The 268,544-nt window shown below is 41.4% G+C and overlaps 6 protein-coding genes across 63 annotated transcripts; 3 read left to right on the top strand and 3 right to left on the bottom strand.

Annotated features, from left to right (window-relative positions):
- The first annotated feature begins 10,046 nt into the window (after positions 1-10,046).
- PRR13 (proline rich 13) lies at positions 10,047-23,569 on the top strand. Its single transcript, XM_087886812.1, has 4 exons — positions 10,047-10,156; positions 17,182-17,221; positions 18,394-18,788; positions 22,010-23,569. Exons 2-4 carry the CDS (start codon positions 17,203-17,205, stop codon positions 22,055-22,057), a joined length of 462 nt encoding a protein of 153 aa, XP_087742938.1. The 5' UTR covers positions 10,047-10,156; positions 17,182-17,202; the 3' UTR covers positions 22,058-23,569.
- A 13,413-nt stretch (positions 23,570-36,982) lies between these two features.
- Positions 36,983-62,389, top strand: PCBP2 (poly(rC) binding protein 2). 50 transcript variants are annotated; one of them, XM_087886804.1, is made up of 16 exons: positions 36,983-37,026; positions 38,502-38,646; positions 39,916-40,057; positions 40,451-40,474; positions 40,569-40,601; positions 40,909-41,025; positions 43,586-43,717; positions 44,844-44,972; positions 45,728-45,802; positions 47,435-47,521; positions 48,330-48,371; positions 49,521-49,593; positions 49,957-49,995; positions 51,163-51,215; positions 53,203-53,372; positions 61,985-62,389. In XM_087886804.1, the coding sequence occupies exons 3-16, from the start codon at positions 39,989-39,991 to the stop codon at positions 62,019-62,021; spliced, it is 1,080 nt and encodes a 359-aa protein (XP_087742930.1). In that variant the 5' UTR covers positions 36,983-37,026; positions 38,502-38,646; positions 39,916-39,988; the 3' UTR covers positions 62,022-62,389. The 50 variants fall into 50 exon arrangements, with proteins under 50 accessions (XP_087742930.1, XP_087742928.1, XP_087742910.1 ...); XM_087886802.1 differs by having other exon boundaries at positions 51,160-51,215; XM_087886784.1 differs by lacking the exon at positions 61,985-62,389 and adding an exon at positions 57,006-59,207 and having other exon boundaries at positions 39,936-40,057; positions 51,160-51,215.
- Positions 62,390-72,691: 10,302 nt separating this feature from the next.
- On the bottom strand, positions 72,692-210,467 carry MAP3K12 (mitogen-activated protein kinase kinase kinase 12). 2 transcript variants are annotated; one of them, XM_060688930.2, is made up of 14 exons: positions 130,546-130,840; positions 106,843-107,347; positions 103,744-103,927; positions 95,136-95,327; positions 93,888-94,046; positions 93,337-93,495; positions 87,486-87,594; positions 86,439-86,548; positions 84,670-84,786; positions 80,907-81,044; positions 77,831-78,386; positions 76,594-76,664; positions 73,974-74,247; positions 72,692-72,939 (listed from the first exon to the last, which is right to left on the bottom strand). In XM_060688930.2, exons 2-14 carry the CDS (start codon positions 107,309-107,311, stop codon positions 72,841-72,843), a joined length of 2,637 nt encoding a protein of 878 aa, XP_060544913.1. In that variant the 5' UTR covers positions 107,312-107,347; positions 130,546-130,840; the 3' UTR covers positions 72,692-72,840. The 2 variants fall into 2 exon arrangements, with proteins under 2 accessions (XP_060544913.1, XP_034268032.1); XM_034412141.3 differs by lacking the exon at positions 130,546-130,840 and adding an exon at positions 210,066-210,467 and having other exon boundaries at positions 72,715-72,939.
- Positions 210,468-222,111: 11,644 nt separating this feature from the next.
- On the bottom strand, positions 222,112-244,434 carry LOC117662661 (pleckstrin homology domain-containing family A member 3-like). Of its 2 annotated transcripts, none has more exons than XM_034412137.3 (8): positions 244,150-244,434; positions 241,902-242,018; positions 239,551-239,706; positions 235,564-235,700; positions 234,491-234,661; positions 231,119-231,162; positions 225,880-226,098; positions 222,112-224,538 (listed from the first exon to the last, which is right to left on the bottom strand). In XM_034412137.3, the coding sequence occupies exons 1-7, from the start codon at positions 244,187-244,189 to the stop codon at positions 225,912-225,914; spliced, it is 852 nt and encodes a 283-aa protein (XP_034268028.1). In that variant the 5' UTR covers positions 244,190-244,434; the 3' UTR covers positions 222,112-224,538; positions 225,880-225,911. The 2 variants fall into 2 exon arrangements, with proteins under 2 accessions (XP_034268028.1, XP_034268029.1); XM_034412138.3 differs by having other exon boundaries at positions 234,491-234,658; positions 244,150-244,413.
- TARBP2 (TARBP2 subunit of RISC loading complex) lies at positions 244,297-262,133 on the top strand. 7 transcript variants are annotated; one of them, XM_034412136.3, is made up of 9 exons: positions 244,297-244,660; positions 250,056-250,225; positions 251,872-251,977; positions 253,610-253,690; positions 254,765-254,837; positions 256,425-256,542; positions 257,415-257,542; positions 259,428-259,614; positions 261,630-262,133. In XM_034412136.3, the coding sequence occupies exons 2-9, from the start codon at positions 250,066-250,068 to the stop codon at positions 261,785-261,787; spliced, it is 1,011 nt and encodes a 336-aa protein (XP_034268027.1). In that variant the 5' UTR covers positions 244,297-244,660; positions 250,056-250,065; the 3' UTR covers positions 261,788-262,133. The 7 variants fall into 7 exon arrangements, with proteins under 7 accessions (XP_034268027.1, XP_034268023.2, XP_034268024.2 ...); XM_034412132.3 differs by lacking the exon at positions 244,297-244,660 and adding an exon at positions 248,181-248,501; XM_034412133.3 differs by lacking the exon at positions 244,297-244,660 and adding an exon at positions 248,244-248,501 and having other exon boundaries at positions 254,768-254,837.
- Positions 262,134-263,237: 1,104 nt separating this feature from the next.
- On the bottom strand, positions 263,238-267,816 carry NPFF (neuropeptide FF-amide peptide precursor). Its single transcript, XM_034412140.3, has 3 exons — positions 267,147-267,816; positions 264,683-264,813; positions 263,238-263,570 (listed from the first exon to the last, which is right to left on the bottom strand). The coding sequence occupies exons 1-3, from the start codon at positions 267,450-267,452 to the stop codon at positions 263,444-263,446; spliced, it is 564 nt and encodes a 187-aa protein (XP_034268031.2). The 5' UTR covers positions 267,453-267,816; the 3' UTR covers positions 263,238-263,443.
- Between the last annotated feature and the right edge of the window lie 728 nt (positions 267,817-268,544).

Here is a 268,544-nt window from a genome sequence, read left to right as displayed (position 1 = left end):
GATGCTCACATTTATGACGGTTGCAGGTAGCGTTCTGGGTTCATGGAATCCCCTTTTGCCAAGCAAAGTCAGTGAGGAGGCCAGATTCACTTAACAACAGTGTTACTAACTTAATAACTGCAGTAATTCACTAAACAACAGTGGCAAGAACGGTCGTAAAATGGGACATAACTCACAACAACTGTCTCGCTTAGCAACAGAAATGATGGGCTCAAGTGTGGACTACCTGTAGTGTATCTAGCCTACAATATAGAGCATCCATCTAGCTGTAAATCCAGCATGGCATTTTGTTGTAAACCTTGTAGTAACCAACTGGTGCAGGATAGTCAAGGGTGGGGCTGGGAGACAGATGCCACCTTTGGGAGTTTGAGGCACTAACATGAGGCTGTCTTAAAGCGGCCCTTTGAGATAAGGCAGCAGGCAACATGCTGTGTGTGGGGTGTGTGTGTGTGTGTGAATTGTCGGGATGATGGCAGAGGCATAGCCACAAAGTGATTATGTCATTCGTACAAGCCTGTTCCATCTAGCAGTCACAATTACAATAAACATGCCAGAGGAAAATTTATTTCCCCAGAGACGGCACTACAACATTGTGAAATTCAATTGCTTTGGCGATAAGATCTTATGCAGTGCATCTGTTTTCTTTCTTTACCTTGCCCTAATAAGGTAAAGGAACCAGCGTGGATCATAATAGGAGAGTTGAATAAGGATGGACAGGGTTCAAATCTCCCTGTATCCACAACAACTATACTTGGATGACTTCCTCCTAATCTCCTTCCCTTCAAACGGAATCGCCACACATTCAACTTCCAGGAAGGAGACCGAGAAGGTCTGAGAAAGTAAAAGATTCCCTGTGAGCCATTTCAAGACCACAGGATGAAAGCAAAAAAATAAAGAGCACAAGATTCAGCTGCTCAGCTTTTGTTCTCCTTTTGCCCTTCAGCTGTCGAACAGAATTGCATTCTTGCCATCTCATCAGAAGAGAAAAGGCCGATTTGTTACTATATCATGCACCAAGCTGCTTGGCCAGATGCCAACAGCCACCAGAAATGCAAGGCCTCTGTCCTTGACGCAGATGCTTACATATACAGGCTCCACTCTTCGTACTGGAGCCCCAGATTTTCTTTATATAGCCGGCGAGAGGAGTGAATCACTGTTAGAAGCAAACCTGTTATTCTGACACAAGCGGTATTTTGAATATTTTTAGGGAACTATACGAACATGCGCTGCCGATTATGGGGATTTGTGATTTACCAAAAGCATTTCCTGTGCACATATTCACCAAATGTGGAATCTTTACGTCTGATTTTTGTACAAGCATTGTAAAAAAAACATTTTAAAAGCTGAAAATGTAACACCACACAAATGGAAATGTTTTTTGAAAAAGATAAAAATAGAATTTAAAAAATGGAGTAAAAATTAGAATCGTTAAAATATAGAACCATCCGGGGAGGAAATAATGACTGGAAAAGCTGACATTAAAAAAAAAATATTAGGATATCTAAAGCACTTTAGATCCAATTTTGGTATAGTGGTTAAGTCCCACCTTAGCATAAAACCAGCTGGATGACCTTGGTCCGGTCAGTCTTTCTCAGCCCTAAGAAGCAGGCAAGGGCAAACCACATCTAAACAACCTTGCCAAGAAAACATCAGAGATTAGTTAAGATGGTTGCCAGGAGTTAACACTGACTCAAAGCAAGGCACACGTACACACACACAGATAAGCAGCCTAGACTTGCCTCCGTGGCTGAGACAGCATACAGGTTCATTAATTACATATTCTTTTCCATACAAATCACATTAAGCCAAATCCAGAACAGACCATTTTAGGACCGATCCAAGTGAACTCAGTCTGTTCTCCAGGGTAAGTAGAACTCAGAAAGAACAGACCGAATCTGCCATCTACAGTAATTTCCACATTGCGTAATGGTAGAAGTGAGCCCAAATACAGCATATTTTTACAATAGCTCTAAATGAGATGATGTTAACTAAAAAAAAAAGACATTTGTTATTAAAAGTCCCCTTCCTCCCCCGGAAATATATTTATTGCTCCTTTCTCTATCCTTCCTTCCCCCTCCCTATATTCAGTCCAATAATATGGGGCAAGGAAATGGGATACTCTCCTTGGATCACATTGCTGCCAGGGGAAACAGGCGTGGATGTCATGTTGGTAGCAGGCTCCATTCCTTAACGCTGGCCAAGGTTTCAGAATGCTGAGGGGCTAAAAATAGATTTTTGCTCCAGGATTTGTAGGAGGCAAACACTCTTTAATCTGTGCCTGCATGATGGACTGCACAGTGCAAATATAACTCTTTACCTCACTGGATTTTCAAGGGTTCTCTGGACCCTTGAATTAAACCAGGAAAAAAAACCACCAAAATCTTGAACTACATTTAAGGCACACATCTGAACTACTTAGCTCAGTTTTAAAAATGTGAGGCATATGGAGATGATCAGAAAACGCATCATGCAGGATGCGGAAGGGAAAAAGATGTGGAGACTTTGGAAAAAGTGCAAAGGAACAACTAAGACGATTAAAGGTCTGGAGACAAAAACGTATGAAGAACGGTTGCAGGAATTGGATATGGCTAGTCTGGAGAAAAGAAGGACTAGGGGTGGCATGACAGCAATATTCCAGTATTTGAGGGATTGCCACAAGGAAGAGGTCAATTTATTTTCCAAAGCACCAGAAGGCAAGACAAGAAACAATGGATGGAAACTAATCAAGGAGAGAAGCAACCTGGAATTAAGGAGAAACTCCCTAACAGTGAGGACAATTAACCAGTGGAACAACTTGCCTTCAGAAGTTGTAAGTGCTTCATCACTGGAGATTTTTAAGAAGAGACTGGACAGCCACTTGTCTGAAATGGTATAGCTCAAGCAGGGGGCTGAACTAGAACTGGGGTGTCAAACTCATGTCGTCACAGCGGTGTCACGTGACATATCAGGACTTTTTACCCCCTTCGCTAAACCAGGTGTGGGCATGATCATCGCATGACGCATCCAACCCGTGGGCTGGGAATTTGACAGCCCTGGACTAGAAGATCTCCAAGCTCTATTCTGATTGAATCAAAATTGTTCTTCCAAAGCCACATTCATGAAAAAAGGGGTAGTATTTGATCACCCAGTCAAGCCCCTCCTTTTGAAACCAGTAACTATCTCAGCAGATGTGCCCTTCTTGGTCCCCAATGGGTTCAACTGGCCCAGGTGTCATCTGCTCAGGTTCTGTACTTCATTTTTATTTATTTATCTAGGTGCCTTCCAGCTTGTGTTGATCCCTGGCGATTTCCTGGTCAAGTCCTTGCAGTTTTCTTGGCAAGATTTCAGAAGTGGCTTTCCCTTGTTTGTTTCCTAGGGTTGAGAGACAGAGAGAGGGAGGGAAGGAGAGAGAGAAACAGGCCCAATGTCACCCAACTGGCTTTGTGCCTAAGGCAAGACATGCACTCACAGTTTCCTGGTTTCCAGAGCCTTAATCATGATACCAAACTGTCTCTATTTATTTTACCAGATTGGATCAGTGGTGAAATGTAGAATTTGTTACTACCGGTTCTGTGGGCATGGCTTGGGGGGAGGTGTAATATGACTGAATGGGCGTGGCCAACTTTTTTTTTTTTTTAACTTTTAAAACCATTTTTTCTATCACCTCTTCGGCTGAAGAGGTTGTAAAAAAATGCTTTTAAAGCCTCTGACGATCCCAGCTGACTTGCCTGATCGGCAGAGGCTTTCTTTTTTTTTTAAAGCCTCTGATGATCCCAGCTGAGCTGCGCGATCACCAGAGGCTTTTTTTTTTTACTTTAAAAAGCATTTTTTCGGCCAAAGAGGTTGTAGAAAAAATGCTTTTTAAAATAAAAAAAAAGCCTCTGATGATTGTGTGGCTCATCTGGGCAATGGGGGGGGGGGGGCAGGGATCTTTGCTACTGGTTCTCCGAACCACCCGCCTCCATCGCTACCGGATCGGGCGATCCGGTCCGAACCGGGAGCATTTCACCCCTGGATTGAATAATATGCCCAAATCCCAAAGGTCTCCCACAAACCACATCTAACAAAAAGAGGGGAAAAAAACATTGTAACTAAATCTAAATCAGTATTAAAAATAAAAATTAAATATGAAAGAAAAACAAAGAACCCAATACAGTCACCTACTTACTGACCACTAAATGCGCATGAGAATAAAACAGCATTAACTTCTCTCACACCCCACAAAGTTCAGAAGTAAAGGGAACTTTCAGCAGGCCTTCTCCTGATTTGACTGGATGGGCACATGTTGCCTGCTGTATGGTATCTCACTCTACATCAGGGGTATCAAACTCACGTCACATCGTCATCACGTGACATATCGGACTTTCTCCCCCTTCACTAAACCAGGGGTGGGTGTGGCCAGCACATGATGTATCCGGCCCGCGGGCCGTGAGTTTAACACCCCTGCTCTACATTATTTAATTCAGCTTCTCATAGGATAGAGAATTTATCAAACGTTAAACTGTGATTTGTTTAATTGTAGTTTCTGAAATAAACCACAACTGGCTCCAATCATGCAACACAATAAACCATAAAGTATGATTTTTAAATCTCAGTGGTTGGGGCTAATCAGATGCACTAAGCCACAAACAAGCAAGGAAACTGTATCATGGCTTAGCACTGATACTAAAATCAGTCTATATGTTATATTGTAATTATGCCTTCAGAGTTTATAGACTAACGTGTTTGGGTTAGAACAGCCTTTCTTAACCTTTTTATCCTAGAGCAGCGGTTTTTAAACTTGATAACTTTTGAGAGGCATGGACTTCAACTCCCAGAATTCCCTAGCTAGCAGGCTAAGGAATTCTGGGAGTTGAAGTACACATATCTAGGCTGAGAGAAATAATGCCAAGAGAAACTGCTGGAATAATTGTAAGGTCTCAGAAAGTCTTGCATAAAAATCATAAAATATGCAATTTCACAAGACAATTCACTTCTAACCTATATACTCTTGTGTTTTATAATCTTTACAACAGCAATAAAGCAGCAGATGAACATATGAGTCACAGCACATAAAATTTTTACCAAGGTGAGCTTTTTGCATTGCGCAGTCCATGAAGTTCAAGAAGCAATGTTTATTTTTTTCCCATCATGATAGCTCGCAGAACTCCTAGAGACCCTTGCAAATCCCATTTGAGAAAACTGGGGTTAGAGGGTCACAACTGATTTTGGTTTGTTTTCTCTGTTATTTATTGACTTAGAGTATTTCTAGGTCTATAAATTTCATCCCTCCTTCTGGAAACAGCTTTATCCATTACACAGAGACCTAATTCACACAACACATTAAACTATAATGTGCTTTGCTTGTGTCCAAGTTAATATGTGGTTATAAACCATGTTTTAAGGCTTAGTGTGCTAGGTGAATCCAGTCAGCTGGGATTGCTGCAATAGGCTCTGGTTAAAGAAAGCATGGCTTAATTTAGTGTGTGAACAGAGGCAACCCCTTCCTTCTTCAAAATCAAGCAGAGATCCCCTCTTATGCTCATAGCAGAGGTGGGGAACTTTGGCCCCTTTACGACTTGTGGACTTCAATTCCCAGTATCCCTGAGCCAGCAAAAAAGTCAAGATGGCTGGCTCAGGAATTCTGGAAGTTGAAGGCCACAAGTCATAAAAGGCCACAGTTCCCTATTCCTGGCTTATAGAAAGAAGAACTGGCTTCAGATAGGAAACGATCTTTAGAAGAGAAAAAAAACATCTACTGGCCCCCAGTTTGAATTTCATTCACATCTACTCAGAAATAAGTCAGACAGGTGTGAGATATCTATATCTAGGATTTGAGGAGATGAGAATGGTTTATAATGTATCCTTGCTTGCTCATCTTTTGACAGTCTGATTGTACACTCTGCAGGGTATAGAAATCTATTTATTTCCTTAGGCTTAGGAACAGCTAAAGAAAAGCTTGTACGGGACTTAACCACTTATGATTTCCCTTCTGCAGAAGCTCAGCCTTACATGTCTTATTTCACTGCTAGCGCTACTTCTCCTGCCCATTATTCATTGCTACATCTAACTTCAGGCTTCATTGTCTTGTAAAACCTAAGATCTCTCTGCTCTCTTCTTTTCCATTTTCTACAAATCAAATAAAAAGTAGGCAAGATTTATATGCTGCTTTCAGAATTATGAAAAGGTGCTTGTCCATTTAACCTATATCCGTGATGGCGAACCTATGGCACACGTGCCACAGGTGGCATGTGGAGCCATATTGGTGGGCATGCGAGAGTTGCCCTAGTTCAGCTCCAGCACACATGCCACCGCGTACTGGCCACCTGATTTTCAGGCCTTCTGGGCCCACTGGAAGTCAGCAAACGGGCTGTTTCTGGCCTCCGGAGGGCCTCCGGGGTGGTGGGGGGGAGAAGGCTGTTTTTGCCCTCCCCAGGCTCCTAGAAAGCCTCTGGAGCAAAAGGGCAAAAAACAGGCCTACCGGGTCCACCGTGCCAACACATGCCAAAAGTGGGGGGAGCACAGGAGAGATCACGCGTGCATGCATGGGGGGCAGGGCGCATAGAATTAGGGGTGTGGGCATGCACACGAGCGACCACCCCGCACCCTCCCCCCACTTTTGGCACGCGATGGCAAAAAGCTTAGCCATCACTGACCTATATTATACATTGGACATAATGCTTACAATGGGAATAAAAATGACTTTCAAGGATTTGGATTTTCAAGGAAAATCCTCTTGGATTTTCAAGGAAGCATCCTGTAACATTTTCTAACAGAAAGCTACACTCAGTTGGTACACATTATTCTCAGTCAATCACCACAGAGCCTTAGTTCCAACAAGTCCATCAATAACTTTTAACACCCACTCCCCTTCATATTTTTATCTGTCATTGCCTGATCTCGGAGTTGCCATTTTAATTTTCCATAACAGTATTTCAGGATGCAATGGAAAATGAAGCTGGTAACTTCCAAATTTAACAACCACTAGTAGAGGGGGCCTTTAGGAAATTCTTTGGCATGCACATGTGTCCATGTATACATGCGCACACTCAATGTGCAGACTATATGTTGCTGTTGGTTGTGGAGAAAAATAGATCTTCTATTCATTATATATATATGTATGTATGTATGTATATATGTATGTATATATGTGTGTGTATATATATATATATATATATATATATATATATATATATATATATATAATGTGTGTATATAATACACACACACACAAACATATACATGATGTATAAAATATACTATAAAGGCATCATAAAATAAACCAAACAGACTAATGTAAAACATCTCACCACTACTCTTTCATAGCCCATTGGAATCAAATGGTTTTCATAGTCTGATCAGAAGAAAGCCATATTAAGACCACCAGGTCTTCCTCCTGAAGTAGTATGTATAATGTTGTGGTTTATTTATTTGATTTATATTCAGTCAAAATATACATTTTGTCAACTACCGTACTTAGTTTCTATCAACAGCTGGGTAGAAAGTTTTACCTGGTTGTTCTACACCAGTGTTTTTCAAACTTTGCTCTCAGGACTGCTTTCCACGTTTAAAAATTAAGAATTCCAAAAGAGCTTTTGTCTGTATAGGTTACATTTATCTATATTTACCATATTAACAATGAACATTGATGCATGTGTAAGAACACTGAATCCCATAAAAATAGCAATATTAAATCCCTTAGATAATAACACAAATAAAAATATTCATGAAAAGTCCTATAAACAAAAAAATATAAGTGATATTGTTCTACATTTTTGCGAATTTCTTCAATATCTGGCAAGTTGTTTTGGTTTTGTGGACTCCCCAGGGTGTTTTGGAGGATCCTCGGATCACACTTTAAGAAACTCTGGCCTATAGAAAAGCATCCAATCAGTTTAACATCAATACCAGGGAAGATCCTGGAAAAGATAATAAAAAAACAGATCTGCGAACAACTAGAAGCAAATAAAAGTTATAACTAGTAGCCAGCACGGGTTTGTTAAAAACAGATCACGCCAAACCAATCTTATTTCATTCTTTAATAAAGTCACTAAATTAGTAGACCAGCGAAATGCTGTGGACATAGTATACTTAGATTTCAGTAAGACATTTGACAAAGTAGGCAATCTACTTCTTGATAAACTAGAAAAATGTGGAATAGACAACACCATCACCAGATTGATTTGTAGCTGGCTGACAAACCGTACTCAACGAGTAGTCCTTAATGGTACTACATCCACATGGAAAGAAGCAGTGGGGTACCACATGGTTCCATCTTAGGCCCAGTACTCTTTAATATCTTCATAAAGGGAATAGATGAGGGAATAGAAGGGGATGAGGGAATAGAAGGGGAACTCATCAAATTTGCAGATGATACTAAACTGGCAGGAATAGCCAACAACCCAGAAGACAAACTCAGGATCCAAAAAGATCTTGACAAACTTGAACAATTGTCCTTATCCAACAAAATGAATTTTAATGTGGAGAAAAACAAAGCTTTACATTTAGGCAGGAAAAATCAAAGGTATAAGTACAGATTGGTCGAGACCTGGCTCAAAAACAGTAATTGTGAGAGGAACCTTGGAGTTCCTAGTGGATGATCACTTGAATATGAGCCAGCAATGGGTTGCCCACCGGGCTCTGGACAGCCAACCTCCGCACCTTCCGCGCCGACCTAAAGACATGGCTCTTTCAGCAACTTCCCTGATCTGCCGTGGATTTTAACTTGGGGATTTGGGGATTTTAAACTGGTTTTTAATATTATTTAATCTTTATCTATTGTCAGGTTGTTTTATTGTTGTGAGCCACCCCGAGTCCTATGGGAGAAGGGTGGCATATAAATCTGACAAATAAATAAATAAAATGTGCAGCCACCGCCAAAAAAGCTAATACAATCCTAGGTTGTATAAACAGACGCATAGAATCAAGATCATGTGAAGTATTAATGCCGCTTTACAAAACCCTAGTAAGACAACACCTGGAATACTGCAACCAATTTTGATCACCATTCTACAAAAAAGATGTTGAGACTTTGGAAAAAGTTCATAGAAGAAAGAGCAACTAAGATGACCAAAGGCCTGGAGACTAAACCATTTGAAGAACGGCTGCAGGTTTTGGGTCTGGCTAGTTTACAGAAAAGAATTAGGGGTAACATGATAGCAGTGTTCCAGTATTTGAAGGGCTGCAGTGGTGGGTTTCACTTATCTTTGCTACCGATTCGCTCGCTCGTGCTCACTTCGCTCGCACATGCACCACTTCTGCGCATATGCAGAGCATATTTGATGACGTCCGGGAGGGTGGGCAGAGTCTCCCACTACCACTGCTACTAGTTTGCCTGATCCAGGACGAACCGGTAGCAACCCACCACTGAGGGGCTGCCACAAAGAAGAGGGGGTCAAATTATTCTCCAAAGCACCAGAGGGTAGGACAGGAAATAATGGTTGGAAACTGATCAGAGAGAAGCAATCGGGAATTAAGGAGAAACTTCCCAACAGTGAGGACAACTAACCAGTGGAACAGCTTGCCTTCAGAAATTGTGGATGTTCCATCACTGGAGGTTTTTAAGAAGAGACTGGACAATCATTTGTCTGAGATTTCATAGGTTCTCATGCTTGAGCAGGGGGCTGGACTAGAAGACCTCCAAGATCCCTTCCAGCTCTATTCTATTCTATCCTGGAAGGAGACAGTAATAAGCCATTTTAGTTAAGAAAACGACCATGCGTCAGTGATTTTAATGTTTAGAAAAGCAATGGATGCAAGTGAGGCCACAGTGGCTCTCGTTTCCCTCCTACCGGCCATCCCTCGGTTGGCTTTTGCAGTTTCAAACCTCTGCACTTTATAAAATGCCCTTTTCCCATTCACTTGCAAGTTCTATCTCAAAATTTGAACGGAAAGAGGTGCATATCCACTGAAAAACTTTAAACCGGACCACAGCTGTTTATAGCAGCAGAACCACCAACAATTCTTCCCCTTATTACGCTGCTCCTTTCTACAACTCCTGCTCTAAAAGCTAGATGAAGGCGGGGTGATGGAGACGCGACTTTTGACGGACATCACTTCGGACCAATGGAAAGTTTGGAAAGAAGCGCGGTGAGCCAATGGGACCGAGCAATTTGGAAATGGTGTCAGGTGCAAAGGGATCCAGGAAGTGATAGTTGGAGCAGTTAAGAGAGTGCTGCTGCAGGGAGAGGCGCTAAAGGTAGTTAACTCTTCTTTGGATGGGATTGTTTGTTTGGGATCGTCTTCTTTTCTGAAGGAAAATGGGTGTTGTTTCCGCTGTGGGTGTGGACATAAGAGACGACACATTTAGCCATGGCTAGTTTAAATCATCTTTTATTTAAGCTACTTGCTGGGTTCTCAAGAAGTAGAATCAATAAACTAATTGCATGCATGGATTCACTTTGCACCTCTTGAGAACCCAGGAAGTAGCTTAAATAAAAAATATTTGAGACTGAAGTGAGTTGGTGGTTGACCGCTTGGTTTTACCACCAGGTATATAACTGGGCACGGGTCTTGCACATTTAAATGGAAATGCAATTTTCGGGACATCCTTGCTGAGGCTAAATCCACCTCGGTTAATCTGCTGATCGAGTTGGATTTACCCTATTTTTACCTCTAAATTACAGTAATGGGATTGCCACGCCCAGAAAATGAAGTGTTGGCAGCCCAGCACCTTTTTAGAAAGTAAAATTGGAGTCTTAGAGCTGTGTTTTTCAAACTTGGCAATTATAAGATGTGTGGACTTCAATTTCCAGAATTCCCCAGCAAAAGCATGCTGGGGGAGGAATTCTTGGAATTCAGGTCCACACATCTTGAAGTTGCCAAGGTTGAATAACACAGATTTAAAGCTATGGTCCATCTTTAAAACTAAGGAATACAGTTAGGTTATTAGTAATCATAAACACACTAATATTTTAGAGCACTTAACTAATAATCCTGGTGATGAATTTTAGTAATCCATACAGATGTGTGAGACTTGGAGTTACTATCTAATACAATAGTTTCATCCTAAAAGTGAGATTTTTAACTGATGAATCCTACCGGAAGTTCACTTACTATACCTTAGAAGGGGGGGGGGGGAGAGAGAAACTATAGCCCTTTTATGACTTGTGGACTTCAGCTCCCAGTATTCTTGAGCCAGTCATGCTGGCTCAGGAATTCTGGGGATTGAAGTCCATAGGTCCTAAAAGGGACGTAGTTCCCCATCCCTTCCTTCTAGTATCATAGATTCTTAAAGAGGCCTGTACTAAAATCCCAGGTGTTAGAAGAAGACTCACTGAGTTTATGTAGCTAAAATGATGTGAAAGAGGAATAATTTTGGAGAAACCTAAAAGCGAAAAAGTTACAAAAATTATTGGGAAATCCACTCCCACCTTGCTGAGCATGTTCAGCAAATGCAGGATGCTGGCTGCTGAAAATTGAGAGGAGGGTGGCATGGAACAGCCTGGGAGTGGGTGGGCACAGCTGGCTGAGCTTTAGCAGGCATACTATATACACTGTCACGTGTTGTTTCTAGTGTTGTTTCTAGTTCCACTCGCTGTTGTTTAATGTCAACAATGTAAGTACATCCTGTGTAAAAGAGTATAGGGAGTCTGTGTTGGGCAAATAAGAGCAAGATATGAGAGAGTGGAAAAAGTAAAGGAGAGGAGATGTTAAAATTACACAATGAAAGAACGTGGGTCTGCAGAATCATAGATTGGAAGAGGCCATGAAGTGCTACAATCTCAAGTAAAGCACCCCTACCAAAGCTATATATAATTTCTACTTGAAGCCTTCCAATGAAGGATGTCTCCTCAATCATCTGGGTATTTAGACCCACTGTCAAACTGTTCGTATTGGTAGATTTTATTTTTCCCATGACAGTCAAACAAAATCTACCTTCCTATAGCTTAATGCAATTGTTTATGAACCTGTATTCTGGACCAATGGAGAATAAATCTTTCCTTCTTCTGTGAAATCTTTTCGGGTATTTGGTGCTATAATATTCCTTTTTCCTTCATAGACTTTACTTTCCAATCTTCTAATTATCTTTGTTTCCCTTGTCTGAAATTGTCTTCTTGTCTGTGTCTTTTTAAAGTGTAGAACTAGTAGTGTACAGATACACTAGAAGTAGAAGTAAACAAGAAAAGGAAAATAATTGGAAGGATATCACTAATTGGCCACCTCACAAGTTCACTCATCCCTTGAGGTCCTCAGATCCCATCCTTAAAACAGCATCATCTGATGGAATCCCAGCAATCTGTCTTCTCTGTCGTGGACCTTATCCCCAACCCTCTCATCCTTTGAGCCTTGAAGATCTGGGCCTTTCCCCAGGGGCTGGGTTAGGAAATACTTGTAGATGCTGCTAGGTTTTTTTTATTAGTTTGCTATCCCCAAGTTTTTGCTTTCTTACGGCTTTTGCTATACTGAATTTGACAAAGCAGACTATAGCCTACTTCTTGGTAAGAAAATACAGACAGCGTCACCACCAGATGGATTCGCAATTGGCTGACCAACTGCACTCAACATGTAGTCCTCAAAGGAACTGCATCTACATGGAGGGAAGTATGGAGAGGGGTACCTCAAGAGCACTGGGCCCAGTGCTCTTCAACATCTTCATAAATGATCTAAATGAGGGGATGGAAGGAGAACTCATTAAATTTGTACACGATACCAAGCTGGGGGCAGGAAATAGTCAGCACTATGGAAGATAGGCTCAACATCGAGAAGGATCTTTTCAGACTTGATATTGGTCCCTCTCCAACAAGATACAGTTCAATGGTGAGAAAAGTAAGGTCCTGCACTTAGACAGGGAAAGGCAAATGCATAGGTATAGGTATATATTATAGATAATACCTGGCTCAACAATAGTGATTGTGAGACGGGTCTATGAGTCCTAGTGGACTATTACATTATGAACCAGCAGTGTGCTGCAGCTGTCAAAAAAATAAAATAAAGCCAGTGCAGTCCTAGGCTGCAACAACAGATAAGGAGTGATAGAATTGCTTTACACCATGCTGAGACCACACTTGGAATATTGCAACCAGTTCTTGTCATCACGATGCAAAAAAAATGTTGAGAACCTGGAAAGTGTGTAGAGAAAAGCAACAAAGATGATAAAGGACCTGGAGGCTAAATCATATGACAAATGGTTGAGGGAGCTAGGTATGTCTAGCCTATTGAAGAGAAGGATTGAGGGGAATGTACGTAATAGCTGTCTTCTAATACTTGGGCTTTCAAAAAGAGGGGATTGACTTACTCTCTAGGGCTGTGATGGTGAACCTGTGGCACGTGTGCCAGAGGTGGCATGCAGAGTCCTCTCTGATGCCCCAGTTCAGCTCTGCTGCAAATGCGTGCATACCTCCCACCAGCCAGCTGGTCTTCGGGTCTCTGCCGCGCGTACGCAGGGGGTGGGGCACATGCGAGGGGGCTGAGGGTGCGGGCGGGTGCATGTGGGGGGCACACATATGTGCAGGGGGCGTGCGCAGGGGTCAGGGCGCATGCATGGGGGCCATGCATGCATTGCATTTTGGGAGTTCGTGCATGCACACGCGCATTCGCACACGAGCATGTGCACTTTGGGCACTCGGTCCGGAAAAGGTTAGCCATCACTGCTCTAGGGTCTCAAAGGGCAGGACAAGAAGTAATGGGTGGAAGCTTGATAAAGAGAGATCCAACCTAGAAGTAAAGATAAATTTTCTGACAATGAGAGCAATTAATCGGTGGAATAGCTTGCCTCCTGGGGTTATGGGTGCTCCATCACTATAGGTTTTCAAAAATAGATTGGACAACCATTTGACTGGGATGATATAAGACTCCTGCCTTGAGCAGGGAGTTGGACCAGAAGACTTCTGAACTACCTTTCAGCCCCTATGAATCTATGATTCTATGTTTGTTATGAATATTGATTATTTATTTGTATGCCATCAAGAGCTGTGATGAGAAAGGTGGCTTTTAAATGTGATTAATAAATAAACATTTCAGATACAAATCATACTTAAAAACAGTGTCTTGGACAAAGCCTTCAATTCAGAACACAGATGAGCTAGTTTGTGTGCTAGGCATTTCCCTTGTTAACATCCTGCCTTAAACAAGCCTTATCTTTTAATTCTCTCAACATAACTTGTTGCATCATGAAGGGATAATGTTAGTTTTAATAATGGCGGAAGAGCGATTGAGATGATGTAGATAAAGCCTTTTCTTTTTCAGCACTATAGACTTGCTGCTTCCTTAGCTGCAAAGAATTAATTACGTGACCTGCAACATTTGGGGGGTTGTGGGGTTGTGCACATAGTCCTTTAGAGCCCAAATGCCTACAATAGCAGCAGTGCAAATGTTCATAGAGAAAAAATGTATACATTAACAACGACCATTTCAGGGCGCGTAGTGTATTTCAATGCAGAAATTGCCGGTGAGGGAATCGTCCTGCCTGCGAGGATGAGGATTTGTTAGAATGGCATTTGCAGTCAGTTCCTCCCTATAGCAAGACTTTAAGGAGTTTGCATAAGAAGCAAATTGTAATGGAGGATCTAAATATATTTGGCAGGAAAATTGTTAACCTTTCTGGATTCAGTAAGTGAAAAAGAGTGGGGCTTTTTATCCTGCCTCAGTCTAATGCAGAGTAATTTATGTAGCTTTCTTGGCCAGGTTTCAGTCATGTATTCTTTTAGCCTAATTGCAATAACAAAAATTGATTTGCTTTGATGGAGATGTATTGGTCGATGCGTGTTCCCATCATTTGGTCTTGGAACATTAAAACCTTAAAACCGGAGGATGCTAATTCTAACTTGTCCTTTTAAACCTTGTTTTGAGTATACATGAGCGCGATTAGAAATGAAAAGCTGTAATATTTATTCTGGAATTTAAGGACATTGTTGAAAGAAGGTAGCATGTTGTATTTAAACCATTTCAGGGATACCTTAAGGACTTCAGGGCCAAAAGGAATTCTAAACATTGAAATAATGTATTTCTTGCCCTGAATGTTCAGTCCAATATTAAATGTTTTAATCTCATTTAGATAACACGCCAATGCTAGGATTTCTAAAATGGTTTAAAAAAAGGAAAGGAAAGAGAAAGGAAACAAAAGTATGTAGATATGCTAATGGGGAATATAAGAAATAATGTTTCATGGCCCCTTGAGATGAAAAAGGGTGTGGGTGAGAAAAAAAAACAAAAGGTAATGGTTCTTGCTGAGGGAAAGATATGATATAATGTGTTTAGGAAGAAAAAAAAGGCAACAAATATACTCAAAGAATAAGGAATGGATTAGAAAAAGACAGAGGAAAATGTAGAGTGTTTGTGTAAAAATAAAAGAATTGTTTTCAAAGTGGATGAAAATGGCTAAGGAAGGAACCTTTAGCAGAGACAATGGAACTAAAAACAAAAGTGCTGAACTTATTTTATTTAAGTGATTATTTTATATCAGGCCTTTCATTCACCAAATCAATGTGTCATCTTCTTCCTCTTTTTTCCTCACAATAATAATTATGTGGGGAAAGTTCGGCAGAGAGAGAGAGAGACCCAATTTAAATATAATGAAGGGGAAGTATGATGGTGTCTTTTAGAAATAAGTTTGGGAATGATAGTGAGATGTCAATAGTGGAGTTGAAATGTACATTGTAAATGTTTGGGTTTGAGGAAAAGTTATTTTAAACAAATCTTGGTGCTGTGAATTTGTTGAACAAGACTGCAGGTGTAGATGGTATAGATAAAACAATGTTTAGATATGAAATTATGTGTGTGGAATGGCTTGGGCACATAGTTTAAAATGTCACTGAAGAATGCCATCATTGTTCTCCTGTACTAAACCGTAGGAAAGAAGAGTGAATTCAGAAAGCAGAGTTTAATCAATGTACTTGGCAAGGTGTTTGACAGAAACGGTTCAAGAGGAACAATGAACAAAATGTGGGAAGTGTTCCGCAACTTTATGCCAGAAAGTTTGCAAACTGTCCGATAAAGTTTATTACATGTTTTTGTTTTGATTCAGAAAAAGCATATAATAAAATGAGTAGTCTTGATTTGAATTATGGAACATACAAAACAGTTGAAAATGGAATATGGATTTAAAAATAACTGGATCTGACTGAAAATGGAGTGAATAATTGCAAGTTATACATAATTAGCAAACCCTAGAGCAAGTGGTGAATTTGTATATCTTGGTGGAAACTTGCCAAAGATGGGAAAATGACAAGCAACATCAATGGGGGAGGCTAGATCTGCTTAACAACCACATGGTTCATTTAACAACTGCAGCGAATCGCTTAACAAACATGGCTTAAAAAGATCATAAATCAGGCATGACTCAACTTACTTAGCAACAGAAATTTCGGTCCCAATTGTGGTTGTAAGTCGAGGACTGCCTGTCTATGAAGGAAGTGTGAAAACAGAGAAAGTTGTGGCTGAAGGAGACCCCGAAAAGAGCAAAAGGTAATGTGGTGCATGAACTTAGTGGAAGCAAATATGGTTTCAATGATAGAAAAGTAGAAAAGGCTATATAATAAATGGTGTTTGTAAAACTATGTTTAGATTGCTCTTTTTTGTTATCACCTGTCTTTAATTTCTTTTGTTCACTACAACTTGATACTTTTCTGCATTTTGCATAGCCTGATTTATCTGAAAAGGGAATAAAACATGGGTAGTTTCTCAAAATTCAAAATGTTTCTTTTTTTATAATTCTTCAAACCTATTGAGAGTTTGGTATGAAACATGAATATTAGAAAACTTCATCTCATTTATTTAAAAAAACTGCTTTCTTGTATTTGGGTGTATTTTCTATCCTGCTGTGAAGGATATTGTTTAAATCGGTATGACTAAGAACTACAAATACTAAAAAATATATTTGAAAAGATATGTCAAGAATCCTGAAATTCACACTGTGCTGTTTTCCCAAATTACTCCTTGCTGAATTTATACATCATGTTTTTATACTGGGGGGTGGGTGGGTGCGGGTGGGAGGAGGTTCTTAATGAGATGTGTGAAATCAACCACGATTGTTTATAACTCATGATTTATGGTTTGGCTTTATAAATGAAACAGGCCACTATAATTTGTTCTAAACGATGAAAACAAACGATGTATATCTAAAATACATAGATATACACCTGCCATGTGCAACCTGACCCTGGAGAAAGATTGAATGGAAAAGAGCTTCATTGCATCTTTCACTATGGCTGGTTTGTGCAGTATTGATGGCCTTCTAATTTTACATTGTTGGTCTTACTTGTGTCTTCTCTCCTCAATTGGCAGATTGTTCTCTTGTGAAGGACCATGTGGGATCCCAATGCAGGTAAAAAGGGAAGGCGATTTAATGGGAATTGCTAAGATACTTCTCTAAAAGCACAAATTGAGTACAGTGTGTCATTGCCTATTAAATCTCTCTGGGCAAGTAGTTGGCCTTGTGACTGGAGGCTTTAATGGAGATCAGCATTTGGCAGCTACCCATAAAGGTTTGGAATGCAGGATCCTTGCTGAATTAATACATTTGTTGCCATGGTCTCTCTGTCTCCCCCCCTCCCCTCCCCTGTAATGCCTTAAATGCCATTTTGTTGATGTCTCCTAACATTGTCAATATAACAGCATTAGCACACTGGTGGCAAAAGTCTTGCAAATTTCCTGTGGAAAGGAAATCTGTCCAGAAGCAACTCTACAGGCATTTATGGCCGGTTGCAATTAACTTCAGCCAGCCCACTTCCTGCAGCCGAATTAGACTGTCTCCAGTAATCTGTGGAAGAACTTCCTGTGTGTTTTCCTTACCGCTGCCTGCCAGATACACTTCACAGTTGGCTCATTTGGATTTTTCCTTTTAAGAGACATGTTTAAGGTTGAAACGCACAAACACGGAGGAATCCTTTTTCGTGGTCTCCCATACATGCACCCTGAATTTGCCTTAAGAGATGGAACTTAAGATAACCTGATTTTCTAATGGGGTGCTTGCTTTCAGATTCGGTTATCTTTGGATAAATTCTATTTACCAAAAAAAAAAAAAAAAAAAAAACAACACCCAAGCCAAAGCATCTTTATGATGTTGCTCAAAGAGCAAAAGCATTTGCAATTGCCATTGGGTGAGAATCTGCTGGATTGAGAGGTTTTACGATTATCACTGAGCACACTATTAAATTGTGGGGAAATAGGAGCTGGTGCTATTTGCATCCATCATGAGTCGAGGATGATAACTAACTAGCCTTTTCCAGTCTGATCTTAATCCAAGTATATTGGGTTTTCTCACAACGGTCAGACGGTGTCATGGAATACACCAGTTTAGCAGCATTCTGGGTGTAGCAGGTTAGGAAGGAATTGAGTTTTGTATAGAATATGCGCTTGTCTAAAGCTACAAAATATAACCAGGAAATTCTGTGAGCAAATTAGCCCTTCATTGATAGGCATTCTACAAAGATGGCTACAGCTGGATTTGTTTCACCAAGTAGCAGATCTATTGTTTCTTCTTACCTTCCATTTTAGGGCAGCCAGGTGTCTTCCCTGGAGCAGCACATCCCCCCAACCCTTCTTATCCAGGTGGCTTCAATCCTGCATACCCACCTCCTGTGAACCCTGCATTCCCTCCAGTACCTATGCCTGCTGGCCCCTGCCCTGTTCCCCCAGTAGGGATCCCAGGGCAACCTGCCTATCCCCCAGGCCATCCCATTCAGCCCCCATATCCTGGTCATCAGCCTATCCTGCCTGGTGGTCCTTTGCCCCCACCTGTTCCTGGGATGCCGGGAGGAATAGGAGTCAATCCATTGCTGCCTGGGGCTGCTGCTGCGGGCGTCTACGTGACGGACAAGAAAGCTGCTAAAAAGATGAAAAAGAAGATGAAGAAGGCACACAAGATGCATAAACAACACAAACACCACAAGGTGCATGGAAAGATCAGTAGAGAGTGGGATGGCAAACCTAGGCTGTACAGGTAGTCCTCGGTTTATGACCACAATTGAGCCCAAATTTTCTGTTGCTAAAAGCGAGCTTTGCCCCCATTTTATGACCTTTCTTGCCACAGTTGTTAAGTGAATCACTGCAGTTAGTAACACAGTTGTTAAGTGAATCTGGCTTCCCCATCGACTTCGCTTCTCGGAAGGTCGCAAAAGGTGATCATATGACCCCAGCACACTGCAACCGTCGTAAATATGAGTCAGCTGCCAAGCATCTGATTACGTGACCGTGGGGATGCTGCAAAGGTCGTAAGTGTGAAAAACGACCATGTCACTTTTTTCCAGTGCCGTTGTAACTTCAAACGGTCACTAAAAGAACTGTTGTAAGCCAAGGACTATCCGTTATTAGGAATCAGGGTGAATAAAAATCAATGGTTTTTTTAAAAAAATCAAAAAAATCAGATTTTTTTGATTTAAATCGGATTTTTTTGATTTTTATCGAATTTATTTTAATAAAAAACTTGGGGTAAAAATCTATTGTAAGATAGTTTTCTATTTAAGATACATAAATAATTTAGTTTATTCAGCATGAAATGGAACTTGGTTATGTAGCATGAGGCTGTATATTCTGCAACACTGGGACTATCGGTGAGTCAGCAGTGGGTCAAAGGAGTAGCAGAGATGACAGTTGCTCTTTAAAAATTATGATTTAAATCGAGTTGATTTAAATCAAGCCTTTTTACTAGTGATTTAAATCATGATTTAAATTGTGATTTAAATCAACTCGATTTAAATCAAATCCACCCTGTTAGGAATTATGATTTATTTCCAACTGCTGCCAAAGTAGGTTTTGTCGCAAATCTGTACCTTTTGTTTTCTGAAAATCTCAAAGGCTGTTTGATTTGGATCCATATTTGGAATCTAGGGTTAATTCCTTGGTGGTGGAGGAAGAAGAGGAGGAGGAGGAACAGAGGAACTTGTTGTTTTGGGGATGGGGAGAGGGGAAGCATTGCTCAATGAGGTTTGATTCCCAATTTACACTGGCTATGCATGAAGGAACGTTTCAGAAGCAGTCAATGTACCAATTAGCACAGAAGTGACAATCTGAAACAGAGGCTGCTTTTGTTGTTCTGGCTGCGTTCCAAATAACTGATCAACACCATTGATGTTGGCTGAAGAGAGCTCCATGTGCAGTTATCAGCATTTGGATTGGGAGGGGCGGGCTATTCACGTCTTACTGATTGGGGTCTCTTGTTCCATGTCTAATAACCAGAGACCTGCATAGGGCAATGTTGAAAAGCCCACATTTATTTTATCGACATCGACCGGCCATTCCCCCCACACATCCCCAAGCACATTTTTACAATCAAAGGACTACAGTTTTGCTTTTGGGGGAAAAAAAAATAATAAAATTAACTTAATATGATTATGTTCACTCATCAGATCCATACAGCCACACGGAATGCAAATACATCTTCTAAAGTTCTCTTTTAAAACTCTACTTTCTGGGTTGGTGTGCACTATAAAACTAGAAAAGGAATAACACAATTATGTTATTTATTAATAATTAGCAGAGAAGACACTAGAAAGGTCCTAGTTAAAAACAAAGAACGATCTAATCAGACCTAGGTAGGAACTCAGGTTTGAGCCTATGCTCTGGAGATAAGAACAATCATCAGTATTGTTTCTGTTCATATGGTATACATAAATTGTTATCTGACAGCCCTGTTTAAAGTCACCCAGATTTTTTTAAAGAGAGTGATGGGCTTGGACATTATTTGTTGGGCCTCTGAGAAATGTTCAAAATATCCGGAGGATCAAATTGCTTAGATTTGCTTGGAGTTTGCCACCACCAGCTGGACATCTCGTAGTGAGATTATTGAAACCTTGTCTAATTAAAGTTACCCGGGAGGAGTTTGAGTTTCTTAATCCTAATCTCTCTCTTCCTCCCTCCCTCAATTCTTAATTGTTATTGGGACCACAGGGGTCTTTCTCAATCATGGTCTGCTTCTTTGAAACAGCATTCCACCCATGTCCCAAATTAGACTGGGTTGATTCAAGAACATCAACGAGCTGTGGACCAGATTTTTCTAAAGCCTCCAGATTTAGAACAGATGAGAGAGTGTTGCTCAACTAGATCTATCAACCATCCACCAGCAGTACCACCATCTTGCCAGGATTAAACTTCCATTAATTTACCTTAGGGTCCGATTTAGAACAGCCACTCCATTTTGTACCTAGATTAGATGCAAAGAAGAGAAAAAGCTAGATATTTTGTTCATGTTCATATTGATAGTATTTCAGGTTGCATCCCTGTATTACGTCCCTTAGTTATTTCTGCAGATGGAGAATGACTTGGCTACTGCTGGCCTATAGATCTCTTCCATAGTAGAGTTGGAAAAAAATGAAGGTGAAGGATATGAAATATATGTAGGACTGGCAGAAGAAATTTGTTGGGATTAAAAAACTCCGCAGGGAATAGACACAATCCAGAGTATGTGAAATAGGCTTCACCATCACCAAACTCTTCCATAACAATTACCTTGCTTCTTATACCACTGCGAATCTGTGCTTTATTCTTTTGCCATTCTGTCAAGCTGTCCAGAAAACATATTGTTGGATGGCCATATAAATGAATTCAGTTCCACAAGTACGACTGAGACCCTGCAAAATAGCTTTCTGCTCTATTTAGCATTAATGTGACTTGCAGAAGTGGCAAGGAATTAATGGGAGTTTGAAATTTATTTTAGATTTTTAAAATGTATTATTTGTATAAATAACTCAAGCTGTCAAACGTGCCTTATACTCCTCCGTCCTCTTTTCCCCCACAAGAAGAACCTGTGAGTTGGGCTGAGGAGAGTGACTAACCCAAAGTCACCAGATTTTATGCCTACGGCAGGACTAGAATTCAAGTCTCCTGTTTTCTAGCCTGATGCCTTAAACACTAAATGAAACCTTAAGATTTTTTGTCTCTTGCAATCTTTGCTTGTAAAAAAACTGCCCTACTTCTGATGTACAAAGAGTGAGATGTTGTTGTTCAAATACTCAGCCTCCCACCCCAGATATCTAGAATGTGGTAGTAGTGGTGGTAATCAGAAAGGCGAAGTGATCTGTAAAACAGCAAACCTGCATACATTAAAATAATTTTAGCTGTTCTATGTCATAATTATCCACACTTGACCATTGAAAACTTTCCTTTTTTCCCCCAGCACTCCTCCTCCTCTTCCTCCTCTTCCAGCAGCAGTGACTCTGACTGACGTGTCTCCCTACTTTCCAGCTGCATCGTTTTCCACCATGGCTGATCCTTGCACTGCTCTTCCTGCATTCATAGAAAATTCACTAGATTGGTTACTAGATAAAAATGACATCTGCTTGCTTTTTGTCTGCCCTCCAAGATGGCCAGGCATCAAGCTTATTCATAGGACTGGTGCCGCTGATTAACCAGCCTGCTGTGATCGACTATTTGGGAGGCTAGACCACTATTGGGCTCCAAAGCAGTATATCTGCACCTGTTGGCAATTGTGATTATACATTTCTGCAGACAATCAAATCATCTCCTGGCGCTCCAGATGTTTTATTGGGAACCAATCAAATGATTATTTTCAGGTTGGTTGGGAGGTCCAAATCCACCCAAGTGCTTTTAAAAATTATCCTTCACCAAAGTAGTTCTTGAATGTTCATGTAGTCATGCCTGGAAAAGGGAAAAAAAGGAGAGATTTGCTCGATATTTTAACTGCATTTGGAAAGTTGCTTATTTAATATAAACTAGAATAATCCACTTTCACAAAATGTGCTGAATCAGGGATAATGGCATAACTGTATGCATGCAGAAATTCATTGTGAGATTTCCTTCTCTCTGCCACTCAGAAATATACATACGTTCATGTATTTATGGCATATTTTAGTAAACTTAATTTCTCCAGAATACAAACATTTTGGTGGCTCATGGTTTGCTTCACTGAAACACTTTGTTCATGGCTACAATCTTAGTTTGCTTGAAGTTTGTATTTAATTTGTGATAGCAGTATCTTAGTAAATTGCTCCAGGGTATTGAAAGATCATGCTACATACATATTGCATAATATGTTACAAACTTCTGCATTTGGAAGAAGCATTTTCTCATTCTTCAGTTCAACATTGCTGATGCCCCATTTAAACTGGCTGCTTATATAATACATAGATGTGTTTCTAAAATGAAAGGAGAAGATTGCAGTTAGCCAGTTTTTAAAGAGAAACAACCACATCATTACACAGCATGGCACAATTTGAGATCTGCATTGGACTTCCAATAACCTTGATTGGGGATTCAAAAGCCCCTCCAGAAGTACCCACCAAAGTATAGCATTTAATGGGACAAAAAAATACATAAAATATATTGGAAGTAACTTTAGTAATTGTGTTTAATCATCAGGTTTAAGTAAAGGGATTAGTGTGTAAATCAAAGCACTTTTTATTGTGTACATTTTGTGTCTTGTAATGCATGTCAGAAAGACTGAACAAAAATTTCACAACTATCATTCCTGAAAATTGTGTACCCCTAAGTTGCACAATGCCTACGATGTTGAACTTAAAAGTATCATGTCTTGTTCGAAATGTTGTGTTCTATTTTACAGAGTCTTTTCCTGGCCAATGATAATAATTACAAGTCTGATTTTTGCTTGTCCTAACCTTGCTTCTCCCTTGATAAAAGATTTTGGCTTTAATGCTCAACCTGAATTGTAGTGTGTTACTTTATATGTACAAAATTAAACTCCAGAAAAGAATCAAAATCAAATTAGTGTTTGTAAAATGTATCTTAACAAATGCTCTTCTGTTCTTGGCTTGAAGTTCATGTCAATGTCTTTTTGGCATTATCTTCCAGAATGCAATTAAACCAAGAATTGTCTGAAGGGACCTTGGAGGTCTTCTAGTCCAACCCTCTGCTCAAGCAGGAGACCCTATACCATTTCAGATAGGCGGCTGTCCACTATCCAGTCTTTTCTTAAAAACCTTCTGTGATGAATAACTTACAACTTCTGAAAGCAAGCTATTCTACTGGTTAATTGTTCTCACTGTTAGGAAGTTTCTCCTTAATTCCAGGTTGCTTCTCTCCTTGATTAATTTCCATCCATTGTTTCTTATCCTGCCTTCTGGTGAATTCTGCTAGCTCAGAATCCAATTAAAGCTGGGCCAAGCAGTATTTTTATGGCTGGGATAGAACAAGCTCACTTATAGGTAGTTCGCGGCTTGTGACCACAATTGAGACTGGATCTTCTATCACTAATGTAATGTGAGTTGTGTCTGATTTAAGATCTTTTTTTGCCATGGTCTTAAATGAATCCAGCTTCGCCCTTTGACTTTGCAAATGGCAAACTTCACAAATATGTGACTTCAGGATGCTGCAACCCATTGTATATACATGCTGCTCGGCAAGTGTGTGGGTTTTGATCATGTGACCATGGAGACACCGCAAAAGTGTAAGGGTTGGTTACAAGTCACTTTTTTCAGCGCTATTGTAACTTTGAAAAAAATGGTCATAAGTTGAGGACTACATATATTTATTTTTCATCTGTTATTGGCTGTAGGAGAGAAGCAGTAATGGTATTGGAACGATTACAGCTATAATTTTCAGTCCCTTTTGGACTATGTGTGGCTTTTAAAAAATAAAATATATCGAACCTACCGAAGGGCTTAACGCCCCATTTCACTGCTTTTATTTTTTCACACACAACTTCCAAATCACACCATTTTGGTTTGGAGCTTGTGCTTCTGAAATTTTACATCAGTTTTGGAAAGGCTCTGGGTCTCAAAAAGGGATTGGGCCCTGTATGGCTCAAGGACTGAAAACTGCCTAATCTTTAACAAAAGGAACTCAATACATTAAAAAAAAGAATTAAAGAGGGAGAAGTTACGTTTTTAAAAATTCCAGAATCTGTCTTCTTTTTGGTAGAAGGCAATTATTTATCTATTTGTCAAGCATGTTGCATCTTGTTTTGCAAAAAGACAAAAAGTATAAAGGACTCCTTTGATGGAGGCCTGGAAATAAAGTTGCTGATTATTTCTTTTTTTTTTTTTTATTGCAAAAGTTTTACAATTACATTTTCACCCCTTTCCCCCCTCCTCAACCCACCCCCAACTTCCCAACCTCCCTAACCCTCCCTAACCCACCCCTCCCCCCGGACTTCCACACAATATACTCATATCAGGTAAAAAAAAAAACCTTCGTATAAAACTTATGTAAAACTTGAACCCCTCCCTCCCCCTTATAATTTTTTATCTTCATTACATTGAAATATTTCTATCTTGATATATCATTTTCAAATGAAAGCTATTTGATACTTCCTAGTTTGATATTTGTTCTGAACATAATCTATCCACTTTTTCCATTCCCATTCATAAGTCTCTTGTGAACAATCTTTTAAGGATGCTGAAATCTTCGCCATCTCTGCAAAACTGGCCATCTTCAAAGTCCATTCCTCGATAGTGGGCAAAGCTTCATTTTTCCAGTATTTACCTATCAATAATCTCGCTGCTGTTATCATGTACAATATCAACTTTGTTTCCCCCAATGTAAAACCCTTAACTATACCCAATAAAAACAGTTGTGGAGAAAATTGAATTTTTTTCTTCAGAACATTCTGCATGACCCACCAAATTTTTATCCAAAAAGCCTTAACTTTCCTACAAGTCCACCAAACATGATAATATGTAGCATCTAAGCAATCATATCTCCAACATTTTGGTTGAACATTAGGGTACATACACGACAACTTTTTGGGGTCTAAATGCCATCTATAAAACATTTTATAGAAATTTTCCCTCAAATTCTGCGACTGTGTAAATTTAACCTTCTGAACCCAAATTTTTTCCCATGTTTCCAACATCACTGGTTCTTCAAAATTTTGTGCCCACTTAATCATACAATCTTTAACTAATTCAGTTTCTGAATCCCTTTCTAACAAAACATTATAAAGCGTTTTAATATGCATTGGACCTTTCTCTTTTATGTGTCTAACCAATTCTTCCTCATGCAACATAATACCAGTTTTTTGGTCCTCTTTCCATCTCAATTGTAGTTGATTATATTGTAACCAAGTTAAGTTAATCCCTTCATCCAACAGTGTCTGTAATGTCTTCAACTGCCATCTGTCCGCATCTGTAAAAAGAACCTCTTTGTATAAAAACCCCCCGAGTGACATATTTGTATTCCACATAATATGACCAAGATCCAGCCATAGCGGTATTTTATAATCCCATTTGAATCGGTGCTTCTTCCAAACTCTCATCAAAGAGTCTCTAAGTATATGGCTTTTAAATACTTTATCCACTTTGTTGTCATAAAATAAGTAAGCATGCCATCCAAATTCAAGATCAAAACTTTCTATATTCAGTATTCCAGTCTTTTTCCTTCCAAACCAATCACTTGCTAAGGTCAAAGCTGCTGCTTCATAATATAACTGTAGGTTTGGAAGTTTAAGACCTCCCCTTTCTGGAACATCTTGCATAATTTTCAATTTCACTCTCGGTTTTTTCTCATTCCAGACAAACTTATTCACTCTTACTGATTATTTCTAATTAAATAATTAAATAATTTTATTGGAATGGTTCCTTTTTTTCCAAAGTCATCTGACCTTCGTAAACAAGCCACACAACTATTTCATATTAAGTAAAGTAAAATTGTTCTTAGACTGAAATTGTTCCTAAGCAAAGAATTTTTAATCCTCCCAAAATGTCTATAAAGGAAAAAGGGGAGCTAAGATGACAAAATAATACTGGTATACCGGTACAAGCCAAATTCCTAGGTCTTTAGGGGGGAAATGTCTTATTGTGAATGCAGCCTTCTTGTTTAGGCCAAAGAGATTTTAAATCAATACTCCACCGGCAGGAAAAAAAAATACTTTTGAAATACAATTATTTTAGTCCCTGTTTTCATTCTACAAACAATTTTTCTTTTTAAAGAGGCAATGTGGAGGTGGCAGGAAGAGAAAAATCTAGAAGCTGGGACGTGTGCACCATGCAAATATGCACAAAATATTTAAGGCAACCATAAAAGCTATCTGAAATACCAATATTATGTTAATAGTATTGAAAATACAGTTTAACTGTGGGGGTGGGGGTAGGGCTAAAAATGCCCCAAAAGATAGACCCTATTTTTTTGGGGGGGGGGGTTGTTACATTTCTAGCAAAAAATTTCTGGGATAATTTTGGGAATAGCTTTTTTCTAGTGCCTTGTTATTTGTTAGCAACATGAATTTCCATCTGTAGTAAAGCTGCTTGGTTGATGTTTAAGCAGATTCCTAAACACTCAACACTTGTGGTAACGGCAATTAGCCTAGCTCTTATCTTCAATCATAGGGTTGGAATGCCCCCATGTGCTACCGCTACCTTTGAGATCACAACTTCTCTATTTTGCTGGTAGTGATCTGTCTTCGGGTCATTCCCAGTAAGATAATTCAGAAGAAAGCAACTGTCCTCTTGACCCATCAGAATCAATCACAGCTTGCCTAGTGTAAAGGAGTGAGCTGGTTGATGGAGCAGTCAGTTCTATCATACCCTCCACTTGTGCTAGAGCAGGGGTGTTACACTCACATCGTCACATGTCGTATTGTGACTCCCCCCCCCTTTGCGGAAATGGGGGTGGGGATGGCCAGCGCATGACGCATCCGGCTCGCAGGCCACAAGTTTGATACCCCTGTGCTAGAGGAAGAATCATGCCTCTCTCATGAGACAAGCTTGTGGCACTGCTTCCCCAAGAAACACCAGGCCTCCAGTGGCCATCACCCAGTCCCTTTCTTGACCGGCAGACCTTTGTGTGCTCTTCCCTCTGATTATCCTTTTAGCAGCTGTTCTAATTTTTCTAATCGTGGCTTTGAGAAGTGACTTTTTAAAATGTCTGGTAGAAGATATCCTGAGGGATAATACAAGGAGAAAAAGTGGATGGGAAGAAACTGTAAAGACTATACTTTAAAAAAAATTGGCTGTATTTAATATGTCTCCTAGCAAAAATATCACAGCAGTGTTTTCACTAGCGGTAATGCAAATACAGCATCACTTAATTGGAGCAATTAATTTGTAGAAGTAATAAGCAAGTGGGGGGGAAATGTCCATTTTAAAGTGCAAAGGGGGAGCTGAATGAACAGCAGAAGGCCTCTCTCTCTATCCATAGAGCGATGGTGAAGATAGAGTTCACTAATTCTTATTTTGCATCTTTTTTCTCAAAAGGAAAATTGAGCTAGTTCTTGTTTTGCACTTGGGGAATGAGGAAACTGCAGATTAGAACTGGCAAGGAGAGGCTAACAGTGAACTTAACTAATTTAAATTATTTCTCTGTTTGCAAGAACATTGTAATTTTTGAGAACTGCTGTAGAACTGGTGAATCTTGGAAGACTGGGGAACAAATATCCTCTATTTGCCATAAAATTCACATGCTTAGCTTACAGAATAGACAGCTAAAGAGAGATATGACAGTATTCATAAATACCAGGTAGGTTATTGCACCAAAGGAATTAACTTACTGTCTTGTCCTAGAGATGGGCCCAGACAAATGGATTAAAATGAAGTTTTAATGGAAGTAATTAAGTTCAGGGTAAACACCTGGAAGAAAACCTGACTATACAAGCTGTCAGTCAGCAGAATGCATGAAGTGATGCATTCTTCCTTCACTAGAGATTTTCAAACAAGCTGATTGGTCAACACCTGTCAGAGACATGCCAGTGGGTTCTGCAATGAGCACTCTATGGTTCTGTGACAACCGTCTGTAATCTACAGAGGGAAAGAAGAAGGCAGGACTTTAGCTTCACACCTGTCCAATCTTGGAGCTAGCAAAAAATGGCTCAAAAAGCTGCACTGACATCTTCTGAAGCGGGACTTAAAAGCGAAGTTGAAATGATTGTGAAGAATCTGAACAACTTCATGCAGGGGTCTCAAACTGGCGGCCCGCGGGCCGGATGCATCACGTGCAAGCCACGCCCACCCAGGCTCTGCAAAGGCAAAAATGTCATGACTTGTGACATCATGTGACGCAATCAAGTTTGACACCTGTGAACTAAAGCATCCCTAATTTGAGCTCATAATTAAAGTCACCAATACAGATTCTAATAAGGGACCGTCTCAGATTCAGGTTTAAGGGAGCAGGACAAATCCAGCAAAGAACTTAAAAATAAGGCCCTTAAACAACATTGAATGATTTTCATTGGATTTTAACTTTATGTAAGAGCATAGCTGGGAACCATATAACATCCAGGAGATTATTTGTGGTTTAAAGATCTTAATGACGGCTAGCCTAGAATGTCCTCTTCATGAATAGTAGAAACCTAGCATAGCCTTTCACTCTTGCCAGCCTTTTCAGTGACTGACCTATTTTTTTCCCTTCATGATCCAAAGGAACGGGAAGTTGTTCCAAGATATTTAAAGGATCTGACTTGTCTATTAAGTTTCCATGTTTTTGCCAAGAGTGTTTGAAGCTCTGGACCCACTCTGAAGAAACTGTGACCTTGGTTTTGGATTAGCTTCGCCTCATCACAGTAGGTTGCTATGTTCCTCCAAGGCCAAATGAGTGGTCAAAGGGCTAGCTGCACCATTGGCATAAAGAAACATGGCTCTATGTCCACTACCCAGCCTGGCAGGGTGAAATATACTTTGTTCAAACTGTAACTGTAACATTCAAATAATTGCTAAAGGGAAGCCAAATGCAATCTGACTCCTGGAGATTTGGAAGAAAGATGGCAGTACCTACAAAATATACAGTAACAGGCAAGGAGACATTTTCATGCAGCTTCATATAATTAGTAGTACAGCAGCAGTCTCCACTCTATGGCATTTGAACATCTGTATTTGTTACTTTCCCAGTTTGAGGCAGCATGTTTGCATCTTTTATGTGGACCTTTTTGCGAGGTTACTACATTGGCAAAACAATGTTTCTGAAACAGACTTGCCCAAATGTGTATTGGTTTTGATGGGCTATGCTGAACTCAAAAAGTAAGGCTCACTATTTAAAAACAAGGTACAGAAAGCAACAAGGAAGCAGGAGGATAGAAAAAATAAACTAACTCTATTAAGCTTGAAACAGTATATTTTCACTGAGGTTCATCACTCGGGGTCTAATTTAATTCTGCTGCAGATTTTTTTTTTTTTTTTAAAAAAACATAACATCAGAATATGATATTCTATCTCCTTCCTTCCAAACTGGAGCTTCTGGTGCCTGCCTGCAAAAGAGATGATCCAGTCAAAATAAGGCACTTCTTACTACTTGCCATCAGAAGCATATTTGTATTACAAATTGTATAGCCTGTCTTCCTGAAGCCTACAATTACAATGATTTCTAAATTGGTTTATTGTTCAACTCATTGCCAATTCCACAAGCCATAGCTATCTAAGATTGGTTTTATGAATCTACTGTTAATAATGGTTTGTCCTGAGGTAATACTGCTGCAATTTAGATGAATTGTTAGAATGACAATCACAGCAAATGTTGTTTGGTTTTCTAGTTTAATAAATTTAAAAACGGAGCCTTGGCATTGGCCACTAACCCTAAGTGATATCCACATACGGACATGAAATAGGAATGATTGCTTCCGTAGCCAACGTTAGGTCTTTCTGGTAACCAAGGAACAGAATATTACTTCACCAGATCATATGATTCCAGGGTAGTATAAATACAAACCACTTAAGATTTTCACCTTGCAAATAACTAGTCCAATGAGGAGTGTCAAGCTGTATGTGGGGCTTTCATCTCAAAGTCCAAATGCCACAGGGCTTCAAATTTATTCCATGGTTTCAAACTGCTTGATGTCCCCCTCTGTATCTTACCGTGCCAACCTGTGAAGCCTTTTTGCACATTAGATTCATGATAGTTTTATATAGCTGTCCCCTCCAACTCCTGCTTTTCTTTATCTCTTTGTTTATGTTTGACAAGTGGCAGAAAGGATTGGCAGAATGTAAAGAGCACAATCAGATATAATATAGAACTGTGAAGCAAAGACTAGGAAAGCAGAGAGTTGTGTAGCCTTAGCTCACTGCCAGTTCAAAATTGTCAACATGTTAATTACAATGTACTGGGGTGAATCATACGCTGCTGTTTGCTTCGGGCTGACATTTTGCTTTTATAATCCAATAGTTGGATAACTATAATTACAGAAATGACTCCACTGATCCTCAATCTGATCCATTACTCATTTATACAAGCTCTCTCTCTCTGTGTGTGTGTGTGTCCATCCATCCCTTCCCTGCTTGTTTTATTTACAGATAAAACAGGGTTTTTTCCCCCCTAGTGCCTTGTTTAGTTTTTCTCACCAAAGCAACTCAATAAATACAAATGTCACTGATAGCTCATTTATATAGCCAGATTATGAATTATGGAAGCATTTATATTTCAAATACATTTTGAATCCAAAGATTCAGTAGTGAGCAACACTGGAAGAAGAGAGATGATGAAATAGTTTAGCAATAAATTCCCTGCTTAATTAAGTTTGTAAAAAGCTGCTTGCCTGTTTTACTAAGTTATTTAGGAGACCAAGTAAGTAGAATTAGCTTTTTTTAATGGAAAAAATATAGCGGGTTCAACTAAACAGTATTAGTCCCCCTGAGAAAATAACCTGCGGCAGGCTGGATTGACAGCCTCATAGTGTTAAAACTAAAAGTCACCTTATGGCTTATTTACATGACAGGTGCTATCCTTATTTATCCTGTTTGGCCACCTGGAGGCTGTGGCAAGGATATCGCAACATAGGTTGAAGATGGAATTTTTATCCTTTTGTATTTGTTTTCTGGGAGGGTGGGCGGGATTGATTTCATAAATAGACTATAAAACCTGTTAAAAACAACCTATTTTTAGTGGATGTTTTGTCTTTTAAAGCAGAAAACTGTTCCACCATAATAATTTGGAGTTTGCCCCTAAATTGTAGTGATGGGTTAAGTGTTGATGAACTACATTTGGCTTGTCAACTGCTCTTGTCCTACCTCACTTTGTTACTAGCCAGTCTTCTACTTTGTGTGTTTGTGTGTATAACAAACTGTATCTGTTTTCAGAGATATGTGTGAGTAGCAGGATTATTAAAAACCCATTTTTTTGTAAGCCTTTGTCAATTTTCTTGCAGAATCTAATTTAAAGGTTTATCTGAATGAAAAGGTCTCTGGTGTTTCTGAATGAAACTGTATGGCTCCATAGCCTTGTAACTTCAGCAGGTGTTTGAGAATCCTGATGCATTTGCAGTCCTAGGTAATTAGTAAACAAGAAGAAAAAAAGGCACTGGCCAATAAAAAAAAAGATACAGGGCTCACCAAAAGACTGAGAAGCCTTGTTTCAAATCTAGAGTAACTCCAAAGATCAAAAGCACCTAGGCTTTTGGCCTTCATGTTGTGGATTGTTTTGCAGTCCGACAGGTATGCCTACCTTCCCAACGACATTTGCTATTATCCACAAAACTCTGTCAAGAGTTTCCTTTTGCCTCCCTCTGGATAAAGGGGAAAAACCTGTTAAGGATAGAAATATTACAATGAAACTGGAGTTATTTTATGGATGCTCAACTGGAAAATAAATATGGGAAGCTAATATTATATATACCGGTAGTAGCTTGTGGCAAGATTACTGTATATACAAAGATGGAAGAATAACAAAATACCCCCCAGTTAGAAGTCTGGATTATAAAAGTAATGGAGCTCATGTGGAAATGGCAATGCTGATCACTTGGGTGGGTGGGAATACATTTTTTAAAAGACAGACCTTATAATGGATTTTGGTTGAAAGAAGTCTGAATTGATTATGTAAGGATTTGAGGATGAAAAAGGTTTAAAGGGAAAGGGGAAGGATTAAGATGGCAATTATTCGAGGCAAAGAAGGATGGAAGTCATACTTCTATGCTTTTTGCTTTTTTCACTTTTTCCTGTTTTCTGTCATCTTTGTTTTAATTTTTTATCCTTTTTTTGGCCTAAAAATTCCAGTAATTTTTTTTTAAAAAAAGGCTAGAAATACTTTACAGTAGTAGCAGCTTGCACGAGCCTCCTGTTTTTATATACATCTTTTCAGTGCTGACAAATCTCCTTTCCCCATGATTTATTCATGTTATGTTGAAACTTGGGAACTGTGGCTGAATTGGTACCTGTTCGGCAGTGTATTCAAGCTTTGACAGATCTGGGGGTGGTATGTGTGAGGGAGGAAGGATTGGGGGAAGAGGCTGCCACTATTAGTAAGGCTTTTTCTGCCCTTGATTTTACAAACACATTACAAAGCAGAGAAGCAAAATGGTGGGATGCTCCAGTTGCTACAACCATGCAGGTTTGATTCAAGCAGTGTGCAGAGCCACAAAGTGGTTTGTTTAGTTTTGACTTTGCTGGTTGCAAGAACCAATCCCATTGTCAGAAGCCAGATATTGCTAAAGTTACCCTATAGATTGCAGTAACTTTAATGCTTGTTTCCACTCCATTAAGAACTGTAGTTAGACAGAGCTAAGAATCTTTGACAAATTTAACATTCTTGTCAAACTATCCCAAGCCAAGATAGCTACAGTACAATACAGTCTCTAATTGGTATGTTTTCATCTTTCTGACATGTCCTACTTTCTGCCCCAAGAACCAGGCTGCAGGAAACTACCAAATACAGATTCTAATCAAATCTTTTAACATACAAGATGCATGTAGTTGTAGCTGCATATTTCGTCCTATGGCCTACCTCCCATTTCTGGCCTAGGAACATCCCTCTACTGTAATCCTGCAACAGTTCTTATTCAGAGGCATGATAAGCATCCACATGTCTTAGCAAGTTGTGCTTTGATTAAATCATGGTTTGGTGAAAAAGTGATAGTGGCCAAGTTTGCAGTTCATACTAAATCAAGGTTTTATATATTTTAATTTTGCAGCACAATATGGAAATTTGTATGTGGAAGATTTATATCTGATCTCTAATACCATATGTGAGATGGGTGGCTAAATAAGTGGAATGAATGAATGAATGAATGAATGAATGAATGAATGAATAAAATTCCAATGTTTTCAGGACTAGGCAAAATATCAAATCATAGCTAAATGTTCAGAAATCATGGGTTTTCTATTGGAGACAAAAATTTGGCCAACAATGTGAATTCTTACACTATTTATGGATCTGAAAAGGAGTTCGAGTGTGATTTATGGTAACTTCAATACTACACAAATCCATTGAGTATACTCATACATACTATGATCACAAATGAAAATATTGCTAAAACAGTGTAAGAGACTTCTAGCATTGTTTCTTTCCATACATACTGTTATATATTTTCAGTTGTTCCGAAGAGGCTTTCCTCACAATACATCAATGATCTTCTGAGTTTAACGAGAAACAATAACTCTTTGGTAATCACGTGTTGTAAAATGAAATCCTAACAAAAATTAATATTAGGTTTTTTAGTTTTCGGGAAAGATGTGGCTATCTAGATAAGCATTTGAAATCTAATATAACACTATGAGTTAATTTCAGTAAATCTGAATCTTAGTTGAGTGTGCTTTTTCACTGTGTTTGATACAATTTTATTATGCTGTTTATATTTTATTATTTTATTAACAATCCTTTTGTAGAGTGTTTATGTAAAAAAAAGGTCCAGATCTGTTATGTGAATCCAGCCAGCTTAGTTTACAAAATGTCAGCTTGTGTTTCGTGTCAAGCTCCAGCCTGAAATATTAATAAAATGATTAAATTCTGTGTAAAACATTCTCTCGTTACTATATCTACCTGTCTATCTAATTTACTTCATTGTACAAGTAATTCTAGCTGCCTTACAAGTAAAAATCCTTCAAAAAATCTACACTTTATTATAAAAATATAGAAAGTTAGAAAGACAGAGCCACCACCCTAGATTTGCCATAAATCTGTTGGAGGAATTAAAAAATCAAGACCAAAGCATGTGATTTCTTGGCAGTATTTTAGCATTTAACCATTGTTAATTCTACAGCCCATATGAGTGTCTCTTTTCTGAAAATTAGCCAAAATCTGGATTCACATTTTATGCTAAACCATCATGTGGATTGTTTTTTTCTTAGCAAACCAATTGCAGCTTATTTTGCAGACCATGGTTAACCAAACACTGATTTAGCTTATGATGATCCCAATCCATACATGGTGATTATGGGTAGAGACTTACTTACAAATACCTTGAAACAGGACTTCCTTTCTCTCTATTTTATAGGTGATTGCTTTTAGACCCCTTCAATTTACACAGGTTTGACCTCTTTTGAAACAGAGATGCTGAAAAAAAGGAGGATCAATGCAATGTCCTTGAATAGCTGAATGTTCCTGTGAGAATAAATTAGCAAGCTTGAACATCACAGATACTGCAGCAACAATATGTGAAAGTTAACACCTGTTAAAATAAGGGAAGCTGTTCACACCCAACCTCCTCATCATTTTATGCCATTTCCACTTCTCTCCATGGTTTTTAGACACCCAATGCTTGCTTCACAGGTTCCACGCGTGAAGGCATTTATTTTGAAAACTAAACAAATACACCAGCATAGGTAAATATGCCTAAAACATTACTTTGTTAACTTTGCCCATTTTATAATATTCAGCATAATAAAAGCTCATTCTATGTTATTCCCAAATAAACTAAAATTAAGTACACTCTGCCACCAAAAAAAAGGCAAATTGAAGATTAACAGGCTAGAAGTGCTATAGCCTTGCAGACATTTACAGAACCACAATTCATAGCAGTCTTGGTGTTAAGTTTAGCAGCATCAAATGGCAGATTACCACTCTTGGACTAACAGTCTATGGTACATATGTTCAGAATACAGTACTATAGAACAGTGTATGTAATCATTATGTAGCTGGCTCATTTACTTTGAAACAAATAAATGCTTGATCCATCCTCTCTGTAGTATAAGAAATGTGCGTGTATAAACCCCTTCACAGGTTTTATCTGACTTGTTCCCACTTTCAAAAAAAATATCTGGAATTTTAAAGCACTGTTTCTGTCTTTAATTTGGAGACTGTTAAATTGATGGAAACTTAATTATTTTGCTGTTATATTTCAAACTGACTTTTAATTATTAATCATGCCCTTCAACGAGCCACATTAAAAAAGTTATCAGTGTAACTTATGTTAAGGGGAGCACGTACATGTTTTGAACAAATTTTTGATTTTGCACAGGGCACTGTCCCATTTTTTGCATCTTCTGCTCCTAAAAAGCAATCCTAGATATATTCATCAAATCTAGTGTGCTTGTAATAGAGCTTCTTCCTAGGTAAAGTATGCCATGTCTTTCTCAGTCTTCGAGCAAAACAATTTTCCTGTAAATGGATCTAGGCGAGTACAGATGTTGCCATAAAATACGATTTAGCAGGAACTCGGCTTTAATTCTCCGTCCCTACAACGCCTCTGAGACTTTTGAGTTACTCTTCCTGTCGAGGATTATTGGTAAAAACAGGAGCGAGAGTAAAAAGACCCACTAAGGAACTTTTCTGGGGTGTGGCGCGCTCCGTCTCCGATTCCAGCGCCTGTAAGAGGGGCATATTTCGATGTTTGTCCTGGGTTGCTGATTGTTCCGTCAAAGTTAACAAGAACAACCGAAAGCGAACTGAATTCTTCCGCTCCCCCTTGTAAGACTTAACAGGGCGGCAATTTTGGAAACCGCAGTATTACTATAGATACGCTATTGATAAATAGATGGCTGCCCGCTTTTTTCTCCTTATCCCTTTCCTCCTGCAGCGATCCTCCATAGTTCGTCAGTCGAACCATGCTGCTTTTGGAAGACTACGCAGCAGTTCGCCTGAAGGGGGTATCACGCACCCCAAGCCATTGAAGACGCTCTATCCGGTATCCCAGGCCCGCCTATCATTGTCTCCGCTCTATGATCCAAATTACAACGGCAATTGGCAGAGCCGCGCTGGCCCACCCCTCTCTCTCGTTCTAGCGCGCAAGAGGTCCGCACGGGGGAGGGATCTTATTATTTCCGGGTCAAGGCGGGGTTGAAATCGCCCCGCTCTCCTGCTCCCCCTCCCAGACCCGCCGAGGCCGCCGCCGCAAGAGCAGCTGCCGCAGCCCCTTCCCGCTGCCCTTGCCCTCCTCCCGCCGCCGCCATCCCACCCGCCCACCCCGGCTCTCTCCTCCTCCTCCCCTCCCCCTGTCCCGCTCCCTCCGCCCGCCCCGGAGACCCACGCACCACCCGCCCTCCCTCCTCCCGCTCCCCCGTCCCATCCCCTCCCCCCCCGCCCGAGCGAGTCAGTAAGCGAGAGAGCGAGCGGACGTGCGAGGCCTGGCCTGGCCAGCTATCCCGCCAGGTAAGCTTTCCTACTAACCCTGGATTACTATTTACCCCCACCACCCCCACCCCTTCCCAATCCTCGGCCTCGAGTAGTTTCACTTTTCCGCCAGTCCTCTTTCCCCAACCCGGCCAGGTCACTAAGGAAGCTGGGGGATGCGCGCGCGGCCTACTGGGGCCTAATCCGGCCCGAGTGCGTGCGTGTGTGTGTGTGTGTGTGTGTGTGTGTGAGAGGCGCGGGGGGAGGGGAGGGGCGGCCGCGTTCGTCTTGCCACCTGCGTATCTGAGCGGGGCCCGCGCGATCAGCGCTCTGCGTGTTTGCGGGGGGGGGGGGCGCGCTAACTGGGGAGGCCGCACAGGGCCGGTGGGGGGGGGGCGCGCGCGCTGTTGCTGCGTCACATTGGGCGGGATCTAGGCCCGGGCCGCGCGAGGGACGGTCGGAGGGAGGGGGGAGAGGGAGGGAGGAGAGAGGGGGGAAGGGAGGGGCGGGGTTTATGCGTTGGAGGGGGGTGGGGTGGGAGGGCGAGGCTGACGCTATAACGCGCTTCGGCTGTGTGGAGTCGGGAGAATGGAGGCGGCCCCGCTGGCGGGCGGGCGGATCTCTTGGAGCTGGCGGGGAAGGGAGCCGCCGCCGCCGCCGAGTTGCGTCTTGTGTAATTTCAAAGCACCTCCCGCCAGCGATACAGCGCCCTCTTCAACGTTTAACTGCGATTCTCTTTTTAAGCCTCCTCAGGTCGTTTGGGGAGGAAAAGTCGACACAGTATAAGAACTTTGCCTCAAGGATTTTTTGTTTCGTTTCGTTTCAAAACCCGAGTAGGGTTTAGATTAAAAATAAGTGAGGTTGTTGCTTCCTTTTCCTCCCCGACACTGGACACATTTAGGAGTATTTAGCATACTTTTTTTTTTTTTAAATAGAGATTGGTAAATACCTAATGTGGAATAGGCTGAAATATATGTATAATTGGGCTGTATACTCAAATTTTGCCACTTGTATCTGTTCCCCCCACCCCCTCGGCGAAACATTTGAGAGGGAAGCCAGATCTTTTAGAAAAAAAATCCTCTGGATAGAAAGTTTTAACAATGATTGGAAAATAATAAAAAATAGTTGGGAGATTAAATTCTTATGGGTGAGGTTTTTTTTAAAATACAATTGTAAACAAGCAAAACAGACTTCCTTTTTATGGGCATCAGATTTATTAATCCAATGTGTTAAATTGTTGCTGTAGATAAAAATCCTTGTGAATGACACAAATAAGGATTTGGGAGAGTGTTGCATAACACACTTTTAAAAATATAGAGACTTGCCTGAAATGTGGCAGATAAAGTGAAATCATGGTCTTTTATTCTATTCATGGTATATTTTTATCTATGCTGTAAGCAAAAAAAAAAAATAATAATCCAATTTTTAGTTCTTGGCAATAAAAAGCAATTTCTGATGTCTGTCCTATATTCTTAATACTGATTTTTTATTTTTATTTTTTTGGTGCCTTCAAGTCAATGTGGACTCCTGGCGACTGCTTGCACTAGTCCCTGCAGTTTTCTTGGCAAGGTTTTTCAGAAGTGATTTGCTTTTGCCTGCTTTTCTAGGGCTGAGAGTGAATGACTGGCCCAAAGTCACCCAGCTGTATTTTGTGCTAAGGTGTGTGACTAGAACTCACTGTCTCCCAGTTTCTCACCTGATGCCTTAATAATACACCAAATACACCAAACTGACTCTTTAATACTGATACATATCTTAATGAACAAGTAATTTTTGTCATTCATTAATTAAAAAACTGCATGTGTTGTAGCTTCCTGTAGCGTTGAGTGAGTAGCATAAGAAAAGCATATTGCACATGCTCAGAAGTTATTAGATTCAGGATTGAGGTTCTTGGTGCTTAAAATTGGATATGATATAAAAGGTGACTTAAGTGTTGCATACTGATACAGTTGGTCAACCAGGCTGTACACTGTCAGATTTAAATAGTTTTATTTCAATATTCTTAATGCAGAAATTGCCAGAAGAACTAGGAATTAATGGAGAAACTGGTTTGTTGTGGATCTGAAAATGACAATTGATCTCTATCCTAGCAAAATTGGGAAGGGGGGGCCTGGGGTTGAATAGAAAATCAAATTGTTCAAGGGGGATCTATTTACTTCATGACTTGAGTATTTCAAACATCAAACTATAATCCATATTTCTGGTAAACATGAACATTTTAATTTTCCAAGTATCTGAATATTTTATGAATAAACATAGGAGATGGAAATTTATTTTAGAGTATCAACTCTTAAGAGAAAGCACCTGGGAATCTGTTGGTGTAGGGATTACTTTGGTCCATTCTCTCCTGTCAAACTGATGTTACTGCGAGTACACAATGCTAAAACATATAGCAGGGGTGTCAAACTCGCGTCGTCACGGTGTCACATGACATATCAGGACTTTTTCACTAAATTGGGCGGGGTAGGGCCAGCATGTGACGCATCTGGCCCGCGGGCTGCGAATTTGACAGCCCTAACATAAAGAGTATCCACAACCAAGCTAATGTGAACAGGAAAGGCAATGCAATCCAGGCATTAATCTCAAAGGATTCCAATGAGCCACAGACATTGCATACTCAACCAAGCTAATGTCCAGATGGGATTAAAATGAATATAAATAAATTTGCATCTTTTTCTTTCCTTTTAAAATAATTTTAATATTTCTCTTCCATTGCAAACAGTAAAGGACTGTAATTTATTATTATTTTTCTTTGCTCAGAGTTATAGCAAAGTTACAGTTTAAAAGGGGAGAAAACCCTACATCCCTTGGTGTACTTTTTGTTAAGTTATATTTAAAAAATTGATGTTTTCAAATAATACGTTAAAGACAGAGTGGAAATGGTTCCAATGAACTGGTGGGTGATGAGATGGTATTTTTCTATTACAGTGCGGTTTTTTTTCTCCCAGCGACCAAAGATTTGACCACTGACTAAGCCTGACCTAACTGAACACAACTCAAGATGGACACCGGCGTAATTGAAGGAGGTTTAAATGTCACACTTACTATTCGCCTACTTATGCATGGGAAGGTAATTGCAGCTTTCCATGTTCTTTGTCTTGGCATAAAACTAGGTCACAGTAAATGCCTTGGAAAATCCAGTTGTCTGATCAGATTAAAACATCTGCTTGCTCTTGGCATGCCTTATATTGTTCTCTTAACCCCCAAGAAGGGAAACTAGAATTTAACTTGATTAAGTATATCTTCAAAATGCTGATTTAAATCCTCTTCCAGTACAATTATTTCAATCAGATCTTTGAGATTATCAAATTGAACTTAAGTCCCTCTTGTTAATTGTAAAAATAAATATGTATTTTTTTGTTTGAAAAATGTAAGACTTATAAGCATAATGTTTGGGAACTTATGGATATGGACATTTGTTAAATTATTGAAAAATACTAACTTTTCATGTTTGCTATTTCAGGAGGTTGGAAGCATCATTGGGAAGGTATGTGACACAATTTAATTAGTATTTTCTTACACACATTTGTGTAACAATAATAGTTTTGACAAGCTTTTTTCTTTTTTCCCCATCTGCATAGAAAGGAGAGTCTGTAAAGAAGATGCGTGAAGAGGTATGTTTCAAAGGATAAAAGGAAAACAAAATGGACTTGATAAATAGGGCAATATGGGCCTTCTTAACTAAACATTAGTAATTATGTTCTTGTATTACACATGTTTTGTTTTAACTGGATGATATTTCCAGATATATTTGGAGTAGAGAACTTTATGGGAAAAAAGGTGAAGCGGATCAGAGGTGAAACACAAGGAGGCTACAGTCCAAACATTAGCATGCTGTCTTAAAAAGAAATCCCAGAAATCTTAGTGCAGTCCTAAGAAGTGGTGCATTATTGTCTAGCAATTCAATTTTTTTCTTTTTAGAGTGGTGCACGGATTAACATCTCAGAAGGGAACTGCCCAGAACGGATTATCACTCTTGCTGGACCCACTAATGCCATCTTCAAAGCTTTTGCTATGATTATTGATAAACTGGAAGAGGTGTGTGAATTTAATTAGATGATCCTTGATGGGTTGAGGATATGACCATGAAAGGCATTTGGGGTAATGAGCATGAATTGAAACTGTTTTGAGAAGGTTTAAAGTTGGAGATAATTTTTTTTTCTTAGAACCCACATTTTAATGAAGTAAATAGTAGATTTTGTTTCTTATTCAAAAATAATGAACTAGGATACTAAGATGAGCAGATTCCCATTATAAGATGGTGGTATTATTGGGGGGGGGGGGGAGCCTCAGTCTGATCACACCTTTCTGACTAACAAATTTTATTAGCAGATATACACTTTTGTGAGCTGCAGCTCGTTTCATAAGGTGTAGAGTTTACTTTGACAAAACTTGTTATCTGGAGAAAATGTTATTGGACTTTCCTGATCCTACGATAGACTAATGGGTCTCATCCTACAATATACTCAAAGGGGGAAAAAATTAATTAGTTTCCCCACACAATCCCATGAGTTCTTAAAAAATCTCCGGGCAGCTTTGATACAATATAGAGATATGTTTCAAAGAATGGCTACAATTGTTTTTCAAAGTGTTGTTTCTACTTGCAGAAATCAGAAATGTAACAAATCTGTATTATAGCTTTTCAATTTATTACATTTTTATCCTGCCACGTACATCTATACATACTATACATTATATATAAATGACAAGAGGCAGCAATCATAGCTAATATTCTGGCAGTATGTTTTTCCTCACAACAACCCTGTGAAGTGAGTTGTGCTAAGTGAGCAACAGACAGTCACCTAGCTATCTTCTATGCTTATGGGAAGCCTAGAAATCAGCACCATAAGGTAGCACCTTAACTCCTACTTGTCTGAAATGGTATAGGGTTTCCTGCCTGAGCAGGGGGTTGGACTAGAAGACCCCCAAGGTCCTTCCAACTCTGTTATTCTGCTCAACTCTACTCTACCCTACTCTACTCCACCAAACCGGCTCTGTGAAATTATAGTCACTTGAGAGAATTTTCTCAATTCTGTCATATAAACAGCTTTGGTCTCAATAAATAGACAAAAATAGCAATAGTTCTTTTTAACCTTTGAAAATTTCAGTTGATGCTTCTTCCTGAGCTGCTTCAGGAGTATAGAGCAGGCTTGCACATCATATGGCCAGTAGCCTTATATGTCTGCTGGTATTTTTTTTTTTTAAGTCAATAAATTTGCTGCTGAAGGAGATGTGCTGCTTAGCACTTGTAGGCCTCTCCAGTACTGCTGCTGCTTTGCTGTAGCCAATTAGTGTGCCACGTACTTCTTTGTATCCTATAATAGTTTTTACTTGGTCAGTGTGTCCCTTTCCCATCTACAAATTGTGCATGCTTGGTACAGAGTGGATTTGCCTCAGAATAACAATAGTAATAAATCAGGTGTCTCTCAGTTTCTTCTGATGTTAAGAGAAATGGAGCAAGCATTTGCCTTTGTTTCCTCTTAAATCTGTACAATATCGTCTTTTTACAGGCTGGAAATTAAAGAACAGTCTGCTATAGTCCTGCAGTGCCTTTTTCCACTGAAATAGCAGATGTGAACATTTTGTCAGATAGCTTTTTTTTTCCCCCCATTTTCACGTTGGATATAATTTCAAAAGCAAGCCTGGAAGAAAGTCAGTTCTAAAACACAACATTTTTTTTTTTTGTATCAGAATAAATACTCTAGCAAAACAGTTTTGAGTTGCTCCTAAAATTAGCAGCTTTGTGAAGTCATTTTCTTAACTTCAGTTGGCTGACTTCAATGACCCTGCTGCTTCAATATCATGCCCTTGGTCTACCAAATAATAAAGCATAGGAATATAGTTTAAAATTTCAAACTAAAAAAGAGTAACCTTCGGTGGAAAGCAAATATTAAAGGGATATTCATTTGAATGTTTGAAATTTGGTACGCTAAAACAGGCTTCTTAACTTGAAAGTCAGCATCTAAATATACAATTTCAATAACCTTTTATAACCTGAAACAGCCTTTTCTGCTTGCTCTATTACCTCTTCAAAGCTTCAGCCCTTGTCTTTGAGTAGTAAAATATATATATTTTACTGTTCTTGGCATGGAAATTTTAGCTTCCTTAGCAGAAAACTGCAACTATTGAGTTTAGGTTTTTAAGATAATGCAGGTATCTATATCGTGACTGAAGTTTCACAGATAAAAATACTAGCACTGTAAGCAGGGTTTTGTGTCTGATAGCTGAGACGGATAGGAAGACTTTAGCCTGTTTTAGAACTGACATATTTTCAAATTGAGTGTTTTCCCTGTTACAGTATGTTAAATAAAAATAATTTGTTTGTAATATGCTGAATAAGAACTTAATTCTATACATGTTGGAAGATATTTTGTATTCTTACATTATTATAAGGGAAAATATGGGAGAAATTTCTTAAGATGGCCCACGAGTATGTATTTACCTCATTAGAATTTTCCTTGTTAGGAACATTGCTAGTAATCTACTGAGGACATGATGCAGGAGAGTTTAGCTTTTTGAAACGGGAGTTGCAAAGGGCTTCAACACAGTCTCCAGTTGAAACCTTGCTTATTTGAAGTTTGTTAACCTCTTTTTTTAGGACATCAGCAGCTCAATGACTAATAGTACAGCTTCTAGCAGGCCTCCTGTTACTTTGAGACTCGTGGTACCTGCCAGCCAATGTGGTTCTCTTATTGGGAAAGGAGGATGCAAAATCAAAGAGATAAGAGAGGTGGGTACTCAATTCTGCTAGGATTGTGAGATAGTTTACTGTGGAAAGAAATACACTCATTATTTCATCTTTTGCCAAATGCAGTAAACATGAATGTTTTCCATTGACTCTGCACCATTCTGCTTAATACTGTACAGTACAGCCATTTATATTTAGTGCTCATGAAACTGACAATAGAGGATGGCTGAAACCAAGCTCAATACGTACTTTTTGGAAAGCTACTCTTCTCATTCTCCACTTTTTTATCTCTAGTAATAAGTTGGTGTCAAATAAAATACCTTAACAGAAGAGTTATTATGCTGACATTCACTGCACCCCACTACTTTACTCATGACATCTTGGATGACCAACATCATTTGGATAACCCCTTCCATTAAAGAAATTAAGTACATGGCTGTGTGGATTGAAGCATATAGAACTACCGAATCATTTGATGTAATTACATTGGCAATTACATTTTATCAGGTGTTGCCCTGGTTAAAAATGTAAAAGACTTGATCCTAAGAGCTGTAGATACTGCCCTTTGAAAAGCAGGAAAATTGTTTTGCTTTAGAATTGGGCAATTTACCTCTAACTGTAGTAAGTTAGTTTTTTCCTACCATTCTAGAAAAGTTATGAATGTGCATGGTTTTCTATTTTTGAGCATCTTTTTGAAGTTGAATTTAAGCCTAGAAATAACCTTGCCCACAACAGTTGATGTTGATCTTTGTTAAATTATTTTGACTACAGTATTTGTGTAGTATATCACATTGCAATCATCCTTGCTTAACATCAGGTTAAAATCTACAGCTGCCAAATGTCAGTTCAACACTATTGTATGTCAAAAATATTAGTGCAAAAAAAAAGTGGGAATTAATAACTTACTTTAATTACTCTTTTAGAGTCATCCTGGAATAATATTTACAAGGTTATTCTATAACCAAAAGTGAAAACAATTTAAAAAAGAGTACTCTGAGTATTATACTGGAATTATTCTGCAATTATCTTTTTCTGTAACAATAGCTTCCAATAAATTTGTATCTTTCCTAATAATACTAATTACTTTTTTTGGGGGGTGGGGGTGGGAAGGTATAAACCATATAAATCATGAAGCAAAATACCTGATTTTTTTATTTTTAATCTTAAGAGCACAGGGGCGCAGGTCCAAGTGGCAGGAGACATGTTACCCAACTCTACCGAAAGAGCAATCACCATTGCTGGGATTCCACAGTCCATCATCGAGTGTGTCAAACAGATCTGTGTGGTCATGCTGGAGGTAATCTTTATTTTTATAAAGGCTTAACACTTACACATAGAAAGTAGATGACAGAAGAAGAGCAAAGAGGACAGGGTCATTGCCTAGTGGCCAGTTGATTTTTTTATTTTGAGCAGCTAATAAAAGATTCCCATGCTGTCAGCTGAATTATGAAGGAGAACGCATATACCCCTTTTCTAGTAGCAGTGTGGTTCGTGTAAATGGTGCTTGAAATGTCATTTAAAGGATTTTTCAAAGGGTCACAATTGTTAAAAGACCATTTTGATTGGTTTATTGTCTTGATTAGCCAGAAAGTTGAACTGTCTCTTCAATTATTTGCACATATTTCCAGGGGAAGATGAAAAAAAAAATCAGTTCTATGTTTCTCAGTAAAATATTTTCTTATCGTCACAGTTCTATGACATTTGTCTTCATTTTGTAGAAATACCTTATTTGCTTCTAGATTTCCTAGTTGTCCTGTTTTAAGCTATAGCATTTCTGTTTTTATACTTGTATCTGTTGAAGGAGGTGACTCTTGCCTGAGAACTCATGCCACAAGGAAACTGCCTTTGGGCAGCAAGAGTATTTTTTTTTTCTTTTGCAGAAGACTGATGTGACTACTATTCAGAGACAAATTAAAGAATTGTGGAAGCCATAGATAGATCAGTTAATTATGTAGTTCAGCCTGTTATTTAAGTATTCTGGCAGATACTCAATGTCTCTTAAGAAGTCCCTATTGATTAACCATGTTTTCCCTTTGACTCTTTGTGATCTAGTCTCCCCCAAAGGGTGTCACCATCCCCTATCGACCCAAGCCATCCAGTTCTCCTGTCATCTTTGCAGGCGGTCAGGTAAGCCCATTCCTCTTGTTGGGCATGGGTGAGGGCAAAACAGCAGTAGCCTACCAAGCTTCAACACTGCCAGCACACATCAAACTACTCTGCATGCTTATCACCTGTGCTGCCCATCTGGCCAGCACAGTGCTATCTCTGCTGCTTTGGTTTTGTTCTCTGGAGGCTGCTCTCAAATGTTCACAAAACTCTGGTCTCTTTGGGAAATTAATGTAGTCAGCACTGTGGTTTGCAGGATTTTGTTGGCATTTATAATCCACTCCAAGCATAAGAATGTTTGCAATCTCTTTTTATCTGGCCCCTCAATTTTGAGTCAGCATTCAAATTAGTGATTATTAAATAGACTATTAATTCTGCAGAACCATAGTTCAAAAAGCAGCAAGGGCTGAATTGAGACGGGTGAACATTGGGAGAGTTGGGTTCTAGAGGGCTGAGAAAGCAAGAAGTTGCTGGTTGATGCCACCGTACCTTTGAGCACAAATTCGGGAGTATCTGGGAATTACTTCTTTTTTAACCTTTTTCATCCTTTTAAAAGGAAATGAGTGCCACTTTCTTTTTAATTATATATGAAGAAGTACCTGTGGCTAGTTTAAAAATAAATGATTTGGGGTACAATTATTTTATTCTGCTTCAAGCACACAGGAATATGAGGCACAAATATGTTAATTTTCTGATAAATTGTTATGGCCAGTGCATGACTTCAGTCTCTCAGCTGGCTGGAATCCTATAACTAGTTAAGCATTTTCAATGACATTCACTTGGTGGACTGCGAGTGCTCAGATATTTTAGCTGGACTTGAAGATCCTCACAATCATTTTAGATAGATTTGGTTTGAGGTTGAAGCATGCACTTCGGAAAAGCGGGTCTTTCAGAACTATGTGTCCAAGGCAGGCTCTTGAGTATGTGGAGTTGGAACATATAGTCATTCAACTGCTTTTGAGCACAGTGCCTCAAGGCCCACCTTTAAGCTTATTTTTTTTGAAAAGGGCTGCATTAATTTTCAGGTGCTTCAGAGATGGATTGGGTCAAGTGGACTAAGCCAGCCTGAGATTGTCAAGATAAGCAGTGATGGCACTGGGAAATAGATTTCAGTCAGCAGCAGAAATGTAGAGGCAGCAGCTGGACAGGCCTGGCTGCAATGTACCCAGTGCTTTATACATTCATACGCTACTTACATTGGGATAACTTGCTGGGGGAAAGGTGCTGTCGTGATCTTGTTCTTGCCTCAATCCCTTCCTCTTCCTTGCCCCATTCATATTACCTACCTTCCAGAAGCTCTTGATAGCTTGCTAAGCAATTAATTGACAGTGCAAAGGCACTTGGGAGGTTACCTAAGATATTTGAAGTAGGTCACTTGCATCCTAGAAATTGATCTTGTGGCAGAGTAGTCCCATTAATGCCATTAGAATAAGACACTTTGTATTCATGCAGTCCCCCTGTCCCTGAAGCTGAAGGTAGTTGGGGTTTGCACTCAGGGAAATCTCACATTGTCTTTGCTACTGAGTAAGAGTAAGCCAGCATTTGCCTAGTACAGATTAACCCTTGATCAGAATAAGTTTTATGTGACTTTGGTGTTAGCGAAAGGTTTCGGATTGACAGCCCTGGAGACTGAAGTCCTCTATTTATCCACAGGACAGGTACAGCAGCGGCAGTGCAAGCTACCCCCACACCGCCCCATCAATGTGCCTCAACTCTGACCTGGAGGGACCACCTCAAGAGGTGAGAGGGGAGTTCAGTCTCCATGGCCCATTCAATCCTTGGCCTCTTTGAGACTGCCAACAAGGGTGGCAAGATTGGTGGTGGCGGCTTGTGCTGTGAACTCCTGTTCATTGGGAACTGGATTAAGGCCACCAAACACTACCTGGCAGGCCAGTAGGCAGACCTGCAGGTGGCAACTGCTTGGCCAGTTCCAACCAGGGCCTTATTTCTCCCCATGCCCTACCAGTGAGAGATAAGTTCTTCCAAAGCTTCACTTAGTGTTAAGCAAGTCCCCTACAGTGACTGCCTTGCTGGATTTCTTCAGTAGGGTTATTCCTAGAATCATCGTGTTTGGCTGGCTGCTGCTTTCTCCTTATTCTTCCAGATGTATTTCTGCCATCCAGTGCCTGACTGTAGTAGTCCACTATAAAATTTTAAAGAGGATGGGATGGGGACGAACCCCCAGCTGGTTCTTCTTAGCTGTTAAAACAGTTGGAGGTATAGGAAGTAATTAATCTTCCCTTTGAGTCAAGAATGCAGAATGTGTAGGGCAGGAGGGCTTGTAGCACAATCCAGTCCTCTGCTAAACAACAAATCTTCACCAACAACCAGCTGTTAATACTAATCATTTTTGTGGTGGGGAACACTTTCCCTTCAAACACTATATACACCTAGCTAATACAAGGAGCCCCTTTAAGAGACCTGCTTTCAGGCTCCCCACCAACAATTCTCCCCTCAGCTTTCTGGCTTCCTGGCTAGTTGAACTCTTATCTGTCACTGGGTGGCTGTCCAATGGTTTTTAATAGGACTGTTTTCCTCCTTTTTGTAGGCCTATACCATTCAAGGACAGTATGCCATTCCACAGCCAGATGTAAGTTTTGTTTACACTTCTTGTCTTGAAATCACCCACTTCTCCCTTCAAAATTTCTCCATGCTTTCTCAACAAGCCACTTTAGAAGTCTGTTTTAATTTGAAACTACAAGCCAACCTAAAACGAGCCTCAAATTTCGTTCAGCAGTTCTTTATGTAATCAACCTTAAATCTCTCCTCCTTTTTCTGTGTCCTGTGACACACACTTGCCCAGCAAAACTTGGCATTCTATCCAAGTTCCAGTCCCTGTCCCACAATTTGATATCAGATCCCCCAAACAAACAAAACAAAACTCCATGGTATACTGTCATTGTGGTTCTTGGTAAATGGCTTAGGGCATTGGGTGTAGTGCACTTCCCGTGGTGGAGGGGAAGCTAGCCTCAGAGACTTGAGCTTTCATCTCTAAAACATGATGGCCAGCACATCATGTAGTCACTACAGGTGTCGTTATAAGGTGACGGGCTTTTGCTTGGGATGCCTTTTCTTGGCACATTTTCTGCTAATAATAAAACCATTAGCTGTCTTCACTTGATGTGAAAGGAATTTTTTCCCCTCACTGTCCTTCTTTACTAATACCTTCTGGTGTGTGAGATAGTTGTAGTACTTCTCATGGAAGGGCACATAGGAATTGATCTCTGCTCATATAGCATGCTTAGAGCAAGAAAGGGTGGGGCTGGGATGAGTGAGTCTTAAGACCAAGAGTTATAGAAATTTGCACTGTTTTGAAGATCGGGGAGAGCATCTGACTCCATTCTGGTCACTCATGATATACCTCTCCCCTCCAAATGCTTGACAGAGTCCTGCATGGTGTGGTCCCAAGCACCACTGCAAATCAGTCTCTGTGTTATTTTGCCTGTTTGTGCTTTGTCTCCTGGTGTTTGTCACAATTCACTGCAGATGCCTTCTGTTGAGCCAGAGGTTTTTGAGATGGGTGTTGGCTTCACACCCCATTTGGTGCTTTTCTACTGTCTGTACCCATCTCTGCTCAGGGAAGCGCTTGCTCCTCAATCCAGTTTTCCTCCTGAACTCCCCTATCCCAAGGGGGCAGCACCTCATGCTCAGCTTGCAGGGACTGTTTTTCTTTAAACTGTGCTGAACAAGTAAGTCTGCAAAATTCCTAACATCCACCTTTCTCTCTCTCTCTTTCTAGCTGACCAAGCTGCATCAGTTGGCAATGCAACAGTCACACTTTCCAATGTCTCATGGCAACACTGGATTCAGTGGTATGAAAATGTTGTTCTTTATTATATAAGCTAGCAGTCCAAGAATCTCCACTTGGCCTTTTAAGACGATTGCCTTAAGCTCATTTTTTCACTTAAAAAACAAAGGATCCACAGGTACCAATCTTGAAAAACAGGTGACTTGTTACTATCCTCAAGAACAAAAACATTGTGTTGATTTTAAAGAGAATGTTGATGCTGCTTCCTCCTTTGGTCCTTTCAATAACAATGCCAGTTGCATCTTGCCTTCCAATTACTATGGTAGAAATAGTTGTACCAAGTTGTATAAAAGTTTGCCTTGTTGCTGAAAGTCTGATAGGACTTCGGCTAGGACCACCACACTTACTGTCCCTTGTATTTTGACAGGCGTTGAATCCAGCTCTCCAGATGTGAAAGGCTATTGGGGTAATGACTGAAAAAAAAACTAGTTACTCTGTTGTGTATGTTCATAACGGTAGGGGAGTCTTTCCCAGTTACCAAATTCTGCTAACTGCATTATAGTGCAGGGGGGAAAGCCTACAGCACATGATATAGGTGCAAAATCATATTTGATACTTTTTTTTCCTTCTGTAAAATATGGTGTGCTGGAACCTATATTGGAGAGCAGATAATAGAATGAATTAGTCTATTCTCTTTTCATGAGCTATTTGCTAGTGAAGATAGCAGGGCAGGTACAAATGTCCACACAATAGCTATATTGGGTTGATAAAACATAAAAATGGCATTACACACAAGCCTCTTGAACAGTACAGATGGTACTGCTATTTATTTATTTGCTCAGGCTTCTGTGCAGTTCCAATCTAAAGCAACTGAGATACGGCCTCTGTCCATTATATAAAGTAAAAACCACAATAACAAGATAAAATGAATAACAACAGAGCACAAAAAAAATACAGCACCAAGATAATCAATAGCAGCCACTCAGAAGGTGCCACCATGGATCATTCGCCAGTCCCTTTGAAAAAGGCAGAACTTAATGGCCTTCCAGAATCCTAGCAGCATTCTGATATCTGGAGTATGGTGTTCCAGAGAAGGGATTCCGTGATGGGAAAGGCCTACACCCATGGGCCCTGGGGACAATAGTCCCAGGTCAGCGGTCAGGTCCCAAAGAAGCCCTCTTCCTGTTCTTATCAGATGGGTAGATATCAGAGGAAGTAAGAAGTCTCTTGAGAGTGTTGTACCATGAGGCAGCAATTACTTTATGTACAACTGAAATGTATACTGATGAATATGAGTGTTTGCTTTGGGTCTGTGTTTATTACAACTTGTTGGAAAGTATTATATAAAGGATAATTGGTTTTTTCATTGTTTGTTCATAAGAGACGGTATTACTACTTTGATTTGCTCTAGCCAAATACAAACATTCATTCTTGTCTCTTATAATCAGAGAGTTTACCAAAAAGAGGGGGGGGGGGGGCTTAAGTTTAACATTTTGTTCATCTTCTGCTTGAACACTTCAAGATTGTAATTTTTTCAGCAGCAAATGATAGCCTGATTGCTCTGGCATTTCAGTTTTGTACTGTGCTGATTGTCTCAACTTAACTTGTTTTGATCTCTTCTCTATATTAGCAGGTTTGGATGCATCAGCTCAGACTACTTCTCATGAACTCACCATTCCAAATGATGTAAGTATTTTTCAAACATGACACTTGGGATAAAGCACTCTATTCTGGATTGTCTTGAGATACTGTTTCAGGAATTCCATTTCAAGGAAATTATGGTTGTGCTCTAATCTAGCTGTTCTATCTTAAGTTTAGGGAATAGTTAAGAGATGGGAAGAAGGCATTTAAATTACATGTCCTTGACTTACAGCCACAATTGGACCAGAATATCCATTGCTGAGTCATGCTCAATTTTACAACTTTTTTTTGCCACGGTTGTTAAATGAATCATTGCAATGGTTAAGTGAATGGCTTCCCTCATTGACTTTGCTTGTTGGAAGCTGGCTGGAAAAGTTGCAAATGGCAATCCTATGACTCCAGGATTCTGCAACCATTGTAAATACCTGCTGGTTGCCAAGCAACTTAATTTTGATTATGTAATTGTGTTGATGCTATGATAGTCGTAAATATGAGCACTGGTCAGAACTCAATTTTTCAGTACCATTGTGATTTCAGTCTCTAAAGAATTGAATTGAATTCTTTATTGGCCAAGCGTGATTGGACACACAAGGAATTTGTCTTTGGTGCATATGATCTCAGTGTACATAAAAGGGGAAAAAAGAAAAAAATACATTCATCAAGAATCATAAGATACAACAGTGATAGTCATAGGTTACTAATAAGCAATCAAATCATACTAGGAAACAAACAGAACAATATAAATCGTAAAAATACAAGCAACATGGTTATAGTCATCAGTGGGAGGAGATAGGTAATAGGAAGGATGAGAAGAATAATAGTAATACAGTCTTAGTAAATAGTTGGACAGTGTTGTGGGAATTAGTTGTTTAGCAGAGTGATGGCATTTGGGAAAAAACTCCTTGTGTCTAGTTGTTCTAGTGTGTAGTGCCCTAAAGCGTCATTTTGAGGGTAGAAACAATTTATGTCCAGGATGTGAGGAGTCTCTAGATATTTTCTCAGCCCTCTTTTTGACTCATAGGAATGGTAGAGGCTACCTGTACATGAACAATGACACCAAAGCATCTAGGAGTCTAAAGTACGTCTTAGTAACTTTTCAGTTACGATTCTGTAACTGAAAAGGAAAGGAACAATTACATTTTCTCTTTGTAGTCTTTTAAAACAAACATTGCAATTTAGAATAAAGAAAATTCTTTACAAATTAAAACGTGGATTAATGATTAGTTTGAAGGGTATTATGCTGGCCTTCTGAGAAGAAGCCTTTAGCATACAAAAATATTGAGAACTATTACACATTTCAAAATTAATGCAGCTGCCAACCTTTCAAAAGAATATTGATTATGAGCACCAAATGCCACGCTGTTACCTTGCAGACCTAGTTTGACTATTAACATTCTGGAGTGCCATTAGGTTGATTTAAACAGCAAATGTTGAAATTGAGTATGTGTTGCTTCGAATCCAAAAGACTTGCTTTAAGCTCCAATACATTTATGTTTTGCCTTGTTCCTCTTGTAGTGACTTTTTTTTTATAAAGGAGATGCTTTACCCATGAATAATATTGATACACAGCCCAATATAGTAGAAGGTGGACTTTTCCCCCAATTGCCTTAATTTTACTTTACATTATAGAGCATATAATGGTACAAAACAAATATAAAATTGATAGCATTTGCTCTTGTTCTACCAAGAGTGAAATGACAATTATAGGTTTTAAACTGCTTTTCTAAGGAAAGTTACGATTCTTTGGTAATATAGGAATACTGTGCAAAAGATAACAAAGTTGTTTGTCTAACTAGGTTAACACTACAGGACAATTTTGTTCATTTGAATTCACGTACGCTTAATATGCCAATTGGAAAACAATTTAAGAAAATGTTTTTTAACAATAGTGAAGCTTCCTGATAGAAAACAGCATTTGCATAGTTTCTAGACATCAGCCTCATCCAAGTCTGAAAAGAAACCAACAGTACAAAAACATATTTTTGACATTTCATATTGCAATTTGATTAAGACTTTGTTTACTTTTTCGTAGCTGATTGGCTGTATCATTGGGCGTCAAGGCGCCAAGATCAATGAGATTCGCCAGATGTCTGGGGCGCAGATCAAAATTGCCAATCCAGTGGAAGGATCTACTGACAGGCAGGTTACTATAACTGGATCTGCAGCCAGCATCAGCCTGGCTCAATATCTAATTAATGTCAGGTAAGTTTTTACTATACTGCTTATTAATGCATGCCTCAGATGGTAAAAGAAATGTAGTATACTTTTAAAAAACCTTTTAAAAAGACTAAAAGTTTCCAATTCCTCCCCCCCCCCTTCCCCCACTCTTGTGCAGAAATAGTGCAAAACTGGTGTTTGATGCACAGGAGCTACCTCATCTTCGCAGATGTATGGGTTGAGATTGGGAAGGTATTGGAGCTCTTGTAGGTAGAGGAGAGAAATTGAGACTTGGAATTGCTAAGTACTACATTTTTTTAAAAAAGTGCTTAGTTGGATTCCTAAATGATAACAGTATGCAGTTTATCAAGGAAAAGGTAGGGGTAGTTCTGCCCCAGGAATATGACTTTGGTCACTGCCACTGCTCCTGCAGTTCTTTTTCTCCATATTTGCTTTTGCTTGCAGTGAGCTTCAGTAATGGGCTGCAGTGGGGCTCTGCAGCAAGCAGTGGCAGCTTCTGGGGTTCTGTCCTTACAATCCCCAACTGGCAAGTAGCCTTTACCACATGATCTCGCGACGCAAAATCCAAATTATCGGCTTAACGGAAAGTAATGTCTTCAATAATTAAAAGTCCAGACCCAAAAAGCTGGTATTCTATGTCCTGACATTCTTACTTGCCATCTATGCTATGACTAAAGTATACATTGTAAGAAAATAAGCTCTAATGTTAAGAATCTATAGTTTAGTTTCAGGGCTGCTAGAGAATAAGAAACAAGTATATTCCAGATGTGAAGTTGCTGACATTTTTAAAACTACGCAAAAGTCTCAAGTGTCTTTGAACAGAAGTGGCCATTTTGGGATGCCCAGGAAACTCTTGTTTCAATTCAGTAGCTAAATGTTAACATAGGCTCCACCATTGGAGTGAATATTTTTTTTCACTCATTGCTATGAAAACCTTCTAAAATTCTTCTCATTAAAGGCTCTTGTGCTCTCCCCAATTAAATTGAAGCCAGAACTGTAATGTAATGTAATGTGGTGGCGGTGGTGATGGTGATGGTAGTAACTGCAAAAATATGTTTTGTAAGTGGCTTAATGACACTTGCAAATGGCTGCTGTGCAATCAAAGAGGGATAATAATGGCTTCAGACTGAACTCAAGGACTTGGAATGTTTTGACATACAAAGTACCTAAAAAGAAGTATCGTCTGGCACATAACTAGAAACAAAGCGCCACGTACATAATTATGACCCACATTGTACTATCCTTACAGTTGCCCTATAAATTTTGTCTTATTTTGAGGTGCTCAAATCTTTTTAATTAAAATTTTATTAGTTTTGGCTGATCTGGTATTAAGCAATAGGGATGAACCATTCTATGCATTAAGCAGCAGGAAAAAAGCCAATCCCCTCTCCTAATCTACATTCCGAGATGTATAAGAAAGTATTAGTCTAGCTATATCAAGCAGAATAACTCTATCATTTTCCTGCAGAAAGCAAAATAAAAAAAATCGTTCCTCGTGTAGAGCATAACTTACTCAAAGCATTGTTCTGTTAGTTTCAAGAGACTGCCAACCTCTGGAGATTTATATCGCAAGGATTAGTAGCAAGGATTTGCTCCATTTTTCATTCTAAAACAATAAAAGTAGGCAGGCAATAGTCTGCTGATTTTTTTTTCCATCATCCAATCTGCAAAAGAAAGTAGCCAAGGAGATTAGTTCAGATACGTTTAGAATTAAAAATTTTCTTGCTCAAGGACTGACTCAGTGGATTGACTTTAGCATAGCCCATAAACAGCTTATTAGCAGCAACAGATTTTCTGTTGGAGCTTTTTTTTTTTATCCTGAATACTCAATAGCCTAGCAACACAATTTCTGATAAATATACACACATTGGTGTTTTGGCAAACTTCCTGTAAAATAAAATAAACACATAATGGAGAGACACTGCGCAAGTACATATTCCATTATAATTTAAGGTAACCTTGACCCATAGCAAAAGATTTAAAACAACAGTACAAGTAGTCCTCGATTTGCCACCGTAATTGAGCTTAGAATTACAGTCGTATGTCATTGCAGTTATAAGTTGAGGCACCCACATGACTGGAAGTAATTTGCTGGCTACTTTTGTAGCAGTCAAGCAAACCCATTTATTTGGGCGTTTTCAGAAACTAGCAAAAAAGCATTGCAAATTCCACTCATGTGGCTGCTGAACAATGCAATCACCCAACATGCAGTTACATGACTGTGAGGAACGCACAACCATTTATGACAGCCTTGGATGCTTTAGGTCACTAAGGCAGTAAAGCATCCATTCTATGACTGCCACAATTTCAAATGGTCGTTAAGCGAGGACTATCTGTAAAACTGCCAATTAGATAGGTAGCAGTTGTGCTGTTTCTTCAACCAACTGTCACCAGTCACAAGGATGGCAATTTTGCCTGCTGCTTTATTAGCTAAATCCCATTTAAAATCTTCTAAATCCAAGCCCTATTTCGGGGCATCGGAATATTCAAAACCAACAGGGAATGAAGTGCTCCAGTTTTCCCTAAGTTTGGGATAAAATTAAAACATGCTGGACGTTTTGTTTGAACACAAAACGGCTAGTTGCTGTTCTGAGCTCTGAATATTCAAGCTTGGAATGTTTGCACATGCCTTCATGTTTTTGGTAGATAATGTGGGGGTTTTTTTGTGTGTGTGTGTGAACTTGAGCTTCAATAGGAGAATCAATAGCCAATGCTGAAGCATCTCAATGAAAACAAAACAATAATCACTACCATTGCCTATTTATTATCTGGGTACTCTCAAAACATTGCCTCTCTTAAACAATGAAGTGTCTCAGTTTATCAGTAGAGAATGAATTCTGTATGTACAGTAAATGAAAGAACACATCCAGAGCATAAGCAATTCTGGATGAAATTAAAATTGTGAATCCTGTTTTCTAGGCAAGCACAAGTTGCTTTAAGACCTAAATGAGTAAGATGGTTAAAAACGTCAGATCAGCCTACAATTCATTGAACTATTTCTGACAAAAATAAAATAAGCCCTACCTCTGGAGTTTGATTTTATGAAATCCATTGTTTTAAATGGCCTCTCAAAAATAAATTATTTTCTTTCATTGATTAATATGGAGAAAACTCTGAATTCCTGGAGTTCAGTTAAGACTTCCTGGTATAGTATCATTTCATAGAACTCAGCACAGTGTTAATGTTGGTTTTGCTACTTCCAAGAGACATTTAAATACTGCAGTCTGTATTAAATCTGAAATAGCAGTTGGGAAGGCAAAGAAAAGAATGCTGGAAGAACTTTTGCGAATAAACACTGACCATGTTGTTTTAATAGTTTTCTGTAATTTCAAAGGGTGGTATGTAGTTCTGTATTAAATAACAAAATGGCCACTTCTGAAGTCAATATAAATTGGAATTACTCGTAATGGGATTATAGCTGGGACCCAGTCGGCAATGTTTTTGGGGGCTATAAATGGACCTTGGTACAACTAGAGAATGTTGAGATTCCCTGGCAGCCAGCATTCTCTCCCCATCCCATCTTTCTTCTGGCTATGCTATTTCCAAACCTTTCCAGACTTAGGTTCATGCTATTTAAGCTGTTTTGTGTCCTGTGCTTTTTGTGTGGTGTTCCCATCCACCCACCCGTATTTTTGTTCCTTTTTTCCTCTGTTACAGTTTAGAAAGCGCTAAACCCTCCTCCCAGGCAGCCTCCGTCACGATCCCCGACCACCTCAGCATCAACCTCTCTCAACCCTCCACCCCTTCTTCTTCTTCCTCCTCCACCACCACCCCCTCGCTTGCGACAGCAGGGGTCTCCGACGCACCCTCCAGCCTCCCCAACCCTCTTCCGACCGCCCCCTGTGTCTCCAGTCTGCTTGGCATGAAACCCGTCCCTCTCCTGGCTCTAAATGTTGTGTCTGCTGCTAAGGGTGCCTCCACCACCTCAGCTGTGCCATGTGTTACTAACAAACTGAAAACGGAAAAACAGAGATTCTCTCCCTACTGAGAGTCTGCTTGTGGCCTTAGAGGAACAGCAGATTGTTTTTCAGCAATGGGGAAATCCTGTAGAGGAGACTTGGAAGAGATTTTTTTTTTAAACTTCAAAAACAGAAATGAGCTTGTGATTCTTTAGAATGGAGTTTCTTTTTGCTGCCGATCTCCACTAGGTCAAAGACAATTGAGCAAGTGTATTAATCAGTTTTGGAGTCCAGTAGTAATCTTGATTATATAGCTTGTAGCTGTTGCTTTAGTAGATTTTGTTTGCATTGTTACATGAAATAAGGTGGGTGGGCAAGGGTTGGCGGGGTATGGGATTCTAGAATTTGTTAATAAAACTATTCATTTTGTGATACCTTGGTTTAAGCTGTTGCAAAGAGGCTACTTTGGTCAAACATGTCTCAATGTCTGTCTTGTAATAAAGCTATCACAGTGAGAATGTGCACAGATGTGCCTGAATTGGATTCAGACTATATAACTGCAAACTGGTGGATATCGCATTGCACACCCAGGCTAAAAGTCTTTAAATAGTTGTCAATTATTGTCCTAGAATAGTTTTCCTCAGCCTGATAGCCCTGCCACCCCCAGTGTTTGGGACCAAAATTTCAGTCATCCCTGCCTGCTGCTGTATTGCCTTGGGGTTGATGGAAAAGTTAACAGAAAATACATCTCATATTAGAGAAGGCTTTCCTGGAGTGTAATGAAATGTTTAAGCTCTATTCTTGGGAAGCTGTAACCATTCAGTATACAATAGTGAAATTGCCAACTGAAGGCAGGGCCTTCAGTTGAAGGCCTTTTACACTGTGTTCCCATTTAGGCTATGGCTTGTCCATGAGAATTCCTAGCTAGCATGTTTATACATTCACCTGTTTGGTAGAAATACGATACATTTCTTTGCGCATACAGTATGTCCTATACTTTTGTAGAGGTTGCTGTGGGTCTCTGAAAAACGCAAGTGCCTCAGATACCTGGCTTTCTCTACTTCTAGGGCTATGTTATCACTAAGGAGATAAGAGAATTGGATCAACAAGCACAGTGTATAAACAGCTTTAAATAGTGGAAATCCAGCTTTCTTTTGTCACATGTTATAAAATAAAAATGAAATAAAAGATCTAATCCTCAAGTTGATAGATGAGTAGCCTCGAGCTATAGTTTAAAAATCTCATTATTGATGATGAAAATATTAGCTTGTGTGTAATGTCTTTTAAAAGATGCTCCTTAGACCATGTAGTTTGTCTTGAAAGAAAGTCTTCTGCCAAAGCTAGCCAGTTGGCTTCTCTTCTCCCAGCAAACTTTTAGTTTTAAAGACCAGGTAAATCACCTGTTTCCACCAGTAAGGGCTTTTTGGAAACAGAAGTCAGACAAATAGGATAATGTAATAAAAAGCAGAGCTCCAGTGTTTATCATGGTGCTCATATTATTTTCCCATCTGAATCATAATCACTTGATTTTTAGCCTGGGATTGCCGCATGAACATTGCAGTTTTTTTCAAAAAAAAAAAAAATGTTTATTAATTTTCAAAGTGTTGAGGTAACACTGAATAAGAAAAGGTAATTGTTAAAATCGATAAGAATTGTGTGCTTATCTTTTGTATTAAAATTGGAACAAGTTTGAAATGGCAATTAGATTATGGGGCTACATAATTTTGGACTTTGCATTCAGGGATGTGGAGGGTCTAATCTGATCCTATTGTGAGGGTTGGGATGGCCATTAACTGGCTGACTTACGCAGTTATGTCAAATCTTTTTTTCCTTTAATAGTAGGAGTCTTTTTTAGTAATTGTTTCTGCAGTTTGACTTTCACAATTGTAACTTTTTTAAAAAAAAATCTGTTCTGCTGTAGTGTAATCACATCAAGTAAAAATTGTCCACTCTTAACCAAGCTTATGGATTGGCCGTCTGTTTTATAGTGTCTTGTAGAGACTGATTTTGTGACCAGTAAGGTGGTGATGTGTTGTCCAGAAGCTATTTGTTATATTGCACAAACACTAGTTCTCAGTAATAACCATATCAAACTCATACTATTGGGAAGTGGATATCAGTACTTGACTTCTAAAAAAAATTCTGCATTTGCCTTCATTTTTTTAAAAAAATGGAAGATTGCATCCACATCCACCTTTACAATTTTTCCAATCTTTAACACTGTTAGTTTTATGGTGCAGCAGGAAAATAATGTTCCTCTGTCAAATTATATTAAGGCAGGCACACTTTGAATGTATTATGTAATGTGCAAAATTTATAGATTTTAAAACAGTTGACTTCATTGATAGGGGGGAAAAATTAGTAGCAGGTCTTTTTTCTGGGTTTGGGTTATGCTCCCAAAGTTGCCTATTTCACAGAAATTTCAAGTAACATGATTACCTGTAGAGTCTTAATTTCTATAATCTGTTATTCCTGGGCTATGATTTGTTCATAGCAGTGATCTATCATTGGATTTGTAAATTTGATTTGAATTTGTCTCAACTTTTTGGTACATGGAATCATACTCTCAGCTACACAATGAGGGCCAAGTAGCAGAGGCTATTTGAGATTCATTTTTCAATATTTCAAGTTCACACATAATCATCTGTTCTATATTTGACATACAATACAGAACATACAAACAAAGAGGAGATGCTGTTTTTCAACACACCATAGCAAAACCCACCCTTGTCCCCAGTCCTTTGTAATATAGGAATCAAGAATAAGTGATTGCTCTTATCAATGTGATTTTAAAAAAAGGCAAGCTATATTAATGCATAATCCACTAATGTGGGTATGCAGTGAGCAGTTAACTTTTTAGAAAAGAGAATAAAGAAATTTCCAGTGTTTGCTAGAATATATTTGGGGTGGGTAAAGAAGTGTAAACAAGCTTTGCTCAAATGTGACCCACTTTAATTTTGTGAGATAAACTTTCCCCTTGACTATACCAATTGGGACTTCAGGAAGTTCTACTTCCATAAATCATCTTAGGAAGGCTGCTCTGTAAAAATAACACAAAAATGACGGTGAACTACTTAGATGTACTCACACCTCTTCCTGTATTTACCAGTAGTTAGCATGAGCCATTCTTTGCCCTTGTTTCAGTGGGTCTTACTTGGAATTCTACTTTTTGTCCTTTTATATGGCCAAATCAGCCTTCCCCAACCTTGGCATCCTTCAAATGCATGAATCTCAGCTACCAAGAAGTCTTAACTGTTACTCCAGAGAAAACTGCCTTGGGTCATTCTGTTAATAAAGGACTGGGAACTTTCAGTTATTCAGTAGTATATACAGGGTCTAATTTTATCGCTCTTCTACCCCATTCTGGCCTGATTTGTGGCAAAGACCCATTCAGCTGAGCCTTACCCACTTGTGTTGCCTAACCCTTGTCCTATTGATTTGGGTGCAACTTGTCAGTGAGTCACTCAATCAGTTAGTCTACGTTAGAGAGCCTCCTTCCTAAAAGGTAAGTTTGTATAGCATGGCTTCTGCTTAAATATACACACCTCAAGACCTAGATTTCAAGTGGTTGAAAACTAATTTTTTTTTAATAATTATATGGACATTCAAGGTTCTTTTAATGTAACTTTATTAGTAAAATCTGTTCTTACCCTGAAATAAGCACTTGGCCTTATTGCCAGGCGCTCAAAAGCCCGATTAGGCTTATTATCAGGGGATGTCTTATTTTGGGGGAAACGGTATAGAGAGATAGATATAGGTATAGGTATATATATATATCTCCATCTCCATCCCTCCATTTAGGGGTTTCTGATTTTTACAAGCAAAGATCAATTTAGAATAATTTTATATTTTTTAATATTTTTACAGACAGAATAAAGCCACTTTTGCTGTAAGCATCAGACAGCTGTAAAAGTTATATGAATTATATTTAACAATTTGAAAATTGAGGTTGGCGAAGAACTAATTTATCTTTTAAATCAAAACCATTACTGATAGCTTTTAATGATTTGACTTGTTAAATCTGATCTTGCCTAAATACACGAACATACCTAACCAAGCATTACAGGCACTAACCAGGAGACCATGAGTTCTAATCCCAGTTTAGGCATGAAAATTGGCTGGGTGACACTGGGCCAGTCACTCTCCCTCAGCTGAAGTCCCCTCACAGGATTGTGGGAGAGTAGGGAGTATTGGGTATGTTTGCTGCCTTGATTTATTTATAAAAATAAAGGCAGGATAAAAATGAACTAAAAAATGGGCAACCTAGTCAGTGTTTAATGGCTATATGTTTGCATAAGCTAATAAAAGCAAAGTACTAGGTCTACTTCTAGACAATTCTGGTGAACCTGAATTCTGGTCACTGTTTTGGCTAGTATGCACATATGCAGAAAGTGCTGAATATTTAAGACTATTGGAAGCCATGCTTGATAAGGGGATGAATACAAAAGCTGCAGTGAAGCCTGACTGACTTTCCTTTTGGATATTTAAGTGACTACAAGGTGTTCAAGATTGTTATTTGTGTTTGTAAGCTGCTTCTGTATTAATTAGTATGTGGGGTATTTGCCCCTGAAAAATTAGTTTTAGAAGTACCATATGCCAAATACAACTTTTCTATGAACAATATACTTTTTATGGTTGAAAAAAGTCATGTTATAATGCGGAATTCAGACTTGTGTCAAAATCTGGCTGTTTGTCTATGTTTGTTAAAAGACTTTTTAACTTTTGTTTTCATCTTAGGCTTTCTTCGGAGACTGGTGGAATGGGAAGCAGCTAGGACAATGCCACCACCTCACTCATTACCCGTTTCTGCCGTTCATCCCCATGATCCATCTGTGTAGTTTTTGAGCAGTCAGCAATTCCAGGTTTTAACTAGTTTGTAAATTTTCAGTTCTACATGCTTTACCCATCCATTCATGATTTTTTTTAATTGCAGCATTTTAATTCCTTTTCTCTGTTCAGCTGTTAAAATGCTGATTCATATTTTAGTTTAAGCTTCTTCCCCTTTCTTGGCTCATGAAGTTTTTCTGTTATGTCATGAAATGTAAGAGTGGAATTAATACATTTCAGTTTAGTTCTGTAATGTCAGAAATTTTTCAAAAAAATAAAAAGATGGACTGGAGTTTTTTTCCTTGTGAATAGAAATGTGTGGTAGTCTTGAGTCTTTATCCCTGGTCTTTATTATTTCTTCGGACTTCTGAATAGCAGATCAGAAAAGCTGCTTAGTATGGTATGCAAAGTTGTGACTATCATGGGTGAGGGAGGAGAGTGCTATAACCAGAAAGAATAATAAATTTTCCCGCATTGGAAGATAAATTGAGAGGGAGCAGTCGGCCTTCAAATACAGATGGCTATGCTGTAAATTTGGGTTATGGTGAAGCCTAAATAATGGTTAATCCTTCTCTCATTTGAGAGGATTGCAGATAGTCCTTGACTTACAACCGCAATGGAGGCCAGAATTTCCATTGCTAAGCAAGACAGTTGTTTAAGTGAGTTGTGCCACATTTTACAACCTTTTTCGCCACAGTTGTTAAGTGAATCAACATAGTTGTTAAGTGAATCATTTGATTGTTAAATGAATCTGCTTTCCCCCATTGAATTTGCTTCTCAGAAGCCAGCTGGGAAGATTACAAAGGATGATCACATGACCCTGGGACAGTGCAGTTGTCAAAAATACATGCCAGTTGTCGAGCAGATGAATTCTGATCATGTGATCATAGGGATGCTGCCATGGACATAAGTGAAAATCGGTCATAAGTTACTTTTTTCAGTGCTGTTGTAACTGAACAGTCACTGATGGTTGTAAGTGAAGGACTATCTGTAACGGTTATTAAGTTTCTCCTATATTGCATTTTTTAAAAATAAAAGAGCCTGTATACAGTTCTCTGAACGTTATGTCATAATGACATAATCTTCATATATGTGTGATCCCAAAATACTGGGGGTAGTGTGTGAGTGCCAAGCTGAGAAAACAAATTGAGTATAGGATACAGTCCTCATTACCTTTGTTTTATAGAAGTGACCACATATTTTGGAGTGTAAATACTATAGAACAAATGGAAGCAAACTGCATCCCTTCAGCTGTTTTGAATTTAAATTCTTATCAGACAAGTCAGTGACAAGAAATTCTGGACATTTCTGGAAATGGCTTATCTATTTTGCAAAATCTATGTATTATGCTTATCTGATCGTTTTGGCATAAGCCAGGTTAATGAAGTGCATATTTTTGAAAAGTTTGCATGGATCCTACCTACATTCTTCAGTGTTTCTGAGAAGCTCTCAAACTGGCAGGATTGAACAAAACACAGTACGTCTCAAAAGTACAAGAAAATAAGTTAATTGGGAAAAATTTGCACAAAACATAAAAATCCTCTCAAAATTTTAACCAGATATTAACATTTAAGTCAATATTGGGTTTATGTGCAAGAGGAGACTCTTGCCAATTGTCTCTACCAATGAGACAATTGGCAAGAGCCTCCTCTTGCAGTTCTGCAGAAGACTTTCTGGTGACATGATATCATGTAGCTGTCATTTTGATTTTCTCAAACTATTCTATATTGGCATTGCATTGTGGAGAATTTCAAACAGTAGTCTGTACAACAAAACGAGTTCTTGGCTATTTTTGTTGGTGTTTGGTTAATGGAGTAAGGAAAGCTTGTAGCAGTTTGAAAGATTTAGGTGTAGTTACTGAAGCTAAACTCAAAAGCGTTTAGCATTTTTGTAAACATTACGTTGTATCTTACTTTCCTGAATTACATTTGCATTAGCAGGATATGGGTTTTGCACTGAGAAACATTCAGATCATACCTAGAAAATGGTGATAGACACTCAGTGGAACTGTCGCTAATATGTCACTTTGTGACATTAAACAAATTTAATAAAAATAACCATCAGCAGAAGAACCATCCCATCTGGAGGCCTTGAAATAGTTATAGCACTTAGACTTATATACCACTTTACAGTGCTTTACAGCACTCTAAGCGGTTTAGAGTCAGCATATTGCCCCCAACAATTGGGGTCCTCATTTTACCCATCTCAGAAGGATGGGAAGGCTGAGTCAACCTTGAGCCTGTGAGAATTGAACTGCCAAATTGCAGGCAGCTGGCAGTCAGCAGAAGTAGCCTGCAGTACTGCATTCTAACCACTGGGCCACCATGGCTCAAATATGCTTAAGATTTGCTCTGCTTTTGAAATAGCTAAAAAGAGAGGGAAGCTAGCTAGTTTTAGGTGCTTACTTTACCCTAAACAGGTGGGCAAATGAAGGCTGTATACAGCAACTCTTCCAGAGGACTACATTTAGACTGTTCGATTTTCTGTCTCCCTGCTCTTAATCATACATAGTTTGAGAAATAGCTAGATGCAGTAAGCTAGGCTTCCCAATGTCTTCAAAATAGAACAACTGCAGCTGCCATTGCAAAATAACTGTAAGAACTTGATTCCTTGTGGTTGTAGAGACAACCTCGAAATCAAAACCTTATAAATCTAACAACGTTGGCATGGCAATTGCCTCCTTGTGTTGTAGCAAAAATTGTGTACATTTGTGTAGAACTCTTTAATAGTTTGATGCTAGAACTCAAAATTTTCTGCACTCAGGCATTTGCTGGGAAAGGCTAAGCAATTCTACTATCAAAGCAACATACTGTATATCAATTGAGCCAAGAGTACTATAGTATATGTAATAATATATATGTAATATGCTTGTTTTAAATTTAAACTATATTCACTTTAACTTAGTACAGGTAGTCCTCGACCTGCAACAGTTCATTTAGTGACTGTTCAAAGTTACAATGGCACTGAAAAAAGTCTTACAGCCATTTTTCACACTTAACAACCGTTGCAATATCTCCATGGTCACATGATCAAAATTCAGGTGGCAACTGGCTCATATTTATGACGGTCGCAGTGTCCCAGGGTCACGTGATCCCCTTTTGCAACCTCCTGACAAGCAAAGTCAATGGGGTAGCCAGATTCACTTAACAACCATGTTACTAATTTAACGGCAGAGATTCACTTAACAAATCTGCCAAGACAAATGGGACACAACTCACTTAACAAATTTCTCATTTAGCAACATAAACTCTGGACTCCATTGTGGTTGTAAGTCGAGAACTACCTGTATATCTCAGAAACCAAGTAACTTTAGCAAAATATAGGGGGTCAAACAGCATCCAGAAATCCCTTTTATCCCTAGTTGTTTCCTCAGCCAGCCAACTCCAGAGTATGCCTGGATGTAATTTTCTTGTAAAAATATTGAAGGACTATACTCATATTCATGTTTAGGTTCTAGCAGGGGAGACATTTTGTGTTAATTAGTATAATTTTGCTTGCTGGAGGAGATAAAGAAACCCTAACAGTCATTGACAATTATATTAAACTTTTTTGGCTTCTGAATTTTTGGTAGGCATTGCACATTCCCTTTCAAACATAACTTTTGTATATCCATAAGAAATAGAAACGTCCTTATGAGAAATTTAATAAATGATAGCTGGAATCTTAGAATGGGGAGCTCTCGTCATATTAAGGAAATGGATGTAAAAAGAGGACCCTCTTTCAGGTGTTCATCTTACACACACGCTTTTGCATTTGGAAAGACGAGCAAAACGAAGGGCTACATCAGCATGCCAACACTGAATACAAAATGGTCTTTAATTGAAATCCGCAGTGCCATTATTCATCTAAGCAATGTTAGTTCCATACAGTTATGATCTATCTTACAAGGGTAGATGTTAAAACAAGAATAGGGAACGGACAGATCCAAAATGGTGGGAAGTATGGCTTTATCTAAGGGATTGAAAACTTGCCTTCCACAGGAAGAATGACAAACTGAGCTGGGAGAGGTCAAGGCGGGTCTTTTAACATGCTTGCTGCATAAGGGCAGCGTTTCTACAGAGGCTTTATGCTGGCAAGGGAATGAATACAGCCATAAGGAGTCTGAACGGAGACCCTGGATTTTGCAACCTAGATTCCAGTGCGCTAACAAAAGGACGGAATCTGCTGTAAAAGAACGTATACTATCTGCCAGGAGTTTGGCTTTCAGTGAAGGAGATTGTTTCTATGAAGTGTTATTTTCATTTCCTATGCTTTGAGTAGAAGAGAGTTGATCTGTCTGTAACTTGGGAGACCTTTTTTTTTTTTGTATATTATTTTTTACAGTTGGGAAATCAAGTCCAGTATTGATTTCTCTTGACAACATTTTTCCAAACTATGAGGCACACATTTTTCTTAGCAGGGCTATCCCAAGCACCAGTATTTGACCTCATAAATTTGGAGCATGTTGTGTCCACAATTGAATTACAGCTCCATTTTACAGAGGCAAACGGGGAATACTGGGCGCCATCCAGGGGCTACCAGTTTCAGCAAGATAGGTTTTATTACCCATTCCCAAGGTGGCTGACCCTCACATAAGAGAGTCAGTAACCGCAATAAACTTTTAAATAATTGTGGCTTCTACTGGCTAGACGTGAAATATAAAAATGCTGATTTATCAGCACTGAAATCAGCCAAACAGCGATAGGAGATAAATTCTGCAGGACTTGATATATATTTACAAGGATTTGATGCTGATGCTGGATTCTGGTTTTAATTTTGCTTGAGATTTATACCCACATTTCAGCTTTCTCACTACTGTTATCTTACCAAATGACCTTGTATGGATCAAATCAAAGGGCTACCTGATGTAAAATTCAGCTGCAATAAGGGCCCAATTGCCCTGGCCTATTTTTTCAGGCTAACTTGATACCACTTTTGGCCTCAATCCAATGAGTTCATAAAACACCTAAGGAAGAGACAATGGAAAAGGACATCTCTTTCCATCATTCGAACAGAAATGTCACTTTGTGACTGAAAAATCTAAGGATGAATTGATCTGTAAAGTTGTTTGGTGAACCTAGTTGTGTTTTCTGAGTGTGAGAAGGAAGGGCCGCACAAGTTGTGTTAACTCCTGCAAGTAAGCTAGCCAAATCTACCCTTCCCTCCCCCCCAAGTTGTGTATTCAGTGTGAAATGGAGTCTTGATGCATGTCCAGCTGTTGTCTCTAATTTAATTTGCCATATTTGTGATTAGGGAAAGCCAAATGTATATGATTAAAGGTGTATGGGGCTTCTTTCTCAATTGTTTTGTAGCACAGGCACAAAAACATTGTGTCTGAAACAAATAGAAAAATGCCTATCATGCTGAAGTAATGGGAAAGTTAAAAAAAAAGAGTTTCCCTAACTCCTGCCATACTGTTACTTTTTAAAGTATTTTTAAGAAGTATCGACAAGAAACATTAAATTAAGTCAACAGTGGGCCCTTTTAATTTTGCTTAGAAATTTATACCTAAAGTCTTGCCAAGGAGACTTCAGAAAACAATGCTTGGAAGACAGTCTGTTTTCTCTCTGGAGTTTTGCCACAAGATCTTTTGGGTAGATGCTTAGGGAACACAAAATGACCCATGCTGGCCCCTTCTGCACAAAGGAAATGTAAACATGGAGCTCTAAATTATGTGCAAATTCTTAAAACATTCTCCAAAGTTAAACCACCTGTTTGGGCTAGTCAGGAGAGAGGGAGGCACAAGGAAGAATGGTGGTTTCTCACTTTCACCGAGTATGATAAATTTCTTCAGTCAGGAATTTTTATTTGAAAGGCTAGAGAAGCAGCTAGACATGCAATTTCACATCTTCCCTTCCATCATTCTCCATCAGTCTTAATCTTGGTTCTCCTGCTTCTAAGGTTATTACCATTTTAGCTGATGGATCTCCTGTAGAGCTAGGAAGCTAGAATTTGATTTTATTATTGCCCAGGGAGTGTCTGCCTTTGTCCATGGCTGGAACGTTTCTGTACTACTGAATGTGAATTCACTGGGAGCTGCCAGTGGTCAAAAGAGATTCATTTATTGGCTCTGCTATATTTCTTGCTTTTCAGCAGATGGCACCATTTGCCTGATCTTGTTTGGGTTCCGAAGCTAAGCAGTTCTGGTTAGTGTTTGGATGGATGCTTTCCAGGAAAGTTTTAGACTTTCAGACAAAATGGGAAGCTGGAAAACGTCATGGAAGAAAGCACTGACAAATGCTTCTCTAAAACAGCAGTCCCCAACCTATTTGGCACCAGGGACCGGTTTCGTGGAAGACAATTTTTCCGCGATGGGGGCGGTGAGGGGGAGGAGGAAGAACACACAACGTAGATCCCTCCTCACATGTGCAATTTATAGTAGGGTTTGCGCTCCTATGAGATTCTAATGCCTGATGATCTGAGGTGGAAGTGGAGAACAGCAGTAAATACAGGTAGTCCTTGACTTACGACCACACTTGAGCTAAGTGAAACATTTGTAAAACTTTGCCCCATTTTACGATCTTTCTTGCCACAGTTGTTAAGTGAATCACTGCAGTTGTTAAATTACTAACACTGTTGCTAAGTGAATCTGGCTTCCTCATTGCTTGTCAGATGGTTGCAAAAAGGGATCACATGACCATATTTGTCATAAATGTGAGTCAGTCGCCAAGCATCTGAATTTTTATGTGACTATGGGGATGCTGAAACAGTCGTAAGTGAAAAATGATCATAAATCACTTTTTTTCAGTGCTGATGTAACTTTGGTCACTAAATGAACTGCTATAATTCAAGGACTACCTGTACAGATAAAACTTTGCCCGCTCACCCACCACTCACCTCCAGGTGTGTGGCCCAGTTCCTAACAGGCCACAGACCAGTACCAGTCTTTGGCCCAGGGGTTGAGGACCCCTGCTCCAGAGTACTCTGCAGGAGTCACGCTTGGCTTGATGCTTCTTATAGCAATAGCGCTTAGACTTATATACTGCTTCACAGTGCTTTACAGCCCCTCTCTAAGCGGTTTACAGAGTCAGCCTATTGCCCCCAATAATCTGGGTCCTCATTTTACCCACCTCAGAAGGATGGATTGCTGAGTCAACCTTGAGCCTGGTGAGATTTGAACTGCCGAACTTCGATCAGCAGAATTAGCCTGCAATGCTGCATTCTAACCACTGTCCCACCATGGCTCTTACAGGTAGTCCTCTCTTACTGTGTCCTGTTTAAAGACTGAAGTGATGATGGTGCTGAAAAAGTAATATTGTCACGGTTCTCACACCGATGACCATTGCAGCATCCCATAGTCACGTGATTATCATTTGTGTGCTTCACGGCTAGCCTGCAGTAAAATCGCAAACTGCGATCATGCAAACACCTTGCTTAATGAGTGCAGGTGATTTGCTTAATGACTAGGGTGGAAGTGGCATTGTAGGGTCTGCGCAGTCATATGACGTTTTGCTTAATGACCATTTCACTTAGCAACAGAGTTGCTGGTCGGGCTTGTGTTCATTAAGTATAGAAAAAGCAAGAGTTAAAATTTAGATTGTTCTTTTAGCTAGTGGGCTTTTTTGGAAAAAACCCAGTGCACAGGATTCACAATAAGGGCCCATGCCTGAATGACTGAACAGAGAACATTTTCATTAGTCCTTTGCTTGAGGGCTATTGTTGCCATGTGATGCTAATGTGGAGTTTTGCAGCCCAGATATCATCCCTTATTCCAGCCTGTGAAGTCCTAAGGAACAGACCAAGTAACTTCTCTGCCAGTTAGACTGACTGCTTTCACAGATGCAGGACTTGTAACAGCCTATGAACCCTGCTGCTCCCATTATTGCAAGGGCTGGCTTTTTAAAGGGGGCTATCAAATTCTTTTTGGGTGCGTCTTCTGCCATGTTACCCTATTTTTCTTAAGCTAAAGAAATTAAAGCGTTTTAAGAATTTTGATTGCCTTTCTTGTCTTATTGAGAAAATCGGACAAGGGAGCCTTATTTTGGATCAGAAAGCTGACCCTCCACTTTCCAGCTAAGAAAATATAATCAAAATTTGATAAACATTTAAGCACATCGCTTGTGCTGTGCATTTCATCACAACTTGGGGTTAAACGGTTACAATTTTCCCTGAATAGCAGTAGAATTTCTTTTAGGTCTCCATATTTAGGCTGCATTTCTCTGCTGCCATGTAAAAAATGGTCATCCAGATTTTTGCAGCGCAGGTATGGTAGCCCTGAGAATAAATTCTGCATCAAAACATCCCAACCTTGGGGGTGTTTTAGTGTTAAACAGTAATGTAATGGTTGCATAAAATTTAGCCACAATTACTAGAACTTAAAATGCCTTTAAGGTTATGAAAAAGGAGTATTTTGGTATGATCCTTCTTAGTCTAGCGAAGGTGTGGGTTATTTCAAGATTAAGTGTAGGGCCAAACAAGAGAAAAAAATATTGCAGAGGCCAAAAGATGATCTCCAAAAATAGCATGAAATCTGATTAGTATTTGAACAGGAGTCCACCAGGGAATTCACCAGGAATCCACCAGAGTATAGACTAGTCTGGAAAGTAAAACATTTATAGACCCCCAGAAGACAACGGCAAATTATTTCCCTTTTGTTGCCAAAAAAGAACAATAACACAACCCTGCCCAGATGTAACTAAGAAGTTGCCATAAGTCAAGCTTGACACGAAGGAGACTTTTCCTAAAGCAATGGTACTGCATGAATAGGGTTTGAGAGCCTGCGTTGATAACCAGGGGAGATTTCCCGACACATTTTCCAATATTTCAGAAGATATTCAGTAACAGTGTCTGACTTGGCAGGAAACTGCTTTACGATATAAATTGCTTGACCTAGCCCCATCAACCTTGACTGGCAGATTATTTGTATGCAATTTTCCCAGGAAGCAATGCAACTTTTGTCTTGGGAGGGTTTGTTACCAGAAATATGGGACGCTGAGGAACATTCAAAACGTAGGCAATTAAACCTCTACGCCAAGCTTGTGTCCGATTGCAGTACATTCTCCCCTAGGGTTACTGAGCATCCTCTTTCACGAGAAAGGAGCACCTGTGGCTATATGGATAAACAGGCATCAAACTTGCTGCAAGAACAGCATCTTGTGCACCTAAGATTTTGGCCTCTTTGAAAAGGGCCAGCACCTGGGCACCTGAGGGTTGAATGCAATCCAACACTTTCCTGCCATAGAGGCAAAAGAAACAGCCAATGTATCATGCAGACAGCCAATTGCCCCTCATAAGACTTCCTTTGACAATAATTTTCGAGAGCCTTTCTTTCCAGCAAAAGCTGGTTGGTTGCAATGCGGAAAGAGTTGCATTGGTTCCAACATATATTTATGTTGCAGAGCCACCAAATATATATATATATTTGTGCTTTTCCTGCAAGTCTTCCACTGGGAGAAAAATGTTTCTGAATAAGTTTATGCCCACACTTGCACTTTGCCTGAGTCCGACCTAGACTCTCACATCCCTGGGGTTTAACCGTACACCTCTAAGCAACAAATGAATTGCAAAGGGGGCAATAACATAAAATGATTCTCCAAGCCAAGATTTTCACCTGAGAAACCAAGAGGACCTGGGTGGTTTGGTTTTGGTTTTCTCCACACAAGTGTAAACTTAAGGAACTCCCCATTTCTCTTTTTAGGCATTGCAGCATCTCGACGTAAATGGGCCGGAAATGTCAAATCCCGCTTCCTGCCCCCTTTCCTTCCCCTTCCCTGGCTTCCTCCCTCAGACGGGACACACAATAAGTGCAAATGTAAACATTTCCCATAATAAATTAAATAAATAAATAAATAAATAAACCAAGCACAAAAAAAGTGCAGTGCATGTTGGTGCCAGCAGAGAGCAGAAGAGGGCCACTTTCCCCATCCCAACCTAAGGAGTGGGCCTTCTCAAAAGGTAGGAAAGCCTGTGTGTGTGTGTGTGTGTGTGTGTGTGTGTGTGTGTGTGTGTGTGTGTGTGTGTGTGTTTCTGCAGAACGATTGGATGCGGAGAAGGTGAGGATGACGTACTGGGAAGAGACATGGGGCCTGGGAGGGAGTTGAGGCCTTCAAGTCTTGTTGTTGCTTCCGAGAACAGATACAAGGGCAGAAAGGTGATGGAAATGGCTCATTTTCAAGCTGTCCATTGGGACAATAGTTCCGTGCTGACTACGGCCCAAACATGCATCAAGTCCATCTCAGAGACAGTCTGGTTAAGCACTCAGGACGTGGTGGTGGTGATGTACATCATCCAGTCAAGAGGCTGAGCTGGGACCTGCAGCCCTGCCGGTGCACCGTTGTCATTTCCATTGGCAGATGAAAGCACCGTTTCTTAGCCCATGCCGCCTCTGGCTCTTCTCTTCATCCCTTGGGCATTGGTGGCCCATCAGGCCCGGCTGATCTTCTGCTGAATTCCCAAACCATTCGGGACTTTGGAGGAAGCAAAATGGAAGGAATCGGTGCCTTCCTGTGGGTAGAGCAAGTGGTGAATTGTGGGGCCATGAGGAGGGTCCGTTCGGTCGCTGCCTCCATTCCAGCTGTCCAGCGTTGAATGCAGTGAGCCCTGATAATAAGGTGAGACTCTTGACCTCCCCCACCCCCAACTGGTCAGAGAAAATGTGGGAATAGGAACTGAGGAGAGGAATGAGGTGTGCTGGCTCTCTTTCCAGAGATTATGAGATAATATAGATTTATATAGAGCTTTATAATTATTTATATAAATATCTGGGGAGAAGGTGGTGGTGGTGCAGGGTGGCCGAGAAGGGAAGAGGGAACTGTACAACCTGGGAAAGGAAACCCAAGCAGTGGAGATCACAAATTCGGTATGTCTGGAAGTCTCTGCACCTCCCCACTGCCTGAATTGTCCAGTTCGGCACTATCGCAATCCGAGTCTTCATAGGCGGCAGGATCCTAGAAAGAGATAAAGCAGGTGAGGAAAGGTGGAACCAAGAGAGGGGAGAGGAAGACAGGAAAGGAAAGGAAAGGAAAGGAAAGGAAAGAAGGAAGGGAAGGGAAGGGAAGGGAAGGGAAGGGAAGGGAAGGGAAGGGAAGGGAAGGGAAGGGAAGAAGGAAGGAAGGAAGGAAAGACAGGCAGGCAGGGAAAGAAAGGAAGGAGGGAGGGAGGGAGGGAGGGAGGGAGGGAGGGAGGGAGGGAAGGAGACACGAGAAGGGAAGGAAAGGAGGAAGGGAGGGAGGGAGGGAGGGAGACAGCGAAGGAAGGAAGGGAGGAAGGAAACCTGGCAGAAAATCTTAGGTCACATTTGGTCCTGGATTCCAATGGCAAAGTATATTTTAAAAAGCAAACATTCTATATTAAAGAGGCAAGTAGATCTGTTTTTGCCACTGGACTATGCATATACACTACACCAGGGTCCCCAATCCCCAGGCCACAGCCTGCTAGCAGGCTGTGGCTTGTTTGAAACCGGGCCGTGTGACCAATGGGCAAGTGCGTGCGTGTGAAGCTCCACTCGTGAGAGTGGCAGGCCCTTGCCTCGTGCATAAAGCTCCACTCGCGTGAGCAGGGGAGCAGCACTTGAGCAGAGCGCTTGTGCTTCATTCGTGCAAATGGAGGGCGCTTGCGCGCGAAGCTCCATTGGGGTCTGTAAACACAAGGCCTTCAATGGAAGAAAACAGTTGGAAAGTAAACCATAAATGATTCGTGCATGTTCTTTGCAGCTCTGAGGGGTAAGAACCAGATTCTTAAAGCCTCAGAATGAAAGCCAATAAATTCACGTGAGTGCAGGCAGACAAGTTGTGGCTATTGGTACAGGTTGAATATGTAGCATAATAATAAAAATGTGGTTGAACCAACTTGAACATTTCTCTTCCAAAGCCCCTTCCTTTTAAATGGACACCGCTGGTCCATGGTGGTTAAGTCTGTGCTTGGGGTATGTGTGTGATTCCTAGTCCTGAGAGAGAAGGGCTAATGTTTACTCAGTACCCACCTCTCCAGCATTCTGCTCAGCACTGAGCTGCCGTTTCACAAGCTGAATGACGGCTTCCTTTTCGGACAACCCATCAGAGTTCCCCAGAATGTCGTCATCTGAGCGCTCGGCATCCAGGCGTTCATCTGTATTGGTACTGGGCACATCTGGGGTGCCACCACTGTGGGAAGCTGTGGTGCCCTCACTGCCGGTGCCCTCCTCACCATCTCCATCTGAGAAGTTCTCGGAGCTGAAGGTGGAGAGAGATTGCCGTTTGCTCCTAGCCTGAGGCCACCTAGGAAAGACAGCAAAAGAAGAGGAAAAAGTCCAGTCAGCCTGAAACAGAAGAAAAAAAGAAAGCTACCCCCAGGGAGGAATCTGGGCTCCAGGCGGAACCAACGCACTTGGCACCCAAGTTTTGAGAGATGCAACAGCAGGACAAGAGGAAAGTGTCCCAAATTGTCTCCAAATCCAACCTGCCCTTTTCCATCCAAATCATCCATCCCTAACTCCCTTATTTTTCTTGATTTAAAAATATGTCACACCTCCTTCTCTACCGAAGAACCTGAGATTATAAAACTGATAGTTCTGGAGAGCCATGAAGTTAGAGAAAATGTAGTTAGAGCAATAAGGTCACCATGAAAAGAGAAGAAAATGTGTGCTTCAATGATTACAGAACATGTCAAAATATGGAATGTCCTTTGGAAAATGGGAAACCCAGAATATCTTCACGTGAAATTTAAAGCAAGAATCCGCAGTTCAGACTATTGGCTCCAGGTCAGCAAAAGAGGGAATGTATTCTCTTGTTTTATTTAACGTATGCTGAATAATATATTGAGAGAAGCTGGGTTGGAAGAAGGTAAGCATGATTTTATAATTGGAAGAAGAACTTGCTCTACGCCGATGACATTTGTTGTGGTTTGCCAGCAGCCTGCGGAGCTGGCAGCGGAGTCGGACAGTGAGGAGGCTGTGGAGGAACATGGGCTAGTCCTGGAGTCTGGGGAAGGCTCGGACAAGGGCTCTGCGTCGGAGGCAGAGATGGGGCCATCTCTGGGAGTTATGTGCAGACTCTGGAGCCTCCAGAGGCAGACAGCAGAGCAACAGGAGGCGCTTGTTCCTAGTGTGTGCATGCACAGAGCTGCCAGAAGGCAAGAACAGTTAAAACTAAAAGGAGTAAGTTTTGGAGATGACTGGCCCCTCCCATAAGGCTTAAAAGAGGAGCAAAGGCATGTGGGCCCTTTGCAGGAAAGCAACGTTCTTAATTCTGTTCCCAGTCAGCATCTCTGTTTGATTCTGGACTCCGTGTGGCTTTGCCAAGTAGGTCTTTGGCAGCGTGTCAAGGGAGATAAAGGTTGGTGATTATCCCGAAGGACTTTTTGCAACTAATTGAAACTCAGCTGTGAATGAATGTAATTCACAGCTGTTGCAATAAAAGAGGTTTTTGGGATTACTCCTGTGTTTTAATGACTCAGGAAGCCTAGGTCACAACAACATTTCAGTGGAAACTGCAAATGATCTGGGAGCTCTAGTAATGGAAGATATACGCTGAAAGAATTGGATAATATCAAGAAGACCAAGTTAATGATAACAGGTATCAGCCATCAGATTTAGAACTGACAATTAAGATACTGAAGTGAAATGCTTTTTTTTTTTCCTGTGACATTCTATGAAAGCAAAAATTGGACTTTGAAGAAGCAGGAGAGAAAATGCTTTTAGTGTTGGGGAAAACTGTTGAGAACCCCATGGGTAGCCAAAACAAAGAAATGGATCATTTATTTATTTATTTATTTTAATTTAATTTGTATACCGCCCTTCTCCCAAAAGGGACTCAGGGCAGTGAACAGCCAAAATTAAAATACATACAATACAGAAGTTAAGATAATTAAGAGATTAAATCTCCTCAAGGGAAGCCCCATCATAAGGGGGTGGGGAGAAATCAAACCAATTGAGGCACAAATAATCTCTTGAGAGGTGCATAATTCTGGAAACAGTAGAAAGAAAGATAACAGGAAGACAAGCAGCAAAGTGGATGGATTAAATTAGTTTCCATTGGCAATCGGATAACCTAAAAGCCAGGCTTGGAAACAGATCATTCTGGAGAAAGTCTATGTATGTAATCACCAAAAGCTGTCACTGACTTGATGACACATAGTCAATCAAAGGGGTTGGGGTGGAGGAAGGAGGCAAAAGAAGATGTGGAAGACCTGTACCATCTTCTCTATACTCTTATTCACTCCTCACCAGGAAAAGAGTTTGAGTGAAAGTATAAACTTTCCCCATCTTGGTGGTCATTCCAACATGCTGGACAGGCAGCCGTAGTTGGGAAGGATACTCTATATCAGGGGTGTCAAACTAGCATTGTCACATCATCACGTATCATGACTTTTTCACCCTTCGGTAAAACGGGGGTGGGGGTGGGGCAGTGCATGACACATCTGGCCCATGGGCCGTGAGTTTGACACCCCTGCTCTATATCCTTACTTCATGATTAAAGGTAGAAACTCCAAAGAAGCACATGACAATAAACAGTCTCTTGATCCACTCTCAGAACATAAATGAGAGGTGAAAATTTTCCACTCTACTCCACTCATTGATCCTCCAAATCCTTGGGGGCTGAGTCCTAAATCAGGCAACTGCTCACCTTTGCCGGAGAGGGAGCTCAACTTCACTGTCCACTTCGCCCTCTTCTTCCTCTGAGGAGATACCACGTTTCTAAGTCAAGATGAATGAAATAAAAAGAAACAGTGTCAGGATTTGTCAACCTCTGGTCAGTCTGGCATTAGATGAAATTAAGAACTTGATTTTTCACTAATCTCAGTTCTTCTCAAGATCTAAAACCAGCCATAAAGAGACTACTGAAAATATGACTGCATTCTACAAAACCCGCAGACTGCTTGGTAGCAGTTTCTGAGGTCTGGGACATCTTCCAAAGGCAACTGCTCTGTCTACTTTTGGGGGGTCCTTTGGAGGCAGGAGAATGTTTTGGGATTTTTTTAAAGAAAGTTTTTCCTGCTCTGCAGTGTTGAGTCCTGTTAAGGTTAATTTTATTTTTATTTTTTTTAACATGACATGTCTGGGTTTTACACCGTTGGCCAACTAGAATGGAAATTGGTACTGAACATTAAGAGCAGCCCAGAGTTGCTGGGAGTTGGGTGGCATATCAATTTAATAAATCATAATCAAGAAATACAATAAGCTGAACCAGCAAAAAATACAACAATATCCTATCCTGCTCTAACGTTGTACATTGGATATGAAAGGGACAAGATAGCCCATAAAAGCTGGAGAAGGGCATTAACTTTGACAGTTCTCTGTTGCAGTTTCCTTATTGCTTGTGGGACAGGTAGTCCTTGACTTACAACAGTTCACTAAATGACCATTCAAAGTTACAACATCACTGAAAAAAAGTGACTTAGGACCATTTTTCAGTTATGACCGTTGTAGCATCCCCACAGTCACGTATTCAAAATTGGCATCCGACTCATATTTATGACAGTTGCAGTGTCCCACAAGGTCATGTGATCCCCTTTTGTGACCTTCTGACAAGCAAAGTCAACGGGGAAGCCAGATTCACTTAACAACCATGTGATTCACTTAACAACTGCAGTGATTCACTTAACAACCGCGGCAAGAATATTCGTTAAATGGGATAAAATTGACTTAATGACTGTCTCGCTTCAAAAAAAGAAATGTTGGGCTCAATTGGGGTGGTAAGTCAAGGACTATATTATCAGAGGAAGAAAATGGAAAAGGCAACCACAGCCACCATTTCTACAGGCTTTTCAGATTACAGTGGCTGTTGCCTGTGTATCTCTTTTCTTCCATTTGGGAAAGGAAGGGAGGAAGAAAAAGTGTAAAGGAAAGAAACACCGTGCTACCTGGCTGCGGGTAACAGCCGCCCGGTACAACATAGCCGCTGGTGTGAGGTGCTGAGACTGCTGTGGGGCCCCTGAGCGGCTGCCCTTGCCCTGTTCCCGTTCCGCCTCCTCGCCAGGCTGAAGCCTTGCCTTTCCTGGCGGCCCTACTGCTCCCTGTCGAGAAGAAGGTGAGTCGGGGCTGCTGGAGCAAGGCACCGAGGCAGTGTCTTCGCTGGGCGTCTCGCTGCGGGGCTGCTCCGCCGGTGGGGATTCTGGCCCCGCTGCCCCTTTGCGGCCCTCGGCTCCCAACGTTGTGGAAATGAGGTCAGGACTGGAAGACGACATCTTGCGCAGCAGCAGGTCATGCTGGAGCCCTCGGAGGGCCGTGCAGGGCTCCAGGCGCTTGGCTCCTCCGGGATCGGCCAGCTCCCCACAGCTGCCCCGTGTGCTGACCTTGCGGTAGCGTGATTTAGTACGGCGGCTACGCCCAGGGGACGGGGGCCCTTTCTGGCACACGGGGATGGCGAGCTGAGGCAGGCTGGGGTCCAGGATGACCTCCGTCTTTAGAATGTCCGGCCTGCAGAAGTGAAACAAGAGTTAGCAGAGTAACCTTGATGCTAAGAAGGGAGAGGGTACCGTAATTTCAATTGAACCCTTTAAGAAATTGGCTCCTATGTTGCTGCTCCTAAGGCTGCTTCCCCCACTCCCACTTTTTGTAGTTTTGCTGTTGGTGCTCTTTGGTCTTAAAAGAAAAGGTTCCCCTCACACATATGTGCTAGTCATTCCCGACCCTAGGGGGTGGTGCTCGGCTCCGTTTCAAAGCCAAAGAGCCAGTGCTGCCCAAAGACATCTCCGTGGTCATGTGGCTGGCATGACTAAATGCCAAAGGCACACGGAACGCTGTTACCTTCCTGCCAAAGGTGGTCACTATTTTTCTACTTGCATTTTTTACATGCTTTTGAACTGCTAGGTTGGCAGAAGCTGGGCCAAGTAACAGGAGCTCACCCTGTTATGCCGCACTAGGGATTCGAACTGCTGAACTGCCGAACTTTTGATCGACAAGCTCAGCGTCTTAGCCACTGAGCCACCATGCCCCTTCTCTGTAGTCTTACATCATCATCATTATTATTATTATTATTATTATTATTATTATTATTATTATTTAGACTTCTATACCGCTTCATAGTGCTTTACAGCCCTCTAAGCAGTTTACAAAGTTTACAAAGTTAGCATATAGCATATTGCATATTAGCATATTGCATTAGCATTAGCATTAGCATATTGTCCCCAACAATCTGGGCTCTCATTTTACCCACCTCGGAAGGATGGAAGGCTGAGTCAACCTTGAGCCAGTGAGATTTGATCTGCTGACCTGCTGAAGTAGCAGTCAGCTGAAGTAGTTGCAGTACTGCACTCTAACCACTGCGCCACCTCGGCTCATTAGATTATTAATTAGATTATTAATTTTCTTGAAAGGAAGTAATGAGCAGACTAGAATATCTGAAATATAGAAACGAATTCAGGTAGCCCTCACTTAATAACTGGCTGCTTAACAACTAACTTTTGAAGTTATGACAGACTCCGAAAAGTTATTTATGACCCGCCCTTGAAGTTACAACTGCTGCACAAATCCCATACGTTCATATAGATTGCATTTTGGCAACTGGTTTACATTTACGGTTGCGTCGTCCTGTGGTCGTATGACTGCAATTTGCAACTTTTTTGCTGGTTTCCAGCAAAATAAATGCCGATTGAGGAGAATGGATTCATTTAACAGCCATATGGTTCATGTTTTGCTTAATGATTGCGGTGACTCGATTTACAATCATCATTAAGAACTGTCATAAAACTGAGTCAGGTCCCATAATATTCTTCTTGATTATTATTTGGAGCATATATTGCTCCTAACAATGTTTTTTTTTTTTGATTCATAGTTATTTCGACCGTTAATATCCTTCCTTCAGGGGTGAAATGCTCCAGGTTCGGACCGGATCGCCCAATCCGGTAGCAATGATGGCGGGTGGTTCGGAGAACCGGTAGCAAAAATCCCTGCGGCCCCCCCCACCACACCCAGCTGAGCCGCAGGATCATCAGAGGCTTTTTTTTTTTTTTTACTTTTAAAAGCATTTTTTCTACCACCTCTTCCAACGAAAAAATGCTTTTAAAAGTAAAAAAAAAAAAGCCTCTGATGATTGCGCAGCTCAGCTGGGATAGTCAGAGCCTTTTCAAAGCATTTTTTTCTGCAACCTCTTGGCCGAAGAGGTGGTAAAAAAAATGCTTTGAAAAGTCTCTGATGATCCCAGCTGAGTTTCCTGATTGGCAGAGAGGTATTTTTTAAAAAGCCTCTCTGACGATCCCAGGTGAGTTTCCTGATCGGCAGAGGCTTTTCAAAGCATTAGAAAAAATGCTTTGAAAAGTTAAAAAAAAAAAAAAAGTTGGCCACACCCACCCAGTCACATTACCCCCCCCAAGCCCCCACAGAACTTGTAGTAACAAATTTTACATTTCACCCCTGCTTTCCTTCCTCATCTTCAAAAATCTGTTCGGATTTAATTGTTTTTTTAATATATAATGCTACCCCTCTTTTACTTTGACTGGCAAGTGTTGTATATAGTATTCCCAATTTCTTTTGCTCCAATAAATACTTATGTTGTTTCTTAATATGAACTTCTTGTAGACATATAATCTCTAATTTTAATTTTTCTAATTTATTGAATATTGGGGGGGGGGCTCACATAAATTTTAAAAAATAACAATTAGAAATAAAATAAAAGCCATCAAAGTAATTTGCAGGAGATTGCAATAAATTACTAATCACGCCATCAAATAGCAGGCTTGGTACCGCCATAAGATGCCAAACATTTGGAAGCAAACTGAATACAACAAAGAGGATGGACAGGAAAAAGCATCTAACAGGACAGGTGTGACCTCTTGTCATTTTCCCTCTATGTGAGAGCTGACATTGGGCTAAACAGAAACTTAGGTTCTGTGCCCAATACATACATTTTCTTTCCACATTATGGTTCACATTATGCTACTACACATGGTGGTCATTGTTAAACCCTTCCTGCGAGGGCCTTTCTCTGCAGTGATTCACCTTTTGCTGTGAGGAGAGAGCTTTTGTGGCACATTCCTCTTCTTGATCAGTTTCTCCACAGTGTTGCCATGCAGGAGACTGCGGGATGGATGATGCTTAAAAAGTCCGGGATATTTCTTCTCTAACGCTTGCTCTCGCCTAGGAGAAGGATGCAAGGACTGAAAACTCAGGAGGACACAGAGAAAAAAACACACCAAAATTCATACTAGTTGCTCGGATGCTGGGGTTGCTCAGATCTTTTGGGACAGGAAAACAGGATGCACGTAATACAATAAGGATAATCAGATAAAATATAGTGTATATTGGAGGTGGAGACCGTTTGAGAGCTGAATGCAATGAACTTTCATTTGAATGTATGCAGATTCTATAGAATTGGTAGTAAAACCGGCAGGAGGCTCCGCCCACCCGGCACGACGTCATCATGGGTGATCTGCGCCAGTGGTGGGTTGTCCCCGGTTCGGACTGGTTTGCAAGAACTGGTGGTAAAACCGGCAGGAGGCTCCACCCACTGTCCCGGATGTCATCATAAGTAAACTGCGCATGTGCAGAAGAGCGCGTGTGCATGCGCACGAGCAAAGCGAGCCCACGCACATAGGCACAATGCGAACCGGTAGTAAAGGTAAGTAGAACCCACCCCTAATCTGTGCATGTGCGTTCCCGTTGCAAACTGGTAGTAAAGGTAAGTAGAACCCACCCCTGATTCAAAGTGACAATAAAGTTATTCTAAGTCTAAGTCTAAATACCAGAAAGCAATTTTAACTAGATGACTGATTGAGTGGTTGCTTGATTCAACAACCATTCGAAGAAACCCATACATTTCTTTTTTGTAGAGGATGAAGGATAACCTGACTTCAAGGTGTGTTTGGATTTTAATTCCTCTTGCTCTGAGTGAGAACAATTATTGCTGGCTCTTGAATTCCACCTGATATGGAGGATACCAAGTTGAGAAAGGTTGGGTAGAACTTTCTGCAATTTGTTTGTTTGTTTGTTTTTAATCCAGGGCAAATTCAGGTAGTCCTCGATTTACGATCACAATAGAATCCAGAATTTATGTTGCTAAGTGAGAAAGTTGTTAAGTGAGTTTTGCCAAGTTTTATGACTTTTCTTGCCACATTTGTTAAGTGAATCACTGCAGCGGTTAAATTAGTAACACGGTGGTTAATTTTTTTATTTATTTTTATTTTTTTTTATTTTTAAATTTATATACCGCCCTTCTCCCTGAGGACTCAGGGCAGTGTACAGCCAGAATTAAAAAACATGAAATACAAATATTAAAAACAATTAAAATATATATAAATTTGGCCCAAAATTAAAAATACAAACCAATTAAAACATTTAAAATTTCTTCTTAAGCCAGCCCAGTTTGCTGGAAAAAGTGGGTTTTAAGGGCACGGCGGAAGGCACTAAGGTCTTGGATTCTCCTTATCTTTGGGGGCAACTGATTCCAGAGGGTAGGTGCCCCCACAGAGAAGGCCCTCCCCCTGGGAGTCACCAGCCTACATTGATTGGCTGATGGCACCCTGAGGAGGCCCTCTCTGTGGGAGCGCATGGGACAATGGGAGGTCGTCGGTAGCAGCAGGCGGTCTCGAAGATAGCTAGGCCCGATGCCATGGAGCGCTTTAAAGGTGATAACCAACACCTTGAAGCGCACCCGGAAGACCACTGGGAGCCAGTGCAGCTCGCGCAGGAGCGGTGTTACATGGGAGCGCCATGCTGCTCCCATCACTATCCGCGCTGCTGCATTCTGGACCAGTTGGAGCCTCCGGGTGCTCTTCAAGGGGAGCCCCATGTAGAGAGCGTTGCAGTAGTCAAGGCAAGAGGTGACGAGGGCATGAGTGACTGTGCACAGGGAATCCCGATCAAGAAAGGGCCGCAACTGGCGAATCAGGCGAACCTGACAAAAGGTCCCCCTAGTTACAGCTGTCAGATGTTCCTCCAAGGACAGCTGCATATCCAGGAGGACTCCCAGATTGTGAGCCCTTTCTGTGGGGGCCAAAGACTTGCCCCCAATAGTCAGTGATGGAGTCAACTGACTATATCGGGATGCCAGGAGCCACAGCCACTCAGTCTTGGAAGGGTTGAGCTTGAGCCTGTTCCTCCCCATCCAAATCCGCACGGCCTCCAGGCACTGGGACTTCACTTCAAGGGCATCGTTGGGGTGGCCTGGGGTGGAGATGTACAGCTGGGTGTCATCAGCGTACTGGTGGTATCTCACCCCGAAGCCACAGATGATCTTGCCCAGCGGCTTTACATAAATGTTGAACAGAAGGGGCGAGAGGACCGATCCCTGCGGCACTCCACAGATGAGAGGCCTCGAGGTCGACCTCTGCCCCCCTGCCAACACAAACTGCGACCGGTCGGAGAGAAAGGAGGAGAACCACCGCAACACGGTGCCTCCCACCCCCAACTCTTCCAGCCAGTGCAGCATGATACCATGGTCGATGGTATCAAAAGCCGCTGAGAGATCTAACAGGACCAGAACAGAGGAGCAGCCCCTGTCCCGAGCCCTCCAGAGATCATCAACCAACGCGACCAATGCCATTTCCGTGCTGTGCCCAGGCCTGAAACCCGACTGGAATGGATCTAGATAAGATGTTTCCTCCAGGAATTGTGGGAACTGTCGCGCGACCACACTCTCAACAACCTTCGCCATGAAGCGAAGGTTGGAGACAGGACGGTAGTTGGCCAATATTGCCGGATCCAGGGACGGCTTCTTGAGGAGAGGCCTCACTACCACCTCTTTCAAGGCAGCGGGGAAGTGGCCCTCACTCAGCGAAGCGTTGATAACACCCTGGAGCCAGCCTCGTGTAACCTCCCGGGAAGCCAGTACCAACCAGGAGGGACACGGGTCCAGTAAACGTGGCCGCACTAAGTCTCCCCAAAATCCTGTCCACATCATCGGGAGTCACAGCGTCAAACTCCTCCCAGATAACATTCTCAAGACTATTCCTCGTCACTCTGCCAATTGAATTTGGCTTCCCCAAATTGACTTTGCTTGTCAGAAGGTCGCAAAATATGATCACCATAAATTGCCAGAACACTGAAGCCATCATAAATATGAACCAGTTGTCAAGCATCTGAATATTGATCATGTGACCATGGGGATGCTACACTGGTCATAACTGTGAAAAAAGGTCACAAGTCACTTTTTTCAGTGCCATTGTAATTTTGAATGGCCATTAAATGAATTGTTGTAAATCGAGGACTATCTGTACTTCCTTCTCAATGCAAATAGTTGCAGAAATTTTGGCTGGTAGCAATAGCAATATCCCTTAGACTTATATACCACTTCACAATGCTTTACAGCCCTCTCTAAGCGGTTTACAGAGTCAGCCTATTGCCCCCAACAATCTGGGTCCTCATTTTACCCACTTCGAAAGGATGGAAAGCTGAGTCAACCTTGAGCCTGGTGAGATTCGAACTGCCAAATTGCAGGCAGCTGGTAGTCAGCAGAGTTAGCCTGCAATACTGCATTCTAACCACCGCGCCACCAGAGCTTCCTCTTCCCTTATTCTGTGTTCCTTGCCTTATGGGTAAAATGATGCCCCAAATTGATGGTGTGGTGTTGATATTTGAGATCCAGAAAACATGTCAGGGGTTATGCCCTGGTTATGCCCTGGTAAAGGTTATTCCTTTACTGGGGTGGAGGGGAGGGTTGAGAGAAAGCTGGTAGGCCAAAGCCTACTAAACCTTTACCCTCTTGCTTTTAGTTAAGAATACATCCCTTTAGGAAAAGTTACTGAATCGATAATTCTAATCTTACCGAAGCAGCTCTTTCTCCTTCAGCTCCAACTGCAGCATGAGGGAATTGAGCTCCATATAAAGATTGTTGGCCCGTTCCAATTTACGTTCGTAGTGCTCCCGGATGTCCAAGGCATGCCTGCAGCAGAAGTAGGGAGCAAGGAAACTTTTCAAACATATAAACAATCGTGGTTTTGTTATTGATTGATTTATAGCTCACAGTGCTTATCTGGGGATCGTCTTATCCACACACAACTCTGTGAAGTAGAATGGGCTAAGAGTGACTGACTGCAGGGGTGAAATCCAGCAGGTTCTGACAGGTTCTGGAGAAGCAGTAGCGGAAATTTTGAGCAGTTTGGAGAACCAGCAAATACCACCTCTGGCTGGCACCAGAGTGGGGTGGGAATGGAGATTTTGCAATATCCTTCCCCCAGGAGTGGAGTGGGAATGGGGATTTTGCAGTATCCTTCCCTTGCCATGCCCAAGCCACGCCCACCAAGCCACACTACGCCCACCAAGCCACGCCCACAGAACCAGTAGTAAAAAAATTTGGATTTCACCACTGACTGACTGGTCCAAAGTCACCAACGAGCTGAGAGTTCCCCAGCTTTGATCCACCTCAATCACTACATTAGATTCAATACCATCCACAGGCTCTTGCTCTTACGGTCAAGAGAATGAAACCATTTTGTGGCACCAGACTGCAAGCTCTCTCCCTTTTAGAAGGGGTGGAACTTGTATCACGGGGCTCTGACACTTCTTTCAAAAGCTGCTGATTATTTGACAATCCCTTGCAGGACATCGATCCCGGTATAAGGAACCAGGAACAGCTTTTGAGATGCTTAATAGGAAGATGAGCTCAGAAAATTACAGGTTCTAGCATTTTTGGTATTTGATAGAATATCACTGCAGGTTTAAGAATCATTAAAAAGGGGAAGATGCATTTAGAAGGAGTAGGTACATTTTTATGAAGTCAGATCTATTTTATGTACCGGTTTTCCAACTCTGAAGTTTATTCTGTTCTATATCTTCATTGTTCTGTCCTTAAAACAACAACACAAGAAATGTACAAACGTTTTTTTTTTTAAATTAAAAAAAATTGCTTCCTTTTTGCAAGCAAATTTGACAAATGCAGTTTTATACATTTTTCACTATATCTACTTTTGTGTGCATTTTCTTCATGGTATACATTTTTTCTTAGGATTTATTCTTCTTGAAACTCTGTAATACATTCCATAAAACGTAAATGTCAACCGTTGCATTCCAATTCGCATACAGGTGTGGGAAATGAAAAATAAAGTTTCAACTGAAATATCAAATTCAATTAATTTACCCTCAAGATTATGCCCAGTTCCATTTACAGATAACAATCATTAGTTTTAATAAAAGGAATGGTAGTGAAATAAAAGTCAGGGGAGGAATTTGGCTTCAATTCTGAGGAATATAAAATTGCTTCGCTGATGGGGGATCCCCTCCCCCCAAATGTTGTTATTTTCAGCATGCCAGCAGATGCAAGGAATATACGTCATTATGTATAAACTTATCATGACAGGTGGCAACAGTCAGCCATTCCTGGCTCTGCATGAAAGTGTCAAGTCTAGAGTGGGAGGTTGAAAACACATCTTAAAGAGTGAAAAACCACATTTTTAGTATCACAAGGAAAAAAACCAGGGACATACATGTCCATATAGCCTCCAGAAGTGTAACTCAGCTCAGATGAGACCTTTTATTTATAAATACATATATAGGTATCGAATCTTCTATGTTTTAATGGTTTTACACCTGCCTTACCTGAGCTCTTCTCGCCGCCGGTGGATCAACTCCTCTTCCAAACGGTGTAGACATGTCCCCTCCGATTTGATCTTTTCAAAATGGAGCTTCACTTCTTCTCGCCATTCAGCCTAGGAAAGAAAATGAGACCTCTGTCAGAGTATGAATATTCATAGACTGGAATAGATCAGCCAACAGGGACTATTTGGATAGACATAGTAACAGGTCAACCAATGGGGACTGTTTGGAAACAGTATTTGTTTGTATGGGGCCATAAGAGACAGTTTGGAGTCTGGGCGTGGCTTTGACTTGCTGAACTGTATATAAGAGTTGGCTTGACTTCTGTAATGTGGAGCCTCTGTACAATATATTTGCCTCTGTATCTCTCTATTCTGTAAAGACTTGCTTCTATGAATATTGCTTCTGTGTTCCTGATATTGTATGCTGAATTCTCCTGTATGGTATTGTATATAAATAATAATAATAATAATAATAATAATAATAATAATAATAATAATAATAATAATAATAATTATTATTATTATTATTATTATTATTATTATTATTATTATTATATTTCTATACCGCCCTTCTCCCGGAGGACTCAGGGCGGTGTACAGCCTATTAAGAATAAAGAGGTTTCTTATGTAATTTGAATTTGAAGTTCATTTAATTGTGTCTGATTGTGTGTGCTGCAACAAACTCTGACAAGCTCCATAAACTCATTTCCTGAATTCTTCTGGCTCCAGGCCTAGAGAACAGAAAACTGTTTACAATGGTGCTACTCTTGTAGATTATGGTACCCCCCACTGCATGGTATCCGTTCCATAATGAGAATAATGAAAAGTGGAGCTATTCGGCTCTCAGCAAAAGATGTATTTGTTGATCATCTCATTTTCCTAACTAACTTATTGTGAAAAGTTGTTTTACCATTTCAGAGATTAATTTAGTTTGTTTTTATGTTATTGTTCATATAACTGCATTGTAAACTACTTTACAGCATAACATGAAAAGAGGTCTAATACATTTTTAACACAATTTAATACTAATTTTGCCAAGGAAGCCCACCTGGGATTTGAAGTAGGTTTCTTGCGGTGTGGACAGCACGTCAGCAGAGGCGATGTCAAGGTGCAGCAGGATCTGACGGAAAGATGGGCGATTCCGAGGTTTGCTATTCCTGATGAAGGAAGGCAGAATACACTGAGGGGAAGGCACACAGTGTGGATTTCTAGCTTGTTTGGTGGTGTGGTTAAGTTGTTGGGCCAAGAGCTGGGAGACCCACATTCGGGTTCACCTTTTAGCAATGAAAGCTCATTTGATGTAGGGAGTAACAAAGACGACCCTGAAGAGATACATGGGAACTGCTTCCTAGGCAAAAGGGGATGAAGTGTTTTTTTTTTTAAGTCCAGGAGAATGAGATAACATTTGGAAATGGCTCTGGCAAACACCTCCCTGATGTAGTAGAAGAAGGGGGAAGAGATACAACACAATCAGACTTGCAAGATTCTGTTATTATAGTCAGTCTCAGTAAAAGTAGTTTTAAGCTTGCTATGGAGTTGATTTCCAGGTCGATCAATCAATTCAGTTTATGACAGTCGTAGACCAGAGACCAGAACAAATAAAAACATTCTGTAAATATACAATTAAAAATTCTGGAATAAAATAATAAATAACAGATAAAATCTATGATAAAATCCAGTCAGTCAATTTAGTTGCTGTTAGTTGCGAAGTTGTGTCCGACCCATCGCGACCCCATAGACAACATTCCTCCAGGCCTTCCTGTCCTCTACCATCCCCCGGAGTCCATTTAAGCTCACACCAACTGCTTCAGTGACTCTATCCAGCCACCTCATTCTCTGCCGTCCCCTTCTTCTTTTGCCCTCAGTCGTTCCTAGCATTCGGCTCTTCTCCAGTGAGTCCTTCCTTATCATTAGGTGGCCCAAGTATTTGAGTTTCATCTTCAGGATCTGGCCTTCTAAAGAGCAGTCAGGGTTGATCTCCTCTAGGACTGACCGGTTTGACCGCCTTGCAGTCCAAGGGACTCGCAGGAGTCTTCTCCAGCACCATAGTTCAAAGGCCTCAATTCTTTGGCGCTCAGCCTTTCTTATGGTCCAACTTTCACAGCCATACATTGCAACTGGGAAAACCATAGCCTTGACTATACACACTTTTGTTGGCAGGGTGATGTCTCTGCTTTTTAGTAAACTATCTAGATTTGACATAGCTTTCCTCCCCAGGAGCAAGCGTCTTTTAATTTTTTGGCTGTAGTCCCCATCTGCGGTGATCTTGGAGCCCAGGAAAATAAAATCTGTCACTACCTCCATTTCTTCCCCATCTATTTGCCAGGAATTGAGAGGGCTGGATGCCATGATCTTAGTTGTTCAGTTTCAAGCCAACTTTTGCACTCTCCTTCTTCATCCACATCAAGAGGCTCTTTAGTTCCTCTTCACTTTCTGCCATTAGAGTGGTATCATCTGCATATCTGAGGTTGTTGATATTTCTCCCAGCAATCTTAATTCCAATTTGTGATTCATCTAGCCCTGCCTTTCTCAGGATGTGCTCTGCATATAAGTTAAATAGGCAGGGTGACAGTATACAGCCTTGCCAGACTCCTTTACAAATTCTGAACCAATCAGTGGTTCCATGTCCAGTTCTCACTGTTGCTTCTTGACCCGCATATAGGTTTCTCAGTCTGTCAATTACACATAGTTTAAGTATACTAAAAATTACAATCCATAAACTATGTGGCCCGTAGTTAGTTTAATATTAAAAGGGGAAGGAATAAGCAGTGCAAGGGATTTGCCACATTTGTTGTATAAAATAGCTACGGTGGATTTGACACGTGTTTCCGACGAATCCCCAGTGCTGCTGTATAGATGTGAGGGCGATCTGGCTGTGATATCTGTCACCCCATTGATCACCAGGGTTGATATCCCAGGTGTTTCTCTTCCTAGTGAGGCAGACCCTTGATAGCTTTGTCAGAAGAGGATATTTAAAATGCAACTCATAACAACTGTTATGTATTGCATCACTCATTCTTGAGGGCCAGTCTTCCTTCAAAGGAACACTGATGGTGGATATGCATGGTGGGTGGGTTTCAAAAATTTTAGCAAGGGGTTCAATGCCTGGTTACTGGGTGGGCGTGGCCATGGTGGGTGTGGCCTAGTCAGCTTTCTGCACCATAGCCGGGGGGGGCATTTTTACCCTCCCCGGGCTCTGGAGGCTTTTCTCGAGCCTCCGGGAGGGCAAAAACGGCCTCTCCAGGTTCTGGAGGCCTTCCTGAACTTCCGGTAGGCCCGTTTTTTGCCCTCCCTGAGCCTCAGGTGTGCCCTGCACCTACCTGCATTCAAAACGGGCTGTGTGGGGACTCCTGGGAGGGGAGGGGTGGGAGGATGGGATGGACCAGCCAGGAGTGGGATTTGGGGGTTCTCTGAACTGTGCAGAATCTTAGCTAGAGGTTCCCCCAAACCCCTGCAAACCCCCAGCAACATTCTTTGTATGTTGCAAAGTAATACTTGTACACTCCGCTGACAAAGTGTAGTTTCCAAGTTTCAACACAAAGCCCAGCTGCTTTTTTTTCTTCTTCTAATAAGGCAGATGTTTAACAAAGAAGATCCTCAGCTTCTAAAATTGCTTTGGTCAAAACACTCAGAAGAAAGGGGTTTTACTACTGTGTTTCCCTGAAAATAAGCCATTTCCTCTGGTTAGGGTTAGGGAGACAGAGCTGGAAATCAGGTAAGACAGCAAAAGGAGCCCCATCTTGCTCCACATGCCCCAAAATAATAAGACCTCCCCGAAAATAAGGCCAAGCGCTTATTTCAGGGTTCAAAAAAATATAAGACAGTGTCTTATTTTTGGGGAAACATGGTATTATGGTTGGCACCAACTCTAGTCACTTTCCACAAGCAACTGAAAATGGAGTTCTTCCAGAGGATACTTATAATGATGTCAGACGTGGTCTGGAATGCAAGTTTTTATATTTTTGACTGCACATCTTTTGTATTTTATCTACAGGTAGTCCTCGACATACGACAGCAGCTGAGCCCCAAATTTCTTTTGCTAAGTGAAAGCGTTTTGCCCGATTTTATGACATTTCTTGCCACAATTCTTAAATGAATCACTGTACTTGTTAAGTTACTAACACACTTGTGAAATGAATCGGTAACCCTGGGACACCGCAACTGTCATAAATCTGAGTCAGTTGCCAAGCATCTGAATTTTGATCATTGTGACCATGGGGATGCTGCAATGGTCATAAGTGTGAAAAATGGCCATAAGTCACTTTTCTCAGTGCCGTTGTAACTTCGAACGATCACTAAATGAAGTGTTGTAAACCGGGGACTTTGTAATTATTGTTATTTATTGTTTTGTTGAATGTTGTGATCCATCAAGAGTCTGGTTATGATTGTGGTAGGATATGCATGTGATAAACAGACAAACAAATAACCAAATAATCTTGAGTGGAGATACATCCACAGAAGGAGAAATTCCAAGAATGTGACAGTGCTCCTCTCTGTATAGCTGTGCTCCATTTTGGGTATGACAATGCATATATTGGTGTGGACTTAAATTAAAATGTAAACTGTAGAATTTAGAAACTGGCATGTGGTATTAAAACTCGCTATACTGTGCATTAGTATAATATTTTATTTCTTGGAGTATTGTTTATTCTGTTTGTCAAGCTTTCATTAGATTGATTCTTGATGAACGTATCTTTTCTTTTATGTACACTGAGAGTGTATGCACCAAGACAAATTCCTTGTGTGTCCAATCACACTTGGCCAATAAAGAGTTCTATTCTATTCTATTCTATTCTATTCTATTCTATTCTATTCTATTCTATTCTATTCTATAGAAATAAATGTTTCTTTCTGCTGTCAATCAAACTTTGTATCATGAGTTTTCCTTAGTATGGTCATTAACTGCTCCATGTATGGATAGTCCTCACTTACCAACCTCAATAGAGACTGACAACTCCATCACTAAGTGGCACAGTCATTAAGCCAGACATCACACGACAGCGCTGTTTTGTGACATCAGTTGTCACTTCCTGCTGCGGTCATTAAATAAATCCCCCACAGTCCTTAAGTGCAACATCACATAACCAATTTCATTGTATACATGATGTACAATGCTTTGCTTTGCTTTTTTTGCTTTTTTAATTTATATGTCGCCCTTCTCCAGAGACTCAGGGCAGCTTACAATGCGTTAAGCAATAGCCTTCATACTTTTGTATATTTATACAAAGTCAGCTTATTGCCCCCACAATATGGGTCCTCATTTCACCTACCTTTGAAAGGATGGAAGGCTGAGTCAACCTTGAGTCTGGTGAGATTTGAACTTGCAGTAATTGCAAGCAGCAGATGTTAATAACAGTGCTTTATCCACTGTACTACAGGCTCTTGCCTGTAGTACAGGCAAGACAATATGACAATAAAGGCTATACTGACAATTAAATATATATACTAAATTAAATATATTACACCATCTGCCAAAATGCTGTCCATCTCTGCGTATTATTTTAAACTCATTCAATAAGATCTGCTAGTAAACGTCCTTTTTAAAAATAATATTTCTTGATGTCTCCAAGGAATTTGTGAAGAGCTGTAATCTGGAGGATCACAGTTTCTTTAGCTCAGGTATAAAGTAAAGGAAACCTTGATCCTAATAAAAAAAGTGAATTCAACATATGTAAAGAGAGGGATTCCTGGAAAGATATAATTCATAACAAAAAGACATATGACATTTTGGGTTTCATATGACATAATTGGGTTGATATATCTCTGTCCCCCATGAATAGAAGCCAGAGAAGTGTATCTGAAAAACAGATTGTAATTTTTTTTTCCAATTACATATCACGAGGAAGAAAAGTTGTGGCAAAAGTCAGGCATTCTATTAGATTTCATTGGGCCTTCAAATTCTATTAAAACATGAATACTAATCTTTGCAATCTAACACTCTCTGTAAATTTTAGACTGCAATCCCCATCAATCAGAGGCAGGACTGTGGAAGGCTATCAGATGCTGGAACATATTCCTAGGGAGCCCCAAAATGTGGAAAGCAGCATTAATATGTAAAGGCTGATAGAAATGTTCCTGTATGGTAAATACTCCATGTGGTTGTAATGGTGAATAAGATAGACTTCAATCAATGTTTACTGTCTTTAGGCCTATTTAAGGAGGCCATTCCATACATACACAAAAAGTATCATCTGGATCACTGCAGGACCAAGACAAATAAATAAGATTGGAGGATATTGTGTCTCAATTCTCTGGAGCTTATATAATCTTAATAGATTATATAAGAAGTGCTTTCCTCCTTTAAAAATTTATCTTCTGAGTTTTGAATTTTATTTAGTTGGGTTTTAACTGTTTTAATTTAATTTAATTTAATTAATTCAATTTATATGCCGCCCCTCTCCGAAGACTCAGGGCTGGTTTTGTTTTTAATGAAACAGGATTGCCCCCCCCCCCAATTTTTTCTCTCCCCCAGAGCACAAGGAAGTCTTTCCTTTCCTTTCCTTTCCTTTCCTTTCCTTTCCTTTCCTTTCCTTTCCTTTCCTTTCCTTTCTCCTTTCTCCTTTCCTCTTTCCCACAGGCATGCTGCTTAACAGACTTCACGAATCTGCCTACAATTATGCATAAACAGCCATTCATGTTACCATGACTTGTTTATATTATACATTCAAACCAGCTATAATCCTGCCTTGGCCAGAATAGGAACAGGAATGGAAACAGTGTCGTATGTATGTATTTTCTCCCTTCCTTTTCCTTTCCAAAAAGACAGGGTGGATTTAGAATTTTCATTTCTTTCAAGCTATAGCTGAGCAGGGCCTGGCCCTGGACCAATTCTGGAGGCTAATTCTTCCTCCCACAATTTATCCCAAGTTGCTGAGAAGTGATGTAACTTGGGAACTCACCAGCACTGCCTCAGCAGAATCTTGAAGCCATCTGGGCAACTGGTAGGCACAGGTAGGTGGAGGCTATTACTGCCCACTCCCCAGATGATGGCTGAGGAGTCCACATCCTTGTAAGGAATCTCTCCGGTCAGCAACTCCCAGAGAACGACCCCAAAGGACCTAGGTGGGAATGAAAAGTCAGTTGAGTAGAGGAAGCCTCTAGCATGAACAACCATTCTCAATGGGCTTCCCCTTTTACATTCTTTTCCAGCCATGTCTTCTTTCCAAACAGAATCTCTACCTGGGAGTATATACAGGTGAGATTAGGAGTAATAGACAAATACATCTAGAGGGCATAAGGTAAATCTGTACATGAATAGGCATCTATTACTAGACCTTGATGGGAGTTGTAGTCCAACACACCTTTGTTTGGGTATGTGTTGTGTGGATGACAGAAGCCAGAGCCCAACATATCGGGGGGGGGGGGGCACTGGGTTGTCCTATACTTTGGCCACCCACTCAGACCTTCCCCATTCTCTCCACTGCCTCTCTTTTGGGTTAGCTCCCCTCACCAGATGTCAACCTTCTCAGAAACAGGCTCATTCCGAATCACTTCAGGGGCCATCCAGGCCACGGTGCCAGCAAAAGACATCTTGGTGCTCTTGTCACTGAGCTCTTTGGAGGTGCCAAAGTCGGAGATCTTCACCACATCATCATATGTGATCAGCATGCTAGGAGAAAAGAAAAGAAGTCATGGTTCCTTCTGAGAGACAAAGTGCTCTCTGCCATCAGTTAGGAAACATAATATATGAATAAACCCCTTTGTGAAGAAGGATTTTTTCCTCCTCCATGGAATAATAATAATTTAATAAATTTATATGGTACCTGTGGGCCGTATCTTAGAAACTGTGGGCCATCTCTTCCTAGAAGATAGCAGACAACTTTTCCACAAAGGTTCTTTATTTGTGTGGTGGCATTTTAAAGGAATATAGCATATCATCTACTTCTTTAACCTATGTTTTATTGAATGGCTCATAAAATGTAATTTTCCTCAGTTATTTACAACTTTGTTGGAACATCTGGATAATCCCATGCAATTCTAATGTGTCTTATTCCTAAACCAAGGTTTACTCAAATTCCTCCTACTGCCCCTAGACTACAAAACACCTGGAAATCACAAAACAAGAATGATTAAAAAGGACAAGACATGGTTACAGCCCCTGCCCTTATTTCTTCAGCAAAAGTAGCGGGGCTTCTAAGCTCTGATTGAGAAAACAATGCCCTCCTTCACCTTAACAGGCAGTACTGCAGCTGCTGCCCCACATCCTGTTTTTTGACTGATAGTGAGGGAGGGCAGTGCTCTTCTTGGAAACCACATTTAATTATGGAAGGGTTTTGTTCACATCTATTCTTTGCTATACTTTTGTCACCTTCACTATTGTCTTCCCCGAAGTCTAATTTATGTACAGGGTAAACTCCTTGGAGATAAGCATTGTTTCGTTTGCTTATTTATGAAACTCTGAGAACCCCGCCTCCACTCTCAACATACCAGAGAAGTATCCATCACAGAAACAGTGAATGCCCTAGTTGTACACAGGCATGAAAAAGAATTGTGGATGAAACCAGTGACAGGGAGGTAGAGCAGACTACCAAACCTCCCACTTAACTGTCACATTTTGAGAGAGATTTTAAGCTTTCAAAAATGGCAGGTTTTGTTTCAGTAGGAAAACACCGACTTGCCCTCAGTAACCCGGAGTTCCTTGCCGCTGCCTGCCTGGCACCATGTTAGTCTCCTGGAACTATTTAGCTCCCCTTCTTACTTGGGTGACTTGAGGTCTCGGTGGATGATCTTATGGAGGTGCAGGTAGTTCATGCCACCAGCGATGCCCATGGACCAGTCCACCAACAGCGAGGGAGTGACTTTGCGTCCAGCACGTAGCACCTCATAGAGTTGGCCCTGGGCACAGAATTCCATGATGATGCAGTAACAGGGAGCCTGGGTGCACACACCCCTGCAAGGAGTGACAAAGGACAGAATAAGGATGGGCTAAAAAGGACCAGCAGGATACTTTACAGGGACAGAGAAATAACACCAAATACTGCAAGCTTAGCATGCTCTTTGAAGAGTTATTATGGAATTATGATTTCTGGGGAGACAAAGAGCCAGGATTCACTTCTGCCTTGTGCCCCAACAAGAAAGCCTAATGTTTAATATGTGACAAGGGCTGCTGTTGTTCAGAGACAAGCGAAAAGTTATCCCTAATGCTATGAGGTACTTGTGGGAAATTATCCAAATTAGTCAGCATGCTGTGGTCCAGAACCTTTTTGTTTTGCAGCAGCAACAGTGAGTTGGGGGTCCTTCTGCAACCTTCATTATGGATCGAACCATTGAAAATATAAACATTCATTCACCTATTGTAGAGGGTGTAGGGAATGCCCTTGAAGGACATGACAAAGAGTCCCTACCAAGGTCATGGTCAGATAAGAGGGGCTTGAATCTGTCTTAAGAAACTTGAGAAAATGTCTTATACAAGCCCCATCCTTAGTTCACATGAAGGGTGGAAGCAGACTTGCAATAGTCTGATATTATAGTTATTACAATATAAGTAGTCCTGATCTAAAATCAATTGGTTTCTTTGTCTACCTTAGGGTTGACATCTATATATGAATAGACTACTGGAATATGAAATATCATTACTAGATAGATACTCTTTATCTATTCCATACTTGGTGACCACAAAGATATTTGGGACTACAATTCCTACGAGAATCGGTTTGGTATAGTGGTTGAGGAATGAATGTAGAAATTGAGAGAATGTGAATTCTAGTTCTGCCTTAGGCACAAAGCTGGGTGGGTGACCCTGGGCCAGCCACTCTCTCAGCCCCAGGAAGCAGGCAATGGCACTTCTGAAATCCAAAAGAAATTCTAAATACTTGCTTAGGAAGTCGCCAAGAATCAACACTCACTCAAAGGCACACAGGCAACCTTAGAAACACCCAGCTGTTAGGAAATATAAGAATTATAGCCTAATATATCTGGAAACACTTTGGTTGGTTCTAACAAGACTGGAATTATGGGGATTGTAATTCCAACATTTGAAATAGCATTACTTGTTTTATACAGTATTACTTTCCTGTTTCTTTCCAGCGAGAATCAGCTAAGGTCACACTCAATTCCAAGAAATGTGGCAGAGCCAAAATGAAACCTAATTCTGATGCAATGAGCATTACAATTCAATTTACATTTGTTCATTATAGCTAATATGATTACTTTTTCAGTATCCAATAATCTTCTCCTGCCATGTGAAAAACTACAAACTAAGGAGAGGCTGACTACAGCGTCCAAGATTTTGTCTCACAAATTGTCCTGATTTAAAGAAAAACCAGGGCCGATACTGGGAAGTTATGTTCCAGAAAAGGAAGTATGACAGTGAAGGTGAGCCTATGACATGTGTGTCAAAGATAACATGCCACGACATTTTGGATGTCAGCGTTCACCAACACCTGACAAGTATCCTCAAAAACATGCCCCATCCCTGTGCAATTTTCGGAGTCTGCAAAGGCTGCATAAGAATGAAGGGTGTTGACACTGTTAGATGTAAATGCCTTATTCTCTAATGTGTAAATAGTGTATATAAGAACATCAAGAGTTAATTTATTCTATGGTCCCTAATGTATTCATGACTCATAACCCATCTTCATGACTCCACCCCCTATGTATATAAGGAGCTCCTCTCCACAAGCTCCCCGCTTCTATCTATGAATATTCAGCGAATATAGAATGCCTTTGTGTAAATAAAAGGAGTTATATTTGAACTCTTAATTCTTTAATAATTTATTGAGTCTGATCCAGAAAATATCGCAACAATCTGGTAGCTGAGGATGGTTGGATTGACTCAATAAGAACATAAACATGTCTAAAAGAAATAGACCCAATACCAGGGCATACAGCAAAGAAATGGAAGAAGATCAAGAAATAATAAATGAATCCACAAACGCAATTTCGAGAGAACCTGAAGAATATACATCAGAAGATGAGGAAATAACAAATGAAGACGATGAACAAGAAGAAGACGAAATAGAAAACAACGAACTCAGGTCAGAAATACTAAAAATCTTAAAGAGCCAAAAGAGTGATGAGAATCTTGTCGCGGAACTCCAAAATGTTCTAAGAAACAACGGAGCAGCGAGAGAGGAGCACATCACTACTAAAAAATCAAAAGACTTAAAAATAGCAAGTGATATGCTTACAGAAAAGAATACAACGAAGAGGGAGAGCAGCGATCCCGCGCGAAATTTTGAATGGCAGCCATCTTGGTTCCAACTGACCCCCAAGATGAACGAAACTGAACCAATCAGAAAGCTAGATTCGAAATATTTGGCGCGAAAAGCCCTACTCGATATAGAAAATGAAAAAGAAAAAACTCATACTTCAGAAGAATCAGAAACAGAGAATGAAGAAGACCCATTAGACGTACAAGTAAAATCAGCAATGAAAACGCTTTTCGCTGCATTTGGGCCAAAATTAAAAATCACCAGGGAATCGCCGAAGAAGCAAGCGAACAAATCGATGCCTCGAGACCTGCACGCCTCCACCCCAACTTCAAGAGCGACGACGCCAGAGCCCAGGGAACCTTGCCGATTCCTTCCTACTCCAAAAACAGAAGCAAGCGACATATCCAGAAAGAGAAAGAAAAGGACGATCGCAGTTACCAGGACACCAAAAACCGAGCCAGAGACCGACTCATCGGGAGAGGAGCCGAACGAGCAAGCGGCAATGGAGAGAACCTTCCACGACGGAGTCAAGGGCAGAATGAGCAGTGCGCATGCGCGAAGTCAGGAAAACAATCCGGGAAGATTTGAATTCGTAAAGGAACCACACAGACTCGTTGCTGACATCCCTACACCATTCTGCGAATTTCTACACTTGCAAGACCACGAACTGCTTCAGATTGTAAGTAATGGTCAAAATAACACAGGAAACTTGCCTAGTGACTTCCCAAAGTTAAGAATTGATGGTATTAATCTACAAGAATGGTACCAGCAGCTTCAAGTTATTTTCATGAAAGAGAACTTATTATTTTTTATCACTAATCCTCCAAGAAGACCTTGGACTTTAAAAATAGATAGGTTACACCATAGAGCCTTTTTTCTAATAATAGCCAGCATATCTCCTGCAATGTATTATAGCATCAAATCTAATCTGACTGTTTCAGAAATTGTTCAATATATGTTTAATTTATTCCACAGTGACAGTGTAGCCACTACAACAAGGATGTCCAAGGAATTCTTTTCATCTAGAGTAAAACCAGGGGTTTCTATAAGTGAGCATTTAATATGTTTAAACAAAATAAGGGCTGAACTGCATTTAAGGGGAGAAGTTATTTCAGACCAAACAATGAAAAGTGTTATTATTAACTCTCTTGACCCATCATGGGATAATTTCATGTCACATCTTGATACCATTAACTTAGGATATTTGTCAATAGAAAGTTTATCCAACAAATTGATAGCTGAAGACAATTCGAGAAAAAATCGATCTAACAATCACTCAGAACTTAGACCTGTTAGGAAAGTAGCTTTCCAAGAAAAATATAATGAAACATATAGATGCCATAATTGTGGGTCCAAAGAACATAACAGAAGAGATTGTCCCAGATTCTCAAAAGAAAGGCACAGACCAGAATACATGAACAAACACAATCATAGACAGTCTTCTATAGAAAGGCATAGATATAGAAGCCCACCAAATTATAGAGAAAATAGAGGGGGCAGAGAAAACTTAAGAGATAAAAAATCTGGTTCACTAAATGGATTAAATAAACATGACAATACAAAATCCCAACAAAATGAAAATAATAATTGGCTCATCGATTCTGGGGCTACAAATCATACCACTAACAATAAAGATATACTGTCTTCTTTTACAGAAGATAAATTTGTAATAAAAGTAGCCAATCAAGAAAAGGTTCAAGTACTAGGCAGAGGAAATGTGATTTTATCTGGTTTAGGAAAAATAGAGGGGGTATTGTTAATACCCGAAATACCTCATAACATATTGAGTGCCATAAAACTAAGTAAAGACTCTGATATCAATATAACTTTCTCAAAGGGAGAAGCATTCCTAGAGAAAAATAAAAATAAAATAGGCACTGTGATAATTAAAGGGGGCTTGCCCTACCTCATAACAAAAGAAGAATGGTTACATAATATTGATTCAAATGTTAAAGAATGTATGGAAATAGATGATGAAAATGTTAGCAATAGTGACAATGATGATTGTATGATACCACATGATCAGAATGACGTACCCAACATAAAGAAACCAAAGATAGGTAAACCAATCCATGATGAGTGTGCTCACATCTTACATAGGAAGTTAGGCCATGCCAGTTTTCCTGTAGTACAAAAAATGACTGAACACGCAGAAGGTGTCAAAATAAAAAATTGTGAAAATTATTTGGAATGCTCAGTATGCAAGTCTACAAAACTAAAAACTAGCCCTAGACCAAAAAAATCTGCCAGATCAACTAACAAAATTTTTGATTTAGTACACATGGACCTAGTAGGACCACTTACTCCATCAATCACATATAGGAAACGTTATTTTCTAACAATAGTGGATGATTATAGTCGTTATGGTTTTGTTTACACATTGAAACATAAAGATGAGACTTTTCAAAAATTTAAGGAATTTTATAAGCGCATAGAAACACAGCATAATATTAGAATAAAGCAAATTATGACAGATAGAGGATGTGAATTTATGTCTAGAGAATTCTCTCAATGGCTAAAGGATAGAGGAATGCTACATTACACTTCCAGTCCATTTTCTGCATTCCAGAACGGAATTGCAGAGAGGAAAAATTCCACACTACAAACTATGATTAGATGTACATTAGAGGATGCTGGCTTAAGTAAACAATTTTGGTCAGAGGCATTACACTATTCAAATTATACACAAAATAGAACCTGGTCCAGTATTATAAATAAAACACCATACGAAGTAATGTATAATAGAAAACCAAAATTAGCACATATGCATATTTTTGGGGTCACTGCAGACGTACACATACCCAAACAATTGAGAAGAAAGGGAGAAAATGTATCCAGGAGACTTAGATTCATGGGATACGAAACTGGTACAAAAGGATATAGATTCATTGATGGCAATAATAAATTTATAATTTCCAGAACAGCCGTGTTCCATGAACAGGCCAACTGGTCTAAATTACATTTAAATGAAATATTTCCTAATCAACACATAGAAACAAAATATCACAAGGAAGGAACTGTAGATAAACAAAGTACAAATAAACATGAAAATAAGACCAAAACCTGGACAAATAGCCAATACAAAATAAAAACTGATACACTAACAAAAAAGGAAGCAAGATACATGCATGACAACAATAGTAAACCAGAAAGAACAATTAGGAACAACAGGAACAAAATGCCAGACAAATATAAAGATTACGTAATGAATGTAAATAATGAACCAATAACACCCAATACATACGAAGAAGTTCTAAAACTTCCTCGTGAAGAAAAAGAGAAATGGGAACTAGCCATGAAAAAGGAAATGGAAAGTTTAAAAGGATTAAATGTATTCACTCCCACAATCGCACCTAAAGACAAAACTGTTATTGGTACTAGGTGGATATATAAAATTAAAAATTTGGAAGGAGGCAATAATCTGTACAAAGCTAGATTAGTTGCCCAAGGCTACGCACAAAAATACCCAGAGGACTATACAGACACATATTCTCCTACTGTGAGGACAGAGAGTGTCAAAACAGCTTTGGTGGTAGCATCAGCACTTAACCTTGATGTATTTCAATATGATATACAAACTGCATACCTACATGCAGAGTTAGATAAAGAAATCTATGTAAGGGCCCCTCACAGCCAATACACAAATAAAAATGAAACTTGGTTGTTAAACAAAAGCTTATATGGATTGAAACAATCCGGTAAAAGATGGTATGATTGTTTGGTAAAGGTGCTCAAGACTATGGGTTTTAGCGCCACATCTGCTGATAATTGTTTTTTTGTCAAAAGGGATAATGACTGTATAGAATTTGTATTGATTTATGTAGACGATATTTTATATATTGGAAAACACAAAGAAAGTAGAGAAATCTTTGTGAACAAGTTGAATGAACACTTTTCCCTAAAGTCTTTGGGTAAGGTAAATAAATATCTTGGTGTACAGATCAGCAAAACAAAAAAGGGTTTCCAACTTACTCAAAAAGATAAAATTGTAGAACTTCTAAACAAATGTAATTTAAATAATGCTAAGACATGTGATACTCCCATGCAGACTGACTTCCTCAGAAATACTGATGAATCATCTCCTGAATTTAAGGACAACACATTTTATAGATCAATCATAGGTTCACTTCTTTACATATCTAATTGGACTAGGCCAGATATAGCTTTACCACTTAATTTACTGTCCAGATATGTCAGTAAACCAACAATGTATCATTGGGAAGCTGTCAAAAGGATTTTGAGATACCTGAAAGGCACTTTAGATTTTTGTCTTATGTTAGAACCAAATGATAACAAGGAACCAAAACTCATATGTTATGCAGATGCGGATTGGGCAGGAGACACATCTTGCAGAAAAAGTACATCAGGTTATATTTTCTTTTTAAATGATTGTCCAATTTATTGGTATACCGGCAAACAAGAACTGGTATCTACTTCAACTACAGAAGCAGAATATGTCTGTTTATCCAAATCTGCTAATAACCTTGTGTGGTTTAATGACTTAATTTCAGAAGTTTGGAAGAAACCTATTTTACCTTTTATCATAAATGAGGATAACAAAGCAGCTATTGAAATCTCCAGATCTGATGCTATTGGACAAAGGTCCAGACATATAGATATTAAGTTTAAACATGTAAGACAATTATCCCAAGACGGTTTTATAAAAGCTGTGCATTGTGATACTTCTGAACAGATAGCTGATATTTTAACAAAGCCTTTACCATCCAAACAACATAAATATTTAACTTCTAAATTGCATGTATTGTATTGTCCTGAATCTGAATGTAATTGATATTGTATAAATAATCGGCATTTAGAGGGGGATTTGTTAGATGTAAATGCCTTATTCTCTAATGTGTAAATAGTGTATATAAGAACATCAAGAGTTAATTTATTCTATGGTCCCTAATGTATTCATGACTCATAACCCATCTTCATGACTCCACCCCCTATGTATATAAGGAGCTCCTCTCCACAAGCTCCCCGCTTCTATCTATGAATATTCAGCGAATATAGAATGCCTTTGTGTAAATAAAAGGAGTTATATTTGAACTCTTAATTCTTTAATAATTTATTGAGTCTGATCCAGAAAATATCGCAACAGACACGTGGCCTCCAGACCCTCTGGAATTTGTGCAAGAGAGCCATGTTCTTGCATGGCCTCCTGACCCTCTGAATAGGGCATGTTTTTGTGCAGTTTTTGGAAGCTGAAGAGACCGCAGAAGGGCATTCTCTGAAGCTATTTCAAGAACAAAGTCCTTGTGCAACCGGAGCAGCCTCCTGTAGGTTTCAGAGGCCTGTCATCAGAAAGAGAACATAGTCTAAAGGTAGGTGGTACATGGCAGATCTTGGAGACTGCTGGGCTGTGGGGACAATCACACCATTCCCCAACATTTGTGTATTTTGGGAAATGGTGCAAGGCAGCCTTTTTGAGTGGCAGTGATGGTACTAGGGTGAAATCAAGGCCCGGTTTTCTGCTTCAGGCCTAGCCTCAGCGCTGTTGCCAGGTGCCACTGTTCAAGGTGGTTTAGAAGGGGAGACAGAGAATTGTTTCTCTTTTATTTGGGAGGTGGTGGTATTGACATACCACCAGAGCCAAGTTAAGTATTTTCTGAATTTTTGACATGCTGAGCCAAAAGATTCGCCATAACTACACTAAAATAAGTGGGACATGCACAAATTGGGTTTTTTTTTCTCTCCATACAGTCTATGGCTAGAAACGCAGCTGATTGCTGTATGTGTTGTATGATTGTTTGTGCTATATGTGTTTATGGGTGAGGGAGAGGGACTAAGCTATGATGCTTGGCAAAGACATTTGCCCTGTCCAACTATAGCAATAGCACTTAGACTTATATACCACTTCATAGTGCTTTACAGCCCTATCTAAGCAGTTTACAGAGTCAGCATATCGCCACCTCAACAATCTGGGTCCTCATTTTACCAACCTCGGAAGGATGGAAGGCTGAGTCAACCTTGAGCCTGGTGAGATTCGATCTGCCAAACTGCTGGCAGCCAGCAGTCAGCAGACGTAGCCTGCAGTACTGCACTCTAACCACTGTGCCACCGCGGCTCATGTTCTGAACTATGCTCAGAAAGACTTCATTCTTAAGAAAGGCAGGGTCAACTCCCTCTTGGCAATGCTGCCCCACTCACTTGAAGGTGATGATGTTGGGATGCTTGAGTTTCCTCAAATGTTTGATATCCGTCTCCTTGAGGTCTCGCACCTTCTTGACTGCAACTTCCTCCCCATGGAAGCGTCCCAGGAAGACAGCACCTTGTGCCCCACTGCCTACCCATTGCAAGTCCATGATCTCTTCAAAGGGTACCTCCCACGGGTCTGCATGGAGAAGAAAAGAAAGTGGTAGCTGTGGGTTGTTCAGAGGAAGGCAGGTTTTTATCCACAGGGCAAAAAATCCTGCATAATGTCATTCAGGAATAACCGAAGTAGTGCATATCATTGCAGAAACAAATGTAAACACTACAAAGACATGGCATTCAATAAGCCAAAAATGCATTTAAAAATAATAATGCCGATCAGGTTTCTAGCCCTTGCTAGTATAAAGAGGACTTGTAACAACAACAACACTGCTTGGATTTACATATATACTATGCAGATACATTACAAAATCCCAGGAGCTAGGTTTTTGGGAAGAATTTGATGTGTATGAAAGACCAGAACCATCTAAAGAACTGGGAGCTGTGATTTCACAGTCGTATATATAATAACAGTAATATAATTTTATACCCCATCCTACTCCCAGTGCCTATAGTATAGCACTCTGGTAACGCAATTTCTTGTTTGGAAAAAGGGAAGAAAGGATTTCCAATGATGATAGGATGGAATAATCAGTCTAGCATCTCGTTGCTCACGCCCTTTGACCACAGCTTTTCTTATAGCATCACACAGTCACATTTCATATGGATGGTTCCATTTATTTTGAGTGTCATAAAAAGGGACTGGAAGAAAATAAATAAGCAGAAAGTTCAAGATTTAACTCAAAGTTTGAAGAATATTCTGCATTCCTTCATGTTTTTTTTCAAGAGGGAAAAACTATATGAAGGGCATTCTGTCAAGATTTGAATGGCCGACTATGTTAGGCTTTCATAAAGCTGTGAAAACCTGGCTCTATCCAGCAGGTTCTGGAGCAGAGTATAATGGTTTGTTCCAGTGGGGAAATTCAAATTTTTTTACTAGGGATTCTGGGGGTGTGGCTTTGTGGGCGTGGTGTGGCTTTGTGGGCGTGGCTTTGTGGGCGTGGCAGGGGAAGGATACTGCAAAATCCCCATTCCCTCCCCACTCCTGGGGGAAGGATATTGCAAAATCTCCATTCCCACCCTACTCTGGGGCCAGCCAGAGGTGGTATTTGCCAGTTCTCCGAACTACTCAAAATTTCCGCTACGGGTTCTCCAGAACCTGTCAGAACCTGCTGGATTTCACCACAGGTTTGTTCCATGTAGTCTACCCTGATGGTATAATCCTATGGAGTTGGTTATCCCCCTGATGCAAGGTTATGTAGTATTATTGTATAGTTTGTTATTTCTTTTGCTTTAAATCCTGGCATGTGAGCTGCTTAGAATACCTTCAAGTGACTGAGGTGGCATGCAAAATAAATACTGTAAATGATCATATTCTTTTTGACTCAAAAGGGAAAATAATTTAGGTATCTGCAGCTTTTTACTTTAGAGTCATGACCCCTTCATCTGCTCTTCTCCTTAGAAGCTGCAACGTCAGGTTTTCTCTGATTTTGAGAAACTTCAGTACTAAGCAAGTAATAATCTAATCTAATCAACTCAATTGTACACAAAAAGTTTAACCATCAACAAATCTGATTGGAAAAATAGAGGCAAAATGGCCATGCCACTTTGGAAATAAAAACTGGGGATTCAAACTACCCAATGACTGGAAAATTTGTAAAAAAAAATCTCTATAGGATTTTTTTTTTTGTAAGATTAAAGTGTTAGGTATTTTTGATCTTCACAATTGCACATGGACAATTTTCTAATCTCCTTCTCTTTGAGTCTCTAACAGTGCATTAGTTAACTGGAACATTTGGTATTGACAAAGTTGATTTTACCAATGTTTTCAGGGTTCAAAGGCAATACTCTAGATTGCTCATAGAAACAAACTGGCAACTAGCATAGCAACAAGCATATCTCTATTAAAATAGTTACAATTATGTCCATTTGGCTAGTACTCATTCAAATTCTAATTATGGCACTTTGGATCAAATTCATTTCCACTCAATATATAAAGACAGCTTCTTATATGGCATTATTTTGGCCTAATCCCCTAATAATTATATGAATAGTCACTAGAGCTTCATTCCTCATAAGTCTGGTTAGCCTGTAAACTAAATTTATAATGAATTCCTGACACAGATAGAATCAGAAAGTCACCGTGTTTTCTTGAAGGCAGCAATGGATGAAAAGAATCATGCAAGAAATCACTGACTCTGGGAGAAAGCCTTGATCCAAACTGAATCCAAAGTTCCCCATTGCCCCCAAGACTGATTGAATTGCCAATTGCATTTGGGAACATGTCTTGAAAATAGGGATATAGAAAATTCCTTATACTGAATCAAACACCTAAACCAATATTGTTCACATCAGGCTGCTGTATCAGTGGTGAAATCCAAATTTTTTTACTACTGGTTCCATGGGCGTGGCTTGGTGGGTGTGGCTTGGTGGGCATGGTGTGGCTTGGTGGGCATGGCAGGGGAAGGATACTGCAAAATCCCCATTCCCACCCCACTCTGGGGCCAGCCAGAGGTGGTATTTGCCAGTTCTCTGAAGTACTCAAAATTTTCACTACCGGTTCTCCGAACTGCTCAAAATTTCCACTAACGGTTCTCCAGAACCTGTCAGAACCTGCTGGATTTCACCCCTGTGCTATATCCTCCAGATGTTTTGAACCAAACTCACGAAAATCTTTGCTGTTTGCTAATGTATACTGGTCTGGTGAGAACTGAAATCTGAAGGCTATAGGGGCCCCAAATTCCCTACTCCTGATATGCATATCTGGAAAGAGTTTTCCATGATTTAAAGAAGGATCTTTCTCAGCTCTATCTGGAGATTCTGTGAACCAACTTAGACCTTTCTGTATGGAAACCATGGAGTCCTACTCTCAGCAATAGGATTTGCTTCATAGATTATAATCAGAAGTCATTATTGTAGGATTCTTTCAACTGATAATGCCCACTCTTGCTCCTGGTGGTCACCATGTGGTCACCATGTGGTCACCATGTTTCTCACCTTCCTGCTGCTGTTTGTGTTCGGTGGAATATGCTTTGCCAATCATGGTCCAGACAGGTTTGAGGCAACCAAAAAGCCCTTCCAGAAAGCCACTCCCTGTCTGGCAGTGGATCCGTACTTGGTCAGCATGGTAGCGGGTGGGCCGGACTTCAGGATTCCCAACTCCAGCTCCTGCGCCAGCTCCGCCTCCTCCCCCACTACCAGCTTCATTCTCGTGGAGCTGCAGCACGCTGTTGGCAAACTGTTCGTGGGTCTCCTCGCTGGGAGTGGGACTGTGTCCTCCACCTCCACCTCCACTTCCATCTATGGGCAAGACATCTCGCAACACACACTGTGTCGGCGTCAAGTCCTTCTCAGGGGTGCAGTCCGAGGCATCTGGATCCAACTTCCGTAGGGAACTCTCCGTCAAGATAGTGTTGAAACTGCCAAAAGAGGGGGAAGGTGTGCGGGTCTCGTGCAGGCAAGCCATGATGGCGCGTATCTTGGGGTAATGTACAGCTAGTCCCTGAGAGGCAGAAAAAGAGAGAAAATGAAAGGATCATGGATTAGACAACTAGCAGGAATCAAGAGATTGTGGGATCTGCAAGCCAAGTTTTCACATTAGTTAGGTAACTCATGGAATATCAAAAAGAATTTGGAACATGGAACTACAGGTAACCTTCAACTTAAAACCATTTGTTTAGTGAATGTTCAAAGTTACAACAGAACTGAAAAAAGTCACATATGACACATCTTTTTTTTTTTTTTTTTTAAAGCACATAGTCACACATTTAGATCTTCTTGTACTGCTGTTTCCTGTAACAGAAATCCTCATGATTTGTGAGAAACTTTGCAGGAATACAGCATCTAATGTTGTACAAAAGCCATGTTTTGGTGCCTGGAAGAAGTAATCCTTAAGCAGAAGTAAAGCAGAAGAAAATATAGATAACATCTTACCTGAATTAAAGAAGGAAGTTATTGTAATGTCCATTAAAAGAAGCACTCAACTTTGGTTATAGAAATATGCTTCAGTGTCTAAAATAACTTTTTACTTAAAAGTAGATCTGACAAAGAATTTAACTTTGGAAATGATTTCTAGATTACAGTTTTATATGTAGATTTGTATCACAGCCAAAATTTTGGTTTCCTTTTACAAAAATGCTTCATATTTCAGCTTTATAGGATTTTCTAATCTTTTATGATTTCTACTGTGATGGCTACTGTTTCTGGCATTTATAGTCTTGGAGCTATACTTATTTTTATTTTTTTTAAAGTGATATAATACATCATGAAATAATTTCTATGATGCTTGTAAAGTTTATATATATGTAGCCTACTTTCAATTCCTCTTCTCTACCTTTTTTTCTATTTATTCAACTTTTAATATGTTCAATAAAATATATTAAAAAAGAAGTGCCAAGTCTGTGAATTTTATATAAAAACATACAATTATCTATAAATTCTGTATATATGTTGCCTATTGAAAATCTAAGGACAACTTTAGCAAAAAGGAAAGTGGAGAACAGGATGCCAAATCTTACACCTCTCTTTTTACCAGTTTCAAGTAACTCATATTACCTCTGGCTATAAATATATAGCCTTGGGACTTAACCATAAAAGATCTTTGAATATTAATATTCATAAACAAACATTTTAATAATTGGTTACTGAACTACACATTCTTTTGTCTCACATTTCAGATGCAGCCTAGAGAAGAGGATGCCCAAGTGGATGGTTGTACCATCAGTTGATGTGCATCAGAATCAGAATAGAGCTGGAAGGGACTTTGGGGGCCTTCTAATCCAGCCCATTGCTCAAGGAGAAAACAGGCATGAAGCCATTAGAAAGCAATGCTTTGACATGTGAATGATGAAAGCAGCTTTGCATTTGCAGCCATGCATTTTGTCTCCTCCTCTGGGATACCCAGGTATCTTTTCTCATTTTTACTGCCTTAATTCATTAGCTGTCAACACTTTGTTTCTATCTCCCATGTTTTGTTTTCTCTTGTAATACATGCTCCATACCTAAGTAAACAATCCTTTAAGGATGGTGAGCATACTTGGAATTCTGAGAACACAAGCAGAGAACTCTCATAATGCTGTGGAAAAAGGAGATACTACTGTGAATATAACCAGTCAGAAAATATCCATTGAATAGACTGCAAAGGGGCAAGGATATTCACCACTCCCTAATTCTATCATCTTATTTTTATCCAATTTTTTTTCTGGAGAGGTACTGTCAAGCACAAACCCAAAGGTGACATAGTAAGATCCAATTGAGTCCAGCTCTTTCTTTGATTGCACCTAATAGCTCGCAATCAGTTGGATACCACCAGATGGTCAGAGAAAAAGAGGAAGGCCAAGGAAAACCTGGTGTCAAACATTTCAGGAAGATCCAAAAAACATCAACCTTAAATGGAAGGATGTGGAGGCTGTAGCTGCGGACCGAAAATTGTGGCGTAAATCTGTAGTCTAATGTGCTTAGCATAGGATGTGATGATGATAAATAGACAGTTTGCTCTCCTAATGCTGTAACCTTCAAACCTAAGAGATATACCCTGTTTCCCCAAAAATAAGACCCAACCGGAAAATAAGTCCTAGCATGATTTTTCAGGATGCTCGTAATATAACCCCCACCCCCAAAATAAGCCCCAGTTAAGATTGTCAGCCGGATGGGTGCATTTAGTACCGTATTTCCACAAAAATAAGACCTAACCAGAAAATTAGCTAATGCGTCTTTTGGAGCAAAAATTAATATAAGACCCAGTCTTATTTTCAGGGAAACACGGTATATCCTGGGAGATTCTAGGGTGTGGCTATTGTGAACCTTTTCCTCTCTCCCCCATCCATTTCAGGACTGCACAGTCTCCTGTTTGGGGCTTCTCTCAGGAATGTGTTGCCTCCTGCTTGAGAAGACGTAGTGTTATTGCCAATGCTTCTCCAGCTGTACATTCCACTGCAGGTGTGCTCACTCTACGAAGAGTTAAAGTATAGGCAAAGTGAAAGATAAATATACACATATCCATCACATTATTCCTTTTTGGGTAAGCAGCAATGTTATGCAGAGAGCAAAAAAGGAGCAAAAAATAGCAAACTAAATAAATTAAAGGCAAGAGATATTAAAAAAAATTACTCCAAGACCATACATTAAATCTTTTCGTACTTTTCTATCCTTGCAAACTCTCCTACAGATCTCCTCTTACATTATTGCTTTATGTTATTTGAATTCCTCTCCTCTGTCTTTTTCAAGATCTCATCAACTCCATTCAACCATAATTTTTCTACATCCTTTTGCCACATTCATTCTTCCTTCGTATACTTGTTTTGCAATTCAGCCCTCATCCATCTCGCTATATTATCTAACTAGTTATTATTGTTATTATTTTATTTGTACGCTACATTTATTGTTTATACAATAAATAGCTCACGGTGGAAAACACACCTTTCTCCTCCTATTTTCCCCACAACAACAACACTGTGAAGTAAGTTGGGCTGAGAGGGAATGACTGACCCAAGGCTGATTGTCATGGCTAAGACGGGACTTGCACTTATGGCCTCCTGCTTTCTAGCCTGATGCCTTAACCACTACACTAAACTGGCTCTCTAACTACCTCAACTTTTATTTCATTGTAGTTAATCCACATTTGTTCACACGCACGCACACACATATCTTCATTCTTGATCCTACCTCTCATTTTACACACACACACACTATTTACACTCCAGTGACCACAGTATTTGATTTATCTTTATGTTTTAAAAATTCTTTACACATTTTTTCATCTTTCGTAAATATTCCATCAAGGTACATGAACACATTTACCTAATTAGTAGTTGCCATTTACGTATGACTTGCAATCTTTGTAACAATCTTAGCCAACAACTCAGCATCACCTGGATATTTATGTCCCAACCAACACACCTCTAACAATACCACAAATATTTCTTTTTTTCTTTTGTTTTGTCCATAAACACATGAACCACCTTGGGGACATCAGACATTCTTGCCTTTTCCTGTTCACTGTTGAATCATTCAGTGAACATCCCATTTATGCCTGTTTTACTTCCATCATATAACACTGTTATTGCACTTGGCAACTAAGCTTCAGTTCCCAACATTTTACGATTCAAGCCCATTTGCTTTATCATATACTTTTTATAAATCAGCAATGCAGTAAACATTCTCATATTCATACATATTCAGTGACTTTCTGAAGAGCAAAAATCTGATCTGAACACCTTCTGCAAGACATAAAGCTGCACCGAAATTCCCAAACGTTGCTCATTGTCATCTCTTGTAACTTTTATATGTGAATTCTGCCAAATACCTTCACAGGCACACTTGGAAAACTAATTCAGTAGTTTTTGCATTCACTCTCCGATAGGGGAATAATAAATTCACTCTTCCAATGATCAGGAATGGATTCTGGGTTCATTCAAATATTTAACAAGTCACGCAGTCCGTATTTTCGTATTTCTCTAATTTCACCATCTATAACTGCAGCCTTACATTGTTTTAACATTCTTATAACATTTATGATTTCCTTTTCTTAAATTCCTTGTTTAGTCTCTTTGCCCATTTTCAAATGTTTTTTTTTTTAATCATCAAAATTGTTCGGCATGCTCTCTGCCTCTTTTAACCGGAACTGTTCCTCACTAAATTTGAGAGCCAGTTTGGTATAGTGGTTAAGGCACCAGGCTAGGAATCAGGAGATTGTGAATTCTAGTCCTGCCTTAGGCACAAAGCCAGCTGGGTGACCTTGGGCCAGTCACTTTTTCTCAGCCCAAGGAAGGAGGCAAGGGCAAACCACTTCTGAAAAACCTTGCCAAGTAAACTGCAGGGATTTATCCAGTCAGTCCCCAAGAACTAGACATGGGAAAAACATTTGATTACATTTTTGCAATTATCTATTTCTCTACATACACATTATGTCCATTTCCCATGCCCATTTTTTGCAACAGTTTCTTTTTTATGCCTTTTTCTTGTCCACGGTCTCTTCTATTTTATCATTCTATCAGGTGTCCTTCTTTCATAATTCCTACAAGTGTAGGCCCACATCTTTCTGTGACACTCAGTCCCTTAATTCTTTTCTCTTCATTCCAGGCAGCTCCACATCGTCTTTCTCATGGCCACTTGCCACTCCTTCTTTGGGAAAATAATCTGTCTTCTAATGTGTTATCATTCTGGACTCAAATATTTTCTTCCTGGAGTTACTCTTCTTTAACTCTTGTTCTTTTTCTTCTATGTCTATTTTCCAAAAGATCCTCCCTTGACCTTAAAAATAATGGCCAGTCACACTTCCTGAACTGCTCACCACCCCTCTATCATTAATATTCTTGCTTTACATCATAGTCATTAAGTATTCACCATTTTTATTCGTTCAGTGGTTTCCAAAGGGGCCAATAACATTTTTTTTGCACTCCCTCATTTCATTCTTACCCATTTATTCATTTTCTCCTTGAATTCCATTCATTCTGAAATATTTTCATTCTGCACATATTTTTTTCATAACCCGTCTCTGCTTTTTTCACTCTCACAGAATAATTATCAGTGTACATGTTTCTAGTTTCATAAACATTAACAACTTAGATAATACTAACTTCATACATAGACCTTCCATTCATAATTAACCCCATGCTTAAATTTATCTGTATATTCATCAATTCCTCTGCACCAAACCAAACCGTTTTCATACAAATCTATTACATCCTTGTCTCTGTTTCACAGATGCACAACATATATTGCTTATTTCATTTCATTTGTTGATTCATGCTTTTTGCTACATAGCGATTTTACATTGCAGATTGCAAATCTTCCATACCTGATAGTCACCATCAGATAGGTCCACCACTACTGATCACCCATCATGGCTTTAATCAGGCAAGATCAGGCAATAAAGAACTTTATGTGGACTATATTACCTGCCTTAGGTATACCTGTGCTATGTGTACCTTTTCCAGTCAATATTAAGGATATATCATTCAGTTTGGATACAATTTGACTAGTATGTCTTAAATATAACCAGTATGTCTTAAATACATCTAGTTTTAGCCTAAGCATTATCAGACCATATAGGGAGCTTTGGTGGCACAGTGGTAAAGTGAAGTATTGCAGTGAGCAAACTCTGTTCACAGCCTGGCGTTCGATCCTGATGGGGCTCAAGGTTGACTCAGCCTTCCATCCTTCTGAGGTTGGTAAATGAGAGCCAGATTGTTGGGGGCAATATGCAAATAATACTTAGCAAACTGCCCAGAGAGTTTTCTACAGGTAGTCCTCAACATATGACCACAATTAAGACCAGAATTCAGTTATAAATCATTGCAGTCACAAGTCAAGGCACCACGTGACCAGACCCAACTTTTTCTACCATTTCTTATGGCAGTTGTTAAGTGAATCTCAGTCGTAAGCCCAATTCCACTGTCCCAAATGGGTATTTTTTGCCGTTAAACAACTGATCATAAGTCGAGGATTACCTGTAAAGTGCTATGGCATATAAGCCTAAATGCTACTGCTATTGCTATTTTACACAAGCTGCTATCTGTAGCTGAGGGTAACCTGCAAGCCAATAGATTGTTGCCTGCATCTCACCAACCAGGAGGTATATGCAGCAAATCAAGATACACAATGTAAAAGAAATCTTACAAAAGAGACCATCAAGAGCTAAGGGAAGCTTAAGGTAAGGGATAGACGAGAGGAGACAGCAAGGGAAAAGACACAAAGATATCTATGGGAGTCCTAAATAAATGGCTGTATTAACAAGATAGATTCCCCAGAGGGGAAAAAATAGGAACCTTAAAAGGCAGGAAAAAACCCCTTTCAAAATAAAGTGGGGAGTAGAAGAATGAGAGACCTTTAAAAAGGGCACTCAGAAGCTTTAAATGTAAGATACTGCATGCCACAAGCAATAAAGATGGTTCAAAAGTGCCAAGGGGATTGTATGCTCAGTGTAGTGAGAAAGAAAAGAAAAGGAAAAAAAAAAAAAAGGAAACTAGCATCAAAGGACTAAAAGAGGCATAATGATAAAAGGAGAAGCCCAGTGTTTCTCTTCACTTTGGGGAGTGGCCTCCTCTGCCAACTGAGATGGGGGTCAGCAACATATCTTTTGTCTTCTTGCCCATATTATGTGTACTTTTGCTTAGTGACATTTTGCAAGGAAGTCTGGTGTATTTTGCATCATAATATTAGATACTGGTAGAGATAAAAAATGAGATACTAACACAATCAAGCAAAACGTTTCTAGGCAAACTGCCTTTGCACATATGTTTATCTGGCACTTGCATTAATTAAAACAAGAATGTTAATGTTTCATATTAATTAGAAATGAGAATGAGGGATCTGCTTACTTGGTAATAGATCTTAAGAAAAGGCTTTTGGAATAGCAGTTTATCAAACATCAAGTACCATAACATATTGACTCACCTTGCTGCAAAAATAGGCAAATGCAATTTTAGGCTGCATTAGCAAAGTATAGTTTCTAAATCATGAACTAAACAAATTGGAGAATTCAGAGAAGAAGGACAACGATCATAGAAGTAGAATCTAAGGTCTACTGAAGGATCTGGGATTATTTATATTTTTTTTCAATAAGTATGTGATAATAATTAAAAGGATAGCATGCAAAAAAACCCCAAACCCTTCATTCCAAGACTGAGGGAATGGAAGAATACATTTAAAGAACAGGAAGATAGATCCTGCTGGAAAAGCCTCTGTAGCAAAATATTTCCCAATCGTGACAGCTTTAGTGAAGACTTCAACTTCCAGAATTCCCAGACAGCATGGTCGCTGCGGTATTCTGGGAGCTGAAGTCCACACAACTTCAAGTGGCCAAGATTGATAAACACTGCCCTAGCAGCAAGAGTATTTGGTAGTGGCTGCTATTATCTGAAGACGCAGCGGGTTCCATTTTACTGTCTCAAAACAGAATTGACAGACATCTCTCATGGATTCTTGTGCTCAGCAGGGAGTCAGATTTTATAATCAAAGTTGCCTTTTTTTTTAGCCCATGATTTTGTTTAAAAAGATGTACTGCTAAACACATCAGTCATATGACTGTATTATAAATATAAGCTGCTCAGAAGGCTGATCAAAATGAGAGCTGCAGTGCAGGCGGCTATTAGCCCCCAAAGCGAAAAGTCCAACTAGCATGTAATTAAAGATGGCCATGGTAGGGTGAAGAAAATAAGACAAGAATGAAAGACGCAGACCCAGATGGAAGTCTGAGGGTTTTCACATGGCTGTCAGGATCAGGCTTTGGGGCAGCGGCCTGGAATCCTATTCAGCTGAATGAACAGGAAGGCCGACTTCCCAGATTAAAAGAAGACACATAATCACATACAGAGGTTGTTTTATTTCAAACGGGAAAGAAAAGATGACAGGCATTTGTTGGGAAGACGATAATTCAAAGTGCTCTTGGCAAACAGAAGGCACAACAGTGGGAGATATTTTTGAAAAGACAGTGGGGAACCGGCTTTTGACTAAAACATCTGTGTGTCAAGAATGCCGAAGGAGACCCCATCGAGAGATTTTTGTTGGCTTCCCTTTGTGTCAGATCAAGGCTGCTCTTTCTTTAGTTTATAAAAGAAAAAAACTGCATCTGTGGCTGACCTGAGATGGGCCTCAAAGCACTGAATTTTTATTATGCCCCCAAACTGTGTGCTGCCATTATTATACTATTATTATTATTTTTAAAAAGCAACACTTAAAGGGGAGAGAAACCCAATCTGGAAAGCTAAAGGTAAAGTAGGTAAAGGTAAAGGTTCCCCTCGCACATATGTTCTAGTCGTTCCCGACTCTAGGGAGCAGTGCTCATGTCTGTTTCAAAGCTGAAGAGCCAGCACTGTCGGAAGACGTTTCCATGGTCATGTGGCTGGCATGACTAAACGCCAAAGGCGCACGGAATGCTGTTACCTTCCCACCAAAGGTGGTTCCTATTTTTCTACTTGCATTTTTTACGTGCTTTCGAACTGCTAGGTTGGCAGAAGCTGGGACAAGTAACGGGAACTCACCCCGTTACACAGCACTAGGGATTCGAACCACTGAACTGCCGACCTTTCAATCAACAAGCTCAGCGTCTTAGCCACTGAGCCACTGTGTCCCCTAAATGTAAAATACCTTGGCCTTTTGAGAGATAGAGAAAATATCAAGCTCTCGAAGAACTAAATGAATACTGAACTGATAATATTTTTATAAAGTTCTATACAAGTAGTCCTTGACTTACAACAGTTTGTTTAGTGACCATTCAAAGTTACAATGGAAAAAGCAATTTATGACCTTTTTCACACTTATGACTGTTGCAGCATCTCCTTGGTCACATGATTAAAATTCAGATGCTTGGCAACTGACTCGTATTTATGACCGTTGCAGTGTCCTGGAGTATGTGATCCCCTTTTGTGACCTTCTGACAAGCAAAGTCAATGGGGAAGCCAGATTCATTTATAACAACAGTGTTACTAACTTAATGACTATAGTGATTCACTTAACAACCATGGCAAGAAAAGGTGTAAAATGGGGTAAAATTCATTTAACAACCATCTTGCTTAGCAACTGAAATGTTGGGCTCAATTTTGGTCATAAATTGAGGGCTATCTGTATTCAGTGCTATATACATCATAATACATATTTTTTTCATGTTTCACTTTTCTTTGGCACAAAAGCACGTGCAAATCTAGATTGTCAACTCTACAAATCATCCCTGAAATATCAAGTTTGATTATTTCTCCTGAATGTGTTCAATCGTCTTTTAGCATGCATGTAACTCCTATCCATTTTATCTTCAGTTAGCTACATATATGACATATATGTAAGTGCATCCAGAGTGTGTGCACATTCTGGAATGTACACCACCATTCAAGGTGTTTTTATGTTACTCTTCCAATAGATAAATTGCCCTATGAGAAAGAAGAGGAGAGAGGGGGCAGCATGTTAAGAGTTTCCTATTCAAGTTCCAGCAAGGTTAGTTTTTTTCACATACGTGGACTTTTAATATACACATTTTATTAATGTGGTGAACCATTTTGGGGGTGACAGTCAAAAAGAGGAACATAAATCTAAACTCCCTCTATAGCTGTGATGGTGAACCTATGGCACGCGTGCCGAAAGTGGCATGCAGAGCACTCTCTGTGGGCACAGGTGCCATCACCAGCTGCTCTTCTGTTTTCCGGTGTGCACATATAACCTTTTTGGCACTGAGTGCCCAAACCAGAATGCACGTGCATGTGCACATGCTGGAGCACTGGAAACCTGAAGACCAACTGGCCGGTGTACACATGCCTGTTTTTTGGCCGTTTTGGGCCATTTTCAGGTCTTTTTCAGGCCATTCTCCAGGCCGTTTTCAGACCGTTTTTTAGGCCATTGTCCGGGCTGTTTTTCAGCCTGAAAAATGCCCTGAAAATGGCACAGAAAAACAGCCCAAAAATGGCCTGGAAAAGGCCCCCAAAACGAGCCAAAAAACAGGCATGCGCATGCCAGCCAGCTGATGTTAGGGTTTCCGGTGCTCTGGTGTGTTCACATGCACATGCACGCACGTGTTCCGGTTTGGGCACTCGGTGCTGAAAAGGTTCGCCATCACTGCTCTATAGCATTTCAGTCTAAAACAACAATTCTCTTTCTGCAAATGCATTGAAATCGCTTTGGTAAAGTTTATAGACATGCAAAAAAAAAACATACTTTATTTTCAGGGAGAATATTTTATTCCTACAAACTTGCATCTCATGTTCTATGCAGAAAAACAGATTTCTGGTTTTGCAATGTAGGTCACATTATTGCAAATCATCACATATGGATCAACACACTCCTCTAAACCCAAAATAAGGCAGATACAAATCAGTGCTCATTGTCTGCACATTAACTACGATTCATTCGGCTCTACATTAACTTGTGCATCCAGTCAACATTTCCTTCCCTTTGTCAGCAAATACCTTAAATCCATAGCCTTGCTCAAAAATATGGAAGCCAACAGCTTTTGCAAAATTACAGAAACGTAACATATTCACCTGTGGCGCCTTCTTTAGTTGTTATTAGTGTAGGAAGGTGAAAATACATAACATCTGGACATGCCTACTGAACATATTCAGAAACAAATTATCAAGACATTAGTGGGATTTTTAATCACATCCAAATCATGAAAACGTTTGTTACCTAATCAGTTGTCTTTGAATTTTAAAGCAAAGGGGTATGTACCTTTGCCAGGAAAAAATCAATAGACATACAGATTTTAAACTGTTTACTTTATTTGCAAATAGTCACTCAATATGCAGAACCCATGGATTTGCCAGAAGTGCAAGTAATTCAAGGAAATACTCATTTACGATCCAAAACCTGGATGGAAAGAGAAGCAAAGCCTGCCAGCCTTGTTAAATTCTGCTGATATTCACACACCCCAAAGGGCCAGCAGTCACTTGAAGTGTAGTGAGGGCCTTAATTCTCTGCAGGGTGGCAGCCTGGGCTCTCTCCAAGGTACTGGATCCATCAGCCATCTGCCTCCTTTGTTGCCTGCACACTCCCGGTGGGTTTGCCAATTGGAGTTGTTTCTGAGATTTGTCGCTTCCTGTTCTCAACATACACAAGCAGGCAGAGAAAGACCAAAAGATGGGAACAGGTCTAAAATACTTTTCAGACTAAAACAATCAGAAATGTGCATTGACTTAAGACTTTGACAGTTACTTAAGAACTATGAAGACAAATGCATTCCCATTCTTTAATATTTCCTTCTTTAAGATAAAATGAGCAAGTACCAGAATCTGTCTCCTCCTTTCCTCCCTCCCTCCCAGTTTTGTCATCTTTGAAACCAAAGTGGGTCAGGAGTGCAACCCTCCATTTATTGCATAAAAGCAACCTTTTCCTTATCTGGAATTAAAAAAAACTCTGTGGAAGCACATGCGTTTCTTCACAACTAATTATTAGCCCTGAAAAATGTATCACATTTCTCTAACTTGCATTTAAGAGAATTTAAAAGCCTCCAGGATATTTCCATCAGGAATCAGGTGCCTTGCTTCTCTTCTGAGTGAAAAGCCAACTGGCAGGAGATTCTAAGCCATTATTAAAAGGAATTCTTGCTATTGGTTAATACCATGTTACTAGGCATCAATGTAACTCAGCCACTCTAATTACTCTACTTGTTATTTATTTAATCCTCCGAAATGTGAACCTGATTGAAAGATTTGAGACAAATCAATCTAGAGCTCGCAGGGGCATAGAGTTTGTTTAGACAGACACCCAGGGTTGAAGCTTAAATATAGGCAGCTTAGACAAGAAATGCAGACCAGAGGATGGATAATATGTCACAAACAATCATTATTTTTTTTTTCCTTTTTAATTATCTGTCTGGTCTTTTTTCACATACTACCTCCCGCAGAATTTCTATTTTGTTTATAGACAGATGGAGGAGGAAACTAAATAAGTTGATAACATGTATTCCTACAGGGGATCCACTCTTGATGGTGCAATATTTGACAAATGATGAAAAAGTAACCACCACCCTGGTCAACATGCAGTCACTCAATTCACTCACCATATGTGTTACAACCTGTCTGCATTTCAAAAAGAATAGTAGAATGTAAGGCTTGGAAGCGACCTTGAGATAATCTTGTCTAATCCCCAATGGATTCCTGCCCAGTGAAGGAATCCAGCACTACCACGTCCCTGAAAAATGGTTTATGCAACCTGTTTAATACTTCCAGCCAAGGTGAGTCCATCATTTATTTGTTTAATTTTATTTGTTTAAATTTTTATACCGCCCTTCTCCAATGTAGGACTCAGGGCGGTGCACAGCCAAAGTAAAAACAAGACATACATACAAACATAGCAAATCTAAAAACTATTTAAAATAATTAAATATTGTGGCCAAATTAAAACCATGCCGATTTAAAAACAATTTAAAATTTGGTCAAGCCAGCCCAGCTTGTTGAAATAAATGAGTTTTCAGGGCCCGACGAAAAATCCGGAGGTCTGTTATTATACGTAATTCTGGGGGGAGGTTGTTCCAGAGGGTGGGCGCCACCACAGAGAAGGCTCTCCCCCTGGGGGTCGCCAGCCGACATTGTCTGGCGGACGGCACCCTGAGGAGGCCCACCCTGTGTGAGCGTACTGGCCGGTGGGAGGCTATTGGTGGCAGAAGGCGGTCTCGTAGGTACCCCGGCCCTAAGCCATGGAGCGCTTTAAAGGTGGTCACCAACACCTTGAAGCGCACCCGGAAGACCACCGGGAGCCAGTGCAGCTCGCGCAGGAGAGGTGTCACGTGGGAGCGCCTCGTCGCCCCCATGATCCCCCGCGCGGCCGCGTTCTGGACCAGCTGGAGCCTCCGGGTGCACCCCAGGGGGAGCCCCATGTAGAGAGCGTTGCAGTAGTCCAGGCGGGAAGTGACGAGAGCCTGAGTGACTGTGCGTAGGGAGTCCCGATCTAGAAAGGGGCGCAACTGGCGTATCAGGCGGACCTGATAAAAAGCCCCCCTGGCCACGGCCGTCAAATGATCTTCCAAGGACAGCCGTGCGTCCAGGAGGACGCCCAAGTTGCGAGCCCTTTCCGTGGGGGCGAGTGATTCACCCCCAATAGTCAGCGATGGCGTCAGCTGGCTATATCGGGACGCCGGAAGCCACAGCCACTCGGTCTTGGAGGGGTTGAGTTGGAGCCTGTTTCTCCCCATCCAGGCCCGCACGGCCTCCAGGCACTGGGACAACACTTCAAGGGCATCATTGGGGTGGCCTGGGGTGGAGATGTACAGCTGGGTGTCATCAGCGTACTGATGGAACTCCACCCCAAAGCCACGGATGATCTCACCCAGCGGCTTTACATAAATGTTGAACAGAAGGGGCGAGAGGACCGACCCTTGTGGCACCCCACAAGCAAGGTGCCTCGGGGTCGACCGCTGCCCCCCTGTCAACACAGATTGCGACCGGTCAGAGAGGAAGGAGGAGAACCACCGCAAAACGGTGCCTCCCACCCCCAACCCCGCCAACCGGTGCAACATGATACCATGGTCGATGGTATCAAAAGCCGCTGAGAGGTCTAACAGGACCAGGATAGAGGAACAACCCCTATCCCGGGCCCTCCAGAGATCATCCACCAATGCGACCAATGCCGTTTCCGTGCTGTGCCCAGGCCGGAAGCCAGACTGGAGCGGGTCTAGATAGACAGCTTCATCCAGGTACCGGGGAAGCTGTTGCGCCACCACACTCTCAACAACCTTCGCAACGAAGCGAAGGTTGGAGACTGGACGATAGTTAGCCAAAACAGCCGGATCCAGAGAGGGCTTCTTGAGGAGGGGCCTCACCACCGCTTCTTTCAAAGCGGCCGGCAGGACCCCCTCACCCAAAGAAGCGTTAACAATCTTCTGGAGCCAGCCTCGCGTCACCTCCCGGGAGGCCAGTACCAACCAGGAGGGACACGGGTCCAATAAACATGTGGTCGCGTTCAGCTGTCCCAGGATCCTGTCCATGTCCTCGGGAGTCACAGGATCGAACTCCCCCCAGATAACACTCTCAAGACCTGCCTCAGTCATCCCGTCCGGACATACCCAGTCAGAGGCCAGCCCTTCTCGAATCTGAGCGATTTTGTCATACAGATATTGCACAAAATCCTCAGCTCGACCCTGCAAGGGGTCATCCCGCACTTCCAGATGGAGGAGGGAGCGGGTCACCCTGAACAGGGCGGCTGGGCGATTATCTGATGACGCGATAAGAGCGGCAAAATAACTAGTTTTCGCCGCTTTTATCGCCACTAGGTAGGTCTTAATATGAGACCTCACCCGTGTTCGGTCAGATTCGGAGCGGCTGGTCCTCCAACTACTCTCCAGGCGTCTTTTCCGGCGCTTCATCTCCCTAAGCTCCTCGGAGAACCAAGGAGCTAGGTGAGTTCGGTGCCGGGTCAGAGGCCGCAAAGGCACGACTCGGTCCAAGGCCCCGGCAGCCGCACTATCCCAGGCGGCCACCAGGTCTTCAGCCGAGTCATGAGCCAGAATCTCAGGAAATGGCCCAAGCTCCATCTGGAACCTATCAGGGTCCATCAGGCGCCTGGGGCGGAACCACCTGGTCGGTCCCGCCTCCCTGCGGCAGGGTGCAGCGGTTAGAAAGTCCAGTCGAAGGAGCGAGTGGTCAGACCATGACAAGGGTTCGATGACTATATCCCCTATATCAAGGCCACTCAGCCACTGACCAGAGACAAAAACTAAGTCCAGAGTGTGTCCCCCTGTGTGAGTGGGGTCATGAATTAACTGAGTAAGGTCCATGGCCGTCATGGAAGCCATGAACTCTCGAGCCACCTCAGACGTTTCACCGATAGATGGCAGGTTAAAGTCCCCCATGATGGCAAGTCTGGGGGTGTCCACCACCACCTCGGCTATAACGTTAAGGAGCTCGGGCAGGGCCGTTGCCACGTGGCAGGGAGCCAGGTACGTGACCAACAAGCCCATCTGTACTCCACGACCCCACTTCACAAAGAGGGACTCACATCCGGCTATCTGTGGAACAGTGGTCTCCCTTGGATCTAGACCTTCCTTTATAATAACCGCCACCCCCCCGCCCCTGCCCTGAGCCATCTCCCATGACAGTCTGAAGAGCTCTTACCATTGGGAATTTTTTTCTTGATGTGAATTTAAATCTACTCCCTCATACTTTTGTTCCTTTTCCTGCCTTCTAGAATAACTCTGAACAACCCAGCCCTATTTTCCACACAGAAGTCCTTCTGGTGTTTGATACAGTAGCTGTCATGTCTCTTCACACTCTTCTCTTCATTGAATAGTCTTCAACTATTCTTCAGATATTTCTTTCCAGGCCCATATTCATCTTACTTGCTTTTTGGACATATTTGAGCACATACATGTCATTTTGAAAAGGTAGTGCCTAGAATGGATGCAATAATCTAGGTATGATTTGACCAATGCAAAATGGAGAAGAATTATGATTTCTCTGAATCCTGACACTATATTTCTCTTATGAACCCAGAATTGCATTTCTTTTTTCTGCTGCTCAATGACCCCCAGTGGCTTAGATCCACTTTGTGACCAACCCCCAGATTCGCTTTTGTGTGTGTTGCAGCCCAATAGAATTTCTCACCTCTTATTCTTATGTTTTTGATTTTTCTTGCCCAAAATAAGGGATGCACCTTGCTGGTCATGTTGATTCATTTGTCAGGATAAGGAACCCCTTGATATTGTCTTCTAAGGTCCCACCTATTTTTGCATTATCCCAAATTTGGTCAATATATTTTCTAAACCCCTACCTCTACCCAAGTAATATATACATATGTTGAATAACACAAGAACTAGATTGGAATCCTATGGAGTGTCATTTGATGCTTCGTTCTACTTCGATGTGAGGCCTCTGTTGGTCTTTCATTTCAATTCAATTGTTCAATAAGCTTTGTATGAGTCAAACGTCTGTCAGTCAAAAGGAAGAGAGCCATCTTATTCATGAATAGATTTCGTTCTAAAATTAGATGAAATATGTTTTTTTAACCAAAATTAAAATAATAGAAGATTATGCAGCTCTTGAATTGTACAGAGTTCTAACATAAAGGAAGGATATTTTCATCAATAAAAGGGGCAATCCAACAGGTTACACAAAACTCTTCAACAGGCACAGGAGAAAAGTAAGTTGCAGTGCATTTTGTGTAAAGCTTTAATATAAGAAAGCTTCTACGGTGGCTACCTTGGGGAGAAGTTGCACAGACAAAGAGAGAATTCATTAAATAATTGTTCACATAATAAACTTGCTATGTAAACAACAGGTTAAATATAGATATATGAACTACATAGATAAGCTTATTTTTAATATAAAGTGGAACCACCCCACCTAAAAACACTGACCTTTCAACTTAACTGGGGAGATATTTGTCTGTCTATAATATGCACAGATTAGTCTCAATTAAACCCACTTAAATTCAGCTGAGTTAAGTAAGGAGATAAGGAGATAAAAATATTAAGATTAACAACAATTAAAGTATCTGCTTAGAGCCTTAAGAGTGCTTTTTTCTTAGATTGCCTTATTAGCATTAGACTGTAAATCTTTGGTTCCTGGAAGAAAATCCCAAGGCCACAGGTTGGTAAAATCTCTTGTGTGGGTGGAGGCGTGAGATGAAAGAGATGAATTTACAAACTCTATCAAATAAATATCTACAGAGGTTTTTCTTTTCTTTTCTGAGTAGAAATTCCAAGAGAAAAGGAGGCACATTAGAAGATGGGTCAGGAGAGTCCACAGCTTTAAAGCCTTCCTAAATATGACTCAAGGCTCTCCGTTGATTTATGCTGGCCTTAGAGCTATTTCAACCCTTTGGATGAATGGAACAAAAATTATTTGGATCTTCCAAGCACCACAGGTAAAACTTGTTTGGCTGAAATGGATTATAATCTCATTCGGAAGACTCTCTGAGCAGGTTTTGCTAAGGAGGGAAGTGTCCTTCTGCCAGCGGAACAGGGCTCTGCTGGTAGGAAAGGTCCATGAGTATAAACCATTGGCATTGTTCCAGCTTGCAGGAGGCCCTAAAGGAACTTGCTTGGAAGCTGGTGCAAGGCAATCTTGGCAAAATCCAAGCCACTTCTGTTCTCTTATGAGGCCCTTGGAAGGAGGTGATTTATCCGCTCCAGATGAGGGTAGATGTTTCCCTAGGGGTGTGTGTGTGTGTGTGTGTGTGTGTGTGAAAGCAATTATAAATACTGTAGCAAAACAAAAATATATGTACCTCGGAACCTTTGTCTTGGTATGGGCTAGCAGCAGTGGTGGGTTGCCCCCGGTTCGGACCGGTTCGCAAGAACCGGTAGTAAAACCGGCGGGAGGCTCCGCCCACTGACCCGGACATCATCAAAGTTGATCTGCGCATGCGCAGAAGCTTCTGTGCGAGCAAAGTAGAGCACGTGCATGGGCACAATGCAAACCAGTAGTAAAGATAAGTAGCACCTACCCCTGACCAGCAGAGATTTCATGATCTGCTGCTAATCTCATTTAGGATTGTACTGCCCAGTTGCCATCCTATATAAAATTGCTTGACAATAAGTGCCACAGAGCTCAATGGTATTAACCTCCAGGTAGGCATGCAGGGGGATTGCACTACAGGCATTTTTCCAGCGGCCTGGAAGGTTGGTTAGAGGGACTATCTCCATTTTACAAATGGGATGCTTGATTCTGTTCTGGGGTTGAAAAATAGCTGGATTTACAGTTATCTTTCAAATATGTACAAGGGCCCATGGATTGCTGAACCGGGTAATAGTATGTGCTTATATGGGTAAAGGAAACGATTTAGTTTTTCTACTTTGTGATAATATATAGGATTTCTTATTTTGGCCTTTCCTATAGGGTTCTCTCGCCCTCACATTAATCTGCTTATGCAAACTTTCATCTTCTTAGAGCCAACCTGACTCATTGTTTTTAATGGATTTATCCTCATGCTCTGCTACTATAATCAGAAGCAATGCTCAGGGACATTATCCCATGGCGGGGAATTGAAGATCGGCTTGACATGATTTATCCAAGGTCAGATAGGAACATTGTGATGGACAGGCTGAACCGAGCCTAGTCACTGGCAACTCCTTTGTCTCTCTTTTTCACTGAACTTTCATAGTCTCATGCAAGTGATGGTAGTCTCCTCTACAAGGAATTTTAGCAAGCTGTTGCCCCTATACTTCATACTTGTTGCCCCATAATTCTGTAGGGCACCACATTGGGGCCAGCTGGCTATTGTGATGGTGCAGTGGTTAGAGTACAGTGCTGCAAGTTATATCTGCTGACTGCCGGCAGTTCGATTCTCACCAGCTCAAGGTTGACTCAGCCTTCCATCCTTCCGAGGTCGGTCAAATGAGGACCCAGATTGTTGGGGGCAATATGCTGACTCTGTAAACCGCTTAGAGAGGGCTGTAAAAGCACTGTGAAGTGATATATAAGTCTAAGTGCTATTGCTATTGCTAATGTGTGCATGTGAAATAGATCATTTTATTGACAACAGACAATTTAGGAATGCATCTTGGTTCACTTTTGCCTCAAGGCAGCTGGTGATATGTTTTTATCAACCGAAAGCTAGGATCTGCTTGGAAAACCTACAGTATACTAAGAGATCAAAAAAAGGAGACTTTCTCTCTCTTTGTGCATTGTAGTTGAATCGGCCATAGACTTTGTTTCATTCCAATGTGTTTGTTCCGTATCTGGTGAGGCTACTGATTGGCTAAAGAGCACCCTGTATGCAAATGAAGCCCAGTGCCCATGTGAACAACTGTGTGCAAATGTTGCCTCCTTGCAACTGGCGTTTGTAAAAGCACATGGTTTTGAGGGTGGCACACAGCAACATCATTGCTCTCTCTAGTAAAACACACCTCTGTCCTCAAAGATGTCAGGCAAGAACCTGACAGAACTATAGCTTTGATTTTTATTCTTAACAAGGTATGAAATCATTTAGAAGAAAACGATACAGACAGTTCTCGACTTACAACTACTCGTTCAATGGCCATTTGAAGGAGTTACAATGGCACTTTAAAAAAGTGATTTATGAGGTTCCTCCCGCTTATGTCTGCTGCAGCATCCTCAGGGTCATGTGACCAAAGCTTGAGTGGGTGGCAACCAGCGTGTATTTACAATGGTTGCAGCATCCCAGGTACATGTGATTGCCATTTGCAACTTTCCCAATGGCTTCCAACAAACAAAGTAAATGGGGGAAGACAGATTCACTATACGGCCACATCAGGGGTGGGTTCTACTTACCTTTACTACTGGTTCGCATCGTGCCTGCGCGCTCTCTTCTGCGCATGCACAAATCACCTATGATGATGTCAGAGGGCAGAGCCTCCCGCCGGTTTTACTACCGGTTCTTGCAAACCGGTCCGAACCGGGGGCAACCCACCACTGGACTACATGATTAGCTTAACAACTATGGAAAAAAAGGTGATAATAACAGGTGTGTCTCGTCTAAAAACTGCCTTGCTCAGCCACAGAAATTCTGATCCCAACTATGGTCATAAATCAAGGACAACCTGTACAGTTTTCTCATCCAAAATCTGGCTCTTTTAAAACATGTCCTTCCCTCCAGCTAATTCCATCCCCTTCTCCTTACCGCAAAAGGAGGAGGAAAATCTGGCCAGAGGAAAAAATTGCAATTGCCTGGCTATTAGAAACTGAGAAAGAGAAAAGAACAGAGTGAAGTGAGAGTGGCTGGCCAGGAAAATGAACAGGCAAATATAACTAATGGAAATATTCTCTTAGCAGAAGAAGAACAATATGGCATAGGAGCGTTTGTGCATTCATAACTGTCACAAAAGAGACAGTCAGACAGATCCAAAAGGAGACATACGAGAAGCCTACAAAATAAATGGTGCAATAGGAAACTGATGCCAAAAGATTTTTGTCCCCTGTGCTGCATTTGGTTAGGAGGAGAAAAATCTGGGGGTCCAAGAACTATGGAAACTTCTCTTAGCTGAACTGCCCCCCCCCCAAAAAAGAGCTGGTGTACTTCTGCTCTTCCCTCTCCATCCCTCCACTGTAGCCCTGCTGCCCTTGTTTGCAATTAGAAGAACTTATGACCTAGAAACTGACAGAGTCAGAGATAGCCAAATATTTGGTGGCCTTCTTTGTATAGCCTGGCACCTTTCAAATTCAGGTAGCCGTCAGCTTACAACCACAATTGAGTCCAAAATTTATGTTGCAAAGTGAGAAATGTGTTGAGTGAGTTTTAACCCATTTTACGCATTTTCTCGCCACGTTTGTTAAGCGAATCACTGCATTTCTTAAACGAGTAACACCGTTGTTAAGTGAACCTGGTTTCCCCATGGACTTTGCTTGTCAGAAGGTCACCAAAGGGGATCACATAACCCCAGGATACTGCAACCATCATAAATGTGAGTCCGTTGTCCAGCACTTAAATGTAAATCATGCGACCGTGGGGATGCTGCAATGGTCGTAAGTGTGAAAAATGGGTGTAAAAAGTCACTTTTTCATTGCCCTTGTAACTTTGAATGGCACTGAATGAACTGTTGTAAGTCGAGATCTACCTGTATACTTGACTACAAAGCTCTGAATTCTGGTGGCGCATCCTGAGGTTATGGGTGGGTACTAACCCACAACCCAAGGAAAGGACAACAAAGAGGAAAACTGAAGGGTTGAATCCAGATTTTGTCATCCTAAATACTAGAGACTTTGAAAGAAGAGGGGTTCATGCTTGTAAAAACCCCTTTCCAAAGGTCCACTCTAAACAGGAATGCATTTGGACTCAGTTCAGACTCCTGGGTCTAAGGCAGCATTTCTCAACCTTAACAACTTTAAGATATGTGTTCTCCAACTCTCAGAATTCCCCAGCCAGCAAGGGGGTTGGAATCCAAAGAGGTTTTTTGGCTCTATTTCCTAGGTCATTAAGTTGCCGTCAACCCTCAGAAAGATACAGTTCAAATTAATTTCTTAAGGAAAATTAGTTTGGAAGGCTTCTCTACTTATGACCTGGTCAACTCCCTCAGATCCCTCAACCTCCTGATGGATCTGAGGGAGCCAAGCCTGTAGGATGGAGAAATATATGTGGGTCCTGCAGCAGGGTTTTGAAGTTACAGAGATGAAAGAGTTCCTGCATTCAATTCCCCCAAGGATATCTTCCAAACTTTTATTTTGACCTGTTTGTCATCCCTAATGCATTAAAGATTCATAGGTTATATCAAAAAGTTAATGTCAGTAACAAAAATGTTAAAAACGAGGATATGTAAAAGAGATATTAGAAATAATATATCAAAAAACATAATTTACGAACTCCAGTATTGGGTTGCTCCTGAACTAAATGGCTATGTCAAATCTTTCTAAAAGGTTTGGGGCTTCCAATAAGGTTTGTTTGTTTGTTTGTTTAGCATCTACAGAGGCATCTGCAATCACTGATATAAAACACTAATAAAACACATTATACATACAAAAACAAATCTAAGTTTAAATAAAGCATCAGCATATGAAAAGTGTATGGACAGTACAATTAATATGACAAAATGTTAACTTAGGGTAAAACTATGATAAGGTTATGGGTTATACCTCATTAGGGTATGAAATGTAAACTACCTCCATGATGGTATATCCTAGGCAATATTCTGCTTTAACACAGTGGCTAAAATTGGACATATGTGGCAACCAATATCTCTTATGGTCAAAAACTACAGAGGCAGCAACTATATTACAACAATTCCAGTAAAGTGGAGGAATTTTACTGTTATAGCTCAATCACTGTATATATATATTTGTGGCTGTTCAAACATGGTGCATGGCGATATTGGGAGACGGACCATCACTTAGTAGTAAAGTTTTGTCCTTCTATGACTAAAGTCCCAGGTTCAATCTGTACTGTTTAAAAAGATCTTGATCACAATTCTGGAACATCACTGCCAGTCAGAGAAGTCAACACTGGGCTGAACAGACCAATGTCCTAGCAGATTTGCCTAGAAAAAATTAGCATGTTTTCTACTTGAGATAAATGAGCAGTCCAAATTCAGTGCCAAGTCAAGTAACATGGACAGCCTGCTGACATGGCTGTCACTTTCCTTCCTCTCTTTTCTTTCTAGTTGTCACCACCGAGAACAGAGAGAAGATGGCACTTACAGACAGGAACTGATGTGGACCACGAGTCTCCAGATGCTAAAACTTCTTTTAGGTGGGGCTTCCCACGGAATCAAACAATGCGAAGAAGCAGGTGGCTTCTTGGATACTGTATATGAAACTCCTGCTTCAATAGAGCCAGCTTTGGATGAGATATCATGCGAAATCCTCCTTTATCTTACTAAAATGCCAATACTCTCCCAAACTGGAGAACGCTACTCCCTATTCTTTTCTTGAGCACCACTCCTCTATTCCCTCCTTGCCCAAAAAGCTCCTGGAATTGCTACATTCTACCCAAGCAAGGCTCTGCCAAAAAAAAAAAAAAAAGCCTGTATAGGATTCATTTCATCGTGAAACTCCAAAGAAGACAAGGAGAGGATCTAGGGAGCTACCCTTAGGGATAAAGCAAAAGCTACAACTTGTCCTGAGCTTCGTGTTTCTCACCTGCCAAGCAGAACCATTCGGTTCACTGTGATTTTGCTCAATTGATCCAGCAATCTTAACCTCTCCAGGCAAGCAGCAATCTTTGCCCTTACTCAAGTTCTTCCAGTTTCTACCTCTCCTCCTTGCTTCAACCTCCAGCTATCCCTCTTCTAGCTGGACTCCAACTGCCCACACATGAGCTAATAATGAATAGAATAGAATAGAATTCTTTTATTGGCCAAGTGTGATTGGACACACAAGGAATTGGTCTTTGGTGTATATGCTCTCTCAGTGTACATAATGTGTCAGCCAGCCACCATGTGGCTTTGTTTATCTCTTTTCAAGCTTGGTCCTCAGGCTGGAGATTTCTCTGTGGGGGAACTTCAGTGATCTCTCTAGCACATTTCTCCTCTTTCTCCTTTTCCTTACACCTCTTCAGGAAGCCCTAAATTGGATCCAGTTATCCCCGGAGCTCTCCAGGGCACTCTGCAATTATGTCATGCATTTCTGAGGCAACCTGCCTCCCCATTCCGCCCACGCTCTTCTCCGAATTCTTTTTCCACCCCCGGTGTAGGAACGAAAGCTTTTGCCACCCGAGAGGCGTCCTTCGGAGCCAAAGAGAACCGATCGGCATCCCTCGCAAGGATAAGCATGCCTACCTGCCCAACCTCGGAGCATCCCCAACACAAGCAAACGGCACCGCCGTTTGACTTTTGCAGGCTCCCTGCCCGCCCCGTTTCACCCCTCCCGCTTGCCAGCCTCTTGGTCCTACCCATGTGCCGCCGCCGCCTCCGTCGCCACCGCCACCACCGCTGCAGGCTGGGTTCCTCGCGCTGCCTGCGTCTTCCAGTTCCCATCGCCTTCCTTCCCCCCTCCCTTCCCGCTCTTCTCCCTAATCTCTCCCCTCCTTCCTCTCCTCACTCAGCCGGGCTCTGGCCAATGGGCTGCCTTCGCGGCCGCCTCTTGTTGCAGGTAGCTCAGTGGCTCGGCTACTGATGTCATCGCCGCGGAATGCGCGAGCCAAGGTGAAGCGCGCCCTGGGCGCAGAAGGAGGGGCTACGCGCCCCGGCTCAGGGCGCCTGGCGCGAGAAGGCTGACCGCGCGGCTCTCCCCCTCTTCTGACTTGAGGCGGCTCTTCTGCAAAGTGGGGACGAAGGAGGAAAGTTCCTCCCTCCCTCCCTGCCTGGCATGCATCCTCCCTCCCTTCCTTCCTTCCTTCCTTCCTTTCCCACCTGCCTGCCTGCCTGCCTGCCTGCCTGCCTCCCTCCCTCCCTTCCTTGTGCCCAAGCAAGAGCATATTTTGTTCGGGGTGGGGGTGGGGGTGGGAGAGAGCTGTTAAGGGAACAAAATTTAAAAAAATTAACATGCATGAAAGAGAGACAGGGCCCAAAGGAAAGGATTATGAAGAGATTTCAGGACTTTATAGATAGATATACCCTGTTTCCCCCAAAATAAGACATCCCCTGATAATAAGCCCAATCAGGCTTTTGAGCGCATGGCAATAAGGCCAAGCGCTTGTTTCAGGGTTCAAAAAAATATAAGACAGGGTGTTATTTTTGGGGAAACATGGTAGATATAGATATAGATTAGATATAGATACAGATACAGACACAGATATATAGATATAGATAGATATATAGCTATTTAGTGTCATTTAGCCCAGTCTCCCCAAACAGGCCTTTCCCTGATGAATGGACTTCAATTCCCAGTTTTATTTATTTATTAAATTTCTATCTAAGTGACTCTTGGTGATATTCAACAAGATTGTAATTTTTTTTTCCCACATTGACTAATCTGGTCGAGGAATTCTGCAAAAATTAAAAAAGAAACATATGGCTCTTGGAATGTAAAGATTAAATTTATTTGTTAATATACCATCTAGCCAAGGAAGGACAAGTGGGGTCTTGTCACATATCTGCACCAAGTCTATAACTTCCTATGAAAATAAGCAATACTGACCTTCTTTCACAGACATCTACTACATTTAATACCTGCTATTAAAAGCTTCTGAGGAAAATGTCCAGCTGACAACAGATCCATTTGCCATACAGCAGAGAACAGACTAACTCAAGTTAGCCTAACACTTAATTTTATCAAAATGGCCAACCATTAAACAGAGCATGAAAGCAACTTTCCATATTGTTCTCAATACAGTAACTGGTATTTAAATACCTTTTTCTTTAAATGGAAATCAAGCTAATTCGATAAACTAATCCTAACTGAACATTAGGAAATACCTAATAATGCAAGAAAAATACAGTTCTGAAAAGTACTGTACTCCGCTTTAGATCTCTTAATTCTGCCTCCCATTACCTCAAAGTTCAAAATGTAGGCTTTAGAGAACTTATAACTTTTCACACAAGAGTTGTGAGATGGACAAGACCACATTTAGTTTCAATAGATACAGTGTAGTGGTATAAATCCAATATGCATAAGCTAACAGGCACCACTAATGTAAACATGGACAGAAATAATAAAATATTGTTAAAGTACTGATACTATAAACTTGCTTCTTGTCTTCTTTTAATGGCTGAGCTGCTTCAGAATCAATAGTTTCTTACTGCCACTGCTGTAATATACAACCGATTTAATGTCAAAGAAATGTTTTCTTCAGTAGTACTAGTAGCTGTCAGAAAATAGGGTCAAGACATCAAACAAGTACCATACATTGGTCACATTCATTCACTCACACTCCTTTGATATATGTGTAGCACTCAATTGCACAAGCTTCAGAAAATCGCAAAGAAGAAACCTTTTTCGAGAATTGTACATATCTATCTTATACTCACACTCAAATAAAAGTTATTTGGATGGATTACGAACTAAAAGAATGAAAGGACAATAAAGGACAACAATAAATAGCATGAGGAGAATTAGCAAGGTGTTTACATATAAAAGTCGTCCCCTCCCAATTCAGACACTTAAAACACCCAAACTAAACTTTTAACAATTCAAACTCTCAGTATGGATTCACATTTAGTAGAGGTCGGTAAAACTGACACTCCTTCTCACCAACCCTTATTACCATTTTGAGCTTAGATTTCATTGATGGGTCTTGAGGGTCTAATAAAATGTAGTAAATCCTTCCAATCTGAAGTCTGTCCATGCCTATTCAGTACGGACTACCGATTTGTTCTTTCCTTTCTTTCTCTTCCTTAAAGGACACACTAAGAATAGAATAAGTCTTTCCCAGACAATGCTATGAGCTCTGACTCATTCCCTACCTCAGATCTGCTCAGCATCTCAGCCTAGCATATTTGTCCTTGCTCCCCTCCTCATCTTCTCCTACTGCCTCAGTTTCCTTTCACTTTTGTTATTTCAGTTTAAGTTGTTTGCTCTCCCACAACACAAGCCCACCTAGCCTTAGGCAAAGAAACATATACAAGTCCTATTTCAACTTAGGCCACAAACTTTGGTGTATACTTGATTCAATGTTTAACTTATTTATTTTATTACTATTTTGCCTGACTCATTGGCTATGCTTGCCCATGGTAGCTTAATAAAGGCTTTTTTCTATCTAAATTTGGGTTTGTAGAACTTCTTGAACTACAAATCATCCAATCATATTTTAGCCAATTGTATTATAGGAACCCATCAAAAATTCTACCTTGCTATAGTTTGCAACTTCTCATTTTTATTCATCTCAAATGTTGGCTTCTCTGGGTTAGGATATTACGACAAGATATGAAGGAATAATTTCACCAATTATGAAGTTGGTTAAGATTGTGATATATGATTCAGATTCAGTTATATGTATTTAACTGAACCTAGGCAGCAATGATATACCCTGTTTCCCCAAAAATAAGACGTCCCCTGATAATGAGCCCAATCGGGCTTTTGAGCGCATGCACTAAAATAAGCCTCCCCCCAAAAATAAGCCCTCCCCAAAAATATTTAAACACAGAGCTGGAAATCAGGAAGATGGCAAGAGGAGCCCCATCTTGCTCCACCAGCCCCAAAATAATAAGACCTCCCCAAAAATAGGGCCAAGTGCTTATTTCGGGGTTCAAAAAATATGAGACAGGGTCTTATTTTTGGGGAAACACGGTAGTAGAGGGGAATGAATAAGAGCTCCGTCATGGGACTAGTTCTTTCAGTCTATAAAATGATGAAAATGCAGTGTGAACTCTTCCACTGAAATACTGTAATAATTGCAATCATTCTCTGGAGTCTGGATGAGAATCAGAGAGTGGAAGACTGACCCTCTAGGGCAGGGGTGTCAAAGTGAAGGCCCGGGGGCTGGATCCCGCCCGCAGGGTGCTTAGATCTGGCCCATGGGGCCACACTGGAAATAGCGAAGGACCGGCCCGCAGGGGCCTCTGCCAGCGAAAACAAAACTTGGGAGGGCCGCATACAGCCCTCCCGAGCTCTGTTTTTACTGACAGAGGGTTGCAGGAGGCCATCACAGCTGAAAACAGAGCTCAGGAGTCCATTTTCACTGGCAGAACACTCAGGCCACCACCGCCCACGCTCCCTGGCCATGCCCCCACCAAGGTCAAACACAACCCTGATGCGGCCCTCAATGAAATCAACAGCCCTGCTCTAGGGTTGTTGTGGCCCGCCAGCGGCCAGCAGAGCTGGCACTAGATTCAGACAGTGAGGAGGTTGGGGAGAGCACCTCATGGCGATTGTCCTCAAAGCTAAGAGGAAACACACACACCCTATTATTCTTGAGAATGAGAGACTGGGAAGTAGGCAAACCTGGTGAGAGGGTGTCTGGGGCCAGGCCGCCAGAGGGAATAATTCTTCCAGCAGAAGTAGACAAATGCTAGATGGAAGGATGATAATGAAAGGGGTCTGGGAGAAGAAGAGTAAATGGTTTATGGTGGGTGAATCTTTTAAGAGCTTGGTTCAGGGAAGGGTCAGGGGGCCAGTGGGGATCATAGAATGAGCAGAGGATTGAAGCTGTAACAATTAAAGGGAAATGTGATGGGAAGTAGGGAATGACCATTGCAGAGGAAATTTTGAATTTATCCCCTCTTCTGGCTCACTTGCCTCACCTTGGAGTCCTAGATAATGGGTCTTTGGAAGCCTTGGTCTTAGACTGGTGTTGCATTATATCAGATCAATCTATAACAAGCCTATGGAATTTGCTTGTGCAAGCAAGTTTGAATTGGATAAGGATGTAGGTCTGTCTGAGACGGCTCAAACAGGTTTTAGGTGCAGCAGCAACAACATGGACTTCAAGGGCAAAAACTGGGGTGGCCATGAGCCTCTGGAAGAACTCAAACTGCTCCACACATGCTGGATGTGAGACATATGTGAGCAGGGGTGCAGAATAATTTAGTGGAGCTGCTGGTGTTTCACCAATCCCATTGCCTAGCAGCCTCCTTACCTAATTAGCTTGACCTTATCGTTGGGCTGGTGGTTGATTCCATACGACATTTGGTGATGGAAGATTTCAACCTTCAAGCATTGGGGATAGGACATAGCAGTGAGTTTTGCTCAGGGATTCGTATCTACTTTGACCACCTTAAGCTTATCTCAATTGTCCAAAATCACAGGGGGATACTCTCTCGATCTGGCTTTAACTTTGGAGCAGCTGAAACATGGTGTCTGTCACTACCACTCTTTCGTTATGTTCAGGTCACTTTTTGGTCACCACGAGGCAAAAACAATGCCAAATATGAGCAGCATTTGAGTCTCTCTGGGGAGATAATTCCATAAACGGGGTACACTCACAAAAGAATTTCTCCCCCTTGTAAACACCAGAGCACGAATGACGTATTTCTGTTTAAGAAAGATTGAGGCTGATGAATCAGCCAAATCTGATAAAAGACAGCCCATGCCACTGAGGCCACTTGGATCTCTAGTGGCAGTGGTGGGTAGAGGAACACCCCAACCTGCAAACCTGCTCTTTTAAGGTGAGCGTGGGGACCTCCAGGACAGGCAGGGCACCGATAAGTTCAACAGACAAGCCACCCATTAACAATATTGCCATCTTGTCTGGACTGAACCTCAATTTACCTAACTCTCAATTCAGTCCATCGCCGTGCCCAAGCATTAGTTCAGAACACCAACTGCCTCTCTTGTGCTGCATGAAAAGGAGTGGTAAACCTGAATGTCATCTGCATATTGATAGGACCTCAGCCCACCTTTTTGGATTACCTCCCAGTGATTTTATGCAGATGTTAAAGAGCATGGGAGAGAAAATGAATCCCTGAAGGGCATCATATCCCAATCGTCATGAGGCAGAAGAGTAATCCCCTAGCAACCACCTTCTGGAAAGGATAATCCAGAGGTGGGTTTCAGCAGGTTCTGATCAGTTCTGGAGAACCGGTAGCAGAAATTTTGAGTAGTTTGGAGAACTGGTAAATACCACCTCTGACTGGGCCCGTCCCCATCTATTCTCTGCCTCCCAAGTCCCAGCTGATCGGGAGGAAATGGGGATTTTGCAGTATCCTTCCCCTGGAGTGGGGAGGGAATGGAGATTTTACAGTATCCTTCACCCTGCCATGCCCACCAAGCCACACCCACCACACCCACCAAGCTATATCCACAGAACTGGTAGTAAAAAATGTTGAATCCCACCACTGGGGTAATCCAAGTAGGAGTGGAACCACCCTGTTACATTAACCCTACATTCCAACTCTGATAGTCTAGCCAGGAGGACACCATGGCCAACGGTATTGAAAGAGAGGTCCAGGAGGACCTGCATTCCCTGTCCTTTTTCCCCAGCACAGATAAATCCTTAGGATAACCAAGATAGTTTCCGTTCCATAACCTGGCTTGACACTGAATTGAAATAGATTTGGAAAATCAGTCTGGGAGTCTTCTGCACCAGGCCTGAGACCAAGCCTGATGGGCAGTGTGGGGTGGGCAGACCAGTAGGCAGATCACGTTACAGGGACAGTCCCAGGAGGCAGCAGAAGCTCATTAGAGAAAGGCTAAGGGTATCAGGCATGCATTTCTGCATTTTAGGTCCTGCTCAGTTCACCTGTCTAGAATCATGCAAAACGACTACCTGGGACCCTCTTAAAAAGTTGTTTCATTTCAGGATGTGGTATTTCTTCAAGCTAAAAGAAAATGCAGCCCATTAAACTGTGACTCAGAATGCCCTCAATGAGCCACGAGCCAGAAAAATGCTCAGTTAAAATCTCTTTGCATGACCTGTTTGCAAGACCTCAATAGGTATGTTATGCAAGCCCCTCACCCCTGCCTTTCTCTTTCCTTCTCTTCTCTGCCTGGGGGTAATATCTGCCTTCTTTACAAGGCAACTGGAAGAATCAGTGACATAATGTATGGAAACTATTTCTAATATCTTAGATGGCATGGAAAAGTGTATCTAAATACAGGTAGTTCTCAACGTACAACCACAACGGAGCCCCAGATTTTCTATTATTAAGTGAGACATTTGTTAAGTGAGATTTGTTCCCATTTTACGACCTTTCTTTGCACCGTTGTTAAGTGAATCACTGCAATCGTTAAGTTAGTAACCCGGTTGCTAAGTGAATCTGGCTTCCCCATTGATTTTGCTTGTCAGAAGGTCGCAAAAGGGGATCATATAACCCAGGGACATTGCAACCGTCATAAATATGAGTCAGTTGCCAAGCGTCTGAATTTTGATCATGTGATCACGGGGAATCTTGCAACGGTCGTAAGGGTGAGAAACAGTCATAAGTCACTTTTTTCAATGTCTTTATAACTTTAAACAGTTGCTCAATGAACTGTTGTAAGTCAAGGGCTAGCTGCATTATATAAAATAAATGAATATCTATATCAGTGATGGCTAACCTTTTTGGCACCAAGTGCCAAAAGCGCATGTGTGCACCCATAATGCAATGCGTGTGCCCCCCCATGCCTTGCCCCCATGCATGCACACGCGACCCCTGGGTGCCTCCCATGCATGCACATGCCCCCAAGCATGCACACGGGAACCCCCATATGCGCCCCTCCCGAGCATGCACACGCGACCACACGTGTGCACCCCGTCCCCCATGCATGTGCGGCAGAGACCCAAAAACCAGCTGGCTGCCGGGAGGTGCGCGCGCATGCACAGTGGGGCTGGGCTGGGGTGACGGCTCGCGTGCCCACAGAGAGGGCGCTGCGTGCCACCTGTGGCACGTGTGTCATAGGTTCGCCATCACCGATCTATATAATAGTGATATCTGTAGTTTGTTTTAAATGGAAGCAGGCAATGCATTGTTACAGAGCACTGAATTCATACTCCCAAATAGTAAAAAACAAAACAAAACCAAAAAAACATTAGCGATAAGAAAAAGAACTTTTTCTGATTTGTTATATGGCTGGCATGCTTACTTATTATATGATAAAAAGGTGGATAAGACCTTTAAAAGCCATATACTAAGGAATGCCTTGTTACGAGTTTGGAAGAAGTATCAATATAAGTTAAATTATAAGATATCTATATGGGCAATACCCAGACATGCGATAGAGAATATAAGTGTAGAACAAAAGCAAGAGGTGATTACCTATAAAGAGCTTCTTAAAATGGAAGGGGGTATATTGCAGTTAAAATCTATAAAGGCATTAAAAGAAGAAAAAATAATTCAAACTTGGTTTCAGGATGGACAGTTGCAAGGTAGATGGAAAGAAGACCAGAGAATTGGTATCATGCAGAAGGAGGAAAATTTGGTAAAACAAATTAGAGATCAAGGTCAAATGCATATAAAAAGATTATATAATATACTGATAGAAATAGACTCAGAAACGGAATTAGTTAAGGATTGCATGATAAAATGGGCACAAAACATTCAGGAACCAATAATGATGGAAACTTGGGAAAAAATATGGGTTAGAAATGTAAAATTTACGCAAGCACAAAATTTAAGAGAAAATTTTTATAAAATGTTTTACAGATGGCATTCGGATCCTAAACAGTTGGCTTGTATGTATCCGAATTCGCAATTTAAGCGTTGGAGATGTGATTGTGATGATGCTACTTATTATCACATATGGTGGACTTGTAAAAAAGTTAAAGCATTTTGGATTAAAATATGGTGGATTATCCAAAATATTCTTAAAAAGAAGATAAAGTTTACTCCACAATTGTTTTTGTTGGGTATAATCACAGATTGTACGGTTATAGAGACTAAATTGATTTTAAATTTAATAACTGCTGCTAGACTTTTGGTGGTGCAATACTGGAAGAAGGAAGAATTGCCTACTATTGAAGAATGGACATTAAAAGTGGCAAATTTGGCAGAAATGGCGAAAATTTCAGCATATTTGAAAGATCATTCACAAGAAAGATATATATCGGAATGGAGAAGATGGATTGATTATATTCAAAACAAATATCGAACTAAAAAGTATCAAATAGCTTATGAATGAATAGAAAAGTTAAGAGTATGTATATTTAGTTAAGTAAAAGGCGAGTTAAAGTGTCGAGGGGGGGATAGAAATCTGTAGTTAGTTAGCTTAGCTTAGCATATGATTGTTAATTGCTTTACCCTGTATTTTGTTCTGGGAAGTCGGGGGGGGGGGTAGGGGGGGAAGGAAGGGAGGGGGGGAGGGGAAATATTTGAAAAAAAAAATTTTTTTTTTGTAAAACTTTTCAATAAAGTTGAAATTGTGAAATTGTGGAATTTCACAAGTCTGAAGAATTTAATGTTTCTGAAACAGTGTGAGGACAATGTAATTCTATGAATGTTAATGGAGTATCGGCTTTCAAAGGCAAAATAGGATTTTAGGATTTTATTTTTTAAAAAAAGTTTTGAAAGGTTCAAAAGCTCCCAACTGTGTGCTGGACTGAAAGCTAGTTTTGCTAATCAAGAACATCAATCCTAGCATTAGGTGGAGACATTTTGCACTTTGTCGCCTACTGGTTCCCATCCAAAAGAAATAATTCAAAGGGAAGAGAATCTTCACAAAATGTTCATGGCTTGAGTTTGGTATTCGTAACACTTCTTTATTAGCTGTTGGCCAAGAAAAGTAAAGTGGGAACATGAACATCGTATTTTCATTATACTATGCCCTGTAAACCTCCTGCCCATCTAGCAGTTCGAAAGCAAACAAATGCGAGTATATAAATAGGTACCACTTCAGTGGGAAGGTAACAGCATTCTGTGTGCCACGGCATATAGTCATGCTGGCCAACAACCACAGAAGTGTCTTTGGAAAACGCTGGCTCCCTTGGCTAAGAAACGAAGATGAGCACCACTGGGTTTTTTTTGACTTTTGACTGTTTTTGACACTTACAACTCTTGCAGAATTTCCATGGTCACATGATCAAAATCAGACACATGGGAATTGACTCATATTTACGACAGTCGCCGTGTCCCAGGGTCACGTGATCGCCTTTTGCGATCTTCTGACAAGCAAAGTCAATGGAGAAGGCAGATTCACTTAACAAACCGTGTGGCTCACTTAACAACTGCAGTGATTCACTTAACAACTGTGGCAAGGAAGGTCGTAAAATAGGGCAAAAATTCACTTAACAACTGTCTTGCTCAGCAATAGAAATTTTGGGCTCAGTTATGGTTGTAAGACGAGGACTACCTGTATTATGCATAGCGCAATGTGTGAGAATATACTGCTTCTTCCTGAGTTTATCTGCCCCTCTAGGTTAGATAGAATAGGTATGCAGAAGGTCCCTTCCTTCAACTGTTGTCTCCTAGTGGGACTTTGCAGGCTGCCTTTTGTATACAGGTCGTCCTCAACTAGACCACAATTGAGCCCCAAATTTATGTTGCTAAGTGAGAAATTTGTTGCGTTTTGTCCCATTTAATGACTTTTCTCCCCACATTGGTTAAGTGGAATCACTGCAGTTCTTAAATTAGTGAGAATTTGTTGCTAAGTAAATCTGGTTTCCCCATTGACTTTGCTTGTCAGAAGGTCGTAAAAGGGGATCACACAACCCCAGGACATTGCCAACTGTCATAAATGTGAGTTAGTTGTCAAGCATTCTAATGTAAATCACCTAACCATGGAGATGCAGCGTGTGAAAAATAGTCGTAAGTCTACTTTTTTCAGTGCCTTTGTAACATCAACCGGTCACTAAATGAACTGTTGTAAGTTGAGGACTACCTGTAGTTGTCCTGGTTCTTTGGAATAGCTTCCTATTGGGGTATCTTGTGAGGGTGGGTATCCTTTTAGCCCTTTGGAAGGCTGTGAAGATCAGGCTCTTCCTCCAAGCATTGGCCTACGATTGCGCTAAATATGATTTTTATGGCACCTAGGTGAGATGGAATGGAACGGAACGGAACGGAACGGAACGGAACGGAACAGAACAGAACAGAATAGCAGAACAGAACAGAACAGCACAGTACAGCACAGCACAGCACAGCACAGAGTTGGAAGGGACACTGGAGATCTTCTAGTCCAACCCCCTGCTTAGGCAGGAAACCCTATACCATTTCAGACAAATGGTTATACAATCTCTTCTTAAAAACTTCCAGTGTTGGAGAGTTCACCACTTCTGGAGGCAAGTTGTTCCACTGATTAATTGTTCTAACTGTCAGGAAATTTCTCCTTAGTTCTACGTTGCTTCTCTCCTTGATTAGTTTTCACCCATTGCTTCTTATCCTGCCTTCAGGTGCTCTGGAGAATAGCTTGACTCCCTCTTTTTTGTGGCACATACTGTATGATGTGTTTTATGTTGTCTTTAATGGCTCTGCTGTGAGCTGCTATGATCACTATGTGAGACAGGCACCCATATAAGTTCTCTATATATAAATACTCTGGCTCTCTTTCACATACATTGCATATACCCACAAAACAAGCACATAGCCCCTTACAGATATGTCACTTCAGCTGATTTTTTTCTTGAGCTTTAGCAACAACCATCTGCCTCATCTAGCCAATAGCGTCCTACCAAATGGAAATGAGATTAAATTGGCTAAAACTGACCAGGACAATTAATCAGAATGCTTCTATATTCTTGGCAGGCTCTCGGTCTAGCTATTCATCATTAAGAGTGCCTTGAGACTTAAAGTGAAACACAACAACCTGGGTGAGTGATGTAAAAGGAATAAACCTCCAAGGAGCATCTTCATAAGGTCAGGCTACAAACTTGTGAAAATTTCTCTACGTACAACCTATGGCGTGCTGGACTGATATGATAACCAAGGATGCCCAATGCAGTGCTAATTTATAGTGATTGTGTCTTCTAAGGACTGGAGAAGTTCGTAGAAGGCCATGAATGGGCTGAGATTAGGCTGGATGTCAGCATCAGAAGAGGTGAGATTTCCCTTTTTAATGTGATTCTTGCCTCCAAACTTTGCTATGCAAAGTCACTTCTCGTGGAGTGTTGCCATGTTCAACCTTTGGACAATTGCTAACACACTATCAGAGGTGAGTTTCATCAGGTTCTGTAGCGGGAGTAGTTCGGAGAATCGGTAGTAAAAATTCTGGCTGGCCCTGCCCACATCTATTCTCTGCCTCCCAAGTCCCAGCTGATCAGGAGGAAATGGGGGTTTTGCAGTAACCTGCTCCTGGATTGGGGAGGGAATGGAGATTTTACAGTAGTCCTTCCCCTGCCACACCCACCAAGCCAAGCCACGCCCACCAAGCCATGCCACACCCACCAAGCCAAGCCCACAGAACTGGTAGTAAACATTTTTGAAACCCACCACTGCACACTATCATATTTCACTGTCCTATTTGCTTGTTAGCTCCCTTTTAAAAATGATTTGAGTCTGGGAGCCAGTAATACTATAGCCATATAGCTTAATAATGTCACAATATTAGTATTACTATAGCTATCTATTATTACTACCCTGTTTCCCCAAAAATAAGACATCCACTGATAATAAACCCAATCGGGCTTTTGAGCGCATGCGCTAAAATAAGCTTCCCCTCGAAAATATTCCCTTCCTGAAAATATTTAAACGCAAAGCTGGAAATCAGGTAAGATGGCAAAAGGAGCCCCATCTTACTCCGTGCGCCCGAAAATAATAAGACCTCCCGGAAAATAAGGCCAAGTGCTTATTTCAGGGTTCAAAAAAATATAAGACAGGGTCTTATTTTCAGGGAAACATGGTATATGCCTAGAGTAATACTAATACTGTGACATTTATCAAGCAAGTTTTTAGAACAACTTGGTCGCTAGTATTCAGTAAGGGAAGTAGAGTAGAAAAGCATTTCTTTCATCATGGAATTGGATCTTGATGGCCAAGAAAAGAACAAAGAAAGAGAGTATCCTATCCTTCATTAAACTTCAATCATGTCAGATCATAACCCCTTGAGTTGCCCACCTAACAACCTGGCAGTTGCATTTGGTACCTATGGCAGCTTTTTGGAGCATTTTCAAAATATGGAGCATATTTTGTTTTGCTTGTTTTTCACATTCCTAAGCCGCCCATCTAATTTCATGAATTGATTTATGCAATGGAATTAAACTTTACATTTAATTCCGTTGCATAAATCAATTCATGAAATTATTAGGATATGGATTCTAAATCCAGGGCACCAAGTCCAAGAAAGACCATAACTAATATAGCAACTAAAACAAGCCGTAGGTACCGAACCACCTGCTGCTCCTGGTTACTAGTTGGCTTCCATGTGCAATCAAGATGCTGATTATCACTTTAAAAGCCCTTCACAGCAAAGGACATGTTTACCTGGGGACCACCTGTCTTCACATGTTTTGGCCTATCTGGTGAGGTCAGTTTATGGGACCCAGAAAATGTACCTTCTCAGTGATGGCTCTTTCCCTCTGTAATAATATCCACCTGAAGATCCTTATTGCCTCTACCTTACTGATATCTTACAAATTGCTGAAAACCTGGTTGTTCTCCCAGGACTTGGGGTAGAAAGGCTAGTTGAGTCCTTTTGATTTTTTGCTTTAAGGTTTTTTTCCCCCTCCCTGTTACGAGTTGGTCTTCCAGTTAGCAATCTCTTTTCTTCGATATGTTGTTTTAAAATGTTATTTCATTGGAAAACTAAATTAAATAAACCTCAATTGATGGATGATGGTCAGGGCACTTGGATTTCCAAAGACAGCACTTTATCTATCGCGCTTATAGCTTCTCAGCCTGTTCTCTCATAATATGACCTAAGTTTATGAGTCTAGACTAGAGACACACCAAAAAGTCATCAGTGGAACATAAATGAAAATGTTCTAGCTGCTGCCGCTGACACAACTGGCACATGTTGCTCTCCAAGGTACTAAATTTTTGGGAAAAGCCATGGAATTGAAAGAAATGTCTCTTTACGGTATTTGGATCATAGAGATCAGCATCAACTTGTAACCAGTCATCTCTCTGTGACAATGTTTGCCAAAACATGTTTGCACAGGATTTTTAGAACTATATAAAATGTATACAAATGGATTGTATTTCACATTCGGCGATTCTTAAAAAGTAGTTCAAAGTGTGTAGTCAAAGTAGATAAAACAGTTGGTTTTCTGGGAATAAAAGGCAATTCAGGAAACCACAGTACTATTCATTTTTACTATCCTGCTCCACAAAAATACCAGCCAAATACAAATATTTATGTTTTATGTGATAAAATTGTGGAGAGTTGTGGACAGGCATCCAACAGTCTCATGAGAAGCCACTTCATTTGGTCCACGTGATGCTGCATGTCACAAACTAACAGAATGAGTGGAGTGGAGGTTCTGGGAGAGTGTCCAGGTTCAAGAAAAGCAGCACAACTGGGAATAACCTTCTCCCTGTAGCTATTCCTCTATCAAGCACACACAAAATGGAAGTCCCCTCAGACCAAGCATTAGGGTTTTCTTACTACCCTGTTTCCCCAAAAATAAGACCCAACCAGAAAATAAGTCCTAGCATGATTTTTCAGGATGCTCGTAATATAAACCCTACCCCCAAAATAAGCACCAGTTAAGATTGTCAGTCAGATGGATGCATTTAGTACCATATTCTCCCCAAAATAAGACCTAACCACAATGTGTCTTTTGGAGCAAAAATTAATATAAGACTCAGTCTTATTTTCAGGGAAACACGGTACTTTGCCTGGATAATCTGGCTGTTGGGTTGTCCAAGCTGAGAAGCAAGAAAAGACCACAGCATGGTCTGACAGGGTTCCAAAAATTAGACCTTCTGACTTTCTTTATGACCTGTGAGCTACTAGGTGAGCAACTGCAGGTGACTTTTATACTTGACCTGGCATGGCTGTGTTTTAAATAAAATATTGCACAGAAATGAAAACTGAGACATCATCAATATGATGTTTAGCAATTTGTGTCCACAGAACTTTTTGAAGGAGATTTCTGAGAAAGACAACAACAACAAAAAACAACCACCATTCCAAAACCTAGACCAAAACTAGTCTTTTTTTATGTGATACAAATAATAGTTGCTATACAGGAAGAATTAAAATGGGCAATTTTGGACTCGAGTTTGAATAACGATACTTTCAGTCTTACAACTTGATCCACCTTTAAAAGGAACAGTTTGAAATAAGGACAGAATCCCTACATATGTAGAATGTTCCAATGGAATCCTTATGAGGCCAGTGAGATCTCAACAAAGTATACACAGAAGGCTAAGGAAACTAAGATAATATCAACATTTGGTTCAGCAGCTTCCAAGATTGGTAACTGAGTCAGGAAGGCAATGAAACTGAATATATATATAATTATTAGTTGTGGTAGAAATAGCATTTCTATGCAATGGTCCCCATCCACCCATCCATCCTTCAGCTAGATTAGTTTGTGAAACAGTGCTTTAATTGTGGAGTCCGTGGTTCTCTCTGAGCTTGGTTGTTTGCTTAGAGACATTTTATTACCCAAGTAGATAACAACATCAGTGTTTTAATGCTTTAATTTCAATTTTCATGTAGTCACATTTACTTGGACCATCTCCCAGATTAGCCTACCACAGAGAGGATTACTGTGAAGATAAAGCAGGACCATAAGAATCTCTGGTGGAGCGGATGGTGAAAACCTCTTCGTAATTAACAAAAACCCCTCAGCTATATTAGCACAGAACACTTCCCGATATGCTTAACTAACCTAATTTGCAGGGCATACATGATGTACCGAACCATAAACAATATGTTGTTGGTTAATTTGTTGTTCAATGTGTTATGCAACTGAGATTTGGGAAGCACTGAAACAAGAGTCCTCAAAATAAAGGAAGGCACTAACAATTCTTTGTTGATCTTGGAGAGTAAAGATGAAATAGACAAAATTGCCAAAGTTGGGATAGAAATATTAATGATGGAATGTAAAGGGTTACAAGTTGACAAGGTAGCTCTGGGCTCTCTTTGCCCATGTTAGGAGACATGGCTCCAGAGAGTCGGCATCCAAGTTACTTCTTCCCTGAGAACCTCCAAACTCTGATGCTTCCCTTTTAAGAGGACTGAAGGTCAGTTGTATGATCACATCTCAACAGTGACTTCATCCTTAGCCCAAAAAGCCTGCACTTTCCTCTAGGGAACTGGGAGGCAGGGATGATGGTGCTACTCGAGCTTCCTGGTCTGATTCATTGCTTGGGAGGGGGGCAGGGCTAGGAAGTCTTTGTCCATATGCCCAAGTCTAAATCTCCTCCCTCACCTCCTGGTAGTTCTTGTCACAGACCCCTGGGATGTGCAATCCGAGCCTCCATAACAATGAGCTCTTAGACCACTTTGGTTTTTCCTGGTGAAATCATTTCCTGGTTCCCTCTGCATGACCTGACCCCTGACTCTAATGCTGGCCACAGTGAGGGTAGGGATAGCTCATCAATCAACCCATCTTGTCAATGGAGGAACTTCCCCTATCCCTACTAAGATGCATGAGAGCTTCCAATGTGGTTTACAAAACAGTACAGGTAAAATTGCTGCGGTCTTTTTTTTTTTTTTTTTTTTTTGTAAATGGTCTGATCTTGTACCTTCACCTTTAAGAGTATCATCTTAAAAACACAAGACATCTTCATGCATTTCCTATAAATGCCAGAGGAAAAACTTGATTTGCTATCTCTTCTGCACATTAGGTTTCTCTTAAGCATTCCGGAAGAGGACTTGAGTTATGTTTAGCAATATCTCTGTGTGTGTCTCAATCTCTCTGTGTTATGGTTTGTTCAGTTTTGTGTGACCCTAGCTGACTGGGACTTACAATTCAGCCAAATGTAGTCAGTAAACCATGGCTAAGAAACAGCTTTGTGCAATGCATGAACCATATAGATCAGGGCAGAGGTGGGTTTCAGCAGGTTCTGACCAGTTCTGGAAAATTGGTAGTGGAAATTTTGAGTAGTTTGGAGACCCGGTAGTAAAAATTCTGGCTGGCCCCGCCCTCATCTATTCTCTGCCTCCTGAGTCCCAGCTTCAAGGAAGGGAATGGGGATTTTGCAGTAATTTTCCCCTGGTGTGGGGAGGGAATAGAGATTTTACAGTATCCTTCCCCTGCCACGCCCACCAAGCCAAGCCATGCCCACCAAGCCACACCCACAGAACCGGTAGTAAAAATTTTTGAAACCCACCATTGGATCAGGGGTATCAAATTCAAGGCCAGTGGTGGGTTGCCCCCGGTTCACACTGGTTCTATAGAACCAGTAGTAAAACCAGTGGGAGGCTCCGCCCACCAATCCTGATGTCATCAAAACGCTTCTGCGCATGCGTGTGGCCCCGTTGCGAACCGGTAGTAAAGGTAAATAGAACCTACCCCTGCTGTGGGCTGGATCCAGCCTGCAATGTGGTCAGATCCAGCCAGCAGGGACGTCCTGGTCTACCCAGTTCAAAGAGGAGAGATCAGGCCAATGTAGTTTTTGCCTGATCTACCCAATGCAAAGAGGAAACGTGCCAGCAGTTTGGGGAGTGGCATCAAGCTGGCCACACCCACCCAGTCAGCCATGCCCACTCAGTCAGCCACACCCACCCAGTCATTCACGCCCCCCCTCAACCACAGCCCTGATGTGACCCCCAATGTAATTGAGTTTGACACCCCTGATATAAATGATTCAACTATAACAGGTATTTCATATCAGATGCAACCAAGGTAACTTCAATAGTTTGTGGAAGACATTTTAGAAACATAGTTACTTTTCCCTGCAGGAGAGGCCACATCTGCTTGTTTTAACACCTCATCAGAATTATCAAGGAATATGCTGCTTCCTTGATCCTGCAGCGTGTAGCACTTGAGGCTCCTGACTGCCTTTAGCAATTGTGAGAAAACATATAGTCAGCTGGTGGCGCTTTCTATAAATTGCAGGTGCTAAAATGGTAGAAGTATTTGCCGTAACCATGCAGTGCTTAATAGTGTTGCCTGAAGAAAACAGCCTCTTAGGTTTTTTTTATAAAGAATGGAAGTCATTCAGCTCTGCCATTAAGGTGTTTTCTAGAGAGCCCTGGGAAAAGAACCTGGTTCAGGGAATTGTTTTGGAGATCATCATGATTATTTTATGATCCGTTCTTCCATTTTAATTGTCAGAGATTATGCCGTTGCTTCTGCAGCCAAAACCGCACAGCTGACATACGAGACTTGGAGATAATAAGGGCTGCATTCTGAGATGCTTAAGTGGCATGGGGTCGAGGAAGGCTGTAAATTAGCAAAGGTGGATGGTTTTCACCAGTATAAGATTGAAATTAAACCATCTTTTAAAAAAAAAAAGTCTACAAACTTCTCTAGAAGACATTTAGGCCTAAAATAATTAAAAGGGTGTGTAACTTGTGTCTTGTCTATATTTGTGCATCCATGCAAGAGAGCAATCTGTGGTCCAAAGTCCATCAGTCTCTTCCTTTCTTTTAATTATGTTTATACAACTTCCACCCATCCACCCCAATAGCTGCAGCATGTGGAGCCATGATTGGGAGGCAGGAGTTTGCTTTAGTTTATCTGGTTCGGTGAGCGAGAGGGTGATACAAACGTTTAGGAAAAGGCCTGATACGGAGTGGGAGAAGCCTAAAAAAACCCCCCGAAAATACAGGCGGAGGGGCGAAATCTGTGATCTGATTGCACAGCCTGTGTGCCATGTGTGCATTTGAAGAACTGATTCGGGAATCAGTGGCACAGTTGTTAAAATCTGCCAGGAGGAGAAGTGGGCAAGAAGAGAGCAAAGGGAAGTGCAACTGTTGCTCTTCCTTCCATCTGTGTGAAACCCACGGGCAACAACGCGAACATTAGCAGGAGCCTCCATTCCAAGGGAGAGGGACGGATAAAGTTGTGGAGAAAGTGAAGGCAGCAGGCAAAGGTGAGTTCCCACCTCCCCAGTCCCAAGTGGGAGGTTGCTTTCCAGCTCAGCTCTTCCCGAAAACCACATCAAAGACAAGGAGCGACAAGGACTGGGGAGGGATGGAAAGCTGCAGTGCTGCCATAGCAACAGTTGAAAGGAAGGAGGGGGGGGAGCAGCCTCTGAGCATGAAGTCAGCACTAATATTAATCGCTGACTCCACAGTGTGAGTGCTATGCAGGAAAAAGGAGGGCAGCCGGGCTTGTGGGAATGGAGAAGTCACTGCATGCTTTAAGTCCAGTGGCATGAAAGGAATGAGGTTATTTGGCTTAGGCCTGGGGTACTTGCAGGACCATCTCCAGCCGCTCTCCCACCGTCCTGTGCGCTCTCACAGAGTCGGCCTCCTCAGGATGCCGTCGGCCAATGTCGGCTGACGGCCCCCAGGAGGAGAGCGTTCTCTGTGGGAGCCCCGACCCTCTGGAATGGATTGCCCACCGAGCTCAGGACAGCCCCCGACCTTCTTTCCTTCCGTCGCGAGCTGAAGACGTGGCTCTTCCGTCAACTCAACTGATCCGTTTGGGGGTACACTGTCATAATTTTAAACTGTTTTAATAGGGTTGCTGATTTTAATTTTATTTCATTGTGATTTGTATTGGAATTTGTCATTTTGTAAGCCGCCTTGAGTCCCCAGGGAGAAAGGCGGCATATAAATCGCAATAATAAATAAATAAATAAATAAATAAATAAATTTCTCTTCCCCCCACACCACTCAAAAAAGAACAGGAAGTCAAAGATAATAGCAGGTGCTTTGGGTTCATGCTCATCTCCTTTCTTTCTTTCTGCCTCCCATCCCCATCAATGCTTGGGCCTTTAATCAATTGTGTGTAAGGTTGGAAGTTGCGTCTCCAAGCTGTTGCTGATGTTAGGTTTCTGCTTGTCCCGCACAGGAGCCAAAAGGAAAAGGAAGAGATGGGTTATTTGCCATGAAAGGCATTGATGTCTCAGTGGGGGTATGTTTAGTCGCAAGCCCAATGGTGAAAGTGGAGTCCTCGCTCGTTCCATGTCCAGGGGACATTGTGATCGGCTGGGCTTACCCATAGTCATGGTTAACGTAGTCTTCATTTATTCAGCCTATGTTCTCAGCTCACTTGACACTCTGAAATATCAATAAACCAAAGCTGTTGGAATTTTCAGCAGGTACCAAGAGCCGGGTCATGCCAAGGTATCCTCTATTTGAATTTAGTTCTTCTGTGATGTAGGGTAGCTACCTTTTCATTCCTAGTTTGGATCCTGTTCTTGGAAGAGTAGACTTTCAACAGTTTCCAAGAAGGCCCCACACCCATTTGTACCACTCAGGTGACTTTGATGACACAAACTAACCTCAACAACTCTAGAAAAGAATGCAAATGACCAGCTATCTGCAAGGAGTATAAATCCTTCCATTCCCCATCATCCAGTCAGAGCTGAAGGAGCAGAAAAGGTTGTAAATGTTTTTATGACCATGTTGTGGCTCTGTTACCGGAGCCTGTGTCATCGTCAGGAGAGGACTCCGAGAGTGAAGGGGAGGAGTTGGCAAGGCCTCCCTCTCCAGGACCCTCCTCTCTGGCAATGCCTTCGGTGTCCGCCGAAGGGCAAGAGATAGGGCCAGGGCCAAGCACGTCCACGCAGCCACAGATGGACAGTGATGAGGGTAATGAGTCTTGCCTGGACCCACACCAGCGTCGCAGAGATAAATGCGCGCAACAGAAGAAAGGGCGTGCCCGAGATTAGGCTGAGTCACTGGACCACACCCCACAGGATATAAAAGGGAGCGTGGCGGCCAGTCAAACCTTGTGACGAACAAAGCTGAAAGCTTCCACGCCATTCTGCATTGCCGGACTTTTGCTTTAAGACTTTGCTGGAGTATCTCTGGAATTGATTAATTCCGTAATTATTGAGCTGCTTTCCTTTGATGTATCAGAAGTGGGGAGAAGTTATCTCTCCTCTTTGTAAATAATAAACTCTTGGCAGGCAGCTACTAGGGTGTTGCCAAGTTCCGTTATCATAAGGAAAAGGATTTTGCCGGCTGGTTTGGTCTTTAACTCCTGAACGTCTGTTGGGGTGTGTGCGTGGGGTTGGGGACAGAACAGACCAACACAACCTATGATCAGGATAGGCAGGCTCCATTATGGACATAAGTCAAGGACTAGAAATAGTATGCTGTTCTACATTTGCTTCTTTGGAAAAGGATATCATATAAAGGATGGGGATTTTTTTTACTCATGAATAACAGGAAAAATAACTAAACTTAAATAATCTTCTGCACAACAAAGGACAAGATACAAGTACAGTATTTATAATCTTACATTAGTGCTATAAGATATGACTTTTGTAAAAATTTAAATATAGTAGCACACAGTTAGGTGAGTTCACACAACAGGCCTATTCACAGATACAGGTAGTCCTCAACTTACAACCACAATTGAGCCCAAAATTTCTGTTGTTACATGAGACATTTGTTAAGTGAGTTTTGCCCCATCTTACAACCTTTCTTGCCTCAGTTGTTAAGTGAATTGCTGCAGTTGATAAGTTACTAACCCGGTCAGGGGTGGGTTCTACTTACCTTTACTACCGGTTTGCAACGGGGCCACGTGCATGCGCTTCTGCGCATGAGCAGAAGCTTCCTGATGATGTCGGGGTCAGTGGGTGGAGCCTCCCACCAGTTTTACTACCGGTTCTATAGAACCGGTCCGAACTGGGGGCAACCTACCACTGAACCCGGTTGTTAAGTGAATCTGGCTACCCCACTGACTTTGCTGGTCAAAAGGTCGCAAAAAGTGATCACATGACCCTGGGACATTACAACAGTCATAAATATGAACCACTTGCCAAGCATCTGAATTTTGATCACATGACCGTGGGGATGCTGCAAAGGTCATAACTTTGAAAAACGGTCATAAGTCACTTTTTTCAATGCCGTTGTAACTTTGAATGGTCACTAAATGAAGTTTTGTAAGTTGAGGACTACCTGTATCTACAAGACAGGGCAGGGGGCAAGTGATGGAAAGTGATAAAGGTGTCACTTCTTATAAACTTGCAGATGATGTCACGACTTGCAATTATTTTGACATAATTGTGGCCGAGGCTTGGTTAAAGTTGTGTGAACCTAACCAGTGGTTTAACCAAATACAGACTTACTAACTGTGCTCCCACATATTAAATGTGGTTAGTTGTAATATTCATAAAGTGTTTTTTTTTTGTGACTTTGGGTTTTCCTAATCCATCCTGTTTGATGAGTCAATGTATTGTGCAAAGCTAGAAGGTCAAATTCATAAATTGCTTGTAAGAAAGCATCAAATGAGAAGGAATTATAGAAAAACATGTAATTATTACACATAGGTAGGTCTAAACAGGGGTGGGCTTCAAAAATTTTAGCAAGGGGATCTCTGCCCGGTTGCTGGGTGGGCGTGGCCTAGTTGGCCTCCTGCACCACGGTGGGGAGGCAGCTTTTTGCCCTCCACGGGCTCCAGAGGCTTTCCTCAAGCCTCTGGGAGGGCAAAAATGGCCTCCCCAGGCTTCGGATGCCCTCTGGGGGCCGGAAATGGGCCCATTTCCAGCCTTCCCGAACTTCTGATAGGCCTGTTTTTTCCCTTCCCTGAACATCCGCATGTGCCCTGCACTTACCTGCCTCCAAAATGGGCTGCGTGGGGATTCCTGGGAAGGGAGGGGGGCGGGGCCAGCCAGGAGTGGGATTTGGGGTTCTCCGAACTGCACAGAATCTTAGCTAGAGGTTCTCCCGAACCCCTGCGAACCCCCAGCAGCCCACCGCTGGGTCTAAACCTAAAGAAATGTTCACACACTCCAAAGTAGCAAAATGCAAAAGAAGGACTAGATGCTGAACGTCCATTTTTTTAAAAATAAAATATGTATCAACAACAAGAAGGAATTTTTACTCTTTTACAGTACACGCCTGTTTCACAGGGCTTGCATACCATGCTAGTTTGTGGGTGGCTAATTATTGGATCAGTGTGCCATGCAACGCCTGAAAGTGTAAGAACCAATTAATTGTGTTAATTCAGTAAACAGTAATTCAGTTAACCATGGGGCTAGGAGTTTATTCCAAACACAGCCTTAAAAATGCAGGATGTGTACCATTTTTGCATCTGATCCCCACAGAGCTCAGACTATAAATTCAAAAAAATGTATAAGTCAGAGGAAAACCAAAAGTAAACCAAGATATATCAATAGATTTGGGGTGATATGAAGCAGATCAGCACAGATTTTCTTTCAATTAGTTTAAGGATAGAAGCATTAAAATGATCATAATGATAAAACGTGGAAGTTTATTTTGATCATGAGAGACAAAATGCAAAATTTCAACATTGTTTAATCCTGAGTCCACATCTTAAGGTTCTGGTTGCTAGCAAAGGAGACGTATAAACATGAGGTCTATTCTTCCATGTAGGCAGGGTCTATTTTGCCCATCTGAAATCAGCTGAATCAAAATAACATTTTACTATTCTATTCTATTCCACTCTATTCCATTCCATTCGATAATTAAAGGTAATATTTACTGTTTTTATTATTTTCATTGTGTTCTGTTTATATAATATTCTAAACAGTTAATAAAAAATAATAATATAGGGTTTTTTTTTATTTCTGTTCAAGCATGTTAGATTCTTTGAGACTGCCTGAACAAGTCCTTGCTGTTTTCTGGGCAAGGTTTTTCAGAAATGGTTTGCCATTGCCTCCTACCCAGGACTGAATAATACTGTTTTCCCGAAAATAAGACCTTGTCTTATATTTTTTTGAACCCTGAAATAAGTGCTTGGCCTTATTGCCATGCGCTCAAAAGCCTGATTGGGCTTATTATCAGGGGATGGCTTATTTTGGGGGAAACAGGGTAATGACTGGCCAACGGTCACCCAAGTGGCTTTATAGCCAAGACAGGATTAGAACTCACAATCTCCTACACTAAACTAGCTCTCACATAAAGTTTTATAGAAAGAGCCAAAATCTTTATTACTACAGTGGTACCTTAGTACTCAACTGCTTAGAAACTCATCGAATTTATTACTCAACTCATTTTGATGCAAAATCTTTGTCCTGATACGTATCGTTTGTTTGGTACTCAACGCATAAGTTTGAATTTGTTGGTGTTGGTTGCCTTGTGACTTATTACATTATTCCTTATGGGAAAAATGTGTTTGGTATTTATTGTTTTTGGTACTCTCTGTGTCTCCTGGAACCAATTAACGATGAATACTGAGGCACCACTGTACTAGCCATTTGGAATGAAAGTTCGGGCTAGCGGTCTATGTAGAAGCTCCCAGTTGAATCCCAGACATAAGGCCTCCCTCTTCTTGCAATCCTTGATAATCAACGCATGTAAGAATAAACATCCTGGTCAGATAAAGCAACAAGGCATTTTTCTGTGTTGCAAAGAAGCTCAGAAAATTACTGTGGGCAACTTTGCTGTTGCAGATATGGTTAACAGAATTAAGGCCATAGGAAAAATTTGGACTTTTGTGAAGGCTGAGCCAATAGGGCTGTGAAGGAGCATAGGCATGCACATATGTACATATGTAAATTGGGGGGGGGGAAGTTACCTTCAAAATAAAAGCAATCCATGGAGGTTCGATAGGGATAGCCAATTGGCCGGATGTGGCCTGGGGAGATAAAATGCCCAGATCTGGGAAAAGGAAGAGATGGGTTATTTGCCATGAAAGGCATTGATGTCTCAGTGGGGGTATGTTTAGTCGCAAGCCCAATGGTGAAAGTGGAGTCCTCGCTCGTTCCATGTCCAGGGGACATTGTGATCGGCTGGGCTTACCCATAGTCATGGTTAACGTAGTCTTCATTTATTCAGCCTATGTTCTCAGCTCACTTGACACTCTGAAATATCAATAAACCAAAGCTGTTGGAATTTTCAGCAGGTACCAAGAGCCGGGTCATGCCAAGGTATCCTCTATTTGAATTTAGTTCTTCTGTGATGTAGGGTAGCTACCTTTTCATTCCTAGTTTGGATCCTGTTCTTGGAAGAGTAGACTTTCAACAGTTTCCAAGAAGGCCCCACACCCATTTGTACCACTCAGGTGACTTTGATGACACAAACTAACCTCAACAACTCTAGAAAAGAATGCAAATGACCAGCTATCTGCAAGGAGTATAAATCCTTCCATTCCCCATCATCCAGTCAGAGCTGAAGGAGCAGAAAAGGTTGTAAATGTTTTTATGACCATGTTGTGGCTCTGTTACCGGAGCCTGTGTCATCGTCAGGAGAGGACTCCGAGAGTGAAGGGGAGGAGTTGGCAAGGCCTCCCTCTCCAGGACCCTCCTCTCTGGCAATGCCTTCGGTGTCCGCCGAAGGGCAAGAGATAGGGCCAGGGCCAAGCACGTCCACGCAGCCACAGATGGACAGTGATGAGGGTAATGAGTCTTGCCTGGACCCACACCAGCGTCGCAGAGATAAATGCGCGCAACAGAAGAAAGGGCGTGCCCGAGATTAGGCTGAGTCACTGGACCACACCCCACAGGATATAAAAGGGAGCGTGGCGGCCAGTCAAACCTTGTGACGAACAAAGCTGAAAGCTTCCACGCCATTCTGCATTGCCGGACTTTTGCTTTAAGACTTTGCTGGAGTATCTCTGGAATTGATTAATTCCGTAATTATTGAGCTGCTTTCCTTTGATGTATCAGAAGTGGGGAGAAGTTATCTCTCCTCTTTGTAAATAATAAACTCTTGGCAGGCAGCTACTAGGGTGTTGCCAAGTTCCGTTATCATAAGGAAAAGGATTTTGCCGGCTGGTTTGGTCTTTAACTCCTGAACGTCTGTTGGGGTGTGTGCGTGGGGTTGGGGACAGAACAGACCAACACAACCTATGATCAGGATAGGCAGGCTCCATTATGGACATAAGTCAAGGACTAGAAATAGTATGCTGTTCTACATTTGCTTCTTTGGAAAAGGATATCATATAAAGGATGGGGATTTTTTTTACTCATGAATAACAGGAAAAATAACTAAACTTAAATAATCTTCTGCACAACAAAGGACAAGATACAAGTACAGTATTTATAATCTTACATTAGTGCTATAAGATATGACTTTTGTAAAAATTTAAATATAGTAGCACACAGTTAGGTGAGTTCACACAACAGGCCTATTCACAGATACAGGTAGTCCTCAACTTACAACCACAATTGAGCCCAAAATTTCTGTTGTTACATGAGACATTTGTTAAGTGAGTTTTGCCCCATCTTACAACCTTTCTTGCCTCAGTTGTTAAGTGAATTGCTGCAGTTGATAAGTTACTAACCCGGTCAGGGGTGGGTTCTACTTACCTTTACTACCGGTTTGCAACGGGGCCACGTGCATGCGCTTCTGCGCATGAGCAGAAGCTTCCTGATGATGTCGGGGTCAGTGGGTGGAGCCTCCCACCAGTTTTACTACCGGTTCTATAGAACCGGTCCGAACTGGGGGCAACCTACCACTGAACCCGGTTGTTAAGTGAATCTGGCTACCCCACTGACTTTGCTGGTCAAAAGGTCGCAAAAAGTGATCACATGACCCTGGGACATTACAACAGTCATAAATATGAACCACTTGCCAAGCATCTGAATTTTGATCACATGACCGTGGGGATGCTGCAAAGGTCATAACTTTGAAAAACGGTCATAAGTCACTTTTTTCAATGCCGTTGTAACTTTGAATGGTCACTAAATGAAGTTTTGTAAGTTGAGGACTACCTGTATCTACAAGACAGGGCAGGGGGCAAGTGATGGAAAGTGATAAAGGTGTCACTTCTTATAAACTTGCAGATGATGTCACGACTTGCAATTATTTTGACATAATTGTGGCCGAGGCTTGGTTAAAGTTGTGTGAACCTAACCAGTGGTTTAACCAAATACAGACTTACTAACTGTGCTCCCACATATTAAATGTGGTTAGTTGTAATATTCATAAAGTGTTTTTTTTTTGTGACTTTGGGTTTTCCTAATCCATCCTGTTTGATGAGTCAATGTATTGTGCAAAGCTAGAAGGTCAAATTCATAAATTGCTTGTAAGAAAGCATCAAATGAGAAGGAATTATAGAAAAACATGTAATTATTACACATAGGTAGGTCTAAACAGGGGTGGGCTTCAAAAATTTTAGCAAGGGGATCTCTGCCCGGTTGCTGGGTGGGCGTGGCCTAGTTGGCCTCCTGCACCACGGTGGGGAGGCAGCTTTTTGCCCTCCACGGGCTCCAGAGGCTTTCCTCAAGCCTCTGGGAGGGCAAAAATGGCCTCCCCAGGCTTCGGATGCCCTCTGGGGGCCGGAAATGGGCCCATTTCCAGCCTTCCCGAACTTCTGATAGGCCTGTTTTTTCCCTTCCCTGAACATCCGCATGTGCCCTGCACTTACCTGCCTCCAAAATGGGCTGCGTGGGGATTCCTGGGAAGGGAGGGGGGCGGGGCCAGCCAGGAGTGGGATTTGGGGTTCTCCGAACTGCACAGAATCTTAGCTAGAGGTTCTCCCGAACCCCTGCGAACCCCCAGCAGCCCACCGCTGGGTCTAAACCTAAAGAAATGTTCACACACTCCAAAGTAGCAAAATGCAAAAGAAGGACTAGATGCTGAACGTCCATTTTTTTAAAAATAAAATATGTATCAACAACAAGAAGGAATTTTTACTCTTTTACAGTACACGCCTGTTTCACAGGGCTTGCATACCATGCTAGTTTGTGGGTGGCTAATTATTGGATCAGTGTGCCATGCAACGCCTGAAAGTGTAAGAACCAATTAATTGTGTTAATTCAGTAAACAGTAATTCAGTTAACCATGGGGCTAGGAGTTTATTCCAAACACAGCCTTAAAAATGCAGGATGTGTACCATTTTTGCATCTGATCCCCACAGAGCTCAGACTATAAATTCAAAAAAATGTATAAGTCAGAGGAAAACCAAAAGTAAACCAAGATATATCAATAGATTTGGGGTGATATGAAGCAGATCAGCACAGATTTTCTTTCAATTAGTTTAAGGATAGAAGCATTAAAATGATCATAATGATAAAACGTGGAAGTTTATTTTGATCATGAGAGACAAAATGCAAAATTTCAACATTGTTTAATCCTGAGTCCACATCTTAAGGTTCTGGTTGCTAGCAAAGGAGACGTATAAACATGAGGTCTATTCTTCCATGTAGGCAGGGTCTATTTTGCCCATCTGAAATCAGCTGAATCAAAATAACATTTTACTATTCTATTCTATTCCACTCTATTCCATTCCATTCGATAATTAAAGGTAATATTTACTGTTTTTATTATTTTCATTGTGTTCTGTTTATATAATATTCTAAACAGTTAATAAAAAATAATAATATAGGGTTTTTTTTTATTTCTGTTCAAGCATGTTAGATTCTTTGAGACTGCCTGAACAAGTCCTTGCTGTTTTCTGGGCAAGGTTTTTCAGAAATGGTTTGCCATTGCCTCCTACCCAGGACTGAATAATACTGTTTTCCCGAAAATAAGACCTTGTCTTATATTTTTTTGAACCCTGAAATAAGTGCTTGGCCTTATTGCCATGCGCTCAAAAGCCTGATTGGGCTTATTATCAGGGGATGGCTTATTTTGGGGGAAACAGGGTAATGACTGGCCAACGGTCACCCAAGTGGCTTTATAGCCAAGACAGGATTAGAACTCACAATCTCCTACACTAAACTAGCTCTCACATAAAGTTTTATAGAAAGAGCCAAAATCTTTATTACTACAGTGGTACCTTAGTACTCAACTGCTTAGAAACTCATCGAATTTATTACTCAACTCATTTTGATGCAAAATCTTTGTCCTGATACGTATCGTTTGTTTGGTACTCAACGCATAAGTTTGAATTTGTTGGTGTTGGTTGCCTTGTGACTTATTACATTATTCCTTATGGGAAAAATGTGTTTGGTATTTATTGTTTTTGGTACTCTCTGTGTCTCCTGGAACCAATTAACGATGAATACTGAGGCACCACTGTACTAGCCATTTGGAATGAAAGTTCGGGCTAGCGGTCTATGTAGAAGCTCCCAGTTGAATCCCAGACATAAGGCCTCCCTCTTCTTGCAATCCTTGATAATCAACGCATGTAAGAATAAACATCCTGGTCAGATAAAGCAACAAGGCATTTTTCTGTGTTGCAAAGAAGCTCAGAAAATTACTGTGGGCAACTTTGCTGTTGCAGATATGGTTAACAGAATTAAGGCCATAGGAAAAATTTGGACTTTTGTGAAGGCTGAGCCAATAGGGCTGTGAAGGAGCATAGGCATGCACATATGTACATATGTAAATTGGGGGGGGGGGAAGTTACCTTCAAAATAAAAGCAATCCATGGAGGTTCGATAGGGATAGCCAATTGGCCGGATGTGGCCTGGGGAGATAAAATGCCCAGATCTGGGATAAGCTCTCAGGAGAAAGCTTCTTCATGAGGTATCAGCTAGAGAAACCATCAGTACACCTCATGAAAGTATTGGAGGTTAAAGAAAGAAGTCTAGTCTCAATTTGGACAGGCATTGAAAGTGGTTAAGAGTTGCCTTTTTCATTCAGCCCGGCCACTGTGGGTCAGTTACTCCCAGGATTGTTGTTGTAGGCGAAAATCAGAATATGGCATACACCACCTTGAACTTCTCAGTGAAAGTCAGGATTTAATGAACAAATATAATGAATGTCTTAAAGCATAATATGTAAGGGCTTCATGCTTGTACACTTAGTTCATACAATACACTAAGCCATGATATAACTATGGTTTAAGGAACCCCAATGGAACAATTTGAATTCTTAGAAATGAGAGTTGGATGGGTTCATTCAATAAATAAAGCCCAAATCAAACCAATCACATTCCTCAATACAAGAGGCCTGAATGCATTTATCTGCCTGCTGTTGTACAGCTAGTCCTTAACTTACAGTCACTTAGTGACTGTTCAGAGTTACAACAAACCACCCTCAAAAGGTACTTATGACCCGTTTCCAATGGCTAGTTCTCCCCTATGGTCATGTGATCACATTTTGGGTGCTTGGCAACTGCCCACATGTTTGGCATTTACTGTCGAGTAACAAATCTCCTTGACACAGCACCATTGTAATGGACCTGATGACATAGAACCTACCCATGAAGGGGCGGGTTATTCAGAAGTACATCTGGATTTAGCAATGGACCACGGTGGAGGGGATTGCACATATAGGAAACACATTGATGGTGATAGGTGACGGACGGTATGGGAAACAGGGAATCGGGAGGGAAACGGGCAATCCAAAGGGCGACGGCAACGATAGCTGATGACATCATCTACCAGCGTTTCCAGCCTTTGAATGGGAGGAAAGGAAGCGGGTGGCATATTCAAATATGCTACAGCTGTAGATCATCTGCCAATATAAACGCAGCAACGGAACAACCAGCCGACTCTGTCTTTGAGCTGATGTCATGGCACCAGTGTTTTCTGTCGATCGTTGCATTAACCGAGATTAAAACCTGGGTTGTATTAGCCGATCCCCTGTGTGTGTCGTGCTTTACCCGGCTTTGGACAGACAGTTCCTGAAATTTACAGCATCCCAGTCACATAATTGCAATTTATGACATTTTTGCAAAAAACTGGATTTACTTCTGTTTTTCAGCAACCCCATAGTATAAATTTAATATAAATTTAAATTTGTATGTAAAGCATATAAATATATCAGTTTAAATATATAAGGCATATAAATTTAATAAAGAAATAGTGAACAACGGGTTCACTGAATGACTACAATAGTTGGTTAACAACCACTGTAAAAAAGGTTGTAAAAACTGGGTCCGGTCATGTGATGACCCGTTTTATGGCCATTACAATTTATGACTGTAATGGACAGGCTCCATTTCTGTTGTTAGTTGAGGACTACCTGTAATTGTAGCATGCCTCTCCCATAGTTAGCATTACAGAATACGAGTTGGCCATTCACAGTAGCTGGAACGTTCAAAGTTTTTCACCAAGGAAATCACAAAAATTCTCATCTTTGGTGGGCTGAAGCAGTGGAGTCTGGTGTCTGCGACACTAAGACACTTTCCACAAAGAAAGTATAATCAGATGAGTAAAATAAAAAAAAAAAATCATATGCCTAGAACACCAAAGGGAGTTGTATTCCAGGTCGTTTGGAAGATTAATACCGGTGCTTAACTACAATTTTATTTTGACAAAATAAGTTTCGGTAGCTAATCTCCAATAAGAAAAATCTGCTTAATAATAGGAAAACTCTTGCTCTTCCTTTCCACTTACTTCTGTGTAAGGCAATGGGGGGTTTCAAATTTTTTTACTACCGGTTCTGTGGGTGTGGTTTGATGGATGTGGCAGGGGAAGGATATTGTAAAATCTCCATTCCCACCCCATTCCAGGGGAAGGATACTGTAAAATCTCCATTCCCTCCTCACTCCAGGGGAAGGTTATGGCAAAATCCCCATTTCTTCCCTATCAGCTGGGACTCGGGAGGCGGAGAATAGATGGGGGCGGGGCCAGTCAGAGGTGGTATTTACCAGTTCTCCGAACTACTCAAAATTTCCACTACCGGTTCTCCAGAACTGGTCAGAACCTGCTAAAACCCACTTCTGGTGTAAGGCCATCTTTCCAAACCTGTGGCCTTCCAGAGCTTGAACTATTTTCCAACTGGCATGATCATTGGAGTAGCTCCTTCCAGTTGGATGAACCTGGGATCCCTTGTGGCTGATTCTCAATGAATCAAGCAGCTCTGCTCAAACAGCACATCCATACATCAACTGATCCCAACATGGTTACTCTGGGACCCACTCAGTGAAACAGGTGGAGCTCCAAAACGCAATTCTTATTAGTAGCTCTTGAGCGTCTGACAGAGTTGATTTCAGAAGAGCTTCTCCTACCCATCCATCCTCTTCCCCTCTTGCATTTTCCTTCAGTGTAATTCTGCCAGGTGGCCATTGAAAACTATCTCAAGGATCTCATCTCCCCACCCGCACCCTCCCTTTTCTCCTCTGCACAGATCTGTGAGCTAATAACAGCAAAAGCACTTTAGGAGATGAAAAAGCGAAGAGTGATGTTCTCCTTGCCTCTTGTCCAGCAAGGCATGGCCAGCGTAGGAGACCACCTCCCCTCCCTCAGCCACCATCTGGGTCCCCTGCCACTTTTGCCTCGCAACAGCCTTGCATATCTTGCCTGACAACTCACCGTTCCCACCAATCCCCTCTGCCAAAGGGACTTACGTGTGTGTGTGTGTGTGTGTGTGTGTATGTGTGTGTATGTCGGGCCCCAGCCAAGATGCCAAGAAGCCCCTCATCTTCCTGGGCCTGGGAGGGGAGCCAGACATGCCGTCACCTTGTTAAATGGAGCAAGACGATTCCCAGAGTCAATTTGAATTTTTCATAAGTTCCACTTTATAAAATATTAAGAGGGAGAAGGGAAAAAGGAAAGGACCTGGAATAATAAGAGCAAGAAAAAAGGATAGAAGGTAAACTAATGGCCTCTATATCTAGGAAATGACACCTTAAAAAAAAAGAAAAAGAAACAAGAACTTGAACAGGACGGCAAGAAGGATTCAGCAGAATCTTGACTTGAAACCTGTAGGTGGTCAAGTAATAAGTACAAGATAATTGCAGAAGTTGTTGATCCCAAAGTTGACATTTAGCTACTCTGAGCTACGTTCAACTTACCGCAGGTTTCATGCATGGAGTTCTTTATTTTGTGAAACCGCCTCCACTTTCATTGTGGAATGAAACGATGCTGCACTAAGGAAGAACAGCATGTTCCACTTTGACATCCAGATGGTCCTTCTCTTTCCTTGGCCCCCACTCTATTTTAATAGAAGTCTTTTCTCTGCTTCTGCTCAATGTGCTGTCAATGTCACCAAAGCAATCGCCAGGGTGCAGCCGTTTAGTCTCCCAGAACCACATCAAAGGAAAGGTTCTCAGTGGAAGCAAAATGCTCCTTTGGGAACTCGGCCTGGAGAACTTTATAATAAATACATAATTGCATGCAGGTCAACCAGGAAGTTAGCCCAATTCACCTTAAAGATGTCATCTTCCAGAGATAAACATGCATAGGACCCAGCCTAAAGTATCCTTCTGCCTCCCTACTAAGTTCCTGAAAAAGAAGACAAATTTGCATAGCTAGTGATATAGTGGTTAAGGTATTGGATTAGAACAGTGGAATCCACCTGCAGACATAGCAATAGCACTTAGACTTACATACCGTTTCACAGTGCTTTACAGCCCTCTCTAAGCGGTTTACAGAGTCAGCATATTGCCCCCAACAATCTAGGACCTCATTTTACCGACCTCGGAAGGATGGAAGGCTGAGTCAACCTTAAGCCGATCACAATCAAAGTTCTGGCAGTCGGCAGAATTAGCCTGAAATACTGCATTCTAACCACTGAGCCAGCATAGCTTTTCTTAGAAGTGTATCGGGTAATTTGAGCCTGTCACTCACTCTCGGCCCCACCTCCCTTGCAAGGTAGTTGCTGTACTGTATAGGGAAAATGGGAAAGCAAAATGCTAAGCGTGCTGCTTTAATCTCCTAAATGAAAGGCAGGGCATACATCTAATAAATAAAACTGATAGAAAGATGCCCACTCTTCACTTTTGGTGAGATTGTGCCCCTAGCATCTTTCCAGTGTCTAAACATTTGCTGGCAAAATGCTTGGCAGTGTTAATGCTTTTTTATGGCTGTGTAAAAATCCGGCTACTGGTTTCTGCAGACCAGCTGCTGATACAGGCAAAGGAATGAAGAAGGCAGTTTTTCCCTTGCTAACGTTAGAGATGTAGACAGATAGGTATATTTACTCACCTGTACCTTAGCCAGATATGTGTGATGTGGTGATAAGTAATCTATAAAACAGGATTCCTAATGTATCCATATTTCTTCCATCCACCTCTCACTTCTGCTTTGGGAATCTGCAAACTAGTTTTTCTCCGCTGATCTCATCTGAAAACTGTGGACACCTTTTAACAAGCTCAGCAGGTGCAAAACAAACCTCCGTTGATGGGATTTTTGAGAAAACTACTATGATATTTTTTTTTTTGAGCTTGAAAGAGGCACTGGCTAATACTGATTACATCGTCATTCCTCTTGGCAATTTCCCCCAGTCTCAGGCAGTGGCCACATCAGTTGGAACTCTAAAAGCATCATAATCAACTTGCCCAATGTAATTGTGCTGGAGATCATGACAGATCAGGAAGATTTAGGCTGCATAAACAGAGGGATGATCATGTGAAGGGTTAATACCACTTTATAATGCCTTGGTAAGGCCACACTTGGAATACTGCATTCAGTTTTGGTCGCCACAATGTAAAAAAGATGTGGAGACTCAAGAAAGAGTGCAGAGAAGAGCAACAAAGATGATTAGGGGACTGGAGGCTAAAGCATATGAAGAACCGTTGCAGGAACTAGGTATGTCTAATTTAATGAAGAGAAGGACTAGGGGAGACATGATAGCAGTGTTCCAATATCTCAGGGGCTGCCACAAAGAAGAGGGAGTCAAGCTATTCTCCAAAGCACCTGAGGGTAGAACAAGAAGCAATGGGTGGAAACTAATCAAGGAGAGAAGCAACTTAGAACTAAGGAGAAATTTCCTGACTGTGAGAACAATTAATCAATGGAACAACTTGCTTGCAGAAGTTGTGAATGCTCCAACAATGGAAGTTTTTAAGAAGATGTTGGATAACCATTTGTCTGAAGTGGTATAGGGTTTCCTGCCTAAGCAGGGGGTTGGACTAGAAGACCTCCAAGGTCCCTTCCAACTCTGTTATTCTAAATTCTAAATTTTCCCTAAGAAGGGGCCAGGCATGTGGAATGTCTGCTTTTTGAAGCTAAGCAGTTTCTGTCGTGACCAAGTCCTGCATGACGATTCTAGAAGTTGAGTGTTAAAAGGCTGCTTTGCTTTTCTTCTCTACTAATTATACATCAGACTGACTATACTGGATTAGATACATCTTCATGTTGCATCTTTTGTTACTCAATACAAATGTATTTTGTATTGTGGCAGCAGCGCGGGTAGTGACAGGAGCAGCATGGCGCTCCCATGTAACACCGCTCCTGCGCGAGCTGCACTGGCTCCCAGTGGTCTTCCGGGTGCGCTTCAAGGTGTTGGTTATCACCTTTAAAGCGCTCCATGGCATAGGGCCTAGCTATCTTCGAGACCGCCTGCTGCCACCGACGACCTCCCATCAACCCGTGCGCTCCCACAGAGAGGGCCTCCTCGGGGTGCCATCAGCCAAACAGTGTAGGCTGGTGACCCCCAGGGGGAGGGCCTTCTCTGTGGGGGGCACCTACCCTCTGGAACCAACTGCCTCCAGAGATAAGGCGAATCCAAGACCTCAGTGCCTTCCGCCGTGCCCTTAAAACCTTCCTTTTCCAGCAAGCCGGGCTGGCCTAATTTTTTAAGTGTTTTTTAAGTGTTTTGTCTATGGTTTTTAATTAACGGGGCCAAATTTATATATGTATATTTTAACTGTATTTTAATATTTGTATTCGATGTTTTTACTTGGCTGTTCACCGCCCTGAGTCCTCAGGGAGAAGGGCGGTATACAAATTCAAAATTAAATTAAATTAAATTAAATTAAATTAAATTTTATGAATATTATCGTCCAAGGCATCCTGGTGGTCGCGCTCTTAATTCCTGGCTAGTGGAGAAGGCTCTCCTCTTCCACAAAAGCCTTTCAGGTTAGATCAGTGGTGGGTTGTTCCCGGTTCTATAGAACTGGTAGTAAAACCGGCGGGAGGCTCTGCCTACCTGCCACAACGTCATCATGGGTCATCTGTGCATGCGCAGAAGCTTCCCACTGCGAACCGGGAGTAGAGGTAAGTAGAACCCACCCCTGGGTTAGATGATTGGCTTATTGGGATCAAGACTATTCCACCTGAGGGCAACAGTTTTCCAAAGGAAAGCAGAGATATTTATTTGCTTGCTTGCTTGCTTGCTTGCTTGCTTGCTTGCTTGCTTGCTTGCTGTATTACTTAACCATATTGTCTCCAAAGAAGTGAAATACAAAAACATCTGTTTGTCAGATGACATGGACGTCAAACTAGACGGTGATGTGGAATGGGACTGAGTTGATAATGAATTTCTCTGCAGGTCCCGAGGATCTGACAGACAGACATAACATCAGAATAGCTCTCTGGGGTACAGTGCAACAGCGATAGCAATGGCTGTGTGCTGCAGACAATGGGTATGCTATGCAGGTAGCCATCTTTGCAGATGGGTCCCTGCAGCCTGTGATTCAGCCCATATGTGATGTGCGGCTTTCATTTTTAAAAAAATTATTTATGGACATGTCTAATAGATGGTTAGCTGCCCAGGGTTGCACGGTAAACAGGTGGCTATATAAAATGAATAATACACATTAAAAATATAAATGGTGGTATTTTTTTTTTATTTAGGCAGAATATATATTGCATTCCATACTTATGATCTCTCCCCAAGCTAAATGCAAACTTGCGCATTTATTAAGCCCGCGGCCTAAAGCCCACCTCTTCCTTCCCCCAGTGAAAACATCTAAAAGTCATTATGGCTCCCACCCAAATCAGCTCTCATCACATCACAATGTGTATACCTAGCCAATATGTTTTTGGCCCACAATTTCATGGTGTAGGCTTCTTTGATCTGAAATGCACCAGAGCTGAAAATGAGGATCAATACATAAAACACTATTCCCTAATGGTAAACCTTCCTAACCATACTAGAAATACAAATACTGCATAGCATGTACAATTTCAAAAGAGGCAAAATTACACTGATTTTTGACCAATGTCTCTGTGATTCCACCCCACCCACCCCTGGTTTGGAATCACTGGGGAGAAAAAAAGAATACATTGCCTTTAAAATCATACATATTGTCTATAATACAGGAAAAAGTACAGGGTATATATTGCAAAAAAAAATCCCCTGCTTTTTCCAAACTGCAATCATCCTGGAACAAAACAGGCCTGAATAACAAAGGATGTATGGAAGTCCCATTATGGATTATCTGTTCCACTAGGTCCACTAGGGGTCCATTAGGACACCTACATCTCTGTCTCAGTTACTACTTTTGAGCCAAGTACAATCTATTCCAGGGGTCTCCAACCTTGGCAACTTTAAGACTTGTGGACTTCAACTCCCAGAATTCCTCAGCCAGCAAAGCAAAGCTGGCTGAGGAATTCTGGGAGTTGAAGTCCACAAGTCTTAAAGTTGCCAAGGTTGGAGACCCCTGATCTATTCTGTTGCTGTTGTTGTTCAGTCACTAAGTCGTGTCTGACTGTTCACAACCTCATGAACCGTAGCACACCAGGCCCCCATCCTCCACTGTCTTCTGGTGTTTGCCCAAACTCATGACCACTGCAGCAAACACCAGAAGACAGTGGAGAATGGGGAGCTTGGTGTGCTATGGTTCATGGGGTTGTGAAGAGTCAGACACGACTTAGTGACTGAACAACAACAGCAACAGAATAGATCAGGGGTCTCCAACCTTGGCAACTTTAAGACTTGTGGAGATATCTAACTATCTCATCCTCTGGATATCTATCTCATCCTCTGCCGTCCCCTTCTCCTTTTGCCTTCAATGTTTTCCAACATCAGAATGTTTTCCAATGAATCCTCTCTTCTCATTAGATGGCCAAAGTATTTTTTTTTAAATTTGATTCATATGCCGCCCTTCTCCGGAGACTCAGGGCGGCTTACAATGCGTTAATACTTCATACTTTTGTATATTTATACAAAGTCAGCTTATTGCCCCCACAATTGGGTCCTCATTTCACCTACCTTAGAAAGGATGGAAGGCTGAGTCAACCTTGAGCCTTGGAGAGATTTGAACCAGCAGTAAATTGCAGGCAGCTGTGTTAATAACAGGGTGCTTAGACCACTGTACTATCAAGGCTCTTGATATTTAAGCTTCAGCTCAAGTATCTACCTTTCCATATGGTTTTTCCTGCCTAAGTACAGGACTTTACTTTTCTCACCCACTAAACTGTACTAGGGCCCAGTGTTCAAGTCTGTCAAGATCCTTCTGGATTGTGAGCCTGTCTTCCAAAGAGTTGGCAATTCCCCCCTCCCCCACAGCTTGGTGTCATCTACAAATTTGATAACTTCCCCTTCTATTTCATCTAGATTGATGAAGAGCACTGGGCCCAAGATTAAACTTTGAGGTACCCCGAGATTCAACCGGGTTCCTTTTTGTTTTTTTGCACATCTTCCCCTTAAAGTGTGACCGTACAGCCAGTGAAAGCAAGACCTGTGTGAAAACCAGGGAAATAGATGTCATTGAAACAGATAAAGCAGTGGTGAAATCCAATTTTTTTTACTACCGGTTCTGTGGGTGTGGCTTGGTGGGCGTGGTGTGACTTGGTGGGTGCGGCTTGGTGGGTGTGGCAGGGAAAGGATACTGCAAAATCTCCATTCCCACCCCATTCCAGGGGGAAGGATAGTGCAAAATCTTCATTCCCACCCCACTCCTGGGGGAAGGATAGTGCAAAATCTCCATTCCCACCCCACTCTGGGGCCAGCCAGAGGTGGTATTTGCCGGACTGCTCAAAATTTCTGCTACCGGTTCTCCAGAACCTGTCAGAACCTGCTGGATTTCATTCAAGCAGCCTAACCAGAGAGGGTAAGCTTCCACTATTCCTGAATGGTGAGGATCTGTTTCAGAATTTATTTTTTCCCATGAATTACTGCATTTCCTCTCTGCCCTTTGCTCTTTGCAAGGGGAAGCAACACTCACATGTTCAGTATTAAATCACGGCACAGAGAAGGTGACACAAAGAAGGATTATTGTCTTTTGCTCCAATTCAGGTCACACAAAGTTGCCACAGAAACAACAGTCAAGATTCAGCAATGTTCTCCAAAGATTTATCATTAGCGTTGTGAAAGGAATTTGACTTTTTTTTTTCCTTTTTAGATTCTCCCTTGACCCAAATCATCATTCAAGATGACATCCTCCCTCTCCTCTTAATTTCCCTTGCAACAAGCTGGATCCCTCCTCTCTTTGCAACAATTCTCTAAATTGTGCACTCATCAGAAAATGAGAAACATGTGTCCTTTGAGATTTTTAGATGTGGCAGCTGGAGAACCTAAACATCCTAACCTGTGCTTGAGACTGAGAGGAAAAATACATCATCCATCCCTGGAGAAAGATGAAATTTATGGGGAGAAGGCTCTGAGAGGTCCCAGGCCTTGCTTCTCAAGGACATAATCCTTTCCAAGGACACTGTCTCTTTTACATTTCCAACATCTTGTTGTTTCCAAATTAGCTTTGTAAACACCAAGCAGGTAGAGCCATTTCACTTGTTATATTCTTACTATGTTACAAATATTTCAAAAAGACTATCATAAACATAAACCTGAACTACATATACTAGTTCAATTGCCAATTTTATATCTATCTATCTACTATCTATCATCTATCTATCTATCTATCTATCTATCTATCTATCTATCTATCTATCATCTATCTATATCTATATCATCTCTCAACTGTCTGTTTCTGTCTATCTATCTCCCTACCTACCTCTATCTATAAATCTATGTATGTATGTATGTATGTATGTATGTATGTATGTATGTATGCATGCATGTATCTATCTATCTATCTATCTATCTATCTATCTATCTATCTATCTATCGTCTATCTATCTATCTCTCTATCTGATTTTTACCCCATCTTTATTATTTTATAAGTAACTCAAGGCAGCGAACATTCATTATACTGCTTCCTCCTCCTCCTTTCCCCCACAACCACCCTATGAGGTGGGTTGAGCTAAGATAAAATGACTGGCCCAAAGTCACCCAGTCGGCTTTCATGCCTAAGGCAGGATTAGAACTCACAATCTCCTGGTTTTTAGGTCAGCACCTTAACTGCTATGATTTCTAGTTAGTAGAAATCATGCTTAGCCTTGCCTATAAATGTTATTAAAAATAATGATTATCAATAATGAAATAATTCTTGATATATAATAATTGTAATAACATAATATTACAAACAATTTTTTCCCATCTGCCTTTTCATATATCATGGTGTCTTAGGAAAGAAATGGGGTGCCAGCAGCTCCTTAACAGACCAGCCAGCAAGGCCAATGGTGAGCATTATGGATTCTCAATATTTGGGGGAGTCAATGGTCTCATTTGGAATTTAAGGAAAATGTCTTCTGCACTTTTGCATAAGAACTGCCAGAAGAGGAGATGGATTCATCTAATCCCAAAATGGTTGCCATGTTGGATTTGGCTAATACATAAAGCAACCCTTAACAGAAGACAAATTGATGAAATTTCTTCCTGGTCCCCTCTGAAAATGCTCTCAACAACCTTGTTATAATGGGGTTTTTTTCTGGGTTAATGGACACCCCTCCAAACAAAACCCTGGCCCACAGCTAGTCACTATTTTTCTTATCTAAGAATACTCCAGGGACCAATTTAGAGCCCCAAGGAATTATGCTAATCAAACCTGGTGCTGGAGAATAGTATTTTACAGCAGACCAACATCTCATTTCATTTCTCTTTAATGAAAAGAATATTTAAAATCTTAAAATCAAAGAGGGTTGGACAGTGCCCAAAGGGGATGTTTATGGCTCTTTGGGGTCCACCAGTACAGTATTAACTACTTCTAATGTACATCACTCTTCAAAAAGCACAGAATATATACATTTATGTATGCATTTATACATAGAAATATATATTTACATAGTCGTTAAGCAAGACTTTCTTTTCCAACGACAGATTTGGTTTGTTTAGATTTTAAGATCGCTTTCTATTCTGCATTGCTTTTATTTTCAGATTTTGATGTTATTTATTGGTTTTATTGCGCCAAACCTCCAGATTGAGAGGGTCAGAAAGTGTGAGTTATATAAATTAACTGAGGATATTAATGAATAAGAGAAATAGTCCAAAATAAAGCAATTAATCCCTGGACTGTTCTGTCAGGCAATTTTATTTTAATATTAGTCAGAAAAGTGTCTTTTCCAGCATTTGCTATTGGTTTCCTTAACTACCATAGATGTTCCAGGAATTGAACCTGACACCAGTGATGGGTTGCCCCCGGTTTGGACCGGTTCGCAATAACCGGTAGTAAAACCGGTGGGAGGTCCCGCCCATTGCCCTGGATGTCATCATCGATGATCTGCGCAATGCACAAAAGCAAGGCATGAGCTTTGCTTGTGCACGAGAGCAATCACATTGCGAACCGGTGGTAAAGGTAAGTAGAACCCACCCCTGCCTGAGACCCTTAATAGGAGGTCATGTATTCTACCATAGGACTAAGATAACCAGATCATAAATAAATTCCTTTCCCTTCTTGACTAAGGCATAAAGAGGAAAGTTCTGTTTATACCTGGGCAGGAGGCAAAAGGAGCAGATGACATCATCTCTGTCATGTTATCCTGTGCAGATGTTATAACTTGCATGATGCTAGCTACCAGTACATAATTCAGCCCATTCGCGTGAAGCAATCATGATGCCATGGAAAAGTTGCGTTTTTTCCTGTCATTGCAGAGGTTTCAGCATAGACGCCCAGCAGTTGCTTCAAAGCTACATTTAAAAAGCCCACATTTTCAGAAAACAATGTGGTATTCGATGCTAGGTGGTTTTGAGTTTTCATGGAGGGAGCTGTTTATGGTCCCCTTGTAATTGGATTTGTTTTTATTGTAGCTTTAAAGTGATGGATTGCTGGTTTTACTTTTAATTGGATTTCATTGTCACAGGGTTTTTATCAGTTCTGAGTCCCCTTGAGCATAATAAATGCACAGTAGAAATTATATAAATGAATAATACATCTGCTATGATCTTCAGTGGGAATAGGGCTCCCATCTGCCCTGCTATAGGTTTGTGGCTCAGTTTTATACTAGAGGCAGGTGCTCATTGCACTACAGTGACGCTGAAGACTGATAGGATCACTGGGTGTATTTACTAATAGTTATTTCTTCTAAATAATGGAAAAGAATGCATGACTGCCATGTACTAACTGTGCTGCAAGGCTGGTAATGTTATAAATTATGGGTGCGGTGGGAGATTTGCTACTTCTTGGCTGTCGGCTCTAGGAATTTTCTTACTATGTTTGAAACGTCACACCTCCCTTTGAGATACATCAAAGGAAAGGGGATTGTATGATGCAAGAGCATCTGCTTGGACATGGCCAAAAGGGAGGAAACCCATTGTCAAAAGAGAACAAAAGAAGAAAACTATGACCTGGTGACCTAAGGGCCTGCTCAGCCTGTTGTTCAGGTGTGAAATGTTGACGAGGAACTCAAGACTCCACCTGCTCTTTCTCTTAGTTACACATATACCTATCAAATCACCCTTCTAGAGTAAACAACTTTACGCACAGAGCATACAAATAGTAAGAACAAGTACTATAAACCAAGGATGTTAAAAGCATGAGATAAAAAAAGAAACAGACAGTAGCTAAAGCTAGTTTATACTGATTCAATATGCTAGACCTCTTCCTATCTTTCTCCATTTGCAAACCTTCCTTGCTTCTACATTCCCAGGCACTATTTTGTCCATTGCCTTTTGTTCTTTAATTTTTTCACCTCTCTGTTCTGGAGGATTTCATCAGTTCCATCCAAGCTCAGCTCTTCCAGTCTTCCCAATTTCATTTTCAAATCTTTATTGTCAGTGCACAACATATGTACAATGAGATTGGTTGAGCTCCCTCAGTGCACACACACCCCAACAAAATACAACTCACTGTGAAGACAGAAAATCCCTAACCCAATAAATCATATTAACAAAACACCCAGTCCTACGGCAACAGTGTGAACATGTTACACGTTGCGCCGGCCCTGCAAGTCCATCCTACTATGTAGTTATGATGTTATTTCGCATTCAGGAGTCTGACAGCACACGGATAAAAACTGTTCTTCAGCCTGTTCGTGTGGCTGGCTGTGCTTCTATATCTCCTTCCTGATGGTAGGAGGGTAAAGAAGTGGTGACCAGGGTGAGAGTCGTCCCTTCCTCTTGGTCTATTCATTCTTCCTTCATACATTTGGGAACAGCTAAGTCTTGGATGTTCACAGGCAAGCAGCCTGACCACACAGTAATCCATTAACTCAAATAAGAAGCAGGTGGAAATTAGCCCACTTTATCATGCAAGTGGGAGAAAGAGGCACACCAGTGTGCACTTTGTTTTGACTGTACATTAATCTTGCATTTGAAAATCATTTGGATTCTCCTGTAATGGCTTCTTTAGCTTTTCTACAGCAAATCAATTTGCCTGAACTTTTGGGTCCTTGGAAATTTATTCTTTGGGTTTCTTCTCTAGCCTGCTGAAAGAAGTTTGCTGTTGTCACTTTTGCTGTTATAAATCATCATTTATGAACTCGTAAATCCTCTATCTATATGATCAAACCACATCAACATGGGTCTTTCAATAGCTTTTGTATTCGGTCCACATTCATTCAGCGCTCATAATTTCTTCAACTTCTTCCTGTTTTACTGTACGCAGTTTTTAAGAATGTCATTCCCATGCTATTCAACTTCTTCTTACGTTTTCCCTAACATGCCTGTCTCATTTTCATATAACCAAGTGGGCAAAAGCATGCTCTTATACGCAGATATAGCTGCTACTTTCAACAAGCATTCATTGCATGCAGGGGTGAAATCCAGCAGGTTCTGACAGGTTCTGGAGAACCGTTAGTGGAAATTTTGAACAGTTCGGAGAACCGGTAGCAGAAATTTTGAGTAGTTCAGAGAACCAGCAAATACCACCTCTGGCTAGCCCCAGAGAGGGGTGGGAATGGAGATTTTGCAGTATCCTTCCCCTGCCACACCCACGAAGCCACGCCCACCAAGCCACACCCACAGAATCGGTAGTAAAAAAATTTGGATTTCACCACTGATTGCATGCATCGGTCCACTTACCAACTCCAATCTCCTTTCTACCAGTATCTGGGTGGCTTAAACATTTCCCCTCCTTTAATAAACATTTCCATCAAAATTCAGACTTTCACCTGCTTTTCACCATTTGCAATTTCCATTCATTCAATTTTCCTTGCCGCTCTTTTGCATTTATTCTTACTTCTTTTACCTCCAATGGGGGAAATAATAATGACACTGGTAAACATTGTCAGGCATGGATGCAGTCCGTACGCAGACCGATCATCTTGTGCAGCCACTCTAGAAGCAAACCGCATCTATAGTAGCATTTATTTAGTTTCATCTGTTTTCATCATGCTGGAAAGAGTCGTGTTCTTTTCATCTATTTTTTTAAAACCATGAATATTTATAGCATTTGTTTGAATTCCACTCTTTGACATATCCTTCTCATTCAAATCTCTAAAATACTCCTTCCAGCCTTTCTTCTCTTCACTTTCATCTCAAATCATGTCATCACTTTTATTTTTAATTCTATTCATGCTGCTGTAGGCCCTCTTCACCCACTTCCAAAATGGTTTTTATAACTACTCTGTATTTTCTGTGCCTCCTTTAACTGTTCCTTCCTCTCTTTGATTACATTCCTTGTGACTTTTTTTTCTCTGTACACGTATTAGAGAAGATCTTTCTTACATTGTTATTCCTTACAACAGCAACCATTCTAATTTTTTCTTATCTAGCCCCTTTTTAATTTCATTCCACCTGGTATCCTTTTTTTAAATACTTCCCATTAGTGAAACTCCACACTCTTCTATGGCACTGGTAACATCAAACTTCCCTCTCTTCCAAGCAGCTTCTCATTGTCTTTCCTTACATCCTTTCCTTTTAATAATGATAATAATATTTTTATTGTCATTGTAGGTGTATACACAGTATACACAACGAAATTCACTTAACACCGAAAGACCAGGTCCAACACACATAACAATCCCCAACACACTCCCACCCACCCCAATTCCCCACCCCTAAACCACCCAAACATCCACACAACAGACCAAGTCATGCTGTCCAACAGCTCACTGATGGTGGCCCTTTAGTTCATTGTTGAGTTCAATTATAGCTCTGGGATAAAAACTATTCAGAAAACGTGTGGTCCGAGTTTTAATTGTTCTATATCTTCTGCCAGAAGGCAACAGTCCAAAAAGATTGTAAGCAGGATGGGAAGAGTCTCTGAGAATGTTATGCAACTTTCTCAAACAGCGAGATTCGAAGATGTCATCAGGACTGGTAGCTGGAGTCCAATGATATTCTGCGCAGTTTTAATGATTCTCTGTAGAGCTTTTTTGTCCGCTACAGAGCTGCTCCCATACCATGCAAGAATGCCGTATGTCAGGACACTCTCAATGGTGCTGCGATAGTAGGACAGAAGTAGATGCTGAGATAGATTTATCTTCCTAAGCATTCTCAGGAAGTACAGCCTCTTCTGTGCCTTTTCATTCATTCTATTGAGAGACTAGTCTACCTTACAATATTTCTTCAGGCAGAACTTGTACTTTTTCTATCTGCAGTTGCTCGACTTTAAGGTCTTTCACTTCTTTCCTTTTCTTCCATGTCCATTTTTTCCAAGGTCAACTCCAAAAAATAATTATGTGCCACATTCAGATCCTATCATCACCCTGTATCTTTTATTTTTTTCTCTCACTGTTGTATCACAAAGAATCAAATCCATTGTGCTTTTAGATTTATATTCATTCCACTGTAGGTAGGAAGAGGTCTACTCCTACCTACAGTGGAATGCATATAAAGTTTAAAGCGTGCATTCAAAAACCAGTAGCTTATTTTTCTGAACAGAGAAACTCACCCAAAAAGTGTCTTTTATTCTTAGGTCTCCAAATGGCCCAATGATCACATTTTATGTATTTTCTCATCTCCTTTTCCTCCATCCATTCGTGTCACCTAGCAGAATAACCCCTCTCCCCAATTTCATTGGAGTGTGACATGGCACTACCATCAACTTATGGTTCCCTGCTTTAATGGGTAGCCTTAATAACCTAGACGACACCAATTAATATTTTATGACATGCATTTTAATTCCCTCAATCGTAATTAAGTTCCCTGCATTTATTAATCAACTTTACTCCATGAAGCCTGGAGACTTTCATGCAGACCTGCTGCGTGCTTCTCTTAGTTTTTCAAGAAGGTTTTATTTCTCTTCTCTTCATTTCACAAACAAATAATGCATCTACTTTTCTTCCATTTATTGCACTAGATAGCGCTTCATCAATTATTTTCTTACACACTAACTTGCAAACTTCCCTATCTCATGCAGGTTTCCCTGCTAACGAATGGTCCATTTTGGTTTACATGCTATCAAATCAACTGAAGCCCAGTTTTATCCCAAGCATGCTTATATTATTACAGTGCACGGCAATATCTAGAGATCACTTTGCAAGACAACATACAATTTTCTGCAACCTTCTTCCCATTCCCACATTAGGAGTTACAGGTTGTCCTTGATTTACAACAGTTTGTTTAGTGACCAGTCAAAGCTCCAATGGCACTGAAAAAAGTGACTTACGAGCGTTTTTCACTCTTACGACCATTGCATTGCATTGATCAAAATTCAGTCGCTTGGCAACTGACTCATATTTATGACCGTTGCAGTGTCCTGCGATCATGTGATCCCTTTTTGCGACTTTCTGACAAAACAAAGTCAGTGGGGAAGCCAAATTCACTTAACAACCATGCTACTAATTTACAGTGATTCACTTAACAAATATGGCAAGAAAGGTTGTAAAATGAGGCTCTTAACAAATGTCTCAATTAGCAACACAAATGTTGGGCTCAATTGTGTTTGTAAATTGAGGACTACCTGTATATGCAGATGATATTTAGGATACCTTCCCTTTTTAATGAATATCTTTAGGCAAGTTTGAGTTGACTATTCTCTAATAATCTTTAAAAAAATAAGGCTTTCCTTGATAAATCAGGACACATGTCACTCCAAGATATCCACCTACAGTATCCAATTCTAGATCAGGGTGTACAAATCTCAATTCAACTCCGCTCCCTTCTCTTTTACGAGGAGTGGGAAGCAGCAATCTCATGTTAATGTGATGCTTCTTGACCAGGGCAATGTCTAAACTCAATCCTCTTTCTACTGACTCCCATCCAGGTCAAGAGAGTGAGTAAATCAAGACTGCATCGCACACTACTTCTGGTCTGGTAACTGTCATCCCTGAGGAGAAGACAAGCAAATAAGGTGTCCTCAAATGACAGAGTATGGCACAGGATGACTAAGATCAGAGCAACTCCAAAGTTTCTCGGACTGCTAAAAATGCCCTTCTCCCCCTAGGCCCTTTCTGATGCTGTCCTATTAAGGAATTGGTGATGGAAGAAGAATATAATTAAAAACACAAGAAACAATCTTATTATGAGAAATGAAAAATAAATATTTCTGGGTCACATCCACTTTCCTGCTAGTCTTCCCTGCCTTCTGGAATGCAGCCCACGGTTTGCCAATTATAGACCACGTCTGGTCCCCAATTTGAAAACGTTTTCCACCACCGTAAGTGAGAGTAGAGTGAACACAGTTCAAATCTTCACTAAGCCATGAAAGACCATGGTGAACTTGGAATAGCTACCGATATTCAGTCTAACCTAAACCCACCAGGTTGGAAACATATTGGGAAAGGTAGACATATGGATTATATATGTCATCTTGGGTTCCTTAGAGGAAAGGCAAAATTTGGTAAAATTGATAAATTGGTGAAAGGGAAGGAAGGAAAATTCTTTGAGGGGTAGCAAAAATAACCATGTTGACACCCATAATGATGGGATAGTAGCCTTATCCCCTTTTTAATTGGTACCATTGCAAATAAGAAAAGGCAGAGCATTGGTTCAGCATGCATGGCAAGCCTTTTGATTCCTTCCGTAGATACTCCCCGAATCTTCAAGTTTTCAACTTTTACTACAGAAGCACACCACACTTTTTGCAAAAAGAATTTGTCGGCGAGTATATATACTCACAAACACAGTCCTCCTTTCATCTTCTATCATAAATTAATTAAACCACATTCAAAGCTGTTTCAAAACTGCTTCAGGCAATTCAGGCACTGGAGCAGAAGCCGGACCCAAAAGGCAGTTGTTGACTTTTCCCAGTGGTGAGATTCAAATTTTTTTACTACCGGTTCTGTGGATGTGGCTTGGTGGGTGTGGCAGGGGAAGAATACTGTAAAATCTCCATTCCCACCCCACTCCAGGGGAAGGTTATGGCAAAATCCCCATTTCCTCCCGATCAGCTGGGACTCGGGAGGCAGAGAATAGATGGGGCAGGGCCGGTCAGAGGTGGTATTTACCAGTTCTCCGAACTACTCAAAATTTCCGCTACTGGTTCTCCGGAACTGGTCAAAACCTGCTGAATACCCCCTCTGACTCTCCCCATATTCTCTTTCTCTGTTGTGATCTAGGTTTCCTGAGTCATTAAAATACACAAGTAGTCCCAAAAACCTCTTTTATTGCAACAGCTGTGACTTACATTCATTCACAGTTGAGTCCCAATTAGTTGCAAAAAGTCCTTCGGGATAATCCAACCTTTAACTCCCTTGATACGCTGCCAAAGACCTACTTGGCAAAGCCACACAGAATCCAGAATCAAACAGAGATGCCGACTGGGAACAAAATTAACAACGTTGCTTTCCTGCAAAGGGCTCACGTGCCTTTGCTCCTCTTTTAAGCCTTATGGGAAGGGCCAATCTTCTCCAGGCCTTACTCCCGAGTCGTCCCTTTTGTTTTAACTGTTCTTGCCTTCTGGCAGCTCTGCGCATGCGCGCACTAGGAACAGCTCCTCCTGTTGCTCTGCCTCTCTGATGTCTGACTCTGGAGGCTCCGGAGTCTGCGCATAACTCCCAGATGGCCCTGGCCCCATCTCTGCCTCCAACGCAGAGCCCTCATCTGAGCCTTCCCCAGATTCCAGGACTGGCTGATGTTCCTCCCCAGCCTCCTCACTGTCCGACTCCACTGCCAGCTCCGCAGGCTGCTGGCGGACCACAACATTCTCACACACACACAACCCTAAGCACCCATCTATTGTATCTGAGCTGGAAATACTGTTAGGAAGTTCTGTGAACTTTTTTGTGGTTCAAGAAGACTAAAGAGCTCTTCCACCTTGCAAAATCTGCTTGCTGAGATATTGCAACGAAGCAAAACGATACATTTATGCAAGCGTATTGACCTTACAAACCACAGCCAACTTCAATGCGACAATTCTACCTCCAAGATATGGGAAACCTTTTCACATGTAGCCTCTTGTTTTTTTCTGCGTCAGAGATCTCTCCCGTGTGTTAACTGCTAAAGCAGACATAGCCTTAAGCCAATCTATGATACCGTATAAGCCACAATTCCTCAAACTTTCATTGAGGCTATGGAGGTGAGGGAAAGAAATGGGACATTTCAAGTTGATACTTGTATGGTTGTTTAAATATAACTGTCTGTTCTGTATCTTGCCTTAATGATGGCTTATAATTATTTGGGAATGACACGGCATGCAATAAAGCTACGCATAAGGTATGAGTGCAGCTGCATGGAAAGCACAAAATCTATTCCAAAGTTGTCTGCAAAGAGAGGCCCAAAAACTCAAGCTGGTACCCATGATTCAAGTTTTTTAAAAAAACGATGCTTCAATCATACCTTTATGGCTGACATCTTGACTTTTTTGACCATACTGATATCTTCTGTAGCAAAAAATAATATGGCAATTTATACTCCAATTAAAAATGTATTCCAAAATAAAAATTCCCTTCTCACCCCCATGGGTGATTTGTGTTCTCTCCCAGAGGCCTGGGAGTTTGAGGGATCTGCACAGAATCTTAGTTGTTCCTAACACTGCACTTTTCTTAAGAAAAAGTTCTGACATTGTTCCTGGGATCTGCTGGAGCCACTCTTCCGTCACAGGAGACATAGTTCCAAGTGCTTCTACCAGGGGTGAAATCCAGCAGGTTCTGACAAGTTCTGGAGAACCGGTAGCAGAAATTTTGAGCAGTTTGGAGAATTGGCAAATACCACCTCTGGCTGGCCCAAGTGGGGTGGGAATGGAGATTTTGCAATATCCTTTCTCCTGGAGTGGGGACGGAATGGGGATTTTGCAGTATCCTTATGCCACCAAGCCACGCCCACAGAACCGGTAGTAAAAAAAATTGGATTTCACCACTGGCTCCTACCACTACTGGGACTACTTTGGCCTTTACTTTTCATATCCACTCTATTATTTTATTTATTTAGTAAACTTATATGCTACCTATTTCACCTCTAAGTGACTCTAAGTGGTTTACAATCATAAAAAACAAGCTAAAACCTTAAAACTATAATTAAAACACTAAGATTGTTTAAAATTAATAACCATCGGAACAGCATCTTGTTAATTTATCATAAATGCTTCTTTAACCAGCATTTATATGAAAAGTATTTCAGCATATTTCAGGACATTTCATAAGCCATGAATGTAAAAGCAAAAACAAGCAAGCAACCAACAACAACAACAAAAAAACCTTGATACACTGTGTGAAAAGAAGAAATATTTGTTTAGGCTATTTATATCATATCCCAGCACTTTATCTTATTCTTAGTTTTAAAATGTATCCTGGGCTGGCCTGATGACCTTGTTTTGAGGTCTTCTGGGTCCTGACTGATGTGCGTATGGGAATCCTTGCACATCCATGCTCCAGACACGATGGGAAGACTGAAGAGTCTGGAGACTGAGAACTTCTATTGTCCCCAGAAACAGAGAGAGATGCAGCTGCTGTCATACAGAGACACAATTGCAGCGGAGATACACACACAGGGCCTAGTTCACATGATACGGTTCCTTGAGTCAATAGGGTACATGCGCTAGTGAGTTGTGAGAACTCCCAAATGACATTAACTGACTTTCTAATACCAAGGTATTAACTTTCATTCTGTTCAGCTTTTGGAGAATTATCCTGCCAATGGATAAACATGCAGACATCAGCATCCTAAGCCTTTCCAAAATGTTTTGTGCTTGAGAAGAATAAAAAGAGGGTTAAAATAAGGGGACCAACTGAGGCAGAGTAGCCTTAAATCTGCCTCTGCTAATTTTTACATTTCAACAGACGCTTAGAAATATTTAGGAACGCTTACCAGAATATACATTGCAACACAATGCATTTCACTGTATTGTGGAAGGTTGTGATTTCTAGGCCAGCTGGCACCTTGGTCTTCTCTCTGTTGGTTGTGTTATCTTTGCATTAGACTTGGGAAAGCCTTCAGAGAATCCTCTGAAAAATTTCCACCTTAGAAGACCTCTGCTGATGTCCTCACTCACTCCCATCCTTTCTCTGTGATTGCCAGTTTTAAATAGTTTCAGTTTGCACCAGCTATCTGTCCAACTCTGATCTAAACTATGGTAACTTGTCTCCTGCAGAACCCTAACTTTCCATACATGCCCAGAATTAACGAAATATTTTGTGTGATGGTCCATGAAACACATAACACAGGGGTCATCCTCTGGGAAAACTAGGCTTTACAGCAGGGTAAATGTGTAGGAGAAATGGCAAGAAAATCTCCGGAATGCTTTCTAATTCAACAAGCGTGTTTCCACACTGCAAAACACCGCATAAGAAGACCTAGCTTGTTTTTCAATGTATTAAGGAATACTCTGATTGCGGGTAACAACAAAAGGAGAGGAAGGAAGCAGGGTTTTGATGTTGTCCCTGGAAGGATAGATCTGGATTCTTATGCCAGTGTAACTGGGAACAGCGCCGACCTGCCACTTCTAATCCCCCATTGTTACCATCTATTATTTATTATCTGTAATGCTATATAATTCCCCCAGCTATATTATTAAAATCTGCAGAAGCGTTCAGAGATACCTTTGAATAGGATGCGCTCAGTGGAAATTAATTGCATTCTTATTAGCTTGACAGGTCCCTTTTATTCACATGCAAATGAGCGGCAAAGAGCTCCAGAGATACTTCTGGAAAAGGGAGTTTGAATCCTTCCAGCAACAGCCTCCTTTGGGAAAGAGCGCCATCTAGTGACCACCGAGGTTGTTAAGGTGGGAGACTTATTTCGGTGCTCCTACTGAAGGGCAGTAAAGTGAAACGCGGTGGCTCAGTGGCTAAGGCGCTGAGCTTGTCGATCGAAAGGTCAGAAGTTCAGCGGTTCGAATCCCTAGTGCCGCGCAACAGGGTGAGCTCCCATTAGTTATCCCAGCTTCTGCCAACCTAGCAGTTCGAAAGCACCTAAAAAATGCAAGTAGAAAAATAGGGACCACCTTTGGTGGGAAGGTAACAGCGTTCCGTGCATCTTTGGCGTTTAGTCATGCCGGCCACATGACGATGGAGACGTCTTAGGACAGCTCTGGCTCTTTGGAGATGAGCACTGCTCCCTAGAGTCGGGAACGATTAGCACATATATGCGAGGGGAACCTTTACCTTTTTTTAAACTGAAGGGCATCTCTCACACGCTTGTAGTCTAAGGCCCAGTTCTCACAGGAGATGGCAGACTTTTAACTGCCTCACAAATTATAAAATTAGAAGGCAAGCAGGAGGGCTATTTTGGATTCTTCCCAAGACGCAGCTTTTTATGTGCAGGGATTTAGAGGGGATTGGTAGAGTTAAAAAAGAGAGGCAGGCTAATACCCGCAAGAGATGTTTTTTCTCTAACAACACTGATTGCATCTAATTGGGATATTCTCTCACTTTCTTTCTTTCCTTTTTTAAAACAAGGCTTGTGGAGTATTTACGAGTTTTTTAAAATAATAAGTAGATCTTTAGCTTACACGTTTCCTTAATCAATAAAAACTGACTCGTTTGGTTCCATTCACCTAGACGTATGTCCATCCAATTCAATGGGGCTTACTCCTCTGAATATTTTAATCCCATATTATAAAGCTGTGTTTTCAAAAGATAAATTTTCTGTCAAAATGAAACATGAATGCCAGATCTGGGCTGCAAACATCTGGTTGACGATTAGATGGCAGAACAGAGAGAGGATTTCCTGTAGTTCAATTTAAATATCACCCGAATTTGCCCAACCCAGAACAGGGAGCTCTACTTCAAGCAGCAATTCATTGTGTTTATCCATCCTCACTTATCAGCTAGTCCTAGCTCAACAAAGGGTTAGGGATCTAAAATATTACAATTATAAAACATGGGTTATGATTCGGCATAATGTATGAACTCATCCATAGGTAAACAATAGTTTATCGGTCTAGTCATAAAGATCCAGCTAAATTTCTGTTACAGAAGACTGCCCCAGTGAATTTCCTTGATAGATGCTTTTTGAAAAGATGAATCCATGGTTGTATACAATGTTGGAATTCATTGTTACAATGTATTTCTATGCAACAAAGACAGTAGTATTCAGGCAGTAGATGGCAGTATTTACAAGTTTGGATTATGGTAAATACTCTATGCTCTTGTTCTGCATAGAGTTTCCTGTTACAGTTAAAATAGTTGAGCAGTAAAGCACATGGTGACTGTACTCTCGGTTTGCTCTGTATGTGGTGCTTTATATAAACAGAATTTCTAATGTACAATCTAAATGAGGTTGGCCTTGAAGGGTATCTGGAAGCTTCAGCCATGCAAGATGCAGCAGTGTAGATAGTTGTGTAATGTGCATTGATTGCCAATTTGCTTCTGGGTCCAAGGTACTGGCTATGATCTTTAAAATTTTACATGGCATGGGCCTGGGTTATTTGAGGACTGCTCCTCGCCACTTACATCTACCTGTCCTACCAGGCCTGGCAGGAGAGAGATGTTATGACTCCTATCATTCGGGGAGTTTTGTGGGGAGGAAGCCTTTTCTGTCCTAGGAAGAACTTCATTCCCTCTGAGGTGAAGCTGGTTCCAACCCTGTAGGCCTTCCAGAAGGTCCTTAAAACATGATTTGGTCTATTATCCTGGGACTCTTATGATAAAATGAAGCCTGCTAGATGGTTATAGGATGCTTAAATGGGATGCACTTTCTTGCATGTCTTTCTGCCATTTTCTTTTTTAATGTTCTAGATTTATTTTGGTTGTATTTCATTGGGTTTTTTAAATGCATTTGATTGTTTTATTATGTATGCCATGGAGTCAGTTTGGTATAGTGTTAAAGCATCAGGCTGGAAAGAGGGAGATGGTGACTTCTAGCCCTGCCTTAGGCACAAAATCAGCTGGTGACTAGGGGCCAGTCACTGAATCTCAGCCATAGGAAGGATGCAAGGGCAAGCCATTTCCAAAAAGAACTTACATAGAAAACTGGTCTAGTCCCTCACTGAATGAGATGGCTGGCTATATAAATTAGATGATTGATAGATGATAGATAGATAGATAGATAGATAGATAGATAGATAGATAGATAGACAGACAGACAATGTTGCATTCCCATGAAAAATAGATATGTTATAACTTGACTTTTCTGCTATCCACACAACTTTATGAAAAATAATTCACTGACTCAGATGATCAGATAATGAAATTGGTTGAAGATATTGTACCACTCTTTTGGCTTATTTGTTCTATAGATGAATTAATTTAACCCATTCAGTCTTTTCCTTCCACCCCTCCCATCTCTCTTTTCCTCCCCAGTGGGCTGAATGTCCTGTGAGAGAATAGTACGAACAATATCAATTCAGTTACATTGCATTCTTGTACATTGATACACAATCATGACCAGGGCCACACATAGCTTTTGGTAGCCCCCATTTAGAATTAACATTCTAAATGTTAATACTAGATTGTAATGAATCATATGGCAAACACAGAAAAACAGTTCATATATCACATATTACCAATTTTTTATATTAAATGTAAATGAAATGAAATCAAACTTTTTTTAAAATTTGGATCCCATCCACTGCTTCTTGGAGTATGGCCCTTATCAATCAAGGGTAGGACTTGGCTTGGTTAAGGTTGCATACTCTGGCATCTATAGTAGTGGCAATTGCCATTAAACCCAATAGACCCTATCTACAGATGCTTGCTTTGAACTGGATATAGCTATAGGGAAGGCAACACTTGTTTCTGACTGTTCTTCCACACTTTCCTACCAATTATTTTCCTGATTAGGCTTGATGGGAGCTGTAGTCCAAAGGATGGTGCCAAGTTGCCTATTTCAGTGGTGAAATGTAAAATTTGTTACTACCGGTTCTGTGGGCGTGGCTTGATGGTGGTGGGTAATGTGACTGGGTGGGCGTGGCCAACTTTTTTAAAAAAAACTTTTAAAAGCATTTTTTCTACAACCTCTTCGGCCGAAAAGGTTGTATAAAAAATGCTTTTAAAAGCCTCTGATGATCCCAGCTGAGCTGCGTGATCATCAGAGGCTTTTTTTTTTTTTTTTTTTACTTTTAAAAGCATTTTTTTTGGCCGAAGAGGATGTAGAAAAAATGCTTTTAAAAATAAAACCAAAAGCCTCTGATGATTGCGTGGCTCAGCCGGGCATGGGGAGGGGGGATAGGGATTTTTGCTACCAGTTCTCCGAACCACCCGCCTCCATCGCTACCGGATCAGACGATCCGGTCCGAACCAGGAGCATTTAACCCCTGCCTTTGAGTCACTGTTGATTTCTGATGACTCTCTGGACAAGTCCTTGCAGTTTTCTTGGCAAGATTTCAGAAGTGGTTTCCTCTGTCTGCAATCTAGAGCTGAGAGAGAGTGATTGGCCCAAGGTGGCTTTGTCCCTAAGATGGGACTAGAACTCACTGTCTCCTGGTCTCTCGCTTGATGCCTTCTTAATGACTAGACCTGTGATGGCAAACCTATGGCATGCAGTGCCGGAAGTGGCACACAGAGCCATCTGTCCTGGCACACAAGCCACTGCCTGCTCTTTCAAGTTCCAGTGCACCGGCCACTTGGTCTTCATGTGTGTGGCAGCACCAGAAACCAGAAGAGCAGCCACCCAGTGCACATGCATGCACCGGGAAGATGATCTTTCAGTTTCTGGCACATGCATGTGCACCGGCAAGCTGGTCTTTACACGTGCATGCACGTCAGAAACTGGAAGATCATCTGCCTTGTTCTCGGTGGCGGGCTGGGGGGGTGATCTGTCCCCGTCTACACACACCCACACAAACACAGCCAGCCGAGGGTTAAGGAAGCACTTGGAACACACCCAGGTCTTTATCTCCAACTTGGCAGCGATATACACACCGTCTGCCAAGTGCTTTTATTTCCACAGAAAACAGAAAGATAATATACTCAGCGTACAAGAGTCCAACAGAAATAAATATTCCTCTCAGCAGTTTCGGACGAGGCTTTAGTGACTATCCAAGGTTTATTTTTGTTCGTCACAGGGATCACTGGCCACCACCCTCTAATATATAGTCTCTGGGGTGTGGTCCAGTGACTCAGTTCTAATCCCTAGCACGCCTCCTGAGCTGCTGCAATCGTTTATCACGCCTTCGGAGGCGTGCGTCCAGGAATGATGTCTCTCCTTCACTCTCATCCGAGACACCAGTCTCCCTGCTAATCTCCTCTCCCTCGTCCGGCACCTGAGACAGTGCCAGAGGGGAGGGGCCTGGAGAGGGAGGCCTGGCTGACTCCTCTTCCTCATGCTCGGAGCTTTCTTCCTCCGATGGGACAGGCTCAGAGGGCGGGGCCACAACAGGGGGCACTTCATCCTGGTCAGAGTTGGGGTGAAGCTTTCCCACCTAATGGCCCCCCAACTCGAGCCCCAGGAAAGCTGATGCCCTTTCCCTCCAAGGCCGGGAAGGGGCTTTGGTTTTCCAGCATACGGAGGCGGCATTCTCTGCCCAACATTCTCTCCCTGTCCGGGGCTGCGGAATCAGGTCAGCAGGGATGTGCCGCCACCTTGACGGGGACCAGGGAAGCGGGAAGGGGGGTGGGCAGGGTGGCCCAAGGACCCCCGAAAGGCCAGGCAGAGCAGGCGCATGTGCACCAGACAGCTGGTCTTCCTGTGCGCATGCGCACCAGAAACTGGAAGACCAGATAGCCAGTGTGCACGCATGTGCCAGAAACCGGAAGATCATCTGCTCTTCGGGGTTTCTGGTATGCGTGTGTGCACATACGCGCACTCCCATTTTGGCACTCGGTACCGAAAAGGTTCGCCCACACTGCACTAGACCAAACTGGCTCCCCTACTTAATGAACTTGTAAGATTAATTTTTTTTAATTTGATTGATATGCCACCCTTCTCCAGAGACTCAGGGCGGTTTACAGTGCATTAAGCAATAGCCTTCATACTTTTGTATATTTTATACAAAGTCAGCTTATTGCCCCCACAAACTGGGTCCTCAATTTACCTACCTTAGAAAGGATGGAAGGCTGAGTCAACCTTGAGCCTGGTGAGATTCGAACTTACAGTAATTGCAGACAGCTGGTGTTAAATTACAGTGCCTTGTCTGCAGAGCTATCCAAGCTCCTTGTGAATTGTGAAAAGGAGATTCAAATCAAGGGCTTCTTGGCCCCAGCAGGCAGAGAAAACATTTCATTTTACAGGTGAGTATGTTCGTTGGTCATTCTTCCCTTCACTTGACTTTGCAAGTATAGAAAGGGCATTGCCAATTCTTCTAAACTACTCAAGCGAAACATGAATCTTCTAGACCAACAGCCTTTCTCACTTTCTATTGGAATTATATCATCAGAGTAATGCCAAAAAGTCATAAAGCTTCAGCAGTAAAATATCACGATTCAGTCATCCAAGGGGGAAAATGCACAATACTTCCTGGAAATCAAGAGACTTCTTCTAACAGAAATTAAGCAGGTCTTTGATAAACATTTCCTGTACTGAGAGGAGAGAATCAAGGGGAGAGAGGACAATGACTCACCAGCCCCGGTACAAAATTTGCCTGGTGTGTGTGAAGGGCAGAATACAAATGCCAGCAGTGATACTTTTTTCAAGGATGAGTTAGATAAACTCTGGAGAGCTGGAAGTGCTCTTTATGGTGTGATTCCAGGGGAAACCAAGTGGAAAGCAGTTTGTGGGCACAATCTATGAATGGTTTTTCTAAGATGCTTCCCTTATAGATTAGAAGGCATTGCATTAGGTTTAGGTCAGGGGTGTCCAACCTGAGCAACTTGGAGACCTGTGGACTTAAACTCTCAGAATTGGTTGGTTGGGGAATTCTGGGAGTTGAAGTCTACAGGTCTTATAGCTGCCCAGGTTGGACACACCTGCTTGGAAACAATATAAAAAGTAATCTGGGACGTGTTCAATAGTTGTTTAGGAAACAGGCATGCCCAAGTTCTATGCATGAAGATTCTATTATTTCTACTCATCCTAGGAAGGATGAGAATTTCCTAGTATCCCTCCACCTCTCAGATGCTAACGTCTTTCAAGCTACAAATGGAACATCGATAAAACTTCAGATATTACTGAACTGGAGGTAAGCCCAAACTACTGTGGATAGGAGATGCTATGGTCCTCCTATGGTTCAGCAATATCTGGAAAGATCCCACACTATCTGTCCGACCATCCATCCATCCATCTCTGTCTGTCATTCCATCCATCTATCTATCTATCTATCATCTATCTATCTATCTATCTATCATCTATCTATCTCTATCTATCTATCTATCTATCTATCTATCTATCTATCTATCTATCTATCTATCATCCAGTGCTGAAATCCTGCCAGTTCTGTCCAGCTCACGCGAACCGGTAGTGGCGGCGCGTGGTTCAGTAAACTGGTAGCGGCAGCAGCGTGAGGCTCCACCCATCCGTCCAGATGTTGTTACTTCCTGATTTTAACCAGGAAGTAACCCGTTTTTGACCTTCTGTGCATGCGCAGAAGACTTTGCACATGCGCAGAAGGTAAAAAATCAGACCTGACAACGGCACGTGCACTTCCGAACCGGTAGGGAAGGTAAGTAGATTTCACTCCTGCTATCATCTATCTATCCAAATTTGTTATAGCTGGCTGCTCAACTCCAGTAGAGTTTGAGTGGCATACAACCCCCTCCCCTAAAATCCAAAAAACCCCATACAGACAGTCCATTAACAACAAAAGCCACATAAATCAAACAAAACAAAACAGGCTCCCTTCCCCCCAAAAATGCAACACTAATTTAACTCCAGGCCTGGGACGAAAGCCAGGTTTTAAGTGATTTCCTGACCCCTAGGAGAGAGGTTGCTATCCTTATTTCTGGGGGAATGCTGCTCCAGGTGTGTGTGTCTGTGTGCTCACATGCTGTGTTTGTGTGTACGTGTGTGTTTGTGAGACAAAGAAGGCATGCTTCTTCAGTCTTGCAAAATGATAATATTTAATAAAGGGGGCCTGGAGGATGTGCTCTCTGATGGAATGTACTGGGCTGGGCAGAAAGGATTGGAGAAGGGATTGGAGATTATTTCATATATAAGAAGCCAATTGACAAACATTAATGCTTTGTTTTTAAATACATAGCCTACACAGTATGTATTTATATTCTGCCTTTTCTCCAGGAACTCTAGAGAGCCATACATTATATCCCCACAATAATTATTTTTGTGGTGAGTATGACTGAGAGTGACTTACTGCCCAAAGTCACCAGTGAATTTCCACAGCTGAAGGGAGATTTGAAAGTATACCTTGGTACTCATCAGGAGGCACGATGGGTACCAAAAACAATGAGTACCAAAGAGATTTTTCCCATAAGGAGTAATGTAGTGAACCACAAGGCAGCTGACACCTACAAGTTCTAGCTTGTTTGTTGAATACCAAACAAACTATGAGTACCGGTATAAAATTTTCACATCAAAATGCGTTGAGTACCAAATTCGATGAGCTTCAAAGCAATTGAGTACCAAGGTACCACTGTAGATCTCTGTGTCCTAGTTCAAGTATTATACCACATCAACTGTCTATTATTATTATTATAGTGGGTTGCATGGTCAGCCAGATATTTAGACTGGATTTGACACCTATCAAATCCTTCCCAAGGATCTGGGATAGATAAATATTGTTGTCGAATATTAACAATATTATTGCAGGATGTTACCGTGTTTCCCCGAAAATACAACCTACCCCAAAAGAAAGTCCTAGCTTGATTTTTACACGTGAGCCCAATATAAGCCCTACCACCCAAAATAAGCCCTAATTAAGACCCCTCCAGGGTGCATGAGTAAAAATTAAGCTAGGGTGGGGATGGCGGGGTGGAGCTTCCCTACTACTTACCTTGCAGCCGGGCCTTGCACACTTCGACACCTGCCTTGCTGGCCCATTTCTTCTGCAGCCGGCAAGGTTTTTCTGAAGGCCTCTGTATCCAATAACAGAGCTCCTTGCTGACCACAGAAGAAGTTCCTGAAGACCTCTGACAGTGAAAAGGAGGACAGGGGTGACGCGAGCAGGTGAGTTGAGTCAATGGACGACATCCCCTCCACCCCGAAAATAAGACTTGCTGCCTTTTTTGGTGGAAAAAATATATATAAGACAGGGTCTTATTTTCAGGGAAACACGATATTATTTATATTATATTTACAAAAATATGAAATCACAGCTGCCAGGTCTTTAGCTGGTGTTGGCCTTCATATCCATCATGTTTTCCTCAAGAATCTAGGATGTCGTTATTCATCTACGTAGTATATGTGTGATTCCAAGCAATGGGACATTTTGTAATTGTCAGATGGAAATTTTATCAATGTGCAGATTTTTAAAAGTGCTGTCCAAGATTTTGGGATATAGCACCCGGTGAGCCAATAAACACTGGGACCATCTTGATCAATTTATGCCATAATCTTTCAATTTTGATTTTCAGGTCTTAATACTTTGTGATCTTCTCCAATTCTTTGATTTCTATTCTACTATTTCCTGGTATTGCCACATCAATTATCCACACACTTTTGTCTTTTCAATCACAGTTAAATTTGGCGAGTTATGGGCCAAGATTTTACCAGTTGTATTCCAAAATCCAATATTTTAACCTGCTCATTTTCAAGTACTTTTTCAACTCTGTATTCTCACCAATTCTTCATTACTGGCATGTGGTAATTTTTATAGTTTTAATGTTTTAATGTCTTTTTTTAAACTTTTGTATGGGATATTGTTGCGTTGTTTTATTCTCTGTTGTAAGCTGCCCAGAGTCCCTTGGGAGTGGGGTGGCATAGAAATGCGACAAAATAATAAATAAATAAATAAATAAATGTTCCAGTGAATCATTTTGGTGAATGTGTTATGTCATTGCTTATGTCATTTGCGCAATCTTCTTGCCTAAGCTCAGTATGTGATCTACTGCTTCTTCTGCCTCTTTGCACAATCTGCACTTCAAAACATTTTATGATTTTTTTAAAATTGTGGCCTTGCTTGCCTTAGTTTGAATGTCTTGTTCTTGAGCAGCCACAAACAAGCCTTCAGTTTCTTTCTTTTTTTTTTAATGTTCCAGTTGTAAGCCACTGCCAGGTTTCATCTTTATCCACTTTCCCCTTGATCTTTTGTGGAAATTGACCACGTAATGTTTTTTTCTTGCTAGCATTCTGTTCATGTTTTTATTACAGTATTTCAATATTCATGTTTTGCTTTCTGCACATTCAGTAAGCTCCAATTTTTAACTTGCGCCAATGCTTGTTCTTGGCCGTCTTTTATGTAATCAGCATGTTTTTCTTCTTTGACAGTTTGTCTGGCTTGAAGTAAACTTTTGGCTTAATTTTTGCGGGACAGGTATAAACTTTCAGTATTACCATGGGGATTTAATGCATAATAACTAATCATCAGTTTTCTTGGCTTTTTTTTTTTTGTCCAAACTGCCCAGTTCAGCTTGTAGTCAGTTAATAATTCCAGCAATGTATAATATCACAGGTATGGCCCAGGGGTGAAATGTAAAATGTGTTACTACCGGTTCTGTGGGCATGGCTTGGGGGGGGGGGGTAATGTGACTGGGTGGGTGTGGCCAACTTTTTTTTTTAACTTTTAAAAGCATTTTTTCTAATGCTTTGAAAAGCCTCTGGCGATCAGGCAACTCAGCTGGGATCGTCAGAGAGGTTTTTTTTAAAAAATGCCTCTCTGCCGATTAGGCAACTGAGCTGGGATCGTTAGAGGGTTTTTTTTAAAAAAAATGCCTCTCTGCCAATCAGGCAACTCAGCTGGGATTGTCAGAGACTTTTCAAAGCATTTTTTTTACCACCTCTTCAGCCAAGAGGTTGCAGAAAAAAATGCTTTGAAAAGCCTCTGAGGATCCTAGCTGAGCCACGCGATCATCAGAGGCTTTTTTTTTACTTTTAAAACCATTTTTTCGTCAGAAGAGGTTGTAGAAAAAATGCTTTTAAAAGTTAAAAAAAAAACCCTCTAATGATCGTGCGACTCAGCTGAGCATGGTGGGAGTGGGGAGGGTGCAGGGATTTTTGCTACTGGTTCTCTGAACCACCCCCTGCCATCGCTACCGGATCGGGCAATCCCGTCCGAACCGGGAGCATTTCACCCCTGGTATGGCCCAGATATTGATGGCTCTGATGGTGTTTCCACGACTTGATTTTTGTCTTTAGCAATTTTCTCTAACACTGTTGGATAACATCAAGCATGGATAATTTAATAATGTGATAAGTAAAGAATGCATCCTTAGGTGCATTCTTTACTTATCACATTTTTAACTTATCCATGCTTCGTGTTATCCAACAGTAATATGCCCAGATAATTGTAGGCTTCATTCTGATAGTTCCTGATAGTTTAGCCACTCAGCATCTTGATTCTATTGCTCTTTGTGATTTTACCCCAAATTATTGCTACTTGTCCACATTTTTCTAGGTCAAATTCCATTCTTATATCTGTGCTAAAAATTCTTATAGTACTTGTCAATGACTGGATTTTGATTTCTGGTTTTCCATAAAGTTTCAGATTATTCATATAAAGCAAATGAAATATTTGGGGGGGGGGGATAGGCAATCTCTTATTCTCCAGACATTTGAACTTTAAACTCTTATTTGCCATGGTTGCTATGGCCAATAGAAAGATATTGTATGACATGCAGTCAAAAATACTGGCAAGGCCTCCTTTTATAAGGTCTCATAGCACTTATTCCCTATGCTCCAGAAAAGAGAATCTGAATCAGTGGGTTAAAGCTACAAGTAAGCAGCTTCAGACTAGTCTGAGAAAGATCTGTCATCCAATGGAATTAGAACCACATCAAGTCATACGTTTTCCTTCATTGGATATCTTCAAGAGAAACTGGACAGTCATCTGTCAGAGATAATAGAGGATTCTGAACCAAGTGAGCTCAGAGGTCACTTCCAACTCTATGATCCTATGACAGTTTTGAAAAAAATAGTTTATCAGCAGTTCAGAAGGATTTCTGCTGCAGTTTATGCATTGATATGTTTGTCTTGAAGGACATGTTGACATAGCTTCTCTTATGAAGCAGAACATTGTTTGTCAGAGTCATTATTCAGGTGTCTCTCCAGTATACTTATTATTTGGAGGAAAGGGAATCATGAACAAGGAAAAGCACATATAGGAAAGAGGAGCAAAAGGACTTCCTTCCTCAGGAGGAAGGCTTCAGCAGAACAGCCAGGAGATGGCCTCTGAATGCCTCTTGCTCATGGACATCTGAATCAGTCACTTTTCTAGGTCCCAGGTAAAGGAAATAGCAATAGCACTTAGACTTATATACCACTTCACCGTGTTTTACAGCCCTCTCTAAGTGGTTCACAGAGTCAGCATATTGGCCCCAACAATCTGGGTCTTCTTTTACCAACCACGGAAGGATGGAAGGCTAAGTCAACCTTGAACCGGTCAAGGTTGAGTGAGCGGTTACTTAGCCTTGCAGTACTGCATTCTAACCACCGCGCCACCAGAAATGGGACAAGAGCCAGTTTGGTCTAGTGGTTAAGGCATCAGGCTAGAAACCAAGAGATGGTGAATTCTAGTCCCACCTTTGGCATGGAAGCTGGCTGGGTTACTTTGAGCCAGTCACTCTCTCTCAGCCTAATCTCATCTTACATGGCTATTGTTGTGGGGGGAAAGAGGAGGAGGAGGTGGTGGTGATGGAGGAGAAGGAGGAGGAGGAAATTTTTATGTATTTTTTCCCCTTGAGTTATTTATAAAAATAATAAAGTTGGGATAAAAAAGCTTAAAAAATAATAAAAAAAAATTGAATCTTACTTGGAATTAACCTGAAACCTCAAATTTTCACATGTTCTATGTTTCCTTCTGTCTCCCCCCTCCCCAACACCCATACAAAAAACCTTATATATCTGTAATGGTCAATATCTGCAGTTCAGAACCTACCTCAAGTAGCCTGTGCAGTCTGAGTCACATCCCATGTCCTGTTCTGATTAACACTCTATTTCTGAGTTATTCAGTGTAAAAGTTAATGCCTTGGAAATAGCTCTGATTATTATGCATTGTTTATGCAGTACCACCAAATCCACAAGACACTTTATAGAGTTTTATAATCCCTCCACCCCAAAATAAAAATGAAAGTCACTCAACAGTAAGGCTGATGCAGCTGCCTCTGGCAGAAAAATCTGGGATGCCACTAAAAGGTGAGAAAAAAAAACAACCCCAATCACTTATTTGTTCTTTTACTTTACAGTATGGACTCTGCAGCCAGGAACTGCTACATCCATCATCTAAAGTGTTACTTGATTCATGTGCAAAGACAGAAGGATAAGGCAGATCATCTGTGTATTTCTCAAATCTCGGAAAACAGTGAATAAAATAGAAAATCATTATTTTTCTTAAATAACCATGCATGATAGTTTCATTAAAAAAAAAAATTACATTTCAGGCATCTCGAAGAGACACCCCTGCAGATCATTTATTAATATACACATACATAGTTAATTGATTATGTAATCCAACAACCGTTGAAAAACAGTTCGTTGAATGTCTTCCATTTGGCGGTCTTGCTGCTTAGAATTGAGCTGAAATTTTTCTCAATGCCTATTATACAATGAATGCACAGGCCAGGTTGCAACTGACTGACTTAAAATGCTCTTAATCTGCATCATCTTTGTGGGACCAGGAATTGGCTTTTTATCCTAGTAGAGCTGCGACATATTCTCTGGCACTCTTAAAGCTGCGCTCTCTCTCCCTTGCAGCTCTCAGCTGAGGATGTTTAAGGGCAGCTAATGTTTGGAAGGGGAGGGGGCAGGCGGGGGAATTCTGCATGCAAGGAACAGCCACAAAGATGGCCTTGTGGCTGAGTGGCTTTCTGTGCATAGCAAGGCACGTTGCAGAAAGAGAGGGAGGGGGTGAGTAGGAGGAGAAAGAAGACCCACCTCTCCCCCTCCTTTGCTTCAGCCTAATTAGCCAAGAAAAGGAGGCAAAGCAAGGATTCTGTAGGGACCAGCTGTCTAGCTCCATGGTGGATGGAGGAAAGAAAATTATTATCTCTTTTTACCCAACTAATCAATCAGAATAGAGCTGGTAGAGACCTTGGAGGTCTTCTAGTCCAATCCCCCTAGGAGATCCTGTACCATTTCAGACAAGTGGCAGTCCAGTCTTTTCTTTAAAACCTCCAGCAATGAAGCACCCACAACTTCTGAAGCCAAGCTCTTTGCTTTTGGAAGGTGGATAAAATAAGGACATCCAGGCTAGGGACATACAGCTTAATTTCTTTATTTAGTTCTTCAGTTCTCAGCCTAACCCCACTACACTGGGAGAAAACAGGATATATAAAGACACATTTTAACAAAGAAACATCTTCAACCCAGTAGCAAAGGTTTAATATAGAAGTAAGAGGGGACGTGGTGGCTCAGCGGCTAAGATGCTGAGCTTGTCGATCAAAAGGTCGGCAGTTCAGCGGTTTGAATCCCTAGTGCCGCGTAACGGGGTGAGCTCCTGTTACTTATCCCAGCTTCTGCCAACCTAGCAGTTCGAAGGCACGTAAAAAATGCAAGTAGAAAAATAGGGACCACCTTTGGTGGGAAGGTGACAGAGCTCCGTGTGCCTTTGGTGTTTAGTCATGCCAGCCACCTGACCATGGAGACATTTTCGGACAGCGCTGGCTCTTCGGCTTTGAAACGGAGATGAACACCACCCCCGAGAGTCGGGAACTACTAACACATATGTGCGAGGAGGAAGTACTGGAGAAATAATAGAAGATATATCATGTTGAAGTATGAAGCTTGGATTTGACTATGGCCAGCAATGAACAGCTATTACAAATATTAATACAAGTAAGAAAGAGGTAATTCTGTGATTATTCAGGAGGCATTTTCTAGAGCTTACTTCAGATATTAAAGTTATATTATTGGACCAAGATCTGGTAAGACTATTTTGGATATGATGACTAGATTAGTTCAAGCAGAGTACATATGCATGCCCAAAAATGTGGCATATGTGTCCAATTGCAGAGATTCTAAATATAGGAGTACATTGCTAAAAAAAATGGTTCTTACTTTTTCCTCAGAAAACCACCCACGATTCTCATATTCCTTTGCTATCCCACCTGTTCAGCTTCAGCTTAACTGCAAACAAACATTTCTTTCTTCTTTGGAGTTTTGTGCTCTGTAGCCACCATCTCTCTATTTGGATTCTGTGGGAGGTGAGGAAGTGTGGCAGCGTGAAATACACACAGGAAATCAATTCATGAAAATGATATCAGAAAGCATGGCTAATGTCAAACAAAGTAAGGTAAAGGTAAAGATTTCCGTTGCACATATGTGCTAGTTGTTCCCAACTCTAGGGGGCGGTGCTTATCTCTGTTTCAAAGCCAAAGAGCCAGCGCTGTCTGAAGACATCTCTGTGGTCATGTGGCCGGTATGACTAAACACCAAAGGCGCCGGAACACTGTTACCTTCCCACCAAAGGTGGTCCCTATTTTTCTACTTGCATTTTTTACGTGCTTTCGAACTGCTAGGTTGGCAGAAGCTGGGACAAGTAACGGGAGCTCACCCTGTTACGCAGCACTGGGGAGCCAAACCGCTGAACTGCCGGCCTCTCGATCGACAAGCTCAGTGTCTTAGCCACTGAGCCACCGTGTTCCTTAATGTCAAACAAACTCACCTCAAAAATGATCTTAAAAATTGCTGAACTCTATTTTAGAAAAGGAGTGTCATCCATACAAGACTGCATTATCTTCTTGTCTCACACATTATTTCCAGTCAACAGTGACAGGGAGATCCTCAGCTTTGCTCTCTGTTGTTTATCTAGAAAAAACTGATTCCACGGTGTACAGGTAGTCCTCAACTTACAACAGTTTGTTTAGTGACCATTCGAAGTTACATCGGCACTGAAAAAAGTGATTTTTGACCATTTTTCACACAACGGTCGCAGCATCCCCATGGTCACGTGATCAAAATTCAGACGCTTGGCAACTGACTCATATTTATGACGGTTGCAGTGTCCCGGAGTCACGTGATCACCTTTTGCAACTTTCTGACAAGCAAACGTCAATGGGGAAGCCAGATTCACTTAACAACCGTCTTACTAATTTAACAACTATAGTGATTCACTCAACAATTGTGGCAAGAAAGGTCATAAAATGGGGCAAAACTCGCTTAACAGATGTCTCATTTAGCAACAAAAATTTTGAACTCAATTCTGGTCATAACTCAAGGATTACCTGTAGCTCTGAAATATTGCTAAAACGTGTGTGTGTGTGTGTGTGTGTGTGTGTGCATGTTGTTCTTTGTAATAGAAATCTCATATACCACAAAGTTACAATATTTTCCTACAAGTAGATCCTAGTTGGTCAAACCTTTCCCAATGTTAATTACGCATTCTACCCATTATCCTGCATCTGGTTGATGGGAATAGGAGGCTTTCTTATAAAAAGCTCTTGGATTGTTCCTTTGTCATTTTCTATTTCGTGGGCAGAATAGGGTGGAGAAGGCTCCTGTCCATTCTTATCATCCAACAAGGTACAGGTAATTCAACACTTTCCCATAGTGAAAAAAAATGAAAGGAATTTAATCCTTGACACTATCAGGTATGGAAACAGCATTGGAAGCTCTCAATTAGATTTGCACGATTAAGAAAAAAAATAGGCTATAAACGAACTTCAAACTCATTCTGAATGCTTATCTACGTGAAGAAGTATGCGGGTACACAATATGAGTATCAGAAATCTTAGGGACACCCCAAATTTTGCAGAATAGACATTTCTTACCACGTTTCCCTGAAAATAAGACCAGGTCTTATATTAATTTTTGTTCCAAAAGACGCATTAGGGATTATTTTCTGGTTAGGTCTTATTTTGGGGAAAATATGGTAATAAATGCATCCATCTGGCTGACAATCTTAACTGGGGTTTATTTTGGGGGGATAGGGTTTATATTACGAGCATCCTGAAAAATCATGCTAGGACTTATTTTCCGGTTGGGTCTTATTTACAGGGAAACAGGGTAGAAAGAGAGAGAAGCCCCGCTCCAAAACCCAGGGAGAGTGAACAGGTTCAGATTCCAAGAATGTTGATAGTGTATAGACAGAAAACTAGAAAGCCAAGGATGAAGAAATAATTCAATAGAATATTACTGCTTTATATCCAAATGATTTATTTCTTGTAGCCAGAAGAAAAAGATAGTGGGTCTGAAAATAAAAAAAAAATACTTTGATTTGAAAGACCCCAATGAATAATCCAAACTGAGAAAATATGGGAGATGACCACAAACAAACAAATAACAATAAAAGCTTGGAACAATTTGTTAGAGTCCTGTGATATTTTTTCCCAAAAAAGTGAGTGAATTCAGTATTTCCAGATGTTAATAATGAGGCAGCCAAGGTTAGCACCTTTTAAAGAGAAGCAAAATCCTTGTAAGAGCTCTGCTTCTTCAGGTTGGTAATGAGTATAATAAATTTAATCAAAATATTAATATTTAATATTGTGTTTGAATAGACTGGATTATAGTATATTATGGCTGGTCACACCATCACCCAGGTTTTAAGACTGTGGACATTTTTGTCCATTTATTAGACAAAAGAATATGGCATAGGCAGATGTTGATGTTTAATAATATTAAAGTTATTGGTAAACTGTTCCAAATTATTATTATGGTTGGTCACACAGTCAGCCAGATGTTTACACTGGATTTGGTATTTTTTACCCTCCTATCAAGGACCTGGGATTGGCTATTAATACCACTGTTTGAGTACAGTTGAGCTGCTTCTATCAAAGGAATAAGACTTCCAGATGAGATCCACAAATAACTTCGGTGCAATTGCATATGTGTGCATGACTGCACACGTTCACACCTTCGAGTCATTCTTGACTCCAGGTGACTTCCAGGATATTTTCTTGGCAAGGTTTTTCAGAAATGGCTTGTCATTGCTTCAGTGGTGGGTTTCAAAAATTTGTACTACCGGTTCCGTGGGTGTGGCTTGGTGGGTGTGGCATGGCTTGGTAGGCATGGCAGGGGAAGGATACTATAAAATCTCCATTCCCACCCCACTCCAGGGGAAGGATACTGTAAAATCTCCATTCCCTCCCCAATCCAGGGGAAGGTTACTGCAAAATCTCCATTTCCTCACGATCAGCTGGGACTCAGGAGGCAGAGAATAGATGGGGATGGGGCCAGTCAGAATTTTTACTACCGGTTCTCCGAACTATTGAAAATTTCCGCTACCGGTTCTCCAGAACTGGTCAGAACCTGCTGAAACCCACCTCTGCATTGCTTCCTTCCTAATGCTGAGAGAAAGTGCCTGGGCCAAAGTCACCTGTCCAAGAGGGGACTAAAACTCATGGCTTCTCAGCTTCTCGCTGAGGCCTTAACCATTACGCCAAACAGGCTTTCGTTGGTCTATAAGGCATCATTCTATAATAAACAATATTCTAAATGAGTGTGATAAATATAGAAAAAAGAATTAGTCCAGATGTAACACATCCTTTATTTTTGTGAAGGAGAATATGCAAAGACATTTGATCAGTGGAGGGATAATAATTAGTGTGGACTGCAAGACATAATTATTCATGAACAAGGAGAACAAGATGCTCCATTCAGAATGGCCAAAATAAACTCATCGGTTTCAATATCTACAAATAAGCAATATAGCCCAAAGGAATGACAAATTTAAACTTAATATGACTGATTTAAGAAAAACGATCACATAAAATACTTGTCACTTATTGGGCCTTATGTATAAAGTCCTGGTGAATTATGATTCAGAAAGTGAACAAGTGAAAAACTCTATGGTTAAATAAATGCAGCATTTTAAATATGAAAATCGGTGTGTAACAATGGAAATATTGATGGAAGAAAAATACAGATGTGCAGAGGATTCTTTTACCAACAGTATATTGCTTCAGTATTTATTGTCAAAGTAGATATCATAATTCATTCTTTAAAAAATGTTGGAAACTAAATAATAAGATTTTTTCATTTTTCATACCTGGTGGTAATGTTGTAAAACCTAACAACTCCGGAAAATGATTTATAATAGAATCAAACAAGTACATTCTAAAGAAGGAGTTTTCTGTACAGCCTGCTATTTTTTAAATTAAATATTACTAAATCTTATATTCCCACAAGTAATACTTAACTGATATTTTATATAATAAGGGTTCTCTCTGCTTCTCATTGGAAAACAATTCCTTCCATGGATGAATAGCAAGTTAAGCTGTGAGCCTATACAATTTGATGTCAAACTAACTTCATATTAAAAAAATTCTGATACAAAACTTAAGTCAATGTGGAAACCTTTTTAAATTGTAATTATTATTATAATTTTAGAAACAGAGTTGTACAATATCCAAAAATTGAGACAGCTTAACGTAAGATTATAATATTCCATTTTAAATTATTTGTTCAGTTTGACAGATTTATTAAATTAGACAAAAAATATTGTAATTGCTTTACCTCTTCTTTCAATTTGAATTGCACTGATTATTGCTGTTAATTACTGAATAATAGTAGAATTTTAGTACTGACTTATTTTGAAATTGATATAAAATAAATTGATATAAAATGTTTCAAATACAGATTTCTACCAATGCCATTTTGAAACCTTTTAATCTAATTTTGCAATGCTTTTAAATCTCTCTTTGATCTCCCCCCCCCCCCTTTATTCCTTTCTTGTGTTTTTCATTAATGATATTTTTACAGTTAATAAATTAATACATTTGTTGGGGGCAAAAAAGAAAATGGTTTCAGGAGGTAACTAAACTTAGCAAAAAATATCCAACAAGAAGCTTCTTATTATCTCCTATTATACCTATTTTCTTCTGAATATTTCAGGGTGCAATTCTGTTAACAAACTAATGTCATCTCTGGGCTTAATTCAGAAGAATTAGGCTGACTTTATTGTCTCTACTTTCAACATATGTTAATGGGATAAAATTTAGATTTTTCTAGATGTTTAAATAATTATCCCTGATGTTCTGCTCTGTGCCAAGCAGGGATATAACTTGACACTTTTGGGATATGTTGGACTGCAATTCTCCAAAATCCCAGTTTGCAGAAGAGCAGAAAAGCTCTTCTGGAGAATAATTTATTGGTTCAGGATAATCTGCCACAATTCCTATCGGTCACCGGTCAATGCAGTCTGCTTGGCCACTGGAGGAAATCTTAGCAAACTTGCGTTTTTTCACTAAGTGTGTAAAGTACAAAACTACATCAACTATATCTGCACATTTATACTTACAATAACTTTTAGAATCAAGCCCATAATAACTGATTTCAAACTTCAACACAAAAAAACAAACAAATCAACAAAACACAAAACGATGGATGAAACATCCTGAATGCTAAACAAGACATAGGGAGACAATCTCACTCTAACCTTATAGATATTTTCCAAATTGCTTTCAGAGTTTGTGATATACTGTCCAGGTAGGGCAAATGATACCACCATCATGATTTCATTGGTTGACTGTTCAAAGCCACTAAATAATAGTCATCTGATTATGGAAGTATGTAATTGCAATAAAATAAATCTATACAGAATTCGGCCTCAGTTTCACCATCTGCAACGTGGGAACATTTCAGAATCCAGCAGGTTCTGACAGGTTCTGGAGAACTGGTAGCGGACATTTTGAGTAGTTCGGAGAACCAGCAAATACCACCTCTGGCTGGCCCCAGAATGGGGAGGGAATGGAGATTTTCCAATATCCTTCCCCAGGAGTGGGGAGGGAATGGGGATTTTGCAGTATCCTTCCCCTGCCACATCCACCAAGCCACACCATGCCCACCAAGCCACGCCCACAGAACCCGGTAGTAAAAAAATTTGGATTTCACCACTGGAACATTTCCATATTAGAGTCAGCCAGACCTATTCTAAGGATTACACATTTGAAAAATCACAATTTAATCTTGCTTAGTGTTGCTGTAATTATACATGGAATCAATTGTTTAAGTTGACCGTGCACACACACATTTCTGTAAAGAAGTCAGAGGCACAATAGCTGGTGCTTGTAATATTGATAGCTTGGCTGCTGAATTTCCACCCCCCCCCTCCCCAGCTAATAAACTACCAGTGCTGTTTCCGTTATCCTCTACCTGCAATTCTCTGTTAGTACGTCTTGCCTGAATGTCCCAGAGGTGCTTTTTCAAAAGTCCAGTTGCCTTTTGAAAAAGCACCTTTGAGACAGCCATGACTTGGATGACTGAGAATATTCATAGACCTCTTGCCTGAATGATATCCACAACTCAAGTGCATTTGAATTGAGATCATTCTGATGTCAGAAGCAACTTAACCAATCCCTAACTCATTCTTTCTCCTCATTTACACGCTGTGATTCAATTAGCTGTGGTGCATCCAAACCGAAAAGACAAACTGGTACGCCAAGTTTCTGTCATGAAAACCCACTGGTGTTATCCATCTGATCCATAACTGAGGAATTATTTGGACATGGTTTTCTGTCACACTGGCAAGTGACGGAGAACCAAAGGGCTTTTCTTCCACAAAGCAAGACAGAGTGACTCACATGCAGTTCCTCTCAGTAATTAATTATAATTGACCTTCAGCCTCATACAAAGCCCCCCCCCCTTCCTCATTCTACTTGACATGGCTAAAAATCTGTGAGAAAATGCTTCATTCACAAACTGAAATCAAAGGTCATGGCAGAAATAAGCTAACTGTTGCTCATACGACAACTTAGGTCTGCAAGGAGCTACCGTCCATGCTGATCATACCTTCTTCAAGCCATGCTCAGGCACACGCTTCCATCAAGACTAAGCCATTATTCTCACAGCAAGGTTTGAACAGACGTGCCTATAGACATGCTGCTGATTTTAATTAACCCGGAAGGGACTGTTGCCAGGCAATGAAAGCAAGAAGTCAGAATGTTTACCTTCCATCCCTAGTTCAAGGGGGATATGTTGTTTCAGAGTATATACCTGTGCTTTAAAAAATGTCCATTGATTCCAACGCCAGGTCATTTCTTATCGTAAGAGAATTTTCTCAGAGGGTGAAGAATGACAACAGTTTTATGTTTCACAGCAGTTTTATGAAGCTATGTTTCGGGGAAGCTGGGAAGACTTAAACCTTGCACGGTGAAGGCTGCGCTGTGGCGATGTGTGAAGTGAGACATAATAATGAGACAATCAGGAACTCTGAATTGTCTTTCCAGACACTAAGAGGAATCACAAAGCAAAGTGACTGAGAACTAAAACCCATTTAGGTGAGGGTTATTATGCTTTGCAGGCATTTCGACTGATTCAAACAAGCCACAATGTGGAACAACGGTGTGTGAAGGCAAATAGGAGGGCTATACCTCAACTTCTATTTATTTATTTATTTATTGGTTCAATTTATATGCCGCTCTTCTCCGGAGACTCAGGGCGGCTTACAATGCGTTAAGCAATAGCCTTCATACTTTTGTATATACCTGCTTAGTAGGGCTTTCGCCCCCCCCCCCCCAAGCAGTGTTCTTTTTTATACAAAGTCAGCTTATTGCCCCCACAAACCGGGTCCTCATTTTACCTACCTCGGAAGGATGGAAGGCTGAGTCAACCTTGAGCCTGGTGAGATTTGAACTTGCAGTAATTGCAGGCAGCTGGTGTTACTTAACAGCACTTTAGTCTGCTGCGCCACCAAGGCTCTTCTAGTTGCTTTTATTTTCCTAAGTAAGATTTTTTTTGGAAGAGACGCTTGTATCTTGGTCAAATCTGCAGCATCAGACTAGGGAAGGAGGCTTAGTGTACTGTCAAAGGAATCTCAAGTGGGGTGATGGTTCTGGCAGGAGATTTCGGGGGGCAGGTCATTAAAAGTGCTGTAATAATAATAGACAGATTGTCAGACTCTGATTGGAGAGATCTGGGTTTGAATCCCGCCTCAGACTCTAAAACTTCCTAACCGATTTTGGCCTGGTTACTATCTCGCAGCCCAACCTACATCATATCAACAGGAGACAACATGTTGAAGAGGCAGTCCACAGGAGACAGCTACTCTGCAACTATGCTGTTGTGCATTTCCCATGAAGTTCTATGAAGTGGGAATATGCTGGACTTTTGAACCTTTCTGTGGCTGGTCTTGCCACAGAATTTGCCAATTTCCACTGACAGCGGTATGGGACTGTTCTACCTCCTGGTCTATTAAAAGCATTAATAATATTCAAGAGTGAATGAATATTTACTCTTTGCTAACACTTTTAATGGACATCCAGGACCTAAATTAAGGCAGCCCATAGAAACTGAATTCTATGTCACCTTTCTTAATGTGGAATACTATACATACATGTACATACCCCCCCACACCCACATTCACACACATGCACACCCACACATACAGGCGTAGACTTTGATTTACAACAATTCATTTAGTGATTGCTTGAAGTTAGAAGGGCACTGAAAAAAAATGATTTACAACCGCTCCAAGCCTTTGTGACATCATAGCTTCCCAACAGTTAATGATCAAAATTTAGGCACTTGGCAAGCAGCAAGTCAATTCACAAATGCAGTGATTTGCTTAACAACTGTTCATAAAACTGGGCCTGATTCAGTTTGCAACTGCCTTGCTTAGCAATGGAAATTCTGATCCCAATTGTGATTGTAAGTTGGAGTCTATCCGTATGAAAGCATACATATACAGTACACATATCCAGGTAGTCCTCAGTTTACAACAGTTCATTTAGTGACCATTCGAAGTGACTTACAACCATTGCGGCCTCCCCATGGTCATGTGATGAAAATTCAGAACAATTGGCAACTGACTTATATTTATGAACGTTGCAGTGTCCCAGGGTCACCTAACACCCTTTTGCAACTTTCTGACAAGCAAAGTCAATGGAAAAGCCAGATTCACTTAACAACCGAGTACCTAATTTAACAACTGCAGTGATTCACTTAACAACTGTGGCAAGAAAGGTCATAAAACGGGGCAAAACTCACTTAACCAATGTCTCACTTAACATCAGAAAGTTTTTTTTTTTTTTTTAATTTGATTTATATGCCGCCTTTCTCCGGAGACTCAGGGCGGCTTACAATGCGTTAAGCAATAGCCTTCATCCTTTTGTATATTTATACAAAGTCAGCTTATTGCCCCCACAATCCGGGTCCTCATTTTACCTACCTTAGAAAGGATGGAAGGCTGAGTCAACCTTGAGCCTTGGCGAGATTCGAACCTGCAGTAATTGCAGGCAGCTGTGTTAATAACAGGGTGCATTAAACCACTGTACTACCAAGGCTCTTGGTGCTCAATTGTGGTCATAAGCCAAGGACTAGCTATATACTCATTCACATAGATATACACATATACATATGCATGGCAGTTAGGTATGGGGTGCCCAATTTTAGTCCAGTTCAATAGAATCTCAGCTCCCAAGATTCCTTAATTTGGGATTATGACATTGATGATGATTTATTATAGCTGACCCCACTCCAAAAGACTCAGCGTAGATGCCAAGGAGTTAAAACTTCTTTTTGTTTTGTTTTTAAAAAAACTTGCAATCATGTTAAATATCTCCATTTGGGGTGTCTTAAAATTCCCCCTAGCACTCATTAGTGAGCTAGTTGCGCTTCAAGGTATTGGTTCTCATCTTCAAAGCGCTCCATGGCTTAGGGCCCGGTTATTTACGAGACCACCTTCTGCCACCGATAACCTCCCACCGGCCAATACGCTCCCACAGAGAGGGCCTCCTCAGGGTGCCGTCGGTCAAGCAATGTCAGCTGGCGACCCCCCAGGGAAGAGCCTTCTCTGTGGGGGCACCCGCCCTCTGGAATGAGCTACGCCCAGGGATACGACTGATCCCGGACCTCTGTATCTTCCGCTGGGCCCTGAAGACTTTTTTATTTCAGCAATCCGGGCTGGGTTAAAAAAATTTTAATTGGGGAATTTTATGGGTAAGGGGTTTTAAATTGGGGAAGCCAAAGATAAATTTAATTTCGTTTTATAGTATTTTAATGTTTGTATTGTGTGTTTTTAATTTTGGCTGTTCACCGCCCTGAGTCCTTCGGGAGAGGGGGCGGTATAAAATTTTTAATAATAATAATAATAATAATAATAATAATAATAATAATAATAATAATAATAATAGTTTGGTGTAGTGGTTAACGCACCAGCCCTGATTTCTGAGTCCCAAACCAACTGGATGGCCTTGAGCCGGTCACTTTCACTCAGCCCTATGAAGCAAGCAATAGCAAACCACTTCTGAAAAACCTTGCCAAGGGGCCTGCCCAGACAATTTCCAGGAAACAACACAAACTCAAAGGAACAAAAGAAAAAGAAAAAGAAATAGAAAAGAGTCCTTGTTAATTGATCCAGGAGATAAGGCATCTCCTAATGCAAAAGAGGTCAAGCTGTAGCATCAGTGTTGCCAGTCTGAAGGATGTTGCTGAAATAATTATAGGGAATACAATGGAGCCAACCTATACCTGCAATAGGTAGGAACAAGATGCTAAGCAGTTATGAATTGCATCGCTTCAGTCTGTAACTTGGGAAATAATTTTCTGAATGCTATGTAGATATATTTTAAAAATAATTTAAATTAATACATCCAAAGAAAAGGGGTCCAACAAGATGTGAAGGATCTATCTCTGATTCAAATTTCTTAAATTTGGACCTATAACATGAACATCTATATCTCCTCTAGTCTACAGTGGTATAGATGGTTCCTATCTACCCTGCTGCCTCTTCAGTGCAGCGTGTGGTTAGATAGCAATAGCACTTAGACATATACTGTATATACCGCTTCATAGTGCTTTTCTAAGCAGTTACAGAGCCAGCATATTGCCCCCAACAATCTGAGTCCTCATTTTACCGATCTCAGAAGGATGGAAGGCTGAGTCAACCTTGGGCCGCTCAGAATTGAACTCCTGGAATGAGCAGTGAGTTAGCCCCGCAGTACTGCATTCTAACCACTGCGCCACCATGGATCTATCCAGTTGAGTACCCATACTAAAAGATGACAACTACCCAGTTGAGACAGTTTATCCAGTTACAGGGGCCTTTTGAACAGACAGACAAGTTTAGGGGTCTAGTTGTGCTGGTCTAGGCCATTTGTTGCCTCCAACTACTTTAGATTATGCCTCCCATAATCTACAGTATTTGCATAAACCAGGCAGGGCCTGCAAACCTGACAACTTTAAGACTTATGGACTTCAACTCCCAGAATTCTGGGAGTTAAAGTCCACAAGTCTTAATATTGCCAAGTTTGGAGACCTCTGGCATAGACTATGTCTTACGGTAGTTGTACTCCAACCACCATGTACCCAGGTTTTACTATATCACTGGGTAGCAGTTCTCACAGAAGTATCTTCCCCATCTTTTCCCCCATGGAGAGATCACGGACCTTTCCATTTGAAAGGGGGAGGGGTTTCCACTTAAGAGCTGTACTCCATATGGTCTTCTGTTGTAGAAGGGGGAGGACACTAAGAGTGGCCCATGTGCACAGAAATAATGAAAAATGAAGGATGCCTCTGCAGAGAGTTTTTTAAGGTCTACCTCTGAGCTGGGAGAGTAACATATTTATGTTTTTCCACACCTTTTGGACAAGGAATAAGTGACAGAGATGGAAAGAGAATATTCTGATCATAAAGATCAAAAACCTTTTATTTTAAGAGGTGGTACATTTTGCTCAGCAGCTGCACCATCACAGTAAGGAGGACTTATTCCTAGTTAAGAATGCATATAGAATTGTAATCTAATTATTTCTTCATCTGTTTTCTTCTAGGGCTGGGAGTATTTTTTTTTTCAGGCTTTTATGTAAAAGCAGAATACCCTTTGCAGTATCTATCTGATTTTTTTGGGTTTGTTCTTTGCTTTTAGTTTACTTGGATTGTGCTTAGTCCTCATGTAAAGGAAGTATTCTGTCACTAGGCACGGGCTCCCTCTAAAAACAGATTGTGACCACCAGATGGTAAATATCTCAGGTATTTAACAATATGTAGATATATATTGTAGTTCTCATCTAACAAAAAGTTGTTCTGATTTGACACAGAAATGGGATAAAAAAACATTCCATCTGCTGGTCACACAGCTACTTAGGAATCTGGCATAGGTTTCTAATAACATCTTCATTTCCATGTTGATGATTCTGATCGAAAATGACGAGAAAGTGAACTCTTACCTTTGTTCCACCTTGTAACAAATTTGTTCTTATAGCAAATTCTGTTTTCTAGCTGGTGCATCAAAAGACAACTCTGTAATTAAATTAAGGGATTTTGTTTTGTTTTGTTTTGCTCCTGACCCAACCAATAGTGAGTAGGGGTGGAAGGAGGGACAGTGCCTCCTTTTGTACCATGTTATAAAATGCAGATTGATTCTATGCCTGTTTCAAAGATAGATTTGCTTAAGGGTATTTTCCCCACACGGCCTCTGTGTATGTGTGTAGGGGAGGGCAGTGTGAGGGGAGGCAGAGCAGGTTCTATTAAGTTTCCTAAAAACTACGGACTTCACTACTAATTACCAGAATTATGTACTTTCTTCCAACGTTTCAGGAGCTGGACAGCTCATTTTCCTCCTCCTGCCCTTGTACAGTATATAGGTACCTCAGGATAAACCCATGCTTAATTCTCCAAGCCACTTAATTGTGGGGCAAATTTGTTGGGGAGACCGAAGGCCAAGCGACTTTCCCAAGGTTACAAAACAAATGTGTGGCAAATCCAGAATTTATGTTCATCCCATCTCCCAGTGGCAGCCCTTAATCTATTATGCTTCATAAATCAGCCTGGGAGAGCATCTCTCTCTGCTCCAGAAAAGAAAGGGGATTAATAAGGAAAAGTGAACAAAGGTTTACACTGAGGTTATTCCAATCAGAGAGCATAAATCTTGTTTTCTTGCTTCGCTGAGAGACACTGCCTTTCCACATCCCTAACATTTATTTTTTCATGGGGCCGGAGGATGATAAAGACTGAGGCTATTCCCTCTAAATCAGTAAGAATGCATTTTTACATTCATTTCATATGAAGGGATTCCCCTAAACAGGATGATTTTTTAAAAAATGATGAGAAGAGGACTTTGGCCCCCTCCCTGCCACCATTTTATGGCCAAGAGGGGAATTCAATTGGTATCAATGAATCTCATATAGAGTTACAAAACTCAGAACATGCTGTGGCCTCGGTCTTTAAAATCCACTTTCCAGGTACCGGATCTGAACCATCATCACCAATCAAGAAGGGCTTGAGGGAGGGTATTACAAAGCAAACACATGGCATCTTTTCTTGCTCTTAAGTAATCAAAGTGAAATGCCCAGCATCTTCTCTTTGGGACCAGGTTTCCATATCTGCAGCTGCTGTTTCAGGAGGCCTCCTATTTTATGTGCAATAACTCTCAGCTAGTGGTTATTTCAAACTAAACAAGGAGGCCTTCTAAGCATTTCTAGCATGTGGTGTTGGAGATCACAAACGCGTCCCTCCTCCCCGACCATCCAGCCTGTGCCCACTTTCCTCTCCCTCCCCTCCCGGCTCTGAGCCCTGGGGATCTCTATCCATCTGCCTCTCCCTCCTTCACTACCATATCGGTCCAGTTTCCTTTTTTAAAAAAAATTTCCAACCAGCCCCCTCGAGAAGGCCCAAGTTTCCGAGGAGGACCACTCTGCAGGCACAAACAAACAGCCAGGATGGGAGGCAGCCAGCCAGCTATCTTGGCCTTGAAAGCTGCATCCTTCTTTCCCCGCAGCCGCTCTGTCTCTAAGCAAAGGGGGGGGGGAGGAGAAGGGGGGGAGGGTGCTGAGGGAGAGAACCATTCCAAGGCAGCACTAAGGCTGGCACAAGTCCATCACGAGCCATCCATGGCTCTTCCATTTATAGTTCACCTATTTAGCTGCAGCCCTGCAAGCCGGAGAGCGGTTAGCATCTTTCTCACCTCCCCCACACTCCAACTCCCCACCACCGTGCCCCATCTGTCAAATCACTTCTAAAGCAAAAGACCACCACCGCATTTTTCTTCACCAAACTCTCACCTTGATAGGAAGGGGATGGGGATGGCGGGGGGAAGGGGGGGACGGACGACAAACTAGAGCATCCTTTGGGGGACATGGTGGAGGGATGAACCCCCCCCCACTTCCAAGGTACCCTAAATATGAACTAGGATCGGGGTAGTGAGTAAAAGGGAGCAAAAGCCTCCTTTGCCTTCTCCTCATCAGGACTGGACGCCTCTCCTTCGCCATCATCAACTCTCCATCCATCCTCCCGGCCCTCCCTTCCCCCACCGGTGATAGCTCCGGGCGGCCCTTTCGCTCCCCTCGCCCGGGCCCGCATCCCTTTCTCTCCTCCAGAACCCCGATTTCTCCCCCTTTCCCCTTTTGGCGACGGACCCTCCCCGAGCTTTGCCCTTACCTCTCCGGGGCGCCTCGCCTCGCCTCTCCTTTTGCAACGGGCGATCCAGCGGCTGCAGCGGCAACAAAAGCGCCTGCTCCTCCCCCGCTCCGTCAGCCGGGCAGGCCGGTCCCCATCTGGCTAATCACCGCGCTCCCCGGACACGAGCAGCAGCAGCAGCAGCAGCTGCCGCCACCACCGCCGCTGGAACAAGGCGCATCCTCCCCGGCCGTGGCGCGGCGCAGCGCGGCGCTCACAAACAAGCAGAGCCCAGCCAGAGCCGGGGCGGAATAGGAGGCGAGATGCAGACGGAGGGTGGGAGGGGGAGAAATCGGGCTATGCCAGCCCGGGATCGGCCGTATCCCCCGTCGACCCTGGGCGATTCCAAAGGAGGGACAGGCTCGCTTCTGCAGTGGGCAGGCTTCTTGCCGGTCTCCCCCCCCCCTTGCGTCCCCCCCCACTGGTGTCACTCTGGGGACAGACACGCCCTGAGCCTGGGGAACTTGGAACTGCTTCTCTGCTTCTCAAGCGAAGCGGAACGCCAACCCCTTAAAGGCGAAGCGTCCTCGCGTGCAAGCCGGAGACAGCCTGGCTCCCAGGGAAAAAAGGGGGGAAAAAAAAAAAAAAACACCGTGTTGTAAAATTCCACACGACGGGGTGGGGAAACACACACACACACACACACACACACACACACCCCTTTCTAAGATTTAAACATCACCGACGGGTAGTCCTCGACTTACGACCACAACGGAGCCCACGGTTTCTTCGTCTTAAAACGAGAGGTTGGCGAAGCGAGTTTGGCCCTAGTCTTGCCACCGTCGTTAAGCGAATCGCTGCACTTGTTAAGTGCGGTTGTTAAGGGAACCGGGCTTTCCCCATTGACTTGGCTTGTCAGAAGGTCGCAAAAAGGGATCATGTGACACCCCCTCCCCCAAGACACTGCAAGGTTCCCTCATAAACACTCGACTGGCGACCCCCAGGGGGAGAGCCTTCTCTGTGGGGGCACCTGCCCTCTGGAACGAATTGCCCCCGGAGATTCGGAGGATCCCGGACCTACGCACCTTCCGCCGTGCCCTCAAGACCCTTTTGTTCCAACAAGCCGGGCTGGCCTAATTCTAATTCTTTTTATCTTTTAATCTTTAATCTTTAATTTTTAATTCTTGAGGTTCAAAAAATGGGTTTTTAATTAGTTACGGGCCATAAGGTTTAATATATATTTTAAATAGTTATTAAATTTTCTATTTGTGTGTTCTTATTCTGGCTGTACACTACCCTGAGTCCTTCGGGAGAAGGGCGTTATATAAATTCAAATAAATAAATAAATAAATAAATAGATAGATAAATAAATAAATAAAAACAAACAAACAAACACGAGGCAGTTGCCAAGCATCCACATTTCGATTGTGTGATTAGGGCAGGAGTCTGCAACCTTAAACAGTTGAAGAGCCATCTGGACCTGTTTCCCACAGAAAAGAAAACACCGGGAGCCACAAAACCCTTCCCATGCCTAACTATTTCTTGAGCGGCCAACATATGTAGTTGAATTAAACATTCTGTTTTCTTCTGAAACTTTTCTTTTCTTGGATTTATCCATGGTTGGCCTACCGGGGGTTGAAAAGCTCAATAAATCGCATGCCGGCAGGTGTCGCACATTGGCGGTTGTGACGCATATTTTGAGTAACGGAGCCGCAGCAGAGGGATGAAAGAGCCACATGCGGCTCCAGAACCGCAGGTTGCTGACCCCTAGACTAGGGAATGCTGCAATGGTTGTAAGTGTGCAAAATGCTCATAAGTGGCTTTTTTCAGTGTCGTGGTAATTTCGAACGGTCATTAAATGAACTGTTGTGTGTTGAGGACTTACCTGTATTAGAATTCCCATCGCCAAAAAAAATCACCATTGCCAAAAAAGATGACTGGCTTACGATGCCTCCCAAGATAATGTAAGGGATTGGGAACAAGTGGACAAGGGACCAGTGAATGAATGGCAGTGGAGAATTAGCAGCAGTTCAGGGTTTTGGAAACACTTTTCTTCTTTAGAAGAAAATAAAGATAAGGGAGTTGGATTATGGGGTACAGAGGTTTCTGGTTGTTCCATCCCAGAAGCAGCATTCTTACATTGGTGAAAGTATGAAAAACAATTAAGGTCTGCCCCTTCCAAAATACTGCTGAACTCATGGGGGTTACCTTTGAACAGAGATCTCTGTGATTGCCGTGCAAAATTATCAAGGTCTTAAAAGGACCTTCTGTGTGTGGAAAGGTTGAAATGATTTGGGTCTTTCTAATCATATTCTGATTGGCACAGATGGAACTCTCTCCTTTCCTTTCTCCTGCTTGGCATGTTAGGCTGGGACTACCATTCCCATAATACTCAATTCAATTCAGAGAATGGGAGTCTCAAGGCATGTAAAAAGCATTATGTGGAGGATGAGTGGCTTGCAGTTGGAGGTATCTATTGGCAGTCACTACAAACAGGACCAGTTTGAAGGCATTTTATTCACAAAGTCTGCACCAGTTCAAAAGCAGCTCTGAGCTGCTGGTGATCCACATCTCTCTCTCTCTCTCTCTCTCTTTCTCTGTCTCTCTCCCCCCTCCCTCCCACTCCCTCTCATTCCCTCCCCCCTCCTCTCCTCTCTCTCTCCTATTATCATCCTATCATCTTCCTCTCTTTTATTATTGAATTTGAATTTGTATTGAATTTGTATACCGCCCTACTCCCGAAGGACTCAGGGCGGTGCACAGCCATGGAATAAAACATATAAATACAAAATTTAAAATAGATTAAAACGAAATTAAATAATTTGGCTGAACAAATTTAAAACCCCAACAATTTAAAACCAAATTTAAAATTCCATTTAAAAAGGGGAAAAGCTTAGGTCAGGCCGGCTTGGTGAAATAGAAAGGTCTTTGTCTCTGTATCTATTATCTATCTATCTATCTATCTATCTATCTATCTATCTATCTATCATCTATCTATCTATCTATCATTTATTATCTCTGTCTGCCTGTTGTTAAACTGTCAGTGGGAAAGTGTTCATAGTTACCACTCATTGTACAAGTTCAAAGTGCTCTCTGTTCATGTTTCTTTGCTTCATGGAGACATGGAGTTGAGAGGGACCATTGATTCCAACTCTGCTCAATGCAGGGGTCCAAATCAGAGCAGCCAAACTAGATGGCTGTCTTGCCTCTGAACACATTCAACGATCTATAGGATTTAGCTTTCCTGATCATCCCGTTGCTCTTCTTAGCACCTGCTCCATTTTTTTCTGAATCTTTTAAAAATACATCACTCAGAACTTGCTGCAATATGCAAGGGGGGGAAGGGCAGGTGTCTCATCAAAGCAGAATACTTATGTCTTGGGGTTTGGAAATTATACTTCTGATGATACACTCTACAATTTCATTATAATGTCTTTTTTGCAGCTATATCTGTCTCCTGGCTCAGACCCAGTTTCAAGTCAATTTCCAAGATGTTTTTACAAATAATTTTGCCAGGTCATCCTTTACCTATGCATTTGATATTTTGTTCTCCACCTAAGAATTCTGCATTTGTCTATATTAAATTTCATCTTTTAATCTTCAGCCCATTTTTCTAATCCACCGAGATCACTTTGCAGTTTATTTTCGTGTCCTAAAGTATTTGTGTCAACCTCAAATCTGATAGGGTATCACTTCTACCTCTTTATCCACTGTATATTGTTTAGAAACAAATATGGAAATGTGAGGGGCCCAGAAGACCTAATTCTTGTGGTAGCCTACACTACATGTTGTCTTGGCTCAATTTGATGAGAAGCCATTGAAGTTCAATCCTTGGGTATCATTTTCAAGACAGCTCTGCATCTGCTTAATTGCTATGCCATCCATTCCACAGTGAAGTTTTTTTATGAGTAGCACATCATATGTGCTATAATCAAACAATGTGCAATGTATTGTGTGGGATATTCTAGGCACTGTTGGAAAACAAATCACTCATATTCATGCCAAACTCTATTGTGATGGCGTGTCATCTTGTGGATTTAACAAAGGAACATCTGGTTGTGGTTTTTTTGGGATGAGTTAGATTTTGTTAGTCCTGAATGGACAGGGTTGAACTCAGCTATCTGTATAGCTAAGGTTTCTCACAGGATGTGTGGTTGAATCCAGGTGGTGGTGAATTCCATCTCTGTGAGAGAGGATGATCTCATTAATGCTTATGGAGGCAGTGGTCCACCCTCTTCTCAAGAAGCCCTGGTTGGACAAGACGATGTTCAGAAGGTGGTCACCCTGCAGTTGCAAAGAGCCTTGAAGGAAGTAGGTTATCTGCACTCATTTTTGTCCTGCATCAGGCCTATGTACAAGACTGTGACAGCATTGATCGTGGTTGTGGATGACCTCTGGCAAGAGCAGGTTAGGAATGGTCCTCCTACATCTCTCAGCAGCTTTCAGTACACCATCAATCATGATAGCCTTCTAGACTGACTCAGAGATTGGGAGTGAGGGGCCATGATGCTACAGTGGTTCTTCTCCTTATTCTAGGTCTAATTCCAGTCTGGATTATTTGGAGGTGAGAGGTCTGTCCCAAACCCACTTAGAGATCTCTTCTCCCACTGTTTCATTGATTTCCAGATGCAATTCAATGAGCTGGTTGCCACCTATTAAACTTTCATGGCATGGGGCTGGGTTATTTGTGGAACCAGCTTTCTCCAGTTGGTTCTGTCTCCCTGCCTAAATCCAACAGCGTGGGCATGCTTCAGATTCTTATCCAGTGCTCTCCAGCAGTGTGCCTTTTCTCTTACAGTGCCTACCGTCTGGAACACCCTACCCTGAGATTCATTTGGCCTTGACTTTGCTAGCATTTTGTAAACATTTCAAGACCCGGATGTTGTCTTGACATGTGATTTTGTACAGTTTGAGTTAGAGTGGGTTTGGGTGCCATTGTGTTATATTGTTATCATTATTGTGGTTTTTTTTCTGTTGTTAGTTCTGGGAGGAACAGACTCAGGCATAGTTAAAATGGCTGGGCCTAGGTCTTCCAGAATTAGAAATATTCCAGTATTGACTCTCCATTGGATTGCACTTCACATTCAAGGTTTGTGAATAAACTGGGGGTCCTCTTGGACTCTCAGGTATGTGCCAGTTGTACCCTTTCCTGAATTGGGAAGCTTATCAGACAGTCACTCTAATCACCTAACCACTGAATTACTGTAATGCGTCTAAATGAGGCTGCCCTTGAAGACTGTCTGGAAGCTACAATTGGTCCAGAATGCAGCCAAATAGGTGGTGACGGGGATGCTGCATTTTGATGCATGCATGACTCCATGGCTTCGGAGCTCTATTGATTGTCAACTGGCCTCTGGGTGCAAGCCAAGATGCTGGTTATATCATGTTCGAAGCCCTTTGTGGCATGAGTCCTGGTTATTATTTATTTATTTAATCAATTTGCATAAAGGTAAAGGTTCCCCTCGCACATATGTGCTAGTCGTTCCCGCCTCTAGGGGGTGGTGCTCATCTCCGTTTCTAAACCGAAGAGCCAGCGCTGTCCGAAGACGTCTCCGTGGTCATGTGGCCAGCATGACTAAACGCCAAAGGCGCATGGAACACTGTCACCTTCCCACCAAGGTGGTCCCTATTTTCCTACTTGCATTTTCTACCTGCTTTCTAACTGCTAGGTTGGCAGAAGCTGGGGCAAGTAATGGGACCTCACCCCGTTGCGCAGCACTAGGGATTCGAACCACCAAACTGCCGACCTTTCTGATCGACAAGCTCAGTGTCTTAGCCACTGAGCCACCACATCCCCTATTATTTATTTATTTAATCAATTTGCATACCTTCCCATAAACGTTTCTGGGTGATGAACAATATCAAAAAACAAAATCAAAACAGCTCAGTTTGCAATCACTAGCATAGATAGGAGGTGGGTCCTTTCACACATGGATCCTGGACATACAACTAGGTCTTAAGGACTTTATGAAAGAAGGCCATCTGGATCAGAGTCATCCCGATTTCTGGAGGCAGAATTTAGCTGAAGATCCAGTCATCTCCAGTCTTCTCTACCCATCCAGTTTGGCCTAGCTAGCAGGTAAATGCACTCTAGGTTCCATCAATTAAAGAATGTCATGTTACAGGATGAGGAAACACATCTACTCAGCTGCAATTCTTGCTCCTCTGGAATGATGTGCGCCAAGAAATTTATGTGGCAGCCATCCTTGTATCATCCAGGGAATTACTGAAGTCTTGGTGGTTCTCCCACCCATGAGGACAAGGTGATTGTGGAGCCCCCGTTTTGTGGTTATAGTTTTAGTATTTTGCTCTTCCATTCAGTTGTATGCTTTTACAACTTGTTTTTTTTACCCGTAAACCACCAATTAGGAGCTAAGCAGCCTATTTAATGAATGAATAAATTAATAGTATATTTTATTCAATTATTAATAATTGAGATATTACTTAGGATTGCAAAGGCACCCTGACTCCAAATCTAACCACGTGGGGTGGCTTCACAAAGCCAGCCAGGTACAATATGGCTGACTCTTTTGTGGATTAAGCCATACAAATATCACTGCGTTTTCTCCATATTACAACACTCAGGATTTCAAAAGCTGTTTTGCTAATATGGTGACAAATACTCTGTTAGGCTTGGCATATTTGTTTATTTATATCCTTCATTATTTTTTACCAATAACTTGAGGTGGCGAACAGATCTAACCCATCTTCCTCTTCCTGCTTTATATTTTCCATATAAACTAGGCAAGAAAAGATCCAAAATAATTTAAAGGCGTATGTCTATGGGGATAGAAGTGAATATCCTCCCTTTTGTTCACACTGAAGATAATTCCATGAAATCCTTCAGTGAAAGTAATTCCTGGGATAGAACAAGCAGTAGTCAGTTACATTTATCCCAGTATCTATTCAAAAGGTTCAAATAGAAACCATGCAGTGGTGGTATTCAGCTGGTTCTATCCGGTTCGGGCAAATTGGTAGCGGCGGCGGCGGGAGGCTCCGGATGTAATCACGCCCCTTTTGACGCTCAGCGCATGCGCGGAAGGCCCTGTGCATGCACGGAGGTGGCGCGTGCGCTCCCATTTGCAAACTGGTAGCGAAGGTAAGTGAATACCACCCCTGAAACCATGGATATTTTCCCAAATGGAATCTGCAACTTAACACACAAGTAGCATTTCCTAAAGAGATCTCCATTAGATTTGAGGAGTGTTTGGAAGACTCACATGACCCTGGGACACTACAATTGTTTTATAAATCAGTTGCCAGGTGGGTGAATTTTGATCACCTGACGGGGGGGGGTGTTGCTGCAATTTTCGTAAGCGTGAAAAATGGTCACAAGTCACTTTTTTCAATGCTGTTGTAACTTTGAATGGTCACTAAATGACCTGCTGTAAGTCAAGGACTATCTGTCCCTGCTGAAGGATAAACTCTCCCAAGCATAGTACTTCCAGGAAATTTCTTACTTACCTTGCTAACAACTTTTACCTTCAAATGTGAGGGAAGGTGCAAGAGGATTAATCGGTCTGATAAGCTATAAATCAGTTTGAAAGGTTTAGCTGGGGAAGTGGAAGTAGCAGGGACACCGGAGGGAGGTGAGTATATAATGTTGAAGTTTTTAAGATAAGGGAACTGAAAAAAGAATATAGGCAAATGTAAAATGTCAAAAAAGATTTCAAAAACGGGTCTCAGTAGACTTCCATGACCAAAGATCTGACAAAGGCCCAGGATGGAAATTCTAAAAGCGAAGATATGAAGAGCACAATTACAATCAATACCAGTGAAGAAGGAAAACAAGATAGGAAAAGAAGCTTATGGTTACTCTAAAAGCTAAATGAATGCCTGAAAACAAAGAAGAGAAATACAGAAAGTAGAAAAAGAACCAGGACACAAAGGAAGAATCTATAGAGGAAGACTGGAACTACATATATACCTATAGACTATAAGATACCTATATACCTAGCTGTGTGTGTATATATGTGTGTGTGCAGTGGTGGGATTCAAATAATTTAACAACCGGTTCTCTGCCCTAATGATTTCTTCCAACAACCAGCTCATCAAACTGCTCAGAAAGTTAACAACCGGTTCTCCTGAAGTGGTGTGAACTGGCTGAATCCCACCACACTGTGTGTGTGTGTGTGTGTGTGTGTGTGTGTGTGTGCATGCGTGCATATGCCTATATATAGGTAGGTTGTTGTCAGGAAAATGAAAAATCAGAATGTCTGTATTTATTGAAAGAAATTAAGAACAATAAAAGGGCCTTTTTAGATATGCTTAAAATAAAAGCAAAAGGAAAAAAATCAGTATCTCTCCAGTGGAAAAGATAAAATACAGGTAGTCCTTGACTTACAACAGTTTGCTTAGTGACCATTCAAAATTACAACAGCACTGATAAAAGTGACTTATGACTGTTTTTCACCCTTATGACCGTTGCAGCATCCCCATGGTCACATGATTTACATCTGGATGCTTGACCACTGACTCACATTTATGACAGTTGTCGTGCCCTGGAATCATGTGATCCCCTTTTGCAACCTCATGATCCTCATTTAACAACCGGGTTACTAATTTCACAACCGCAGTGATTCATTTAACAAATGCGGCAAGAAAAGTTGTAAAATGGAGCAACATTCACTTAACAAATTTCTCACTTAGCAACATAAATTTGGGGCTGAATTGTGGTCGTAAGTTGAGGACTACCTGTATGAACAGGTAGTGAAGAAAAGGCAGAGCTCGCATCTCCAATGGTTACATTTTATCGAATAGAAAACTTGATGTTCCAGCAGGCAGATCTAAAGAGCAGGGCAAAGGGGTGGGTTTGAAACCCGAGACTGAAGCAGACATGGTCAGAAAACACCTCCTCACTGGGAATCATTTTAAATTTTCAGGAGCAGATGGATTCTATGGCTACTTAAAGAACTAGCTTATAATTTGTGAAACACCCTTTGCTAAAAAAGAAATTCTGAAGAATCAGATGTGCCGGAACAGTATAAATCTTTATTTTCAAAAAGTAAGAAAAAGTAAATTAAAAAAGCTAGAGTTTTGCCAGACTGGACACTGAAAGCTAGGAAGATTCTACCTCTCAGATAACTGAGAGATTGCACTGTATGCATTCTAAAAACAACGCAGTAGCCAACAGCAGCCTAGAGTTGCCAGGAACAGATTTGATTAATCAAATCATTTTTCTTAATTGACTATCCTTCTTAATAGATAGTAGGAATGCTGTGGATGCAATATATCTTGATTTAAGCGAAGCATTTGACAAAGTGCCCCACAGCATACTGATTAGCCAATTTGTTTTCAGAAGGTCTTCAGACACGAATTACCTCCGATGCCCAAATAATACACTGGGGATGCTCTCTTGAATGTATCTTTGTTTCACTATAGGTTGCATTTACAGTAAACCATATTCACAATTATTGTTGTAATTGTGTATATTAGAGTAAGCCTGAAAAAGTGACATGAATCTGAATACATGAATGAATGGACTTTCATGGTAAATTCTAGATTTCTCCTGGTAAAATGCGGTCCAAGGTAGCGAAGATCAGTTTGTTAGTTTCTAGGATTTCCCCCCCCCCCACCCCATCCCACCCCCTTTTCTACAATTTTCTGCCACTTGTAAAGATCCAGGTTCTCAAGCCAAGCACTCTGATAATCTCACAATCAAGTCCACTATTTGCATTTGGTAGGGGCAGAGCTTCCTTTGTGTCAGTCCATTTGTGACCCTAGTGTAAATCTAACTGCATCTTTCCCAGTTTTAAGCAGCTTTTTTAAACTCTACAGTTTTTGCTCTAACTACTTCCCCATATTCAAGACATCCGCCTGGAGAAATATGGGTATATCACCAATAGTGAGGATTCCATAAAGACTTTCTCTCTGTACATTCTTCAGTTTAATTCGAGCAGCTTAATTCTGATTTTGGAGGTTTCACGGTCAAGATAGTTTATGGCACACCTGGAGAAAATGTCTGCACCAAGACTGAGATGGACTGAGTTATGGGCCCATGCAAACAACCCCTTAGTCACTTGGAAATATCACTTGGCACTATTGGTTCTTTGGGCTGAAAATGAGGTGTGCTGTGCTTTTTCTCTTAAATGAAAGCAAAGCCCCAACTCTTGGATTTGGTATGAGGCTTTTACAAAGGCTCCACAAATCAGCCCAATCCAAATACGGTAGGTAGACCTCTTGAGGAAGGGCTCCAAAAGCAGAGTCCACATCCTTGGGAAACAGCCTCCAAGACAATTTGGTCAAGAAGGAAAAGGTAGCATCAAGGGCCTACCTGCTCCAAAGTTCATTTTATACTACATGGCCCAATTTATATCCCCATTCTTCCTCAGGGATGGGAATATTCTAGCAAGGTCATCATCAGTTACTATTTCAAATACCAAGACACCAAAGAATGGAAGGGAGACAGTGGGGGATACAAAAGGAAATTCTGGAAACGCCACTATACATTGTCTTTGCACTACCTGCTACTAATAGTGCAACATTTTAGAATCTATCCCTAGACTAAAGACACAGGTCATCTTCAACTTACAATCATTCAGTTAGTGACCATTTGAAAGTGGATTGGCACGGAACAAAAATGTTCTGCCCCAGCTACGGACCCCAAAGAACGCAGCACACACAAACTCTATTCAAAGCTTATTTTACTCAAATAACTTAGTCTTTATCAACCAAAGGCTGTTAATAAACTGTCTTAACAGCCTACCAGAATTCTAAGATAAGGTAATCACAGTCTTACTAGAGTTGGCAGAAAGCGCAGAAGCAATTTTGCAGAGAATCCAGACACGAAGGAGATTGAACTAAAGTTGTTCCCTACAGCTTGCTGCAAGCGGCGTTCCTCCTTAAATAGGCTAAGGGAGTGGCCAATTAGCCCCAAGCCTTATTCTTGAGGAGACCTCCTCCTTTTGGCAGCTCTGCGCGCCTATGCCTTAAGAGGCTCCTCCTCTTCGTCCTCTTCACTTAAAGGATCTTCTGGAGGTTCTGAAGGCCCTGGCTGAATCCCTGCTTCTGGCACCACATCTTCTCCAGCCTCCTCACTGTTCGACTCGAGCGTCAGCTGCACAGGCTGCTGGCGCAGCACACCAGCCACCTCATTGTCGGAATCAGCTACAATCTGCACAGGCCGCTGATGGGCCACAACAAAAAAGCATTTTTCACATTTACAACCATTGCAGCACCCATGTGATCATGTGATCAAATTTTGGATGCTTGCTAATTGACATGTATTTATGATGACTGCAGTGTCCCGGGATCGTACGATTACCTTTTGTGGCCTTCTGGTAAACAAATTCAATGGGGAAGCCAGATTCACTTAAGAACCATGTTAGTAACTTTACAACTGTGGTGATTCACTTAACAACTGTGCCAAAAATGGTTGTAAAATGGGGCAAAAGTCACTTAACAACTGTTTTGCTTGGGAATGGAAATTTTGGGCTCAATTATGGTTGTAAGTTGAGGACTACCTGTACTGTGGGAAATTCTCCTTACTCCTTTAGAAAGTAAAATCAAATCAGCCTTGTTCCCTATGCCATCTCGCAAGATTCGTTTTTCTCGTCATCTACATGCATACATCCAAACTAGACCGTGTTGTTTCTTTGTGTCATATAACATACATGGGTATATACATAATTTTGTATTTATTTATTTTGTCATGTTCATGCCATGTATATTGGAGGTGGTGACCCTTTGAGAGCTATATGTGACAAATTTTCATTTTAATATATGCCGATTAGTGTACATTCAAAGTAACAATAAAGTTTCTGTTCTATTCCATTCCATTCCATCACCTTTGGGTCCAGCATCATTTTAGATAACTTCACAGACCTATGTAATTTTCTTGGAAACATTTGGAAATGGTTTGTCACTTTCTCCTTTCAGGACATATTTAAAAAAAAAAATTTGTTCAGTCTAAAGTATTCATGATAAATGCCCATCTAAGAATGAACCAGGGCCAATCCTGCTTAGAATACCCCTGGATATAATTTTTTGTAAAAATGGTAGTTCCAGGGAACTGGTGAGATCTTGAGGTGACTATTAACATCTATTGTCTCTTACACCTTGTGATTTTTAATTTTTTAAAAAAATACTATTTTTTTTAATTTATTGATTTTATTATTCCATTGTAACTATCCAGAGCCCCTCTTTGTGAGATGCGCAGTCATATAAAGATAGACAAATAAAAAAGAAGGAAACTGGCATTAAGAGAGCTCCAATATATAAATACTGAACACAAACATTTCATGAACAATTCCTTCTTTTGAAACTAGTGTTGCACATATTTCCTAGCTCTTAAATGAGGAGCTGTCCAAATGCTGACCACCTCAACTCTTGGTCAGGCTTAGTCAAGACACCAGCACTCTCCTAAAATCAAATAACAAGATGGGATCTTGCGAAATTAACCTATCCTAATAGAAGATTTAATGGCTCTTCTATGAGATTTCACAAGATTTCAAGTAAAAATACCGACAAAATCGCTTAAACTGTACAAGTCTTGGTGTATCTTGTGAGATCTGGGGGCCATCATTTCCTTTAATGTCATAATTCTTGGGTGTTCTGCCCCATTACACAACATGGCGCTACGCCACCTGAGCACACTGCCAGTGGGCAATGCTTGTAGTTTGCGGCAAAAGAAGGTTGTCCCCTTTGTAGGAATTTCTTTTCTATCCTTTGTGTGTGTGCATGTGTGTGCGCGTGCGTGGGCACCTTCAAATCAATGTAAACTCCTGGTGGCTGCCTGGACAAGTCCTTGTAGTCCTTGTAGTTTTCCTAGCCAGATTTTCTGAAGTAGTTTGCCCTTGCCTCTTTCCTAGGGCTGTGAGAGAAGGACTGGCCCAAGGTCCCCAACTGGCTTTGTGCTTAAAGCAAAACTAGAACTCACAGTCCTCCAGTTTCTAGCCTGATGCCTTAACCATTACCCCAAACTGCTTCTCACCCTTCCTGGGATGCTCAGAAAAGTAACAGGATACCTGGCTTTGAATACACAGTGGTGGATTCTTGCTCAGGTAACTAGAATTAAACCTCCAGAAAAATCTAGCCCTTGTTTAATTACATAAAATGCCCCAGGAAAGAAATTAAACACAAGTCAAACAAGACATCTCTTCAAGGGGGGGGGGGGACAGTAGGAGAGCCAGAAATAGCGCCCTGCTGTTTCCCAGTTTGTTTCTGCCATTATGAGTCACCTGCCTCTCAGTTTTGCACTGGGCTTCAGTGATGCGACAAGTCTTTATATAAAACTGCAACCACCTGTTCATCGGGACAGACAGGGATTAGTTCCAGGTGTTCCTGAACTTATTTTTTTTTCCTTCGCCGTATTGCAGGCGAGAGACCACATGCAGTTTCGCCTTGTTTGCTGTGTCTATATCAGGCAAGCCTGAAAGAGGCTGTTTTGTTTTTGGCTTTGCTTCTGGCAGAAAACCCCAGTGGTGCCAACTTCCATCCCACAGGGGAAAAAAACATATAGCCAGTCACACTGCGTTCGTTTCAAAATTAAAGTCTTCATTTTCAAAATTAAGAGTCTCGTCCTTGGCTGGGCTCTTCCTGTGAGAGAAAGCGAGCTCCAAACAGAGGTGTATGCAGATGCCCACAAGGCTGCCGTGTGTCTGTACAAAAAAAAAAAGAGGGCAGGCATTCCCGAAAGACTAAGACTTCACCCCTTTTATGCAAAAGGCAAGCGACCGATACGTGAGGGAACCAAACTTCACTTTCAGATCAGATGTCCAGAGAGGCTGCTTTTCCGGTTACCTTGGACATTTGCTCTATGCTGCTCTACAAGGAACCAAGGAGCATTCTGATGAGCTCTGAGGGACTCCTCTATCCCAGTCAGCAAGCTCTGTGGGGAAGTCCAAGTTTGAGGGAGGAAAACTCCTGCTAAGAAAAGAAGTGGAGCTCCCCTGCTTGCATCTAGACTGAATTCCTGGCCAAAAGGCTTCCCCCATCCAATTATCAGAAGGCAAAACACTAGCAGGGTTGCCCGACAGAAGATTTCTGTTCTGCCTCTGCAAGAGGGCCGTCTTTCTACAGACTCAAAAGTATCTCGGATGGCTGAATGCAAACGTAAGACATTTGGGGGAGCGCCAGGAGAACGGTTGCTTAACTTGTCCGGTATGAAATTACTAATCGTCCTATATGTTTTTGAGAGCAATCTCTTCTTTCCTACCAACCTAGCCTGGAGAGCTAATGCCTATTCTTCTTCCCAACCCATCCCCTAGGTGCCAGCATCTATTTTGGAATATATGGGTTGCATTCTCCAACCCCTGGCAAGCACAAGCCAGAAAAAAAACAGAACGGATGCCGCCTCTGGTACCTGGCTCTTTGTGCCTGCTGGTCTTGCAGAAGCCCATACCCAGAAAGTTTAGGTAATTCCTAAGCTAGAGGAGGAAGCCCCCGACGGACTGTTTCAGTTCAAGAGCAGCCGAGCTGATTCCAGGAGCTGAGAAAGCACCAAAAAATCCAGGTTACACTGATCGGTTGCCACCAGCTGAGTCCACTGGGAAGTCCTGAACCAATAATGGTTTATCTGAGAAAAACAAGAAAAAGAGATGAGATGAAGGACAGGGTGGTTCCTACAGGTCCAGCACCTGCAAAAGCAGTTTCATAGTTAAGACTACTCAAAGCTGAGCGGAAGAGGAATTAAACCACATGGAAATCTCTCAAGCAGAGCAAGGCTCGTTGCGTCTACTGGCAGAGTTTACAAAGTAAACCTGGAGATAGAAAATACTCACAGAACAATATGTCAAGATCCTAGAGAATTCTGGTCTATCTGAATCACCACTTTACTATTTCTTGTTATCATTTCTATTAAGCGAAACCAAAGAGTTTGTTTAGCCTATCATCTCAACTAGGACGACATGGCTTCCAAGTAAGTCAGGATTCATAAGCCAAGAATAAAATCCTAGTTGTAAATGGAGCAACAGTCAGGAGCTTCAGTGCAGAAGCAGGCATCCTATGGGCCACATGATATTCTATGCCTTTTGGCATGGCCCACCATCATGCCGGCCATTCCTTCCCCCCACAATTTGCTGCAATGCCCGGTTGTACTATAACACTTTCCCTCCACCAATGCAAAAGTTGAAGTATTTCTACTTTGTTCTCCAGATTCTGTACTGAGCATAACATGATTTCAGGGATTTGTGGCAAACCTTGAAAGTTGATCTCCTCCCCAACTGACACTGCCTGCTTCGCAATTCCTCCTAATGTGGCAGCTACCACCTAATTTCAGATCAAACTGGGAATCTGGTTCAACGAGAGAAGACCAATCTCTCTCTTGCTCCAACCCTGCCACATGCTGGATTAGATCTCAGGTAAACCCAATTCAAGGGCTTCTAGGCTTGGGTGACCGGACTTCCATACGGTATTAGCTAAGGACCCAGGTGGTAAGAATTCTTCCAGACACCTCAGTGCACATTCTGGTAGTATAGAAAAGGACACACTGCAATTATTTCACACCAGGCAGGGAACAAGCTTACATACCTACCCAGTGGTGGAATTCAATTTTTTTTTACTACCAGTTCTGTGGGCGTGGCTTGGTGGGTATGGTGTGGCTTGGTGGGCATGGCAGGAGAAGGATACTGCAAAATCTCCATTCCCAACCCACTCCAGGGGAAGGATACTACAAAATCCCCATTCCCTCCCCACTCCTGGGGGAAGGATACTACAAAATCCCCATTCCTTCCCCACTCCAGGGGAAGGATACTGCAAAATCCCCATTCCCTCCCCACTCCTGGGGGAAGGATATTGCAAAATCTCCTTTGGGGCCAGCCAGAGGTGGTATTTGTCGGTTCTCTGAACTGCTCAAAATTTCCGCTACCGGTTCTCCAGAACCTGTCAGAACCTGCTGGATTTCACCCCTGGTACCTACCAACTCACTGCTTTTTCCCTCCCAGGTCAATCTCATGCAGTTATCTGGTGGTGGCTTCTAGCGACGGCTTCTTCAGTTATGGTGCTGGGGGGACTCCCAGACTGGGAGCCTGGCTGCCCCCACTGCTGTGAGCAGAATACCACCATCTCCTCCAAGTTGCGCAGCACAGTCTCGGTGCCCTTGGGAGGCACCGGGGGGATCCGAGCTGACTCCAGCACTCTGCAAAGGAAGACAGGCAGGAGTTGCTAGCAAACCCTGCACTCGGCATGCTACAATACTGCGTGGGAGACAGGCGGGACAGCCACAGACAGGAACTGGCACACAAGAGATGTCTCAGTCCCCAGAAGGAAAAGGGGAGTGAGAAGCATTTCGAAAGGGATCCCTTCCCGAGTTTTCTAGGATAGGAGGAATACAGGTAACCCTCGACTTATAACAGTTTGTTTAGTGACTGTTCAAAGCTACAATGGCACTGAAAAGAGTGACTTATGACCACTTTTCACAATAATCCCCATGATCATGTGATCAAAATTCGGACGCTTGGCAACTGGTTCATACTTACGACCGTCGCTGTGTCCCAAGGTTACGGGATCATCTTTTGCGACCTTCTGACAAGCCAAGTCAATGGGGAAGCGAGATTCACTTAACCAACAGGTTGCTAACATATCAGTTGCAGTGATTCACTTAACAACTGGGGCAAGAGAGGTGGTCAAATGGGGCAAAACTCACTTAACAAGAGTCTCAATTAACCACAGAAATTTTGGGCTCAATTGTGGTCATAAGTCGAGGACCACCTGTACTTTCCGTCTCAGCAAGATTCTGTTAATCTAACTTTATAATTTTTTTATTTTTTTAAAAAAATTGATTTATATGCCGCCCTTCTCCGGAGACTCAGGGCGGCTTACAATGAGTTAAGCAATAGCCTTCATACTTTTGTATATTTATACAAAGTCAGCTTATTGCCCCCACAAACTGGGTCCTCATTTCACCTACCTTAGAAAGGATGGAAGGCTGAGTCAACCTTGAGCCTTGGAGAGATTCGAACTTACAGTAACTGCAGACAGCTGGTGTTAATCACAGTGCTATCAGTCTGCTGAGCCACCAGGCTCAGTAATAATACTAACAGTTAGTATTCCTGGTTGTGCTACCTTGCAAAGCTAACAAAAACTGATGATTCATGCAACCAGCTACACTGCATAGAAAGCAGGCCAAGTCCTGTAAACGTCAATAAGGTCTGACCAGTGAGTCCAATCCCCATTGTGCAAGAATCTGAATTAAAACAGGGGGGAGGGGAGAGATGGTCTTTTAGTCTCCACTTGAATGTGTCTCCTGAACACCACCTTTCTGGGGTCACTGGGTCCACTGCTTTACTATCAAGAAGTTTTTCCTGACATTCCTTAAGAATGTGCCTACTTCAATCCCTTCTTCCTCATCCTGCTGTCTGAGGTGACAAAGGTCTCAATCTTCTTCTTGGTGAGGTCCTTAAAAATGTTTGACGATCGTGTTCATATTTTATTTATATCATCAACTTCGATGCTGGGTCACAGTTGGGGCACTAGCCATAGAGACAGACATGACATTCAAGGCTGCTCACATTTAGAAAGGCAAATTTGAAAAATCAAAACGATGCTATTATATCGGACGTAAAATAAATGTTATTAGAATCGGCTCCATTAAAAAGGGAAAAGCCTGGTGAGAAGAGATGGGGCTTTGGCCCTTTTTCTGAAGGCTGGATGAAAGGCGGGCCAAACAAACACATTTTCTTAGGGGCAGCACCACACAGCTCTTCCATAAGCCACAAGGCTCTCCTGCCTCTTCTGCTGATCTAAGTAACTAGGCAGATTCACAGCAAGGCCAAGCCATTTAGGTCTTTAATGGTCAATGCCAGGCTCTTAAATAGTGCTTAGTAAGCAACTGACAACCGGTGCAGATTTTTCCATTTAGGCATCATGTGATTCCTGTATCTTGCACTGCTTAGCAGCCTGATCACTGCATTTTCTACTCGTTACAACTTCCGGCGCTTCTCAAAAACAGCTCCGTGGGGAAAGCATACTGTAGGAGTCCAGATGGGATTTTAACAAAGATGGGGATAATTGTTGCTAAGTCAGACTGGTTCAGGAAAGGTCGCATTTGGGATACTAGCCATAGAGCTGAAATGAGCTGTTAATGCAGACGTTACCTGGAGGGTAATGACCAGTGGTGAGACTTGAATAACTTAACAACCGGTTCTCTGGCTGGGTAGGCGTGGCTGGTTGGTCATGTGACTGGATGGGTGACATCACTCATCACACCCAGCCCCGCTTTCCGGCTACTCACCTCAAAAGCAGAGGTAGGATTCAGCTGGTTGGGGCTAATCCCACTACTTGGCTGACCCCACCTTACCCGTTTTTGGGCCGTTTTCCAGGCCATTTTTGCCCCAAAAACTGGCCTGTTTCTTGGCTGTTTTTGGCTATTTTTCGACCGTTTTTGGTCCGGAAAACGGGCTGAAAAACAAGCGGGGGCAGGGCCAGCCAGTGGTGGGATTTGCCAGTTTGCCGAACTGCACAGAATCTTATCTACTGGTTCGTCTGAACCAGTGCGAACCGGCAGCAGCCACCTCTAGTAATGACCGCAGGGGGATCAAGGACTACTGTTAGAGTATAAATCTGCTTCTCCAATTTTGGTTCCCAAAATCAAGCAGCCCTGCCATTGGGTCTGGGTTCACCTTGTTCTCTCATTCAGACCATTACTGAGCTTAGGCGGTATTCAAGGACTGCTGACTGTCTTATAGAGATTCACAGTCATCCAGGTCATGGTTGTCCCAAAGGTGCTTTTTCAAGAGGCAACTGCACTTTCTAGTTTTTCTTTGAAGATGTTTCGCTTCTCATCCAGAGCTGAAGAAGCTTCTTGGATGAGAAGCAAAAGGTCTCCAAAGAAAAACCAGAAAGTCCAGTTGCCCCTTGAAAAAGCACCTTTGGGACAAAGGTGCTGACTGCTTTCTTGAGTTTGTGTTTTTTAACTCTGGCAACTTTAAGATGTGTGGAGTTTTACTCCCAGAATTCCCCAGCTAGCATGCTGAGTAGAGAATTCTGGGAATTCAGTACATCTTAAAATTATCAAATTGGAAAAACACCAAGCTAATTTATAGGAAGTGTGAAAGTTTGGTCTGAAGGGAGTTTAATATTGCTCTTTCTTTTCTTTGCTATCTGTTAGGTTTGCCATCTTCACTGCATAATTGGTATATTGATTCTTTTCTTTTATTCTTTTGAAGATCTCTAAAGAAGTTCTTTCAATTATTCTTGGCAGTTCCTTTTGAGTTTCAGCTTTCCTGAGTGCTTTCTATTTCCAGACAACTTCTCCAAGACTTCTTTGTCTTTTACTCATCCGGTTCTGTCCTAGAACAGTCCTTGCTTACAGTATTTTCAGATCTTCGCTAAATGTTTTGTGCAGTCATGCTGATTTCTTTTGCTGTGCTCCATGCTTTTTTTTTTTTTTTTTAAATTGGAATCATCTGCAGTTGTGCCTTTTGACTCTCCTTTTTTAGGAACACTAATCCACGTACTTTGAGCGCTTTTTCCCATTTGCTTCTCCTGTCGCAAGAATAATTGCTCTGAATTCATTAAAATCCTCTTATTTTAAGCTCATGATATCCAGTCAATTACACTTAGCTTTCATTTCCATTAAAATAATAAAAGTCTAGCATGTCATGAACGCTTTCCCCCCAAGATTTCTGCTATTTCCTCTTCGATTAAGTCTTCCGAAACGGTCCTCTAACTTTTTGAAGGAAAAAGTTGTCAGTATAAGGAAAGACACAAATTTCCTGGCAGGACCATGTGTTAATTTGTTTTCCCAAAGATGTTAAGATACTTGAAATTTAAAGTAATTACATTTTTTGTTTAAATCATCCAATACATTTATATGATATAAATCTCTACTACACGTTGCAGAATTCATACTTCTGAATAAAAGAATAAGTAAATAAATACACCCTCCTTTGCAAAACCCAACCAAATGAATAAATTAGAAAAATAATGTTTCCTATTGATTAAATCAGAGACAGGGATGGTTAACTTTTCATATTAGAGGTAGTCCTTGCTTAACTATGTTAATTGGGACCAGAATTTCAATCACTAAGCAATGCATTTACAAAGTGTGATGTCACATGACCCCATCGCTTAGCAACAGCAATTCCAGTAGTCCCTGTTGCCGTTGTTGAGCGAGCATTGTGGGTTGTTAAGCAAGGGCCTCCTTGCAATTTCCTGCTGGGTTCCAACAACTAAAGTCAATGGGCAAGCTGGTAGGAAGTTGCAAGTCTTAGGTGGTTCATAAGCAAGCTGATTGGCAAGTATGTGGCATGCACAAGTGACTTTTGCTCTGGGAGTGGCTGTGTGCTGCTGGGTGAGTGGGGAGGTGCGTGAGTGGTTGCAGCGACACTCACGGGAGATTTTAGACCTGATGGGGCTGCTGCAGATGAGGGAGATTTAACCAAGCAACTTGCTATCTTCCTTGCTGGCTTGACTTTGCTTGTGGAAAGCTGGCAGGGAAGGTCACAAACGGTGATCATATCACCATGGGGCATTGCAACTTTCGTTAAGAGTGCAACGGTGGTCAAGTGGCTAGGTTGTGATCACGTGACCATGGAGGTGTGCAATGCTGGAACTTTGAGGACCAATTGTTAAGTACCACTCGTTCAGCACCACTAAAACGCTGAATGGTCGCTGAGCAAATGGTTGGTAAACAAGGACTAGCTGTAGCAAATTTGAAACTCAGACATTCAGAGACTTGTGTTTTGTCAAGTTAAAATGCAATTCCATTCTCCGAAATTAAAAGTTTTTAATAGCATCTACCCGCTTTATTAATCAACTTCTTCCTGAGTTCTTTTGCAAGCAAAAATCCTCTTCATTTAAGGAAAGGAAGTAATCAGGAAGAGGGAGAAATTGACAAAAAAAAAAAAAAAAAAAGAAGAAGTCTGGCAGGTCTAATGCTTAGTGGAAAATCCTCTGTTGTCTCTACTGAGATATATCTGCTGCCAGTTACCTCTGTAATTAAGCTACCCCACATTCAATATTTTACTTTCTTTATTTTTATTGCCTGGGACCGTGGAGAGCACCGAAAAAGAGGGAATATGCTTAACTCCATGGGATTATTTCCAAAATACCATAGCAAAATAAAAATAAAAAAAAATCCACCCCTGACTCCAAACACTCTCTGGGAAAGTTAACCAATCCTAAAATAAGCCTTGGAGATATTCTGGCTGACTTACCTGTCTGAGGAAACTATGCCTGTGTGGCTCATAGAACGTCTAACCTGAAGAATGGAGAGAAAAAAAAACATACCATAGCACTTAGACTTATATATCGCTTCACAGTGCTTTACAGCCCTCTCTAAGTGGTTTACACAGTCAGCATATTGACCCCAACAACAATGGTAAGGACATAAACGCAAAGTAATATCCTGTTATTCTGATTGGCATGTGCATGGATAGGTACAACTTCACACAAACCCAAATGTTTTGAGGAGATAGTCACTGTAGGTGTAACAACTACACACTCCAGGGGTTTCAAAACTCGTCGCTACCAGTTTGCTTGTGCGTGCGCTCACACTCCTGTGCATGTGCAGAAGCGTCTGGGCAGGTGGGCGGAGCCTCCCACTGCTGCCGGTTTGCCCAATCCAGGGCGAACCCACGCTGTCACATTCTGATTTTTAAAATTATTAACCTAATTTGACTTTTTTTCTCTAGCTGCACAGTCTCTGGAAAAACGGACTCTCTTTAATTTATCAGATGTTTTAAGGGCTTAATCTCACAGATGACATCTTTTAAACCATCTGCCAACTACTTATCTGATGTACTTTCCCAATCTGTTGACCACTAGGGAGCCTTATCTCCAGTCACTGGTGCAAGCCAAATCAGTAATAGAAGCAAACAGATCTGGAGGTTCCATGCAAAACAAACAAATACACAAATAGATAGCAGTCTATTTCTTATCATAAAGCAAGTGTAAAGTACTTTTACACTTCATATCACCTTTCACCAGCTGCCCATAGATAACTGCAGTTTGTAGCAGAACAGAATTCGAAACTCGCTGCAGCCAACTCGCCGCGAGACAATTTAACAATTCAATGTAATTATTTAAAACAAATAAAACAATATTTTAATTTTTGTCATTCACATTTCATTTTGTCCCTCCTTTTGCATCCTTCTTTAATGATTCTCTTCCACCATTTCTTTGATATTAGTGTAACTCTTGTCCTGCAGCGAGTTGTCTCGTGGCGAATTGGCTGTGGTGAGTTGGGCGTGGCGAGTTGGCCGCTGTGAATTATTGTGGATCCCTTAACAGATATAGCCTGGTTCCTATGTAATAAAAAAGCAACTAACTCAATATGATGATCAAGGTATGAAAATGGCAGTTCTTAGAATCAAAAATAAAAGCCATGCTGTATAATGGCAAGTTTGTTCCAACTGGTACAAAACATACAACTTTTCTGTGAGACTTCCTGTGAGCGGATGCTTAGCTAGCTTTTGCTAGTTAGCAAGACAGCTTTGTGTGGGAAAGTGCCACCGGATACTGGATCAGAGTCAGCATAATCTCTCCGAAACAAAGGAGATTGTTGAGATCATCCCACATGACCCTGGACAGTTGCTCCTCGTGAGTAGACCATGGAAACAGTCGTTTTTACAGTCAGTTTATGAAAGTAGTGGTTGATAGTCAGGATTTACAACAAGCTAAAACCCACAAAGCAGACTTTATAAACACTCAGCTTGACCAAGCCTTATATCTTAATCACTTTTTTTGGATTTTTTAAAAAAAATTCTTTGCATATTAGAGAGATTAAGACCCTTTGGAGTAGCAAGGTTTTACTGAATTCATCGGGCGAGTTTCTCGTCTTCTTAAAAGACGGTGTGAATTTGATTTGAATTTTTTAAAAAATTTATCATTTTTTTTTGACTGCGCAGCAAAAGGGTGCTTAGTATATGGATTTTGGAAAGCTAATGACGGATTAAGGGGCCAGAAGGGTTTGGAATTATAGCTTTGAATTATTTAGAAGATACTTCCTCATGGGAGAATGGAGATTGATTTCATTTTTTTTTTTATGATAAGGACACTAGAAACAGAGGGTAAAGAAAGTGGAGCGGAAAGCTTTAGTGCAAACTTTTGACTATCTCTCAGCCAAGCTTTTGCACAGAATGGATCAAACACTTAATAAAACTGAAAGAGCATGTTCTGTTGAAATTATAAAACAAGAGCAAGCTGCAATGGATATTGATGAAATTAATTTGAAGGTTGATTTAAATGTAATATAAATGGATCTAATGGATGACTTATTCCCTAAAGGAGAGGAACAGACATTAAACCACAAAACTAATTTGGACAATTTCTTTCTTCTGGATATACAAAAGAGCTTTGCTAAAAAAGTTTTTAGAAGTGACAAACAAAAGGATAATTTTTACCTATGGATACAAGAGAATTCTGTTAAAATTCTGAAGGATTTTTCCTTTGAAACAGAGATGAACAGCAAATTAACTCTGGGTCAGAGACTATGTTTTACTTAAAGACAGTGATAAGTTATTAAAAATGTTTTACCTGCTAGGATGAAGGGGGAAGTTACTTCTTTATTTTTCATTCCTTTTTCTTTTCTTTTCCTTTTTCACACACCCCTTTCTTTTTCTTGTATATTTATGTTTGTAATTTTTATACTTATTGCATTGTACAGCATTGACTTTTATTCTTATCCTGTATGATTCTTAATGAAATTATTTGAAAAGAAAGAATGTATACTACAGGAGAGCTGTTATAGTTTTCATTAATGTAGTACAGACATAATGAGTGCAATTAAGGGTTCAAAGTGCTTGCAGTTTCTTTTATATCTAAAATGGGCTGGTGCAGTCCATCTTAAAGAGAGTTTTCCACAACACGAAGCCTTTTACACTACAACTCCCATTAGCCTTTGCTAAAATAGCCAGTACTTCAGGATAACTGAAGGGAAGATGTTTGTCAAGTCATTTTTCCATATTCTGAGATCAAATGATTACACCTCCTCAAGTCTTTTTTTAAAAAAATATCATGTATAAATCAAAGAAATACAAATGAATTTCTAAATCAGAATGGCTTTTTAACTTATAAAAACATATAATACAATACACCTATCAACACACAGATTTCACATGTTAAAAACAAAAAGACAAATGTCTTGGGCCTTATGAACTTTTTCAGCACAGACACGAATTCTGATGAAACATAAAACGATCAGTGTCAGGAATTTCTTTCACTCTGAGATTTCATTCATTTAGCATTCAGTAAAAATGCCTTCAAATGGTTCTTTGGTTATTATTTCCCATAAGAAATGAAATCAGGGCTACCAATTTGGTGGTCTCCAGATGTTTGGCACTAAAACGCATAAATTCCAGCTACTATAACCTGTGGTCAAAAATTATGGGGGCAGTAAAAAGGATTTATGTGGAATCAAGTTGCCTCTTCTTGATTAATTCTATGGGAATGAAAAACAGCACCACAGCGTGACAATCTCTTTCCTGGCAATGTGGCATAAATACAGTTTTTCCAGAAGCAACCCAACAGGCTTCTTATTAGGGTAGAACTAATGAATATAAATAGGAAGAAGTCATAAGTAGCCTTACCCGGTGGGAATGTGGAAGTTTAGTGCCTACAAAATCAGAAGGCTCAGGGATCGTTGAAGGATGATACAACTCAGGAGCCAAACGAGTATTTGCAAATTTCATGCATTCTTCTAGGGTGGAGATGAACTGACTGCAGGTTGCCCGTAATAACGACGAAGCTTCATTCATCTTCTGGTGGGGAGTTGAGAGCACAGACAAGTGAAGCAGCACTATTGCATGGTGGCCTTTCCATCCTAATCCTCAGAGCCCCACCACCCAATTATTTGCAAGTATTTCTGGAAGAATGATGAAAAGTTCAAAAGAGAATAAATTGTTCAAAAAAACCCGGGAAATTTTATTTTAGCACTTGGATCAACTGATAAGTCATCCACGTCCAACAGATTAAATAGCTGCAGTTTTGATTATGCATCCAAGATGTATCTGTCAATTGAGAGATTTTGTTTTGCTGAATTTGTGATTGCTTCTAATGCGATGTCTAACTTTATAGGTGGGCCTGATCTGTGCCAGGTGCATTAATACATTAAAGGAGACAAAAGTGAGATATATATTCAAACCTGAATGAAACCTATAGATTTGGTTAAATGGCTTTTTTAAACTAATTCACGGTGGGTTGTGACCTTTGCTGATATATGCAAATTGTAGCAGCATTTGAATCTTCCAAGCAAAAGGAAACGATGTCTTGGATTAGTCCTGTTTTTTTTTATGTCAGACCATCTCCAAAACATAGGAATATCTGCTTTACATATCCATAAAACAGATTTAGAATCCTTAGCGGCTCTTGGCTATTTGGATTGTTATGTGGGCTTAATTTCAAGGCACTACGCAATGACTGATTGTGTCACCCAGTTCTTGAGACCTCTGGACTACAAACTCCCACTGGCTCTGTAGCTGAAGCTAATACAAGACCAGGAAGCTTAGAGGGCTCTCAGCTTCCTATCCCTGCCCTACAGTGATCAGAAATAAACTTGCTAATGTTGTCAGAGAATTAATATTCCACAGATTTCTTACCGCACCTGGCTGGAACATACAAAAAACAAAAACCTGTAATTGTTCTGGATTCTCTCCCACCCTACCTGGATGTCCAAAGGAGATCCATTCTCTTGAGGTTGTGTTGCATCCTGCACAGCTAGCACTTGCTGTGTCAGCACGTCACAATACAAACGCAGTTCAGACAGTTTTCTTCCGAGGGACTCGTTGCTTATGTCCAGATCTGGGATAGACAAGCAAAGAATTTACACAAGACACTGAAAGAACATTCACACAGCACAGCAGAGAACGGTAGACTTAAGCACAAACAGAATTAGTGCTGCTTCTGCCAGTGAAAAAGATTCCTCCCTCTGTCATATCAAGATGACCTCTTAAGATGCTTTCTGTGATTTCAAGATGCGGATATCTTTTGAGCATTAATATGTGGATAGAACCGACAATGAAAATAAAATGCAAATGATGTAATGTGCGATGTAGTATAGATTATCAATTTATGTTCGTTTCATGTACCCTTTTCCAGGAGCGAGTAAAAATACAGTAAATATACAAAAATATTAGTAAAACCAAAACAATTCCCTCTAGTTTCAATGAAATGCCACCAATTTATCTCTGAGACCCAAAGGCATCTATCCATGTGATCCAGGAACACAGAGCTGCTTTAAATAATTGCTGTTAGATGTGTTCATGTTCCCACATGCTCTGAAGAACTTTTTAAGGAAGAGTTTGCACATTGCGCTAAGCTGGGTTGAGTTATCTTCTTGGACTAGTGAGCACAGATGCAATTTTAAAAGGACGGTTCAAGCCCTTTTACAATTTATCGTATTTTTCAGAGTATAAGACGCATCTTTTTCCCCCCTAAAAGGGGGTGAAAATATAGGTGCATCTTATACTCCGAATGTAGCCCCGCCTACCCACTGCCCCCACCCTTTGGCCTCTGCCTCCCAGCAGTTACCTCCTTGCAGCAAACAGCAAGAAAAAACAGCTCCTTTCAGCTTCAGCACAGCCTAATTAGCACAAGTTGATTGGATCGGCCTCCCGACTCTCAACTGATTTGCTCTCAGCTGTTTTGCGCAGGGCTCTGCTGCTTGCTGCAAGGAGGTAAATTGCTGGAGCAGATTTTTTTCCCCTTGTGCTAATCAAGCTGCTGAAAACGAAAATGAAAGTAAAACAAGCTATTTGCTGTTTGCTGCAACTAAGCAAAATTGCTCAGAGGCAGAGGCAGATTTCTTTTTCTTCTTTTCCTCACCAAAAAAGGTAGGTGCGTCTTATACTCCGAAAAATACCGCATTTTTATTTTCTAAGAATATTGTTACTCTGTGACATGCAACATGGCAGATTAAGCGTTTTAAAATAAACATTTTAAAACACTGAAAATCAGATGAAGCAGAGACTCTGACTGGTACCAAGGAAGGCGCCTATGGATAGCACCTAATTTTTATTGAACTATGCCAGGCCTTGATAATTCTTTAACACACCAATATGAAGAAGAAACTAGGAGGTGATGAAGCAAAGGAGAGCTGGTTTTGTGGCTTTCTGTGAAGTAACAGAGGGAAAAATATGTTAACTGTAGTTGGTGCACAACTGCATCTGTGTGGGTGGGATGGAAGAAAACATTTATCACCCAATCTGCCAAGAGAGGCTTAGGCTTAGCCACGGTCTCAGTGGTATTTATTCTGGGAAATGCACAGATAACTTGTGTCTGTGCACACACTCATGTTTCCAATAGTTATTTAGGGAAGTAGAACTTCGGAATCCTCTTACTAAAATAAAGTAGCAATTACAAAGCACAGGAAACATTAACAATCTGCAGAATAAAAGGTGAAGCATCACAAGAATGGCCTACAACAGTGATGGCTAACCTTTCTGCCATCGCGTGCCAAAAGCGGGGGGGGGGGGGACACGGTGGAGGTCACATGCACGCGTGCCCACATCCATAATTCTATGCATCCTGCCCCCCCATGCTCCTCCCACTTTTGGCATGCGATGGCACGGTGGGCCTGGTAGGCCCATTTTTTGGTCTCCCCAGGCTCCAGAGCCTTTCTAGGAGCCTGGGGAGGGCAAAAACAGCCTTCCCCCCCCCCGAGGCCCTCCGGAGGCTGGAAACAGTGTGTTTCCTGACTTCTGGTGGGCCCAGAAGGCCCGAAAATCAGCTGGCTGGCGCACACATGCGTGCTGGAGCTGAGCTCGCGTGCCCACCAATATGGCTCCGTGTGCCACCTGTGGCACCCGTGCCATAGGTTCGCCATCACAGGCCTACAAGTTGCCTAAATATACGCTACGTTAAAAGTATTCTAAGCACAGGCTTTGACTTCCTCCCATACATGGAAAAGTTGACAAAGCAACTGAGGTCCTAAGTTACATTAAGTGGTGACTTATTTTGCCTAAGTGGACGATATACATCCAGCCAATAGTCAGGTTTGCCTGCAGTTAGATTTACTATGGATCCAAGACCGGGTAATAGTGTAGGTTGGGGCCGAGAGTACTTTAACCAAAATAGGAACTTTGCGATGCTTTGTGCTGTAGTAATGTGACTCTGGTACAAACTAAGAAACCCCCGGGGGGCTGCCACTAATCTGCTAGGCATAGGCACAGCTGTTGGATAAGCTATATAGTATAGCCTTCCTGACAGCAACATAAAGCTGCTTTAATCTCTTTTCATATCCTAAAGGGGGAGATTACTTGGAGGGATTAACATCCCCCTCCCTTATTCTCAGTGATTTAGACCTTTGTGGGGTTCCTATGTGAGTTTCCCCCATTGAAATTGGGACCGCTTGCTTTAAAGGGGGAAAAGGTTAAGTGAGGGATGACAAGCCATTGCAAAAGTAGCCATCCGAAAGCAACACAATAGACAGTGGGAAATTTAATATATAGGCCTGTGGGAAGATGTTACCCATGAATAATGCTAAATTAACCTTGATGCGTCACATGAACTATGTCATGTTTGCTGAGTCAGGAAACCTCGGTTGAAATAAACTATGGTTTATTGTGATGAGTGAACCCAGTCAGTAAAACAATGCTGCAATCGGTCCTGGAATTCATTCTTCTTTCTCTGCACATTAAACCCTTCATTTTTTTTATTCTCAAGGAGTCTTAATTTTCTTGCGTTGAGCATGAACAGTTTTATGAACCAGTTGCAGCGTTTTTTCCTGGAGAACCTCAGAGACTGACCAATAAATGGGGGAAATGCTACACTTGTCCATAGGATTGTCTGTCTTCTATCATTTAAATAATGGATTTTAAAAAATCCTGAAAACTTGCTTTTCAAAAGGGGGAATCAATTCTGTTCTTTCCCTCATTTTATTGCTGAAGTACAGGGTAGTTCTCGACTTACGATCACAGTTGAGCCCAAAATTTCTATTGCTAAGTGAGACATGTATTGAGTGAGCTTTGCCCCATTTTACAACCTCTCTTGCAGCAGTTGTTAAGTGAATCACTGCGGCTGGTAAGTTAGTAACCTGGTTGTTAAGTGAATCTGACTTCCCCACTGACTTTGCTGGTGAGAAGGTCACAAAAGGGGATCACATGACCTTGGGACACAGCAAAGGTCATAAATATGACTCAATTGTCAAGCATCCGAATTTTGATCACATGGTCATGGGGATGCTGCAGTGGTTGTAATTGTGAAAAACGGTCCTAAGTCACATTTTTCAGTGCTGTTGTGAACTTTGAATGGTCACTAAACAAGCTGTTGTAAGTCGAGGACTACCTGTACCTAAAAATTGTCCAAGTCATCAAAATTAGCACTGGGGACCCTACAGCACATTCAGCGCTATTTCTACACTGTGCTCTTCTTTTTGGATCCTGACCTCCATTTCTCTAACCCATTGTAGGCAGTCAGCAATCTAATTATTACGAGAAGAACCAAATTCATTTATGCAAACATGGGTGTAAATGGAGGGGAGAGGTTGCAAATGGCTCAACAAATCCAGATATGTTTGCTAAGGAGGTGGGAGAGCAAAATACTCACTGAAGTTGACCAAGTACTTCCACTCAATACTAACCAGCTCTACCAACAACCCCGTAAACTTGAGCCCACCAATTTATTAACAGAAAGCTATTGACCAAGAACCAACCTTTTTCTTTCTGGCTTCTGCTATCCCCGAGGCACGCCTTGGAGCTGCCCAAAGCCACCAGCCATTTCTGTCTTTCAGCAGCACCTCCTGCCTTCAAGTAGAAGTACTGCTCACCTGGGATGACCAACTCCATACGAGTAGAATCAGTTGCATGCACTACAGGAAGGATGAGAAAAATAAAAGGTAAATAAAAGTGAACATACAATCATCAGTAAACCCCCCCCCCCACTCTGCCACACACAGGGTCACATGTCTTATTGTTATGTCGAATATGATTTCGTGGCCACCAATTGACATTTCGCCCTTGTATAAGATGAAGGAGTAAAAGGGGAAAATAAATCTATCTTTTTATGACTCAAAGATATTCTGGGGCTAAAGGAATATGTCCTACAATTATGTAATCTGTAGGAAGCACGGACTATAATACGGTAGCAAAGAACCCAACCAGAACGCCCCAGATCGAAGACATCAACCTAATAAAAATTAACCTAACTGAATGAAAACGCCTTTAAAAGTACCAAGTTTTGGAACGCTGCTTCAAGCTTTCGGAGCTAACAGTCAGTTTTCCAAATGCAACCTTTGTGCTTTTGATAACAAGAGATAAAGTCTGCCTACTTCATTTACTGATATTTGCCAATCAAGCTACTGTTCAATCACAGTGGCAAGACAAGACTTTTTTTTTCCTGTTTATTTGGCAAATGCACAAGCCTCCTACAGCTTGTTCCTTGATGTACCGTGCTGAAAACACTGAGTTATAAACCCTGCCTAAAGTTACAACCATTGAAGAGTTCCCACCTATCTTCCCTCTTCATCTCAGTCGCCCAACCAGGCCCACCAGCCTGGTTGCCAGTCTCTGCCACTCCTCTGCCTACTTCCTCACCAATACCCCACCATACCCAGAAGGTTCAGGTATTCTCCCCACCCCACCATGCTTGCAACACCTGGACCCATTTACTTTTGCCTTTTTGTGCAGCTGCTGACAGGTGTGCCAAGCTGATGTGAGGTGCAACCAGACAGCCGGGATATAATATGCAGTGTTTCTGAAAGCTAAATAGGGCTTCTGTCTACACTTCAGAAACATTGTGTTTCCTAGTTTCTTGCTGGAACACTAGAAAATGCAATGTTTCCTTTAGAAACATTGTGTTCTCTAGCTTTCTAGCCAGAAAGCTAATGGACTTGGTATTTCTGAAAAGTCAAAAGTCCAGCACAGAGATGGGAGGGGAATTCCTGTGGCAGACCAAAGAAAGGAAGTTTGGTTCCCAAAAATCCATGCTTCCTTTCTCTAGCCCAACACAGCAGTTCCCTTCTGCACATGGGGGCGGGGGCGGGAGGGTGGGAGAGAGAAGACCTGTGGTGGGCTGGAGAAATGAAACTCGGATCTTCGGGAGCCAAACTTCATTTCTCTGGCCCACCGCAGGAGTTCCCTTCCATGCAGAAAGGGAAGATTTTTCATTCCATCCATTTAATGATCGCAACTGGGAAAACTGGGACTGTGGTCATTGAGTGAAACAGTCATGTAGCTATCTCGTTTAATGATCCCAACACAACCATAATTCCAGGCCCAAATGTAGTTATAAACCAAGGGCTATCTGTGGGTCAGTACTTAAAAGAACACTGGGGGTGCCCCAAGTAGAGGCATGGCAGCATCATGTAACTTCTACAACGTATGTTACAAGTTCCAGCAGATACAAGTCAAACCTGCATAATCTAGGCTCTGCAGCATGCAATGAATCAATGTAATTTGCATTATTGTCAGTAAACTGCCAATCCACTGTTTGAAGGCTGAAAAGCAACAAGGCTGATGGACCATATCTGGGGTCCCTAGATATTAACAGTATCTAATTTGGGCTTCAAGAGAGCCAGTTTTATGCAGTGGTTTAAGATATCATGCCAGAAACTAGAAGACTGTGAATTCTAGTCTTGTCTTAGGTACAAAACCAGTAAGGTGACCTGTGCCAGTCATTCCCTCTCAGCCCTAGGAAGAAGTCAAGGGCAAACCAATTCCAAAAATGTTGCCAAGAAAGCTGCAAGAAGTTGCCAAGGCAAAGGCCATGAATCAAGGCTAATTCAAAGGCACCAAAACTAGTAATAATTAAAAAAAAAATCTGGGCTTCCCTGAATGGCTGCATCAATCGTTGTGTAAGAAAGTAACTAATGAAGAAAGTAAGAAACCACCTGCCTAAAGGAAGAGCAGCAAATAGCCCCAAAATAAAGAAAGCAACAAGGTGAAGCTCCTACAGTTCTTAGCAGAAAACAGAAGATAACGCACAACACTGAATGGAGCAAAGTTTGGGAAAGATAAATTATGTTACCTTTTTTTCTAATCCGTGTACAGTACCGAAACTGCCTACCTTTGATTTCACATACAGCCATCTTGATGCTGCCTTTGCTGCCTTTGCCCACATCGTCCTGAGAGTCATAATAGGAGAGGATGCCATTTTCTAATACAAAGTATCGTGGCTGCCAACCTGAGGCCAGAGAAAAAAAAGAGGGCAAATTGGACCCTGTAAACAGTTTGCAGTGGGGGGTGGGGAGCAAGGGAAACCAACTAAGCTTCCTCATATGTTTGGAATTAGATTAAGTTCCCAGGAATTTCTAAACTAAATTGACTAGGGTGGGCAACATGGTCCTTGTGGTACTATTCTTAATTTACGCCAGGCTCTTTGCCTCTCCATACTTATTGTTTAAAAGCATTATTTATAATTAAATTAGAAGCAATCATGCTGCTGAGGGTTGCTCATTCATAAACCACCAAGTCACTCTCTCTCTAGTTTAAAGGTACTTGGATTTTGGCCCAAGACTTGGCCCAACAGACAAAACCCACAGCAGATTCACCCCACAAATAGCTTCCATTCCACTCCATCCAGGGAAGAATCTGCGACCGAAAAGTAAAGTGTTCAATTCAGGAAACCTCTGTGAGTTAGCACCCAATCTATTTACAGTTTGGAATACCCTCCAGGAGGCATCGTTGTCTGTTCCAGATTACTGTGATTTTGGCACCCGGCAAATACATTTCTCTTTTCCTTAGTATTCTAGGATTTTGAGCCCAGCGTTTAAACCCAGACTATAGAAAATAATTCTAATTCCCTGCATGAGATGACAGTATTACTGTATTTTAGGTTCTATTCCCCATGCAGTCTCTTTGGGGCATTATTCTATTTTTCTATTGGATCACATGAGGTGTTTATTCTTTTATATAATCCACCCAAGAAAAAGTTTATTGCTCAGTAGTTATAAATAAAAAAGTGATCAATGCCTCTCCCCTCATATTTTACCTTATTTATTTATATCCCATGTTTCCTCCAACAGCTCAAGGTGGCCTTATCTCCATCTAGGCAATAAGATGCTTGACAGTATATGCCCAGCTCAATCCCCCAGTGAGTTTTCAGGGCTGAGGGCAAACACAGACTTGGGATTTACTAGTTGTCATCCTTCAATTACATTGTATTGGCTAATGAATATGGCTACTCCGGGAACCAAGTGCTTACTTACCCTGCATTAAAAGGGATGCCCACAGCAAGCTTTTAGATATGAGGACTCGGTTTGTGGGGGCAATAAGCTGACTTTGTATAAAAAAGAACACCGCTTAGGGGCCCCCCGAAAGCCCTACTAAGCAGGTATATACAAAACTGGGAAGGCTATTGCTTAACGCATTGTAAGCCGCCCTGAGTCTCTGGAGAAGGGCGGCATATAAATCGAACCAATAAATAAATAAAGCTTTTAGATACTGTATACATTCCAAGAATAAAGAAAATGGACTTCATTGGCCCATAAATATTTTGTTCTTTAAGTAGAACAAAAAAAGGTACATATACACTGCCATGAAGATTAGTGCTATCAATAAAGTGACTATACACCCTTTATCATAAAGGGCAGTTCTTTATTTCAGAAAGCTGTACTTTAAATTTATTTACTTTAAATTAAACAATTGATGAAATAATTAATATCTAATTAACATTTGTTAATTAATTAATAATTAAATCTACTTTGGGGGGGGTTAGGCTTTTGAATTTTCCTTTGCAAAGCGGAGTTATAGACAACTATTATTGTTTATCTTTATGAACCTCTTGCAGATTTGCCCCCCACTGCGGGCTTGTGCTTTATGTGTCTTTCAAAAAAAAAAAACATATAGTCACTTTTTCACAAGCTGTAGCGCTTCACATCTGCAGGCCACCTGGCAACGGTCGAAGTTTATTCTTTCCCTGCGTTTCCAAGCTGGAGAAACCGCTTTCATTTCTTCCAGTCGCGCAAGCGCTTAAAACAGTTCTTTAAAATATTAAAATATTGGCGGATCGGAAAGGAGATCCGATCTCCTTTCCGATCCTGACTCGGGAAGGAGAGGCAGGAGGATCCCTTGGCAAAAAGGATTCGTTGCATTTCGGGAAGGATCAGGGAAGGGCGAGACCCTGAGGATCGGAGTACCGTCTGCGGGTGAACAAAGACGGGAGGAAGCCTGGGTCGCTGGCTGCTCTTCCTATTTCTACAAGGGCTACGGGGGAGAGAGGATACAGGCGGGCGGGGAGCCGAGGAACCCGCATTCGAGCTCCCCACGTTAGTCGCTACCTCGAAGCCAGGCCTGCTGGAACACTCCCCACTCACCTGAAAGATAGTTGGTCCATTTCAACAGCGCTCCCTCCATCACCAGCGCAAGCTCAGCGCCGGTCTGCCACGCCGATCCAATTGCGGCCCTGCGCCGGCGAGGCTCAGCCAATCATGGGGCGTGTGCCGGTCGGAACGGAGGCGGGGGAGGTGTGGAGGGTTGGAGAGACAGAAAGAGGCAGACAGAGACAGAGAGAGAGAGAGAGAGAGAGAGAGAGAGAGCAGAACAGGAGGCGGACGAGAAGGAAGACAGGGGGAGGAAGCGGAGGTGGGAGAAGCGTTAACGAATCGGACGAGAAGCGAAAGCCGGAAATCTCTCTCGGAGCCAATTACAAAGCGCGGACCCTCGCACTGATTTAAGGGCAATGTAGTTCCGAAACTCTTCCAACGGCTCCGAAGCTGGAAAATGCCAGCCTTCTCCCAGCACTTCCTCGACCCGTTTCTGTTAGAAATGTGGCTGTACGGAGTTGAGGGGTATTGGTTAGAGCCCGGTCTGTGCAAGTTGGCTGCTGTAAGTTCAATGGGTCTTAAATGACTAAAAATGTACAGGTTCAGGCTGTCAAGCGACAGCTGGCGGTTGTCAAATATTTAATATAATTTGGCTGGCAATCCATTGTCTCTGAACCCATACATGCAGAATAGCCATAGTACTTAGACTTATATACCGCTTCACAGTGCTTTACAGCCCCTCTCTAAGTGGTTTACAAAGTCAGCATTTTGCCCCCAATAATCTGGGTCCTCATTTTACCGATCTCAGAAGGATGGATGGCTTGAGTCGGTGAGGATCAAACTCCTGGCAGTGAGCTGAATTAGCCTGAAATACCACAATTCTAACCACTGCACCACCATGAATCCCGATAAACCAATCAAGAAAGGCACCCTTGGGTCCCATTGAGTTTTGTGAGATTTATCCTGTAATCATGGCTAAAAGTGGCTGTTTCATATCCTTAGACATGCACTTTAAACTCCCACATGATATATTCCTTAAAGACTGAGCAACTGATTACTACCATATTATTTGCACAATAACATGACATTCGGGGTGTGACCACTCGAGTTAGGACAGTGATGACGAACCTATGATATGCTTGTCAAAGTTGACACATTTTGTTTTTGGGTGACATGTCGGCATCCATCAAAATCTGACAACTATTTTCCCTGTTTGAGTACAAATACAAGAAATATGAGATCCTGCACTACCCAAAGCTTAAGTTTAGTTTAGTTTAGTTTACTTTATTTTTTTATTTTTATTTTTTATTTGATTTGTATACCGCCCTACTCCCGAAGGACTCAGGGCGGTGAACAGCCAACAATAAAATACATAAATACACAAAATTTAAAAACCCGATAAAATCGGATTAAATTATTTGGCCCAGACAAATTAAAATACCCCAATAATTTAAAAACAGATTAAAATTTACATATTTAAAAGGAAGAGATTAGGCCAAGCCTGCTTGATGGAATAAAAAGGTCTTCACAGCACGGCGGAAGGAGCGCAGATCCGGGATCCTCCGTATCTCCGGGGGGAGGTCATTCCAGATGGTAGGTGCCCCCACAGAGAAGGCTTTCCCCCTAGGGGCCGCCAGTCGACACTGTTTGGCTGACGGCACCCGGAGGAGTCCCTCTCTATGAGAGCGTACTGGCCGGTGGGAGGCTATTGGTGGTAGTAGGCGGTCCCGTAAATAACCAGGCCCTAAGCCTGGTTAAAATGGATTCTCCCCATTGATAACAGCACATGATCTGTCATCTTCAGAATTGTGATCAGTGATGACAGGAAAGAGAACAGCTTACAAAATATGATAGAACATGACAGTCACACAGATCAGGTGTCTCCCAACTACTGCACAGAGTGGTTGTTTGTACAGCGAAGTTCATTTTCAAGGTGCAAGTCCAGGGGATATCTGCAACCACAGTTCAAAATGAGCGCACTACAGGTAGTCTTCAACTTACGACCACAATTGAGCCCAAAATTTATGTTGCTAAGTGAGAAATTTGTTAAGTGAGTTTTGTCTCATTTTATGACTTTTCTTGCCTCATTTGTTAAGTGAATCACTGCAGTTGTTAAATTAGTAACCTGGTTGTTAAGTGAATCTGGTTTCCCCATTGACTTTGCTTGTCAGAAGGTCGCAAAAGGAGATCACATGACCCCGGGACACTGCAACCGTCATAAATGTGAGTTGGTTGCCAAGCATCCCAATGTAAATCATGTGACCATGGGGATGCTGCAATGGTCATAAGTGTGAAAAATTGTCTTGTCACTTTTTTCAGTGCCGTTGTACCTTTGAATGATCATTAAGTGAACTGTTGTAAGTCAAGGACTATCTGTATCAGTGTTTGTATGAAATCAGTTTTTTCATCGGTATGAACAAGTGTGTTGAACTATAAATGAATATAGAAAGATTTTTCTCTTTTGGGGGTGGGGGGCTTATATGCCAGCAGACTCAAGTTAGGCATATTCTGAATTTTAACATGCTGGGACCAAAAGGTTTGCCATCAATAAGATAGACTATCAGATCTGGGCTGCAAATATCTGGCTTCTACAATAGTAATTTAGATCTGATAGCTCTAGTTTAGAGAAATTAGATTCTATTCTATACTGTGGAGTGTGTTTGTGTCTAATCTTTTAAATCAGTTAATAGGGAAAGCTGTCCTAAAGATAAAAGAAATACTGATTTATATCTGACCCATAAGCTGAACCAAAATTCATTCTTCTGCGCAATATGTGTCATAATATTTGACTGCCTGTGTCCGATGCTGACCTGAATACGTTTTCTCTATGTTCAGTATCATCTCCTTCAACCTACATTATTTTATTTGTTTCAAATTGAAAAATTCAGCCTTGTTTTAAAAATTAGTCATAAATTATAACTAAGGTCATATTTTTGGTATTCCCTTTTATCTCTGATTTTTTTTTAAAAATTCCTAATCTATACATTTTAAACCACAAGACTTTTTTTTGGCAGAAACTTATCTTTAACATTGTTAATGCTATGTACCATCTTCACAAGGGCACACTGCACGAGCTTTATACATTTGGATGTAAAAATAGGGAAGTTACTGGATTTGGAGAACTTCAGCAGATGATGTATTTCCCTTCATAGCTGTTTGCACAACACAAAATAACGAAACAGTTAAATTTACATTTACATGCCCTGAATGAACCCAAACATGCTTATTTCATCATTCAATGAACCCAGAACATGGGTTCATTTAATATGGATACGTGTGCCGTGCAAGCATAGCCAATCAATCTTGTGTGGTTTTGGAATTATAACTGCAGGATCATCCTTCGTTGTTAAGCAATTGGGTGAGAGATGTGGGAAAGGATTAGAGCTAAAAAGAAGTGATGCCATGCAAGCATCAATCAATCAATCAATCAATCTTATGTGGTTATGGAATTATTCCAGAGACTTTCAGGGAGCTCTACTCACACCCACCAGCTCTCCTCTCCTTCTTCTCCCGATGGAGAGGTTTTTCAGCTGCCAGACAGCCGATTAGCGCTGTCAAAGCGGCTTTTATGAGATCGCGGGGCTGGCGGTCCAAGGAGACCGTCCACGACGCCTGCGGTGCCAACCGGAAGTCAGGTTTCGATCAGATTGATGTGTTATTATTCGCATTGTTACTTGTAATGGCAAAACTATTCCTCCTCGAACCGCGCCTCCGTCCTTTGGGGCATTTTTTTTTTTAAATTTGATTTATATGCCGCCCTTCTCCGAAGACTCAGGGCGGCTTACAATGCGTTAAGCAATAGCCTTCATCCTTTTGTATATTTATACAAAGTCAGCTTATTGCCCCCACAACTGGGTCCTCATTTCACCTACCTTAGAAAGGATGGAAGGCTGAGTCAACCTTGAGCCTGGTGAGATTTGAACTCACAGTAATTGCAGGCAGCTGGTCTTAATAACCAGCTTAATAACAGGGTGCCTTAAACCCCTGTACTACCAAGGCTTTTATAACGCCCATGCCCACGTTACAGCTTGGAAATTTACAACAGGAGAACTACGACTCCCAGCGTGCACTGGGGCAACCACAATGCATTGAAGCGTATGGCGAGAGAAGCCGCTCTGCTCCTCCCCGGTGCTGCAAAGTCTTACGGGATGCGTAGTCTTCTGGCCAATGTTGCCTTGTGGCGGTAGTCTTCGTGTGGACTCCAGCATCCAGGATGCGCCTCGTAGCATTTTCGAGGCGGCAGGAGACTGTCGCTTCCTCTCTCCCGGCCTTTGTGAGCCGGACTGGAGGGTGGAAGGAGTTGTGGTGGTGGCGGCGGCGGCGGGGCAGGAGGAGGGAATGAGCGAGGAGGAGGAGGCGGAGGAGCCTTGCGGGAGCCCGAGGAGCTGCGGCAGCTTCCCCTGGTAAATAACACCGCCTCTTTGGGACCGTTGCTAAGAGACGAAGGGGCAAGCCCCGCCCCTTGCGCCCCCCTCCCCCTTCCTCAAGGACCGCGTTTCGGGTGCCCTTGCGAAGATCCAAAGGGCCCCGACGCCCCCGAGGCCCAGTCTGCCGTCGGTCACCGTGCTGCAGTAGAAGGCGCGTGTGGGGCGAGATCTCCTGGGCCTTTGGACAGCCAGCATCCATGCATTCGTGGGAAAAGAAACCAGCTCGTTAGTTTAGTTAACACCCCCAGCATGCCGCTGGCTGAGGATGATGAGAATTGAAGTCCTACCTAGGCTTGGCATGGCACGGTTAAACTTCGTTATGGCTGCTGTCCCATCTTGGGGTCCCGGGAGGGTTGAGTTGTGTGTGACATTCCCGATCAGCAGAAGGAAAGCAAAAGTTGTGTGTGGGGGTGGGGTGGGGTGGGGGGAGAGGGGTCAGGGAAGAGTGGGACAGAGCTTTGAATTAAACAGAATCCGCACTTTTCTTTTTAATACATGGGACAGAGGTTTAGCAGATGTCATCATTTGTAATGTATACTGTCGTTGCCTATGCTATTCCCATGCGGCTTGTCTGGGCTTAGAAAATAAGCAGGGATGGGCCTGGTCGTTCTTGGATGAAAGGCCACCAGGAAAGCTCACTTCCATACTTAAGTAAACAGTATAATTAAATCCATATTGTCACCAGGATTGAAGCTTAAACTTGAGGATATCTTCAACCTTACTGCCTTTAAAGCAGGAATGGGACTGAATAAAAACAGAATACTTTATTGGTCAAGTGCAATTAGACGCACAAAGCATTTGTCTCTGGTGCATAAACTCTTAGTGTACATGCAAAACAACAAAGTAATAATACTCAGAATAATAAAATAATACTCAGAATAATTATACCAATAAGGGAAGATAGTGGAACAGATGAGAAGGATAATAGTAGTACAGCCATACTATATGGGCAAACCTATATAGATAAATAGGTTTCTTGGACTGTGGTCCAGTTGGTTCCAAAACACTGGCTTATGTGGTGTCATATTGATTTCTGTGCATTAGAAATAAATGATAGCTCCATGTTTAACCAAAGCAGTCATAGGGGTATACATTTGTGGTTTCTATTCTACTTGAATTTATTCTCATTGGATTTTTCTACAGATGAAAATGGGAGAGTTCATTTGGTAGTAAATCTTTTAATGAAGAGTTTAATCCTTTTGTCATTGGGGAACTCACTATGGAAATTTAGTTGCTTCTGTCAGTGGTAAAGATGGAGATATTTTGAAATGGGATTGAAAGAAAGATGACCATTCTTTGTTATAGAATAGTTCTTCCTCAATCTGGTGGTATCCATGTATATTGAGCTACACCTGTTGACACCTCTGGTGAATTGTGCTAGCTGGGGAGTCAAAGTTGTTCCCCAATATATCTGGAGGGTATCAGGCTGGGAAAAGTTGCTGTAAAGTATGAGATCACAGCAGATACAGACACATTGAAAACAGGCAAGAATAGCTCTAATATTCATCTCAATCTCCATGCTTCCCTCAGTATAGAGCAAATGCTGGCGTCCAATCCTGGCAAGACCCCGATCAGCCTGCTACAAGAGTATGGGACACGCATAGGCAAAACACCCGTCTATGACTTACTGAAAGCTGAAGGACAAGCACATCAGCCCAACTTCACCTTTCGTGTCACAGTTGGTGACACCAGCTGCACCGGTTAGTTGCGGTAAAGAATAAGTATACTGATGAACCAGTTTACCTTATTTTTCATTGGTCTTTGTGAGACTAGGCTGAAGCTGCTATACCTAAATATGAAAAGTAGGTACTTAATTAAACAGAGTAGATAAAAGCAAGGAATCTTACCTAAAAAATTCTTAGGGGAAGTAATTAAGAAGGAACTTAGTCATTAAGGAAACCTAGGAAAAAAATGTCCCCTGAATCAGACAAAAGAAATTGGGCCTGAGCACATAGAAAATCCCTCCCCAAGTCCTGCTAACAACTACCAGATATGTGAATTAACAAAGTAAAGTGTCAATTGTCCAACTAGTGAACCCAAATCAAGGAAACACTCTCGGAAGCTTTGAATTCCCAAAAGTAAAACTTCATTGGATACACCATATTGGTACTGAAGAAACAAAGCCAGCTCTGGTTTCCCCGTGCAATTGCTTGCCTAATTAAACAATAGCTTCCCATTTCCCCACCCCTGGGTGATCACATTGTCCAATTATGAGACATCTGTTTGATATGGGAACAGTCCATCTCTTTCTCCAGCACCTGCAGTGGTGACCTTGATGGTTTCCATGTTCTCACAATTTCCACATACATTCTCATAATTCCATTTCACCCTTCCCTCCCCCCAGTTCATTGGCAAGTCGAGACGCATTAAACTTTGAAAGAGGCAAAGTGGTTCAGTCTTGACACAAGGACTTTGGAGGATTAAAAGGGGTCCTGAAGCTTTTACTCTTTGAGTTATCTTTGGATCCAGACTTCTGCCCCTCTGGGTAGTGGTGCTAGCCTAGTTGAGAAGGATGTGAGTAACTGTGGATGATATGTGCGTGTGTGTGGGCATGTGAGATAAAGCAAATATATATATTGTAACCAGTAAAAATTTGCTGGTTTTGCCTTAAATTGTGTCCCAATTCACAATATCATTTAGACTTGGGTATAATTCTTAAAAAAAACATCTGCAATAATAGATCCCCCAGGTCCTCCCTGTAAAAATACAAATGTCCCCTGGTGGATACTGGTGGATTTTTGCAGTCCAGAACTGGTAGCTCTACACCATAGCCCAGTGACTCTCCAACTTCATGATCCTTTGACCCCCGCTGAATTGTTCAATGAGTATGTGTGACTTCCCGCTGAATAAAACTAATGATTTAATTGATATTAGGATAAGATAAAGAATAAATAGATTGCTTGTAATAAAATGAGCATTTAATAAAATATGCATTTTTAATGTATCTATCACAGCAGCTTTTAAACTTTGTTGTATTGCAATTGCACAGTGTGCTAGGCAAAATGAGAAAGGAGGCCCAGAATGAGATTTAATGCTCCTACTTCATCTGCACAAGTCTATTCAGGGGTTTTTTAAAAGTATGACCTCCCCCAAATTATTTGCAATTCTTCCTTGGGGTGGGTGGGAATGTCCTGAGCCGCAGTTTGGGAATCCCTCCTGTAACCTGCTTAACTCCTCGCTACTAAAGCTATGTAGGGCTGGGCCAGGCCTACGGAAAATTCCAGGGATCCCCATGTATGCCCCCTTGATTTCTACCATGTGGCAGGAAATAATAAATGTTTCACTCTTAGAAGTTTTCATTCTGACTTTGGCTTGGTATTGGCATCTCTTTCCTTCCTATTTTCAGGCCAAGGACCTAGCAAAAAAGCTGCCAAACATAAGGCGGCAGAAGTAGCACTCAGGCTCCTGAAGGGGGGAAACATGTTAGAGCCGACGCCGCTGGATGAAGCCAGGTGAGGGACTTACCTGCTTGGGATAGTTCTAGAGATCCCAGATGTTCTTTAAGAATTATCAGGGCATCCTCTATCTCAAGTACTGTTTATATTTTGTTCATCTCAAAAACTTAAATGTGTGTCCAGTTTGAATAAAGATGGGGATTTTCTTACTATTGGTGATACTATTGGGCAGGTAAATAAGCCCCTGCTATACTAATATTTGAGGTATATTTAAGCAGGCTACCAAAGACCAAAAGGACTGCAGAGCTTTAAAGGGCTTAAACAATCTCTGTGTTTTCCATGCCCCGCAGATGAGCAAGCCTCTAGGTTGGTTGTTCTGCCCCAGCATTACAATTCTACTGGCAATGCTATATTTCCACTGGTATTCTGCATTTATTCATTATTGAAAGAGAACTAGTTCTTTTTTTAAAAAAATTAAAGATTAATTTTACAACAACAACAGAACACAACATACAAAACACAAACACACAATATGTTTCTTTTTATGTATCAGCTTCGTTCCTCATACTTCCTACTTTCTACATTCTCCATTTTTCTCATTCTTTATTACCTTTACCGTCCCTTTATTTCTAGTTTTATTCATTTACATTATTATACATATTTATCACATCCATTATTCACTTTTGCTTTCCCTAATCTCAAGACAATCATACCACTTAGTCCATACTTGATAATATTCTGTATCTTCCTTTTATTTCTTTTGTTAATTTGTTCATCTCCACACAGTCCAGGATTTTCTTAATTATTTCTTCCTCTGTTGGGACCTTTTCATTTTTCCAGGACTGCGTAGACTATCCTTGCCGCTGTAATTATATGTAAAATCAAATATCTAATTTCTTTACTGTAGGTTCTGTTCAATATCCCCAGTAAAAACGTCTCTGGTTTCAAATCCACATTATAGCCAATTATCTCTTCTATCCAACTTCTAATTTTAGCCCAATATTTTGAGAACTAGTTCTATTTTGACAAATGGGTAACCAAGTGCTGGAATTAGGCAAGGCTGCAATATATTTGTTGCGCTGTTGAAAACATCAAAAATTATTTGAAAACATTTGTTTTAAATCTGCACTATGAACTTTTTCCACGTATGTTTCTTCACTTTGCATCACAATACTTGAGGCTTTTAACTGGGCCAAAGTGTGAAATATCGTTGATCAAGCTCTACTGCAAGTCACATTGAGATTTCATTTTTTTCATGATGTTATACTGTGCGCTACTGAATGAACACTGAGTTTATTCAGCACATGGATCTACGGGCTGCTTTTTACACTACCAGTCAGCTGAATTAACTACTGAACTAACTCAATTTCTGGGTTCACGCAATACGCTGAACCATAAATGAATAGAATGGCTGGGTTCACACAACACATTGAACCAGACACCAGATAGAAACCTTTGTCTCAGCAGGTTGTATAAATCCGTTATTATGGGATTAGAGTAGTTTAACGGGCAGACATTAAGCAATAAAAGGAAGCTTGGGTAGAGGAAATATTCTGGAAGGACAAAAGTAATAAAGTAGATTCTGGAATTCAAGTTTGGCAATCTCTTGACTTCATTTCAAAAGCTTTTCCCACTGTATGGATTTCTGCTACTGAATGTGCTTTAATATTTTCACCTTGTATTTTCAAGCTCTCTTTCTCTAGAGCCCTTGGCTCTGACCTCTGCTCCGGTGGCTGTGCCTGTACCCATCCTACCAGCAGCCTCTCCAAGGTAATGGGATAATTACTAAAGTTAAAACACAAAGGGTGAGCTGCCCAATGGCTTTAAACTCTTCCTGTTTCCCTGAAGCCTATTACTGCTCTGCTAGAACAAGCTGGATTCTCCGAGTCTGTGTTCCTGGTGCTTGTTATTGCAGTTTTGTCCCTGTTGCTCTTCATAGATTCCCAATAGTCTTCCCCATCATGTTCTTTAGATGGTTTGGATTTCAGTTCTAGAATTACAAGCTAAGCATGGGTTTTCTGGAGCAGAGGTCCAGCTCACTTGGAAGCATCTAGATTGGGAAGGATTGGGCAGACATAGAGGATGCAGATACATGGAACATACCCCGTTTTGTTTGCTACTCAATACTCTGAAATTAGTTATGCAGGTCTGTTTTGCTGTTGGAAATATCAGCAAGTGGTTCTTATTTGATTCACCTTATGTATAACACACCTGTTTATCTTGAATGAATTTTTCCTTCCAGCCTAGTGTCAGGGTTCTGACCGATGCCCTAATAAAAGCAGGCACCTCAAGCCAGTTTAAAAGAAAAATCCTGTTATTTATTAGGAGCGCCATGTCGGAATGGATCTAGTGAAGCCAGCTCTGACCCCACTCAGTTCGTGCCTTGCCTCTGACCCTGTTTCCCCGTCTCCCCAAGGTGTGTCACCAGTCACATTCCCCAATGCAGCAATTTCGTGGGTTGTAGAAGTCCCTCCCTCCGGCTGTTACCGGTTTCTGTGGAGATGGCCTTGACTTTGGCCGGCTAGGATGTGCGTTGTTTTGACTGAGGTGCAGATTCCTCGATGCAGCTGCGAGGCTCGATTCCCCATCCCCCTGCCTATGGCAACTCGGGAGCAGGTTAGGGAAGCTTTGCAAGTTGACACCTAGACTGATTGGCTTATGCTTTTCTTTGCAGTCAAATGTAGATTCAACGCAAAGCTTTTCTTTCTGAGGGCCCTTGAGGCAGCTTCCTGGGAAAAAAAATACTGTGCCTTTAATTAGCAGTGGGCGAGGGTGCATGGGGTATCTGAGTTAGCAACACTTTAGGGGAGAAGAATTTTTTATTTTGTGTCACCTTTTACTCAGAAGTTCTCCGCTGGACATAAAATCCCCAGTATCCCCACAACAATCTGAGTGCAATCCAGTTGGGGCCTTACAGGTAAGCAGTTTTCTTGGCTGTGATATATTTGCAACCTCAGGTACTTTCTGCTGACAGCATTGATCTGCTTCCCTCAATTTGGGTGCTGTCCCGCTGCACTGAATACAATTTCCATAATACAGATTGGGAAAACACCAGGAAAGGGAAGGGAAAACTCACATGGATGCGGGTTCTAATATACAGGTAGTCCTCGACTTAACAACACTTAGTGACTGTTCAAAGTTACAACGGCACTGAAAAAAGTGACTTATGACCGTTGCAGCATCCCCATTGTCATGTGATTTATATTCGGGTGCTTGACGACTGACTCACTTTTATGACGGTTGCAGTGTCCCAGGGTCACGTTACCATCTTTTGCCACTTTCTGACAAGCAAAGTCAAGGTTCACTTGTCAACCAGGTTACTAATTGAACAACTGCAGGGATTCCCTTAACAACTGGCAAGACAAGTCGTAAAATGGGGCCAAACTCACTTAACAAATTTCTCACTTAGCAACATAAATTTTGGGCTCAGTTGTGGTCGTAGGTCGAGGACTACCTGTAGTTTCCTCTTTCAGCATCCGGCTTTGTAATAGAAACCACTGATCTATGCTGCCGGCATGCAAGCTGCGTGTCTGACATTGATTCTCATTTGTAGCCTATTCTGTGAACCAGGCACTTCAGGCCCTTTCCTTCCTTTCGCTTCAACTTTTGCTTAGACAAGAACACCTGACCTAATTTCAGTGCTCTCAAGGCCCTGATTTTTAAAAATGAGACATTAGCCAACATTTAGAGGGCAGGAATAGGGAATCAACCACATAGTCACATCCATCTGATCCTCTCCAGTACTTCTCCAAGACTCTCAGGTGGTGGAGCAGTTTTGGAGGAAGGACCAAGAACTATTGTAGGAAAACAACCTGTCAGTATGTATGGGTCTTTTGGGATTATGCTTTTTAGTCAGAAGGAACATGGAGTTGCTGCAGCTCTGGAATAAAACCAGTCGCATACGATGAAATCAGTCACGTACCCCATCTCAAAAGGTCAATGGTAAATGAAATCAGTTTTCTCAGCCCTCATATTGTAAGTAAAATCCATTAACTGTGGCCCTAGCTTTCCAAGTTGTCTTGGTCCAACCTATAGCAATAGCACTTAGGCTTATATACTGCTTCACAGTGCTTTTACAGCCCTCTCTAAGCGGTTTACAGAGTCAGCCTATTGGCCCCAACAATCTGGGTCCTCAGTTTACCCACCTCGGAAGGATGGAAGGCTGAGTCAACCTTTAGCCGGTGAGATTTGAACTGCCGAACTGTTGGCAATCGGCAGCCAGCAGAAGTAGCCTGCAGCAATAATGCATTGTAATGACTGCGCCACCATGGCTTCTGGTGGTAATCATATTTGACCATAGCGAAGATTAGTTAAATATATGTTAATTTAATGCAACCATTATATTAATTGATGGTTGCATTATACTATATACTCTATATACTAGAGTTTCTAAATACATTAAGTTGTTTCTTTACAAATACCAAAAGAACAAAAGGGGCCAGACCTGCCATTCCCATTAAGAATCCAGAAAGGAATGTTTTTTCTAATCTGCCTCTTTCCCCAGGAATTGGTGGTGCAGAAGGGCTGGCGACTCCCAGAATACACCGTCACTCAGGAATCCGGGCCAGCACACCGCAAGGAATTCACCATGACTTGTCGTGTTGAAAGGTTTATTGAAATAGGTATACTATCATAGGATAGTCATTGTATAAAAGGGGCATAGCAGCCTCCCTTCAGTGTGACTGCAGAGTCCTATGTCAAACTGTGGATCATATCGTGGCCAGCTGTAAACTGAGGGCATATACTGGTCCAGTATCTTTTTATATATATATATATATATATATATATATATATATATACACACACACACACACACACACACACACACACACACACACACACACACACACACGATACTGTGCTTCAATGGTTAGATGCCCTAAGCTGAATGGTCCAGTATCTTTTTATATATATATATATGATACTGTGCTTCAATGGTTAGATGCCCTAAGCTGAATATAGAACCTTTTAACATTCATATTTAACCATGTTTTTTTAATCTAGGTGAAATCTTAATACATATTGCAAGTCCATGTATGATAAGTCGTACACTAAATAAATAACCATCATAAGATGTTAGCAAAGAATTTAAATCCATCTATGATTAATCTGCTTAGTTTTTAATTACATTTTATTGTGTAGATGTTGTTGACTTGTTCCTTCAGCAGTCCCACTGGGATTTTTAAAGGCTTTTTAAAAGAGTGGGAAACTTCCCAATAACAGGCTTAAAGTGAAAGGAGGAATGGTGTCCTTATAAGACAAGATGGAGGAAATCAAAACACAATGCACAAAAGCATCCTTCACTCACGTACACCCAATTAAAGATAGAGGAATGTACAGTATAAGACTTTTCAGGGAGCTGGCTGAAAGGCCCTAAAAAAACAAGTCTTCATAACCTATGGCTGTATATTCAGCATTTGGGGTGAATCTAGTTTAGGATCAATATATCAGTCTTGTTTTCAAATTGCCATTCCAACTTTTCTTTTCCCTCCAGGGAGTGGCACTTCCAAAAAACTAGCCAAACGCAACGCTGCAGCGAAGATGCTGGTTCGGATCCACAACGTTCCTCTGGATCCACGGGAGGGGAGTGAAGCTGAAATGGAAGAGGACCAGTTTTCTATTGTGAGTCTTCACGTGACAATTTGTGGGTTGCCATTTCCTTCTCCAGTGGATCACGTTTTGTCAGAACACTCTGCTATGACCTGTCCGTCTTGGGTGGCCCTGCGCAGCATAGCTCATAGCTTCATTGAGCTATGCAAGCCCTTTGCCATGACAAGGCAGTAATCCAAGGAGGGAGAACCACTCATGGATAGGTCCAAATAGATATTTTATTGTTGATCGCTATATTACAAGAATCTCATCAGACGATTTGCCTTCCCTTGGGAAATTGCAGATGTTGACCTGAGGGTTTGACATCAGATGTTTCGCATCCCAACAGACTAAATTGGAATGTCTCTTTACTTCCCCTAGAAGGGCTCCCTCCACTTCAGCTGGTGGTTCTGCCACATTTCGGCATATAGCATCGTTACAGCTTCTACTGTTTTAGTCTGGACTCAATAGTTGTAGCTTTTGAGTAGCCTGCAAGGGCAGCCTTCATGTAAGGCAGATTGCAATAGCCCACCTGTGGGTGACTAGGGCTCCACCATCAGGAGGTCCTTGTCAAACTTCCAAGTAACACCTCCAACCGAATAAGACTCCAAGGCCAGCAGTTCCTCAGTTCCATTTTATTAGAGATTTTCATATTGGCACATCTGGGAAAATCCGAATCTGAAGCACCCTGGGTTTTCCCCACCCAAAGGAAAGTCAAAGTCCCTTCCCCTTCACCCACATGTCCATCACATGGTCTAATCAATCCACCATCCCAACTGGAGATGTTTCCTAGTCACACCTCTCCAGGTGTAGGCTGAACGTCCTTGACTTCCAGAGAAAAGAATGTTATTTTGACTATCTATACCCACTCCATGCAACCCCCCTCCCAGTTTCCCACAGCAGGCCTATGCACTACATGTGGCAGCCCTGAAGATCCAAAGAGAAAGATGGCCTCCAGGGCTGTCAGTCCTGCTTGTCCAAAAATAGATGCAATGGGCACACAAGATGAACATTACTTGTACAACAGTTTCTGTCCCTAAAATACAATTTAGTGGCAATTTTGGAGATTTCCCGTGAGCCAGAAACACTCCATGCATTGTTTTCAACAAATTGGGGAAACTAGTTGACCAATATGATAGAAAACATAGCATATGTATCCTTTGAATGTGCAACTGAGGACTGGTGGATTTTTCTCCTCTTCTCTTCTGACTCATGGTTAGAACAAGGCTAAAGATTCGCCCTTCCATTTCCCAGGCTTTTGTGTATGCGCAGAAGTACTCTTATATGGGCAGAAAGGAAGAGGAAGAAGGTAATGAAGTGCTATGCTGGGCAGCTTTACAGCTTATATTTGAATACCAGTTTACTTCTCAATGGGATGGAGTAAATCTTTTGTCTTTGCTTTAACTAGCAAAATATCTGGGGTGAATTCTGCTCAGTCATCCAATCTAAGAACAGAATATATACTCTTCTCCAGTTCGCCATCCATGGACCTCAAAGGTTTGGCATTGACATAAATCATTGGAATCAGAAATATGGCCTGCATTTCCCAGAATACGTTGAGGTCTGGGTTCAAAGAGTTGAATTTCAAGGGCAATGTTGCATTTCCCCTTGATGCTGTAAGATTCTTGTTCTCAGATTGTGTTGTCAGATTTCTGCGTCCTGGGCATCTTGAATATTAGAACTTGAAGTACTGTAATCTGCTAATTTAAGCAATTCCCACTCCCAGATCCTGCAGAGAGGTAGCTGCTGATTTTTAGATGAAGAGCTGGTAACACTACTGGGTTCTCTAGAAATTTAGTAAAGAACAAAGACAGAAAACTAAGGATAATTGTGTAACAGCAAAAGGAAGACTATTAACGACTGTATGCTGAAATCTGTGAAAGAAACAGAACCTCCGTGAACACTTTTTCCTACTTAGATTGCAGGAACCAAACTGGACGGGATGAAAAGTCGGGGATCTGGTTGCACCTGGGATTCCCTGCGCAACTCAGTGGGAGAGAAGATTCTTCATCTGAAAAACCACCGAATCTTCAATACTGGGTTCTGCAACCTCTTGAAGGAACTCTCTGAAGAGCAGAGTTTTGATATCAGCTACCTTGATATTGGTAAGGAATGAGGTGGAGATTAGAGTTAATAAAGATTGTGTGAATTTTCTCCTCCCTCCTGTGTACTGCAGGCAGTCCTCATTTAGTGACTGCTTCATTTAGTGACCAGTTTTTACAATACTGATAAAAAAGTACCTTTACAACCAATCCTTGGATTTAGGACCTTTGCAGGTCTGTAAAATAAAGGAAAGCTGAAGTAAGATCATAAGCACAGGAGCAGTTTCATTTACCATCTGCTTCGCTTAATAGAATAGAATTCTTTATTGGCCACGTGTGATTTGACACACAAGGAATTTGTCTTCGGTGCATCACTGAGTTGCTGGTTCAAACAGTAGACACTCAATGAGAATAACCTTATTTATTTGTCCATTTACAAATGCAACTTTGTGTTTCCCAATTGCACAGTGAGCAACTGGGTGGCTGAAAGCAAATGTGGCCAGGGAAGCTTAGAATTATCCTTTAAAGTCAGAGAGAACTTGGGTGAGCTTGGATCTACATGGATCACATCAATGTTTGGCTTCATGAAAGAGAAATATTGACTTGGAACACAAACCAGACAAGGTCAGGAATTTGGTACTGCAATGTTGGTCTGCTTTAATTTAGGTCTATATTTATTAGATGTAAAAGAGGAAAATATTGACGTGATCACCAAGTCAGGCAGATTTTTGTTTGTCTATTTTGACAAGTATGTCCTGCTATCTTTTAGGAATGACAGCATTATACTCTGGTACAATGAACTTAAGCAGGCTGCTCCTGCTTGCTTTTTAAATGGAATGTAGACTAGCTCTACAAGGATCATGTATTTGCTCTTGAGCAGAATGAAATTTTAAAATATCTAATTTAAATTCTAATTCAATAAGCAAAATTATATTACATTGTACTAAACTAATGCATCATTTCTAAAAGTAGTTTCAAAACAAGAATGGAAAATACGTACTTCAGTGCTACAGAAACACGGTTGACAAACCTATTCTGCCTGTTAAGGTAGGGTTTTCCCCAAACGTTTAAGATTAGAAGAAGTAATAGAAATGGAAAAGAATCACTTTAGTGATTAGACATTTTGCTGTAATTGCACACATCCTAGTGTTTCATTTGAGAATAGGTTTTCCTTCCCCAGATTTCTGGATGAGAATTACAAGTCTAACTATCTTGCAGCATGTCCATAGTAGTTAAGCCACCTGGAATTTGCAATTCATCTGTATCTAGAAGTCAACTTGTTCCCCATCCCTTCCTTAGGCCGCCTGGTGAGTACACAACTGTAGCAAAATTTTAACACTATTGTGTTAACACCACCGTGCTACAGTAACTCATCAGGTTCCCTGGTGAAGCTCTCAAAAGCAGGATCAGATAGTTGCCATTTAATTTGATAGGCTGAGATAAATTGCCATTGAACTTACTAGATGAATCTATAAGTTCTTTTACTATCACAGCTATGTGCTAAGAAAATTTTCTGTCGTCCTGTTACCTTGTTTTAATTGCCAGGTTTGTAGGTGTTGTTTATCTGTTGCTCTGCTTCCATTTGAAGAATATTTTCATCTGAATTAAGAATAATCAGTATACAGTATACAGATAGTCCTTGATCTTTGACTACAATTGAGCCCAAAATTTCCGTTGCTAAACAGTCAGTTGTTAAGTGAGTTTTGCCCCATTTTACCTTTCTTGCCACAGTTGTTAAGTGAATCACTGCAGTTTAAGTTAGTAACACAGTTGTTAAGCGAATCTGGTTTCCCCATTGACTTTGCTTGTCAGAGGGTCGCAAAAGGTGATCACATCATCCCAGGACATTGCAACTGTCATAAATATGAACAAATTGCCAACTGTCTGAATTCTGATCATGTGACCATGGGGATGTTGCAACGGCCGTGTGAAAAATGATCGTTACTTTTTCCATTGCAGTTGTAATTTCGAACAGTCACTAAATGAATGATTGTAAATCAAGGACTATCTGTATGAGATCAGATACAACAGGTCGCTGTTTTCTGGTTTGAGTAACAGGTTTTTTTCCCCCCTCACAGATGAGACGAGCATAAGTGGCCTCTACCAGTGCTTGGTGGAGCTATCTACACAGCCAGCCACAGTATGTCATGGCTCAGCCAATTCCCGCCCTGCTGCCCGCGCTGATGCTGCCCGCAATGCCCTTCAGTACCTCAAAATCATGGCTGGAGGCAAGTGAGAGGCATGTGTCCGGCAATGCTGCAGATCCATTGAGGAGGCCATTTTGTTTTCCTCTCATGAATCGATGTGAAAGGAAGACAATTTGATGGGGCTGCAAGAAAGGAGGAGGGTTAGAAGAGGTTGGCTGAACTGGAAGACTTTGAAAAAGTTGGCCGAAGTTGCAGCAGTGATGGGATTTACGAAGCCTTGTTTCCTGAGGGGCAAGGACAACCCATCTGGAGGCTATCCTGCCTCTTTGCTCACTTGGGGTCACCTTTGTTGTTCTCCGGGACATAAGCACCGACTGATTTCTATCATGTTTGGGAGTTGCAATAAAAAAAATGGGATTTTTAAAAAAATAAAAAGTTGTCTTATTTTATCCCCAATTCTTAAAAGGAATCGGGCATGCACATACAAGAGAGTTGTACCTCCCTCACCACATTCCATAAGCCAGAAACCTTCAGACTGTTTGAGCTATTTGTGATCTCTGCTAGTTTAATGCAGTCCTGCACACTTGAGGGTGAAAAGTTAGCATCCCCTTGCCCACATGCTTATTTTCTCTCAGAAGGGAGGGGCTGAGGCTGTAAATCCCACAACTGACCAACAGACTTTCTCCAGGTGATTGAAGTCCAGCAACCTCTGGGAAGCCAATTTGCACCACTCAGGTATGGAAAGAAATTTTGAATTGTCCCTCAAGCCTCCCTTCTCATGTCCAGAAAGCATTTTTCTTTTTTAAAATGGGAGTTTCAAACAATTTCGCCTTTTACTTAATTTCTCTAGATTGTCTTCTGTCTCCTCCAATACTCATTTTTGTAAAAATGATTTCCTCCTATGATATATTGTGCATGTACCTGCAAGCAGTCCCAATCCAAGGAAAGAATTTGAACAGGTAACTGGTCCCGTAAACAGCAACTGCATTTTTCTAGCTCAGCTGGAGTCAGATGATATTGGGCTATATATCCCTTACTCTACGAGCTGTATTATTCAGCTACTTTGGCCATATGTGGTATAGGATAGGATATTAATCTTTCAGTGTAATGAATTCTCTATGCATTGTGCAAAATCCATTTTGGGGAGAATCTGCATTTTGCAATGTTTTAAAGACTTGCTCCCAGACAGGCGTTGCCAATAATCCACCACCACTGTGACCAACAGACATTTTTTTTTTAGCATTTTACAGAGGAGGAAGAGGAAGTCTTTGCATAAAAGCAGACTTCACTTACATAGATGTACTCACCTATGAAGGCACAGGTAATTTTCACTGTAATTCTTTTTCCAAATGTGCCATTCATTTTCCTCCCTAGAACTGAATACCATTCCCTAACAGAAAACACTGCAGATATTTTGAAGTACATTTCCTCTCCCTTGTTTAGTGATCCTGAAGACCAAAACTAATGAGGGTTGTAGCTGAAGATATCAATTGCAGAGAGTTACCTGCTAATCTACATGACAAAAGGACTGCAGTATCCTTCAAGATGTAACAATGTTGTTTTATTATTGTTGACAACAAATAAAATACAGGTCCTTAACAGGGATGGGCCACCCAGCTAAGGCTGAGTGACAAAACACAGAAATAAAGAAGCAGAAAATTAAGGTGTGGCTCCCGTCCAGTTTGCTAGGATCCAGGAAGCAATTACTTTTGGTGTTTATTTTTTCTGGGTTGCTACTTCCAGCTTCATTTTTTCTTGCCAAAGCGTTGTGGGGCAGCCATACTGAGAAACTGAGGGGCCAGAGAATCCCAAGCTCGTGATTTGATCCGGCCAGTGCTTCTCAAACTGTTGGTCCTGACTTCACGGCCAAACCTACAGAAAGGATCAAAAGCAGAGAGCAACACAGAGAATGCAGTGCCTGCAGGGACAAACTGGACCCTCTTTGGGGAAATCAGAGTAATATTCCCTCTGATACATCATCCTATCTCCAGCAGTAGCTGGTCAAAAGACTCCAGAAAGCTCAGAAGCAATGAATTATGGGTACCATTTGCCTCTAGGACTTGACTCTGAAGTGAATTGGATTGCAGTTCAGGAAGTAATTAGTTCTTTTTAAAGGACAGAAAGGTGAAAAGATGAAAGGCATCCCTTGGAGTTATACATGAATAGGGATGCCAACAAATGGATCATTTATTCATTCATTTCTGAGTGCACTTCATAGTACTGCTTTGTATTGGACAGGCAGCATTCATTTGCACCAGTAAGCCAGGAGTTGTATGTAGCAACAGCAGAGAGAAGCATAAAGAACTCCGTTCTGATTTCCTCATGTTTTTCCCTGCGTAGCCTGGAGGAAGAACGAACCAAAATTCAATTTCATTTTGCCCAATTTCTGCCTTGCTGTTAGTTTCAAACCAGGATGTAACATAAACACTTCAATTGCTGAATAAACACAACAGAAATCAGCAGTTTATTTCAAACACAATTCCTGGTTTGTACAAAGGTGTAAGCCAGGAATTCAGTAAAGTAAAATAACCTTGGTTAATTTTTCTCCTACAGCTGGAACTAATACTTGACCTTAGTTCATCTAGCACACGCAAGGACATAAAAAAAGAACAAAAACACACACAAACACACAAAAACATTTTGGAAAGCTCTAATTGGATAGCAATTATACATTATCTCTTGTTCTCTTTTAATTATCTCTAAATTATGAAGCTGTTGCCTGATATTTACAATATATGATGCCACAAGAGATTAGTGAAATCTTTGCAAATAGCGCACCATTTGGATGAAAAGTATAAGTAGCCTTGCCAGAAAGAGTAGCTGGATGTTCTAACGCAACCACTGAAAAAAATGTTTTTCAAATCAAATCCAGAAAACTGACCAAAATGAAACTTTGAAATTGCACAGAAACATGAAATCAACGTATTTGTTCCTATTTCACCTGAATACATAGTTCTGCTTAATAAACCTGTAATCAATCATACCTCTGTGGCTGGAATAGGAAGGAAGGGCTGCGACCAGATCTCTGCACAGCATGGAACAATGTACGGAGAAGGACGCCCAGCAGATGGTCATCAGGTAAGCTCTGACCAGTGTGGTCCTCACCCTCTTGTGGCTGTAGGAAGAAAGCCTGGAGTTCATCAGAGCATGCAATTGGACAGAAGGAGAGTTTGCCCCACGTTTAAGAGGTACAACAGGTTAGATGAAGACCCAAGACAACAACTCAGCAGGAACAGTATGTAGGTTTTACATACTGACTGTAGCTTCAGCTTGAAGACCTATGTATTGGAGAAGATCTATCCTGCACCATAACAAAATACAGGCAGCCGTTTTCCTTTGCTTTTACTCTAGTGGCTGGATTCGCACAATATGCCTAGCCGGGTTAGTTAAAGATCAAAGGTTTGCATTCATGCGACATGTTAAGCTTGGTTAGTTTTAATCCTAGATTGTTTTTAGATGGGAAGTTTAATGTGTTGGGAAACCTAGATAATGTGTTAGTGTAAGTACTGTGCAAACCCCCAACATGCATTAAGTGTGTTATGCGAACCTTGCCTTTAGATTTTGATCAGCCTTCTACAGCCTGGCATCTTCCAGCTGTATTGTGTTTACAGCTCCCATTCTCCCCAGCCAGGTTAGCAATGGTAGGTTTTGAGGGCATCAGGCTGGGCAAGGCTGCTTCAGATGTAAATCTTAAAAGTACATTCTGGTTTAATTTTTGTCCAGTGCCTATAACAAGAGAAAGATTACTCTGAGTTGGATCCTGGCTATATTGTTTTTTTATCTCTCAGTTTGCGTGTTTCTTAAAATGCACAGTTAATCTGTAGCTCTTCTATTTCAGCCCCTAATACGCTGTGAGTCTTTATAGGCTGCCTATCAATCCTGAATTTCAAGGACACTTTTTGGGTAAACTGATGCCTCCATATCAGAATATGACAGGCTGTGTCAATCTGGAAATTCTCTTGCTGCAAATGTGCCCTTAAGAGATACCAGGAAGCAGAGAAGCCTCTTCATTCTAGTCAGCCGAAGGCACCCATTGATCAGCAAGACAGTTTTAAGATTCCTAAAGGAAACTTTTTCCCCATGTTCCTTTCCCAATAGCAGCCATATAACAAAAAAACAAACAAACAGAATTCCTCTAAAAAGACATCCTAAAGATCATATTTATCAACTGCGTATCTTGTGAAAAAAATCACGTAGGAAGCTATTTCTACAAATAGTATGGTACACTAGAAACAAGGTATATATATATATATACAGTATACTATTTATTGAAGGGTCACTCATTAGAGCACATGTCCACAATACATAGGCAAACACGGATGCTTGTTACTAACGTAAGGATGACAAAGAGCAACATGCAGGCTCTCCCAACTTGAACCTCCTTATGCCTTTTGTTGCTGGAATCATGCTTAAAAAAAAATCTGAAATTCTCAAATTGCAGCATTCTAAGTTGTATACACAGCAAGCACGGTAGTCACAAAATGTGTCCTAATCCACAAATAATTCCACGCACTTTGCAGATGTTTACTGTACTCTTTTGACACAGCTCTATAGAATTATCCCAGATCTTTATTAGCGCCAAAATTAATTACTACTTTCTTAAAACCACCTACTGAGTCCGGAACTGATAGCAGTTAAGAGGAAGAATAATAGAATAAAGTAGAAGACGAAATCTGGCTTAGCCACAGAGCTTGACGGATCACAAGAATGCTTCTTCGTCCTCCTTGGGGAGTTCCCGAAATATCAGAAAAATGGTTGGGATTGAGAAATAGAAATGAGCAAAGGCCATTAGCTATAAGCCTGTCACAATTAGGCTTGTTTTTTCTCTCCTGGTCGAGCTTCAGCTAACCTTCTCACCTCCAAACTGGCAAGCTGATGGCAGGATCCCCAGCCTTGTCTCTGTGGTAGGAAAGGTGCAAGCGACTGTCCTGTTTGGATGGGTGTAACATAGGTTGGGGCAGCCTGGCTATAGCGATGGGTAGTGGGAATCGGCACATCTATAGCAAAGCTTTCCTCTGGTCAAGTTCAGGCTAGTTTCTTTCTCCTTCACTCACCTTACAAGGTTGTGGTCAAGATGAAATGTGGTGGGAGCAGGAGGGCGACTATGCACCCCGTCTAAACTAAATGTCTATGGAGATTCAGTCATCCAGGTCACAGATGTAGTCCTAAAGAAGCTTCTCGGATGAGAAGCGAAAAGTCTTCAAAGAAAAACCGGAAAGTCCAGTTTGCCTCTTGAAAAAGCACCTTTGGGACAACCATGACCTGGATGACCGAGAATCTCCATAGACCCCCGGTTTAAAGTTTGGAGGAGGAAAGGCAGCTTTGCCACGGACGCCCCAGCCACATCTGCGGCTAAAACTTTTCCCTCCAGGAAAGGCGGGAAGAAGCAGATGGAAGGGCGAAACAGTCCCCGCGTCCCGCTCGGCTGCTTCCTCGGGGGCAACTTACCATCCAGTCTAAAAACCTCTCCGGGTGGCCATTGGGTTCTTCGGCCAAGAGTTCTTGGGAGCCGAATGCCTCCTCGAGACTCCGGACCGACCTCAGGCCGCCCGAGAGAAGCAAGGCCAGCGCTAGCAAAAGGCGGGAAGCGTCCATGGTGGAGGCCCCGCTCCTTCTCGCCTCTCTGCTCCCCACCCGTCCTGCTTCCCTTCTCCCTGGCAGCGCCTTTATATCTCCTACCATGCCAGACGCGGGGCGGGATTGATGACAGGGGTGGCGGAAACCGTTTGCGAGGCAGGCAGGCAGGCAGGCCATGCGGTGCGGGCCCTGCGGCAGCTCCCCGTGACGAGCGGAGTGGGACCGCGACGGTCCCTGACAAGAGGCGAGCGCCGTTGCCGTCTGGGGCCGCTTGCGCGCTTATTGCGAGGATAAATCCAGCAGAATGGCTCTTTTCGGCCCTGGTGGGACGCGTCGGCTAATTGCTTGTTTACCACGCTGTGTGGTTTGCGCCGGGGAAAGCGAGGCCGGCGATTGGGACGCTGACACCCCCCCTTCCACCCCCACCACCCCCATCGTCTCCTGCAAGCCGGCTTGGATTGATGGGTCTACTAGAGCCCCCAGATATGCTTGCGCGGGACGGGGCATTTGTCAGGTTTTTCCGCCAGCCGCTTTTCAACAAGCCCCACTTTTCCTGCGGCATTCACGTCGACAAAGCGCGCTTATAATGAAAGCCATTTACAACACAAGGCCCGGGGATGGGACGGGGAAGGGTGTGTATATGTGTGTGTGTGTGTGTGCGGAGGGGGGGGGGAGTTTGCCGAGCTGAAGGGATACGCGCCCAGCCACCTTAACACTTAATAACTGTCTCACTTAGCAACAGAAATGTTGGGCTTAATCGTGAACATACGTCAAGGACTACCTGTAATCGGGTGCATGTTAAAGTAAGGTGGCAACTGCAATGCAAGGTGTGGGATAGGGAAGGGTCTCTGCTCTACGGGAAAGGAGAACCATGTAAGTCCTCGATTTACAACAGATCGTTTAGTGACGATCTGCAAAGTTCAAAGTTGCAACGGCACTGAAAAAAAGTGACTTATGACCACTTTTCACACTTATGACTATGGCAGCATCCCCCTGTCACATGCTTTACATTCAGAGGCTTGGGCAAGCGACTCACATTTATGACGGTTGCAGCGTCCTGGAATCTTTTGCGACCTTCTGACAAGCAAAATCAATGGGGAAACGAGGTTCACTTAACAACTGTGTCACTAATTTCGCAACATAAATTTTGGGTTCAATTATGTTTGTCAGTCAAGGGCTACCTGTATTCTCCCCAGTTCAGTATAAAGGCCTAATACTTTTTTTTTACTTCCTTGTTTTTACAGAAGCTAACTGCCCTAGTTAATTTGT

Source organism: Pantherophis guttatus, chromosome 2, assembly GCF_059756535.1.
Source record: "Pantherophis guttatus breed Tessera chromosome 2, ASM5975653v1, whole genome shotgun sequence".
NCBI classification, from domain to species: Eukaryota; Metazoa; Chordata; class Lepidosauria; order Squamata; family Colubridae; genus Pantherophis; species Pantherophis guttatus.
Note: the sequence above shows the minus strand (reverse complement) of the source record. Positions and strands in the feature narration are given on the sequence as shown.

What these genes read in the sequence shown, in the direction of transcription:
- PRR13 (XM_087886812.1), top strand. An exon ending in AACAACACAAACACCACAAG is followed by an intron (nt 18,789 to 22,009) that starts GTGCATGGAAAG and finishes TTTTTCCCCCAG; the next exon opens with CACTCCTCCTCCTCTTCCTC.
- PCBP2 (XM_034412143.3), top strand. Translation starts at nt 39,989, where the DNA reads ATGGACACCGGCGTAATTGAAGGAGGTTTAAATGTCACACTTACTATT. An exon ending in TTGGAAGCATCATTGGGAAG is followed by an intron (nt 40,475 to 40,568) that starts GTATGTGACACA and finishes CCATCTGCATAG; the next exon opens with AAAGGAGAGTCTGTAAAGAA. An exon ending in ATGCCATTCCACAGCCAGAT is followed by an intron (nt 48,372 to 49,520) that starts GTAAGTTTTGTT and finishes CTCTCTTTCTAG; the next exon opens with CTGACCAAGCTGCATCAGTT.
- MAP3K12 (XM_034412141.3), bottom strand. Translation starts at nt 107,311, where the DNA reads ATGGCTTGCCTGCACGAGACCCGCACACCTTCCCCCTCTTTTGGCAGT. An exon ending in CGAGACCTCAAGTCACCCAA is followed by an intron (nt 94,047 to 95,135) that starts GTAAGAAGGGGA and finishes CTTTTCTCCTAG; the next exon opens with CATGCTGATCACATATGATG. An exon ending in CTGAGCAGAATGCTGGAGAG is followed by an intron (nt 72,940 to 73,973) that starts GTGGGTACTGAG and finishes ATCTCTTTCTAG; the next exon opens with GATCCTGCCGCCTATGAAGA.
- LOC117662661 (XM_034412137.3), bottom strand. Translation starts at nt 244,189, where the DNA reads ATGGAGGGAGCGCTGTTGAAATGGACCAACTATCTTTCAG. An exon ending in ATGGACCAACTATCTTTCAG is followed by an intron (nt 242,019 to 244,149) that starts GTGAGTGGGGAG and finishes CTCTGGCCTCAG; the next exon opens with GTTGGCAGCCACGATACTTT. An exon ending in GATCTCCTTTGGACATCCAG is followed by an intron (nt 234,662 to 235,563) that starts GTAGGGTGGGAG and finishes ACTCCCCACCAG; the next exon opens with AAGATGAATGAAGCTTCGTC.
- TARBP2 (XM_034412132.3), top strand. Translation starts at nt 248,266, where the DNA reads ATGTTGCCTTGTGGCGGTAGTCTTCGTGTGGACTCCAGCATCCAGGAT. An exon ending in ATCCAGTTGGGGCCTTACAG is followed by an intron (nt 254,838 to 256,424) that starts GTAAGCAGTTTT and finishes CTCTTTCCCCAG; the next exon opens with GAATTGGTGGTGCAGAAGGG. An exon ending in AAGAGGACCAGTTTTCTATT is followed by an intron (nt 257,543 to 259,427) that starts GTGAGTCTTCAC and finishes TTTCCTACTTAG; the next exon opens with ATTGCAGGAACCAAACTGGA.
- NPFF (XM_034412140.3), bottom strand. Translation starts at nt 267,452, where the DNA reads ATGGCCTGCCTGCCTGCCTGCCTCGCAAACGGTTTCCGCCACCCCTGT. An exon ending in AGAGGTTTTTAGACTGGATG is followed by an intron (nt 264,814 to 267,146) that starts GTAAGTTGCCCC and finishes TTCTTCCTACAG; the next exon opens with CCACAAGAGGGTGAGGACCA. An exon ending in TTCCTATTCCAGCCACAGAG is followed by an intron (nt 263,571 to 264,682) that starts GTATGATTGATT and finishes TCCTTTCTGTAG; the next exon opens with GTTTGGCCGTGAAGTCAGGA.